The 214,985-nt window shown below is 41.7% G+C and overlaps 22 protein-coding genes across 30 annotated transcripts; 7 read left to right on the top strand and 15 right to left on the bottom strand.

Moving 5' to 3' along the window:
• Window positions 1–9,931: 9,931 nt before the first annotated feature.
• On the top strand, window positions 9,932–33,985 carry slc1a7a (solute carrier family 1 member 7a). Its single transcript, XM_084007231.1, has 11 exons — window positions 9,932–10,111; window positions 14,349–14,428; window positions 22,916–23,131; window positions 25,733–25,775; window positions 25,871–26,102; window positions 26,272–26,371; window positions 26,525–26,758; window positions 27,924–28,118; window positions 30,241–30,375; window positions 30,668–30,767; window positions 31,087–33,985. Exons 1-11 carry the CDS (start codon window positions 9,971–9,973, stop codon window positions 31,351–31,353), a joined length of 1,743 nt encoding a protein of 580 aa, XP_083863357.1. The 5' UTR covers window positions 9,932–9,970; the 3' UTR covers window positions 31,354–33,985.
• Window positions 33,986–37,422: 3,437 nt separating this feature from the next.
• Window positions 37,423–49,362, bottom strand: scp2a (sterol carrier protein 2a). The gene is made up of 16 exons (XM_084008932.1): window positions 49,214–49,362; window positions 48,248–48,305; window positions 48,044–48,115; window positions 47,650–47,781; window positions 47,424–47,488; window positions 46,440–46,566; window positions 46,246–46,309; window positions 46,059–46,145; window positions 45,799–45,949; window positions 44,388–44,535; window positions 43,793–43,900; window positions 42,206–42,359; window positions 41,233–41,329; window positions 40,486–40,615; window positions 39,343–39,422; window positions 37,423–37,775 (listed from the first exon to the last, which is right to left on the bottom strand). The coding sequence occupies exons 1-16, from the start codon at window positions 49,262–49,264 to the stop codon at window positions 37,680–37,682; spliced, it is 1,620 nt and encodes a 539-aa protein (XP_083865058.1). The 5' UTR covers window positions 49,265–49,362; the 3' UTR covers window positions 37,423–37,679.
• Window positions 49,363–49,998: 636 nt separating this feature from the next.
• On the bottom strand, window positions 49,999–51,986 carry czib (CXXC motif containing zinc binding protein). Its single transcript, XM_084007440.1, has 8 exons — window positions 51,951–51,986; window positions 51,774–51,857; window positions 51,501–51,557; window positions 51,340–51,421; window positions 51,215–51,246; window positions 50,766–50,843; window positions 50,456–50,521; window positions 49,999–50,310 (listed from the first exon to the last, which is right to left on the bottom strand). Exons 1-8 carry the CDS (start codon window positions 51,954–51,956, stop codon window positions 50,233–50,235), a joined length of 483 nt encoding a protein of 160 aa, XP_083863566.1. The 5' UTR covers window positions 51,957–51,986; the 3' UTR covers window positions 49,999–50,232.
• Window positions 51,987–53,611: 1,625 nt separating this feature from the next.
• uck2b (uridine-cytidine kinase 2b) lies at window positions 53,612–58,202 on the bottom strand. Its single transcript, XM_084007221.1, has 7 exons — window positions 58,061–58,202; window positions 55,594–55,753; window positions 54,727–54,823; window positions 54,388–54,530; window positions 54,190–54,287; window positions 53,983–54,031; window positions 53,612–53,831 (listed from the first exon to the last, which is right to left on the bottom strand). Exons 1-7 carry the CDS (start codon window positions 58,163–58,165, stop codon window positions 53,695–53,697), a joined length of 789 nt encoding a protein of 262 aa, XP_083863347.1. The 5' UTR covers window positions 58,166–58,202; the 3' UTR covers window positions 53,612–53,694.
• A 260-nt stretch (window positions 58,203–58,462) lies between these two features.
• On the top strand, window positions 58,463–62,702 carry aldh9a1b (aldehyde dehydrogenase 9 family, member A1b). 2 transcript variants are annotated; one of them, XM_084007046.1, is made up of 12 exons: window positions 58,463–58,564; window positions 58,811–59,028; window positions 59,252–59,397; window positions 59,775–59,904; window positions 60,027–60,161; window positions 60,413–60,609; window positions 60,832–60,972; window positions 61,036–61,224; window positions 61,308–61,395; window positions 61,581–61,722; window positions 61,820–61,932; window positions 62,124–62,702. In XM_084007046.1, the coding sequence occupies exons 2-12, from the start codon at window positions 58,851–58,853 to the stop codon at window positions 62,216–62,218; spliced, it is 1,554 nt and encodes a 517-aa protein (XP_083863172.1). In that variant the 5' UTR covers window positions 58,463–58,564; window positions 58,811–58,850; the 3' UTR covers window positions 62,219–62,702. The 2 variants fall into 2 exon arrangements, with proteins under 2 accessions (XP_083863172.1, XP_083863171.1); XM_084007045.1 differs by having other exon boundaries at window positions 58,471–58,490.
• A 38-nt stretch (window positions 62,703–62,740) lies between these two features.
• On the bottom strand, window positions 62,741–65,739 carry zte38 (zebrafish testis-expressed 38). The gene is made up of 12 exons (XM_084007047.1): window positions 65,575–65,739; window positions 65,214–65,358; window positions 64,969–65,032; window positions 64,777–64,813; window positions 64,648–64,668; window positions 64,531–64,557; window positions 64,378–64,445; window positions 64,135–64,283; window positions 63,826–64,055; window positions 63,594–63,642; window positions 63,479–63,519; window positions 62,741–62,875 (listed from the first exon to the last, which is right to left on the bottom strand). Exons 1-12 carry the CDS (start codon window positions 65,623–65,625, stop codon window positions 62,828–62,830), a joined length of 930 nt encoding a protein of 309 aa, XP_083863173.1. The 5' UTR covers window positions 65,626–65,739; the 3' UTR covers window positions 62,741–62,827.
• Window positions 65,740–66,222: 483 nt separating this feature from the next.
• prdx1 (peroxiredoxin 1) lies at window positions 66,223–69,667 on the bottom strand. The gene is made up of 6 exons (XM_084008784.1): window positions 69,643–69,667; window positions 68,389–68,501; window positions 68,010–68,163; window positions 67,791–67,913; window positions 67,489–67,619; window positions 66,223–66,883 (listed from the first exon to the last, which is right to left on the bottom strand). The coding sequence occupies exons 2-6, from the start codon at window positions 68,492–68,494 to the stop codon at window positions 66,801–66,803; spliced, it is 597 nt and encodes a 198-aa protein (XP_083864910.1). The 5' UTR covers window positions 68,495–68,501; window positions 69,643–69,667; the 3' UTR covers window positions 66,223–66,800.
• Window positions 69,668–72,923: 3,256 nt separating this feature from the next.
• Window positions 72,924–76,535, top strand: LOC311012125 (protein HGV2-like). Of its 2 annotated transcripts, none has more exons than XM_084007461.1 (14): window positions 72,924–73,055; window positions 73,173–73,273; window positions 73,477–73,557; window positions 73,658–73,773; window positions 73,879–74,181; window positions 74,288–74,367; window positions 74,450–74,526; window positions 74,627–74,700; window positions 75,135–75,323; window positions 75,432–75,604; window positions 75,712–75,783; window positions 75,899–75,991; window positions 76,080–76,210; window positions 76,368–76,535. In XM_084007461.1, the coding sequence occupies exons 2-14, from the start codon at window positions 73,173–73,175 to the stop codon at window positions 76,372–76,374; spliced, it is 1,497 nt and encodes a 498-aa protein (XP_083863587.1). In that variant the 5' UTR covers window positions 72,924–73,055; the 3' UTR covers window positions 76,375–76,535. The 2 variants fall into 2 exon arrangements, with proteins under 2 accessions (XP_083863587.1, XP_083863586.1); XM_084007460.1 differs by having other exon boundaries at window positions 74,282–74,367.
• Window positions 76,536–78,056: 1,521 nt separating this feature from the next.
• On the bottom strand, window positions 78,057–89,207 carry gpbp1l1 (GC-rich promoter binding protein 1-like 1). Of its 3 annotated transcripts, none has more exons than XM_084008113.1 (12): window positions 89,077–89,207; window positions 85,847–87,183; window positions 85,254–85,368; window positions 83,469–83,598; window positions 80,917–81,245; window positions 80,487–80,562; window positions 80,182–80,378; window positions 79,902–80,045; window positions 79,217–79,372; window positions 78,965–79,089; window positions 78,777–78,879; window positions 78,057–78,672 (listed from the first exon to the last, which is right to left on the bottom strand). In XM_084008113.1, exons 3-12 carry the CDS (start codon window positions 85,311–85,313, stop codon window positions 78,502–78,504), a joined length of 1,491 nt encoding a protein of 496 aa, XP_083864239.1. In that variant the 5' UTR covers window positions 85,314–85,368; window positions 85,847–87,183; window positions 89,077–89,207; the 3' UTR covers window positions 78,057–78,501. The 3 variants fall into 3 exon arrangements, with proteins under 3 accessions (XP_083864239.1, XP_083864238.1, XP_083864240.1); XM_084008112.1 differs by lacking the exon at window positions 89,077–89,207 and adding an exon at window positions 88,816–88,971; XM_084008114.1 differs by lacking the exon at window positions 89,077–89,207 and adding an exon at window positions 88,854–88,868.
• Window positions 89,208–89,423: 216 nt separating this feature from the next.
• On the top strand, window positions 89,424–90,711 carry LOC311012648 (transmembrane protein 69-like). Its single transcript, XM_084008227.1, has 3 exons — window positions 89,424–89,559; window positions 89,761–89,806; window positions 89,933–90,711. The coding sequence occupies exons 2-3, from the start codon at window positions 89,768–89,770 to the stop codon at window positions 90,641–90,643; spliced, it is 750 nt and encodes a 249-aa protein (XP_083864353.1). The 5' UTR covers window positions 89,424–89,559; window positions 89,761–89,767; the 3' UTR covers window positions 90,644–90,711.
• A 995-nt stretch (window positions 90,712–91,706) lies between these two features.
• ipp (intracisternal A particle-promoted polypeptide) lies at window positions 91,707–96,035 on the bottom strand. The gene is given in 10 exon segments (XM_084008228.1): window positions 91,707–92,895; window positions 92,979–93,199; window positions 93,429–93,551; window positions 94,065–94,202; window positions 94,297–94,464; window positions 94,585–94,740; window positions 94,864–95,083; window positions 95,311–95,522; window positions 95,616–95,975; window positions 95,978–96,035. Coding segments are annotated over 10 exon segments (1,866 nt in total). The 5' UTR covers window positions 96,021–96,035; the 3' UTR covers window positions 91,707–92,670.
• Window positions 96,036–100,950: 4,915 nt separating this feature from the next.
• Window positions 100,951–143,547, top strand: LOC311012724 (SH3-containing GRB2-like protein 3-interacting protein 1). The gene is made up of 26 exons (XM_084008341.1): window positions 100,951–101,127; window positions 101,600–101,677; window positions 125,502–126,415; window positions 131,137–131,200; window positions 131,591–131,636; window positions 132,206–132,262; window positions 132,566–132,623; window positions 133,141–133,316; window positions 133,423–133,434; window positions 133,974–133,985; window positions 134,386–134,410; window positions 134,670–134,733; window positions 134,831–134,901; window positions 135,012–135,086; window positions 135,167–135,235; window positions 135,327–136,097; window positions 137,744–137,865; window positions 137,962–138,109; window positions 138,264–138,320; window positions 138,642–138,753; window positions 139,034–139,189; window positions 139,319–139,451; window positions 139,551–139,753; window positions 140,038–140,102; window positions 140,201–140,365; window positions 140,476–143,547. Exons 3-26 carry the CDS (start codon window positions 126,406–126,408, stop codon window positions 140,496–140,498), a joined length of 2,694 nt encoding a protein of 897 aa, XP_083864467.1. The 5' UTR covers window positions 100,951–101,127; window positions 101,600–101,677; window positions 125,502–126,405; the 3' UTR covers window positions 140,499–143,547.
• On the bottom strand, window positions 101,850–109,374 carry LOC311012715 (phosphatidylinositol 3-kinase regulatory subunit gamma-like). Of its 2 annotated transcripts, none has more exons than XM_084008330.1 (10): window positions 109,046–109,374; window positions 106,903–107,014; window positions 106,695–106,793; window positions 106,415–106,595; window positions 106,185–106,301; window positions 105,939–106,078; window positions 105,025–105,201; window positions 104,847–104,921; window positions 104,572–104,742; window positions 101,850–104,470 (listed from the first exon to the last, which is right to left on the bottom strand). In XM_084008330.1, exons 1-10 carry the CDS (start codon window positions 109,098–109,100, stop codon window positions 104,197–104,199), a joined length of 1,401 nt encoding a protein of 466 aa, XP_083864456.1. In that variant the 5' UTR covers window positions 109,101–109,374; the 3' UTR covers window positions 101,850–104,196. The 2 variants fall into 2 exon arrangements, with proteins under 2 accessions (XP_083864456.1, XP_083864455.1); XM_084008329.1 differs by having other exon boundaries at window positions 105,939–106,081; window positions 109,046–109,372.
• Window positions 143,548–143,661: 114 nt separating the features above from the next.
• dynlt5 (dynein light chain Tctex-type family member 5) lies at window positions 143,662–145,514 on the top strand. The gene is made up of 5 exons (XM_084008929.1): window positions 143,662–143,767; window positions 144,159–144,314; window positions 144,489–144,577; window positions 144,943–145,067; window positions 145,158–145,514. Exons 2-5 carry the CDS (start codon window positions 144,196–144,198, stop codon window positions 145,359–145,361), a joined length of 537 nt encoding a protein of 178 aa, XP_083865055.1. The 5' UTR covers window positions 143,662–143,767; window positions 144,159–144,195; the 3' UTR covers window positions 145,362–145,514.
• Window positions 145,515–145,586: 72 nt separating this feature from the next.
• On the bottom strand, window positions 145,587–146,856 carry LOC311013046 (relaxin-like; the record flags this gene model as incomplete). The annotated part of the gene is made up of 2 exons (XM_084008930.1): window positions 145,808–146,856; window positions 145,587–145,720 (listed from the first exon to the last, which is right to left on the bottom strand). Exons 1-2 carry the CDS (start codon window positions 145,998–146,000, stop codon window positions 145,587–145,589), a joined length of 327 nt encoding a protein of 108 aa, XP_083865056.1. The 5' UTR covers window positions 146,001–146,856.
• Window positions 146,857–147,259: 403 nt separating this feature from the next.
• Window positions 147,260–154,066, top strand: mier1b (mesoderm induction early response 1b, transcriptional regulator). Of its 3 annotated transcripts, none has more exons than XM_084008326.1 (13): window positions 147,260–147,314; window positions 148,099–148,123; window positions 149,103–149,251; window positions 149,444–149,629; window positions 149,738–149,867; window positions 149,974–150,041; window positions 150,412–150,484; window positions 150,574–150,725; window positions 151,130–151,211; window positions 151,351–151,445; window positions 151,866–151,912; window positions 153,003–153,130; window positions 153,350–154,066. In XM_084008326.1, the coding sequence occupies exons 1-13, from the start codon at window positions 147,306–147,308 to the stop codon at window positions 153,664–153,666; spliced, it is 1,461 nt and encodes a 486-aa protein (XP_083864452.1). In that variant the 5' UTR covers window positions 147,260–147,305; the 3' UTR covers window positions 153,667–154,066. The 3 variants fall into 3 exon arrangements, with proteins under 3 accessions (XP_083864452.1, XP_083864450.1, XP_083864451.1); XM_084008324.1 differs by having other exon boundaries at window positions 151,785–151,912; XM_084008325.1 differs by having other exon boundaries at window positions 147,294–147,314; window positions 149,145–149,251; window positions 151,785–151,912.
• Window positions 154,038–158,895, bottom strand: LOC311012721 (nucleotide sugar transporter SLC35D1-like). 2 transcript variants are annotated; one of them, XM_084008336.1, is made up of 13 exons: window positions 158,627–158,891; window positions 157,640–157,673; window positions 157,474–157,560; window positions 157,302–157,369; window positions 157,152–157,223; window positions 157,009–157,077; window positions 156,833–156,935; window positions 156,654–156,746; window positions 156,498–156,565; window positions 156,335–156,413; window positions 156,167–156,249; window positions 156,036–156,088; window positions 154,038–155,927 (listed from the first exon to the last, which is right to left on the bottom strand). In XM_084008336.1, the coding sequence occupies exons 1-13, from the start codon at window positions 158,836–158,838 to the stop codon at window positions 155,917–155,919; spliced, it is 1,032 nt and encodes a 343-aa protein (XP_083864462.1). In that variant the 5' UTR covers window positions 158,839–158,891; the 3' UTR covers window positions 154,038–155,916. The 2 variants fall into 2 exon arrangements, 1 of the variants encoding a protein (XP_083864462.1); XR_014597066.1 differs by lacking the exon at window positions 154,038–155,927 and having other exon boundaries at window positions 156,335–156,376; window positions 158,627–158,895.
• A 692-nt stretch (window positions 158,896–159,587) lies between these two features.
• On the bottom strand, window positions 159,588–166,749 carry serbp1b (SERPINE1 mRNA binding protein 1b). The gene is made up of 9 exons (XM_084008332.1): window positions 166,280–166,749; window positions 165,307–165,487; window positions 164,929–165,069; window positions 164,475–164,546; window positions 163,395–163,469; window positions 163,052–163,229; window positions 162,617–162,682; window positions 162,169–162,366; window positions 159,588–161,308 (listed from the first exon to the last, which is right to left on the bottom strand). The coding sequence occupies exons 1-9, from the start codon at window positions 166,533–166,535 to the stop codon at window positions 161,249–161,251; spliced, it is 1,227 nt and encodes a 408-aa protein (XP_083864458.1). The 5' UTR covers window positions 166,536–166,749; the 3' UTR covers window positions 159,588–161,248.
• Window positions 166,750–166,998: 249 nt separating this feature from the next.
• On the bottom strand, window positions 166,999–171,570 carry LOC311012722 (3-keto-steroid reductase/17-beta-hydroxysteroid dehydrogenase 7-like). Its single transcript, XM_084008337.1, has 9 exons — window positions 171,425–171,570; window positions 170,901–171,104; window positions 170,692–170,784; window positions 170,429–170,543; window positions 169,983–170,177; window positions 168,919–169,023; window positions 168,768–168,824; window positions 168,585–168,683; window positions 166,999–168,407 (listed from the first exon to the last, which is right to left on the bottom strand). Exons 1-9 carry the CDS (start codon window positions 171,457–171,459, stop codon window positions 168,297–168,299), a joined length of 1,014 nt encoding a protein of 337 aa, XP_083864463.1. The 5' UTR covers window positions 171,460–171,570; the 3' UTR covers window positions 166,999–168,296.
• A 478-nt stretch (window positions 171,571–172,048) lies between these two features.
• ddr2b (discoidin domain receptor tyrosine kinase 2b) lies at window positions 172,049–181,035 on the bottom strand. Its single transcript, XM_084007097.1, has 17 exons — window positions 180,921–181,035; window positions 180,087–180,200; window positions 178,923–179,025; window positions 178,459–178,696; window positions 177,359–177,506; window positions 177,106–177,208; window positions 176,656–176,839; window positions 176,118–176,358; window positions 175,913–175,978; window positions 175,233–175,369; window positions 174,573–174,783; window positions 174,258–174,481; window positions 173,943–174,070; window positions 173,614–173,832; window positions 173,149–173,383; window positions 172,918–173,067; window positions 172,049–172,750 (listed from the first exon to the last, which is right to left on the bottom strand). Exons 2-17 carry the CDS (start codon window positions 180,169–180,171, stop codon window positions 172,616–172,618), a joined length of 2,607 nt encoding a protein of 868 aa, XP_083863223.1. The 5' UTR covers window positions 180,172–180,200; window positions 180,921–181,035; the 3' UTR covers window positions 172,049–172,615.
• Window positions 181,036–182,862: 1,827 nt separating this feature from the next.
• On the bottom strand, window positions 182,863–197,174 carry LOC311011990 (carboxyl-terminal PDZ ligand of neuronal nitric oxide synthase protein-like). The gene is made up of 10 exons (XM_084007249.1): window positions 196,638–197,174; window positions 195,981–196,052; window positions 193,777–193,869; window positions 193,621–193,679; window positions 193,430–193,538; window positions 191,033–191,162; window positions 190,490–190,617; window positions 186,956–187,114; window positions 185,669–185,837; window positions 182,863–185,298 (listed from the first exon to the last, which is right to left on the bottom strand). The coding sequence occupies exons 1-10, from the start codon at window positions 196,740–196,742 to the stop codon at window positions 184,787–184,789; spliced, it is 1,536 nt and encodes a 511-aa protein (XP_083863375.1). The 5' UTR covers window positions 196,743–197,174; the 3' UTR covers window positions 182,863–184,786.
• A 12,256-nt stretch (window positions 197,175–209,430) lies between these two features.
• On the bottom strand, window positions 209,431–210,940 carry rgs5b (regulator of G protein signaling 5b). The gene is made up of 5 exons (XM_084007750.1): window positions 210,792–210,940; window positions 210,579–210,668; window positions 210,412–210,473; window positions 210,136–210,299; window positions 209,431–210,025 (listed from the first exon to the last, which is right to left on the bottom strand). Exons 1-5 carry the CDS (start codon window positions 210,833–210,835, stop codon window positions 209,849–209,851), a joined length of 537 nt encoding a protein of 178 aa, XP_083863876.1. The 5' UTR covers window positions 210,836–210,940; the 3' UTR covers window positions 209,431–209,848.
• Between the last annotated feature and the right edge of the window lie 4,045 nt (window positions 210,941–214,985).

Below are 214,985 nucleotides of genomic sequence, written 5' to 3'. Positions count from 1 at the left end.
TCCATCGTCTACCACTTATCCTGTATTCAGGGTCGCGTGGGGGTGGAGCCGATCCCAGCTGTCATGGAGCGAAGGCAGAGTTCACCCTGAACAGGTTGCCAGTCTATCACAGGGCCAACATGTAGAGACAAACAACCATTCACCCTCACATTCACACCTACGGGCAAATTAGAGTCACCAATTAACCTATCCCCATCCTGCATGTCTTTGGACTGTGGGAGGAAGCCAGAGAACCCAGAGAGAACCCACGCTAACACGGGGAGAACATGCAAACTCCACACAGAAGGAACCCAAACCCGAACCAGCCCCGGTGAGATGAATTATTATTTAAAAAACTATTGAAAGTGGAAATTTCTAATATATAATATGAGACTGGAGGTTCATCGCAGTGGAGGTCAAAAGCTTTAGTTATAATTATTATAAAGCATTTTTGTTAAAGCTTTTGTAAAAGTCTTTTTAAGTGAACCGAGTGAAATATTTGTGGTCCACTTTGCAGTATGTGTGTGTGCAGTGTTGTGCCTGAACGCGTTCATCGAACTATAGTTCAGCTCGTTTGGAAACTTTCTGTTGTAGTTGACGAGGAACCAGGACACAGTTCCGGCAGGTTAAAGCCCAGGGGCACTTTTATTCAGAGAAAACCCTCACAGCAGGGAAAGGTGGGGAAAACCTCACGGCAGGGACAGGTGGGGGCGAGCGTGTGGGGGGGGGAAATCCTGGCTGGGTTCGGCTCGAGGAGCAGCGTGGGGCAGAGGGAGAACGCAGCGGGCACCGACAGCCTGAGCCCAGGAAGCCAAGCGTCCTGGATCGTCTGGAGGAGAGAGAGAGGCTTTGATTAGCTACAAAACTAGTCTCAGGGTCACAAGAGAGCGGAAAAACACAAGAGTCTTGCTATCACAAGTTACTACCGGGACTAGACGGCACAATCTGGCACTGATTGCACGGCAGCGTCTCCTCTTGTCACCTCTGGTGCACTAATTGCAGATGCGTCTCTGGTGTGTCGCTGTGACTGTGACCGGACCACAACACTTTCTCTTATTTTACGAAAATAGTTCACCGAAACGTGTTTCTGAAAACATTTTAAGCGAGAAATAAGCTATGCAGCTGAATCTGTCTTTATTTTAGATCGACAACATTCAGTTCAAAAGATTTTCGTGATTTTGCTCTGATTAGCATAAAGTAGATTCAACCTCAAACTTTGCCCGCCGGCTTTAAAAAAGAAACAATCCGCACTTCAGTCACAACAACAGCAAACCTGAAACGGCACACTGAACTGAAGCTGTCCTGTTTTTCTTTTTATAGTTCCTCAGACCATTCAAGCAGAAAGTTTTTCTTCATGTTTTTGAGAATATACTCTAGGTGTGAAAGCTGCGGCTGCTACTAGTGCGCTGAATGGACAGCAGCAAAGTGTTAAAGCAACAATGGGGAAATGCTGTCCCCTCAATTCTAATGTAAACCCTGGTTGGATAAGGATTCAAAATTGGATATGAAGATGAAATCTGATGCATAGTTTCAGTGTTAAAACTGATAAAATAATTCCTGTCAATGGTTCTATATATAGGCTATGGCAATAATATTGAAAAATATTAGCTTGCAGCAACATATTGAAAAAAGAACTATGAACTAGTTCATTTTTGGAACTGCGAACTTAGTTAAAAAAAATGGAGTTATGAACTATGAACTGAACTCATTCATTTTAAAATTTGTGAACTGAACTTTGAACTAGTTCATGTAGAAAGTGAAGTGTGTGTGTATGTCGACAGTCACTTTTAAGTATTCTTCTTTTAACCTTCTTCTTTTGGATGGATGGATGGATGGATGGAAGGACGGACGGACGGACGGACAGACAGACAGACAGACAGACAGACAGACAGACAGACAGACAGACAGACAGACAGACAGACAGACAGACAGACAGACAGACAGACAGACAGACAGACAGACAGATAGATAGATAGATAGATAGATAGATAGATAGATAGATAGATAGATAGATAGATAGATAGATAGATAGATGGATGGATGGATGGATGGATGGACGGACGGATGGACGGATGGACAGATGGATGATGGAAAGATGGATGGATAGATGGATAGATGGATGGATGGAATGATGGACGAATGGACGAATGGAAGGATGGATGGATGGATGATGGATGGATGGATGGAATTATGGATGGATGGATGGATGGTGACGTCCACCAAAGGGTAAGGCACCTAAGGCACCAGAGAAATATTCACATAATTCTTCTTGTGAGGGACTTATGGTATGAAATATATATTCCTCTCTAAGATAGTCAAGATAAGGTCAATTAATGCACAGCTTTTTAATGAGACCTCTAATGAGGCTCTTGAACTGGTCACAGGGGAACATCGTCTGTGAGGAGGAGCACATGAAAGGCATTATTAATGATTCTCTTAAAGGTGGTGTGGACCACTCAAATTCCCTTATGAGCATTGATATTTCTACATCAAGGTAAACCATCAAATGTGAGAAATGTTGTGTGAAGGGAGATTAGCAAGTAAATAATGGAATCCTTTCAAATTAAGAAATACAGGTGTTGTAAAAAAAAAGAAAAAGAAATAGTCCCACCTCACAATAAGAAAACAGAAGATTGTGCTTGTCAGACAAAGAGGTTTTAGCTGTGAGAGAAAAAGCTGACATTTCACAAAGGTCGATTGTTGAATGAGATGCGAAGGGACAAGCTGCTGAAAAAGAGCCAAACAATTTAAAAAATGTTCCCTTCTTGCGTGCTGTCTTATAGCTGCAGCTACCAAAAAAATATGAGCAGTGTCAGAAAGAAAAGAACAGGAGTCCCATCAGTCATTTACCTTTACTTGAATTATGAGCAACAATACATAGGAATGGAACAGTTAGTCAAAGGGAATAATCTTTCCTGCCACCCAATCCAATGCATTCCATCATTAATCCAGGTGGTAACCTGTAAAGTGAGCCAATGCAGAAGTCAGTTAAATTTGCATTTTTCTAATGATAGCCATACTACACTATTAGAGCATTAACCTACTTCTCACTTGATTTATTATCTCAGCAAACATGTTAACATGCATTTATGGTCTCAATCGCTAGTTTCAAGTCTTCTTCACAGCATGATGTCCATTTTGTAAACTATGGTCCCATTTAGACTAAAATAGACGTTAAGCAGGGTATCCTTTAGGGCGTTGCTATTGACAGTTCACTAAGCTGCTGTCTGGTCCGGGTGTTGTCTGTGTTTTTCATCTTTCATCAAAATTGAACATTTTACAATTAAAGCTTTGGTCTACGATTTGGAATTTTAAAAAAATACATTCAGTCTATCAGCCGTAGGCCTGCATAGAAATTGACCAATGGGAGCCATTGCTCCGGAAGACTCCCATTGGCTCGTACCCTCTGTGGAAGAAATCTCTTCAGGTCCAATTCTGTGGCTGACAGTGGAAAAAGGAAGTTACGGCGTTGCGATAAAGTCCTTTCTAACAAGAGTGGGGCTAGTCAGAGATTTTATAGAGAATTATCTGGAGAACAAAGAGGAAGGTGTGATTAGTGGATTTGCACTGATTGAATACATGTCTCTTCCAAGAGCCTGTCCACACGAAAACGTTTTTAGTGTGTAAACGCAGAAGTCTTGTGCGTTTCGCCCTGCCGTCCATACGGATCCGGCGTTTTCGCGGTCTGAAAACGCACTTTTTTTAAACCAGCTCTCAGGGTGGAAAAGAAAAAAAAACGCAACCCTCCGTTTCGTGTTCGTTTTCGTGTAGACGGCGATTTCAGTGGATTTGTCTGGACGCGGATTTTCTTGAAACGACGCCAAGGCAAAACGGAGAAAAAAAGTTTGTTTTGCTTCGTCTGGACGGCCTCCAAGACGAAGAGACATCCGAGACGACAAAAGGTGTGACTTCTCTCGGAGCAGCTGGATTTCCCTACACAATGTCACAACAGGGGCCATTCATCAGGCCTTGATCAATCAATGTGAGATGTTTCGGAGACGGTCCAGGAAGGGGGAAAGATCAAAGTTCTTCTTATCAGAATAACAAGTTAACCACAATCAAATAGGAGCAGCAGGACATTTGATGAGTACAAGAGAAAGGAATATAAGTATGAGATAAATATGAGATAACACATTTTCTTCTTCGGGTTCTTAGTAGCACTTTGCCTCCCGCCTGTTTACGATGAGTCACCTATGTGCTTTGCACACGAACCAACCCCAGCTGTGTGCAAAGCTGGAGTAGAGCTGCTGAGCTCAATTGTGGACAGAAATAGAAAACACACCTACTGTTAAAAAATGACAGACTTTGATATTTGATATTTTTTATATGCACAGTTTTCAAAATTACATTTTGGGACAGAGACCCTGTCAAACAGAGTCGAAGATAGCTTTGACGTGGGATTTATATTGTGATGAGGATATGGCGCTCCTCAAATGGACCAGATGATGCTGTACAGAATATGAATAAGGAAAAAGACGCTAGCAGCATTAGCACTGTCCTGTTACGAGCTGTGCTGCTAACGTTTGTTTCTACGATCGAAATGAGTAACGTTTTTACTCTGCTGTCCGGCCGCCTTCGGCGCGTTTGGATACGCCAACAGCTCTGGCAACCTCGAGTCTGGCGGGGAGGGGGTGGAGGGGGAGACGGATACGACTCGCTGCAGTGTTTTGAATTTGAGTGTAGTATCGTTTTTGGCCACATTCTTACATATAGCGCCTTTAAGTTAATCGGAAAAGGCACCTCTGAATGTATATAAGTGCAACATTAATTTCCATTAGCCATGTAATGGTTGGTCTTTTTCGGAAAAAGGACAAGAAACTGAATATTTGGAGCATGTCAACATAGTGCCTGTGTTTTCAATTCATGGAGGTTCATTGGAATGAAAAAAAAAACCTCCCTCTTTGTGAGGCAGAGTTACAGAGAGATCATATCATTCAACTATATCTCTCAGCATGTCTACAGCACTACATTTAGACTGCAGAGGATGGAATCAGCTGCTCCACCACAGCCCAACAGGCGGCACCCGCTCTCACTCTTGCTCTCGGTTTAGCATGCAAAGTGCCCAAATCTGCTCAAATTTTGCCCTGAGATGATATGTAATGGAATATGTTGAGGCCCGTAGCGAATGACCTGTGGATGTCGGACACGCCTGCCCCATCGAAATGAATGAGGAGCACACCAGGCTCGACTGCTCGCTCTAATCCCAGATTATCTCTGCCAGTCCAATCCAGAAACAGGGAAAAATTGGCAGAAGAAAGGGGATTATTTGACAGTGGTGGGGGGACGTGGCAGTTGGAACACACACACTTGTTCATAAGCATCGCTCACACACTCCTCTCTCTCTCACACACACAGACATATTACAGTCGCAAATGTGGTTTCAAATTCAGCGTGCATGCCTCATCCATCCTCTCCACACTTGTTCATTCATGTGTCGCACCGACACCACTGGCAAGTAATCAACAACTACGCCGATGACACCTGACTGGCTCGTCTCTCGCCCTCAGTGACCCATTGGTAAACATCCTCGAACTCTGCCAGATAACACTGACCAACACTGTGCTCGCTGCATACTCAATAGCAATAAGAAAACAACTGCAATGTGCTGCACTCCTTCTCCCTTTATTTGCTTTTCGATTTCTGCCTTGCTCATTATTAAACATCAAAACAAAAGGGTGCCATTTGAAATTAACCAATTACCACCTCCATGGGAATTTAAGCGGCTCTGAGTGCAGCACACTCAAATGTGCCTGAAAATCGGAGATGCACCAAAATTACTGCATTCTAGGTGCAAAAATAAAAGCTATCTCACATCTTCCTTACACCACAATCATTCCACATCTTGTAATAAACATGTGAATGGAATAATGTGTTGTGTGCAAATGCAAGTAGTGTATTTATTTTGGTAACAAACCCATTAAGCTGTTTTTTTTAACAACCTTTCACTCAAAAGTCATTCTGAGGAACTCTAGGAGGATCCACAGCCACACTTTGACAGTTCAGGTTCAAAGCAGGTTTCATCATCGTATTCAACTGATTTCAGTTCTTCTTCATTGATTTTATCTTCGCTGACAGAGAAAGGTAAAAGACAGGATGACACACAAGACCCATCCATCAATATTAATCCCACTAAACTATGTGCACACTCTTCTTACCGCATTTACATTTTGATTAAATGGTCTCTGTGCTACACTGCTGTAAAAAAAACAATCGGCTGTCGAGGCTTCATTTTCCACAGGGAGCAGTGCTAAATGCAGAGACATTAAATAGCCCGTTTCTGATGGAGAGCTTAGAAGGCCTGAGGCGTTTTTTTTTAATTGTCAGTGACAATTCTCCAGGGCTGGGTCTTTTCCTGACCACTTTTCTTTGACCGAGCGTGGAGCGGAGAGAATCCAGCTGCACTGACACAAGGCTGAATATGATGCAATGACAGATGTTATCGACATGGGTCTGCTGTGATAAAACTACAATGTTACAAAACCCGTCTAGGAATGAGTGAATCTTTGAACGTTTCATGCAGGTTGCATACAGAGCTCCTTCAGCGACAGGCTGCTTCACCAGCGGTGTGATAAGATGAGATACCGCAGGTCCTTCTTTCCTGCTGCTTTCACACTTTGCCTGTCAACTGTTGTTTTTTTTTCATGATAGGCTTTTTTTTTTCAGCTGATGCTTCTTGTTATTGCAGGATCCTCTCTGCTGCTGTAACACTGCAAATTGTCCACACCAAGTTGTTGTTACCAAGGTCGGACCTGAAATGAAATAAGGAATATCGGCTGCCAGTCGTAGACGATACATTTTGAGTTAATTGTTTGAGTTATGGAGACGAGGTTTTCTGACATGTTTTTTTTATTAGGGGAATTTGTTTCTATATTTACAGAATTTGTTGTTTTTTTCTTATGTCTTACATGTTTAAAATGAATAAATAATTACAAAGTGAAATGAAACGGTTGTCATTGTCAACCCATACTTATCAACACAAATTTCTATTAGTATATGACTGTATAAAAAGAATTGTTAAATCTTTGCGAGATAGGCATTTGTTTTCATCAACGGACGAATAGTGCTCCTTTAAATGCTGCCGCAAGGAATTGTGGGTCGGCATTGCAAATCGGCATTGTCTCCTGTCCTTTTATAAAGATGGCCGAGTGTACCCTGTGCTCAGGGGCAGTCTGGCCATCTGGCATAATGGGCATTTTCCCGGTGGGCCGATGTACTTTTTGGGCCGACCACTGACACTATTTTGTGTCCGGCCCATGAACCAGCCCATAAAAGTGGCCGATCGGTGCTGTGGGTGGGGCACCAACTCTACCACTGAGCCATCTCATCTGCTGGGCCAAAATACCAGCTCGAGTTTTGGTCACAGTCCGTCCCTGCCTGCACTAAAGGAGATTCAGCTCAGCGCTCATCAAGACTGCCACTTGGATCATTCAGGGCCGTTTCCCTCGGTTAGGAAGATAAAATTACGCATGTGCCATATACGACATACGACAGCACATCCCGGAGCACCGTCAGAGATTATAAAGCAGCCTCAGAGCAGATGTAACATCTGGGATTACAATTAGAGTAATATAACTCATCATGTGAAAGCTTGTTATGTTAACATAGCCGGAGAGCCTCAGGTTCTGGCCACACGTCACACGTCGGACATTGTTGTTAATGGAAATGAAAGAAGCTGTTTGCATTGTGCAGGACTTTGATGTTATCAGCATGATGGAAGTCTGAGGGTGAATGCACAGGGGCTTTGTCGCTTTATTGCAAGATTACTATTTTCCTATCTGTCCTCATACGTTTATAAATCAATTTTGCTTTTATTTTGGCTCTCATGACACTTTTCCTCCTCTAGGTCATCTTCCAAACTAAAAATGTAAAAATAATAGGCAACTTTTTGTCTTCTCTTCTCTCTTCTTTCTTCATTACTGAGCAGGTTAAAGTCATGCAGATGTTGGAGCTAATGGCTATTTTTTTAAATCCCTCTCCTATCTGTCTCCTATAATTTCCATCTATTTTCAACAGCAAATGAATATATTTTGAAGGGAAATGCCAACATGGTTTATGCATTCCATTAACATAATGAGGAAAAGTTATTGAAAAAAATTATACTGAACATTTAGTAAAATTACCCTTAACATATTTAAAATTGTTTCCACCATTATATCCCATCTTGCTATGCACGTGTTAAACATTTGAACCAATTAAATGCTAAATGCAATGGTAAATGGATCTGCATTTCTATAGCAATTTCCTAGTCTATGACTGCTCAATTAGAAATCGGAGCACACTACCGTCATTATTGGTCATAATTAAGTATCCTGAAATTAATTCAAAGAGCTGCTTATATTTAGCTAATGAAAACAAATAGCAATATCATAAAAAATAGAATGACCTCAGAAGTAATTGTCTTGTGTGGCATCCAATTCCATTTGCATAGCCTAATATTTCTCTATTCTATAAAGGGCTCTAGACATTGACTGTATAAAAGTCAAAACCATATAAAAGTATACCGACTTAGTCTTTGGGAAGAGCAACTGTGGAGCTCAAAGAGAGTGACACTGGCCGTCGCCATAGATCAAAATGAACTAACTCAATCCATGGAGAAAGGCCTGTTTTCAGAAACCGTGCCTTTAAACGCGCCATCGGGGTTCAAGCATGGTTTTGGTGTCACAACTTTACAATATATGGACCAGATTACAGTTTACCAGCAGCACACATGTGAACAGGGATTAAACAGAGACCCAAGCTAGCAATGCAATTCCATCAAAATGTGCTAAAGTTGAGCATTTCGGACAGAACATTTAGGCAAACATTTCCTCGTAGAAACACAAAATACAAGTATGAATCTGGAAATAAGCATTATATGTCAAATTTCCCTGGTCATCTCGAGCTAAACGGCCATCTGTGCATGCACAAGCATGTACAACCAACTTGCCTCTTCAGTTGCCCAATTACATCTCAAGCAGACAATAAAGACGCCTTCTATAAAGAAAGCATGCAAATTGCTTCTATTGTCAGTCTTATCCTCCATACATTGGCATTATTATTATGTCCAAATGGTATGCCTGCAGTATGTAAGGGTTGCTTTGTGACTGAGAACATGAATTATGATAAGTGGTCAATCACCAAAGAACACTGTGCTTATTTCTCCATGTATTAGACGGAGTTGTGTCATCCCCATTACGACCAATCATGTGCTGTACCTCCGTGAAAGAGGTCAACAACTCAAACCTGTTTGCGCCGTTATATACCTCATGTCACTTGTGCAATTTTTTTTTTCTCTTTTTCCCTCCTTTTTTTTGTGGTCTGGAACAATCTGCTGTCCAATTGTTGAGAGAGCTCTCTAATCCAGCCTTAGATCTGAGTCGTGCAGCAAAGTCTAATAGGATCGTAGTATTAACCCTGATGACAATACCACCAGCTGCCGCAGAGCCCCCTGTTGGCCACCAGGAGGACTAGTTGGGGCGTGTGTGTGTGTGTGGGGGGGGCAGAGAGGGAGGTGACTGATAGAGAGAGACAGACACAGATAGACAGAGAGAGAGAGAGAGAGAGAGAATGTGATGCTCTTAGTCTCATGTGGAATAATCAAGGAAGCAGTTCGGAGGACTGAAACTCATGAAGTGCTCTGTTTTTTGACGACGACCTCTCTCATTTTCTTTTCACCCCCTCCCCCCCTTCCCTAAATCCCAACTTTTTGGGGTTTTCTCTAAACTTTTTTTTTTTTCTTTCTGATTTATTTCGTCTCTCTCAATCCCTCCTTTCTCCTTCACCAGTCTGCAACCACCTATCTCGCCCCACCTGCCGCATCCACACTCTTCTATTTCTTCCAGGGCGGCGGCGGCGGCTGTAGGCTCTCTGCCCGTTCTATATGGCTGAATAAGTCGCAAAGAGGTGGGGGTGGGGGGGGGGCTTGCTCTCGTGGGTTTTTTTCTCTGCGAGGGGAGGTCGCCAAGTCACAGTCAGGACCAGGACGAGCAGGAGGAGGGGGTGGTGGAAGAGGATGGCGGTGGCTCTGGATGAAGTGTGGGGTCGGGTGAAGAATGTCTGCAAGCAGAACGGACTGCTCATCCTGTCTGTGCTGGCTGTGGTCATTGGCTGCCTGCTGGGCTTCTTCCTCAGAGGCAAGCAGCTCTCCGAGCAGGTCAGTTAGATAAATTGCCTGGTGGTGATTGTGAAGCCTGTCCCCCCTCCGCAACCTCACATTACCCACCAGCCCGCCTATCTTATCTCCCCCCCTCAAGTGTCAGTGTGTGACCCCCCTGTCTGCTCCTTAAAAGCTATGATGGATTCAGACACCACGAATCCTAACACAGGAAATTACCCAATTCCCCGTTCCCTGCATCTAAGTCTCTACCTCCACTCCAATCTGCTACACCCCAACATAACCACAGGCTCAAACACACACAGACGAGAATTACTATCTTTGCAAGGGCAATGTATCGTCTACTCGCCATAACTGCTTCATGCCTGATCCCAACCTTTAACCTAACCTTAAATGTGACCACGCACTGATAAAACCGCTACTTTTGAAAAAAGGTTGAGGCTACTTTGTGCATCATATTATTATGTAGGTCCACAAACTAGTATTTCCCAATGATTTTGAGGCAAAGTGTTGCTTGAAACCCCATTTCCAGTATTTATAATGATACTTTTAATCCTGGAATTGTCACTGGTTCAGTGGTGTAGTGAAAGAGAGCTGTCTCTCCATCTGCAAACTCATTCCGGTTGACCAGATTGCTCTCACGTCATGAACACCTCCTGCACCAGCGTAGGGCCATTAGACACATTGGAAGAGCCAGATGTGGTCAGAAGCAAACCCACATACTCGTGATGCTACTCACGGCTGACTTCCCAATGGCTCCTATCCTTCACATATTGAAACCGCGTAAGTTGTGAAGATACTATTAACAGATTGTATTATGCTTATGGGAAAATGTGTAGAGGGCTCTACTTGATAATTGGATAATTACGTTTACTCCAACCTCGCTGCTACAAGCCACCAAATCCTATGTGCACACTGCAACTTTAAGATCCCACAAGAGGATGAATTCACAGAACACACAGTGGAACATGCACAAATGCACATCAAATAATAATGTTTTTATTTTACCTTTATAAATCCGAGGATTCAAGCAATCCAATCCAGCTAATTCTAAGTACAGGCCTCATCACCAGCCACATTAGGTTAATGTGAAAAAAACAGGACGATGTCATGAGGTTCCTTATCTTGCTCACACTGGAATTGCAAAAGAGTGCCAAAAATACAGCTTAAGAAGCCTCTAGGGGTCAGCTGCTACAGCTACTACAAGAGAGTGAGTGGCTTGCTCCGAGAATCGCATGAAGTTCTCTCCAAAAGCCAATTTGTCTGCTACAAATGTGAAATAGTATGTTGATTAAATTGCCAATAACCTCTCAGATGGAGTATGAAGTATACATGAAAATGGATTGCCGGTGGGGAGATTAGTTGTCAATCACTCACAGGGACACGGAAGGTGGAATTCATTCATTCAGAGAAAAGCACATTAACTGCACTTACTGTATATGGTAAGAAGGACACAAAAACATTTTACTGCATGTGTAAAATTGAATACACCTGATAAGCTCCTACTTTAATGGTGCTAGAAAAACGCATTCGATTTGAAATTTCCAACGTGTGGGAGTATGATGAAAGATGTGTGTAGGTGTAGCCAATTATATATGAGCATGCCTGTGATATCAGATAAGATGGGAACTTCAGATATGTGCCTTCTGATAACCGTAGCAACCGTCTGTTTTACATGGCGCACATTTTAATCAGTGTGCAAGTGAAGAAATCCCTATAAAAGTGTAAAATAACTGCTGGTGGTGTTCACAATCTATGTAAGTGAGCTGAAATGGCTAAATAGCTTAACATACTGTTAAGTGTGGACACCCACACCCTTAAAAATCTCTTACACTTTAATGTATTATTCATGTCACTACCTCTTAAGCAGTAATTAAAGCACATGTGTGTCTACTAAATAGACTATAAGAGGTGGATGATGGTTTTCGAAGCCACAATTTTAATATTTTGGTCGCCAATGTCTTTTCAACCTTCTCTGCAAGTGAATCAGATGAGAAACTGATAATCTACTACAAATGATAGAAATTACAAATCGATACAGATCATCTCATACTGACAAATGATCAAGTAAGATCACACACTTTTAAATTACCTCGACTCTCTGCCGTTCCCCTGGAGTTTCAATGACTCCGATCCCACACGATCAAATTTCTGTTTTATTTGTCAATTGTGTCCAAGAAAGCGAGCGCGAGCAGCAGACAGGCAGGAAGAGGTTAGCTCCGGTGTGAAGAGAGACCCCATAGATCTATGTGTAGAATGGATCATCAAAGTGAATGAAAAGATTACAAAAGCTAGACTAAATAAACTTACTACTTAGGAATATTGTATTCCATTTATGTTAATGTATTCCCCTTAATGCTGCCCACTGATTCTTTTATGGTTTCCCAGGTTTAAAGGAAAGCAATGGGGGGGGTTTTTTATTATAGTTTTTATTAAAAGCGAGGGCAAACAGACATGTCAATGCATAAATCACAACACCAAAGCAGCTCTAGTTCCCTTAAATACTCATATTTCAGGTTTATGACTAAAGCAAAGCTATACCATGAAGCTATGGTCTATGAAGGTCATAGTTTAGTGATTCAGTCAGTAAGGTATTTTCATGAGTGGAAAAAACATGGCTAGACATGCCACTCAACTTTATAGAATTCATGATATTATTTGAGCATTTATTGATTTATGCAATCAATGTGTATATATATGTATATATATATATATATATATATACTTGATTATACCACCTCATGGTCTCTCTCTCTCTCTCTCTCCCTCTCTCTCTCTCTCTCTCTCTCTCTCTCTCTCACATTCACTTCACTAAAAGCTTTTCTCTCAAAAACCGAATCAAAAAGCTCTTATTGCTCTATCATCTCACTACACAGATGTGCTACATTTAAATTTCATTTATTATTTCCAACCTTTGTTTAGTTTTTCTATTCTCGACTTACTGTCGTGATGGTTGTTTTTGTTTTGATATTACAAAATTGTTAATTTTGCAAATCTTCATCCATATTATAATAATAATAATAATAATAATAATTATATCCATTCAATAACTTCACACTGACATTGACCCCCCCATCCCATCCCCTCACCTTGTGTAGAAGCGTTGAGCATTGGTGGGTTATATTTGCATAATATATTTTATATTTTATATTTTGTAGGATTTTCATTGGCTTTAGATTAAAGTCCATCATCCATCAACATGAATGGAAAAACTTAAAACATTGTGCAATTAATGGGACCCTTTTCTCAGCCACTGGACCAGACATACAAAAGGAATAGTGACGTCTGTGAAAAATAAAAGTAAAAGGATATTTTATAAAGGGGCCGGAAAAAAACATGAAAGCATCAGACCACAATGTCTGTCCAGGTAGTCAAAGGTCTTGGTGATTTTTCAGCCAATGTAACCTTCTTTTGACAGGAAGGCCATTCATGCTTCATCTAAGATTAAAATAGCAAACTAATCCAAAAGTAAGTGAAAGCCTCTGCACAAAGTGTTCTCTCTTTTCTTTTCTCCTTCGGATACAGCTGCAGTAGACTCTCATCTAACATCTTTTTAACAAAAAAAGTTACAAAAGCATTACTGTTATTGTTATTTTCTAATACTGCAACATTTTCCACATAAAAGCCAAAACATTTTTGTGAAAGCTGTCAGCATGAAGCACATTTTTTAAAAAGCTCAATCAATACATACAAGGTTAATCATTTTAGAAATATGCTTAAAGTTTTTTTTTTGTTGTTGTTTAGTTTTGTTTTCTGCATCAGTGGTCTCATAAAGCAAGCACACTAGCATTTCCTTGAATCCTGCCTCCGAGCCCTCAGTCCAGCCTCGTTCTTGGACTCATTCTTATGAATGGAGGATGGAAAATAACTCTGGATTCAGGACTCTTGTGACGCATGTTCTTATTTCAAATAGGAGGTATTAAAGTGCTCATAAAACCTCATAAAAATATATTATAATATTAAAAATCCACAAACTTGGGACTACACAGACTATGGCTCAATATATTTTGGGCCTGTATGATGGACACAGAAACGTAATGCCACCGTTTGGCCACTATGTAAAATATACTTATTCCTGGAAGGCTGATTTATCACCACCCTCTCACGTCACTTCTGGTTACAAAAAAACAACATGGCGACAGTCAAAACGCCAAACTCCAGGCTAAACCATAGTTCACAAACCAACGGGTGATGTCACGGTGACTACATCCACATTCTACGTGTTTAACCCATCAAAAAACAGCGTAGTGATAGTGTTTTTCTGTGCCCCATGCAGGAGGTGAAGTACTTCCAGTTTCCTGGAGAACTTCTGATGAGGATGTTGAAAATGTTAATTTTGCCCCTCGTCGTATCCAGGTAAGAACAACACAGCTGCAGACACACCAACGCTTGCGTACATGCCATTTGATCAAAGAGCTGCGTAATTATTTGGGTGTTGAGGTTCGGTGCAGGAATGTGCTTGAGAAAATAATTGAAAAAGAGCAACATAAAGCAGAAATAATAATATATTTCCTTTGATATGTTTAGTTGCTAGTGATGTTGAACACTAACCCAAGAGAGATTATAGTGTGTTAATCGCCAATGCAACAGGCGAGTGTTGATATTTGACGAGTTGGGAATGTGTTTTCTTATCACCATCACCTGTTGTAGTGGTACTTGGTATCATTGTCACTGCAGTCACTCTTCTCCACCTCTTTACATATGAAGTGGAGTCATTTTGCTGCAGAAAATAGGGCTGCTGTCCCCTAGTGATGTCCCACTGTTTTTCTTTTAATGACTGAATCAAAACCTATTTAAATATTCTGCCGAGAGCATTGAGACTGCGTCAGAATTAAATGCTTTTTTAATTTGATGTTTGAACGATGGATGAGCGCTGTAAAACAGGGCATAGCAGACATTTTATCAGTGATCATTTTTTATTTTGTATAATTAATAATGAATTTGTCATTAAGCCTTAATTTCAAGGAACCTAAAGGATAAGTTCGGTGGAAATGGCTGGAGATAAATGTAGATGAAAAGCACAACCTAAGTGGGATATATTTTATTTTTACTGCACAAAAATACCTTTTTAATATCAACAATCAAAGAGTAATGTGTGTATGGAAGTAAACATGTTGCCCTTTTATAGCTTTGGATGCATTCTTAGCTGCAAAAAGCCTGCCAGATTCTCCTGTTTGACTATTTTAGGCCCAAAGCTCATAGTTGCCTGCACGAGGTCAGTGATGTAAAAAAAAAAAAACCCTCCCAAAACAAATCATACAAACGCAACGGTTACATGCCGGGTGCTTTGTGCAATAAGCTACTTACAATCTATGCAACAGCAAAGACTGGATGAGAAGTTAATCCTCCCTCCGTCACTCTGTCCCTCTCTCGCTCTCGGTCCGTCTCTATCTCTCTGTGTCTGTCTCTATCGCGCCTCTGTCTCCCTTAATCTATGTTGTTTAAACACAAGGCAAAGGGCAGTGAGAGTCCGTACTTGTGCATTTATTTAGTATTGCTCGTGGTCCGCTCTCCTAGTTTCACCGAGTCGACCACTTTGGTGTGGGTTTGCTGTGAGGCACGTGAGGACAAGGGACCTTAATTACAACTAATCTGAAACATGCATGCAGGCAGGGGGCCAAACAACCGTTCGACACGCCACCGAGCTTCTGTTGAGTCCGAAACGCGGTGTGTTCTCAGTGCCTGCCTGTGGCAGGTTTGAGGTAATAAGGATAATGAAAGCTTGGAAGGCATGGCTTGTTATTTCACAGCTCTTTTGTCTGAACCTATGACTTTCTATGCGCTCTCGCCCATTCAGAGAAGACTGTGGGATACCTGCAGTCTTTGCAACCCTACACAGACACGCACGTCAATCAGCCACAGGCGCAATGCACAGTCTCGAATCGATATCTCGCTTTCCCTCTCTCTCTCTGTCAGTGGTCTCTCTCTCTGCTATGCCAACTGATGACAGCAGAGTGTATCTAGATTGGGATGCACAGACCGGCTGGTTGACATGGTGCATGGTACAGAAGGGCTTATCTAGGGGTGAATATCCGCCCCAGGCCTATAGCCTGTCCCCATTTTTTTTCCCCCTCCTAGCGCCATCTGCGCACCAGCCAAAGCGGAAACCAGATTATCCCATGAACACGTCATTCAGAATCAATGGCCACTCCACTTACTGCCTCCGTATGTTCCAGGTCTCTTTTATTTCAGGGATTGGAATTAAAATCACATATTTGTAGAGCTAGATTTTGAAAAATAGATGTTTTTTACCCTTTTTTAATGGCTTCAAGTTTAAGAAAGCATTACGCTTTTTGATAGAGCCCTCTTATTTACCAGTGCTTTGACTGAGGTCTGAAGGTCAAAGGGGAATAGCAGTTTAATGATATGCAGCAGCCACACAAACATACGGCTGATCCAAACCGTATTCAGAGTGCTCATCATCTGAGGGTGAGATGTTACTCGGCATGGTATGAGATTTACACAGTACAATAAACATAAAAAAACACACGTTACATTATTGTTATCAACATCAGATACAATGAGGAAAGGAATCAGAACAGAATTATAATCAACTGAGTTATCAACCTGTTAAAAACAATAGCATGTAACTATAAATTAATACATAACTGAAGCATGTTAAACTACTAACTGAAAATCTACATCAGCTGTGACCTTAAAAAATACTGTGCTGTCTCTACTCAAACTCAGTTTTTTTGCTATCCTGCTGATAGTAAGTACACTGTATAATAGCCCTCCAATTTTGTACCACAGCACAAAAGTAAGTGTTCCTGAGCTGTAAATGTGTCCTTCTTGCTTACAATGGCTGACAATGTTGTGCCAACTTGACCATTAGTTTTCTCTCCATCAGTCTCTCCATCTGTGCCTTTAGGCTGAATGCTCAGTCATATATGAATATCATATAGCCTGGAACATTTTTTAAATTAAATGTGAGGTAAAGGAAATTACATTAAAAAGTACGTAGTTATTCATAAACAAATTTAAAAAAACATTTGTGCATCTCTGACATTTCTTGCAGTTCACCTTAATTACATGAATATTTCTAATTTCATAGGATGTCCTGTCCTCATGTTCATATCATGTGAAAGAGGATGTTTTAATTCGTGGGTTGACTCAGTATTTGCCTGCCTTTTTTCTGTCCTCACAGAGAAGCAGGATGGTTGACTGGCTTGATAGCCAGATTAACTGGTGAATTGTGTAAAACTCTGAGGTCGAGCACAAATGTATTCAGAGACAACGCTCTGACGACATCAGCTTCAAATTTCAGTCCTTGAAGCCTTTTTTTGCTCAAAGTCATGATGACTCAGTGGGTCAGTTAGACACAAGCCAGGCTTTGTTGCCACATAATGCAGCCTAATTTGTTTTGCTGCTTGTACTTCAAGGGAACCGGAGGTCATTTTAAAATGTTTCAAGGTATTCCATCAAGTCCTCCCTTTATGATGCTATTCAGCAATACTCAGTGTACAGTATTGAAGAGTAGAAAATAACAAGTAGGTTCCACCGGTGAGAATATTGGCAATTTCTACATTGTGATGGTGCATATTCTTAATGCCGGTCCAATCCCCTTTAACATCAAAAGGATCGATTTACGACATGCAGGTTCACCAAATACTGAAGGGAGCCAGAGAGTTATAAAGTCTGGTGCACTTTGAGAGCAAAATTAAGAGGCAACAGACAATTCCACAGCTCCAGGTAGCGAGGTCTGGGCAAGGGGTGTTGTACCTTCCCCCCAGGACATTCCAAGCCAACCTTGTGTTTTCCCACCAACCACAACGGTGCCCCCCATCCCTCCCTATCCCCTACCCACTTCCTGGTAGCCAACACCACGCTGCTGGAGGCAGTACAATCATATCAAACATGCATGCATTTACATCTCATTCGCTTGGACTTGGTTTTGAATGGTGTGTGAGTAAACTATAAATCGCTCCACAAAAGAGAAATGGCTTGCAGGCACCTAGGCAATAGTACCAATTCATCTTTTATTCTACTGTATGGATTTATTGTTGTTTGCAAGCAACAGAAATAAACTCCGGTGTGAATACATAGACAATGATAAATGAAGAAAGTAACTTACATGGCGGTCCAAACAACAGGCAGGTATGGGAGACAATCCAACAAAAACTAAGAATGTTTAACGCTAAGGAAAGCTAAAGAGCTTGAGATTAATCATGAAACACAGGTGTGGTAGAAAAAGAGACAGGAAGTAAATCCCTAACATGACACATAAGGAGGGTAACTTTCAAAAGAAAACAGGAAACTATACAAAAACCCAAGACTCTGACAGTGACTCGTCCTATCCCAGCTGACTAGCGTGTTAGCAGTTAGCTTATCACGCTACAACAATTCACCATGAAGCCCAGTGAGTCGTCATCACCAAACCTCTACAATCATTCACTAAGACGTGTGGATGAGTTTTACAGCTGCACCTTTACAGCCCTAAAGTGATAATATTAAATAAAGATGAATGACAACACAGGCTGTAGTCCTCCATTAGCACGGCTAATAGAAACATGATGGACATTTTTACTCCACAAGATATTTTATAGACTGCTGGGTTTGTTATTGGGTTGTTTTTTTCCTCTCTAAAGCAGAAAGCTAGCATCTGACTGCAGGTCATGCAGTGGAGTCAGATGAACAAGCGGTTTATACTGAATTGGTTTTCTTAATCTCAGCATACAGAGAGAGAGAGACAAACACACAGCGGTGTGCAGCAGGGCACTGCGGATTGTTTGATCCCTGACTCGGATGACCATAAAACGACAGGAACCTAAACACACACAAAAAAATACACTATGAGAAATCATTCAAACCGTTGTTTAATAATTCCTGAGATCATGCTTTCTGTTTTGGTGTTTTTGCATTGAGCAATGGTGAAAACCACCTTCGCCATCACGTGGCCTGCATCCCCTCAAGTCTGGATCAATACATAATTAATATATAAGCTCTGACCTTTATTTGAATGGCGCTATTTTCTCAGATGCCGTCTTTTATGGATTTCCTTAGTGAGGCATTAGTTTATTTTCAACGCCTACTGCATGCTGCATTGTAATCTATGGAATTTTAATAATCCTGCAAGAACAAATACTGAATCCGCGTTGAAGTAGAACATCGATGTCGCCTGTGGTGATCTGAGCTGCTGAAACAAAGGCCACCGTGTCGTGGATGTCATGGATAACCCCCGCTCCAAGGAGCCTCTGCCTCCTTCATTTCATCTAGACGAAAGGATTACTGTAATGCTCTTGCTCAGCGAAGGTGCAGCAGGAAGGACTGTAAGCCCCATATGGTCAAAAAAACTTGTGGCGGATCTGCTGTACATGTGCTGGAAACCTCACGATCGAGGCAGCTTCACATGTCAGGTGAGGCGCTAATCCACCTTGACTCCGATATCAGAGGACAAAGATTATCTGTGTTCAGCATCAAGAGGCCGGGTATTCAATTTCCTGTCAACAAGAAGCAGGAAAAAAACTCAAGTGAGCTGTAAATTGTATGTTGGGCATCATTCAATCCCATCGATTTAAAAAAAAAAAAGACTCTCCAGCAATGACACACTCTTCTACACAGAGTGTTTCCATCATGAAGGTCGGGACCCAATGAGGGAAACCAAGAAAAATCTAAGGGATCACAAGTAATCTGTGATGAGGGTCAAAATGGAACAAATTAATTTAAAAGCTGCTGTGACCAACATATTCTCATCACAACGTGTCACATGTTGACGCCTGGTCAGCACCTTTGGCTCCACTCTAATGCATTAGAGCCCTGTGATGTCAAAACCACGGTGCTCAGTAAACAAGTGGTCACTGTCTGTTTACAATATTAGATTTTAATGTCCAGACAGTCAAAAGGACGTGTGCATAATCATGTGTTTTCATCAGACAGAGGGGGTGATATTCAAAATAAAACATGACAGTATCTAGGGACTAAAATACACAACCCTTTAAAAACGACCTTCTTAATGTAGCAAATTACACTTTAAAATGCAGCTGATTTGAATTTGGCCTGACATTAAAGAAAAAAACTTTTGTAAGTTTAATAAAAAAAAAAGTTGTCAAATGTAATTTGAAAGATCATATTTAAATTCCAAACTATTATTCATTTTCTGAATTTTTTATCAATGAGTTTCATGTAGCCACCTCACATGAAAAACTCTTGACTGTGATATTATTATCAGATATAAATGCACAGGGAGGAGCAGGAGGTCATGAGATAAATCCCTGCAGTAGCAATTTCTTATTTGACCTCCTGGTTGCTGTTTCTGGTTTCCCAATGAGCTGCAGTAAAACCAAACATCTGGACATACAATTCAGTTGAAACAGTGTGTCTGTAATTTCCCAGAAGATTTATGTTTTTTTTTCTTTTTTCTTTTTATGCCATCAATCCACCTCAGCGTCACCATATACTTATGATCGGAGCCCCTAAATGATCAGTGCTGCAGCTTCACTCGTTGTCAATGCAACACATTGGGCAAGTGCCATCTTTCTGACATTAAAATTCCAGTCATCACTTAGTCCAAGCCACAAATTATGGCACAATAATAAACGCTTGCATTGAATCTAAGTGTTTACTTATTACAATTTACTGCTAATTTCCTTCAAATAACCATCATAAGCATTCATGGAATTAATGATGTTCAGCCAAGTGAGGATGTTTTATAAATGCAGCAACAGTGGGAAGAGAAATATTTCCAAGAATGTCCATCATTTCTTCGATCAGTGTGAAATGTCAATAATGCAAAAAGGCTCAATCCAACAACTGACGTCTGAGGTTAAATTGAAGTGTGATTTCTTTCTGGAGTGTCTTCAGGAAAGTAAGTGTACAACAGTTATTATTGAAGAAGAAAAGATTGAGAGAAATATGACATGCATGAAGAGAGATGTTTTCTTGCCACTACATTTTTCTAGCTCTGTTTTGTCCTAAGCCGCCCACATATGATAAGTGGCGAAACCACTTTGCATTGTGTATCAGCACTTTAGGGCCAAGTAGTGTCACCATGACTCCTGTTGTTGTGATGTGTTGAGAGTTGAGATGACATTTGTGCACACATTGTTTTGGCATGCCACTTCAAATTGCTATCGAGTGCAGCAGTCAAATGATTTAAACTTTAACCTCAGTTGCTGTTGACCTTAATGAAGCCTTTCTTTCTTTGAGAAGCAGGAGTATAAGCAATCATAGACACTGTAACACTTGTGATATAAAGAGATCACCCATTACTTCAACCCGATAGACATCAATTAAGGAGGCAATAATACATTCCTTTTTAAAAAAAACATGGCAAGAGAGAACACTTTATACAGCAGGATAATTAAAGTTTCTGTGAGCAACTTTTAATTTAATAAGATATCAGCAAGAAGACTGACTATTTCTATAGTTAAACTTACTGCTTGTTATGTTGCTGGTGGGAGGAGAATCAGAATCAGACTCGGCTGCAGTAAAATGATCACGTATATTCACATTCACTCCTTTGTTCACATGCAAAAAAGGCCTGTCTGCATGGAAGACCAATTTGACACGTTCACACTTGAGCTTCTCGTTGTGCTTTTAGGCACTCAACAGCAGCTCTTTCCCAGCTTCACTTAGGAAATGGTTTAATTAACAGAAACTGTGTGTAAAATCTCCATGTTTTATGGGATTTTTATTTGGCAGACTATTTCTTGGTCGGAAGAAGTAACTTTTTATCAATCTTTTTATCAAACTTTCGGCAAGAAAACAAATTCTGGTAATTTCACAAAATGTCGAGACTATGCTACTTAAAAGTGCCTTCTTTCTCTTTCAATCTAAAAGTTAAATTCATAACCCACGAACATACAGCTCAATACGTAGGGCTTCTGCTGCAGCTTGACCTGTGTTAGCAAAAAAACAGATTACATGACATTACTGAGTCAGTTCACTGACTCAATGACCTTCCTCTACTTATATTACTGTTATATTGAGAGATACCGTTATCCAACTGCTACTTCTGTCTACATTTCCCCAACAGATTTTCTTTCTTTGAATTTTTGACTGTTCAGACAGTACCTACTATACTGTCTACTATACACATTTCCGCTTTCATTGCAGCTCATTTTATTAATATCAGCTTCTGTGCAGTGAAAACATTTCATCATTTAATTGAGCAGCCTCGACACACAGAAAAGCACCGTCGCTGCTGAATCCAATTTCATACTTGTAGTCAACCAGTGGGGAAAATCCAGTGAGTCATTTCCAGTGTGACAGTGAGAGGCAGATGATAAAATAGAGATGATGGCAGGATGAGGGGGAGAACAGGCAAAGACTCAGCCGCCCCATCCAAACACTCGCCAAATCAAACCAGATTACACTTTGAACAGGGAGAAAATCTTGTCACCCCAGCTCAAGAGATGGAAAAAAGATCTCTCCACTCTCTCTCTCTCTCTTCCTTTCACTGGTTCCACCCGCCTGCTGCGCCCCCATCTCCCCACTGATGACACCTGCTGCAATTCTACACCAGCTTAGAAGCAAACTGTGTTTTGTAAAGGAACGTATTCAAAGTAGCCCATTTAAATGCAAATCATTCTTTTCTGTTTATGATTACAGTGCCGACTTTCTGTGACAGAAAAGAGACCGACAGGGGGAACAAAGCTCTGTGATTTGATTCACTTTTCACGAGCAAATGGGCAACAGACAGACAGACAGACAGACAGACAGACAGGGAATCATTTTATTCATTTTAATGCTTTTTTTATGTCATTTTCTCAGAGTCACGGAAAAACAAAGCAGTTCTTCAGCAGCAGTTTCTAACATTAACTTGTACCTCCCTGCCTGTCTTCTTTTCTCCCTCCTGTTTCTGTCACTGCCTTTGTTTGTCTCCACTTCCTCTCCATACATTAGTTTGATGTCAGGTCTGGCTGCTTTGGATGCCAAGTGCTCCAGCCGCCTGGGCATCATGACCATCTCCTACTACCTCTGGACCACCTTTGTTGCCGTGGTAGTGGGCATCGTCATGGTATACATCATCCACCCGGGCGGAGCTGCTCAGAAGGAAGACTCTGAGGAGAGCAAGAAGCCGATGACGAGCTCTGCTGACGCTCTGCTGGATCTCATCCGGTAAGACACTGTCAGGAAACTGTCATCAGTCTCATGGGAGAGTATAAAACTAGAGAAACAAAACAAAAAAACACTATGAAGGGGCGCCGTAGCTTTAAAATATAAAGGTTGCGAATAAAAAAGGTTTCATTCTTTGGAGTAAAAACCTAAATTCTAGTTCTGCCACCTAGAATCAAATTACAAGGCAGTGTGTATGGTTTTGAGGGCAATTGATTGTCCTTAGAAAAGACATATTTTCAACATATTCACATGAGGTCATTAAGAATTCCAAATCAATAAGAAACCCGATTTAGTCAAGAGCTCATCAATTTCCTATATTTGTATTGTGCTTACTTTGGATTATGTTAATTTGCAGATTAAGTAACAGATATCGACTGTAAGGGAAAATGAGCACTGGGAGTAAATATAACGGTTTGCTTGTAACCTGGGTCGGCACGGTTGTGTGGTGCTCACAGCAAGAGCCACCTTTGTAGGGGGTCAATGTGGGTTTTCTCTGGGTACTCCAGCCTCCCTGTGAAAGACCAGGTAGCTGGGATCAGTTCAAGGATACAACTCCTAAGCAGGATGTGCAGTTGCCGATGATGGCTGGATGCCTGTAACCTTGGAGAGGTTTGAGAAATAGCATTGTGCAAACTGCATGTTCATTATAGAGATGCTGAAAGCACGGCCGCTCTGAGGACTGTCAGGGAAATGCTTGAGGTCAGAGCACAAAGCCTGCAGCCTCGTGTGCCAGTGGGTTATTGTGCTAAGCTAATTAGCGGAGTTGAAGGAGTATGTGTGTGTGAGGTGAACCTGGGTCAGCTGCGCGGTGAGAAACGTGACAGGGAGGCCCTTAGACCCGCCGGTCAGTGGGCTAAAGTCAATGGCCTGTAACGCAGAGGCCATTTGTTTCAATTCATTGTGCTATATATATATATATATATATATATGTTGATTCATTTCTTTTTTCTGGCTTTTTGGTATATTTGAGGATGACAGAATAAAATAATACTCCGAAAAGAAATAGTATTTAAAAGAGTCACTTCAGAATGTAAAAAGAGGATGTCATGAACTGGCCATGAAATCCAACTATGTACTGATCATGTGGAAGAGGTGAAGTTCTGTGGCTCACAGGATTCTCAGTGTATTATTATTGTGTGTGTGTGTGTGTGTGTGTGTGTGTGTGTGTGTGTGTGTGTGTGTGTGTGTCTGTGTGTGTGTGTGTGTGTGTCTGTGTGTGTGTGTGTGTGTGTGTGTGTGTGTTTTATAGAGCACAGCTGTGCTTTGGATTTATCTCGCAAAGCTTCTTTACAGCCTTCATCTATCATGCAGCCATACTATATCGGTACACTCACAAACGGGCCACACGGTTTTGCAGTCATGTGTGTGTGTTGCGTGTGTGCGATAAGTATGCGTAATGAGCCCGGTATGCATGAATATGTGAATACTTGGATGTATTAGGGGCACCGCGGTCAGAGATGTTCATTAGCCTGCTTTGCTGTGTCGCAGACACAGGATGGGCTGCTGAGTGGCTAAGTGGTCAAATCCATGCAGGATACTCCCTGCAGTCTCCATATTGCCATATTGTTCCTGTATGTCTTCGCCATATGTCTTTTTAAGTCACTCTTTTAAATGCACAAGCTAAAAAAAAAACACACAACACAACTTAATCTGTGTGTGATGTGCTGTCTGTATTTTGATTGTGATTTGAGCTCTGTGTTGATTTGGGATTTATAGCCGGCGCTCATGCCGTGCTGATTCTGTGCATAAAGAATCATATTCAACATCTTGCACTAAGTAAGAGGCAGCAGGCTGCAGCACAAACAACAGGTGTTTGTACTCTGTTGAACATATGAACAATGCCGCTGTTCAATTCAGTTCGGTTTATTTATTTCACACCCGATGGCAAGTAATCATACAAACAATGATACAAAAAAAATACAAAAAAAACAAACAATCAAAATATAATTTATTACTTTGTGTTTGAAAAGAAGTAGGATGAAGCAAAAGCTTATCGGGTCCTTATCCAGTGTATATTATGTATGTCCATGCATTTAGTTTTGCAGTCACAGAAGAATAAATATTAAAAATCATAATTTGAGTCAACCTAAATTTGATAGTTATCAGTTTATGCGTCCCTCAGTATTGGTGTTTTCTACAGTCTTTCCACACTTTAAATGTTCTTCATTGGTATTAATAATGACATGCTTCTTCATATATGTTTATAATTGCTTAGAATTATATATATATATATATATATGACGAGTCCTCCCTTGGCTGGCAGAGCACTCAATAGGCTTTTGCTTGATATTGCTGGGAGCATGGGCTTTTATAATCAGTTCATCATGTTCCTGACGTCTGAGCAGCATTCAATGTAGAAGGTAATGACGGCAGTGTTGACGTTCATGAGCCAGGATTAATAAAGCATACTGACTGACAGTACAAACAAACCTGAATAATATAATAATAACATCAATGAACGGATTCAAGGTAAAAGTCGTATGGTTTTATAGAATGATGTTGTTTAACTCTTTGTGACCTTGTATTTTCTTATTTAGAAAATATACTTATCTGTACAGTCATATCTGAAATACTTGCATTTCTCAAAATTCTCTCCCCTAGCAACATGTTTCCAGCCAACCTGGTTCAAGCTACTTTTCAACAGGTGAGGGAAAAAAAGCTTCCTAACTATTCATATTTTGTATTTCCCTCTTTGGTTTGCTGATGTTGAGGCACTGTGCTCTGTTTTTTGGTCTCCAGTATCGAACCCAGAGGGTCCCCGAGCTCATCCCCAAACCAACGGTGGCTCAGCTCTTGGACGAGACCACCACGCGCCGGGTCTACATCTACGGCATCCAGGATGACAACGGCACGGACGTCCAGAACTTTTCGCTGGATCTCACGCCACCACCTGACGTCATCATGAAAACATCCCCCGGTACCAGCGAAGGCATGAATGTGCTGGGGATTGTGATTTTTTCTGCTACCATGGGTAAGCGTTTTTGCATGGATCCTGCACACACCCACCTTCACAGAGCAACAGAAATAAATAACAGAAAGAGCACATACATAAATATGTCAAATAGCATCCTGTCAGTTAGAAATGATAAATATTGAATTAATTCATGCAAAATATGTTTGTGTATTTCTCTTCAATCCAGGAATAATGTTAGGAAGAATGGGACCCAACGGAAGCGCTTTGGTCAACTTCTGCCAGAGTGTGAATGAGGCCGTTCTGAAGATTGTTGCCATTGTCATCTGGTAAGAGTTCATGGAAGTAAACAGCACCAAAATAAAGTAACAACATTTTTGGGCAGTTTTAGCATTACGATGCCGGATTGTTGGCCATTCAGAATACTTAATGAAAACTACCATCGGCCATTTTAATGAACACACACTTTACCTCCCTGTCAGGTATTTCCCTTTTGGGATCGTGTTTCTGGTTGCCGGTAAGATCTTGGAGATGGACGACCCTTCAGCCATGGGGAAGAAGCTGGGTTTTTACGCCATTACAGTGGTAATGGGTTTGGTGCTGCACGGTCTCTTCATCCTCCCGGCCATGTACTTCTTCATCACGAAGAAGAGCCCGATCGTTTACATCAGAGGCATTCTGCAGGCCCTGCTCATCTCCTTGGCCACCTCCTCCAGGTAAACGTGGCAGACTTTTTCACAAATCAAACGTTGGATTTATCTTCATTTATAGTCATATTCACTCATAAATGTGTGGGTGAATCTGTTTTGAACACATAAAAGAACCTTTGTCAGAAAATTCAATTAATTGTGTTATATGTTCATGATTTTTAACAGAACAGAAGTGTTTTCATATAATAATGATAATGAGCTTCAATTAAACCCTTTTAACAATACAAGTGCCTAGCTGTTAAGGTCAAAGTAAAAACAGTTCTCTAATGGATTGTCCTCGAATTAAATGGATGTTTGACGCCTTTTCACTGTGGCCCTTTCAAACACATCGCTCAAGGCTGTCGTGTGTGCATTGGGTACATATTTGTTGTTTCCAACAACGCTACAGCTTGCAGGCTGTCAAAGGAGGGAACAGCATTCCTAATGCGTGTCAGAGAGTTTACTCCGGTTTTACAATCAGATGACATCTACTTTGTACCCTCTTGACACATTCTGTACAAATCCTCCTGTTGAGAGATATTCAGGTTTTCTCGAGTGCGGTAGCGAAGGTTCCTGTGAATAATACAGAATAAAACGAATATATAACGTGTTGTCATGTTGCAGCAAACAGCTATGGAGCTAAACAAAATAAAGGATTTCTTTACAGCGGTAGCTTTAAGTTCCTTTTAACCAACCTTGAAAAACAAACAAATACAGAGCCAAGATTCGACATCTCAAGAAAAGAAATTACAAAAGTGAAAAAAGTGTCAGACAGTATTTTTGAATATGGTAAAATGGTAAATGGACCTTCATTCATATAGCGTTTTTCTAGTTAACTAACCTTTACTCGTTCACACATTCATATACTGATGGCAGAGGAGCCGCCTGGCTGCACATCAGGAACTAACTCATTCGTACACATTCAGACGCCAACGATACTTCGGCATGCAGACTGGAGGAAATGGAATTGGCGATTGACGACTCACTCTACCTCAACCGCTCTATAATAACAGTCGCTGACGAATAAACCAATTTGGGGCAGTGAAAATTAGACCACCACTGAGAAAATTGTGTTTTAGTTGTGTGCTTTGCATCAACTATCAAGACATCAAGACATCACATAGCATAAAGAAGAGGCATTTTATGCTATTATTGAAATGATTATTATTAATTTTGTCGTTTCCTGCTGCAGCTCTGCCACTCTGCCTATCACCTTCAAGTGCCTCCTCGAGAACAACCACATCGACAGACGCATCATCCGCTTCGTGCTGCCTGTCGGGGCCACCATCAACATGGACGGCACCGCGCTCTATGAGGCCGTGGCAGCCATCTTCATCGCCCAAGTGAATAATTACGAGCTTGACTTTGGACAGATCATCACGATCAGGTAAGGCCAACCAAATAAATACCTTTATCAAACATCTGAGAGCAAAAGTGCTAAACAGCAGTTTCTATACTTTAATGCATTTTGTTGGACAACTAAAAGTGTAGTGGGCGGGAAAAAAGCAAAGGGCTTAAAGGGACACACTGATTACCTCATCTTAGCCCCGGTTTCTCACAAATGCTGTCACGTTAGCATTAGCGCGGCTGATAAATTGCGGGAAAAACGTTTTTCCGTGGTGTCAGTAAACACAACATGGATCCACAGATAACTTCTGTATTCGGAGCATAACAAGATATTTCAGTGTGACCAATAGTAGAAACAATTTGCTTCTTTACTAAGGGTAAAATGAATATTTAAAGGAATACTTTGGGAAATGTGCTTAGAGGAGAACATGAGATGAGATGATCCCACTTACTCTATGATATACTAGCTAGCTAGCTGTGGTTTAACAAGAGTTATACGCTGTAACTATTTCAAATCCAAGCTGAGTCTTTTTCATTTTTAGTTTTTATGCTAAGCTAAGCTAACCAGCTGCTGCCTGTAAATGTATCAACTGTACAGATGTACGAGTATGGTGTCAATCTTCTTATCTAACTTTCAGCGAGCTCATGTCAAACTCTTCCTTTAAAATTATAATAATTCTTTGGACTCATTCTTACCTCAAACAAATTCCCCAAAAATGTGTCAATGTTTTATCTGGGTGATAAAAAAAAAAGAAAACAGTGCAGGCATACTTGCAGTGTTTTATGTGAATTAATCTAACGTCACACATTTAGTTTAATTCTGAATTAATAAAAAACATTATAGGATTTACTAGATAGACATATATGTAAATGTCACAGAGATTACGCCTCACATGAGCTTCTTAGTCTGATCTGATTTCTGCTAAATCAGTCTGGAAGCCCCGGGGACACAGACAGACACACAGACAGACAGACAAACACAGATACAGTCCCCTTCCCATCAAACGCCACCACAACTTTTAACCACAGGGAAACAAGCCCACCCAGGTCTATGAAATTGGCCGGTCCCTCCTCTGATTTCATGACATGTCCTACTGTAATAACTTTAAGTAGACCTCTCCTCGTGGCTGCAGTCTGTGCCCATTCCACCATAATCCCTTTGGCGGTAAAACCCATATGACCTGTATTACTCATCTCTCTTGTCACGCCAGAATTATAATCATTTCCCCCTCTCTCCCCGTCCTGTTCCCGTGCCGTTTGGCTGCTGACCATGGAGCTGCTCCATCTGTATGCTAACCCAACCCCGAGTCCTGCATAGGGACAGTTTGTCTCGGTATGCAGGTCTCGGACAGAGCGTCAGCTCAATCTATCTCCCCATGAAGTGGTGGAAGAAGTATTCAAAAACTTTCCTTGATTAAAAGTTGCATTGGTATGATGCGGAAATATTCTGTTACAAGTCTTGAATTGAAAATTTGACCAGTAAGTAAAAGCATTATCATCATCAAGATCCATTAAAGATAAAAGTAAAGGCATGCATGCTGATTAGCTCATTTCAGAGAGTATGATTAATATTAATAAGCCTATATTATATTGATGGATTAGCATTCAATGTTGTAGCTGGGTGAGGTATTCAAGGGGCTGCAAGACAACCATGAGACTATAAGCTGTTACAGGCAATTTGCTGAAATTGCCTCTTCGCTATACCAAACACCATTAATACCTGAGCAGCTGCAAACGGGCACAGCAGGCCTTTCGAGCTATAGTTTTCTTGACATATCATGTGAATCGGGCTGTATTCGGAGTGATACTTGATACAATCTAAAGAGTAGGGTGAAATCTACTGCCAAGACCAATCATACGCTCTAACATAAAGTATCCGTCCATAAGCTAAAAATGCTAGCATGTTTGGCTGCAGGAGCAATTAACTCAGCGTTTCTTCGATAGTCAACAGACGTAACCTAACTGCATTCTTTTGTTAGTTGGTGACATTAAAAGTCAGCGAGAGTGTAAGCGTTAGCACACGTTTACACTCATGAGCTCCAGCTGATTATGAAGAAGGAATGATTTCAGTGTTTACTGCTTTAATGGCGGGGCTTGACAGGCACTCTCCTTCAGTACAGACAGATCTTTGATTAGGACTTGTACACTGTGTGTTCTCTCAGCATCACAGCCACTGCAGCCAGTATCGGTGCAGCAGGAATCCCACAGGCTGGACTCGTAACCATGGTGATCGTACTGACTTCTGTGGGTCTGCCCACCGATGACATCACCCTCATCATTGCGGTTGATTGGGCTTTGTAAGTAAGGGGCAATCATTCCATCATGAACAGCTGTATAACCACCAACTCGGGATGTGGCCCATTACATTTATTTTACTCAGTTGGAGTTTAGATGCAAACCACCAACATACGCTGAAGATCACGGGTACCACACTTGATGTATTTGGATGTATTAGAAGCCTCTATGTAGCATAAACCTGAGGATCACAGCCAGCTCTATAAACTCAAACTGCAATCAAATGTAATTTTACATGAGGACTAGGATGCTTCATGAACACTGTGGATGACTGATGACCCGTTTATTATCTAGGGATCGATTCCGGACGATGGTCAATGTGATGGGTGACGCACTGGCCACAGGCATTATGGCTCATATCTGCAGAAAGGATTTTGTCAAAGAAGGGGAGCAGGTGAGAGCCAACAAACCATCCATGCATCCTGTGTATATGGATAGTTATCTTGGTTTGAAAGAGATGGAATATTGAATATGTGTGTGTGTGTGTAGTTCAGTCTCTAAGATTTTTGATTGATTGATAAAAGAGAAAGCAGCAGGTGATTCTAATCATAAGCTTGTCAATGTGACAGCAGGGTATAATCCACGCATTCCTTAAAACATCACTATCCCACCTTACAATTCTTGTATGAAAGACATATTTGAAAATAATGTGCAATAGTGTGATTCAGACTCTGATTCTTCCGGTTCTCTTCCATGATCACTGCGTCCACCAGGTGCCTCTGATCTGTGAAACGAAGCCCATGATAAGCATCCAGCAGATGATGACTTACCAGAACCAGAAGAACGGCTGCTACCAGCCGCCTCCACCGGGCAGCAAGCAGGACCACATCTCCCCGGACGTGGCTCGCCTGATGCAGCTGGAGGAGGGCGTCCGGCCGCTGGAGAAGAAGAAACACACTCACTCCTCTCACCATAAGAGAGAGCACAGGGACAAGGAACACTGCTCCATCGATATGAACGGCCTGGAGACTAATGTATAAAAGCAGCAGTCACGTCCAGAGCTGCAGGAGGAAGACATATTAAAGATTGAGGTGACTAACTTCTCCCCTCTCAGAGAAGAGAGCAGCCCAGGGTGGATTTATTCAGATGACCCTGGGGAAGAAAAAAAAAATATTATCTTAAAACTATTTTTCTTTTTCTACATAACCTAAATAATGGCCCACATTTGTGTATGTTTGTGTGTGTGTATATATTTATCAGAGATATATTATTTGGTACCAGCGGCGATGGTGCGCTGCTCTAGCTGACAGACATTTCAAACCGGAGAGCTCATCCTGTTTGAGGTTTCCGATATGAGTCAGCTCATCTCAAAGGGAGCGGAGATGAAGAACACAATAGCAGATACCAGATATAATTAAAGGAACGTATCCCTCTATGTGCCGCGGCAACGAAACGGAAAACATTCACTCATATCTCTTTTTATTCATTCTGATCTGGTATGGTGTGTTTTCAGCAAAATATTGGATGGGGTTTTGTTTTTTTTTTGTAATTTTTTTGTCATTCTGCTCTGTATAATGAAACTGAAAATGTTGCCTGTTTGGAGCATCCTTCCGAAAAATTCACTGACTCAATAACCCGCACAACAAAGAGACAAAGTGGGACAAATATAATTGAACTTTAACAAAAAAACATTCCTTTAAAAAACATATGCAACACATTTTTGGGCAAAAAAAAAAGAAAAAAAAAGAGGGATTTTTGATGATTTCTCAAATTTTCTCAGCTCCATCCTTCCCTACACTTCTCTTCTCTGCCTTGTTGTCCTGAGTCTAGTGAGTACTCTGCCTCATACCTGCAGTACTGTAAGGTCGTTGCCAGAATCAAGAGAAAAAGATGATGAATGTCGCAATGAAAAGAAAGTGTTTGCCCTTGTGTTGAAATCACGTCATCTATGCACCGCATTGTATTTCCTCTTTGCCTTAAACGACCAAAGGAGAATCAAGTGGGACCTGGAGTGCGCCGAGAACAGCAGAGACAGAACAACACAAGTCGACAATCACAGGTCATACTCGGAACTCTGTCCATTTGTATATGTCATATAGGCTGTACATGTATGTATGTAAAAAGAAATGTAGATTTGACTACCATGTCAGTGTGTTTCAGCAGCCACCACTGTATTTGTAAAAAAAAGAAATATTTCACTGTAGTAAAAAAATCTATTTAAAAAAAACATTATATCAGCTCTCTAAAAGAGAAAACATTGAGAAATGAAAAATACATAAAAGATGTACATTAGTACTATTTCTTATTTTCAGTGGTTTTGGAATGTGAGGTTTGAGTTACAGGAACTGCAGGTTCAAGCACAACATCTCACGGACTAAAGAGTGTTTAATCCTTTATTTAGAAATTTGATGAGCTGCATCTTTTCTCTTAAACGGGACACGTGCAAGCAGCTGTTTACTTATCAACCTGAGCTTGAACTTTAAAAGATTATTAAGAGTCCCGCTGCAATCGAAGCCAAGTGCACTTGGGAGCATTAACATTTATTTTGGGTCAAATCTCCATGTTGGTGTGCACTATGTCACCACCCTAAAGATAAATGATGTCATGGACAACAAATATCATATATATATATCATATATCCTATACACTGCACCCATACAGCAGGGTACTCAACAAGCCCTGAGAATAAGTGCTTGTCATGTCAGCGCATGTGTACTGGTTGCTCTGTGCTGAGCAGCCTTGCTAACACTGCTAACTCAAGTACACTTAGCACTGAGTTATAAATATTAGAGAAATTTCATAAGCAAGGCAACGTTCACAATTACCAGCCAGATTAAAAGGAGAATGTTGAAGTGTGTAAAAGAACACTGTACTTGTATTATATAGGTAACTGCATTTGTCACAAAAAAATTGCCTGGTATTTCTCCCAAGAATGTTATTCATATTGAGAGTGAAAATGACAGCAATGTTTGGTTGTTTTTTATTGTTTTATTATTTGTTTGTTTGTTTTTTTGCTCTTGATCATTTCATGCTCACTTGTTCATTCTTCATCGCTATCATAAACAAACATTAAAAAAACAAACTTCTACTGGAAACATGTGGGCAAACTCTGGAGTCTAAAATGTACTCAATATAAGAAATATAGCTATGTCATAATGTTCTACAAAATGTCCCAATATTCAGTAAAAACATAATTTTGTGGTGGAGGAGAAGGATGCCTGCAAATTCTTGCATTACGCCCTTTGATTACATAGCACAATAACATACAGACTGAAACCAAACTAATAGAGCATAGTAATTAAATCATCAGGAAGGTTGCTATGGTAACAGTCACTTCAATTCACTCATTTCAATGTTTCTGAAAAGCACAATCAATACAGATTTATGAACGTCATAATACATGTGACCACCATAGATCCATCTACGCTCTCAGTCTTTGCAAAGATAATGATTTCTGTGTTTGCATTCAACAGCTGTAGCTCCCCTGATGTTTAGAAACAGGCATGGTGTCTAAGCAACCAGGGAGCTACGGCGTGCAGAAGGAAGCCTGCCTTGTTTCCCAATTCTACTAAAGGAAATCAGCGATGTTGTGCTTGTTTGATGTTTTATAACTTAACATTCCTCTCGCAGATGAAAAGCTGAATTTGTGAGCTGTTGCTCAATTCAATACACTGTGGGTTTTTTGTTGCAACAGCCAAACTTGAATTTATATGACCAGCAACACAATGTGCTGTTTGACTTTCAAAAATATCCATTTTATTTTGCTACCAAAACATCTCCAATTGTATTTCTCAAGTTTCTCACCAAAAGCATCCTTTTGGTCACGATCACATTTTACTACATCATGATAACGTTATGATTCCCCCCCAATACTCTTTGATAAGGCCTGAATGCTGTTAGCTCCCCACGGCAGCTCCTGCTGTGTGTGTGTGTGTGTGTGTGTGTGTGTGTGTGTGTGTGTGTGTGTGTGTGTGTGTGTGTGTGTGTGTGTGTGTGTGTGTGTGTGTGTGTGTGTGTGTATATATATATATATATATATATATATATATATATATACTTATATACTGTATATATAATATGTGTATATAAGTATATATTTAATTTTATATATATATATATATAATTAAATATATACTTTTATTTTCTAAGAAACTTTGAGCCAAGCTTATTTATTCGAGTGTAGAGTGAGCTTGTAAAGTTGACTTAAGGTGAGTCAAGCCTGAAAATCCTCAACTGACACCATTCACCTCAGCCCACCCCATTCCACTGTGTCTGTTACAATACAACTCTAAAGACCCATTGGCACACTGCTAATGGTCAGTGAGGCAGGCCAGGCATGTAGCTTTGGCACCATCTGAACATCACTATTCGGCCAGCTGGCCACCTGGCAGAGGGACAGGATGGGGAGTGGGCTAAAGGGAGTTGACCGTGTAGGAGCAATTAGGAGAGCAGGCTGGATCTGGCAGAAGGTGCCCTGTAGTGGGCGGAAGGGGGGAGGGGGGATAGGGTGAGGTCGGGATCAACTCGACATAAATAGACAAATGGAGGGGAAATGGAGAAAGAGGGAAGTAGGTCACAAAAGCTGAAAAAAAAAAAAAAAAAAAAAAACTCAAATCCCCTTTGTTTGAATGTCTGCCAGTGAAAACTGGTAAAGCAGCAACGATGCTGCTATGTGTAAAGTATTTTGTAATTAGGGTGCAGAATGCACAATTCAATACAAAAGTATGATGGGCTTATTATAAGCTGTGGTTCACAATAGCTGAGCACACACTGAACTAAAAAGAGCTTCAGACTGCATTCTTTAAAATGGTTCTAATTAGAGCGCAATACATCAAACATAGTCCATGTTGGATTTCCTCAGTCAGGACTCATTGAGATTAGAAATCTCCTTTACAAGAGTGTACAGGCAGCAGCATTATCATACATACACACAAACACAACATTGAAGACACTTAGCATCCCAAACAGCAACAGCTACAGTAATAAAAAGCCTCAGGCAAAACAATTACAACCAAATGTTTCTGCCTCCAGGTCATCCAATTTCACCTTAAAAGAGTTCAACGAGACCAACTCATTGTGCTTCAAAGTTGTTTGTAACATGTTCCAGGCAGAGGGAGAAGCAAACCTAAATGCTTTCTTTCCCAGTTCAGTTCTGACTTTAGGGACAGACAGCAAGAACAAATCCTGAGACCAAAGATTGTAAGTCCCAGCATTACTTCGGTTAATGTATGACAAAAGGTAAGAAGGAAGAAAACCTAAAATTGCCTTGTAAATGAGTATATGCAGGTGTCTCAGTCTGCGTATTGATAAGGAGGACCATCCAACCCGCTCATACAGCGTACAGTGATGAGTCAGTGCTTTAAAACCAGTGATGACCCTCAGAGCTCCATGATAGACAGTATCAAGAGCATGTAAGCTTTGAGACGAGGCACGCATATATACAACATCGCCGTAGTCCAGAACAGACAAAAGTAGCAGCAACAAGTCTCTTTTTTGAGTTAAAAGAAAGGCAGGATTTGATCCTAAAATAAAAACTCAGTTGCAGCTTCAATCTTTTTACCAGCTGCTGAATATGATTTGCAAAAGAGAGGGATTTGTCTATTAATATACCAACATATCTGTATTTGGAAACACACTGAATCTTTAAACCCTGAGAAGAGAAGATTGAGGGCAGATTTTGTGGTTTCGATTTTGTGTTAGATAACAGCATGACCTTAGTTTCGTCAGCATTTAAAACAAGTTTTAAATCATACAAATGTTCTTGAACCTCTCCCACTTGCAACGTGCAAGTTGCAAGTGGGAGAGGGCCTTCTGGGGTGGGTGCTGAACTGTAGAGTACAGTATCGTCAGCATAAAAGTGAGATTTCACATTTGAAACATTTAGATCAATGTCATTGATGTACAAAATGAATAGGAGTGGACCCAGGACTGACCCCTGGGGTACACCTTTACTTAGAGTGAGAGAGAGGTGCAGCCCTCTGCCTCCACACACTGTGTCCTGTCTGTAAGATAATTTACAAACCAACAGTTTTTTGAGACAGTCCGGCTTTGAATAGTCTGTGCTTGAGCACAAAGTGGTCCAACGTGTCAAACGCCTTAGAAAGATCAATGAAGAGGGCTGCACAATGCTGCTTGTTATCCAAAGTTTCAATAACATCATTTAAAACTTGAAGAGCTGCTGTTGTTGTGCTATGCATTTTTCTAAAACTAGATTGAAAGTCAGATAAACATTATTACTATTTTAAAAATCTAAGTCTAAGACGAAACCCCACGACAACCTTTAAGTGGGTTACTCGACAGGTGCACCGTGTCAATAATCTGGAGCTTGGTGGAACACACATGGGGCCAGTTGCCAGCAGGTCAAGTCATTACAGACACACCAGAACCAAAAACAAGTCTAAAATTAACACTTTCACATAAACATACTGATACGCATACCAAGCTTATACACCGGGGATGGGACCCAGTGGTACCAAAACACAATCAGATAAGAGGCCATATCTAATCCTTCATTTAAACCACTGAGGTGTAGTATTTTCAGGTATACCTGCATTCACATTAGTGTAGAATTTGATCTGCAAATCCAAAATATAATTTCAATCATTCAAAACGTCATCAGCTATTCCAAGCTGGGAAATTTGAGTGGTTCTGACTTTTATCAGGTTCATTTCTCTACATAGATTTATTATGATAGTTAATAAAATACCACAACTTAGTAAAAGGTTTAACTGCAGACTGCATATTGCTAAAACAAAATACTATTTTAAAAACACAGATTTATGTCAAATCAAACTCAACTCTGAACAGCAATATGATATCAAAACAGTTTCACAATATGATGCAACAAGGGAGTTACAGAGAAAATGTGATATACCTACCTTTAAAGGAAAACAAACTTGAGGTTGTTATTGTTATTATAGCAAAGAATTTATTCTTTAAAAATTATATAATTGCTATCATTTACAGACATATATTCTTTACAAAATGATCTATCAAAAATGGTTGAGGCAAAACCCAAACCCTTAATTTCATAGATCGAAATTAGAGGCACATTTAATGTTTTAACTACACGATTAATCAAACATGGAGGTTCCACAAAGTTAGAAATGTGCAGATAAGCAAGCAGCTCCTACAGACTCTGGATGATTTAGAATTGATACTGACTGAAAGATGATGGGTCAAGAAGATTAAACATCATAACAGGATATTAAAACGTCTGTAGGTGTGCTCTGATATCAAAGTAGCAGCTGGAAATGAAACTTTTGGATCATCTCTCTGGATCAAATACACAAGTATTTCATGAGTTTGTTGATTAGAGAATGAAGTGCGGCTCAGAGAGAGAGAGAGAAACCATCAGCAAAGGGACTCATAGCTTGGCTTTGCCTACTGCAACCTGCAAGTTCTGCAGCTTCATGGCCATCCCCATGTTCCCTGTGATCTTCAGTTTCCCTTTGAAGAATGCCTGCAGACAAGAGTTAAAAGGAAAGAAATCCACTAAGTCATCTTTTAACTTCATCAAGAATGTGTTTGTCACTGGAAGAGTAGAGTAAACCTGACAAACACAAATCTAAGAGAAATCTGTAAAAGATGCTTTTATGTTTTTCTGTTACAAGCCTTTAAGAAAAAGTAACTATGGGCAGGAATGTCCAACAGTTCATAAAACACACCAGGGGGATGTTATGTTCCCTGAACCCTATGTTCCTTCAACCCTATGTTCCCTCAACCCTGTTGACTTAACCCAATGTTCCCTGAACCCTATGCTCCCTGAACCCTCTGTTCCCTCAACCCTCTGTCCCCTCAACCCTCTGTTCCCTCAACCACATTTTCCCTCAAGCCCATGTTCCCTCAAGCCCATGTTCCCTCAAGCCCATGTTCCCTGAACACTATGTTCCCTCAACCCTATGTTCAGTGAACACTATGCTCCCTGAACCATATGTTCCCTCAACCCCATGTTCCCTCAACCCCATGTTCAGTGAACACTATGTTCCCTGAACTCGATTTTAGAACAACCTTACATGCGTGACATTTGATTACTACACTTTACGCATCCTAAGGAGTTGGGAGCAGTAGGATGTTGTAAAGTGCTGGAGGAGTAACGTGGGGTTAAGTGTCTCGCTCAAGGACGCATCGACAAGTGAGCAGCCAACCTTTAACAACCTTGCGGTTCAAGAGCGGTCCCCTCTCTACCTACTGGGCTACAGCCACCCCAAATAAACCTGCAAATTCCTTCCCTCCAAAAAAGAGAGGCCCCTGGCTTTGGTGCTCTTGGCACGGAAGAGGCTGTAGAGTTGAATAACATCCCACTCGGAGCTACACAGCCAGATGGTTACACCCACATGGACAAATCACATACCTGAGAACAGCACTCCTGGTATATCAAAGGTCATGTTACATCATCTTAAAAAGGGAACAATTTCATTACAGTATATCCTAATCAAGCATTAACAGGGAAACATACAATAACCTTTTCTAAATTTAGCTAATTGGCTTATTTGTTTGTCATCTGTTCATTATTCACCATCTTATATCCATCGTAACCTTCTATTGTAGGCTATAGAGAAGTGAGTTAATGTTGTTTTTACTCATTACTCATTATACTGATGCCAAATCAGTATAATCTTGGTGTTTTGTCTACACTCCTACATGATATCTCTTGTGTTCATTGCTTATTCGTGCGCTAGTGGCTCCACATGAAGGCGAAGATGTCTGATTGCCAGTTGGATGCAGCTGTGCAAGCAGAAATACATTAATTAAATGTGCATTTTGTATTTATTTATTTTAATAATAAATAACCAGAAGGAAAAAAAGCCTGCAGGTAACGGACATTTTGCCACAATAGAGCCGTAATTTCCTTTAACAAATGCATTACTGATACCGTTGATACCGGCGTGAAACGAGGATTTATATTGATATTGAATGTTTTTCTATAGCCTATATTTGTAGTATTCATATTTATAAGGTCATTTTGTTAACAATATGAGCATAACCATGTGTGTGCAGATAGATATGGTTAATGCATAATTACATACCGTTTGTGGGTTCAACTTTCCCGTCATCAGTTCCAGAAGATCCTCATCACTGATGGATATAGTGCAGTCTGCCTTTTTACCTTTAAAGACATTTTTATTACTTATGACAACTTTCCACCACAATATATCCACTGCAACTGAACTAAAACTCAACACACAAGAACAACATAATGGCTGTTCTTTATACAAACATGAAGGAAAGAAATGTCCAAGTGCTCACCCGACACAAGAGGCTAATGCTACCATTATTGCAATGCAATAAATAGAAAGCACTTCAGAGTACACTTGGATGAAAATTCCCATTAGAGTAAAAGCATGCTGCACACAAGTCCAATGCCGGTGCTCGCAATGAAGCAACTATTCAAAAGGCATTATCGAAATTGGACCTGCTTTGTTCTGAGGCGTTCTGGGATGAAAAACAATGGAGTTTAGTTTATTGGTTTGTCAGCAGGTGACGAACAACTGGTCTGATTTTCATGAAAGGGTAAACAATGTCACTCATTAAAAATTGGATCGGATCTGAATTATGGGGCAGATAGAATCATTATTTCACACACACAACACACACACACACACACACACACACACACACACACACACACAAACACACACACACACACGAAGAAAAAAAAAAGCGCATAGCATTTCAAGATTCTCCTGAAGGTTTCCTTCCATTGAATGAACAATGACTCACATGAACAGACAATGGAAACCTCACAAATAATGGATTCGATTCAGAGAACATCACAATAGGTGGGTTGGAGTCCATCAGCTAGAACCTTACAAAAAGTTCTCTTTTCAGCCTCAAGGAAAGGGGCCAAATGCAGAAAATGATTGAATCCTGGCCGATATATGATATACTTCCACAACACACTGACAAAGAGATGTGTGTGGTCTCGGTAAGGAAGAGAAAGCCACACGAAATTATGTCTAAAAATGTCACATGTTGGAATGCGTATGCTGCTGCTGCTGAGAGGAGGCTGTGTGGAAGTGGGCTGTCGGCGTGAAGGCTATAGGTGAATTTCTGAGAATCCCTCAGTTATTTTAGTCATGTCACACTGAACAGAGTACAACATCCATGAGCACAAATGGAAAAAAAAATCACACACATGCTGCAAATATGCAATGATTTTTCCTACACACCTGCATCAAAGGTGACAGAACCTTTGCCGTTTTTCACATCCACGAACCAAGTCGCCTCTTTCCCATCTGGTCCATCCTTCACTTTAAAGGCAAACACTCCACCAACCTTCTTGACAAGTTGCTCTCCTTCCTGGGGGAGTCCACAAGGCTTTTTAGTCGACACATAATGGTTGTCGACACCACCACTTGAACAATTTAAAATCACTGTTGTGTAGATTTGTAATTAAGGTCGGGTTAAAACTATGATTTGATTATCTGGAATGGATACTTTGTGGTGATTCAGATTCATTCTCTGCAATATTGCATGCTGGGATTCCAACAATAGTGGTGATGGCAATAATAATAATAATTGTAATAAACGTTGTTTTTCTTGCATCAATACATTCTATACCTTTGGAAAATAATAGACAATGTTCACAACAGTGAGTCCTTGGTGGCTACGGAAGTCAGCGTCACTATATTTTGCAATTCAATGATAAGGCAATAAATATGTTTGCTACATCACAGCCTTCAAACTGGTGTCTGCTTTAAGGACAGCAGGAAAAATGCTGCCTGTTGCTTTAATGCATTAATAGGTGCTTATGGTCACATGGGCATAACTTGGAACTATCAGTAGAAGGAAAAGTAGAACATGTAACAAAAAGAAATCTAACATATGGATGCCGTTAATTGGACGCAGAGATACCAAGCCCATGATAGCTAGTCAAAGGTGTGATGGGGTTTGATTGTGACAGTGTGCTGTTATACCTCCTGCAGATGTTTCTCAATCTCTTTGAAGACAGGGTAAGCTTTAAACCCCTCAAGGCCGCTGGGTGAGCTGGTGGGAACTGCACCTACACGTAAACTGTGGGAAAAAAAAAAAAAAAAAAACTGCTATCAAGATTCTAAGTGCATACTAAAATGACGTTAGCTATCTGAGCCGTCACTTTGATTCAAATGCAGGAGAAGCTGTACACATTTCCACCTAGATTAGAGATTCACAGATCGACCGCCTGCCGATGGAAAATAGACATTTTCAACTCATCGGCCATGACCGAGTTTCATATTTCTGGTCACATTTACACACCCTTATTATATTGTAATACATTCTCATGCATGCTGCTCATAGCGATGACACACAACACAGTTCAGCTAACGTTAACGGAGGTGGACTTGCAATGATGATGTGTTTTTTTTATAATGAGCAAAGGTAGATTAAAACCTTTTTTCATAATGTATTCAAATGAAAGTTGAATAAATACAGTTGTTTGTTTCACAGCGATATAAGATAGATAGCCTGTCTGACTTACAAATACTAGCACTTAGCAGCTAATAATATATCATTAAAATGACTAATGCCAAAGCAGGTTTTCATTTGAATTGTGTGTAATTGTGCAAACAACCACTATAGATTACAAAGTCAAAGGACTTTTACATTCTTTTACGGTTTACACTAACTTTGACACGGTTTGAAATTATTTTTCAGGACATTGGTATAAAAAGAGTTAGGAGCATTGCTGTCAGTTGCAGTTCAGAATCGTCTGGTTGACCTTTTAAAAAAAACTAAACTAAACAATAGGAAGAGTGGATAAAGCAATGTGCTTTATCTATAGCACAAACAATGAAGAGAAGAGCTGTGCCAGAATATAGAAATGGATCTCTAAGCCTGAAGTCTCTGGTGAATTATTCAACAATAAATGGCATATAAAGTATCTAACTGAGCTAATAATCGCGTCCTCACCTGGCCTCCTGAGGGAATCCCAACCTGTAGAGAGTGACAACCACAGCTCCTCCTAAGCCAATGTTGTGTTGCAAGGCGACCTTTGCCCCTGGGACCTGTCTCCTGTCCGCCTGCCCTCGAAGCTGCCAGCACATCTCTGCACACTGGGCCAGACCTGAGAAAGGACAAGGGTTATAGTGCCATAACAAAAAGAAATGTCTCTCAATGAGGCTCAGAAGAGAAATGGAGTTTAGACTCACTCATATTTAGTTGCAGTATATAAATATTTTATTGGGCGAAAAATTAAAAATTAAAAAAAATCACAAACACTGAGTATTTGACCATAATCCTGTCATACGTCTCGGCCTCCAGGTGAAGAGACCAAAGCATTCTGTAAGTGTTTGGAGAGCTAAGTCTTTCATCCCTTTTGCTTAAACAGCTTTTGCATTTCTCTATTATCCCAATAAGCTAAAGGACTTACGGGTAAAGACCTCTTCATGGTGCGTCTTCCACATTCTGCAGTTCTCTCCTAATCTTCTCAGTGAGGACTTGACTGAGTCATTGCAATTTTGTCAAAGTGCCAATTGGAAAATATATATAGTGCAGGTCAGGATTGGCTATTTATATGAATAAAGAGCATCTCATCTCAGGCATATTCATATATGATGGGAAAAGAATTCGTCCTACAGTTAAGAGAGAAGAAAATGCAGGTGGCAATTGACCAGATACACACTGAAGTGCCCCCGGATGTCATGGGAACCCAAAAGCAATTTAGACTCTCCTCAGGTGGGGTCTCTTCACGGCTCAGTGAATTAGCCATCTACATCTCTGCTCAGTGTTCCAGAGGAGAGAGGTCACAACCAAGATTAGGCGCAACACCATGGATCAGACAGCTTAGCGCTGACTAGGGCACTCGCACGCTGGAGGAGTGACCCAGGGTTATAGGATGTATTGATGACATGAATGGGGAAAGCAAAAATAATAGAGATAGAGTGATGCTTGAGATAATAACGTATGGAGTAAAGACGGCAGAGGGAAAGCCGAATGAACACAATAAACATGATAAATCAGGGAAAATCGAATAATCTCTATATAATGAAGGGAAAAGAAGAACGCAGCACTGTTTCACCTCGTTATCCAACAAACGTAAGCAGCAGGGAGTGTGTATAATAAAGTGTATGAAAAATATGGGAGCTGCAAGGAGGCTGCAGAGGTCAGGTGAGTGAGCAGCTCGTCTTCAAGACTTTAATATGAGGAGAGATTAGAGGGGAGGCCTGCCAAAGCCACAGCCTGCTGCCCTGTTACATGGAGGCTCACCTAGTTACAAGGTGGCCATCGCCATGTGACACATGCCACCTAGTGGCCGAAGTGAGAAGACGTACACCATCGTGCACATCGAAATAAACACAATTCTTTATACTTTGTGTGCAGTTTAGTAAATCCCACTAATCTGCTGCTCCAAACAAGTTAGAAATAAAACATTAGACGCAGATGGTTTCAACCCTGATCTGGCATTTTCATTCCCTACCAGCCTGGATTATGTATTGTGTGCTTTGTCCTCCAGGATTTGACGAGAGGCTTTCATCAGGAGTTAGAGGCTCAGCGTACCTGTGGCGCCCAGAGGATGTCCTTTAGAGATGAGACCACCACTGGGGTTGACCACAAACTTGCCCCCGTATGTGTTATCCCCGCTGTCAATCAGCTCTCCTGCTTTACCTGCAGAGGTTGTGAAACGCACAAGAGCATCACGACACAGCACAGCGTGACATCTTCAGTATATTAAGACATATGGCATATAACCAGTGCATGGTATTATCAACAAACACATCTTTTTATGTATAGTTTGTGATTTATAAGTTGAAAAGGATCAATTAAAACAAAGACGAGACAAAATAAGAAAACGATGAAAGCAAAACTTTCTATTTTCTATTTGATAAGGAAGATGCAAATCATAACTTCCTACACATAAATGAGAAATATTACAAATGCAATAGAGTTGATCTGATTTATGTATTTATGTTAAATGTAACACTGAAAAGTCTTGTCTCGAGACCCCAGGGAAGCATCTTCACGACTGAGAGATTCGACTTCATTTAATTTAGCACCACATCTGTGCAGTCAAGACGCGGCCTGTCAGTGTGACAGTATCAAAATCTCCTCATAGCTGAGGGATAAAGTAGGGCTTCAAGAGCTGCAGGCGTACCCTCTGGACACAGCCCCAGAGCCTCATACGTGATGAGCTCATTGGCTGAGAAGCAGTCGTGCAGCTCGATCACATCGACGTCACTTGGCTTCAGACCCGCAGCTTCGTAACACTTTTTGGCAGCCGAGCGAGTCATGTCATATCCTACCTGAACAGAAAAAAAACCCCAGAAAGAAATATGTTCAGGAACTCATTGAAGGAAGCAAATTGTCTTGATGAATTAATCTTTCAGGTCATAAACACTTTGAGACTTAAATTTCAATCCTGGTAGTGCATCGACTATGTAGCTGAAAATTTCATGATGGGATATTTTCATTTGTTGATATATATTAATGCCCTCAGAAATTTAAGTAAATAACATTTTAGTGTATCTACTGACAGAAGTTACTTTATTTTTAGTTAATTAACTTCAATAATATTGCCATGAGCAAAGCAATTGACACAATATAGAATTTCTTTTTCTGCTGCCAAACCCTATTAAAAAAATCATCTTCCCTCCTGCAGTTTTGTAAATTATGGATTATTCCAAACTGGACAAGAAGGCAGTGATAAACCTGCAAGAGGAAGATGTCTATGAGGATCTTTAGTTATGGCACATGAATGGAGAATTAAGGTGAATATTTCACTTACATTTAGGGTACCAAAGTGAAATGCTTTTCTTATTTTCAGTGATGATCTTTTGCTCCAATCAGCCCCAACTACCTGCTTTATATTGTTATTTATATGCCCTATATATATTATGCCTAAACCTAAACCGACAGCCAGCCTCTAGGGGGCGTTGGAGATGTTTTGGATTCTTTTTTTTTTGTGTCAACATGGAAGCATAACTTGGGCTTTATACTTGCGAAAAACTTTTTTTAAGTGTGGAGCACAGCTAATATACTGATACAAAACATATCTTATTCCTAAAATCAATTAATGATCGTGATCTCGAATACTGTTCAAAATATAATTTTGGGCATACTCATACAGCCCTACGCAGTAGCTTTATTGTCTGTTTTGTCTCAGTTTCTTTTAGCACGTGCAAGTGTTTTGGAGAAAAAAACATTTAGATGTAAAAAAAATTTAAACCAAGACAAATAAATTTGACATTTCAGTGATCCAAGTCTATAGAGAGCCCTTGTAGTCATGAACTGCAGGAATAGAAGACTTAGTTTCCATCTGTTTCAGCCTTAGGGCAACATTATGCTTAATATAATTTCATTGAAAAGTGCAAATTATGTTAATGCTATATAGCTTGTGAGTCCGCCCAAGTGAGCTGTAGTAATTTCTTAAGTCAAAATAGTGTTTTCTTACATATCTCTCCCCGAACAAAGCACTATAATTTTTGTTTTATGTAGATCCATAAATGAGACCGATTCAGAGAAAACATCTTGTCTTGAGACACAGTTTGTTAAAGACTATTTCGTACCATTTTAATGCAGCTGTTTTCGTCAAATGTGGAGGCAAAGTCGGTCACCATCTCTTGGGCCACAATCTCCACTGCCTGGCTCTCCAGATGGTGTTTCCTGACAAAGTCCTCGCTGGCCAAAACTGCTGCTCCAGCACCATCTGATGTCGGGCTGACGGGAGAGGAAGAGCAGGACAAGCAGGAATTAGGTGCAATAAGTCAGATACAGTTATTATCTTATTTTCAAAAGATAAATGAGTGTGACTCAGCGAGGATCTTACCAACACTGCAGCAGAGTGAGGAAGTCAAACACCTTCCTGGAGTTAATCACCTGCTCCAAACTGTATTCATCCTGGAACTGGGAATACCTGCATGAATGCATACGCACAGATTAACACTTGAATATAATACAAATTCAAGGATATTTTGAAGCAATAATCTATTATTTTAAGGTTAACCCTATCTTACGGGTTGTTGGTGGAATGCTTGTGGTTTTTCCAGGCAATTTTGGCAAAGTGCTCCGGTTTTGTGCCTAGAAGAGATTCAAACATTTGCTGTATGTGACATAGTAAAACCGCGAGCTCAATACAAGATGCAACCACATCTTTCACATTTTAGACCTTGTGAGGCATTCCTGCATCCAACACACATGTAGTGCGTACCATATTTCTCCATGTGCTCCCTGCCAGCGTTGCCGAACATCTGCGGTGCTCCTGGAGCTGCCACCATCCCGTAGCGGTTAATCATCACCTCCATGTGTTTGTCCATGGGATTGGTCCTGTCCATGAACTAGAAACAAGCAGGTTTGAACATATGTTCCACCTTGTATAAAATAAAGTACATGATGGTATAATCAAATTTGTATTTATACAACAACAAGCTAGGATTTCCAGAAAATAAATCAATTCAAAAACAGAATTATGTCAGAAAACGACCATAAACATCTGCAGTGAGCTAGCACATCTGTATACTAACATAAAACACAGCAATGTTGTTGTGTTTTGGTTTTAATTTAGACTGCTCGGCCTTTGTGTGTTAGAGGTTTGCATGATTGGTTGGGAGCTGATCACGCCTGCTTTAATAAGGAGGCCTGCTGGTGATGACTTCCCTTCTCCTTCTCCCTGACACCCAGCCAGACTGTGCCATTCTTGAGTAATGTTAAACTGTGGATCAAATTAGTGCTAAATTGTGGATCAAGTTACTGTTAAACTGTAGATAGCAGTGCCGGTAGCTGTAGGAGTGAGAAGACATTATCTTTTGTGAATCTTTTCTCCTGTTGTTCTGTTAAGGAGGCAGGTAAGAGACCTTTATTTTCTTTTGCTTGTTTTGTGTTTGTAGGAAGTTAGTTTGGTTCAATGAATGATAATTTGATTGTTGTTTTGGCTATGCTCACCAAGTATTAACTACATTATTATTATTTTATCAATAAATTAATGTTTTGGACTGCACTTGTAGCACTGGTCATCTCTGGGAGTGGGGGGGAAAGGGAGAGTAATTTTCTTTTATGTTACACTTAAGTTTTGTTACGCCCGGCCTCTGGGAAACCTAACTAACTCCTGTATGGTGGACTGTAAGATATCGTGGCCTGTTAATGTATCCTCCTCCTCTTCATCCACTACAGCAAAACACAGCATATAGTTTGATACCTTTGAGGACAGAGAGCCTCTCTCCATCTTCTCAAACCCGAGAGCAAGCACACAGTCAGCTAGACCTGCAAAAGGAGATGAGGAGTTTGGTTTTCACAGTTTCACTTAAATAATAGATGGTGGATACAATCTGAAGAAGTCGTTTAAGGTGCTTGAGGTCTCTCCAGCATCTTCAAATTAGATTTTTAGTGGTTTTATCACTTTAAAGACATCCTGCTTAACTCACCTCCCATAACCAGCTGGCGAGCCATGAAGAGAGCAGTGGAGCCTGTGGAGCAGTTGTTGTTGACATTGATGATGGGGATCCCCGTCAGGCCCAGGCTGTGGTAAATGGCCCTCTGCCCACATGTGGAGTCCCCTGGGGGAATGAGGTGGGGGAGAAGATGTTATTCTTTATTATGCAATTTATTTTATTCAAGAAATTACAATATGAGACGCATTGTTTTTCCTTCACTCTCAAAAGTCCCTTCCTTTATAAAATATATGTTTTTGAGTACATAGTATGTTACATGAGTGAATGGTGAGAGCATATTTTGTATGTACATTGGAATATAAAACTTGATACTATATAATGTTTCAGTGAACATACAAAATGTAAACAATATACAGTCACATTTTACCATAGACGTATCCTACACAGGCTTGTTCAATGGAAGAATATGGCACTCCTGCATCCGCGAGAGCCTTTTGACCTAAAATGGGACGTACACATACAGTAATAAAACACGTTGTTGAATGTTACACAACAAGATCCATTCCACGGATATTCAGATAAGCTATCTTTTGAGTGACTGAACAACGTCCATGTTCATGAGCATAAGCACCTGCTTCCTTGGCCATGTCAGGGTAATCATAGTCCCCTCGGGCTCCGGGCTTGTCAAACTGTAGCAAAATACAGCAAAGTGTGATAATGAGTGTCAATCAACATAAACATATACTACCTATAATACTCTATGAACTCGACCTGCAAATTGAAAGATATGGGCAACTATTTTGATAGTGGATTCATCGTTCTAAACATAATCACAGAAAAGTAATTCTCTAGTTAGATCTTCAACATTTTTTATTTATTTTTTTTGCATTTTTGACAATTTCTCAAATGGAAAAATAATAAAGTATTATATATTTTATATTATATTATATTATAAATAAATGTATCGTTCTTATCTTGTAATACTTAATTGTAAAGGCGTGAATTTGAAACATTTTAACATTTGAATTAAAATTGTATTTGATCATAATTCATTATAAGTTTGAGGGAACAAATATTGAAAACAGGCGGACCAGATAAACAGTGAACCCGACCGACGAGTTCCGACCAATCAGAGTGGAGAGTAGAGAGTGGGCGGGTCATGACTTAGCATTACCTTTAGCACAGATTGTAACTTTAGTGTTGGCCGTGGACTATGGACTCAGAATAACGCTGAGAGATGCGGAGCCAAGTTGGTCGAGGATCAAACCAGAACTTTAGATACAAAACTCCACCAAACTAACACATTTTTAACTAAATACGGACATTAAACGAAACGCTGTTACCTTGTTTGGGCTAACCTAGCTAGCTAATGTTTACAATGCGACACAACAGGAGCAAAACTAACGGTCACTACTCTGTATTGACTGTCGGCGACCAGTAACTGAACTGACGTTTCCTGTAACTGAACAGAAGTTTGTAAAAGGAACATGTCCAATGCATTGAATTACAATCTGGAGTTAGCCAGCCTGCTCGACCGGAGTCTCGACTCCATCAGGTCGTCTGGACTGAAATACTCACTAAATCATATCAACGTTACCTTTGTCATGCCAACACCGATGACAAACACCCTGTTCTTCCGAGGTGCCATCGTCGCTCCTCTCCACCAGCGGGTCCACAGAGAGACAGACAGACTTCCAGCTGACAGGTCTGTGACCAGCAGCAGCAGCACTGAGAGGAGTGGGACGTCTACTGCTAGAGCAGAGATCGTCTGTGTTCGAGCTGATGCGGCACTCGATAAGAAAAAAAAAAACCTTTCTGTGGGAATGCAGGAGAGAGTTACCCTAAAGATACGTGACATGTAAATCATTAACCAGTCTTGATTTTTTTAATTGGCCCTTGGACATATTATTGTATGTATTATATACTCTACACTACACTACACTTATTGTAAGTCGCTTTGGACAAAAGTGTCTGCTAAATGCCCTAAATGTAGATGTAAACACTACTATGTAGCAGTATCGCTCATTTGTATTTTTTATTGTTTCATAATTAAATGTTGACATTTTATCTTTTTGAACTTGAAATAAATGCTCTTATCCATTGGTGTTGTGCTTCAAGTGGTACTTGAAATGAGGCTGGTCTGAGGAAAGTTTGGGTTTGATTTAATGGTTTTACACAACACAAAGTCTGTCTGTGGACAGATACAATTTGATCATTGTAAGAAGTGTTTCCTGACATGCAGCGTTTCTCTTGTTGCCCGAGAGCTAGCACTGAAACACTCCATCCCCCACTACTGTATGTTGACAGCAATGAGTGAGAGCTCTTTGGTTTATTTGGTTAATGCTACATGCTAAATATGCAAAGAAAAAGCTTAATCAAATGGTCACCTTTCAATTTTATTGAGGCAGTGAAAAAAAAAAAGTATTGAACCTGTTGATTAATCCCAAGATGTGTTATGGACAACCTCTGGTATTGATCCACACCTGTTAATGTTCATCATCAACCAAACCTCCCCGTGTCCACATCTGGCGCATCTTTGATGCCAGCAAAGAGGCCTCCGGCTGTTTGGCTGTCATGTTTATTCGCCCAACTCTGAGGCAAAATCAAATGATGACATCAGCACTTGATGAATTTGTGTGTGACTTCATATATTCCCACCGACTCGTTGACTTTCTCATCATAGTCTGTCCAGTCCTGCAATTTACAAAATGAGGGCTTGTCAAGTTTCACACTTAAAAAAGAAGTCGTCCCGTTTTGTCAACACTTGATAAGATAAGATAACCAAAAGGTAATTTTGATTTATATATAAAAAGTAGCTACGGCTGCCCACTGCACTTACTTTCTCTTGCAGGTTGATTTCAGGAAACTGTGTTCCAGACTCTGCTCCTTGTGCAGCAAAGCCGGCCTGGAGTGGGTTTAAATTGAAATGGGTTACCTTAACTGTCCGATTGAGGAGCAACATACCTTTTTTTCCCACAGCTAATATCTTGAACCATGACGTGGGTGTGCGGAGTGGTATCTAATAAAGTTAATGTATTTACTCCCATTTAAGTGAGCCAATAAGATGCTCCCATGAGTCAGTATGCTTAATACTAGGACACTTGAATATAACAGAGCCTCACATATTGTTAATCTCTTCAGGGACTCACTTGAGGTTGGAAGTCAATGGGCTCCAGACCACGACACTCAAACTGCACCATTGTTTTGAAGCTGTCGCCGTCCTCCGCCTACAAACCAGCAAACATACAGAGAGAGACACGCATTGTTACTGGCTGGGGAAAAGTCAGCACTCAGCACACTGTCATTATGTTGGTCTATGTGACAGAGGGAGGATTTCTGACATCTTTTGGAGATGGTTTATTTCCCGAACGGAAAGGACAACCAAATAATGGAACAAAACCTCCTAAAATAAAAACATTAAAAACATTGTTTGCTATAATCATTTTGTAATCAATGAGCGTTCTATCCATTCATTGACAGTTTTCCCCCTTAAACTATGTTCCACACCCTTTCAAGTGACAACTATGCTGTACGTGAGAGAAGATGTGTACAATACAATCGCACTGGCAATAGAATGAATAAGTTCTAGTTTGCTTACATTATAAGGTTTGATTGTGTCTCCCAGGATATCTGTAAAAAAAAAAAAAAAAAAAATCAGTTTACATATTTAACTTCCACCAGAATGTATAGAACGAAAAAGTCAGATTGCATGTTGGTTCGTACCAATTGAGTTTTCCCTGGAACAAAGTTTACACTTCTGCACCATGCTGGCGCTGCTTCTACCTCCTTTTAGAGGCACACTCTCCTATGGAAAGGTGGTTGTTATTGAACTGGTGTGACAATGCGTGCAAATTGTATGGACACAGATATATTTTTGTCCTTACCTCTTGGGTTATATACTGCCATTTATCTGGGATCTCTCCACAGTTTCCACACTTCAGCTACATTGAGGGGAAAGGATGGAGGAAAATAAATAGTGAGGAGGTGACCAGCGCGTCATCATAATAAGCATGTGCACAGTGCACACGTGTCCTCTTATTTAGTCGTTTCTTCTGACACTGAGCATGATAACATTGTGACCATAGCCGAACAAAGAGAGGAAAATAAGGTTTGATAGGTGAGCTAACGTTAGCATGCTAACTTGACAGCCATCCTACCTTCAGAAACCAGCGGAAGTCGTCGCCCAACGGCCTCACGTTGGTGACATTTTCCAGAGTGGCTTTGAACTGGAGCCCAAATTTCTGTCATGACAAAAGGTATATCTTTAAAATTACCCCCAAGAGAGCAAAACTACTTCACTGTTTACATGAGTAACATGCAGCAGCGACACGTACCACCATCTTGGAGCATCCCCGCTGACAATTGCTGCCTTCAGGTACCGCTCGTTAATGTGGGCTTTTGTGTCATAAATTATGAGTTACTGTTTTGTTCGATTTAGCAACATGAAAAAGTAGTGTAAAAAAAAAAAAAAAAAGTAAATATGTTAGATCGGATAGATGTTTTAATATTTAAGACGATGGCACGCATCCAAATGGTCAAATGTCCGTGGGCACCAGAAGGCAGCACAACTCCAGCACTCAACTGCACCCTCTAGTGGGCTAATAAAATCAGAAGAATAACCTACTTATTGGTACCCGGTGTATTTCAGTGAGAAACCACGTGTCTTAATTCGCGCATGCACAAACGATACATTCGTAATTCTCATCAACAAACAAATAATCACACTTTTCGGACAAGGACACTCCACTGTGTTTATTAACCATAAAGCCATTGTCTTATTCGGTCATAAATCATTCTACAACCCATGACAATTCCACAGCATTCAGTACAAATCTCCTGGTACAAATCAGTCATTCAATTGCACTATACACAACAAATACAGCACATGGAATACAAAATTGATTCAACACTTTATTATACCTTTAATTTAAAGAACGGAAACTGGCTTCTAGTGTGGATACTTACTGTACATGGTAACCTGAGGCAACTTTGCAGAGGCATTATGGTGGGTCTTGGTGGTTCATGGCCACACACCTGGGCAAACCTAATATTGCTGTGGCATTGAACACATTTATAACACGTTTTTGTGGCATTGTAAATCAAAATGGTTATACCAACCTGAGTATACACATATCTTTATCTTATTTATCGGGGCTGATTCTGTCATATGAATGCCAGGTTTACTGCCTAAAAGTCCATCATGAATTCATATCACCAAAAAAAAACTGCTTGTTTAAATTAGTTTTGATTGGGACAGTAATCAGTATTGTAATTAATAATTAGAAGGTAAGTGTATGCCAAAAGTGTAACAATACCCACATCAACAGACTGCGTTAGTCAGCTGAACCTTCCAGCCTTTGGCTTCATTGGTCTGTTAGTCACATTACTCTGCACCTGACAATCAGTATTGAAAGATCATGTAGTGCGTCACTGCTGCAGCACATTGCTGCACATTATACAGTCAGTGTGGCAGATACTTTGTAGTAAACAGAACCCGAGTAGAACATCACACTAAACAATACAGTGAGGGAATTTAAATAATGAAAATAGGGTTAGAAACGCTCCAAAGATTGTCAGTACAAATAGAGTGCAATCCTGGTTTCTTCGACTCTTCTTCTAATCCACATCCTTCTTGTTTGGAACCCACCCAAACATCGATTAGATTCCCCCGGCATTAGGGGTTCAAGTTTTATCAGATATTGCAAATAAAGAAAAAGGATTCCCTCTTTTATTCATTAGCGATAGGATTTTCCATTGAGCAGCAGGGGATACATAAAAACAAAACAATGCAATCTGGGAGGAAAATGCATGGGGGCAATTTTAACCTATGGTCTCATCACAAGAACAACAAGTGCTTCTCTTTTACCCTCCAGACAAAAATAAAATAAAAAAATCAAAATCCCAAGCTCAACAAATACAATGAAAGTACCCATTAACAAGAGTAGTCATAATAAAAGGCATTTCAATTCTCTTTGCATCTCTTTTTTTTCCTCTCTTAAATACAGTGATGCCAACAGGCATTATTTACAGCGAAACCCCGACACCCCTCTCCGCCCTGTGAAGAGAGGTGTGACAGGGTCAATGGGGCCGGCTGCTGGACTCGGAGGTCCGCCGCTGGCGTGGAGTGGTGTGGCCGTTCGTGCAGCCGTTTTGGCGCTTGCTTAGCCCGCCGTTCAGAATGTCTTGGATGTGCTGAACTATCAAGTTGATGGCCACTACAGGTTTGGGGGAAAAGAGATGTTTACACAGAGTACTCCACCAATTGTCAGACGGTCCCATTTTAAAACTAGTAGCCTGGCTATGTGTAGAAAGGTGGAACTCCCCTTTAACAAACATGTCAGTATACTGTATTATAATCAGTCATACCAAGGTTATCTGCTCCGCGTGGAATAATCACATCTGCATACTTCTTTGTCTAGTAAAAATAAAAGAATATGGTCAAGTTATTAGCCAGAAAAACACATTTCGCTTGATCAAATGTATTATTGCACAACAGACCTAAATGTGGTTATACAATAAATGCTACCAGGGCACACCAGCTCCAGATTTCTGTAAGGTAGGAGTGTCACTTACTGGTAAACAGAACTCCTCAAAGGCCGGTTTCACAAAAGTGATGTACTGAGCCAGCACTTGCTCCAGCTCTCTCCCACGCTCACTTATGTCTCTAAGAACTGAAACAGAGAAACCACACAACCGACATTAATACCAGCTATTTAACAGGTGCAATGCTCTACGCCATTTTGTGTGTTAACCCAATTCTCACTAACATACCTCGGCGAGAGAGCCGTGTATCTGGATCTGTGTCGACAAACAACTTCATCTGGAACAGATCTCTTATTTCCTGAGAGTAGAACATGAGGATGCCCTCAAACAGGAGCACATCGGCCGGATAAACCATAATAAACTCCTCTTTCCTGAAACGAAGCAGAATTCCACCTCTCTATCAGTGACTACATTCAGACGTGGCATTATGCACAGGAGGAATAATTACACATTACACCGGGAACCAGTTTAACATGACATAATTATAAGACAAGAGCCTCTTGGCAGGAACACAATGATGGCTCCTGACCAAACGGCAACTGTGATGTGCAACAGAAAGATGCTCACCTGGAATGAGTGACAAAGTCATAAACTGGGATCTTGACCGTCTCCCCTTGTAGGATCTGCTTGAGGGTTTGCTTTATCAGATCACTGTCAAAGGCATCTGAGGTAAAGAAAAGCGAAAAGGCAAATGCTTAGTTGGGATATTCACGAGACGTAGTATAATCCGGTCCCCGTTACACCGGCTTGGTGTGCGCATACGGACACGTGGGACCCCGCACTGCACGTTAACCCAGGAAACAGGTGTTGGGTTCAGTCTCAGAGACTGAGAGCAGCTGCCTCTGAGAAAGGCCTGCTGACTGTGGGGATTTAAAATCAGCTGAGAAAGGAAGCAGGAGCATCGAGGGGTGAGGGGAGGGTGCAAAGTCAGACTCCAAAAATGGAGTCTATGCTTCTGCCAAAACGCACCGGAAGAAATCACCAACATGCCAACAATGCTCGCTGCTGAACACAAGCCAATTATAGACATTTGACATGGTCGTGGCAAAGTTTAAACTAAAAAGTTACTGTCATTGTTATGTGTAGTGCTGAAGCACCCTCTGCTGTTACTTATTCCCCAAATATGTACGTATGAAAATAGATGTATGTATGAAATGGAATACTATATGTGTGTGTGTGTGTGTGTGTGTGTGTGTGTGTGTGTGTGTGTGTGTGTGTGTGTGTGTGTGTGTGTGTGTGTGTGTGTGGTTAAAGTCAGGTTAGTTTACAACTCCAAAATGACAGTGAAACTCCAGAACTTGCAGAATCTGGTATCAAATTGCTTAAACAATACTTTTCTTTGGGCAACTGAAATCCATGATGTGAACAGCCAACATGTGAAAACCAGTGGAGGTCCTTCAGTGCATCTGTTTCAAATATTCTGTGTGCGCATACCTGGGTGATCAAAGTTGAACTGGCCCTTAAGTGCCTTTGCCTTCTGCTCTGGTGTCAGCACTTTGTAGAAGCTGTCCTGGCTGAGGATCACCACCTGCCGCTGGTGGTGATCGATCTTGTTCTGGCCCAGCAGCTCCATGATCTTCTCACATACGGACGACTGCACAGACAGACATGGCAGAAAGCAGGGTGATATGAGCATTAATGACTACATAGATTTACCTCACAGTAAGTTTAGTCCACATAGAACAAAATTAACTTATGGCACGCCCACAATCACATTTAACCAGAAATAGTGTGGGTAGGTAATTCCCCACCTTGTGCGAGGTCAGCTAACACAATCAAAGGTGAAACGTCCAGCGGCCCACCACGTTAGTCCCCAATGACCTTCGCAACTAAATGAAATTATACCCAGTGCTGACTGGGCATTCTTCAGTTTCCCGAGGCTCTGTGTCCTTTGTGTCCATGAAATTGTGCAACAATGAATTTCAACAGCCCCACTGGAGCTGGTGGGTTGTGTCAACCCACTCAAATGCAACAAATTCATAGATCCAACCAACACTGAACGTGGTCTGTGGACTTGGATTGGGAGTACAGAGTGTGGACTAGTAGCTAATGAGGTATTGGTTGGGCACTGCTGGAGTTTCCTCCAGCAAGGCACCAAACCTCCAAACTCATCCCTGCAGAGGCTATTTCACTGTATGTTGTACTGTGCAATGTGTGACAATTAACATTTATTTTAAATTTCTGCATATAATGAAGCAATGACCAGCATAATTTTTAATTATCACTCTAGACTGACAAACTGATTAGTTGTCTGAAATGTCATAAACGACCCGATAAGCCATTGGTATTCATAGAGCAACATACAAAATGTTTTTAAAAGAGTTAACTTTTAAAACACCAAAAGCTGGCACTTCTTTTTTCATACATTATTTTTCATTGCAGTAAAATAATTGTTTATTCTGAGAACGCTTGTTGCTAGATAGGCATTTGTCATTTATAGCTATATGGCTATAATATTCTATTCCTGAACATTATGATCAATCTTCAACATGTTTCCGCTGGGTCTCTTACTATTTGTTTTTATACTGGTAGAATAAAGAAAATGCTTAACTGTGTTTTCTAAAAAAAAAACACTAATATATCCTGAAAATCTAGCATCTGCAAATACAAAATCTGCATTGCTGCTACAATGTGCAGGGGGGAGGTGGGGGCGCTTTCGGGAAAAAATGGCTAAAATGTTATCTTAACATCCACGAGCTGTCAGTTTACTCAAAGACTGATGTAATCTGGCGTCAAAACAATACAGACGGCCCTTCCTCCAGTGCCTTGTGTGGGGTTAACGGGATGCAAAACACTGGCTCGTTGCCAGTCTGCTGGTATCTGGGACAAAACTGGGAGGCGGGGCTAACTTGGAGGACGGAAGTGAGGCGAGCGTTAGGTTCGCTCTCATGTACAATTCTGTGATGTATCTCCACTGCAAGTCAGACCAGTCGTGGCCATTAAAAGTCAAGATATTAGACGTTTTCATGTCGCGACTGTCACGAATTGATCAGCTTAACTCGTACGTGTAGATACATCTAGGCACAATGGTCGGCACCAGTGGCGTGTCATAAAAAAAAACTGAAAACCAAACAAAAGAACACCCGGTTCATAACAAAGAAATATAATGACTTAACAGTCGGATTAAAAATACGGGCGGGTCTCTGTTAAAGTCAATCTCGACTAATTACCCGGCACACTGCATTTATCGGCCTGGTCAAATCTTAACAGAACAAAGGATGACGATGACTAAAACACATTTTCCGAGTCGGCGTTCCCGCTGGCGTGTGCGTCCGATCCGTTCAACAGACATCTAGGTTAGGCTAACGTTATTTAACGGTTAGCGGTTATTTAGGGTCACTCAAACAAAAAAAATAATAAGTTAACGTCTACTCAATGTGTATTGTCTTACTGAACATACCAATTGTGTGATAAATATACAACAGGCACGCAGGAAATGTGGTTCACAATGTTTAAAAACGGTTCTAGAAGCGCCAGCCATTGTCATTGTCTAACGGTAGGTAGCTAAGGTTAGCACAACCGGTACTGCAAGGATGTGATGGAATTTGGCCAGGCAGCTAGCTAAGTAAGCCAAGTGTGCTCACTCCACGTAACCTAGTCTATAAGGCAGTCGTCCCTGCTAACGACAGCCACTCCATTCGGACGGAAACAAACGCAATTTAACCAACGTGAAACCCAGTACGACGAGCGGTGTATACGTGAGCCAAGTGAAACGGGCGCTAGCGAAGAGCTGGATTGTTAAAGAGTTAATAATAGCTGTCAATCAATATCCGACGTTGCGGCGCCGGAGCCACGCGGTCAACCAGCACCCGGCAGCCGGCTAACCTCTGTCGCGATTTAACTCTAAATCACACCATGACACTTCGCGAAAACCGTCAAATTAGCTAGCTGGTGTGCCAACCTTGCCGCTGGCGGTGCCCCCGGAGACACCGATGAGAAAAGGTTGACGAATAACGTCGGTGTTCTCGCCGCGGTCCCTTAGATGTGTTTCACTGTCCCCGGCCATGCTTGCAGTGTACAGTCCGTAGCTGCTGTGCTGGAAGATCACTGAGGCGGAGCTCCGCCCACAACACCACTTTTCTTTTTATTCACCCCCATTTAAAAAAAATATTTTTATTTACACGTATGTTTCAGTCTATGTTAATAGCGCTGCACGTAAAGGTGTTTTTAAAAAATTATAAATGTTTAGATAAAATCTTTATTTTTTTCTGCTTTGTGATTGACAGAGGAAATAACCAATCGCGTGTTACGCCGGACTCACGCGGCCGTACGTCAGTTACTTTGACCCGCTTTCTGCTCGCTCAACACAGCAAGTTCTTGATGTCGTTATGGTCGGTCACCGCACATTATGTGAATACTTACTGAGTTCATAACCTTAAAATACGCACCAAGTGTGAAGCAACCTGTGAGTCAGTTTTCTAAAGCTTTACGTCAACAGTGATGCATATATATATATATAAATATACAATGACAAAGCGAGGGGAAAGTATGTTGCGTTTAACAGTTTTGTGTAGTTGCTGAAGCTAACGATTTAATCTGCTACCGTTAAATTTAACGAAACTCCGTTTGACACCTGCTAATGTTGTCGGTTCTTGCTTTAATGAAGGGGCATTGTTACACGGCGTTAACCCACAGTGTATATGTTTTACAGTTATCGGCTTAAAGTTTCGAGTAACAGAGCCATTTTGAGTATGCTCCGGGGGCTCGCGGCGTCCCCGCGGTGGCGAGCTGCTGCTCCTCTTGCGGCGGCGATACGACGCGTCTCCTCGGGCTCAGTGGGCGTCACGGTCCCGCTGAACTTCTGGGCTGGGAAGAGAAGGACGAGTCGAGGGAAATGCAATAAGGAGGATGTTTACGAGCCCGCAACAGGTAATTGAGTCCTGACTGGACTTTGGTCGTTGTTATCTGTCCGGTGATCTTTGGCCTGGGGAAACACTATTATACAGGTGTTATGTTATAGTATATTGCCTTTCTACATAATACATTTTCAATATTTGCCATGTAATTATCCAATATACCAGCACACATTGTGTAAACATTGTTTTATGCTTAACATGTGTACTTAACTGTCACTGCATGCTTCACTTTTCAGGGCGAGTCTTGTGCCATTTGGAGCCGTGTGGTGCTGTGGAGGTAGATCAGGCTGTGGAGGCTGCCAAATCGGCCTTTGGCCACTGGAGCAGAATGTCTGGCATGGAAAGGGGAAGGATCATGATTGGAGCTGCCCATATCATTGAGGTGTTTGTTTGTGTCATTTCTATACTACCCCTGGTTTCTTAAAGTGTTCAGCGTGTTTGCAATTTGATGGATGTTTGTGTATATAATGTATAAAAAAGATCTCTAGAGTGGGACTCACTAAACACTTTGTCAACTAAAAATGCTAAATACGAATCCTCAATGGAAAATACATTGTTCTTGATACTGAGTTGCAGCCTGTTTCACACAATCCACATCTTTATTCTCTCAGCTGAACATTTGAAAACCTCACACACTTCTAGTAAAAAGAACTCAGCTGAACGTTTTAACACTAAATCACATTTGTAACATTTTGATGCATCTGAGATGTTGTGTAACACTAACAAATGTATTACACTTACCCTGGCTTTCATGGACAGAGCAGGAGAGAGGAGATAGCTGAAATGGAGGTGGTCAACAATGGCAAGTCCATCACAGAGGCCCGTCTGGACGTGGACTCTGCCAGACTATGTATAGAGTACTATGCAGGGCTGGCTGGCACTCTGGCAGGTTGGTATGATAAAACTTCCACTCTCAGTTACATGTTTCCCCACCTTCCAAGGGGTCTGGAGCCAGAAGACAACCAAGATAACTGATGCAGACGATACATTTTCTTTCTTCTCTTTGTCAAGGCCAGCATGTCCAGTTGCCTGGAGGGTCCTTTGCCTACACCCGCAGGGAGCCTCTAGGAGTGTGTGTCGGCATCGGTGCATGGAATTATCCTTTCCAGATAGCTGCCTGGAAATCAGCTCCAGCCCTGGCCTGTGGTATGGGATACTTCTACATTTGCCAAGACATAAATTATTACCTTTAGTACACAGACATGATTTCCTCAGAAAGGTTTTTTTTATCCTGAGCAATCCTGAAAAATATTATGGCATTTCACCAATAGGTGGCACTACAGCAACACAATTGTCTGACGTAATAGGCCCTACAATTGTAAATGTAGGTATTGTCTCAAAAATCACAGCCATTAGATGAGCCAAAGAATGAGTCTTTTGTCTGTCATTTATAATAGGGAACTCCATGGTGTTCAAGCCATCACCAGTGACGCCTGTGACAGCGGTCATGCTGGCAGAGGTCTTTGCTGAGGCCGGAGCTCCAGAGGGGCTGCTCAATGTGGTTCAGGGCGGCCAGGAGACTGGCAGCTTACTCTGCCACCACCCTGACGTCGCTAAGGTGTCCTTCACTGGGAGTGTGTTCACAGGCAAGAAGGTCAGTGTTACACTAAACATTCTACACCCAGTTTTTTAAAGAGTTTATTAGCATGAGATAGCAATTAAAAAAGCACAACTTGCTACATAGCTCTCATAATTTGGAATTTGAATTGCCTAGATTTAGAATTAGTATATTTAAAGCTGTTGAGGTCTGTCTTTTTCATTCTAATCTTTGCTGTGACCATAATAATCGATGGGTGTTCTTCCGTGTGACCCGCAGATTATGGAGATGGCATCGAAGGGGGTGAAGCCCGTGACTCTGGAGCTCGGGGGGAAATCTCCACTGCTCATCTTTCAGGACAGCGACCTAGAGAATGCTGTGAGGGGAGCTCTCATGGCCAACTTCCTGTCTCAAGGCCAGGTAAATAGCGTGCTCTGCTTTGCATAATATGTTGCATTCGTATATTGATTCAATGTATCACAGGTCTGCAGCAACGGTACAAGGGTCTTTGTTCAGAAGGATATTCTGCCTGAGTTTGTGAAAAAAGTGGTAAAGAGGACACGAGCGATTGAGATAGGAGACCCACTGTTGGACAGCACCCGAATGGGAGCGCTGGTCAACAAGCCGCACCTGGAAAAAGTCCTATCCTTCGTTGAACAGGCAAAGAAAGAGGTAACACTTGTCCCTTAATCTTTTTGTTCGTGTGAAGCAATTTAAATTTAGATCAAGATATAAACTGCTGTTGTTGCTTCTAGGGAGCTACAGTGTTGTGTGGAGGTGAACCTTTTATCCCATCAGATCCCAAACTCAGAGGTGGATACTACATGACTCCCTGTGTATTGGGTACTACTTCCATACTTTCTTCCATGAATACAGTGCATTCAGAAGATACACAACTGTTTTACTCTTTGTTCAAGCATTGCAGACTTGTTAAGGGTCAAAGAGGATTCATGACAACCTGAATATAATTAGGTGACTCGAGGTCAAACCAGTGTTTATCCTTTCTTTTCTTTTTTCCCCTCATACAGGTGACTGCACAGATGAGATGACCTGTGTGAAGGAGGAGATTTTTGGTCCCGTCATGTCTGTGCTGTCTTTTGAAACCGAGGAGGAGGTGCTGCTCAGAGCCAACGACACCACCTTGGGTTTGGCTGCAGGGGTTTTCACCAGGTGGGTTTGTAGTGAGACATCGAGGGCAACCTCACAGGCTAGTAAATGAGATAGTTAAAGAACATGAAGGAATGTTTCTTACATTTTGTTTCTGTAGCGATGTGAGGCGAGCCCATCGTGTGGTGGAACACCTCAAGGCTGGTTCCTGTTTCATCAACAACTACAACATCACGCCCGTGGAGGTGCCCTTTGGAGGGTTCAAAATGTCAGGTAGTTGTCTGGTTGTAATTATGCTTGAAGCACTATTGCAGTGATATTTGTGATTTTTCTGCAGTCCCATACGGCAAAACAAAACACTGGTCAATGTGGAGAGAATTTCCTTATTAAAAAAAACTATCTTTAATACTGCCTAGTCACATAAGTCGGAGGGAAAGTAAACTTGTAATCTTTACATTCACCAGGCATAGGGCGGGAGAACGGTCAAGTGACAGTGGAGCACTACTCCCAGCTGAAGACGGTGTTTGTGGAGATGGGAGATGTGGACAGCCTCTTCTAGGACATGCATCAAGAAGAAGACGGAGCTGTAACTGTGACCCAGACTGAAAGAGGCAGTCCTGACAAGAACAATACTTCAAGGACAGAGCATCAACCGTTAGTGCTCAAAGTGATGAGAAACAAGCAAAGGGTTAAATGTAGTGTTGAGGCAGTCCAAGGAAATAAGCTATGGAATATGAAGAAGGGGAAATTTAACAATTTAATTAACAATGTTATCAGTGCCAAATGGATGAAATTAGTGAGTGAGTCTTAATTGATTAAGCATTGGTACCTGTTGTCACCTATTATGTGATTTGCACTTTTTCTTGTTTACTTGTTTTCTTGTTTACTATATTTTGTCATCAAATAATTTTTACAGAGTTGTACTGAAGAACAAAATGTTTATTTCTTGAAAAATAGCAGCAATAACAGTCTATTTTTATACACAACAAAATGCAACAAAAAAATAAGCACCTTGAACATTGAGAGATAATTATGTAAGGGACGAGTCTTAACACATTTTCATGTCAAATTAATTGTAACATAACATTAAACAGTGTGTCATATTGCAATCAAACTGAGAAATACTTTGTTTTGTTCACATTGCTGAGAGTTTTGTGTTATGTTGTGACTAAATCCTTCTTTTCTTTCTTGACAGATTTTTGGCAGCTGGATTTCTCTAAGATAGACAAAAAAAGATAATCACCTGTCCAGTTTGCTTTGTTTCATACTTCATTTTCTTTAACCTGCATACTCTTATTACAGTGGAAACCGCTTATAGTGTTACAGTAATTTAATGCTTAGGATCAAAAAATCATTCCTATACAAATATATAACTTATTATATCGTATAGCAATCAAGTAGTCCACCGACAATGTTCATTTGTGGTATATTCATACACGACAATATAAAGGGAAAATGTATACATTTTATTTTTGTATTAGGCAATGACAGCCTACTGTAAATTTTCATGTCTGTTAAAATTTGAACAGTAGTTTACTGAAACCACCACCAAGCTGTGGCTTAGTAGACTACTACTGATGTTGTATTTGTACACAGTACAATATTATTTCATGCTACAGCCCAAAATATATAGCCTGTAGGCACTGTACTGTATCATATTACAGTAAATTCTGTAAAAAATATACAAACTTCAATTAAATTATTCTGCATTAGCAATAAAAAAAATAATAAAAACGTTATAATAATAATAATCCACATATAGTGTTTACTATAAAAGGGTTTCCACTGTATAATCATGCTTCTAGTCTATATACTATACCTTTGCCATGGGTCTTTTAGGTTTCTTGAACTGTGCAGACTCTGTTTAAAGGAAAGTCAAATGTGTAAATCCTTTGATACATTTTACAGTTTTGTTACAGTGGAAGCGGGCTTACCATCTTCAGAAGGCAGATCCTCTTCCTTGTATGTTTTCTTACGCGGGTCCTGTAACCAGGTGTTTATTATAGACAATTAGAATAAACTTAAAGCAAATTGCACCAACTGACAGGATTTATGACGATTGAGCTAGATTTAGATGGGTTTTTTTTGAAGATGACAACAGCAAAGAAAGAGGCAATGCTCTTATGAATAAAAGTGGCATTTTAATAATTCTCTCTCTGCACCCACCTTGGTCATTTTCTTCTCTCGAGGTTTGCGCTGAGAAACCTGCTTTGTCTCCCTCAGGTTCTTCTCTTGAAGCTTCTCCAGCCGGCCTTGTTCCGTTGACACGCGCACTCTCAGGGTGTGAAATGCCGTCTGCACCTCACCCACCGTGAAGTGCACCGCCATGCCTTCAAACCAGAGGCTGTCACTTTCACCCTCCTTGAAGCCGGGTGGTTGGTAGTCAGCTGGGGTGACTTTAAAAGGAGAGCAGATGTCTTCACCGTGCAACCCAAGAAACACTAAGTTCTTAATCAATTTGTGAGTGCGTCTTACTGTCGTCATAGTAGTAGAGCTTCATGGTGAGGAGCACGTTGTCGGGGAGGACATCCAGGTTCTGCATGAGCAGGAAGAGCTTCCTGATGAGCAGGACTGAGGCTTTCTTGGTGTCCTCCAACGTCACCTGCACCTCTACGTCGTCGTTCCTGTGGTTTCACAGAGGTCATATCATCATCATTTCAATCAGAGATGGAGGCAATATCTAACACAAAGAGGCAAACATCGAAAGTCCTTCCCAACCTGAGTATGTCCATCTCTGGGCCCATCTCAGTGTATTTGAATTTGAACTGGTATGACTCAATAATGCACTGCAAAAAGAGAAATGTTGAGAAATGTGTGTTTCTATTCATAATCTTAACATATAATGTTTCATTATTTTAGGAAAGAACTTACGTTAGGCTCCTCTGGATTGGTGTACACCTAGATTGCAACAACGTATACAGAGTTATTGCTGTTTACTTTCTCTACATAGCTGTGTTAACTATCAATGTTGCTGTAACGACAACTCACCCCAATGAATACAATCTGGAGCTATTAAGACATTGAAAAAGAGTAAAGTTAAGGGGCTGTATTAATAAAATTAAAAAAAGCAGACCAGATGAAACATTACAAATTCAAAGTATTCATGGATGCACTTACATACTGCTTCGCTATTGCATCAAAGCAGCCCATCATCCTGTAACATTCAAGATTGAACAGGATGAAAACAACCTTCAGCCGCCTAGTGCTGATCATCACTGCTGACGTCCTACTTCTGCTGCTGAGTGTGCTGCTGTGGCCAGACTACTACTGTATATTCTGGGAGTGTTAAGGTGGGAATTCTATAATTACCATTTCACAACTTTGGTGGCACCAGGGGCGTTGCAGTCTTCACGCAAAACTTTGATGCACAAATCTGTTGAAATGGCAGACAACAAATGGCAACAAAACAGCATATATATTAGCTGGAATTACTAAAAACAGGCCTTTTGTGATGGAAAGTTTGAAACGAATTGTGATCTATTCCTATGAAGCCTCTGCATGAATATTTCAGATTTTCCTAAACTTCTAGGCTTTTTATGGTAATTTGTGGTCACCTTCTAGATATCTGGATCTGTAGGCATCCTCTGGGAAAATCCCTCTGAGGTAGGTGATGGAGGAGACGGCCACAGCCATCATCCTCTTGACGAAGACCAGGGACTCTTGCTCTGTTTTCAAGTCATTCAGGAACAACCCTGTCCACTTTTCAAACATCAAAACGGACGGACGTTGAGCAACACGAGAAAACATTTGACGTGTAACTTGAAGACCACATGATGGCGCCATTGCCTCCGTCAGGTATCCTCCATAGTGGACTTGAAAATCGTGTCAAACATGGACTCACAATTGTACAATATGATAAATTAAAATGGTAAACATATCATGTGATCGTTTTGCTAGAATGTGGTGTGGTCAAACCTCGGATGTTCCCTCCTTGGGCTTCCTGATGCACATCTTCCCAGCAGCCATCTTCTCCTTTTCTGTTGCCGAGGTATCGCTAATGCTAATGCTAACGTCTAATCAACCAAGCTAACTAGGCGAATTTTAAGCTAATACAGTAGACGTTAAAATAACACTAATGTCACCTTTCTTGTCCCGATACGTCTATCTTAAGGTTTAACAGATTACGCTGAAGTTTAGGTGGACGTTAAAGTAACTCAAACACTAAAATTACTCAAACATTAGCCCGAATATCATTCGGTGCCGCCAAAAGTATGGCCGTCTCTGTACATAACCGGAAGTCCATTTATGAAAGACGTTCAGCGGTAGCGTTCTGTGTTATTTCAAGTCACGTAAGATTCACATAAGAGAAAATATACTAAAAATAAAAATACACGAGAGCTAACACAAGGTACTTACTTGAGTATAATTCAAAATATTGATTATATTACATTTTATTTAAATATTCCTTGATTTATCCTTGTACTGCAAAGTGCCAATCACAGCAGTTTGTCAATGAGCAACCTGAAAGTCCGCTGTATGTTTACATTTACACAGCTGGTCAACCGGAACAATGAGTCAACTCTCATTTAAGTGTGCAGCAGCCAAACAATTAAGCAGCTGGTAACCTGTTAGAAAAAGCATTTTTATTTTAAACATCACATATGACTCAGTGTTATTATACATGGACAAAATTCAGCATCTCCATCTTAGTTTACATACTTTGTATTATTTTTTTCTTCCTTTTTTTGTTTGACTATCTACTGTAATTGATAATATATAGGTGAGTTATAAAATGTATTCTTTATTTGTAATGAAAGAACATGTTGTTCACTGTAAACAGACATACATAATAATTTAAAGAAGTGCCAATAAAACCGTTTGTATGGTTCGTTGCAGCTAACAATAGTAGGGAATGACACGAAAGAACAAACAGACATTTAGCTCAGCCCGACGGTGAAAATAGCATACATTACCACAACATAATTACACAATGATGTACTTTGGTCATTATGCACTACTCACTCTACAGACAACTAAACACACACACACACACACACACACAGCATGTTGACTGTGAATACTCGTCTCCTAGCCACTCCTCCACAGACACAGCGGACCACTTATAAATGTTTTGTTCTCTGGAAATATAATCTCTAAATGAAATCTCCTATAGCAGGCGGCAGACTCTTGGCTTGGGCTTGTTATTGCTTGGAGAAGAAGTCTTTGCTCTTCTGGACGTCAGGTTTGATGGTGTCACTTCCTGGTTTCCAGCCGGCTGGGCAGACTGAAAAGATAAGCCTGTAATGAGTCCTGGGCCAGTAGACGAAACAGTAAAGACTTGTGCCAATGTGACGCACGGATACAGTATACATAGATATATCTAGCCTTGGGGTTAAAGTAGGGAAACAAGCAAACCTTTAGTTGCATAATGTCAAGTTTCTTTATGCGAGACCCTGTTAAATTTATTGCCCTCCTTTGAGTCTAAAATCATTTATCAACGTTGTAAAGTCCATATGAATATCAGCGATTCAGCGCTGAAAAGAACATTAACAGTTTCATTTGAATACAATAATTACGGTATTTGTCCTCTGACTTTATCTGTCGTAAATTCTTTTTGCAACGTTAACGACTCTGGTTTGTGGTTAGAAGTATAACGGTTAAATTATCAATATAACTATATTTGGGTCATGATGAGTGAGCTGAGAGATATCATAGATCAACCAATCTTGAAATCTCACATTAAAAGAAGAGTTTAATAAACTAATTATATATGCTACAGTGAGCAGAGGGGTATTCAGTTGGACGTAATCCTGAACCTCGCCGCTAGGTGTCACCAAATCCTACTTACGGTCCCATTAACTTCTGCAGTATGTCACAGCAGGCACTTACCTTCTCCGTGTTTGTCAGTGAACTGAAAGGCCTGGACCAGGCGCATGGTCTCATCAACAGAGCGTCCGACTGGGAGGTCGTTGATGGTGATCTGTCTCAGGATACCCTTGTCGTCAATGATGAACAGACCCCTGAAATAGAGAGAAAGTGTCGTTTGTGAGTCTACAAAGACGTAAGACTCAGAAAGGAGCGGTAAACGAAGATGGGAGTCACTGCATTTAATGATATATTAACAAAAAGTGTACAATTTCCCTCAAGAAGCAACAGCAACGAACACTGAAACACCACGTTGTTAACCGTACCTGTAGGCAATGCCCTCGTCGTCCTTCAGGACACCATAATCTGTGGAGATCGTGCGCCGTGTGTCGGATACCAGCGGAATCTTCATGGAGCCCAGACCGCCCTGCTTTCGTGGCGTGTTGATCCTTTTTGAGAACATGAACCAAACAAGGAAAAAAAGTGAAGAGTTTGCAAGAGTGAATCCACACAATCAACGCGCGAATGATGAAGCTTGTAAATACCATGCAAAATGGGAGAAGTGTGAGTCAACAGAAGCAGCGATGACCTCACAGCCAATCTTCCTGAAATCATCGGCGGCATCGCTGAACGCGATGATCTCAGTTGGACACACAAAGGTGAAGTCCAGTGGGTAGAAGAAAAAGACGACGTATTTCCCTGCAACAAAGGAAATTAAAAACAAATTAAACTATTGCGTTTTGTCATGTGCCAATGCACCTACAGGAATTACAGGCTAATTCCTTCGTGTCTTTAGTAGTGCAAATTAATGTGTGTTTGATATATTGTGAGATCACAAAGCAGCAGTGAGCCATCGTCCAGAAGGGAGCATCATCAAAGCGTGTCCTCCGCTCAACAGCAGATGAGACACTGGTTGAAGTGTACCTCTGTAGTCTGACAGCTTCACGTCGCCGAATTGTCCGTCTGGCATCACCGCCTTAGCTGTGAAGTCCGGAGCCAGCTTTCCAATTTGTGCCTTGCCTGCAGCCATCTTCAGTCTAACTGGACAACAGGAGAAGGGAATCGTTTATGTTTTACACAAACTTCCTAAAATCACAGCTCTGCATGTGTTCTTTTGTGTGTACAATCATGGATAAACCACAACACTTCCTCTTTCATATAGAATATCAAACCGACTGTTTTTTGGATATAAATGGTCTGAAAACAGTGAAAAATGTCACATTTATAGACTCCACGGTGACAACATTGCTGTTATCTGACCAACAGTCCAAAAGCCAAACATATTCATTCTACAATTTTTTTTTTTTTTTTTTAAAGCAGCAAATTCTCACATTTGAGAAACTGGTGCCAGAAATTGTTTTAAAAACCCATAAATTTATAAAACATAAAATAGTCATTAATTAATTTGTCATATCAAAAGTTGATAATTAATTTACAACTGTACAATAACACCAAACATTCCCCTTATTCCCTACTGATGTTCTGAACAAAACATCTGTTGACATCACCTTGGAATTAAGGAAATGATGACTGATAATTATTTTTTATTATTTTCTGACATATTTAACAAAATTACAATTACTCAGCTATTTGTTAAAAAAAATCAAAGCTAAAGCAAATAAAGTTTGGTTATAAAGCATGTCTTCATGTGTTCCCTCTATATGCAAATAAAACTGGCAACAACCGAAACCATGAACCATTTCCACTTTTAACTCATGTGTTTCCGCATATGGATATCTAGTGTGACCGTTTTTTTGTGTGTGTGTGTGTGTGTGTGTGTTTTTTTTCCTTCATATAATCTTGGTACATTTACAGGTTAAAAAGTTAAAAGACTAGGTGAAGATTATTATGATAGGTATCTCACTAGTTCTGACATTAACTGAAGCAGAGACATGTCGAAATGTTCTCCTGAGATTTGCGCTTTGGTTCCGGATCAGCCATCCCACTAACAACCGTCCGTTACTGTCATTTCTGTCTTTTTTCCTTCTTCTTTGACTCTCAAAACGCAAAGAAAACCGAGTTGTTTTTTCAGAATGAACAAGATCACGGTTTTGAAGAAAAAACACTTGTTGAACTGTGATAAAAATACCCGTAAATAAATCGAACAAAACAGCACTTGATAAAACAGACTATGACTGTAAAAGTGCCTGAATTGAATGTATATTGTATAATACGTACCTGAGCCTTGATAACAACACACCAACGGACGGAGGAGACGAGAGTGCTGGAGCTGACAAACTCGACCGGGCGGGGATTTATACCGAGGCTCACTTCTCGCGATAAGTCCATACAGAACGTGACTACGACCCAGTCCAGTCAGCCCGGTCTCAACAAATTTCCCACTACACAGCATGACTTTGCAGTTTTCCTGGTGGGTTTTCTGGGAATTCTCATGCTTTTGCGAAACTACATCACAGTGAGGATGAGGAAACAGGGGCATCTGGGAAATCTACACTTCCTTGTCAAAGTGTCCCACTCATCTAGTAGTAGCCTACCTGTGGGACACCTAAACTCTATATCCAAATGTACTCATCAGATGTATTTAGCAGGTAGCATGAGTCTAAAACAAGAACAAAAAAGGGCAGGTTTTTAATGGTGTGTGACGTTCCCTAAGCCAAGCTGCGACCCTGACGGGGTCACAGAGTCATGAGGTTTCATCATATGATTCAACCTAGGATGTGGAGCCAATACATTGTCAACATGATTAGGCGTTAAACAGCACATTCATGTTGCTGCTGCAACCTTGGTTCTCTGGCAGCGTCTTGGGACTTTATTAATGTATTACTGATTAACTGTCCCTGTCAGGAAGTAGTATATATCCATCCATCCATCCATTGTCTACCGCTTATCCTGTATTTAGGGTCGCGGGGAGTAGTATATATCTTTATTTTTTTATTTATTTTTTGCTATTTTGTAGAGTGAAGTGTACTGAGCAGACGGCTCCGATTTTACACTTAAGTATAGTTTAGCCTACTGCCATGGTGTTGTGTCCTCAGAACGCCTTGCAGATGATAAACATGACCTTACATTCTGCTACACTGCAGCGCTGCTAACAGTGTTTTACATTATGATGGTGAATTGTCACCAGAGGACACTGCAGAATAAACTGAGGGAACACATTTCCGATGTTAAGAATAGAAGCAGCCCTTCTGCCAAATAGATCAAAACAACAGTACCAGCACACACATATTTTTCAAACATATAAATAGTTGGTAAATAAAATGCAATATACAGAATTTATATTAGTTAAATACTGAGACCATTGCATGTTTGAAATTACGAATTACATGTGCAGGCATTTTCCTCCATGATTTCTGGATTGTCACTCCTATTTTCTATCTATAATGCAACGTATTCTCAGGGTGGTGCACTATTGCAACACCTTGTACATATCCCGTGGTCTACAAAAAGCCTTTTTCATTTTCATTTCCTCCTTGCAATATGTATATTTACTTAGTGACGAGGCTGAGGAACAGCAATCTGTCTATTTTCACACTGGCAGCAGTTTCCATAATGAACAAAGAATTTCAATTGGCATTTTACTCCCTGTTAAGAGTGTCTTATGTATAAAATATGTATAATGTTTGAAGAATATATATTCATAATAGTTAAATGGGCAAAAAATACTCTACTAGTCTGTAATCTTTCACAATACGTGTCACAATGAGAAGTCCCTAATGCCAAATTCCTAATTATATGACTGTCTCTATTATAAATCAACTCTCTGAGCACAGATGCAATGAATTTTGTATTGTTTTTTAGAGAATATTACTTAAGCTCAGTCTCTGTAACCCGGACAGCGGAGACTATGATCTGCTCTAACAGCTCCTGCACTGTGCCTCCTTTCTCCACTGTCACCAAGCAATGTCTTTGCATGCCGTTGCCATGGACACTGCATCAAGGGCCCAGATAAGAGGGGGACACACAATAACCTCCTGTTTGAAGCACCGTGGTGGGCTAGTGATCAAACGTTGCCCTGTGGTCATCTGCTGTTTCACAATATGCCCATAATTAGTGCATCTTCTCCGCTCTGGTTCCAGAGCAACCGGATGTTTGAGCCATGCAAATAATCAAAACCCTTTGAATGGATGATAAACTGTTGCAAATTAGTGGGATTGTTTTACCTGAGGGTATGCATTGATTTAAAAGGCTTCACGTGTTTGTTCAGTCATGGATTAATGGTATATAGCCCATCACGGCTCTCTGGGGTTTTGAGTCAAAAGTGTATTGGTTAAAAGCTCTAACACACCCAGCAAATGGAAGCAACAGATCTTCAAGAGGAAATTAAATGAAAATGTAACAAGACAACTCAAAAATCAGACCAGGTCTGAATGTTGAGAGTGGTCAAATCTTCTCATCTAAATCTCTGCAAGAAAGCCAATGACCCAAAATGGCAGACCATAACAATATAAATACACTACTGTCCTCTCTACCGGTGAAAATGTGGGCAGGGTGAGTACAAACAGTGTGGCAAACTATGAAAATAGTTTAGTAAAACCTTCAATCATCTTTAATATCATATTTTACTTCAAATAAATGCATCCAAGAAGATTCCCAATCAATCTGATTGTCTCTGATTGAAAGAAATGTGAGCTCAATGAGCTGGGGACTGTTGTGTTGGTAGATTTTACAGGAAAATTATAGCTGTTGTCTCGAGGGGTGAGAGAGTGAGGAGGATTAAGCTGGATTGTCTCAGTGGGAGGTTGATTTGATATCAGGTCCAGACATGTCTTGATGAGGCGTGTGTGTGCGTGTGTGTGTGTGTGTGTGTGTGTGTGTGTGTGTGTGTGCTGCTGTCATGTCCTGCTGTGACGGGACAGGGATCGCCCAGCTCCCCTCTGAACTCCTGCTGGCTCCACTTTGTCCCCATATACCACCGTCAACAACCCATTGACTTGAAAAATCAGTTAGGCCTAGTCGTAGTAGTTGTTATGGATTCACAAAATGTTCACAATCAAATAAATTAGACATGATGAAGTAATTAATCATATTCATAAATACAAAAAAATCCATAGTATAATCATGACGTGGCAAGAATCATATAGCCCATTCGTACAACTCAGCAATAATATATATAATCTTACTTCCATCCCTATTATTTTCACAATAACAGAGATCATTGCAGGTCTACATATTCATTTCGTAGCATTAACCAGTTTAACTGGCTAGTCTGCCTTGTTTGTCATGACATCCAGAAAAAAAATGAAATAAAAATGACCTGCAATAAACTGTTATTGTGAAAATAATCAATATTAGATGTTATTGTAATAGGCTGAGTTTTCAAGAATGTATTTTTTTTTCGTATTTGTGTTTTAATTAGTAACATTATTTCTTAATGTGCAATTCGTTTCATTTGGATACTGGGTTTAGTAGAAGTGGGAACACTTGCAGTGAACTTGCGTTGGTCTAAATGTGCTCTGTGCCTTTAAGAAATCTCCCGCGCTGGTTTACAGACCCGACAGAAATCGACCGGAAAAAGGACAGGATTATTTCGCGCCAAATTGAAACAACAGAGCCGTCCCCTCTGAGCTGCGGAGACACAAACCAACAGACGCAGCTTTTAACGATTCGGCTGTCATTTCTCGGACAAAGTATGTGTTTTGTTAATGTAGGACTGTTCGTCCACGTAGAAGGCGGTCGGTGTTGTGTTTGGGTTCGACTTTTGGGTCGTAATATTGATAATTGGTTTTCTCTTATGTCCGGTTTAGATGGAGGAGGCCAACAAGCTAATCGGCACGGGCAAGAAGCAGCTGGTGATGGGGAAAGTGGTGGAGGCGGTGGGCGCCCTGCAAGAGGCCTGCGGCATGCTGTGAGTTTAACTGTCGCACAAAAGAAACCGCTGGAGGTTCAAACTCATTAAGTGTGACAGCAGCAGCTAACTAGCCAACTACATGTTAGCAGTGACGCTTAGATGTTTTCAAATGAACCTGAGAACGACCGATGTGGGAAGAACAAGTTATATGTGTGTCGATTTAAAATCTGAAATGACAACTTGATAGTGCTTTATTTCAGGGCTAAAAAGTACGGAGACACAGCAGACGAGTGTGGAGAGGCTTTCTACTGGTGTGGGAAAGCTCTGCTGGATCTGGCACGGTAAAAAAAAAAAAAAAAAATCATGACTAGAAGTCTCATCAGTCGTTTTGCATTTCGGAAACTTGTGAAAATGTACACCTAAATGACTTGATTGTTGTAGGATGGAGAACTCGGTCCTGGGTAATGCTCTGGAAGGAGTACCGGAAGAGGAGGAGGAGGAGGAGGATGAAGAAAAACCCAAGGACTCTAAAGTTGACAGCACAGAAAACATTGATGGTGGGGGACTTGTGTACATTGTGGCCCTTCTTGTGTTTTGTGGATTTGTTTTTACTATTCGGGAAGCAGTTGACGCTGCTCATCCTGTCTCTGTGCCTTCAACAGAGAAAACCAGAGACGAGCTGAGGGTTCAGGTGTATGACGCCATGGCAGAGAAGAAAAACGAAGACTCGGGGGAGGCTGAAGGGAAGCAGAGCGGAGACGCACAGAAGCCGAGTGAAGAAAAGAAGGATGGCGTAGAAGAGGCTGAAGGCAAGCAGAGCAAAGACGCACAGAAGCAGAGTGAAGAAAAGAAGGATGGCGTAGAGGAGGCTGGTGATGAGAAACGGGAGAATAAAAGCGAAGACGAGACGGAAAATGACAAGGAAGCGGAGACAGAATCAGGAGATAAGGAAAAAGAAACGGAAGGTGATTTCTCGCTTAACTACGGACCTTGATTGCAAATGGCTCTCTGATGGTTGTAATGATACGTTGTCCCGTTTTATCTAAACGCATGTTGTTGTTTCAGATGGAGAGGAGGAGGAGGAGGAAGGTGATGAAGACATGGAGGCTGACACAGAAGAGCAAGGCGAAGGAGACGACGCTGCTGAGAAGGTAATTGTCCAATCGTTTTCAAGGACGCGTCAAAACGGGCTTGGCTGAACGTGTCTTGAATCTGTGATTGCGTGTGATTCAGGACAGTGACGACGAGGAGGTGGGCAACCTACAGCTCGCCTGGGAGATGTTGGAGTTGGCTAAAGTCATCTACAAAAGGTAACGTGGTGGAAACACCTGCTGTCTACTGAGCCATGATCAAGGCTTTAGCTACAGCATCCAAGTTAACCGACGTTCCCCTTTTTTGTTTTAAATCAAGGAAAGAAACCAAAGAGGACCAACTCATGGCGGCCCAGGCTCACTTGAAACTGGGTGAAGTTTCATCTGAATCGGGTACAAGTTGCTCAATGAATCTTCAGCTTTGCACACATTTAACTTTCTTGAAGACGTAGGCGTTCAGTGGTCAAATAGTTCTTCATCCTGCTGTTTTTATAGCCTTCAATGCTCATAAAATCTAGGTTGTTGAGACTGTAGCTCACACCAGGAAGTTTGTGTATCAAACGTTAAACGTTAAATGTAGCAGTCAAGGGCAAACCAACTTTCTCATGCAAACTGCAATGACAGTTATGGGAATATTCACTATTGTTCAATATATTCTGAAATAATACATGCTAAACAACTATAATCCACAGATGAATCAATGAAAATAATTAAGTTTCAACATTAAATACTACTTTCAGACTGTACAGTAAAAGATGTCTTTTTAAATCTAAAATTGCCTTTGTTTCCTGGTTGAAAAATGTATTGAGTTGTTGCCTTTCTTCCAGGGAATTACACGCAGGCGTTGGATGATTTCCAGGAGTGTCTGAAGCTGCAGAAGAAGCACTTGGACTCAGACAGCCGCCTGCTGGCCGAGACTCACTACCAGCTGGGTGTGACCTACAACTTGGATGTCCAGTACAGCCAGGCCATTGAGGCACTGGAGAGCTCCATCTCTGTCATTAAGAGCAGGCTGGGTAAGTGAAAGTGTGGCAGCCGACCCCCCCCCAAATGTACTAATGGCTAATATGATCAGTGCCTCCATGTTTTGAAGTGAACACCAACGCTCCCACTTTGTGCCGCAGACAAACTGCAGGAGCTGCTGGACAAGGCCGAGGGCCCGGAGGCTCTGCCGGATGAGAGGAAGGAGATGGAGGAGCTGAAGGCTCTGCTGCCGGAGATCAAGGAGAAGGTGGACGACTCCAAAGAGGGTCTGAAATTAAGGAGCACTGCTGCTGAGGCTGGAGAGGACAAACTGGTGAGTTGGGAGGGGTCTGTGATGTCAAAACCATGCATATCAATAGAGGCTGCAGGGATGGTGTATATTTGTGTATATATTCAAGCGGAGTTTTAATGCATTGTCAGGATGGAGGCTCCACTTCCTCTGCGTTCCCTGGCTCCACCACACAGACTGGTGACTCCTCATCCACCTCAAAGGTAAGTCACATACTCGTACTAAGTGTCTGGTGTGCATATTATGAGAATGTTAGCTTGTTGCCTACATAAGAATGATTTGATTGGCTTAATGATATTCTTTCTTGTCCTTTTTTAGATTAGCAGCATATCAACCAACAAGGTCAGTTCCTCCAACGGACACGCCTCCAAAGCTGCAGTGTCGGACATCTCCCACCTGGTCCGGAAGAAGGTGACGGAGCTAGATGTTTCATTTTAAATGGAATCCAAAAGTGTCGCAAAGCATCGTCTCATTTGAACGAACCCGACTTGTATTTCAGAGGAAACCAGAGGATAGTCCAGTGAAGGAGGGCACGGTGAAGAAGTTGAAGCAGAATGATGGTCAGTCCAACGGCGTTCACAAAGCCAACGGAGACACTAACGGACACCCTGACAGTACTGAAATGAAGAGGTAAGAGGTGACACCAGAGGCCTGGACTAGGAAGCAGGATTTGGGCTTAGTGAGGTAACTTCATGGTTATGGGTTTTCAGTCCTACGACAGTGGTTCACTTCTTACTGGTGTACGTCGCCATGGTAACTTACGCTGCTGTTTTCTTTTCTCTTCCAGTCAGTGAAGCCTCCAACCAAGAAGAGATTCACCAAAGTGACGAGATCTTACGGTTTCTACGCTTGTTTGCTGCTGTAAATGTTCATTGTTTTCTATGCCTGTTGTGATGTCGGTTTTTTGTTCGTGTATGTTTCCTATAAAGTTCAATAAAGTGTATAATTTGATAAACCCTCATTTGGTCATACTGATTTTGAAGTTTTCCCTGAATGACTTGCTTACCCAACACCATAAATTGTTTGTTTTTGTCGTTTTCTGCCAGAAAATGTGGTTACAAATTAGATTTTCAAAATAAATTAACCTTTTAGTGTCCTACTTTCAACCTGGGAATTGCTTTATATCCTGAATTTGTTTAAAATTCGACCAACTTCACTGTGGAGCTTTAGCTCATCACCCTAAATGATGCGAGCGCTGCCTTTTTAATACAGAGGAGCATTCATGCATCAGTCATTCTCAATGGTAACGCTGTACGAGAAGTTCATATTCTCTCTCGATTAATTGAAATGTTTTATTTGCATTATTTATCACGGGTCTACGCTTTGTCATGTGGGTGTTAATTTGTTGAATGTTATTGTAGAGTTAACGTTGATGGAGCAGGAAAAGCACAGCGGTGTCATGGTCGCCGTCTCAGTGAAGCAGCATGCATGTGAGCAGGTCCAAGAGACTGACTGCAATGAAAGCAACCTTACTAATTAAAGTTATTGATGACACCTGTGCATCCTGCATTAACAAGCCAGCGTGTCTGCTGTGAAGAAAAGTCCCAACTTTGACCTGAATTGTATTTGTTGTTCAACTTTTAGACCCACTTCTACGTTATTCTGGGGATGTCTGGGAGGTTAGTAACAGAAATGATGACAGAGGGGTCAGTGATGTGAAGGTCTCTTTTTAACATAACTTAAATCTATTTCCTCCAGAGATAAAACCTCACAGCAGGCGTCGGGAGAAAGCCACAGATGTAGATAATTATATTAATCAGGTGATAGTCTCATGCATGCTGGAGTACTGAGACACCTAAAGGGAACAAAGTCATCGTTAATTAACACCTGTGCATTTTCCTGCTATGACAAGTCAAAATGTAACAGAATTTCAATTTCAAAATGAAGATAAGATTACACTTTTACGCTCGTCTACATGAGTGGAAAACTTTAAAAAGCAACTTTTCTTCACAAGGAGTTTTTCTCCCCGATGTACTAATACTTAAATCAACATTATTAAACTCTCATTCCCTGTAAAACATTTAATCAACAGTTTTTTCCAAAACAAAACCTGATTTCAAATGTAATCACTTGTATATAAGTAATTTATGACTGACTTCATGAAATAATGCTTTTTTCTACATGGTTATCTCTAAGTAAGGCTCTTAATGTGTTTCTGCATTACATAAACAACAAACGGTTATAGATAATTTATCTGCTCTTATTCCAACTATAAGGAGAAACATGACCTTCCAAGTCTAAAACAGGCACCAGTTATATTCAGCACTAGTAACAACATATTAAAGCTGGGAAACTACAGCTGCGTTTGTTGTTCTTCATAGGAGACATAATAATCTTTACAAACAAGATGTGAATATTCATAATCTTGCCATTCGGTCAAGAGTCAAGCACTTGCCAACATGGCTGTGTAGGATCAACGTGGAACTGATTCAGACAAAGTGAATGACATGTGGACAAAAATACCACAGTAGCCACGTTCATATTGAAACATATCAGCTTGCCAGGAACCAATTTTTATTAATATCATTAATAATGTGTCATCAGCATCATCAATGAAATGAGTTAGTCTGTTTAAAGCAGAATCAAGTGTGCATTCATTGCCCTTCTTTTCTTGATGAACACGTCAGTTCCACAAAGCGAGGAAGAAAAAGGAAGAAGGGGAAGGGAGGGTGGGGACAAAGGGCAGGGACTGCAGTGAAGGAGGAAACGCAGGGAAAAAGACGTCTGGCGGAGCAGGAATCTCCCCCTTCACTGGGATATGATTGGTTTTTCCCTTGTGCAAGAATGACAACAAAAAAATCAAAACAAAAGAAATTCAAAATGGTGCTCTAAAAACAAAGATGAGAGGAAGAGGGGGGATTGCTTGCTGGGATGTTGTGTTGGCTGTTGTGTGTTTTTTTTTTTTGTTCCATAAAGCCACGTTAGGATTTGATGCAGTCGTCGTCGTCGGAGCTCTGGCTGCTGCTACTGGTTTCGGACTCGGAGCCCTCCTCGACGTTTGCCTCCGCCACACTCCTCCAGGGGGTGAAGTGGAGGGTCACACCCCGCGCCCTCGGGAGAGCCCCATTCCTTTGCATGCCATTCCTCTTCAGCTGGGCCAAAGGACACAGACAATTAGCGTTGTGTAAATGAAGATGATTCAGCAGCAAAAACCAACACGGGGGATTCCACAGACGAGCTTTCTCGGAGCGCTCACCTGCTCAGTTTTAGTCTGGAACTCTCTCAGCTCGTCCTCCGTCAGAGGCAGGAAGTTGTCATCATTTTCCGGATACTCCTGCCAGCCCATGGCCTTCAGCAACCTACAAAAGCATGGCAATTTTTCTGTTCAGGTCGTTGTTGTGAGAGTGGGAATGAGAGTGTGTGTGTAGAAGAGCGGTGTCCTACCTGTGCTCTGCCTCCAGGGAGCTGGACAGGTGTTCAGTGTCTGAGTCACTGAGGGAGTAAGACAGACCATTCTCGTGGCAGACTTCCTCACTGTAGGCTTTGGGCTCTGGGGTGCTGCTTTCACCCTGGGAAAAAACACAGACAACACACTATAAAAAAAATCCTCCAATCGCAAACTTTCTGACAGTCAAAAGTGGAGTAATTTTTGCAATATTTAGCGGTTTATGAGGATTAAGTCCAACCGTTGCCTACCTCTCCTGATGTTCCTGGGCTGCTGCTTGTCGTCAACTCTCCGGTGCCCTCGTCCTTCAGAGCTCGCAGGAACTCGCTCTTGCGGTCCGGACCACGGCGCATCAGTTTAAGCCTCGACGGGGCAATGTCGATGGGAGGAGTCGTGCTGGAAGGGTGCTGTAGGCGTGACGGTGGCACAGAAAGGGAGAGAGGGACCAGGAGAAGTCATGAAAAGACAAATATTGTCTCAATCAAGACACCAACATATCTATGAAGTCAAATGTATGCTGTAATATTTGCATTTGCAGCATTCAATTAGCATGAATGGCACATTTAGCGTTACCTCCCCTGTGTTTTTTAACATAACAGTTTATGACCATAGATATGATTTTTCTACAGTGGACAGCGCGTATGCTGCTGCAAAAAAAGGCAGACTTCATGTGGACATGTGAGTCACAAACCAAACCAACGCATAATTACTATGTTCAGATAAAACCTGTGATTTACTCACACATGCATGCAGCCATAAAAGTTTAACACAGACTGCTACACTGGAACTTTACACGTTTGGTTGCCGTGCCGTTGTACATGTTAGTAGAAAGTCTGGGTAAAGCAGTGCATCATGTTGGGGGTTGGGAAATCCCTAAAAGCCGGTTGTAATTACAGACATGAATTTATTCAGTCGTCTTTTTCCTACAGTCCTCACTTCTTTCGGGGTGTTGTGCTGTGGTGCACTGACTGGGGTGTTGGGTTTGGCTGCAGAGACGGGGCTGGTGAAGACTGAATCTCGGCCTGGCATGTGAAGGCCAGACTTAGTGATCTCTCTACCACTGGATTTCCACTGGGTGCTCTGGAAAAGAGGACATGTAATGAGTATCTGTCACGAAATGACAGACTGCTTCCATTACTACTTAATACAGATGTGCTTTATCCATTTTTCTTGCGTGTCTGCTGAAATACATCACGAAATAATTTGACGGTTGTACCTTGGTGGGGGCCACAGCAGGCTTTGGGACCAGGTTCTTGTAGATGCTGGAGCCTGCAATAGGAACTTTGCTGCCGTTGGTGGGTAAGGCGCCGGCAGTGGCAAACCCCGCAGAGAAGGCTGTGCTGGGGTCCTCCTTGGAAACCTTCTTGATAACCAGCATTTTGGACACCATCTGTTTGCCACTAGGGGGGTTTTCTGGAGCAGAATCAGTGATGAAATGTTACAAAGTTGAGGATGAGAAACTATCAAACAGAGCTTAAACAGTGAATCGTTTATTCAAAAGTTTAAAATCAGATCCCTTACCCCACACTCCAGCATGTGGGGCCACTGCTCGCATCGGAGTCCCAGGCTTTCCAGTTGTTTCAGGATTGAGGGAAGGCTAAAGAAAAAAAGAATACCATTGCGTTTTAATTTTGTATTTTCATGTTAAGTTGCTGTCAGGAATAAACCTGATGGCTCATTGAAGGGAAGGTCTCGTACATTTTGTATCAGAAGAATATGGGGAGAAAATGGAAAGTGAAAATGTCTCCGACATTAGTTTTGATTAACTACGGTCAAGTGCAGAATGACCAATAATTATAATTTTCTGCTTTCTGAATCTTCTATATTAAATGATCCAAATAGCTTTGCTGCTGACTCAAAGTTTCTTATCATTCATCAGAGTTTAGTCAAGAAGAATTATGTCAAGTTGAGTAGCATGTTTAGGAAAACCCCATGAAGGTTAGCTACTCACAAAGTCCTCTTCCACGAACTTCAGCTTGTCGTCCTTGCCATCTTTGCGTTCCTCGTTGGGAAACTTGTCCTGGTACGAGGTGCCCTTGCGGGGATGAAAGTTGCCATTGCGCTGCCGGTGCCCCACCTGCCTGTCCCTGTCGACCCCTACCCGCTTGGGGTGGCGTCCCTGGTGGTGGTGGCCATCCTGGGCACCCCGCGGCGCTCCATGCCAGCTGGGTGTTTCCTTCCAACAGGATCCCCCTGCCAGCCCACCATGCCCTCCTTTGGCCACCCCCGAGTCCACCGAGTCATGCCTCAGAAGCAGAGAGGGTTGCTGCCATCCGTCACCTCAAGAGAGAAACAACATACAGTGTATTTAAGAATTATGTCAGTGTGCTTGACTAAGTTTTAAATATCAGGGATTTGTGGCTTTCACAGATCACACTTTCTGAAATAACATCTGAACAACTTTAATCTGTCACCCGGTGCAAAAACATTGACAAACTCGGACCAAGAGCTAATGAAATCCAAGCCAATCAGTAGTTCTATTACAAGATAGTTTACTGTTTTTGTCATGCTGGCGCTAAACCGCTAAACTTCTGCTTCCCTGCTGGTTGGTTTGGCAACTAGAATAATGTTAACTGAGCCACTTTGTTTTTTTCCAATGTGGAAAACAAAGAAAATATTGAAATACATTTCTTAATAACATTCTGTATATAGAACAGTATATATAGAATGGCACTGGACTGTGGATATGTAAAATGTGTGATATCCTCAAGAGTCAAATTCATGATGAGGCTGACTCAAGTATATTCAGTCCATTGAGATATGTCAAGATCATCGTTTAACTAAAAAGACAATTGCTAGAAAACCTTGAAGAAAAAACAAACAAAATGAACAAATCGGAGCAGCAGAAGACATGAAACACAGACATTAGTAATCCCTAAATGGCTCGAGCTAGTGTTCCACTTTGTGAATGTTTCCATAATTACATTAATTCAGCTTAAGTATTCCTTCAGGAGAATGAATGGAAATAAGTCTTAAAGTGTTTCACTTTGGCTACCAGGGCACTATAGATAGCAAGGTGAGCATGATGCTACTGATGTCATGTAAAAGGAAGCCTCAAGAAGGGGGTAGGACTCCCACACAGCCTTTCTGCTGCCTGCAACGCTGCTACAACAGCACCACCATCTTCTGAGCAGGTGACCTCAATTGTGTCATTATCAACTACAGGGTTTACAGCCTCTTTCAGTAGACTGAAATGAAAGCACAAAATAAAAGACCAGCAGGATCATTTGCTAGAATTTGGCATAAATGGTTTAATGAAATATTCCCGGCGTTAATCCCAATAAAAGGGCCCCTTTACTACATAAAAGACACCATTCAATTAGTATCCAAATTCTACCTGTCCAGTCTACACAAAGCCACCTATCAATGTTATAACCACTAACCTGCTCTGACAAAAAGGCCTACTGCCACTTTAAAACACATTCTAGCCAAATCTCTCTCTCCCTCTGTCCTTGTGATAATAAGTCTCTAAAGACTGAAATTAGCCGTTGTTCTACGGCTCATTGAAGCAACAACTGAGCGCCTCAAGTTTCAAGTTTGTGATCTCTGTTCAGTTCATCCACTGAATGATCTATGTTAGTGATAGAGTGGGTCAGACACTGAAGACAATAACACATTGCTAGTGTTAGGTTATGGAGAATTGTTAGCTAGGGGTGGGGATATCATTCCCCCAGGAGAACAAGCTGCAGCTAAAAAAACCTCATCCATCCTCTAAAGTGTGACAAAGACCCAACAACGTCAGTACAACTGAGATATACAACACTTCCGAAGGTGAAAGCACATGGAGCGCTTTGTCAAGACGGCAGCAAGACAGCATCGTGTCCCGTTTACTTTTGGTCCCCACCAGGGCATGATATTGTTATTTTAAAAAGATCATATTGTGACTGAAGTAATAGAGAATATCTAACCAACAGTTGCTATACTGTTATAGTTGTAACTAAAGGTGCAGAAGTCATTCTTTGGCCAAACAGCTTCAGGTGCAGCATCACCACCCTCTCAACAGATGAAGGCCGGCACTGACAGACTGAAATCAGATTTGTGAAGCTGGGAAACAGATTCACTTTACTATACAAGTGTGTGTAAATGAAAGGGGCTTAAATCTCATCTAGATTATATCTGGATACGAGACACTTTACAAGGTAGCAAGTTAATTAAGGACATGGTCAGTAGAAGACTTTAATCAAAGGATGAAATGAAAAGGCCCTATACACCATAGTCCACCTACAATGGTGTTTCCACTTATATTGGGTCTACTTAAACTGGACAACTTGCAGATTTTCATTTGTATACATCTATATAGTTTGGTGACATTGCACAGTTCCCAACAAGGCCTTTAATATGTATTTCTAGCTGTGATTTTGTCAGACAACCTAGCACTACAGCGTTACAACATTCAGTTACTAAACTCATCACGGCTTAATTTGTTCATGTGCACACATTCCCACTGTTGCTGTAACAACAGTAAAAGGCTCAACAACAGTAATGACTGCTCTGAACCGTTACCTGCTGGAGCGCGCAGGGAGCCGTTGTTAAAGAAGCCATCAGACGAGTTGTGGCGGCGGCGGCTCACAGCGTTTCTGCCGTCTCTGTGGTGGTGGGGCTCACCTTGTTTCTCAAGGTTGGCAGCAGGGGACTGGAGGAGGACGGAAAGGGACATGGTCAGTCAAATAGGGATTCTACACTGAGAGATGGTGGACGATGAATCACACGGCAGGGTAAACTGATGGCACAAAAGAACAAAACTACACAAACATCAAGTTATCTTATATGAGCAGCGATCCTCTACATACTACGAGTTCCTCTCTTTCTCCCTCTGAAAACTTAAATACCTCTAACTGAAACTGTAAATGTGGGGATCTATTGTTAGGGAATGAAAGTGACAGACATTATAGGAACTGAAAACAATCTTGGAATGCTTTATCATGAGAAATGTTATTGTTGTGGAAGAGATCCTAAAGTCGCTGCACTGACACAGCTGCGTTTCATAACGTCATCTGCAAATGCTCAATGCCATCCGAATCATCAAACGCTCGTCATCAGCTGAGGTTCAAACACCAAATAAGACGGAGGCCTTCAGCCTACCCTGTAAGCCTCATCGAGGATCGTTTTAATAACTTCCACAGGCAATACAGCAGTGTAATGTACAAAAAATGTAGGCGAATAAACTGCGGCTCCAACCATTACAAGTGCATGCAAACTAATCCCTGCAGACAAATTACATTGAGATGAAGTCATCCGTCAGCAGGACAGTGACTGTGCACGTACTCCTCTGTCGTGACTCTGAACACTCTTGACCTCCAACTTCACTTTCAAGACGCAATATTTTTGGATGACTATTTGTGTTTTTGTACAATATTCAATCTGGGTTAAATGTGGCAGACGCAGATTGGTTCCAGACCCCTAAATGGCAGCCACATCCGAAATGATGCCCAGCAATTAAAATAACTCTGCTGAAGTCAATCCGAAGCCCATGTGAGCGAGAATGAAGTTAGTGGTAAGTCAGAGACAATCTGGGACAACCTAAAGATAGGTCACCAGGTTAGTATAGTCAACAGTCTCAGCTGTGCTCATGATATTTGGTTAAAGAGCCCTGTGAGAAACGCCTTAAACATGTAAAATAGATGTAAACTTGGCTTTCTAACAAATGTTATCCAGCCAGCCTCGCTCCTCTGCTGCCAAACAGCTGCTGAATAAATAACACAATATCTAAGTTGAGCAGTCAGTGTCCAATAAATCTTCTTAATTGGCGCAAACATGTTTTTAAACGTTAATTAAACACAGCCTCCCTTTTGTTTCACTGGTTAGGCTCCATGTTATAGTAGAGATAATGCTTCTCCTACTTAATGCATATGCATATAGATATCAGATACCATTAGTTGGGTTAAAAATAAAATCCTCTATAACAAAAAATGGTCAAAAACAGTCAGAGTGAATAATGGAATGATTCCAAAATTCAATTCTGAACTCAAGAAACGTCTTGGATGAGAGGGGAAACATCTCAGAACACCTAAAGCAAGTCCAGTTGCATGAGATAAAATGGTCATAGGTCACAAAAACCTTCCACCAGTACATTGAGCTGTCATTTGATGTTGTTGTCTTTTCATGAAGCTACACAATGTGTTGACTGCACTATCACTCCCCGAGGCTTACTTGTCGCCGACTACACACAAACACACATACATACAAAGACACTAGTCCATCTCTATTACCATTTTTCCTTGTGATCAACTGGCACGGACTCAAATGCATACAAAACACACAGACACACGCAGACAGACAGACACACACCTTGGCAGGCTGGGGCGTGGAGAAGTTAAGCCAGGCAGGGACAAAGTCATGCTGCGCCATTTAGGTCCAGTGTTTCCGGTCAGTGAATCGAGGCATCAAACCTCATGGCCAGGATCTAACAAAAGAAATAGACAGGAGGAATGGCATCTTTTAAAATTCAGATTCAGCAAATTCAAGCCCAAGGACACAAATCAAACTCCCCTTCTCACCCATCCATCATTAATTTCATGTCTGTCTTTCTTTCAAGTGTTTTGTGTCCCAGCAGAAATACAATGCATATTAAAGGTCTCCCTCAAGATCCAAAAAGAGGCCTATTCTTAGCAGAAAACAACAAAGCTTGACTTGCTGCAGCTGTGCCTTGACAGCCCGGTTGACAGCCTGGATGTAGTATTATGTGATAAAAATGTATTTAGCTCATCATGCTTCACTTTCTAATTTTCCTTTAAAACCATTGTGTACAAACTGGTAAATTAACACCTGCTACCTACAAAATGCTGACAAATTACTTGTAAAGGCCCACACTACAGCAATTCATTTCATGGCTATCGCATGTTTGCAGTAACCAAGTCAGTGAGGTGAAATTTAATCACTACCCCAGAGTTTGTGGCTCTGAAGTCCTCTGCCTCCTCTCTCGGTCCGGCTGGGCTTGGTTCCTCAGGCCTGTTGGCACTGATCACAGAATGTGTGCACTGACAGACGGGGAGCAGCACGCAGACAACTCCCTCTCCACCTCCTCCAGGACAGCACAGCCCCTTTCCCCAGAGGCAGATCCCTTCGTCCAGGGTGAAACACTGGGAGATGGGTCAAAAGGTCACAGGAATGATCTGGAACGGCAATCCAGAGAACTGGCCAAGCAGGAAGCAGATTTTGAAGCAGAAGTCTGTGAAGGATCTATTCTTGAACCAGATTCCAAACAGATCCTGTGTGGGGGGGGGGTCACGTCGCTGAATTCGGACTGGTACCGTTTTCCAGTCCAGGTAATTCTTTCCCAGGCAGATTGAATCCTTCACCAATTCATTTTGCGCTTAATCTCAGGAGTAAGATCGAAAACCTGATTTTCTTAATGGCAAAATGAATCGGTTTGATGGGCGATGCGTCCCAACGATGAGGAAAAGCCAGGTTGTCTTATTATTAATATAAGGTAGAAGTCTGTGGAAGTAGTTTGTCCTGGAACATGGACAGCAGTTCGTGTAGCAGTTCCACTTTGACACCAGATGAGGGGGAAACAGAGACGTGTTGTCCTGCCACACTGTCTGCCAGTATGTGTTTACACTGACGCACCTTTTACCGAATCATTGTAATATCTACAGGAACACATGCAGAAAAGAAAAATGAGCTCAGAGAGTCTTTTATTGGCAATGGAGGTCACTGACAACCACTGCTCACCTCATTAAACTTATGAAAAAGACTGTCCGAGTTTGAAGAAAATAATGCTCAAAGGTTCAAAGTCACATGACAGTGAAGGAAGAAAAACCCTATGTTACATTGCCGTCATTTTCAGTTTTGGTTAGTGAAATAGAGATGCTGCTGGATGATGCATTATAATGCCGATTTTATCTTTATACGTTTTAAGATCACATTTGTAAGATGCCCATTTAATTATATGTGGTTTTCTGATTGAAGCAGATAGAGGGTATAGCCCTGATTTCATAGATATGCAAGCTCGAAAGCTAAACAAAAATCTTCCACAAGTCCAAAGGTCTTCGTGTCATATGACCCACACGAGTCCATCAACAACCTTTCCGAAAAAGAAATCCTAAAGGAGAGCTCAATCAACGTATTTCTTCGGTCGAAAAGTAGTATACGTCCAAAATGTGTCAAGCGGGTCTTTTCTTCCTTCCTTAATTTGTTTCGTTCTCACGCATGAAACTTCAGCGGTGCAGTTTTCTTGCAGAGGGTTCACTGGTATCTGCACAGGAACATACTGGACCTGCATTAGAAAACAAAAAACAGCCTTAATTCAGAAAAGCATCTCAAAGTTCCAGGTTAAAAAATACACAAATCCTAACACACTGTTGCCAGTTTATTCAATACAGTTTGATCAACTAGGACACATTTTTACTGCAAACAAACAAGAAAACCCTGCCTTTTATTAAAAAATAATGTTTGTTTTTTGTTGAAAATTTCTTAGAGAGGTGATGAGTTGAGTGTTTGCTGATTTTTGGCTTTATTAGTGGTGCTGTTGAATTGCATTGTGAAGTGCAATATTGAGCTAACCCTGTATCAGTTTGTTTACCGATTTAAATGGGGTGGACAAATCACTGATCAAAATATTAGAAAACAATGCATGCAAGATAATGTAACAGCACAGATGAAAGCTGCCAAATTAACCATTATGTTGAATCAACACCTCTCTCTGACAGATTTATTGCAGGGCTGTTGCATTAGATTTAGTTTGTGTTCTAACTCCAACTAATACATCTGTCTCACATTTGCCTAACGTTAACCAATATCTCCCTTTATACCTCTACTGTGTTGCTGCAAACAGCAAAGAGGTTTGTCAGACATTAAACCCCAAAATAGCTTTCAATTCAAGAAGCTGCTTTTGACACTTCAAATACATTTTGAGAGGCATAAGAGAAAACCCCTGACTCAGTGATCTCAGAACAGTTTTCACGCTGAAAGCTGGCTCTACAAAAAAAAAAAAAAAACATATTGCGTCGGCTTTGGTAAATGAAATATTTATAACAGTGTAAAAATAACTCGAACACTTTCTTCCTTGGTACTTCTCCCAGACTGCTGCGCATCTTAACAGGCCTGGCAGTAAATACAATGCTGGATGAAACTGAGGTTTACAATCTCATCACTGATGCTTCAGTCCTACGCCGTGTTCAACCATGCGATACAGTACAGCTTAAACCAAACAGCTAAACAAACTGAATCCCCGCGTGCACACATTGGGGGGCTACCGTAGACTCCTTTACGTATTCCCACCGAACTATTACGTAACAGCTCAACATCAATGAGTTTGCCACGGACACGGGATACAATGTGCAGCACAGACATTTAACGTTGACGCTACTACACCGTGAAACAACACACAGACGAATGGCGGCAACGTGTTATTTTTTGTTTTTGTTGCAAAGTAGGCAGTTCAACGTTGCTGTAAGCTTTAGGAAACCCACATGTCCACAAGCACTCCAGCAGACAAATGCAACATACAGTAGCGTTACATGCACGTTTCACTAAGCTATCTAAGGTTAGCTGAGTAATATGATATATTAAATCGCATCGAAATAAATTCCGGGGCAACGCGGCCGTGTTTGTAGCTAAATAGTCAACGTTAATCAGTAACTAAGAACGTTATCAGATCTGTCCTAACTCTGCTGCTAGCTAACTCTGCTTACTTAGCTAAGGTTAACGTTAGCGTAGTATTTGTTAGCTAATAGCTGGCGTTACCCAGCCTGTTAAGTAACGTTAGCCAACGAAAACTACTAGGTAGATGAAATTAATCAATGCAGTTATGGAGCTGAGCAACGTAGAAACATGTTCATTATGCCCACTGTAGCTGAAACTATCAATTTAAGCAGCTGTCACGTACATACAATAGAGGTAAACAGACCTGGCTTCGTTGGAACAACACAGTTTCAAAATGGCTACCTTAGCAGCGGCAGCACACATTCATCAACTTGCTAAGTGCTAGCGAGCTAACTTGCAGTGTTGTATGGCGATACCGTGTGCCTTCTTCCAAGCCAGCCTCCAATAGACATTGATCCGGGTATATATAGAATCCGAATACATTAGCGAGATAGCACTTTTTCTCAACTATAGACTTATTTACTTATACGCTATTGATGTTTGTTTGGGTTTTCGGAGGACTTACCACTGGCGCTGGCACTGTGGGATTCGAATAGCCTCAATGATGCTACATTCAAGATCTGTCGCGATTATGCAACTTAACGAGGTCCCACTGTGTTTTTAACGTCGAACAAGATTTGCAGGCAGCGTCTGGAAATACATTTCTACTTAAATTAAACCATGTGCCCGTGTGTGAAATTATGACGTGATATTTTTGAATAATCTACAATAATATATAGCCTAGAACATGGTGTTGCACCTATAGTGTAATTCTGCCATCTTGAATATAACTTAATACCTCCCCCGCCACAGAGAGCCCAACGAGTCGATACCAGAACCAGTCTCATTCAGTATTTATTGAGACAGGTTTATAATCGAGCACCGATAGAATGGCAGCCTGCAAACGACCTTTAGTTTAGCTCGTTAACGTTGACTTTATAACCACTAACTGCATGCAGTTGTGCCTGCAATGGTCGTGGAATACTATCGAATGACAAATAATTAAAAGGTAAGGGTTGAGTAACTGTAACGTCTGTGTTTAATTGGTTGTTACAGTAGTATAGCTCAGTATTGCATCAGGTTGCGATGATGTATGCTAGCTGTTTATAGCACCGCCGTTAGCCTGGGGTGGTCACCTCATAGACAAAACTGCAGTGAGCTTGTGTTATGGGGATTGTTTCATTACTAATTAATAACGTGTCTTTTTCAGCTTTAAAATGTCTCAATTTGCATTTGGAAGACTCATAATTTCTGGGGTAAGGAATCAAACTTGACTTTTGATCAATGCAGCTTGCTTATTAATACATAGGAAATATTACTATACAATAATCTACTATATGTGACAGCATTATAATGCACTTCTATGATTATTATGTTCTCAGGTTCCAGTATGGAGATGTCTTCAGCAGATAACCAGAGGACCAAAGTACTCAACAACAGCACCTCAGCTGCTATTTTACTCTCGAGCCTCCTCGGTGTTAATGCCATCCAGACTAACTCCCTCCAACAGGTTGTTGAGCATCACGCCTGGGAGCTGGCCTGCCTCACGCCTCTGCCACGGAGATTCAAGAGGAACCCGAGAGAGAGAGGCGACAGCAAAGAGTTTCAGTTTGAGAGCCCTCAACCAGGCTCCCACACCAGCTCTCTACCTCGGTTTCTCGGGGCTCATTCCTTTCCTGTCTGCTCCTCTCCTCATGGCTGCCACACAGTCCTTCTACCCTGAACTGGGATATGCTCAAGTGGTCTACGGAGCTACTATAGTTTCCTTCCTTGGAGGTGCCCGCTGGGGTTTTGCCATTCCTGCCGGTAGTCCTGCTCAGCCTGACTGGATGAACTTGGGCAACAGTGTGGTGCCTTCACTTCTAGCCTGGCTTGCGCTGCTCTGCAGGGACAATATTGCAGAGGGAGCCCTGGTAGTTATCATGGGACTGGGACTCTCTCTTCACTATGACTTGACCTTGCTGCCTGGCTACCCCTCCTGGTTCAAAGCCATGCGAACTCTCCTCTCTCTGGTTGCCACCTTCTCACTGGTGGCTACCCTGGCAATTAAACAAATGTGTCCTGAGAAGAAGCTCAAAGGGATTGAGAAATGATTGAGGGTAGTTTGTTCTTTAAGCAATATGGACTCAATAAAATGTCAAATTAAGTGCAGATGAGCATATAGTCTGGTTTGTTCACACTGTACACCCAATCACAGCAGTAATTCTATAGTTTCATAATATTTTAATGTGTATAAATGTGGCATATCATTAAGAAAATGAATAACAGTTGCAAAATGGACAGAGATTTCTAGCTAGGTTGAAATATCCAAATGCCGAACAAAACAAATTGAACATTTATCATTTCTCAGAAAACACTCGTAGATTCACAGGTTTGCTGTGAAAAGTAAGTAAAGACAAAAAGTACCCTTATTTAATTGTGTTGGACTGTGGCAATTTTACAAGGTTCAAACTGGAGACGAGGGATAAACATTATACTATTTGCATTCCTTTCCATTGCTGTGTAACTGCAGACTGATACTAGTCAGTAAAGTATAGCTATAGCTGCTATTAACGTTAACATCCTCACAGATCTGTGTCTCCTTGTCTCGTTGATTATTCTATTCTGAGGAGTCAATAGAATATGATAAGAGACCTGAATATTTGATCTCTTAGTTCAGACAAGATGTTACATTTTGACACTTCAAAGGCTTTACAGTCAAAATGTATTGCAATGAGTTTTACTGGAGCTCGACACACAAATGTCAATGACCCCATGTCATTCGTGGGGCGGCTGTGGCTCAGAGGTAGAGCGAGTCGTCCTCCAATCGGAAGATGTTTAGGTAGCCACCAGGAACTATTCATACATCTATACACTGAGGAATCATCATCAGTGTGTGAATGTTGAGTAGCGTAAAGCGCTTTGTGTTGTTGGAAAGACTAGAAAAGCACTATAAATACAGGTCCATTCACCAATATAAAAGTTAAGTGTAAATCCATGGGTGCTGAGTTTAGTGGCAGAGATGGAAGTAAGTGATCCCACGGATGTCAGTGTGCTGTTACACCCTTTTTTAAGTTAATACATTTTAACCAACATAAAGGAAAAGGTAAGACGGGTTTAGTTTGAACCCAGCAAACACATAACTCTATGTGTTACTATTGAAAGGAAATAGCTACTGCTGTTACTGTGGAATGGCTCCCCTCGGTTGCAAATGTGATGAACTCCAACATCCAAAGAGGAAATGGATAACTTACCATAGATAAGGTAAACATGTCTTCATAGCCATGTGCATTGTCCTATGATATTGTATCGTATATACCTATAATATCGTATATCTCAAAATCAGCAAGTTGAAATGTAAACTGTAGCGATGTCAGGTACCCATGATGACTGAAATTATAAAACATCCTTCACTTGTATGGATTTAGTGTAAATAGTGATTAAGAGGCACTATTATTTACAGTATATTTATATACCATAATAATCCAGTAAAGATTACTGGATGACGCATTGCACTGGTGTGAAAACAGTGGTGTGCTGTTCAAGTTTAGAATAATTTACAGGAATCACTTAAGGAACTTGGGTTCCATCATTAAATAGGCTCCAGTGGTTTGATAAGTAGCAATGCACTCACCTTATTTCTTAAAAGGAAGAATAAAGAGGAAACAAAACAGAAAAAAACAGTGCTTTCACAACTTATCCAATAACGGTTTGCAGTGTTCCCAATAGACTCTACTTGAGAACAAACTCTGGTCCATCCAAGTTGGAACTCCTCCGGTATGAAAAATATCCTCAGAGCAAGGATCGGTGTTTTCACAACCACAGGAGAGGAAAACAAGTGTTCCCACTGGTATTCTTGTAAAAGTATATCGTGAATTGAAAATAAGGACACATGTTGCAGTACAAGCAGTTTTGGCAGTTTTCCAGTTTTAGGTCTGCTGTCGTATGTTCAGTAATCAAATGTTCTGGACAAAAAAAAAAAGGAAACATGTCCATAAATAAAATACACGATGGTGTGAAAGCCTACTTGAGACAGAAACACGTTTGTGTTTCTTAAGGTGCAGCTTTTCCTTCAGTCTATGCAGTTTTGGGATGATTCAGGTACTGATATGGACGTCCACAATTTGAATATTCCTGGCTATCAGAGCACAGCCAGCCCACCATCACAGCGGCTGGTGATCATGTTGCCGACTTCCGTCCAGCTATCCAAGTGAGGGTCATAGATTTCCACTGAGTCCACCGTCACCGGGGCGGAGAAGTCTCTGCTGGCGGCCCTCCCGCCGACGGCATACAGCAGCCCATTAACAGCCGACACCGACACGCCTGCACGAGCTGTAGACATCGGAGCCACCTCAACCCATTTCTCCTGGAGAGAGACAAGAGGTGAGGAGAATGTTGGGACATTGATATTACAGAAAACTGACTGAAAATCAATTTGTCTCACGTTACCTCTTCTGGACAGTACTTCTCCACCGTCTCCAGTGCACCCAGTGCCTCATTCCAGCCGCCCACAGCATAAATGCAGTTATTGAGGCAGGCGACGCCCACATAGGCTCGACGCGTGACCATGACGGGCAGGGCGCTCCATCGGTGGGAGATAGGGTCGTAAACCTCGGCTGAACGCAGCTCCATTCCTTCGTCACTGATTCCTCCAATCACATATATAAACCCTAGAAAGAAAATAACAGCACTTAGTTTAGAGCTACTTCACTGAGTGTCCGAGTAATCGGATAAGTCAAGAAATACACAGTAGTAAACTACAGTTAGAAAGGGAGTTCAGTGGCATTTCCAAGTGTGTGTGAAAAATAATAATAAATATTTTGAGAACACTGAGAAAAACACTATATTAAACTTAGAATATGCATTTGATTGTAGCAACAAAAAGGGGAAGGAACACACCTTGTAGCTCACAGCAGCCAAAGTAGTAACGAGGAACTGCCATGCTGCCAATGACCTCCCACTTGTTCTCCTCTGGGTCATATCGCTCCATGGTCTTCCCAATTTCAGAGCCAATCCAACCACCTGCAGAAGCAAAGTACGTCCATCAGCCTTTTGCTTCCTAGGACGCTGGTTATGAACTGAATTGCATTAACTATTAAGAATTATAATTTCACAAAATAATCTCGTTGAACTTTAGCTGTTGTTTGTCCTGCCATTTTCCATGTTGTTTTGTGACGATATTGATGAGAGTCTATCCAGCGGAGTCATTGCTTGCAATATTTTGTTTGCTGGGTTCAAACTAAACCTGTGTTACCTTTTCCTTTATGTTAATTAAAATGTATTAACTTAAGATATCCTGACTTTAGCTTGTTAGTAGAGGTCAAACTCCAAAAACACTGGATCCTACATTTCCCACAATGCAACTCTGGCATCTTTCATCAAACTTTCCCCAACTGGTATATGTCACTGATGTCACTTGAGTGATTTTGTGTTTCCAGAGGCTGAGAAGCACTAACCATGACTCACTTTAAAACTAAACTACCACTTGTGTTGCAGATGTTTTGGTTAAATGCGGTGCTACTGCTCTGTATTTACCAAGTGCATACAGCGCTCCGTGGCAGGGGCAGACCCCAACTCCACAGCGTGGAAAGTTCAGAGACGACACAGCAGCCCACTGCTTGGTCACTGGGTCGTATCTCTCAGTGCAGTCGAAAATCATTGAGTCTTTCTCCCCTGGTTAAAAAAAAAAAAGTCAGATTGATGATTGTTAAAGCTCTTTTGTTTTTGGGCGGTGAACATAAACACAAGACCGGCTCAGGTCCCTCACCTCCCACCACGTATATCATGCCCTCCAGTACTGCAACCCCCAACCCACTGCGGGCCTGGTGCAGGGACGACACGGTGGTCCAGTACTGGTTAAAGGTGTCGAAGCGCTCCACACAACTCAACGCCCGGCTGTCACTCCAGCGGCCACCCTGCAACCGAGTGTAGCCTCCTGCAATGAGCAAATAAGTCAAAGGTTAAGTGGCATTTCTGACATTTCCTATGTGGAACATCTCAGGTTCCGTCTTTTCAATCGACATTTTTATGTTGAAAAAGTGATTTGGAACAGAACCTATGGCATAGAGGTATTTCCTGGCTTTTCTTCTGGGTCTCATCTTGGCTGGTTGTAGCTGACTGTACATCTTATTTTCTTTGGGAGACTTTGTGACTTCAGTGTATTCCTTAAGCAGAGTCTGCAGTGCCACCCGCAGGCTGAAGTCTGTAATACCTTTAATCAACATTTCAAGATGTTGTTTACCATGTGCCACCTAATCAATTTGACAGCAATATTGTGAATGTAAATCAATAAGTATATAACATATAAAAGTGGGTTGCAAAATGTTTTCCTCACCTTCTATGTACTTGAACAGTCTCTGTGGGGAAAGCAGAGGAAAGCGGACCGGTTCCAGCACCTCAACTACATGCTTTTTCCTCTTTGCCACATCTTGGAGAACCCAGTCCATGGCTGCAGTGAATACCTGGTATTCATCCTCAATTCTCAGCTCTTCACTTCTCAGCAGTCTCACCAGCTGATCCTTCGACAGACCCCTGAACTCATCTGTGACACACACCTAGAGGGAAATAGTTGAGAGGCAATCTGTAAGGATTAAACTTGAACATTTGTGTGAGCTGAAACACCCTTAGCAAAATAAATGATTAAATTATTTTTGATAAGATACTGATGGGCTTGTCTTGAATAAGGATAGAATAATAACACATTTTACCTTTCATTTACAAGGGAATCACAGTAGAATAGACATAATAGAATGGCAGACAGTGCATCCTGATGTTTTCGTACCTCCAGAAAGTGAACATGGATGTAGTTCTCAGTGAACTCCAGCATGTCCATACAGGCAATCTGCTCTAGAAATTGAAAGATGCCCACGCAGTTGGATGGGTCCATGTGACCCTTGAGAAACTCTCCACAGATAGACACCACCTCGTTCAGCTGCAGCATGTCGGCTGCCACCATCAGCTCCTGGACGTTCTCCACTGTCACACTGATCATGCCTGATTGGAAAGGGGAGATATTTCCATATAGAAAATGATAGGAAACTACATAGATGTTATGGGAACGTTATGAAAATCAGGATGGATGCGGACCTGTGTATATGAAGTCCAGCAAAACCTCAAAGACTTCAGTTTCGACTCCAAGGATCTGCACCTCCTCTTTATCTGCCTCCCTCATCCCCCCGGAGAACAGAGCGGAGAAGTAAGGGCTGCTAGCAGCAAGCACCAGTCGGTGGACCTTGAAGACCTGGCTGCCAACCCTCAGCCCCACGTCGCAAAAATCGGTGCGGAGGCGCATCTTGTTCATCTGGGCCAGGATGAGTCTGGCGTAGCGGTCTGAGGCCAGCAGAGCCTGCTCGGACGCCTGGGTTGCCATGGCAGCTGCAGCATCACCACCACTACCACAGCCACTGGATGTTGACACGGAAGTGGAGAACATAGCAGCTGGGGTAGGTCCGTGTTAACATGGAGGCCCTCCTCTCTAGTGAGTCTCAGCATGAAAAACGACCTGAAAGACACACAAAGCTGATTGCATCAACACCGAAACACACAGAGATTCAATGACTCACTGGACTGTTGTGTAACAACAGAAAACTGTGGCAACGTCGGAAACATAATACGCGATAAACGTGTCGGTCTCATGGTAAAGTACACTGATGCAGTCATAAATAATTTACTGTACGTCTACCTGTTGCTATATCGACTAAACCAGCGCCCTTAGCCAGATATGCTAGCCATTAGACAGTTCGCCAGGGTCGACATCATCAACCATCACGTTCGGCAGTAAAATGTTCAACTGAAATAAAGCAACTCTACAGCTCGACCTGCCCGATGAGTGTACACTCACAGAGAATTACGCCCTGGTATAGAAAAAATATTTCAAAAATGTAGCTTGTTTTTAGCCATGACTTACCCATAAGTTTACTGATGAATGCAGGCAACTTCCGTCGCCCTGCACACTGTCAACACATCTTTCTTGATCGACTGCACGGGTCTTGCAGTTGAAGCTTCAGTTCAGTCATAACTAATCAATCCCCGATAATATTGCAGTTTTGTTTGTCTTTGTTTCGCTAGTGGGCCCTCGTTGTTCGTCTCTTGGGAGACAGAACTTTGACCTACAGGAAGGTATGGCTTATTTAGTTTTAGTTTTTATTATTTTTATGTAACTTTCGGTCACCCCCCCAAAAATGTCGCTGGGTTTTTTATACCCAACACCAGATGGCAGTGTCGCCTTTGAACAAGCAGCTAAACAAATGGAAGTCCTTGACAACATGCCACAGAAAACCTACCATGTAAATTATCATAATATTCTGAGCATGTCAGCCCCCCAGCAGAATGGTAATTTTAGACGTAGTCCGTCCTCCACTGTTGGCTGTAACCTCTTCCACTGGAGACTTGAACAGGCCTACGAGCCAGCCTACTATTTAGACAGTGGCAATGGGCAGTCCACTTGGTTTTAATCAGCAGCTTGACATCAAATTGGTTTAAATATTATGTTGGAAACCCGTTATTACATGCAGAACTCTAGCACTGCCCGGGCCCATTAGACCTCTCTGGTGCATTGAGTTGAGGTGAAAATGAAAAAAGCCTGCGGCAGTTATAGGAAGGAGACATGTAACTGTCACTTGACTTGTATTTCCTGATATTTGAATGTGCCACCCAGAATCTAACAGCAAGTGGTGTACTAGAGGTCATGTGGTATGACGTCGGGCCAATTAGAACTAAAAGGTAGATATGTGCCAACCGGGCCACCCTTTGTAACACACATACTTGATTTAGTTTCCCTCCTGTTGCCCAGTATTGTGACGTTTCCAGTGTGTCCTGTTTCCCTAAAGGGCATCTACCATGGCCATTATCTCGGCTGAACAATTAGCTTATTGGATCCAGGTTAAATGGACTCTAAGTAAGCCAATATAAGGCAAAGCTGACCATCTGAACCTTTTGAGCTTTGAAGACAAAACACAACACTCTCATTTTAATGTCCCCCCTCTGTGCAGCCAACTATCTTGGGAGGAAATGTTACTTGTCTGTCCTGAGAGACTACATTTTTATTATCTTATTGTGAAAAGAATAGTTTGTTAGCCCCCAGAAAACAGCATTTACAGTCCAAATTTGAGCGTTTTAGAGTATAGAGTAGAAAAAGTAGAGTAGAGTATATAAAAAAGATATATTCATTTTAATACTACTACGTTCTGTCATATTCAGTCTTCCCATTTTTCACAATTTAATTCAGCAATGGTCTTTCCTTCCGTAAACTTGAACCTAACCTTGCTTTGTTTTAATCGGTAATGGGATATCTTTTTAAAATTTAAAAACATGTAGACGTTAGTCAAACAGTCTTGACTTGGGAACATGTTCAACAGAGAACTCCAAAATATGAACGTTTGGAAGGAGAATTTTATCCTGTAATAAGATTAATTTGTATCCTCAATGTGTCTCATTGAAGTTTGACAACAGCCTCCTTTCAGTCAATGGATGATAGTAAGGGATATAAAACACGTTCTCAGTATTCAGTGTAATAATATGTCCATCAGAAGTTGGTTTAAATAACCGAGACATTTATTATTGCTTGTTTGACTGACTTCATTATAAAGGCAGAAAATGGCCTCTGATAAATCCTTTAAAATGAAAGAATTTCCATACACTATCCCTAGTGTTTAGGCTTTATGCGTTTCATTTGTAATACGAACGTGTTTCTTTTCCTTTGCCTTTTGTTCTTTATGCTGCCTGGGTTAGGTGTCTCTTGTAAAACAGGTTTTAAGAAGTAGGTGAGGTGCTAAAATGAATTTGAATGTTGTGATCGTTTGGTTCTGTTACAGTGTGTTATTATGCTTTTATTTTGTTAGGCATGGCTCTCGTCTCTCATTTTTTTCCCCCTTCTTCTGTAGGCAATGTTTTTACTTGTCATGAACATGATGATTATTTTCACCAATCATCATGTCTCTCCATTGTGGTGATGGGAGGAAAAGTGTTTGCCTTACTCCCAGAATCTCTCATGTAGCGGGAGCAAAAAGTAAATAGTATGAGGGTCATCCTATGGAAAGTGGTCACCATAATTACCATTCTGTTTTAAGTGCAGGGTATGTTTGACTTTTTCATCAGGCCTCTGTCTTCTGGCTAGACATTGCTCTCACCAGGAAAGAAAAACATTGTGAAACTGACAGCTGAATGGTTCTACTATTCAACGCTGTAGGAGGAGTTTTATACATAACTTAAGACTATAAACATACCTGTAGTATGATGATTTTATTTGATCTTGTCTTCATGTTTGTTCTTTTATTTTTTTTTTACTTTATTTTTAAGAAGTTCATGTTTGTTCTTATATTGGCAAGGCTTCTCTCTTCACCTGACAGGACTTGTAAACTGTGTTCCCTCTCTTTTTCTTTGCCGAGTTCACTCTGTGAGTGGAACTCTGGATCTTCTCTGCCGTCTGCATTTATTCAGCCCTCCGTGACATTGGTTTGCTGGTCATGAGGCTGCTGGTTCTTTTTTTAATCTATTTGAGAGCTGAACTCCCACAATGAGATTGTCCCGAGAGCTGGAGGGATGCTGAGGTCCTTCATTTATTACAGCTGAAATCATGAGTGAGGAACCCCCCCTAAAAAATAGAAGCACAACTGTTCAGCATTTATCCAAAAGCAAAGTTATTATTTTGGACTGGAGTCAATGTCCTGCTTTACCTGTTTCAAGGGGGTTGGATCACCTTCCATCCCTGCCTAAGCTTGTGTATGCAAATCTAATTTAGTTGTGGATCTGGATTGGCATTTCTCCTGAATGGGTCGTCAGCAAGGAGCATTATGTTATCCCCTTATAAGAATGGGCTCAGCGTCACCGGTCATCCGAGTGTGATCCGAGCCCCTTACTCCAATCCTTGTTACCAGAGGTCATCCAGATGGCCAATGGGAAACTAGTAAGTGATGCTGCAGTATATTGTTTTGACAAAACAGTGGCAAATACATCAAATCGTGAACTTTTGTATGGTAAAATTGTTTGATGCAATTTCACTTCTATTTTAATTAAAGGTTTAATTCATGTCATGATTGCACATAATTCTATTCTGAATCGATTTAGGATTAATCATCTAGTGTACACTTATTTTTGTTTATTTGTGTAAATTTGTTTTATTTGAGGACACAAATCAGTTTAGCAAGAGACCTTAAGTAGGATTGATTTTGGGCCACCAGGAGGACAGATGGCTTTAAAACTTCTTGGAGTTTATGTTATCCTAAATATTTTTGTTGAATATGTACGATATTTACTGCAACATTCAGGTTTTTCTCAATTTTGTTTAGCCACTACGATGGACACATATTTACTGTAAGCTTTGCTTTAAAAGGAGAGCCAACAAGTTGAAGGAGAAAGTGCCTGACGTGAAATATAAAAGCTTCTGTACAAACTTTCACAACATAATTTTCATTCTGAATCGTGTCTGATGATTTATTCCTCCAGGCCTGGAAACAATCTTCCGTCTTAAATGTCTCACATTTCCATGACCTCAACAACACAACAAGAGTGACTAACCTGTGAACCGACATGCTTAAATAAATACAGTAGAAACATTCATACACACAGAAACACAATATTCAAACAAACGGTTATATGTGTGGTGGTGGTGGGGCCTATTAGAGAGGTTTCAAAGAAAGTGTGGGGCTTCTAGGTTTAATGGTTCAGTCCGTAGCTTACATGCTGCTTGGCAGGCAACAGGATATCTTGCCTTCAGCCTATAAACCAGCTATAATGTGAGCTAGTAAAAAAAAAAAAAAAGAGGGGAAAAAAAAAAATCCCTCTTATCGATTCTGCCTCCAACATAGCAACTGGTCGCTGATTGGCCGACGCCCAGCACGTTCCCGGCTTCCCATTGGCTCACCGGGTCGCATGAAAACGGTGGAATCGGACGGAGACAGAGGGTAGGAGAGGCGCGATTGGCTGCGGCCAAACTGAAAGCGAAAACCTCTTTTCTGGGAGCCTGTGAGACAGTTGATGGTGTGTGTATTTTAGGCGTGACTCCAAAGGTAATTCGTCCTGCGCCCCCCCCCCCCCCCCCCCCCTCCCCTCCTCCATTTGAATTGAAAACTATGAAGCCAAAATGAGTTGAAAAGAGCGCGGTATGCGACTGAGGTGTACCGACAAGAAAAGAGAGAGGCCGGAAAATAGATAAGTACTGTGTGTATAAGCGAGAGAAAAAAAGACGTGGGGGCTGAGCTTTTACATAGATTGAAGTCAGATTCAGGGAGCTAAGGAAAATAGGACTGGCAGTGTAAGCTAAAGTGCTGTGAAAGCAAATAGCTTTGGGGTACAGCCAGGGGGGGGTGTTCAGGATGAAGGAAATGTAGCCGAGGCCTAACTTGACCTTTCCAGCCTTCATTTTCATACTATCCTGTACAGGAGTTTGAAAAAAAATGCACCCTTTTCCTGAACCTCCTGTCTCACTGCTCTGTACACTTTCCCTTGTCTTGCGGACACTCACGCAGCCCCGGGTGTGACTCAGCGGCGGTACAGTCTGTCCTTTCTGTTTATCTATCTGTCCGCCTCTCCCCTCTGCATCTGGTCCATCCGAGCAGAGCACGCACACTTGCCTGTCCACCAGCTCTCTGTGCTGACACAGGTAAGAGGGAGTAATCCGTGGCCTGGAACTGACATCCCCCCCCACACCCTAGTACATCCCTGCCCTCTCCACCTCATTAATCCCTACCAAACACAGACCTTATGTGATGGTTGAAAGAGGCCACCTGTTGCACTGGTCATAGTTGGACCAATGGTGGCGTCAGCCTCGTCGTCCTATCCTAAAGTTTACACAAGTGTTGTAGACGGTGCTGAAGTTAATACAATTCAAAACAAACTCGTGTGATTATCAGATAATTTTGGTGTTGACTGGGATCAAACGCATTCAGGATGGCTGGTACTAAACGTAAACAGCATTCCTTTCACAGGACGTTGGGTTTAACAATACAGTAAATTCCTGGTGAAGTAAGTTTGACGGATTGTTTTCTAGTGACTCAACAGCAGCCAGGGCGAGCGGGGAAAGGGCATATCCTGCTATTGTCTCATGGCTTCCTTTCTCCTCCATCTGTCCACAGTGTGCCCTCGCTGCCTCGTATCTCTGCTGACCCGAGGATAAGCTCATCGGGCGACTATGGCTCCACGAGAGGCAGACGGTAAATTTAAGAACGGCTAGTTATCTCATTTTGTCTGTTCTATGCTTTGTGTTTGATAATTCTACTCAGGGAAATGTACCTTACATGTAAAAAAAGTGACACTGTGCATTGCATGTAAAGTATCAGCGATTATACTGTGGAAAAAAAACAAAACAGCAATGGATTACGTAAATTGACAAAACCCTCATCAGTTTATTGTCTTTCAGCAAGAAAAAGGTCAGGAACTCACATTGCTTAGCTTCACCCGAGGAGTTTCCTCAATCCCCCAGTGGAGTTATATTTTTTATAAGAGGCTTAATCACCCTCCTTCCATAAACCAACCTCAGAAATACATTTTACAGTTTCTCTGTACAGAGTATCTATTGTCCTCAAACTTGAAAAATGTGCCAAGTTCAACATGGATTCCTTTCCTCTTAAGCTATGTAGGCTGCATGTCATGAAAAAACATTCATAGCTCGAGCAATGCCACAGTTCAAGTAATGGAGGCAGGATACTTCCGGACCTCTGGCAGTTCACACAAACATCGGAGGCCACATCATACCGACACCACCAAAGAGAGTGCATTTTTGTGGCAAATGTCAACCTCTCATAACAGCATTACCTTCACCACCATCATCATCATCATCGTCATCGTCATACACTGCAACAATAGAAATACTGTTGGATTGCACTTTCTTCAAGCTTTCATCTTGTGGCATGTTTATAGAAAAAATATATATAGAATACAAAAAGCTTATACTTCTTTGAGTAACAGAATATAACATACAGTACTTCAGATTATGTTTTGATCAGCACATCAGCAGGTGTACATAAATTGCCCTCCCCTTGCCCAAAAATGCAATTACCAGACTTAACAGGGATGTAGTTTTTGCTCACTATTAAGTGCTTTGGTCAATGGGTATAACATTGAGTATGCTCTTACAATGGTATTCTACAGGATGTTAATGCTACATAATTATCCACTGTATATGAATGTCTGTTAAGAAAAGGGGCAAATTGTCAAGATGCACCACAACTTTTCACATATTCACATGTGGCATTTACCCCAAAAAAATGGTTTGGTCCAACAAACCAGTATGACGGAAACAGCCTGTTTACAACACCATTTTCCCCCTCACAAAAGCACTAAGTAGTAGAAACGCATTTTCTCATTGCCGAGCACACAGTGGGACATTTTGAGCACAGAAAAACGTACTTTACAGGCTATGAACAAACTATTTTGTAGAGTGTCATGCAAATAATTATATCATTTGAGCCATACACTTGTTACAACGTTTCCTACTATCCACCTCAGTTTGACTAATTTCACCTCTCGGTGTGTGATTGGTCATTAATTCAATGTTTGTCTTATTCTCAACACGTCTGCTCTGCTCACTCTTGGGTTTGACTTTGGGCTCAACGTGACAAATGTTTGTGCCACAATGACATCCAATCAGAAAAGTGGAATAGGTCATTTCTGATTGGCTGTTGTGTCTGATTGTTTGTACTATCAGTTACTAGGGGAGTAGAGGAGCACTAGAAGAATGATAAGCAGCTCCACATAAGGACTGTACACTTTCAGGGACATATCTTGTTTAAGTTAGTCTATACTTTATTAGTTTGCAGCCCAGCTGTCTTCGTAGGTTTTTCTAACGCCATATATGCAGTAGCTCACTGAGCTAGTTGGCTTCCTTGGTGATTGCCAGCTACAAAGCCAATGCATTGTAAGTGTAGAGCCCTGAATTGACTCTAATGTATACATGGCTAGTTGATTTAATTGACTAATTACTATAAACAACCTTATTGCATTCTTATAAAAAATAAAATGTAGTTCCCTCTCGCCAACTAAACCATGCTACATGGCATATGTGAAAGAGGCGATCACTGCGTGCTTATGTGGATATCAGCATATACATTATTTGAAGACAAATATCTGCTTTTTCCCCCCTCTTTGTCAAATTAAAATGTTCTTAGCATGATAAATATTTTCTCTACTAAACATAATTTATGCGCTCGCAAAAGAACATTTTTTTTCTGTGCTCATAATGTGCAATCACACGCTTAGGAATGAGGCACAAATATAACTCCATAGTAACCAAATATATTTCTATAACTATTGGTCAAATTTTCAGAACGGAATACATTTTAACTAGAGTAATGGACGTCTCTAGCACCATCACCTCTGGTTGTAAAAATCTGAATTCAAACGAAGGTGCAGCACCTGATGTCAGTGAGCAATTTTCTGGTTGTCAACATCCCTACCGAAGAGGTGTCCATTAAACAAACGGCAATTATTGAAGTACAAAAAAAAAAAAAAAAAAAAAAAAAAAAAAAGCTTAAACAGTCTCTTTGAAAACAAAAAGGAAAAAAATAATAAAAGTTCAAGCTGACATTCAAGTTCCAGTCCCACTTCAATCTGTGAAATCCCATTCACAAAAACCGATGGAATTGCTGTAGTGCAAAACTTTACACAATGCACCTCGATGCAGTCATTCTCGCAGGATACAGTAAACATGTCCTTTTGTCTCTTTTCCGTTGGATTACATTTCTGGAGCGGCGGGCGGGAGCCCTGCTGTGTGTTTTGGAGTCTGTAAGAGTTTGTGTTCCTCTGCGTGTTGAGAAGGCGTGGCTGCAGCTTTGGCGTGTACTGGATGTGACAGCCGAACATCCAGCGCGTCATTGTGCTGCGCTAAGGAGTGCAGGCGATAGTGCAGGACAAGGTCTTTAAGTGAGCAGTGGGCGTCGTAGGGCTCAGCGAAGCCGTATCCGTGCGGTGTGCTGTAGATCATACAATGCTTCACTTCTTCATTCACGCTGTCAAAAATGATGGGAAAAAAAACAACAATTAGAACCACACAATTTACAATCATCTCGATCCCTTTTCAAGATAATGCTTTCCAAAGTGTTATACTCACACAACGGAGCAGGCATAGCATCCCTGTTTGCTGCTCTCACGGATCAGGAATGTTCCCGGGGCTTTACCTTGAAGCATCTCCTCGGCCTGCGTCCGACTCAGTTCACCAACAAACCAATTAAACTCTTCCTGATGTGGCAAATTCTTCTCGTCTCCCTTCAACACGTATGTGCTGGGGGGGAAAAAAAGTTGTATTTTAACATTCTGTTACAGTCTCTCTCTTTTATAAGTTGCATTCTTAAACATTGTTTCCAGAAAGAACTTGATGAAACTCACTCATCGAGGCTGTCGCTCAGTATCCCCAGCCAGTCATTTATGCGTTTCTGCCTTACGCCTTTGTGATTAAGCCAGCTGCAAGGAGAGGTGTTTCATTTGAATATAGAATACCTGACAGAGCAGCTACAAAAAATGTTTTCCACGGAAGCCACAAACAACATTCTGACAAGGCACTTACTTGAGGTACAGGTCTCTGATGTTGCGTAGCTGGATGAGGTCAGGCCGCAAGCTGTTAATCTTCCTGTCCGTCTCTCGGTAGTCCTCCACCTGCGTCTTCAAGTCTTCCTCCAGATGGATTTTGCTGTCGTAGATCTCTCCAAGACGACACTTCAGCTTCTCATAATTTATCAGAAAGCTAGGAAGGGAAAGTAAAGGTCACAGGTCTGAATACAGTACAGGAGCATTGTTCTACATGTAGGGCCCTATGATTTCTGCAATGCGGAAAACACAGACGGAATCGCAGAATCTAACAATAAAAATGGAATCAAATGGAAAACGTGAAATTCCGTGGAATTTGTCAAAATTAAAAATCTGTTTTCTCTAACATTATAAGTGTTAAAAGTTATAAGTGTTAAAAAAAACACGGACTGAGACACGCACGCTGATGATCGTCATGTTGACGACGTTTATTCTAACTTTTCAATGACTCGACCCGCAAGAATCCGTGTGATGAGCAGCTACAAACAGAATCAGAAACGTTCAGAAATGAACTGATTCACAACTGAAAGTAAAACTTAAATAGCGGTGAGTGGATCGACAGATACGCTGACTTTAGACACGGTGAATGTCGAGGGGGGGGATTTTATAAGTGGGTGGTGTATTGTGACTCCTCCATAAATGATTGCACATACACTTTCATATTTATGCACGTGTATGGTCTCTGAATGACAAGGAATTAAAATTAGAACTACTAGAATGTTCCGTAAAATTCTTAATTTTGATTAACCAACCACATGATTAGAACTTAAAAATGTAGAGAAATGAAAACACAGAATTTAGACACGGAAATTAAAATGGATTCACAGGGCCCTATACATGCAGCCAAATTGAACGACAGATAGACACTCTTTGGGCCGTGGTGTAATGAAGTACCTCTCCAGATCTTTGTCAGCTCCTTCGGACTGATTGTTCATTTCAAACTTCTCTCCGTAACGCTCCTGCTCGCGACACTGCTCCTCGAAGATCAGCATCGTTTCGTTAAAGGCCTCAATTGCGGTTCGCTTCATCTGGATCTCCTGTGTCACACAAAACATCCACTAAGAAGAGACTCGGGAGACTGATGCATGTACATGTCTTAGCACAGACCACCAGAAATAATTTAATACACTTGTCTTTTACCAGCGAGGTCTTTGTGAAAGCTTCATAAAGACGATCAAACTCCTTCGACCTCTCTTGATACTGACAGTGAACCTCCTTGAGCTTTCTTCCAGCAACATCGACATTGTCTTCTTTCACCTGAAAGTCAAAACCAACACTTAAATATGCACAATCTTCTGTATTTAACAAAAAAATAATAATTCTATCATCACGACTTTTGACTTAAACATCAAATAATGCTGTTCACTAACCTGCTGGAAGCGGGACACGGGGTTGGTGAGCATTAGGTCCAGTGTGGCGTTGTACTCCACCAACGGGTGATGCTGATAGTGCCAAATAAGCTCCACTACTGAAGTGAACGTGAGGGGATCCGAGAAGCCGTACTTCCCATCACGGTGGTAAATCTTGATCAACTTGTTGTGCCCGTCTTTCCTGAAAAAAAAGTGAAAACCGCGAAACACAAAATGAGATCACCGTCGATGATATTTGCGACAGTGATATGATAAGACTCTCCTTTTGTCTTCTGCTTACCGTAACGTCAGCGTAAAGTCTCCTTGCAGCTTTGTGGATGCGTCACGCACCAGAAAGGAGCCGTCAGGTGTGTCTCTGAGCTTCTCGTTCACCTCATCCCTGAGGAAAAATCAGTTAACAGTTAACGGATGCAACATACCGATGCGTTGAAGCAGTCTAACAACATATAGTGTTTGCAAAAACGATGGCGTGTTTAACGTGAACATACCTGGTTATGTCCCCCCAATACCATTCAGCGTCCTGCAGTGTATGCGTAGGTGGCGAAAGGCAGTTGTTGTTCATGGTGGAGGACACTGGCTTTGTTGACCTGGGAGGGAGAGCTACAAGCAAAAAGAGAAAGACATATAAGGAGAAACCTCTATCAGAGATCGCATAGCATTGATCTGTTGTGAGATCAAGTGAAATACTGTAAATGCGACTCCTTCAATATTATGACTATCGCAATCCAGGACGTGTGGGTGTGTTAATGCATTGTTCTTAATGTATAGCACCCCCTCGACCCCCGACACCAACACACACTCTGTCACACCCTTGCTTGATGGAGCCTGTCAAGATCTGAGGACAAGCCCGGGCATGTTTCCAAGACATATCATTTGCCAAATCATTGCTAAGTGCGGTCAGCACTGAAAAAAAAAGGAAATGTGGCAGTTAGTCCTCATTTCTGAGCCCTATCAGTCCACAAATATGAAAAACATTTTCTGTCATTATTCCTGAAATTCTTACATGTAGCGATCATTTGCCTGCAACTCTTGCAAAAACAAAATAAGGAGAAAGAGTTTCCTGCAACTCTTGCAAAGTACAGATTAAAGTCCTACTTCTAAAACTTTGCAGCGGCCTCTGGCACTGTCCTGAAGTACTTGAAAGGCATTGAATCAACCATTAATTATATTTTGAGTCTCTTGGACCACCCCTCCCAGTTTATAATGATCGCTCGCTTGCAGATCCTATTCAAGTTTCCATCAACCTTTAAAAAGGAATAAAATCTGTGAGCCTGGCTGAAAAACTAAGCGTTTTCCTAAAAAATTAAAAAAGGAGGGCAAACCGCATCAAGAGGAGGTGAAGGGCGATATATTTCACTGCAGGACAAAAGTGCCTTTCATGAGGCAGTTAGGGAGAAAACAAGAGCACCCTCAGAGAGGAGAAAATGTGGGTTTCTCCCACCATCCGCTCTCCTCTTTTTCTGACCTTAAAATAAACAAAAGGCAGGTGCAGCAGCACAGTGGCAGGCACAAAAACGCAAAGCTGCGGCTCCTGAACTCAGCAAAATTAAATCTGCACACCTTCCCCTTTCCTTCTCCTGCCAAGAAACTCTTCTGGCTTCCAAAACTCACAGCACATACCAGTACAGACAAGAGCCACGTAATTTAACTGTGGAATAATAATAATAAAAAAAGTCACAGCCTGGTTTCTCCACTGTGTACAACCCAGAAAAACATATACAAGTGGATTGTCAGTGAAACATCCCTCCAGCATAGAGCACATAAGAACAATACAGGGTGTTTTTCTCATGTCAGTAGTACTCACTTGAAGTTCACACTCCATTGTATCATATCAACTGCAGTTATTAATAATAGTCTCAAAATTCTAATGAACATGGGGTTGACATGATGGTGCAATTGTACTTTAGTCGAGGGCAAATTCAATTAGCTAGGCGGTTCTTTAGAATGAGTCATAACAGGAGAGCAATGCAAGTGTTATACGCTGTTGAGGAGACGTAATAACGCCGAGGTCAAGTGACAAGTGTAAATAATAAAAAAAGAAAATAAGTGTTGGTTAGTTTGCCCGGAGTCGAGTCATGAGACGAGCTGTCTGATCTGCTCGCCTCTAGCCTACTTTCAGAGCTAGCACACAAATTAACCACGGCTGGCTGCAGAGGAGAACAAAGCGCTCGTTTCATGCGGCGCTTATTAACGCAACCCTCGACTGCGTTTTCCGTTCAAATGCAACCTTATGCACCGTCCACACGCATATCCCATGTGTTTTTTTTTATAGTTCACGAAGAGATGTTAAAACCGCCGTGCATTTTTGTGTCCCCAAGTTCGCCGTATGCGCCGGGACAAAAGAAAAGCCACTGCGCCTGGTCCACCGAAAAAGGTATTACGTAATTGGCAAGTGAATTGCGCTATGCATGCCTGGGCAATGCCACTGGGGGAGCTCGGCACCAGAGGACCTGGACCATTATAACGTTTTTACTAACACCTGCACGGCGTTTGTCAGACGTCAGCTTCGTCACAGACATTGCGATAAAGAGGATGACAGCACGAGGAGAAAGCACAAAAAACAAAACAAAGAATAAAACATTTTCTGACCCCCCGCAGATCAGACAATGGCTGCCTTTAACCCTAACTTACCTGGTGGCGCTTGATCCATTTCGATGTAGAATAAACCTTCGGGAGGATAAACCATTCCTGATTCAAAAGAGTAGTCCAGGTTGCTGTTGTTGTCTTGGATCGTTTAAAAAAAAACAAAAAAAAACCCCAGCAAAAAGTATCTTTTGCTGCAAACTGAGACTACTTCAATGCAGTCGCAGACGCCACGTCCTACATAGATTAGGACAAAAATAAAACTCCTTCGATTCCGAGTCCATGAAACACGCCAAAGTCCAACCGTGTATTCTCAACATGTCCTGTGGAACTGGGGGGGTTATTTCAGACGGATAGATTGTCAGCCCTTTGCCTTCTCGCTGTGCGGCGGAGCTCTACTTTACTTCATCTCGGAAGTGGAGCGACTTTAAAGGGCTGTTCGTAACATCATCTTGGCGCGGTCCAACCCGCTTCCCCAGCGGGGGATTTTTTTTCCTCTCGCAGGATTCGCTGCACCGCAAAATAAACCGAGTTAAGTTCACATTTCATAAGTAAATAACAATATAAGGACATGTAAGTGTCATCCGCTAAAGATAATTGTGTTAGGCGATTTCCACTGGTAGTTACTCAGTGCGTGTCACGTTAGTAACCCCCAAAGATGTAATGGAACATTCCAGACCGTTTCATTCAGCTCTCCTCAAGCTGCACTGTAACAGCTGAAAAATTCCTTGCAGGGCATGAATGGAAAAAAAAGAAAACAGTCTTTTAGCTCGAATACTTTAACGAGAACACAATCTAACGCACACCTCGTATGTTTTATTACCATAAACATGTCGGAATTGAAGCATTTTCTGCACACTTTAGCGTTGCCCCGATTTACTGCTGAGTGAATAGGTTGCAATACAATGACATCATCATGCAATAGGTTTTTTATGATAATAAAAGCGTCTTCAGCTGTTCGGCATCCAGAGAGAAGCGGGCTCAAAGCCTTTTGTCTGCGAGATGACAGAGTGTGAAGAAGTGTGTGTTATATTCTTGTTGAGCTTGTCAAACACGTTGAGCAGCAAAAAAAATGGAACGTAATTATTGCTGCTCTGATCGTTCAGTGGAAGACACGGTAGGTAGGAGCAGGTGTGTTAACACCGGTGACTCGAAAAATCAATGTAAGCGTGGAAAGAATGTATTATTTTATGATGGGACATTCTCAAAAAAGAGCATCAAGATTACTATCTCTTTATGCATGTTAGATGAATACACGCATTGTTGTTCCTTCATGACACAGAATGACATTGTGCTATAAATTTAAACAACCGAGGCCTCTTCCACCAGCTGACGTTAGTGGCTGCAGGGAGAGTGAAAAAAAGGCCTGCATGGTCAGAGGTCTGTCTCTGTTGGTGTCCAGGCGTTTATGGCCGGTCCCCTTTTGACCCGAGGACAGAGAGTCAGGGAGGTAATTGCCTCCAGCATTCCTTTTTCCCATCAGTAAGGCGATTCTTTCCTGTATCCAGTCAGTCGCCATGAACATCCTAAACTAACTGCCATGATGGAGCATATTATGTCAAGACAGAAACACACTCAACAGGTATTTCCAACAAATAGATTCCATTAACCCTAATATACTGTATATCGTTTTCATGTGGAATTTGAATGCTGTTTAACATAGTCGCAGAATATTGGTTTCTTTGTTGGCATTATATCCACTGTTTGACATTGAGTATGTAATTGTGTGGGTGTGTGCACACAGGTTGGGTGAATGTGTATTGCCGCTGCGGTGAGGAGTCAGCCTTAGCGCACGGGACGCCCGCTCGACCAGTTGAGTTACCAGGGCACCGATGTATGAGTGTGCTTGTGTGCTTTCCATGCGTACCTACTTAAAGAAGCCGCGAAGGCCTGTCACAGCATGTCACTTAGCTGTACCTGCTCCTCTGGTGTCAGAAGAGCACAGAATCTGTCCCTTTAACCTTCCGTGGTCTGAACTCTGTGTCACCTGTAGGCTCCCTGGGGCCTTGTGTTTTGAAATATGTTGGATTCATATTAGAAAATTCTGAAATATTGGAGGTGTGCCGTGTATTTGTGCGCATGCCCCCATTTGTGTTGTGTGCGTGTGGTGACCAGGGTGAGGGAGGGCTGACTTGCGGGATAAACCTTGAGGCTTTGCACCCCAGATCCAGGCAGTCCTGATGGGATCAGTGAAGGCTAATCGTAAGATTAACGGGATAGGCTGATACTGCAAGCCTGCCAGCTGCCTGCTAGCTAATGTGACTCATCTTGATATCCACTACTGCAATATGCCACTGGACTGTGGGAGTGCTGGGAAATGCTGCATGAGTTTTAAATTAATAGACAGATGTTCCCCTGTGCTAAGTGTAGATAACAGTTTAACTCTAATTCTGTTGGATTTACATTTTTTGACACTTATCTGACAAGTAAGCGCAACGACTACAGAGGAAAGGTTAGGTGGAACATATTTTGAAGTTTTAGAAACATTATAGTTTGGTCAGTTTGTTTAGGAGTATGAAATAAATGTGTTTTTTTTGTGTCCTTGAGGTTATTATGTCAGTGTGGTTCAGCATGTTGTGCATGAACTCTGGTGAAATTATGGATAGAGCTCTAATCCCCATGTTTAAGAGTGTTAAATGTGTACATGATAGGCCACCCGCTATCATTCATTTGGCCACACTAAGTCACAACAAACAGTATTAAAGTGGTAAATCAGTGGCATAATCTCCTTGCTTTTTAGATTAATCCTTGTTTAGACTCTGTTGACTAACCGTGTCAAGGAATATCACTCATCAATTGTTTTGATATTTCCTGTGCAGTGCAACATAGGACACATCTTTATCAGGATTGATTTTTGTTTGTTGTTGGAAAAAGAAAAAGACTCAGAGACACAACACAGAGAAACCATGTGAGGAATTAGTTCACTTCACCAATGTTGGTATCTGTGTCATGGTCTTGCATTGTAGCCCTGATTGAATTGTGCATCTCTCAAGTCTTCTGTACGGTAGTGTGCTGCTATTCACGGCCATTGAAGGGATGCATAATGGTTTTGGCAGGGCGTTCGACATTCACCATGGAGAGACTGTGGGGTTTCCCTGATCGGCAGCCAGAACCAGCACACAAAGCATGCAGTAGTCCTGCCAGAGGCAACTCAACTGTGGGCAGAGTGTAGGGCGGCTATGGTCTGGCCCCCAGGACCCTGCCATTGTGGAAATGTAAGTGGGGACAGTGTCTGAACGGCTTGAGTTGGAACAGAAAACTTTGGATGACCAAAACTATGAGCTTCAAATAGCTGGGCCCTGGGAAACATAGCTTGTTCTTTTAAGGAGGTCAAAGAGAAGCCAAAAAGAGGAAAAAAAACAGAAAACCAATGTTTGGTGGATGTCAAATTGGAGGCTACTGTTACTATAGACATCAGCAAAACTGACATACCATTTTTTCCAAATGCCTCCTGTGTCTGTTTGCTCCTCTGTCTGTCAAGTCCTGCCCTTTTCCCTCTCCGCGTCTGTCCTCTAGTACCCGGTGGTCATACCCACCACTCATCATCTGTTACTCCATTCTGCCAGAGCCTAATCTTACTAACAGAGGTGACAACTGAGGTACTCGTGGCACGCCACCACATAACGTTTACCAGCTGAGTGTCTGAGTTATGCTTAGGATGATGATCCTGTGGTAAAGGCCCGACTAGGAAAAGTGTAGGTGGAATGTATCCATGCGATGCTGCCAGTTTTTCCATCCTTCTGTCATTAGGTATGACTCAAAGTAGTTTATAGGATTATTTTCATAGACAAGTAATCTATTAATTTATTCTATTCATTATTTTGTTTTAAATATTGTTTTAGCATTGCTTGTTTTGCCTGACCAACGTGTATTCAAATTGTGATTAACAAGCTTTGTTTATTTATTTGATGAAAGACGTGTAATTAATTGTTCAAAAACTCAAACTGAACTCTTTTTTTGATTCAGCCCACCTGCAGATTGACATCATCAGAACTTTTGCGATGCTAACTTTGAGTCTCTACAGAGAGGATGGTGTGTGTCAGTGAGCAAAGGATTCATGGCTGGAAGCTCAGTGAAGTTAAGCTAGTAACCTAACTCCTCTCACTCGCTCTCACACACACACACACACAGACAGAAATGCACACACACACAATCCCAGGCTTTCATGCAAAGCAAAATTGAGAAGCCATGGACTTTTCAAGCTCCTCGGCAGTTGCCCCCTTTATATAAAAGGACACTACTCTCCTCGGCTACACAGCCATCACATCAGCACTATAACTCTATTAGGCACAGCTCCAGGACACACTAAGCAACCCATAGCCCACAATGGCATCATTGTCAGTGGGGATTGCAGCCATTGTCGTCCATGCTACAGGATTTATTCTCCTCCTCCCATATTGTGACCTTCACCTCTGAACTCTGGCTGCGATCTCAAATGCTCTGGGACTGAGAGCTTGTGAGGCTTTATGCCTTCCAGGTCTTAAATGTTCCCTTACAATGACCCAAGACTGCTAAGTGGCTTCTCTCCACCGCGCCAGAGTTGGGATGATTCAGGTTAGTGTCAGCAAGTAGAGAGAGAGAGGGGGGGGTGGGTTGCAGTGTGGAGTTGTGGTTGGGCTGATTGACCCTTGGAAAAGGTCAGTTAGAAGGCATGAGAGGAGAGGAGCTGCCTAAATGCCTCTTTTCTCTCCTTTTCTCCCCCTGGTCAGGGCAGACACTCCGTATGGTTATTTATGAGCACGTGGGAGAGCGAGAGGGTCTGCAGTGTAACCCACCAGTCCTCTTTGTTGCGAAGGCTCGGCCGGGCCGAGATCATCGGTTTGGTTCTGTCATGTATATATACACGCTCACGCAAGCGCTCGCACACCATTCAGTACCCCTCCCAAAGCTGCAAGGACAGCCGGGAGGACTCTGTTGCGAGGCAGATTGTGGAAAATTAGGTGTGCTTCACACAATAGCTGTCAGCAGTTTGATAGATGCCCCTCCGACATCTAAACTTCCAGAAACTGGAGGCCATTAACACGATTCTGAACTAAAGATGACCAATATGTTAGTATAATGTCCTCATTGTGACATAAGTCAAGATGCTGGAAGAACTACGATATGGGTGTTTTCTGCTGTGTGACAGTTAAAGTATGTATGTAAATCAATTTAATGTGACTGTTCTAATGACATCCACATAGCTGATAATTAAAATGCATTATTTGAAAAAAAAAACATTTATAAACAAACCTAAAATATTGCAGTCAAACTATGACTGTGCTCGAGTGTGACCGTATTGTCCTGCTCTGTTCATGCCTGAAGCCTAGTTGAACCATTTCTTACAGTGATCACATGATGTGCGAGATTATCATGAGTCACATATTCCTCATGAGTGTGATATTGTCGAGAATAAATTAGCTGTGCCTTCCTAGAATTGCATAAAGTTACCCTTCACAGCAACACAGTGCTCGTCCAGAGTAACATACACCATTTTTTTTTTTCTCTCCTGACAAAGTTAAATAAAGCTTGAATTTCACGCTGAAGTCAAATGGTCATGATGTCATGGTTTGAGGACAGAATGACTCGGTTTGTCTGTTGACTGAGAAGGCCTATTCTTGCATGTTTGGGTGGGAGCGTAGCATATAATTGCAGAGCGGGATAGCATGAGGGGATGGGGGAGGGAGAGCGTTAGCACGCAACATGAGTTTTGGCCCACAGTTGCTGGTACGGGTGCCAAACTTGTCCAGAGGGCTGCTGTGTATATCTGTGCGCGAGGCTAGTTTCTGCTCTGCCGAGAGGCTTGCACTGTTCCAAGACACATCTTTCATTTGCACACGCTGAATAGTTTAGGGGAGCCCAAGGCAGTTTGGACTGGGGACGGATCTGGCTTTTTGGACTTTTTTAGGGGATGTTGGTTGGTTGCCTGGCTGTGTGTGTGTGTGTGTGTGTGTGTGTGTGTGTTTGTGTGAACACGACACAAAAAGTCTGGATCTTTTCTGGATGTGCAAAATTCCTCAGAGTCCCTTTTCAGCTAGAACCATCGCATTGTTTACTTGTCAAGTTAGTTGTTAGGGAGCAACCAAACCGCTGTACACGTGTTGCAGCCATTTGAGGATTACACTGATCCAAAAATCTGACAGTAAAAGAAGAGAATGGAAAGCTTTGTCGGCCTTTTCATATCCTCTCAGTGGGAGGTAGAAAGGCAAGACCTCCAGACCTGGGCTTGCAGTGGTGGGTGTTAAAAAGGAGGGGGTGGGGGGTTCTCAACTGCCAACCAGATGGACAGCCAAGCCCTGCGTATTTAGGGAGATCATATGGGATAACCTCGCAAAGACAGATTGACATTTTGCTGACAAACCAAACCACTCGGGTCCGCACGCAAGTCGCCCCCTTCCCACATTGCCCACACACATGCATGTGCGCGCTCATGTATAGGCATACAAACACTTTGAGTGGTATTTGCTTACATTGGTCTTAAGGAAGTTATTTCAGCATGCGTTAAGCACTCTGCGAGGAGCCATAACAATACGAGGATAGGACAAAAGAATCTAGGATTACACAACTCCTGCACAAACAATGGCGGCGTCGGTGACCTGTGTAAATGAGACAACCTTGAGCCATGAGGGGATCAAGTAAACTAATTTTCTGCGTCATGCATTGGGATTTACCTTGGTGCTTTAAAGCCATAGATTGGGATGTATGTCCCGGAAGGATAAGAATGTCGTCACCTGTAACTTAGCCTTTTGTCTTCCTTTTTCCGTGGTAATAGCATTAACAGCCCGTCGGAAAAGGTCAAATATCGTATAGCAGCAGCAAAGCAAGCGTTTTTCAGTCTGTGAATTTGTTATGTTGAATTTATATTAGCATATAGATGATTTGGACCATATCAGATTCCAGTATGTGACCCTTTTTTTTGTCTCCTCCGGTCTAGTCAAAATAGTTCACTCAGTTAAGGAAAGGTATCACGGGAACAAAACATTCTCTGACATTAAAGGACAGAATTAATCTGATTGGAATTATCAAGAGTCACTCTGCTCCGTTCCCCCAAATCTTTAATGACAACAATCTGAATGCAAGATTTATGGCACATAAACTGCTTCGCACACGCACCACTAATTTACATTATTAATACAACTCGTACCAATGCTTTGAATTACAAAATACTGATAACAACTGCTGTCATAACATTTAACGCAAATTACTATCATCTTTTTTTTTTCACTTCACTTGCCGTTTGAGCACACAGTCAATCTCTGGGTGAGAGATTCTGCGAGTGACAACTGTGCTGTAAAACTGCTGACTGCAGTGCATAGGTTGAAATTGTCATGGCGACCCAATAAAATTATGCCGGAGACTGCTTTGTTTTTTCCCCCCCTGCGGAATAATAGTCAAATTTGAATTAGTTTTATTTTCTTGACCATAGTTCTACAATGTCATTAAAATAAGTCTGAACGTAAGGAGAAAATAGCATTGTTAATACTTTACTACACTAATATTATCTCACTAAATCACTACAAAACCTGATGTAATATAATGAAAAAAACACCAACCATCCCAGACAGATCATTAAAAAGAAGAACAATATATGAATTCTAATATGGTATAAGATATATAGGATGTAATTGTCATAGTGAGGACCATAGACAAATTAAGAGAGGTATCTCTCTTTTATTGGAGTCTGGCACAATTTAATGAAGAAAGTTGTACCAAACGTAATTAGAGGAAGTCGGGTAAGAAACTCCAATTTTCTCACCCTTTCCAACAGCCTGCTTTGAGTTTTTATGTCCCACCACAATGGTCTGCGGCACATATGTGGGACACCAGAATGTTGTGGTGACATCCTTGTGTGTGTCTGTGTAGACTCGGTGACGTGAGCACAACATGTTTCCCCCCGTCGAGTGGACGATCAGACTGGATCTTGATTGTGGTTATTAAAGGGATCGAATGCACCTTGGTCTTGTTGCCCCGCTCATCCCGTAAAGCCCCCATGGAGCCAAGACCGAGATAAGCTCAGTCAATGGATTCAATCCTGTTTGGTCATCTAACGAGGATAGAGCGTGCCGCTTGAAGGTCACGGCCTCTTAAGCTTGTTGGACCACCTTTTTTTTTTTGGCAATTACGCCTGCCAGAGAGGGTTAGCTTCTATAAACACAGGAAATGTCACCAGGTAAACAGGTCACTAGCGACCTGTGCACGACGGCAGGGACGTGGCCTGTCGCTCTGAGAGATGGAAAGACAGGTGGGTCACATGCACAGATGTGATGTGACATCACGTGGCCATAGAGATAGTTTATGTCGCATGTCTAACCCATCTCAGCTGGATTACGCTCATAACGCTCAAATTTATGTTACCCACAGGGATTCTTGCCTGTGCTATTTTAGTAAAGGCCGGTTGCTTGGACTTGTCTCTGACGATCCAGCGCTCTCCAACTCTGTCTTGCTCTCTCTCTCCATGTCTAACACTCACACACACACACACACACACACACACACACATATACCTCTCTCCTTTTTTCTCTGACTTTCCCTCCCTACCGCTCTAGCCACATTGCCACACTCAGTTTTCCATGGCCTCTCATTCCCAAGTGCTCTGTGAACTAAGTAAATGAACGACATAATCCGGAAATAGTGTTCCAGCCGGAGATGGTGGGAAGGAAAATCCCTTGACTGGTGCTGGCAGGAGGGTGGGAGAGAGAGAGAGGGAGAGGGAGAGAGGGAAATAGCACTGCAGCCATTTACACTTCCTTTCATAAGACGCTCTTAAACTCCTCGACTCTCTGTGTAATTTTACTGTTAAACTAAACTGTTTAGTAAGGGGAAAAAAACGCACATTTCTGCATGTTTTTCTCTCATGTGCGCTAACATAACAGCGTTACAAGAGACCGTGTTGGGATCGTTCTCCCCGTGGTAGTAGAGGTTAACTTATCTTTAGCCCGAGAGGTCAAAGATCAACGTTAAAAAAGGGCAGATGTTTCTGTGGAGGCCGGTGTGGAGGAGTGGAGCACAAGGCGCTGGGTAAATGTTGTCAGGATTGGACTGGGAGACTGGTGGGTGTGGGGGGGGGGGGTGAAGACAGGAGGTGTGCCAGCAGGTTAAAAGCACGGTCAACTCTATAACCAGGGTGTTATCAGGATTCCTCTCCACAGCTGCCAATCACAATCCTACCGCAGCGACACCAACGGCCTGTCGCATGCAGCTTTTAAAAAAAGGGATTGGATGGCGGTTCGGTCACTGCAGTCATACACACTCAGGAAATGTTCCAGTTCTCTTGAAAACCTTGTGCAATGGCCTCTTGGTCAGGGTGGTAAAATGTTTCTCCTGCGTTTGTTGAAGGATGTGGTCAAATCTCAGCCGAGGAGCCCGGGGCCGCATTTGTGAAGCAACAGGGTAGCGCCGGTCATTTTAGATCCGTAGAATTCAGCTGCAGTATGATTTTAAAAAAAAGTAAACATGCTTTTGAATGAGCAAATAATGTTTTCTCGGGAATCTTAAATTCTGTTTAACTTGGTGCCTCGCTGACATTTTATAAGGGGAGGATAGCCTGCGTGAGTACATCTCACTATAACAGTCAGTAACATGAGATGGGGAACCACACAACCGCTAAATCAGTAAAATGGGAGCCCAGAGTCACTGTAATTTGGGAGAGAGCTGGTTAACCACTCCTCATAATGGATGGTGTTTCTGTTTAGCCTAAGGCGTTGGAGCTGAGGTCATATGCAAACAAGGCCTATCCAAGGCCTCAGCTTTTACACGGTGCAAAATGTTTTGCCCCATGTGTTTGATCAGGTTCATAGGAATCATAGAATCTTATGAATATCTTTCCCATTTTAAGCAAGGACCCCGTACGTTTTAAATTGGCTACGCAAGGCTCGTTAATTAAAATCTATAAAGAAAATGAATATATCACCCAGAACGTTTGCACCACACCCTTAATTATAACGTGCTGCCTTATTATTTATTCTTTTTTTGGTAATAAATAATAATTTAGAACCTAGTACTAACATTAATCCTGAAGGTTATCTTGTTTGCCAGTCAATTTGCATCAAGCAAGTCACATATTTTTAAATATATACCAGTTTTTCTCTTTTCAAAATATATCCAAATTCACCTCCTGGTTTTGAGATAGAATTCAAATATATTAAATGTTATAATATTTAGAAAACCGCTCCATTGACCAGTTAAACCTGAAAGTTTAGTTAGTTTGACTGGTAAGCGCTGCACTATATAGCATTCTGTTGTCCAACTACATCAAGCTAAATTCCACAATAACTCTGAAAGCCGTGAGCCACTGAATTCATGACAAGATGCTATATAACTCATATACTCATATATCTAAAGATTATTATCAACAGTTTGCTTGTTCCCCTGAATCGACTTAAATCACTGCTTGCAGCTACATTTCTTTCCTTATTGCAGTGACAGATAAAGACACACACCCTTGACTCAAGGAGACTTTATAAACGGATAATTCAATTGACGTTACATCAATCCGTAACTACTTTGATACTGGATTAATCATTTAAGTCATTTGTCAATCAATAATGCCAAACGCCAGCTGGTCCCAGCTTCTCCAATGTGATGATTGCCTGCTTCTTTCTGTTTCATATCATTCTGAATGTGTTTTGAACACGTAAAACCAGCAATGTGAACTGCAACTTTGGGCTGTGGGGAAACGCGTTGGGCATTTTTATTGAATATAATCGTTCATTCAGATATATATCAGTCATGGTCATTTCAGTTCTACTACAGCCTTCTATCTATTGTTCTCTTTTTTTTGTGATTGTCCCTTTAAAGGATTACATCATCTTCTTTGCTCTTTTTTTTTTTTTTTTTTACCTCACCACATTTCTCAGTGTTCAGCCTTTTCTGCCCAGAGACAATTGGTTAATTCTACGGTGTCTAACACCGCCACCTCCCGATCCACGACGCCGTGGAAGCCGACACACCTTCTTTCGGTGGCATGTTTAGTTTGTCATGCTATTTGACATCATCCATCACACCACTCTGCTCAGCTCATAGTGCTCAGATAAGACCCACGTTACCGTATTGACTGTAGTCTTCGTCATCACATGATGTTCAGGGAAATTTTCATTCGTGGTTAACAAAAAAAAAAAAAGCACAACAAATACAAGTGCTTTGTGTTCCCTATTAATCCACTATAACCTGAGTGGGTACTTTTGGGGTGTGCTGTGTGTTGATGGTGCTATGGTGCCATCTAGTGGCAGAATATAAGAAGTCTCAGCCAAAATGTTAACATTACCATAGAGCATGAAAACAGCTTTTTGTTGCCTAGTTTATCTTCTGCATTGTTTATGAAGGTTTCAGGAGTAATGTGGTGTTTCAGTTAGTTCGTGATGTTGTCAGCTGACATCCACAAGCCTGTGACTTTAAGAGTTCATAACACCACTGCACAGCTTCCATGAACACTAATGTCTCTTTGTTATCTGCCCCATAAAAACAGGTGCTGGAGGGGGAAGCTTCTTCAGCACAGAGAGACTTTGTTTGGCGAAACAAATTCCTTTATATGGATAGCTAAATTTATCCGTGTACTTTTTCCATATTTTTTTTTCGCCTTTAACTTTTGCAGTTGTGTCGAGGTTGTGACATAACAAGTGGAAACTCAAACTAACTCTCAAATTTGCACCAGTCCATCGAGCCCGTTTGCTGCGTGACCAGTTGAAGCAGTTCGCCAGTTTTAAGAACAAGCCTTTTTTTTGTACGAAGAGGAGAATGAAACAAGTGAGAGACGTTGGAGGAAATAGACTTGGATCATCTGGTTACTATAATACACTAACTGGTATTCCACTAAACAGTCAGTCTATGAGGTCGGTCACACAATATTATTTGAAACACAATTTTATTTGTTTTATGTCACAGAGAATCTGACCAGATAAAAATGATTTAGGAGGATAACATCCATTCAGTTTGAGTTTAGTAACACTATGGCTTATTATGTGTGTTGTATCCATGTTGGAGGTCTTTAGCTGGCCAACATGTATCCTGACACATGAGCACATTTTCAGTTCTGCTCAGTTCAGTGTTTATTTCTTGGCAACCACATGAGCTTTTTGGTAAAAATGGAGGAGGCGGATTCTTTTTTCCACATTGCTCCCATTAAAATAACTCTTGATCATATTGTAAATATTTTATGTGACTTTATAGTGATAATAACTTGATGTTATGTAATGTCTTTTCATTTTCAGTTTTACCAAATCAGGAAATGATAGAATTGAAATGTCTTACTAGTCAAATGTAAAGTGAAAGGATTTCTCTGTTGAACTGATTTCTGCTTGCCTTTCCCTTTTCAACATGGCCTCGTCCCATTGTATTCACAACGCAGCTGATTCCTTCAGCTGGGAGGCACACAGACAGTTCAGGAAGGCTTTGGCTTTCTTTGCAGTAACAGAAACAATGTTTGGCTTTAAAATGTCCAAATGCAGACACACAAATATCTTTTCTAGAGTGCCTAAAACTCTAATGTTATTCCTTAAGGTTTTCATCAGTACAAACACATTGTTATAACATTTCACCGTAGTTTACCTATACCATATTTGGTTTGTAGAGAGTTTATTGGATATTCTGCTGGAATATTTGATCATAAGTGTCCATTCTTCCTACTAGTACTGACTGACAACCTGAACCCTTATAGAAAGCTGCTGTATTTGCCACAGCAAGCTTTGGAACAAACTATCTAATGAATATATATAATTCTTGGTCGGTTAATTGATGACTCTAAAATGCCGGTAGGTGTGAATGTGCATTTTTGTGTGAATTTTGCCTCGTTACATACAAGTGGATTTAGGGTTGGTGACTAATGAATCTGTCAAGGCTGAAGGCGCCTCCTGTCCTCTGGTGTAAAACCTCAGAGTGGTGACAAGGTTATATCAGCTCACAATGTCCGACAGCACCGACACGATCTGATGCTGTCACTCCGTCAGCTCCTGAGGAGTCGTGTTGCTTTGACACTCACGGGATGGACAACTAAAATGATATTGGCGCAGTATCTTAGCTGTTCCTAGGACTCGGTTGTTGTTCTCTCCATATTATATAACATAGTATGTCAACACTTGTTTCTTTATTAAAATACAACCATAAGAAAAAGGCATGCTCACATTGAATAGATTTATGATAAAGGCAACTGAGTGCAAGAAAAGTAGTACTTTATTCAGTAGGTGGCGGTATTGAGCCACACAGAGTGAAAGGATTTTCAGCGCATAATAATCCTGTCACTGTTTCCTGCAGGTGGGCCTCTGCAGTGTTGCAAACTCCATATCGGTCTTGGTCTCGAGACCTTTTAAATGTCTCCTCTTGGAATCAACCGCGTTTTTTGGTCGGCCTCGTCTGAGTCTCAGACAAAGTAGACTCAGGATTCATTTTGACACTACAGCTGCAGGAGTATCACTAAATTGCCTGTGCTTTCTTGGATTTATTTGTTAACATCGTTACTGCGATTCCCCCTAGAAAACCAAGGAAAATTCACACACACACAAGATTCACCTCTGCAGTGCCTTAGGATTATTTTACATGACATTTCTGATGTACACTTATACCATAACTGTGGTGTGGGACTTGTGCTGGTCTGGTCTTGACCTTGACTCTGTCTTACCCTGACCTGGTCGTGATCTTGACTTGATTTCAACCCATCAGTGTCTTGGTCTAGTCTCGATGTCTCTGGTCTTGGTCATGACTTGGTAAATGGTAAATGGACCTGCATTCATAAAGTGCTTTTCTAGCTACCAGCTAGTCAAGGCGCTTTACACTACATTCAGTCTGTTTTTGGTTTAGGTGGACAATGTTTTTATATAATAGAGCTAAGTTTATATGTTGAAGAATAGAATAGAATATATATGTATATTCATGTATAATACATGTATCAGACGTGCAGTACCAAAAAATGCAGGCTTGACTCGCAGCTCTCCATCTGTGTGTTTCGCTCTGTCCAGCTCTCCTTTTGCTAATCCCAGTTGCCGTGACCTCTGACCTCTTGATGGCATCTTACGTAAGGAGCCGGTTAAGGAAAGCACACGGGAGCAGCCCGTGGTAGTGTTAGGTAAGCTCATTAACGGTAACTCCAGGATGCCTGACAACAGCCACAAATAAACCGCGGTGGAGGGAATAGTAAACCGTGGAAGTGATGACACGAGATTAAGGTGTTGGATCTGTGTCCCGGCTTCCCCGATAGTTTTTCTGGATTTGGAACATATTGGACTTAGTTGCCTCGAGGGCACTGAAACCGACACTTGCTGTGCACAAACAAACAGTATAAAGTAGCATGCAGGGTTTGTGTGTCTGTGTCCAATTACACTCTCTTACATTTCACTGACCTCACAGTATTTGTCTTTTTAGAATTGCATGACCTCCACAGCAGAAACCTCTCTATCCCCGACACACACACACACACACTTACACACACACTTACACACACACGTACACACCACAACATGATCCTCTAACTGCCTTCCCCCATCTGTCCTTTCCTTATCAGTGAGGGTGAGTCACTCTGCTCCCAACAGTCTGATACGCAGCCATTAAAGTCACCGAATAACCGTTCCTTTCACCGAAGCATCAGTTTTTCCAACCAAATTGCGACACAAGAGCATAATAGTGTTAGGAATAGTTTGTCCTTTGCCACTTTCCCTCTTTCTTCCAGGCGAAAACGTGAGGTCCCTCCTCCCAGTGAGCATGTGTCATGATTACAGCTGACAGAGTGCACTCTGCGGTGGTAGACACACTTTCGCCTTCCAGCGCGACACATTTTTAACAATAGAGACAATCTTGCAACTTGCAGTCAATATAATTCTTCTTTTGTTCCCAGATTTGCTACAGAAAGCAGTTTTGTAAAACTGCTTCTTTTAAAAAAATCGGTCCCATCTGTCTTAAGTTTTTCTACAGAACAAAATCCACCCTTCCAAAACTGGACAAATAATTTTAAGTGATTATTATTAAGTAATTATTTTATGTTCTTTGACAGTACAGACCAGGTTATTCTGACCCACCAGGTTAAGTGTCCCCCTTTGGACTGGTTTGCCTCCTATTTATTAAAAACAAAACTTTTCATCCCACTGGGAATTCTTGCTCATCCTCAGCTTCCATATCCTGCAGGCAACCCTGAGGCTAGATGGTCGCCCCAATCCTCATTTTCTCCATTTATGTGCCCCATTTGGCCATACCATTATACAGTATGTCTCTTTCCATTAGTATGTTGTTAATTAACAATTTTCTTTGCGATTGCTTCCACACTTGCTATAGAATTTTCTCATTGTGTCGAAACTTTACACGCAAGCCAAATAAGACACACCACTAAAAGATGAAGAACATGTCAAATTAAAACTCACTCTTTCAAAGCAGCAACAACACACTGGTGTACTTTTGTAACAAACACTGCTGTTTGAATGGAGGTCAGAGTCTGGCCACATCCCATCATCCATATCACAAGCAATATCATCACTGGTCCCCTTCTCTATCCTCCTCATCATCCTCCTTCTCCCCTTTGTCTCTTCTTCTGAATTCTCGGTATGTTTAGCATTTTGGAGGGAAGTGATTTTGTGATGAATTATGAGATTAAATTCTTGAACGTGTGTGTCTAATGTAAGAAACAGTGTGTAAATGTGTTGTAGAAGTGACAAAATATGTTTGTGTTTTTGGTGCCTTTGTTTAAGTCATGGTTGAAAACAGTTGCTTTTTTCTGAACATTCACTTTTAGTGTACAAACAATAATAATAGAAAAAACCCTGTAATCTCTCTTTTAACCTCCTGAAGGCTTGGTTGCAAATCTCAAATTCAAAAAGTATTTCTCTCTCAAATCAAATGCCAAATGATTAACAGTGACAATTATTATTTATTTAAGAGTTGAACACTAAAATCCCCAGTTTACCTGCTTCCTCAAGGTACTTGTGCGTGTGGTTTGATCGTATGTCAGCAAAGTTTGATCTCATTGTGTCTGAATCACGATTGGTTCATAGTTGTACGTTTCATCATATTTTCCCTGCTTAGCCCCGCCCACTTCAAAACCAGTTAAAAACATTAATACAGACAGAAATCTTGTCTATAGGTGAAATAACATATAGACTATAGACACTTTGACAGAAAATGAGTCTTCATATAGCATCACTCAACAAACTAAATGGGGACCCACTACAGCACTACTAGTTGTCAACAACTACAGAGGGTACCTTCAAAACCTGGACAGGTTGTCAGTCTTACTTTCGACCGCTTACTTTTTTATGTTTGTATCACTCACAGTCAAGGACTTCTGTCTTCAACCTCAACAGCAGTCAAGAATATTACAGCAAGGCCTCTTAAATTGAACAGAAAAAGAAACAAGCTCTTATTTCCTCCCTTCACTGAGAAAGAAAGCACTTCATGGTCTCCCAGCATACAGTATATATTGCTGAACTCCTTTCCCTGAGAAACCAGAGGCCGTTTTATCAGAGCTTTTATCTCATTCAAGGACAAAATCATGTGGTTCAGTAACTGACCAAAAATGACGTGATTATCTTCCTCTTCTGTTCTTCTTTTTCAGTCTATTCATGATTTCAACAGAGCGGTGCCTGCATGTCTACGGGTGAGCGATGCATTTGTCCCACTTTTTGTGTATTTTTCTTTGCTCCTCGCTGCCCTGTAAACTTCAAGGCCCCAAATATATAAATATAAATTGAATCAAATCTCAACGATACAAAAATACCCCTTGACAAACACAAAAATAGTGAATTCTACATTTTTTAAAAGCACATTAAAGTGAACATTTAGACATTTGATTTCAATTTAAGACATACTCTCCAGTCCTTTTCTTAAATAGTACATTATATTACGTGAGACCTTGTATAATATGTATGCAGATGGCTGTAGAGTGTTTGCTTGAGGCAAGCCGAGAGGTGCTATCAGGGGACAGCAGCCATGTGACCACGGTTGCAGGGATTGGTTTAGTGCAGATGTGACATCAGCGAGCCTCCCACTCCCTCCCTCCTCCCCTCTCTCTCCCGGTCTTCCTCTGCCTCTCTCTACCTCTCCCCCCCCCCCCCCCCCCCCCCCTCTGTACCGCTCTGCTTTTTTTCTCCTTTGCCTTTCCTCAGCATCCCCCCTCTCAGAGATGGCGTGCGTCGGTGCTGCTCAGGCGGCCGGGGCCTAACGTGCACACGGAGAGGACACCCCCATCCCCCGGATTTTGCTGCATATTCCTTGGGTGTCTCTTCTCACTGTGTCCCCCCGCCCGCCTCTGCTGCCGCTAAGCTCTTCCCCCCACCCCACCTCCCTGTGCGGGTATCTGGGAGTCGGCCCTTGGGGGTGGAAGGAATCAACATCGTGCTTCGCTGGGGAGCCATGCAGAATTAGCCATGCCCTGCCCAGGCTTCCTTTGACCGGCTGGATTGCTCCATTTCTGTCCGTCTGCGCACCGTGGGGGCAACATAGGATGAACATCTGCAGTCATGATGCAAGGTAAATGATCAGTGCACTCCTTCTCCTTCTTTTATTTCCCATGTTTCCCCCCCTCTGCGTCCTCCTCCTGCCCTCTTGTGTCCTGCTGGGCCGTTAAAGCCAGCGAATCCATTGAAGTGATCCGTCGTACAATGAGGACCTTTTAGCTGAAATGAGCTACATGCAATGACCAGTGTGACAATGTCGTTGGACGTGTGTCTCTGTGTCTGTGTGTGTGTGTGTGTGTGTGTGACGTGGTTTGTGACAAATTGAGAGAAACTGTATGTGAGATGGAAGGGAAGGTGTGTGAGGTGTGGATTTGTGAAGGGAAGAGCCGTGTCGTCCTGCACTTGCTAATGTCCTGTTGTTTGTGTGTTTACACGTGTGCCTGCATGTCTCTGTGAGCACATGATAGTCCTGTCTTTAGTGACACACGCACTCCGTGACATTTAAATACGTATTCTTCAGGAGTCCAGGAGTCCATTCATACCTCTGGTGCTGTTGCTGTTATATTATATGATGCCAATTAGGACAATTGATGCTTCAAGCATGCATTATTTGGTGCCTGTGTTGCGTAAAAGTGAAGTGAAGGATGATGTACCAAAGTTCACGGTGGCGGAATGAAGTAAAGTGCATCGTAAACTGTGATGAAGGAGCTGAATCATAGATCTAACCCACCATGACAGTTTGCTGGGCCTTTACCATCCATTAATGCCAACGTGGTAATGGAAGTTGGCTATTATTAGCGAAAGGCCTGCAGTCAGCCTACCATGATTTTTTTTTTGTACTCTGTTCATGAGCTACACAACAGCGCAGATGTCACATGTTCATCGTAGCCCTTCTTAGCTACAAATGCATTGATAATTACACAGTAGGCACGTCATTTTAACTGAAGCTTGGCTGCAGAACATGTGCGGCAATGCTTTTTGTCTATGAAGCATATGGATTTATCATCTCTATAATAAAATAATTCAATGCAGTAGCTCCAGGACATGTCTTATAATATATGTATATATATAATGTTAGACTACTTAGACAGCACGAAAAGAACATCTCAGTCTTTCATCACATTTGTCCATGTGACCTCTTTTTTAACTGTTAGTTTATATGACTGTGGATTGGCTCCATGGCCCGTACTGTTTGTTTTGCTTGTTTCAGTCCTGTAACTACCAATCAACATTTACCAGGGCATGCCACATGGTGTTCCATTGATTTCCTTCCTCCCTGAGGCAGTTAATGCCAGGACTGTATGAAAAACAACCAAACTTGAAAGCTTCTCCAGATGGGCGAACCATCACAAAGAACAACCACACCGTAAAGCCCACAAGAAGGTGGGCTGAGAAGCTAGACATTATAGGACAGGGTGGAATTACAGTAGATTATGAATGATATTATAAGTATTCATTGTAGGAGATCAGTGCTAATGTGCAATTTGTTTGGTAGTTGTGTGGATCTAACAGAATGTTCTATAAAAATGGAAACAGGAAATAAAATACTATACTTCCCAGTACCTTTAAATGTGGAGTTGAAGCGTAGGGACTGGACTGGAGTGCATGCAACAAGTATCAGCTCAAAGAAAATCTGTCCTTGACATTGTCCAGAATGAGTTGGTCCCAGTGTTCAGATATTTGTTAAAAAACACATCATCAGAGTTTTTAAGGGTCAGCTGCTGAAAATATTGACCTTGATGAGCTTTTCAGGAATCCAAACATTCACAAAGTTGATTTTAAAGGTTAATTTTTGATTATAGAAATAATAGTCTTAGTTGGCTACACTAATATGATTTTTGACTGATTGATTAGCAGATTTAATCCACAGATCTGTATCTTGGAAGTAAATAATTCAGTTTGGAAAAAAAAAGTCCAATCAAGTAATCTTATTTGTCTAAATTCAAAAAGACCGATTTGTCGAGTAAGGGGCGGCAATCCTAAAAAGAAATCTGAAGTAATCTCATCAGATTTCCTCCATCTGCATGTACTTTTCTCAGTTGTAAACTCCATCCATCGATGAAGGCCAACAGGTGCCGCTGAAAGCTCTGGTACAAATCTCACACTAGTTCCCAGATTCCTTCTGGAGCTTTCTGCTAATGAAAGAATGAGTGTGAAAAGAAGCAGCAGTCTGACCCGGTCAGCTTGTGCTCCCTCAGTATGCATCATATTGTCACATATTAATGTCAGGATTGATTCTCTATTTTTATCACACAAGACACGTGCAAGTGAGGAGTGGACAGACGGCTCGCTCTTCAGAGCTGTCTCAAACGATAAAGAGCCATGATGCAGGAATAATCTGTGCTACTGAGCAGCCCAGCTAGCTCCTAATACATCACAGGCCCTGACACGTCCTTCAGGACCCAGGAGAACTTCATGAAAGGGACTGTACAATGCCTTCACGTTTATAGTATTCATTAGGCTTATTTTCAGTATTAGATACTTTCCGAGACAGATTGATTTACTTTCAAATTTCAAAACACAACAATATGTTAAGGACTAAATTAAATGAAAAATGTGAGCCATTAACAATAAAAAAAGAACATCACGTTCCTGTTTTTTAAACACAGCTCACATATTACAAAATGTTCACCCACCTAACTCTCCATCATGTGTCCCTGTTGCTCCTGTATAGAAATGAGAAGCAACTGTACTGTTATGCAAACCTGTCCCTCGTCTCTTTGGAAAAAACATGTTGTTTTTACTACCAATTCATTTTTCTTTTGTCAGAGGTATCATACAGGTTCACGTTTAATACAATCCAGTTGCCTTAACGTCTTTGGCCTGGGGGAGGCAGGAGGATTGTCAATGTTAATTGACCCACTATGCTTCATTAAGTCCATCATTTTTTAATGTTTGCTACACTAGCAGCATGACTCGTCCGTCTGTCTATGGTCACTAACACATTGGTGGAGACGGTGATATATCAACAGTTATTGTTAAGAATGTAATTGTGTACAAACAGCCACGATCTCCAGAGGACCAAACTTTATGACTTTGGAGGTCCTTTGACTTTCTGTCTAGCACTGCATGCTAGTCAAGCTAGTTTTCATGCAGTGAAATGCTTCTCTCCTCAGCTGCACTTATAGCTAATTAGGAAATGTTAATATGCTAGCTAATGCTACTACACTATGGTAGATGTATAATAAATTATATATAAAAAATACTACAACAATACATGTAATGATGCTAATTATAGACAACCAATAGTCACACCCGGGCTAACCTTTGTTACTCTAGCTTTTGCTACTCAATGCAATGTCATATTAATCTTTCATCAGTCCTTCTGAAAAAATTAAACATGTTCCTGAGGTTTACTCCTTATGTTTAAAAACTAACTCAACCGCCACTTCGACAGCTGCTATTAGGAATTCAAACGCAAAGTTAAACAACAATGACTTTGTGAGCAAAACCAAAACTACAACTCTCATTTTTAAAAAAAGTCCACATCCATAACATTCTTTAGCTATAATCTCTGATGTCTAAAAACGTCTGCAGCGTTCACTCCTCTCTGTCCTGTTGTTATTACAGACGTGTCTAAGCCAACCACGACCCCTCAGCTTGCCTCTGGACTTCCCTCTGCTGCTGCTAAAATGCTGCTTATCTAGACACATTGAGTGTCTAGACACCTTTCTCAGCGTACTGTTGAGAAAGGTTGCATTTTTTTTCTTTTAGTGATTAGCATTGTTACGGATGTAGGACTTTGAATGAAGTTTTGTTACTTCTGGAACATATTTTCTAAGACAGTAAGTACAAATACTTTTAAGAATTTACCATGCATCACAAAACATATAAAGGTGAGAGGCCATAAACAGCATTGGGATTTTTTTGTGACTAAAAATGACTTTGACAATAAATCTAAAAAATAAATATTTATTCATTTTATTTATTCATTTTTCGGGACAAGATGTGAGTAGTATTGACCAATCGCATTCGAGCAGGTTTTGGTTTAATGGAGGTACACGGTGTGGAGAGCTAAAGAGGTGGAACATTACCATCATCTGATGATGATCCGTTTTTTGTTGGTTTAAAATTAGCTTGTAAACTGAAACTTGTGAAACAATCCTGCCATCTCTCTACTCCAACTCCCGTCTCGTATCTCACGTTGCTGATCGGACTGCATTGAACAGTGCCCGGAAAAGGAAGTCCTAGCTCCGGATATCCGCTGGCTACACCAGATCCACATAAACATAACCCCTTGCCCTCAGAGGGTGACAGGTGACACTGGAAACCAGGACTACGATCACAGAGGAAGCATGACACTTGAATTCCACCTAGCAAAGCTTACTTATGCAGAAACCTTGAGGCTTTGCACGCGTTGAATTATGTCCTTTTTTTCCCCGAGCTGAGCGGCGTGTGGTGCCAACCGTCAGTGCTGCGGGGGAATTGGCCCCCGGTTTGGATGACGGTCGCTGCTCTTGTAGCTCTCTCCCCGCTCGAATCTCACTAATGAAGTGGACACATTGATCAACCTCAGCTTGTGTTTCCTTTCCAATGTATACAGTCAGGGACGGGTCACTTAAGGGGATTGCATCTTCATTGCTTCCCTTCGTGTGGAGGGATTCTCTCAGATGATTGTTGTCAATACATACATTTATATCAACTTATTTCCTGTGAATCCTCTCGGACGGGTTCATCCTCAACCTGTTACCATTTTGTGTTATTTGCTTTTAAGTGCATTTTAATGACAAGACAGGCTCTAAAGCATTATATTAATTATTCATTCTTTTTTTATTCTCACTCTTTCTGCACTAGGACTGAAAAACCGAACCAGGAAAGCCCTCGGCTTACGAAAGAGAGACAAGGATACAGATGCAACGTGAGTTCGCTCAGACGCATAATTTACATGTCAAGTTTAACAACCACTCAACTCTGTAAACAGCTTGAAAGTTCATCAGTTTGAGAATGTGAATGGATATAGGGCTATCTAACCTAAATAGTCTCATGTTATTGTCAGAATTAGCATGCTGTCAGATATTGAATGTTTGCTCAGATATGTTCTCTTTTTTCTTTTTTTGTTAATATTTATCAAAGTAAGACGGAATCAATACCAAACCTCAAATATTGTATTGGCACTATCCATCCATCCATCGCCACTTATCCTGTATTCAGGGTCGCGGGGGGGCTGGAGTCGATCCCAGCTGACATTGGGCGAAGGCGGGTTAGTCTTACAATATACCTTTTTTCTTCTTCCTTGTTGTTCAAACAGGAGTTCACCTGACAAAGAAGGAACTGGAAGCGGAAAGAGAGGAAATGTATGTACATTTTGTGAAAAATGTGTTTCCTCTCTGTTCTCACTCTGTCTCTCTCTCTCTCTCTCTCTCTCTCTCTCTCTCTCTCTCTCTCTCTCTCATAATTTGTAGAGCTATAGAGCTGTGTAACATAGAGAAGTGTTGATTGATACGTTGTATTACCACCATTGATTGACAGTGTGTTACAATGCAGCTATTACTGCCTGTTTGGTCCTATTCATGAAAACGTGGGTTCTATTTTTTTGTAGTTTTTGGCCATTATTTCCACTACACACGACTCACCAATGTAACGGCTAAAATCTGATCTTCACCACAACAAAGTCAAATGAGTTAAGACACTAGAAAGTCAGACAGGTTGTAAATAAGCCAAACTTTTCCTCTGGAGCACTTTATTTGGAGGTAAAAACAAAAGTGAGATGTCTGTAATTATCACTCATTGCCCACATCTATGCCAACTATGATAGGTCAAATTCTTCATTTAATAATTGAATTTAATAATTTGCACTAAGTTTACTTGTAGGCTTTACAATGTTCTCCTTTCATTTCATGTCTTTGCTCCATTTTGTCGCTAGAAAAAGGCCAATGGAGCACCGAATGGTTTCTATGGAGAGATTGACTGGGACAGATATGTAAGTATGCACAGCGGCATACTTACATGGGCATACTTTATTTTTTTTTAACTTGATGAAATACTTGTACTGTGCTGTGGCAATCAGTGTCACGTAACGATAGGTTTGAAATTACTGAGTAAATGGGGCGAATAGAGTTCTAGCTGCATATTCTGAGTCAGCAGGCGCTTCAGCCAGGAAGCTGTGAAATCTGATCCGCATGAATATGCAGAGCTGTGGAAAGGGAAGAGTTTAGCGATGCCTCTGTTACAGTGTGTGACGGACTGGAAATGGCCGTCACTTTTTCTCCTCTCTCTTTGCCAGGCCTCTCCTGACGTGGACGACGAGGGCTTCAGCCTCCGGCCCGGTGACGAGGGCGATGATATCCTTTCAGTCTTGGGACTCTTCTCCTGCGAAACCTATTGACCTGTTTAGCTGAGTGACATATTGGATGAGTGCTTCTCCACATTACAGTAAATAGGCCAAATCGATAATCTCTCCCTCTCTTGCTACATCACATGTGTATGTCCCTGCAGCTGCAAATAAAAAGAGAGGGGAGCAGCCGGACGGACACATTACATTCAGATTGACATTCCAGTTGTCACTGAGCCACAGTTCTCATTAAGTATTTTAAGTTTTTGCTCCCTCGGGGGATATTCATGGGGAGCTGGTACTATTGAGACTTCCCCTGAGCAGGATGATCTAGCCGAGACGGAGCAGGAGTGTCAGTCGAAGCAGGTGTGATATAGTTAACTAGGACACAGAGTGGACATCTCACTCCTCCTTTGAGACGGAAAAAAAACAAAACATTAAAGCGTATGATAACTTTAAATGCTGCAGAAGCTTGACTTAGCCTCCATCGTCCATATGACTCAACTTTCTCCTTGACACGTGTTCACCAGCTTCCAGAGCAAAGCATTTCTTCTCCTCCAGCGACTCCGAGGACGACGAGGACAGCAAGAAGAAGTTCAAAATCAAGATCAAGCCGCTGGTTGCGGACAGCTCCAAGTGCGTCCCTCCGTCGATGGACGAGCTTAAAGCCTCCGTGGGCGGCCTGGCGCTCTCTCCGTCTCTGGTGAGCACAGCTGATCAAGGAAACACACGCTTCTAGATTGTAACAGCTGTCTTACACTCTCCCTGACTTTGTTTCTCCTTCTCACTCATATGCGTTCATCTTGCAGAAGAGAAGTCCGGTAAGCCCGTCATTTCATTTTCACATCTGTATCACCTCCATCAGGGATCGCACGGCTTGAATTCACTTGGAAGTGCTTGAGAAAGTTTCTCCCCCCCTGTGATAGTTCACTTATAAATTGCCTTCATGGCTTCACCTTTTGTTATGCATGCAGTTTCTGTCTCACCCTCAGCGTCCGTCCTTTCTAAGGCGTAAAATGACTCCCTTCTGTTTTTTTTCTGTATCTATGGCTTTACTTGAACCTGTTTGGCAAAGTGTCTGCTACATAATGCACAGTAAACATGACACACACACAAAGCTCTAAACCCATTCATTTGGTCTCAGTGGAGCTTACACGTGGAGTGACCTGCTACAGTAAATACCGTGCGCGTCGGCCGCAGGTGATGCTGGTATTATTATGGCTCATGTTGCATTATTGAGGCTTTGCGGTGCAAGTAAAGAGGTGTGATGTGTGTGCGGTTTTAGTTGGTGTCCATTTGACTGATTTGTCACTCACTCTCTGACCCAGGTCTGTTCTCTCTTCCTTTTTGCTGGTCTCAGAGACGCAGCCCGGTGAGTGTCTTGTACCATCTGCTGGCTGTTTCGCTGAACAGCCAGAAACTCTGCTTTCCTATCTCTGCTGTCTGATCCATTTATTTAAAAAAAAAATGCTGTGCAGAAAGAAATATAAAACACAGCAAAATAAAAAAATATTATCAAAGTCAATTGGGATTTAGTATTAAGTCACAAGATTTAAAAAGTGAAAAATATTATATTGTGGTGACAAAAATGTATAGACTTCCATTTGTTCACATTGATATATTTTCTTGAAGATCTGCCATATTAAGATATATACTTTGTTACTTGTTTTAAGAAAGAAAAGACATCTTAAAATTTAATGAAAATACATATTTGTCATTTTCTCTTTTCTATATCCTCATTTTATCTTTTGTTTGGATTTCGTCTTTTACAGGGGCTGATAAAAAGGAATTTGTCCTGTAAGTACCTATTGCCAACAGATTTGGCTAACATAAAAATACTAACATGATTACAACTGCAACAGAAACATGCTGATGCTTAGCAGATAAAAATATGTACCATCTTCACCATTTTAGTTTAGCGTGCTAGCATGCTGGCATTTGCTGATTATCAATAAACACAAAACACAGCTGAGGCTGAAGGAAATGTCAGCTTTGTATCAAATTTTGTGGCAATACTTCAAATATTTACTGAGATTCTATATTGTATTTGTCGTAGGTGAAGAGATTGCCAGACCCAGACGCTCCACCCCGACACCAAGTCCTGCCCCTGAGACGCTAAGGTCTGTCACACTTGTCTGTATGTTATTGGTACAGCTATAGATGTGCCTTGAATTTTTACAAGTAGAAATTGTTTTGATTGTTTGCCTCCTCCTGCAGCGACAGGCTATCGCACAACGTTCCTGCCTTTTTTGGGCTGCCTTCAGAGACCAAATACGCCAGATATGATGGTCTGTCCCCTATCAATATTACATCACATTAATCCTTAATACTACATCATGTAGAAGTAGCAGGTCCTGTTTACAGAGGTGACTTTTATGGTATCATTATCCAATCACAGTGGTCCCTGCTGAAGGATGGGGAGAATCGAGACCACGCTCAGAATCACCCCTGAGTAGAAGTTTCCCAACAGGAGGTGAGTCTGCGTGAATGAACCTCAGTAACATCAGTGCGTGTTTGATTGATTGTACTCAGTAATGGTGAACTTTATTGCAGCTCCTCCTCCGCTTCCTCCAAAAAACATTCCATCAAGAAGTCATTACAGCTATTCTGCAGACTCTGCTGGTGAGTTTAGCTTTAAAAACCAGCGTTGTGTCTCAATCATACAACTAACTGAGAGAGCTTTTATTGAAATGCTACTTCAAATTGTTTGCAGCCAATCTACCTAATGGAAGGGCGGGTCGACGGTCTGCCCCCATCTACCTGAACGTCCTGTCCCCCGCATCCTACTGGGACTCCCCAGGCCCTGAGCTGGATGACGTGTTCAACACTGCGGATGGCTCCCACCCCAGTGAGGAAACGCTGTCGCCCAGATGGGTTACTTTCACCAGCGACAGACCCCCGCCGCCCGATGAGCCTGCACCCCCTCCGCCACCGGACTCTCCTCCTTCGGACACGCCCTCATCCACCCCCTCCACCCCGTGCCTATCTCCAGGACCGCCACCGGATGAGCCCCCACCTTCTCCTCCATCGCTTTCTCCCGGGTCTCCCCCTCCTTTCACGCCACCAGAATCACCTCCCTCCATCGTGCTCGGACCTCCTCCTCCGGATGAACCAGCCCCTCCGCTTCCTCCTGACTTCTCCCCCTCTAATTCGCCTCCTCTGTGCTTCGACGACGAGGCGATCGATGAGGAGGTGCTGCGGTTTGCGGCGTACTCTTCGCCTCCTGTCCCCATCAGCCCTGCGCCCATCAGCCCCGTGCCCCCTCTGCCAGCAGAGCGGAGGTCTCCTCGTGCAGGAGTCATATCTCCCCTGGTTCTTTGTAGCATGGGGGGAAAGAGGACTCCAGAGGGAGCATACCTGAGAGATGATATGCCAGACTTTGTGGGTTCACCCAGAGAGCTGAGCTTCAGGGGCACACCACCTCCTCTCCCTCCAACCACGTACAGGTCTATCATGTCTTCCCCGGGGCCCTACTCAGGCAGCAGTGAGTACTCTGATCTCTTTCTAAATGTTTTTATGGGTAGATTGAGCTGCCTGCACACATATATGATCGGAGCAGTGTATTTAAAGTCCCAGTGTCCTTTAGCTGGGTTTGTTTGAAAGAATGAATATACAGCTGCCATCGGTGAGATGGAGAAAATGCAAGTCCTCTTGCCTCTTAGTGATCTCTTTATATTTGTTAGGGGTTGGGATCTAAACTGAACATGTTATAGAACAGTCATCACCCTCTCATGAACAGCAGTTACTTCTTATGTTCGCTATTTGTTTCATTCAATTGATTCTTTAACATTCTAAAATTCTAATTTTTAAAAAAAAAATCTGATTTTTTGATAAATACAAAAGTATCACTTTGACTAGCTGACTAATTTATTATGTATAACTTCTAAGCAGTTTGACAAGCAACTAGTGCCAGAACAGTGACAACATTGGTTAAATTCGAGATGCAATTCGAGATGCAACACTAAATGAACTGATAATGTAATAAAAATGCCAACTTGTAAAAATATAAGGAATATGAGTATTTCATTATTAGAACAAACTATTACATTCACTTCAAATTGCAACGCCTCTTTTCAGGTTAGAATTGCTGGTTAATGAAACTAATCACATTATTTTAGTTTATCACATTAGAACTATATTTCATTTTAAGGGAAACTTTCTGTATCGCTTTGTTAGTTCAACCTATGCAGGCTAATGAATCTACTTCTTCTTCTTCCTCTACAAAGAGTAATATAATCAGAATATACGTACAATTTTTGCAATGTAATATAGTTCAAGCTATTTTGTAATATAATTTTTTGTAATGCAATATAAAAATCACAACAAGTTTAGTTCAAATGCAAATTTAGGAATAACTTGTATGTTTATTTTAGCTACAGTCTGACAGTCGTTGTACCTGTACCAAAGATAACTATGGAAATAAGCACATACTGTAGAAACCTACCGGATGCTGTAAAGGCTACCATGTAATGCAATGTCTGTCCCTCCTACAGTGTTTAGAGTATAAGACACTCTAAATCCAAACTACCCCAAGCTATTTGTATAGAGAAAAAGTGAAATGGTGTCCGTCAAACTCGAAATGAGTAAACTTGATAATTTTATGAAAATGGGTTTTCTTAATAATATCTGGTTGTATAATTGTAAGGTAACAATCCTTAGCAATGTAAAACTCTAAGAATACATACTTCTTTAATATCCTTCCCATAACTTTGTTATAAAGATGATAAAGATGATTTCTAATTGAACAGGACCCTCAGCAGCAGCATTCAGGGACCACCTATGTTACAGGTTCACGTGTGTGCCAGTGGGCAGATTTCACTGCAGACTTTTGGATGAATCAGACCCACAACGCCTCCAGAATGCTCAATTGTGATTCTCTGAAAGCTGCTCCCATGCTCCTAAAAAAATTATTTCCATACTTAATATGCTAAAAGATCACAAGCAGCTCTTTAAATGTTCTTGAATTTCAGTCACAAGTTCTGTTTTAAAGCCAGTTCCGGCGAGGGCAAACAGTACTCGCTCTGTGAAAGTGACATGAGTGGAAATGTTGAATGAGCCGACGTTGAATGATAATCTCTCTCACTGTGGTCTGAAGGCAGTGCTAACCACAGACACTGGTATGTGCTGCAGGCCCCTCATCCCCAGCTCGTCCCGCCACGCCTCAGTCTCGAGGGAGTCCCGTCCCACCGCCTCCTCCACCTAGACCGTCCTCGCGACCCAAACTGCCCCCTGGAAAACCAATCACGGACCTGGTACATGTGAAGTAACCTTTGCCCCCGTTTGCCTAACTCTCCTGTTGATGTCATTTATATAAATTCGGTTTAACTGTCCTTGTGCTCCGTCTACAGAGTCGGCCCTTTAGTCCGCCGGTTTCAGGCAGCCCCCCACCTTTCGCCCCCCTCGCCCGGGCAGAGAGCTCTTCCTCCATCTCTTCCATTACTCTACACAGTGCAGCGTCCACTCCGACCTTAGGAAGGGACCTCAACATATCCGCAGGTACGCTACCAGCATAGCATCCTGCTCTTTCCTGTTTTGTAGCCTCACATCTCAGTCTGGGTCCATGTTGTCTGTCGCTCATCATTGTGTCCTTGCCTCACGGTCTTGTCCCTCTCCACGATTCTCTTCCTCCTCCATGTCTTTGCTCACTCAGAGGCCTCTCAGCCTCTGGTATGGTTTGACCATGGCAGGTTTTATTTAGCTTTTGAAGGTGAGTCAATGCCGGGAACACAACTGTAGTTCCACCAGTGCATGAGCTGAAAGCAGCTGCCGTCCTTTTCCCTGCAGTCCAGCTCCACATTCACGTTTACTGAGCCAGAACATTGCTAGCCATCCCATCCCACGTTCTGCTCCCCTCACCGACAATCTGGTTTCTAGATGGATTGTTGCGTTTTAATTTGTTGCTTTATTCGCTTTGTACTCACCCTTTTTCTTTTGCATATAACCCGTATCTAAAACATGAGACAAGTAGCCACGAGAATAGACATAGTCTATGTATATTTTAGGTGTATTGTGTGTGTGTTTTCCACAGGATGCTCCAGGGGACCCAGTCCGCTCACCATGGGACCCCAGGACACTTTGCCAGTGGCAGCTGCCTTCACAGAAACCATCAATGCCTACTTCAAAGGCGCAGACCCCAGCAAGTAGGCCCACATTTTCCTGTTTTGGACAGTGTGACCATTACCTATCTAATGATTAGTATGCATTGATGAAACGCAGGAATGTGGGACAGTTTTTAATTTTCTTATGCGTAACAAGATCCAGAGTCTCTTTTTATGGACCAATAAGGTGAATACATTCATGGCAGCTACAAGCCGACAGCAGACTGCGCTTCAGTGTTTACACCAAACGGATGCTGGGATTGTGCTTGTTTCTGTTCTGCATGGTCTCTGAGGTCTGCCTCTCCCCCCCCCTCTGTCCCAGATGTGTTGTGAAGATCACAGGGGAGATGGTGCTGTCCTTCCCCGCGGGCATTACCAGGCATTTTGGGAGCCACCCAACTCAACCCATCCTCGCTTTTTGCATCAGCAACTACAGCCGACTGGAGCAGGCCCTCCCCAATCCACAGCTGTTGTGCTGGTGAGGATAACATTACGGGCAAACACAATAAAACATCACATCGCTCTTTGTTTTTACTTACATGACGTAAGTGTCATGGTGCTTGATGTTGAGATTGTCTGAATCAAATACGCACTTGTCACCCTTTAGTGATTCCATGACAGACAGCGGAGACACCAAGGAGTTCTGGGTGAATATGCCAAACTTGATGAGCCATCTGAAAAAAGTTGCTGAACAGAAGCCTCAGGCGACATACTACAATGTGGACATGATCAAATATCAGGTATCAAATATTAATTCCTCTATGTATGTAGTTGATCTAACCATAGTGCCCACCCGTCCATATATCTCACCGTCGTGTGTGTTCCATGTGTATCATCAGGTATCAGCAGAGGGGATCCAGTCAACTCCTCTGAACCTGGCGGTGAGCTGGCGAGGCGATGCCACTACCACGGACCTTAGAATAGACTACAAATACAACACAGAGGCCATGGCCGCCCCCGTGCCACTACACAATCTCCAGTTCCTGGTTCCTGTAGATGGAGGCATGGCCAAACTCCAGGCCATGATGCCCCCTGCAACTTGGTGAGGACTCTTTGCATTCACAATCAGCACTGGGGCTTCATGTAGAGGGGCTGAGCATTGTTTCCTACCATTCAGCCAATTTTACGGGGTGTCTAGATGATGTGTTGCAAGTTTGAAATGTCTGTTTTTGAATCAATAGCACATTGGACAGAAAACTTCAAATGGCTGAAAAATTCATCAAATCTTTTTCCGTGTTAGCGTGGACACGGAGTGAATTTATTTCCTATGACTTGATGCGTACCAGACCGCAACATAATGTAATGTGGAATTACTTTCTCATAAAGGAATCCAGAGCAGCAGACGATACAGTGGAAAATCCCCAGTCTTTCTCATAGATCTGAAAATGGAGGCAAGTGTTCATTCAAGTTCTTACATAAACTTCTTTGTTAAACAAAGAATCCGTCTCCCAGGTAGAACCCTATTAATACTATATGTGTTTTCCTAAAGGAGTAGGGGCTCTTTTGGGCCGGTTCCAGACGACAGAAGGACCCTGTAAACCCTCCCAGCTGGCAGTCCAGTTCAGCAGTGAGGGATGCACTCTGTCGGGGTGCGACATCCAGCTGGTTGGGACCGGATACCGGCTATCGCTGATCAAGAAGAGATTTGCTGCAGGTCAGTTTGAGTATCGAACATGTGTGACTTCTTCGGTGTCGTCATCTAAATGCACACACACTCCAGCCTGAACCCCTCCACTCCTCTGACATGTTTCGTTCTCCTTACAGGGAAATATTTGGCGGATAATTAGCGGACCTGTTTGTGAACGGAACCAAAAGAATCAATGGCTTTTGACTGTGAAGACTATGGATCCATCTCATGTTTAGTTAGAATCGTTAGAATCAATGGTTGAGATTGAACAGAATAACAGAACACACACACACACAGATGATATTTGACTTCATAACATCATAGTCAGGAAACTGACTGCTGCTGAGTTTATGCAAGTAAATAAGAATCATTCGTTTTGTGTACTTGGAAGACCTATGGGCTAACATGGAGTAAAACATAGGGAGCCTGATTATTTGTTCTTGTTAACATAATTGTGGATTCATAGAGAGATCCAGCCTTATTCATTGCAGTTCCTTTTGTCTAACTGGTCGTCATTGCAAATGCACTGTAAAAGATAATGTGAATAGATTATATAATATGAAAACAATCTTAAACACGGTGGAAAAGGCTGGAAAATTCAATTTAAAAAAAAGGTATTGTAGAATCGTTGCTTTACAGTTGTATTTCAATAAATCTTAGGTTCCATGGTAATATCTGATTTACACTGCCACATCAAATCAGATTTTTCTCCCCAATGTGTTACCGATCTTTATTATTGTCTCAGCAGAATTTATGTTTCTCTGTAGACAGCTTTTGAAATGACACAGCCCGTTCTATCAGGCTTTTGATTGAAGGCGACTGGTCAGTTCTCTGTTCAAAAGGACCTGCAGCACTGGAACAGCATCAGCACTCTTAATATGAAGGTGCTTTTTTTATATGGAATTATATTTGTGTCTCAATCCAGATCACACGGTGGGGAATTTTGAGCACAGTAAAACTTGGTTGCAAGAACATGGATTATATTTTGTAGACAGATTATCATCATGCAAAGAATAAAAAAAAAAAGAATGCCTTATCCCTAATTTAAATTCAAGCTTTTCATTCAAATTTAAATATCGATATTTTTTATATGTTAACACTTGATCACAAAAGTACTTGTATGTTAATGAGGTTGCTTGTAGTGACAAAAACCCATAGAGGATTATCGCCCGAATCGTTCAGTTAATGGTTTTAAATCATGAAATTGCAGGATCAAATTCACTTTTTTAAAGGGATTCCATTAATGGTTACAACGCCTTAGTTGTCTATATCTGGCAGTAATGAGACAGCGTAGTCTGCAAGCTAATCAAATGCAGACTAACTTTGAAACAGTATTTCATAAAAATGGGTGTGTAACTGATATATGTGTGGCTGTGGTCCGCCTGCTTGCCATTCTACTACTACCTACTTAGCAGATAGATTTATTACTGTGTACTTATGTGGTCAATAGAAGAATAGATTTTTGAGTGATGATAATTTCCCTGCAACATTATCATTCATGTGCCTGCAAAAAAAAAGCGTATGTGGTCTCATCCCACGATCAGGATCAAAACACATTCATGTAATGCTATACTTTTAACGCATGCAGCTTTTACCACTACTTTGATGGAAATTTGCCATTAATGGGTCATGTGTACGGGGAGTTGAAACTGTCAGTTAATGACCAGTTACAGCAGTTTGACCTTCTGAAGAGCAAAAGCATCACTTTACCACTCTAGGCACGTGCAATGCTGAGATCCATCAACTGTCCCACATCACCGGACTTTAGTGGTATTGGTGGTGGTGGTGGTGTGTGAATGGTCAAAGTGTGTAACAATAATGTGATATTTGTGTGAATAACAGAAGCTGCTACTTTCTTTGGAGGACCTTGGTTACTTTGTTCTGTTAATGTTACAGAATTTGTGTTTGGAAGGGCCTTATGATGTTAGACGTGTACGGAGCCAGACTTGAGTGCCATACGGTGGCGAGAAGGAGCTTTAAGTTTCAGGAGGATATAGATAATAATAATGGGTTAATGGATAATGGGATCTGGGTTGACCATTATAGGAGTTGCCTTTGATGCTGCTTAAAAAAGAAATTGGCCAATCTCTTTGACCGTGATCTTTGACAGAGGTCTTTATGAAGATTATTGGGGACACCACAGAGTAATGAAAATAAACGTCTATCAAGAAGACAGCACTATTCATGTCCCTGTTTTATTTTTCTTCCCTTTCCACCATGTTAAATAAATGTTTTATCATTTTCTAATAGCAATATTTAAGTGTAAAAAGTGTACATAGAAAGCTATGTTTCAAATATTTCTCTGGGCATATGGATGTGTCTGTGATTGTCTCTTGGTTTATTGATGTCAGCACTCATGATGAATTAGGTCCTATGTAACAACACCGCCGCCCTTCATCTATTGTTTTACATGTGGGTTTCTTGTACCAAAAAAAAAAAAAGTGTTACTGTTGATGAATTACTCCAAACGGTGCCGCATGAAATCTGCATTTTGTCCATTCCGGTCATGTCAATGCAATACCAATTAATCCATTTCAATAAGGTCATGATGTGTGTTATCGTATAATTGTGCTATGAGAGGAGATTGTTTTGCCTTCACTTAAGCCACTCTCTCTGTTTTGCTGTTGTTGCACCTTCAGAAGCTCATCGTCAATACATTTGGCATGTATTCATTGATATTCTCATTCCACACATCCGATATAGGTGTTTGGCATTCTCCTGTGTTTGACTTCCACACAAAACACACCATAAATTTCATTAATAAAAAAAAAAAAATAGAATGGCATCATGTCACATACTCACTCATGTTGATATGTGTTTGAACATCACATTTTATAGAATGTGTTATTGTGTTGTTTCACAGATTGGGCCGAGGTGTAATATTTCATGTACTTCTTAGAATAATTCTTTTTTTTAAACATGTTTATTTTGGTTAGTCAAGAACAACAGTGCTTCTGTTAATTCCGCTTATGTTTTATCTTCGCCTTATTTTTGAGCATACACTCAAGTCCTCCAAATACGGGAGGGTTTCTGTAAGTTTATTTTTTCTACAACTCTGGCTGTTTTCCTTTCACTGCGTTAGACACAGAATATGCAAACATGCCATGTAAATTTCCCATTCAAATATTTTGAAAGTAAATATATGAAGAAAAAAAAATCAATATAATGTAATACCTGTTTTACTTGGTAATAAAGAAAAGGAAATATGAAATGTGTATCTCCCTCTCATTTGCTCAAAGATACTGATTTTGGCCAAAGATACTGATATTGGCCAGATTGTATCTGTGGAGCATTTTAGCAGCGAGAAGGCTTCCTGCATGGAAGCCCCTCCCACTGACTGATGGCTGATGGTCGCCAGGACAACGCCACGCTCTACTGGGGTTGTTGGCTACCTTGTTCTGCTGCTCGCTTCAAGACGTACTGGAATCGGTAAAAACGTGTTAAATTCCCCTCCGTGATATATTTCTGTATGACCCATTTGGCCCGACATGATAGAAAACTATACTGTTCTCCAAAGCTAGCCAAATAACGCGTTTACAAACACGCCAACTCCTGTTAGTTTAGCTAATGTAAGCTAAAAAGAAGCTAGCATAGCCGTTTCTGCATAGTTTTAAAGTTAAACGCTTTTATTTCGTGTGTTTGATTCGGGAGTTCAACCGTTAGAGTTAGCTAACGTTACCTTGTACCGTCACAAGTGTGTGTGTGTGTGTGTGTGTGTGTGTGTGTGTGTGTGTGTGTGTGTGTGTGTGTGTGTGTGTGTGTGTGTGTGTGTGTGTTGTTTAACTAGATATTAATTGAGCCAACATCAACAAATATTAAGGTTTTCATCCTGCAAAGACTAGCAAGTGCAAGCTGCCATGTCTGACCTGTGCCCGCTCAAAGACAAAACCCAAAGAAGAGAGAAGAGGACGGGCAAGGCGCCCTCAGAGGCAAGCCATGGAGTCAGAGGCAAAGAAACCACTGGCAGGATTAAGGAGTGAGTGGGCTGATATTCACCTTTTATCAATCTTGCATTTTATATCAGTCATCTTTATGAATCATACCTAACTGACTTACTTAACCAGACATATGCACATCAGGTCAGTCAACCAGTGTGTACATACCATGGCACTTTTCCTTACAGTTTCTTCAATGTGATCCTGTCTTTCAGCTCTATCAGTACTGTGTCTTACATGGATGAACTACACCATGATGACAACGCTCGGATGGCCATAACAACAGAGAACACTTACCAAACAGGTGAGAATATAATCACCTGCATGGTAGACATTCTGCACCTAACAGCATTATAACCAACCACAGATGCACTGTAATAGTTTAATACAACAGCTATTCGATTTTCGATCATGAAACTAAAATAATAACATTTTTAGCCATTTTTAGCCTCCTTTTACTCCAAAAAACATGCTAGGTAGGTAGGGATGCAAGATGAAAGTACTGTATCAAAGCAGCAGACATTTCAATGCAACATCAATTGTGATTTCAATTGATTTGCTTTCCAAGAGCAGATCAATGCATCACAATATTTGTGTACTAACCAAAGCTACTACACAAGAAGAAAAACTATTTATTTGGTATTTTTGCCTTTGTTTTTTGGACTACAGGACCTCACAAACGCATCCCAGTTCCTGCTGTCACAGACATACTGAAGGACGTACTTACCAGTTACCTCCAGCAGGAAAAATATGAAGTAGAATGGTCTCAAAAAATGACAAAGACAATATGTGAGGTAAATACGACTGAAAAAGCTTATTCACACACCTTTGAAACGCCTTTATTCCTGTTCACTCAGTTTCATTCTTTTGATCATCCCTCCCAGGTGATAAGAGCCCGTGTGAAGGACCTCATGATTCCCCGATATAAGATCATCGTCCTGGTCCACATAGGCCAGTTCACCGGACAGAGCATGCAGATCAGCAGCCGCTGTCTGTGGGATGCATCTACCGACACCTTCACCTCCTACTCCTTCAAGAACAGCTCCCTGTTTGGTGTGGGAACTGTCTACGCTGTTTACTTTGAGTGAAACATGAACACATTGAGTGACTTACACAAGACTCACTTTCCTTATTCCTGGCATATATTTTGCCGGGTATAAAATTATAAAACAAGAATTTTAAGCAGAGTTCAAGTTGGTTTTATTAATTTTGAATGGAAAATAAAATCACATTGTCCTAATGATGTTCAGGACGATTTTGTTTTAAACTAGTGAATAGCAGATTGATGACGACCCCATTTGGGATTTTCCTCTCTAGCAGAGCATGGAGAGGTCACTCCTTCGACAGCCTATTTGACAGCACACTGATATTAGTGCCTGGTTTTGGTCCCGCCTTTGCCGGTTCATCGCTGCCACATCTGTCGTCTTCAGTTTCGGCTCTCTGCTACCTGCCAAGATATCAGTCTTATCAGTCACTTATTTTACAGTCGTTAACACAACCCCAAAACTACAAATTCCAGCGTCTGTGCACTCACCATCTTGCAAAGTCTCCTCTTCTCCCATCAGCCTTCTCCACCTGGATCCTCCACAGGTATACACGACCGCTCGCACAAACGCCCGTCCACACAGCCTCAGTGCGTTGGCGCTGTCCTGTGTCTGTACCTGTGTCTGTACCTGTGTTGCACACAAAACGCCCAGCAGCATCGCGAGCAGGATTAGGGATCTCATGTTGTTTATTCTCAGAAAACATCTGTCCTGACCAACCCTTTTTATGATGAGTCTCCGGTGATGTCACGCACTCTCCCCAACTCTTCCTGCTTAAATAAGCGTGATTAATCTTCGGAAAACCATCATATTGCTTTTAACAACGGATGTCAATCCGGTCGTTCGGGATATGTGTGGGAATCTAGGCCATTGTGATCATCACTGATTGACTACAATTTCGTTTGGGCAAAGAGGAGGAAAAGCTCTTTTATGTGCGAACTGCAGATTTTTTATTGCCATGGATTTAGTAAAGTGTTGCTTAATGGATCGCTTGAGACACCCATCCTACAACAAACTGAGGTGATAGCTCTCTACATAGCAACATAGTGGCGCGTGTGCCCACTATCAGGAACATAAATCTTTGATTCCGAGAAGAGACGGCCGCACAACCGGGACTGTGTCATGGAAGCAAATTGAGCTTGAAATAGTCATTACCATCCCATTTTTAGACATCAATAGTACAACCAAAATCTAGAATATTGTTTGAATTTTAAATGTATCTTGAATTAACCTTTTCAGTGCAGCTTTTTTTTAAATTAAAGCAGAAATAGACCATTTTCATAGCAGGGATGGAGGATTTTTTGTCATATGAGACAATACACGTGTGATTGTCAAGTCCAGTTCAAACGTTTCATAACATGTTGTCTGAATTTGTTCCATGTTAAATGTGCATGCGGAGGACTGAACATCATCTTGAGTGTTCCCTTAAAATCTGGAAACAAAGCTGCACTCAGTGTTGCCCACGTAATCAGAATAAGAGCCTGGATTGCTGATGTACAAAAGTTTCATAACTTTGGAATACTTTTGCTGTCGTGAATACGAAGTAGGCCTATAAAATATTTCCTGGATTCTCACTTTGTTATGGATTTGTCATTTGTTATGAGATTCATCTTCTTTTTAAAAACATAAAATGGTGGGTCAATATTATATCCCGACTATAGTAAGGCAACTTCTCTTAGGTAAATTAGAACAAAATACATGAACACATTTTGCATTTATCTATTCCTTACTAATGATTTCTCATTTTAGAGTATATTACTATTTGGATTTCATTGGTTTAGTTTGACGTTCAGCTTTTTTAAACACAATTTAGTCTTATATGTTTACGTTTGAGTATTGTTTTCACGAGTCTGACATTACATAATGAACATGATAAGTCACTGCATCATCCATGCTTTGGAAGCGCTATGTTCTTGATACTGCAGGTGGGCGGGGCTTTACATCCGGGAACTACCGCAACCCCTGACGTGACCCTGCAGGATTGCAAACATGGCGGAGGTAAGAAAGTGAAATAAATATTCGGAAAAAAATATATTTCTACTGCAAAATAGTAAGTTCAGTCTAATGGTTACATCGTCTGCGAACTGTAGCTCTAACACACGAAATTACGAATCAGACGTTTGCGTTGTTAGATAACAGCCATTTCTTGACACAAGCATGTTTGATAAACTTCGGATTTAGCTAGCGTTAGCTGCGCTAGCCCTGGCGGAAGGTAGCTGCGGCGTTAGCGATGTTACTTGGCGGTTTTGTTGAAGAATACTGAACTATTTATGTTGACGTTTTAAATCGGGTACGTAGCAGTAGTTTCACGGTTAGAGCAGTCAGTGTGTTGTTTTTTTCGATTAGTATAGGCAGGCAGATGATGCCAAGTGTAACTTGGACGCGTTAGCTAAATATATAAAGGAGATTTAGCTTTTCTGTTTGTATGTAAGTTAGCCAGATGAGTTAACGACCTAATAAGCACTCGCCTGTTAGCTAACCGTGGTTGAATGCAGGCGGTAAACACCACTGTAGCTGTGCTACTATTTGGATGTTGCACACATTTCTCCACAGGAAGTGAGACAGTGTTCTTTGTTTCTTTTCTTATTGAACTGCACTCAGTTTTTAGGACACAGGGTCGAGCGCGCTTTTTCTCTGTACTCTCATCGTTGCCCCCTGTCAGAGCAACTTAGTAGCTACGTCAAGTCATACACAGCAGCGAAGCGTTTCTATGTGTGCATCTAATGGGATGTTTGCCTCTGAAGATGTTCTTTAACTTTAATTTATCTCTTCCGTTTTCCAGCCCTCCGTCGGGAATTCGAGCCCAGGTACTTAAAGTTGGAGCCTTTCTGTTGTTTGGATGCATGGAAACACGTTTCAAATGTATTGTTAACAATATATTCATATATCTGACGCATGAAAAAACGATAAATGGGAAAAAAGGGAAGCACCTTCGATCAAAATTTAAAACACAGGATCCGAACCTGCTATTATTCCCAAATTGATTGATCGTCTTATGGCGTTAAATTTTAAATAATTGTGTTATTATATTAATTGCAATGACAAACACATTAACACATTATATTAAACTGTTTGTAGTATGTGTTTTCTGATTTGTTTACACCAATAATGTTTGTAAACAACAGGAAAACACTTTTTTAATCATGGTTGCTCTATACACTTTTTTATTATTATTTGCAAAATACTTATTTTGCAGCTCCTAGTCAAACCTATGTGAATATATCTGAAATGTATCTATTCAGGCTAGGGGTGGGCGATCAGATTCTATCTGCAATCAGAGGTTTTGCCCTAGTGTTGATGCCCCATTGCTGTCTTGCTGTATTAAGCCATTGTGGGAAATGCTGTAAATCAATGAATGTGATTGCTTTATGGTAATGTTAGATTTAAAGAAGTTTTGCATCAGTATGATGAAGTTACTTTGGTTATTGATAATCAGTTCCCTACATTTGCCAAGACATTCCCATCTGGATGTTTCATCTTTTATATCTTGGATTTGTCAGCTCTATGAAACATTGATAGACACAGGCTTCTGAAGAAATAAGCAAACAAGGTTTAATTTTTATGAGTGTACGATAGAATTAAATATATTCATAAAGCACATATAAATATACATATAGTGGGATTGAAGATTTGATCCATATCACCCGCCCCTACAACTGAATATATCTGATCTACATGTATATTCAGTCAATAATACTGGTTGGACTTTTATTGGATTCATTCCATTGGTTAATGTTTCAATCAGTCAAATTTTGCGATATGGCTTTCATTTTTGGTGTTTTGTAGGAGGTTCAGCAGGTTCCGATGACCATGATTTTGACCCATCAGCAGACATGCTTGTCCATGATTTTGATGATGAACGCACCCTGGAGGAAGAAGAAATGTTGGAAGCTGCAGATGAGACTAACGCCAACGAGATTGAAGATCTTGCACGGGTGAGTTTCAGCTCATATTTGTTTTTTTAAATGCTGTGTAGCTCTGCATTTTAGCAGTCTTCTTCAATTTGGGAATAATTGTGGGTCCCAATCCTAAGTTTCAAATTCACATTTAGACCATATTCATTCCTTTAGGCATCAAATTTAGTTAATTTTACAGTTCAGCAAATTGAGTTGCTTTTCTTTCAACAGGAGGGAGAGATGCCCATTCATGAGCTGCTGAGTCTGTACGGTTATGGAGGCGGTTCACCAGCAGATGAAGATGATGAGGAGGAGGAAGAACCAGAGGAAGAAGAGGAGGATGAGGAAGAGGATGAGGAAGAGGACCTCGACAATGATGAAAGCAGTAGAAGCACTGGCGAGTTAAAAAGAAATGAGGTATGTTTCTTGAGTGTCTTGACAGCGATGTGGTTTCCAAACACTTCCAAAATGTATTTGTGTCCACTGATTGTTTGCTATGTTTCATGTATGAAAATGTGTTTTCAGGGTGAGGGAGTTAAGATCTCATCAGGACAGGGGGATGAGGCCCAGGCAACCTCCGAGGTCCGCACACGCTCAGTTAGGACCCTTGGCACGGCAGAACTCATTCGTCCTCAGAAACTCAAGTACTTTGAAAGTATGTGCAATCTCAGCTCACCTTCTCTTGCTTCTTTCCTCGTTTTGCAACTAAATGCACTTTGTGTATATCTACCAGGTTAAATGGTTATGACATTTTGTCTCAGGTAACAATGATGCAGAGGAGGAGTCGGATGAAGATGAGGACTATGTTCCATCTGAAGACTGGAAAAAGGTGTGTACAAACTATCCATCAGTGTCACTTGAACTGCCAGTTGACGGTTTGATTTATACCACGCTGCTAAAAACATTTGTCAGAACAAAAACTGCATGGTTCCTTTTGAATGCTAAACACCTTGATCAAATTAATTTGCATACAGACTACCTCTTGTTATGTGAGCAGTGTCACCTTACATTTGTCTAATCCTTTTGGCTTTTTAAAATACACAACTCAATAAACAACCAGAAATATTTACAATGAGGAATGCATTAACAAAAATACAAAGGTGTGCTGAAATAACTTATTTTTCATGGTGTAAAAAAAGGAAAAAGAATTGCAGTCAAAGTAACTGTCAGTCTAAAACCTGTGTGTCTATTCCCAACAGGAAATCATGGTGGGTTCCATGTATCAGGCAGAAACTCCTGTTGGCCTCTGTAAATATAAAGACAATGAAAAAGGTAAGCTGGACACTGCATGTGTTCTTTCTGGGTCCAAAGTTGATACAAAAGTTTGACATTGCTTTGTTTTCTGTTAATTTCTCTGGTAGTTTATGAAAATGATGACCAGTTGTTGTGGAACCCCGAGTGTCTTCCTGAAGGCAAAGTGGTGGAGTTCTTGACAGAGGCATCGAGGCGGACGGGAGAGGAGAAGGGAGTGGATGCAATCCCAGAGGGATCCCATATCAAAGACAATGAACAGGTGACGGCAATATATCCGTAGCTTTGTGTTGGAGGATAAGATTGGCCAAATCCCATGAAAACACTGAAACCGTAACAGTTGATGCTGTTGTCTGTGTGACCAAAGCCTGATATATCTTGTTTCTCTGTGCTATTGTCTTAAAAGCTTAAAAAACCCACAGTGAGACATACTTTTGTACTCCTGTTTGAGTGATGTTGGCTAAAGACAAGCATGCACAGTTTTACTAATTACTGCATTACTAATACTCATTTGTCGTTCTTTTCATGGGTTTGTTGACTTTAAGAAAAATTAGGAATAACGCCAGCATGAACGCATTAAATAAATGAGTTGTGATCAGTCTATGACATGTTTATAGCTTTTCACGTGGTTAATGTAAACCTGTTTGATCATTTGTTTCCCTGTAGGCGTTGTATGAACTAGTGAAGTGTGACTTTGACACAGAGGAAGCTTTAAGAAGACTTAGATTTAATGTAAAAGCAGCCAGAGGTAAGTAGACAATCCAGCACGTATTGATCTGTAGTTGTCTCTGATGTGGCATGTTTGGGGTAAAATGTATGTGTTTCTGTGCTTGGATCATCTTCAGACCTTGCAGGTGCAAGATTAACACTTATTCTCTCTGCAACAGAGGAGCTATCTGTCTGGACTGAAGAGGAATGTAGAAATTTTGAACAAGGACTAAAAGCTTATGGGAAAGATTTTCATTTAATACAGGCCAACAAGGTAAGAGAAGTGTTTGCAAGTCACAATAATTAACCATTTCTGATAAATATATCACACGCATACACATTGATAACGTCATTTTGAAAATCACAATATTAATTTTAAATGTATGTGGATGTTTTTTCTGTGGCTGTGATGCTCAGGGTTGAAATCAACCTTGTTGCATTTTGAGACAAATCAAATTGACTTTTGCATTCATAGTGTCTGTAGATCATATGACCTTTGTCAGAGTCCAAAGCAATAATTTGATTTGTCTCTCTGTTTGAAATTGTACTGCATCTATCTTTTGAGACGATGGTAATAATGGTTATTTCATGTCTGCTGAATTAAATCTTTCAGGTGAGAACTAGGTCTGTAGGAGAATGTGTGGCCTTTTATTACATGTGGAAGAAGTCTGAGCGTTATGATTTCTTTGCACAGCAAACCAGACTTGGGAAAAGGAAATACAACCTACACCCCGGTGTCACGTAAGTTTTAAAATGCATATATGTATGTGTATATACATACACACAGTTGTGTGTAAATAATTAATGGGAGAAATTGTATTCCTGTTTCAGGCTCATGTGTTTGGTCATGTTCGTAAACAGACACGCGTTACATTTTAAGCTTTTATCAAACACCGATATCTTAAATTAGTGCAAAATTAGATTCTCTTTTTAGAAAACAAAAAGTGGCGGATGGATTTATATTGAGAATACTTACATATAAGTGTAATGCAGAAGGTTCGTTCATGGATGATTTTGTCAGGACTTTTATTTTAGAAAGGGTTACTTAAGTCCTTTTTCTTGAGTTTATTCCTGGAGTCTCCTCTATATATAGAAGATGTATAGAATCTGAGATGTTCCACTTCAGTGAAGGTTTCCCATGTGGTTTAGGTGTCAGATAACAAACGTATGACTCCCCTGAAAGGTGGTGTCTGTTTGCTACTTTATGTATTGTATTATAGTGAATACTTGGAAGGCAGTTCTAACCTGATATAATTGCAGTTTATGCCAAATACTGATTCATAAGTAGAGATTGTATACATTTTGTCTTTTGCTACAATTCATGAATATTATTTAACATTAATTTGCTGCCACAGTTGAACACTTAATGAAAGACCTTGTGTTATTCCAGGCCAAAGGAATGAAATGGCAGCAGTGAAGCCAGAGTTGAATGAAAACGATAAAACTGTCAAGACTGGGACTACCCTAATCTGTCTGGGGGAGTTAATTAAATTAACTTGGCTTTACTGATAATTTTTCTGTATGGGAGACAAATGCCTAAAGGAACAATGATGTATATCACATCGTATGTGGCGTCGTAACCGCCAATACCACCTTGGCAACCACAGCAACACACAGTTCTAAAGCAAATTGTTGAGATTATTGATCACATGTATATCCTAACAATCTTGTATCAAACTCTACAATTCATGATGCAGTGTCAGACCCTCACTGGGACACAGCTGCGCGTTCTGTTAAGACAGACCAGGCCACGTACACTTGGTTGGTATTTTTCACCATGTCAAGAGTGGGGGTTGCGTGTAACAGCTTGTGCGCTAATGTGTATCAACAGAGACTACATGGACAGATTACTGGACGAGACAGAGAGCGCCACGTCCAGCAGGGCAGCTTCACCTCCTCCCACCACCTCCAGCAGCAGCGCCAGCCATTCAGAGAGGGAAGACAGCAGCAGCCAGAATGGTGAGCTGATGAATACAAAGCACTGATATGAGTGTTTTTTTTCGTCTTGGTGATAAATGTCCAGCCATGCAAATATGTCTTCTGACAGATCTGCGGTTTTAAGTTGTTTTCTATTTCATTTGACATAGTAAACATCATGTAAACAAATCGTACAGTTTTTTTTATTTAGGTAACGCAACATTTGTCTCAAACCACACACTTCTGATTTTTCGTTGCCAGGTCTCGCAAGTCACAATTCAAGTCACCCAGTGGATGGCACTCCGCTGCCCCCAGTAAATCAAGTAAAACCCGAGTCCGTTCAGTCCAACGGTCCCTCCCATGCATCGGTGGAAGCTCCTGCTTCCATTTCAGACAGCAACTCCAACGGCTGCAGCCAACCCGCTGCGCCCAGCCACGACCAAAACGGTTCTCTGGAGCCTCCGCTGGAGCACAGGGACATTGCAACAGCACATGAAAGGCCGACCAAGAGATGCAGAATGGAGGCAGAGCCGTTGGGCCAAAGTGAGGTGGAACCATCCAGAACACAGGAGAACTGAGGGATACAGTGTTGGGTGATGTAGACTAATAGACACTCGATTGGAAGGGGTACATTGTCCCTACATCCCTATTTATGGGCAGGAGTGATGATGGGGATGAAGAAAGAGGAGCCCCCTAGCCAGTGAGCGCAATGGCTCTCTAGATGAGGTCAAAGATCACTGAAAATCCCACCTTAAAGGATAATATCCAACAAAACTGCAGCTGGTCCTCCAGGAGGGGGATGTGGTCTCCCCGTCCCTACCACCCATCCATGTACTGACTGCCTGCAGAGCTCATCCCAAAGTCCCGTCAACTCCTAGAAAACATCTTCTATTCATCGACATTATTCCCTTTTTGGATACTGACTGACAAAATATTGCCAAGAATTTCCTTCTTTTTTTTTTTTTTTTTCTATTTGTACTCTAAGAAAATAAATCACCTGTGATATTTTTTTACACAAGAGATATTTATATTTTTAACAAAAGAAGACTATGATAGGTAACTGCTGTTCAAGCTCTTTGAACATTTGATGAAACAGGGGACACGTTTGAAACAAATATATGCTTAGGTTGTCAAAACGAGGCAACCTAGGCAAACACGAGATGAGTAAGGCCGGTGCTGTCGCTGCCTCTGTTTAGTTGCACTTTGATTGTATGTTTCTCAACTTTATTGATGGGGAGTGGTGTTGAAACCCAGCAGAAATACATTTTCACTCCTCCTCTGAACCCGCTCCGGCCTCGATCACCGCTGTTTGTTTAATTCTGAGAAATAGACCAATGGGTTAGTCCCCCCACAGGTTTGTTTGTGTAAAGCAGCTGACATCAGTGATGTCCTGTATTATATAACTCATGTAGGAGATCGCTGTATTTTTGGATTTTCATAGTCGGTGCTTTGCTCAACGCTTTGTTTTTACTAGACAGAATGTCCGTGATTTTTAATGTAAAGTTTGTATAGATTTCTTACCTTGAGCAGTTGGTACATTTTTTTATAACTGTCTGTTCATCTCTGTGTGTTCTGGTCTTCCTTGTAGGCTGCTGTGCTTTTCATTGAGAAATCCCATGTTGCTCTGAGGTGGATGTATTATATATATATTAAAAAAAAAAGTAGCCATTCCTCTTTCCCTCTGTTTAGCAGTACTTACCATTCCTGTGTGACCTTGCACAACGTGAAATGTTTGTTGCAGAGAGCATCATCATTTGTGCATAGATAAGCACCTCGTTGTGGTTGCGGTGTGCTGCTTGCCTTCGGTTTAAAACCTCTGCTTACTCAAAGTGCTTCGTCTCAACCAATATTTCCTGACTTTCCTCGGCAAGTGGCTTCAGAGCAGCGAACCAGACTAGGTTGACATGGGGCATGTGACCTGGAAGACCTTTATTTGTTTTGGTACAGTAGCTGTTCAGCTTGACGCTAACGTGTTTTACTTTGTACTGCTTTGAACTTACATTCACAAATTAAGATAAGTTTGTCTCAATATCGTTGCTCCATGTAGTCTTTTATTTCCCTTTTGTTGACGATGACGTGTTTTTATTTTTTCCCCCCTCCCTTTCTCCTCTAAATGAGAACATAAATGAATAAAAATGAAGTTGTATTCCAAAACTGGCTATGAATGGAATGACATAACCTATATTTAATAAATGTATTAATGAGCGGTCATATTGTGAGTTTTCCAACTGAGCACACTTGAATGCAACAAAAATGCAACACTTAATTGGATTTAAAGAAAGGATCAACACTTCCTTTAGCCTTTATTAATACAATACTCAGATGCATGAATGTTAAAATACTTGGGTGGCGTTTTTGGCTTCGAAGAAACTCCTTATTGTGATTACACGTAAAACAGGACAAAAATCTGTATGTGCAAAAATGACTAACGCAGTTAGCCACTTTCAGTTCAGCCTAATATCAGCTGACCTTAGGAATATACTTTTCTGCTCGGAAAGGATCAATTAAAAGCCAGTATGGGGAGTATTGTATTATAATATTACAAAAATTCTAAAATGATCCTTTTATGTTGCTGATAAATACAAATGCTCAACATGTATACAATCAGTGAATTCTAATTATAAAAAGGTTAAGGCAATTGGTCTTAAAAACAAAATTTGATTTCTGGTAAAACTTTAACGATTGGTGCAAAAACATGCTGACGAAATACATAAAATTGTAAAACATTTTGACAGCACAGTTTAAAAATATATCTCCACATTCAGAACACACTAACCACATGTTCTGGGCGTACGTAGATCTTCATTGTTGGGCTGGGACTCCTCGGTTTACGCCTTTTCTGTTAAATGTAATGTAATTACAATTCACCTGCAGCATGTTCCATTTGTGCATACATTATTTTTAATTTTAGGGAGGTTTCGATGCACGTTATTATAACGATTCTTACTTGTTTGCTCCTGTGTGAAGGTGATGTACGAGTACACCAGGCTTCCAGCGATGCTGTGGGAAACAAAGATGGTCAAAATCTGGCCTCCAGGCAGCAAACACCGGCTCCACGGTGCAAACTGTGAGTCTTACCTGATGTTTAGACCTATGAAGTTAGTCCAGGTGAATATGTAGTCCCCTCCGAACGCCATTCCGATGTAGGTCACGAGGATATTCTGCAGGAGTCACAAGTCACAGCATCACCGCGCACGTCTGCGATCATGACCCACGGAGGGGCGGAGCCAGCGTGAAGTAACGTACCTTAATACAGCCCACGATGGAGGTGGTGAGGGCCGAGTTGTGCTGCGTGCACAGCATGATGGAGTACATTAAAACGAAGCTACGTGACACATTGAGGAGGAATTAGACAGGAGCACTGTGGGATATTATCTATTACTAACAAAGTGATGGATCTAGAGTTTACCCCATGACACAGGAAAGCACAAACTGCACAATAAACAGCTGATCGGACCATCCATCGTAGTCCAAGCCCTGTACACACAAACAGGAGATTCTCAACTCTAAAATCCTAAATACAGAACATAAACATTCAAATATTTGGGAGAAGATCATTGCTTACCACTTGCAGGTCCCCGGAGTAGTAAGCGTAGGCCACAGTGGGGAAAATCATGATTAGAGCATTGTAGTAGAGGATCCCGTATTTGCCCAGCTCCTATTGTGAACAGCAGCGGCACAGTGCGATCCTTCAGGAAACAGTGCAGCAAAAAGGAGGGTCGTATGACTGGCAGCGCCGCTCACCTTGGAGTCCAGTTTCTGCTTCACGTATGCCCCGCTGGCTGCCGTCAGCACGTTGTTCAGCATGATGAAGGTGTATCCCTCCAGGTCAAAAGCTAAATCGGCGCTACAGAATACAACACGTGTCATACGATGAATAATGTTGGTTTATGGGTTGTGCGTGTGTGTGGCCGTCTTACCTGGCGGCAATAAAAGCACCAAAGATCATGGTGAACACTGTGATCTTCACTGGCGTGGAGAAAGTCTTCCTGCGAAGAGAGGAGTTGTTTAAAATCACCTGCATGTGCGAGAACATCCTTGTTGAAAAGTGCCGGAGACTTACTTCAGCAAGAGTCCCTCAAACACCATGGTGAGGAAAATACTGAACCTCCTCAACACTGTAAACATGGGTAAACTAGGAAAAAAGGAACACACGCTAGATCTCTCCGTTTCATATCATATAACAAAGACGCCAAAGAGTAGAAGCTCTCACTTGAGTCGCTGCGTCCCAAACAGCCCTGATATTTGATTCCCGACGTACAGCAAAGGCAGTGGAAACATCTGGAAAAGAGAATGCATTAAATGTTCAAAGCAGTATTCTTAATCTTCAATGTGATGTAATCTTCTTGTATCTCAGTCCCAAGCAGGGAGCGACGCGGTCTCACCTTGCGTGGTACGCTCAAACTCAGTTCTGGAAAGGAGATAACACCCAACATCTTCCCCGTCCTCAGAACCACAATCGTAGCCAACATCTGCAATGAGACACGCAGCGTATCAGGCTGCGTTCAGGCGAACTGGAAGCATCGGTGACTCGACTCAAGGCAAACTTACTTGGCCGATTCCGACACAGGTAGATGATGGAAACCTGTAAAACATGTTCACAAACAACAAGGATTTAATGATCTTGAACAGGGTCACGGATTCTGCATCAAAACATCAAGTAGAAACAGTGATGGATAGTAAAGGGATTACGCTACCAGCAGCAGAAAGGGGACATTTTTTGGCTGTTTCCCACCCTGACAGGAAAAGGAAGGTGTGGAGCTAAACGAGAAACACCTGTGAGCTGGGGGCGGGGCCATCAACTAACAGAAGGCAGCATGGAGAAGAACAGAGAGTGAGGAGTGGAGATGGCTAAAGGAGAAGATCATTTTAAGTTTAATTCAGCTTCTGGACAGCTTTGCTCGAAGATATGAAAGTGATCCGTGAACTGACTGGATTTGGTGAACTTTCTTGGACAACAAGGCTCTGCTGGAGGTGTGCTGATCCCTGGAACAGGTGGGATGAATGGGATCGGATTCACCTTTGTCTCGGTCCTGTTTGGATGCAACTGTGAACTTCCTTGCTTTTCTTGGGCCATTAAGATAAGTCTCCTTCCACACTTCTTCTTCCCCTCCAAACCACACTGAAGTTCCCAAAAGCTAAATAAGCATATAGACACGAATGCATTGTTGTGAGGTAAATTAAGCTATCCAACATTATATTAAGTTAGATTTGACTCCACTAACTTACAATAACTTTAACACAGTATGTTTAGAACTCAACATCTGAATCCTCCACTGCTTAAAGTACACCATTTGATTGGGGACGAGTCTATACTTGTAGGTAAAGGGGTGTGTAGGAGTATATGGCTAATTCCTGGTTGTGTTCCCAGAGTGAGCAAACTGTCAAAACGGGTTGAGGGAGGGAATGAATGAACGACAGTTGGTCTCGTCCAGCTATCGACCCGTCGCTAACTAAAACTGCCCTCTGTGCTCGCTGTCGCTCAAGAAACGAAGCTTTCCGTTACGGTTGCTTGAACTTTGAACCTTTCTGTATTACCTGTAGTTGGTGAGGACGCTTTTGTTGACGACGACGATGAAAAAAGAGCTGACTCCGTAAAAGCCCGCAGCGAACAGTTTCGGATAAACCGCGGAGCTGTGGCCGGAATCGGATGCGGCTCTCGCGGTGGCGGAGGTCGTGGTGGCGGAGGTCGCGTCTCCCGGCGACAACTTTCTGTCTCCATGTCGACGTTTGTGAAGCTCTGCCATCATTTTACGAGCATCGCTTAAATTCGAACGGAAGCCCACGAGTTCTGCTGCACATGCGCACTACAATGTAACCAAAGGCGATGCGGAAAGTTAGCGGCGATTACGGAAACGGAAATAAGGGAAACATCTTGAATCAACTAAATACCGGAGAGCTAACGTTACACACAGGTGTAACCCTCTCGAAATTCCCGTAACGTCTATTGTAAATCATACTTTTTCATAAAAGGCAATTCATGGAGAAGTGTTTATGGGTTATTTTATTATACTTGGTGCTTAAAAGCTTTTTACTCAGGAACTCCTACTACGACAACTACTAACGTTACATCTTTAAAAACGCATTTTGGTCTAAAATCTCACTACAGAACTGACAAAACATACTTTTCATGAAATTGTAGTTGCATTTACATATAATACACAGGAATATGGGTCAGTTAGGTTGAGACTCAAAATTGCCTCTTTAGGTAACACCGGCTAAAACCGTTTAAAGAGGTGTTTACTCATTATAACCACAAAAGCAAGGGTGCTGCATTAATCCTCATTGGCGCTAACTTAAAGTGTAAATCCAACCCTTCTCTGCTGTTTTACTTAAATTAACACAGGGTTACCGTGGATACGCATCGACATGACATCACCACAGCTTTGTTCTGCTTCCAGCAATGAAGAATCCACAGCACTTTTTTTTTTTGTTCACAACTTTAAAATCACAGTACTGATTTTAAACAACCCAACAGCCACTGGCAGAATACATGTAACACCTCTAAAGCAATTTATTAGAACAGGGATGTTTGCAGAGAACGTTTCGTCACGTGGCTCAAACAGTCCTACAAGAAAACAGCTCCAGCCGTCTGTATCAGTGCATCGCCAGCAAGTCTTTGCAGAACACAGCATATAAAGCTTTGAATTCACTCAATCGTGTTCATAACCCCCCCCCCCCCCCCCCCCCCCTCCCAAATGTGAAATATACCCACTTTATTAAAAGACAATGCTCGCTGAAAATGCTGACACAGGTGGCTAAAAGCACCATTAGCTTACATTACATTCTGTAGCCTGTGATTGTTGACAATGACAGCCGACATTTCTTTCAAATTATGCATTGGTGCTGCTGCACTGATAAAATAATAATAATAATAATAATAATAATAAAAACAAAAAACAACCAGCAAATATGGTTTACAGACTGGGGAAACAATCTTTAGAGGACTGATGCCGACAAAACCAAGTGCTTTGAGATCTGAAAGACAGAGATACTCTTAAGAGCAAGATATGTTCAGTCTTATGGATCATTCTCACCTAGTTTTCAACAATCACATCTCAAAAAACAGTATAAACTACTTCAGGTGAGATCTTGCAGTTTACTGTTTTAAGAGTGGTAAGTCAGAGCAGAGAAATACTTAAATTCTAAGTAACTAGCTGTCTCTCACACACACACACACACACACACACTCTCTCTCTCACACTCTCTCACACACACACACACACTCACACACATGCACACACACACCAAAAAAATACAACATTTGCTTAGTGGTCCTGAAGTAACAAGAACAATAGTCTGTATGCCCTATGAGGACCAGCCTTAAGATATACACATTGGGCCTTGGGACACCCAGAAAATACAGGTAGCACATCTGGATCAGGGGATACAAAGCATCACTAACCACTGGTCCACCAAAAAAAAAAAAAAAAAAAAAAAAAAAGGCAAGCTATCAAAAAATGGAAAAGAGGCATTTACTTTCACTGCACGACAAGCAGAAAAATACCAAGCTTTAGTAGGAAGTCACTTTTCCTGGTTACCCATCCTGAAGTTGTGCCTCGCAAAGGGATGGGTAGTCAGGATCAGAGTAATTACACTTTAAATGCACGTTAAGCCATACTTCAGATATCTAGTACAAGTATCCTATGTAGTGTAGTGCTACCACATCAGTGTGTATTACTGGGAGGAAAAAAACTCCAATAAAAAGTATTTTCTAAGATGACCCCATAATACTGAACTGATGTCATGAAGGGAGGAAAAAAAAGCACAAAAGCTTCAGGGGAAGAGATACGTACACTTCAACCTAATTGTAGAAGTGTATAAAGTCAAGCAGCACAAAAAATATCAATGAAGTATGCATAATCTCTGAAAAAAAATAAAGTATGAAAACATCCCTGCTTTCATGTTCCTAAATACAAAACTTCAGTGTAACAAGAGGTCCTTTTCTCGCCTTTTTTTGTCTTTTGTTCTTCTTTAAAACGGGTAAAATTTTAGTCCTCTGGTGGTGTGAATGGTAATGGGATGACAGTCTTTTTTTGTCATTTAAAATAATTTTTTTCTCTGTTTTCTTATATACTTGAAGATGTGGTAAGCATGCAAGCCTCGTAGAGGAGGGGCCCGGAAGGGCTGGTGGGTGGGCTGGTGGTGGAAAAGGAGCCTTTAGGCCAGGGCTGGGAACGCCTCGGGATCATCCACATTGGGGACCGACACTCCACTGGCCTGGAGAACAAACGCACAACACAGGACAAGGTGAAGAGTGCTTTCATCAAGACGTTAATATTAACAATGGAACGCATTACTATTTTTATATGAAACTCGGATAATAAAGTCAGGCATTTTAGTGTCTTTAACTTTAATGCATTTGTTCACATTCAGTGCTCTCTTGTGCCAATTGTGGTGAGTTTCGTGGAAGTTTGCAACTAGCGGGTGGACATTTTTAAACCAATACTGAGATTCTACCTAGATTTATAGCTTAAAATACTGAATTACTTCTAATAATAAATAATTATAAAGCATGTTTTCCTTTGAAGCTATTGTTGTCAAAACAGAAAAGGTGCAGTCGAAGAACTCTGAATAAATCAATTAGTAAAAATATTTAAAATCGGTAAATATCGGATTTATATAAGAGTTGAAATTCTAAGATGATTTTATTTTACTTTTGGAAAATCGTTTGTGGAGCATTAGTCACTACATTCCAACCTTTTATAGACTACACTCTATATCGATTGAGAAAGCAGTCATGTTAATTAATAAAATAATTGTTAGTTGCAGGCCAATATTATTATGGAATAAGAATTTAGTGCCAACTTTTGGCAGCTTACAGTTAAATACTTTAAACTAAACTGTATTTCACATAACTAAGGAGCATTACTTAAATCCCCGACCACTGACATGAGTCCAGCCTGAGTTTTACACCATGGGGAATGTAGTCACTGGTGTGTTTTTTCAGGGCCGTAGTGGTTCCACAGCAGGTTTTCCAAGTCAGTGGTTTTACAGCCTGTTCAGTCAGTGAGCTAAATCCTTTGGTTTAGAGACACTAAACCTTTGTTAACGGCAGCGACAACAGCTTTTATTGTTACCTTTTCGGGCCGTCCTCCCCCGCGTGCTGGCCTGCTGCCTCCCCCGCCGCCTCCGCGGCCTCCCCTGCCTCCGCGAGCTCCCCCACGCCCGCGGCCGGGACGACCCAGGTCTCCAAAGTTGATCTCCAGCTGAGATGTGATGTCGTTGGCTGGTTTGCGGAAGTGGTGGTCACTGGACTCGTCAGGGGGGCCTTGGGGCTAAAAACAGACGATGAAAGCATGTTCAACGTTTGTTTTTAAACATGACAAAAACAAAAACTACATCATGTCAAAAGATGCTTAATTTTTATACTTATCAGGTACCAATAAGCACAAATAGCAAAGATAAATTAAAAATGCATACCAAAAAAAGAGCTCAGGTCTTAGAAAATGGTGAGTGGTTTAACCTCCTTACTGGTGGTTTTATAAAGATCTAACATTAACTGTACATGGACTGTAGTGAGCTCACCTTGTTGAACACGGGGGCTGGCTCTACTTCCGGTTCTGCGGCATCGATCAAAGCACCAACAGGCCTCTTTAAAAGTCAAAGACAACAGAAGGTTTTTAGTTAAAATGACAGATTAGCTGGCAAAAAGACAGAGAGACTTCGGTAGCGCATGTCTGGAGAACTTGTCTGTCAAGTTTCAAGTGTTAGCAGCCTCAAAATACACAAGTTAAATAATAATAATAATAATTCAATAGATAATCTATAACAATTGGATATTACAGGGTTTTACACTTTAAAAAAAAGTAGAATTATCAGCACTGTGCTAGAACATTTAAATAAAGACAAATTAATGAACCTGTCAAATCATTATGCTTAAAATTCAAAGGGAACAATATATTTTTTGACTGGTTGAAATTTTACACCATTAACATGTTTCTGTTCTCTATAATCTCTTACATCTTCACTCTTGGACTTGTGCAGCACGTATCCTTTCTTCCACTGGCTGTCGGCTCCCTCGTTGGGCTTACGGATGTTGAACTCCACCTTGGTGCGCTCCTTGTCCTGCATTGCCTTCCACTCGTCCAGGGTCATCTCTTTGGGGCCTTCGGTTTTAACTTCTTCAACCTCGTTCTCCCTGGAGAGCCAGCACACAACAATGTAGGATCGTAAAGCGAACCCAATCCAATCCTTTCTTCAAACTACTATTTTTTTTATTGAACATAGGAACAAAAGAGATCCCTTAACTAAGCATCCTAATTTGACCTGAAACCTGAACATCTGACAGGAAATGGATACTCACTTGTTCTCGGAGCCGGCAGGTGCAGTTTCCTCTCCCTCTGGGGTCGCCTCTGGAGCAGCAGTCTGTTCAACCTCGCTGGGAGCAAAAACACAGACACCTTCAATACTGATATATGGCTTCCAGCTGAAACATTATCTCTTAGTACCTTTCCAAGCTTGCTCACAAATGCACACATACACTCTATACCAGGCATTCCCAAAGACTGGGTTGTGACCCACAGGTGGGTCGCAGGAGATTTTATTTGGGTTGCCAAATATATTTGCAGAAATTCTTCAATAATATATTTAACATGTACATCTGCAGTACACATTTGAGCCACACGAGGGAGCCTGACTTGATATTGTTCTGTAAACTGTAACCTACTTATAACTCTATAATGAATCTAACATGGAAAGGCTTGCATACATTCTGTTTGTTTTACTGATGAGAGGAAATTAGAAGAATGAGAGCCTGTTTACTCCATCATCACCAAGTGCAGATATCTGATATCTCATTTATAAAATATTTAACATGTTATGTTTGTTTATAATAATACATATGTTAAGTTGTGACTGAACAAATCTTCAAAGTGGCTTGTTCCTAGTCAAGATAATATAAAAGGTGATGCAGAAATGGCTGTAAAAATGGTCAGGAGTGTTTATTCTTGCACAAATCACTCACGAGGAATAGAGGACGCCCATTGTGAATTGGGTCACAATTGTTTGTCTTTTTTTATAATTGGGTCCCCAGTAAAAAAAACACTGCACTATACTTGCATATGCTGCATCCATTTAATCTAATGTTATTACACAGTTGCTGGAATAATAAGAAGCTAAAACAGATTGAAAACATTCAGAATAAATAGCATTTTTCTCTTGGTGCATGTTCCATAACCACCAAAACAACGATATAGACTATCATGTAAAATTATTCATTAAAACTGGTGCACTTGTTTGGTTCAAACACACAAAAAATAGAGCCACTCTATAAAAGACCACACACAAGCAGCAAAACCAGTAGAAATATCAGATGTGCGACATTCCCCTGCAGACGGTAATGCTTGGATAAACAGGCCATGTGTGTCTGTTCCTGAAAACTCACCTCACTTCATCCTTCACGCTGCCCCAGTTGTGTGGGCCGCTGCCGCTGCGCTTTTCCTCACTTTTCTGATTGCTGGAGCAAACAAAAAGGAAAAACGTACACACTGATGAAAGCAGCCCTAGAGAATACTAGCAGTTCAGTTAGTTCAGTTAGTAGAACAGTTATTCTGAAACCAACAACAAGCCTTGACCTCAAGTCTGTAGTGGAAAGTAGATTAATTGAGACATCCTTGAGAAACACTTTTAGATTCCATTTGAGTCGGACTGTTATTCAGTGTAGAGTTTAACTGCTGGGACCTTTTTACGTTTTAAGAACTGTTGATAGCACCACCTGGTCCTGGCAAATAAAGAGCTCTGTAAGGTACTTCCTTGATGATAAATAGTCAAGAAGGGGGGATGCTTTAGTAAGTAGTCATTTCTATTTTCACGTGTACTGCAGTTGAGGACTGACTCACGATTTGTCATTGCCACTGTGTCTGTCGAAGTCTCGTTTCCCACGGGAGTCGAAGCCTTCCCCCCGGCCCATGCCCCGTCCTCGTCCACCACGCCCACCCCGTCCACCACCACGCCCTCTCGGGGGCCGGTCTCCAGAAGGCCTGATGGACACAAACAGACTATATTAACCCCCACCAAAAACACCAGAGGAGTGATCAGCATTCAATCATAACAAGCTCATGTGACTGCTCTTGAAAGGTCAGCGGCACCACAAAGCTTCACATATAAATGTACAGATGGCTGTGCCATCCCCACAATGGTCCTGTGACTGCACCACACCGCCTTGAGCTTATCGCCATGTTAATATATGCTCTTCGTCACTCATCAAAGCTACCCACTTGTCTGCGGAGAACTCTCCACCTCCCTCGGGCTTGTCCTCTGCTGGCTTCTCAAACCGGCGCTCGCGAGGAGGTCTCCGGTCCGGCCTCTTGTCTCCAGGTCGCCCATCGCTCTGCCCACCCGGATTCTGGGAACCGGGCTGGCCCTGCTGGTCCGGTCTTCGGCCCACTCGCCTGATACCTGACGATCACAGCAGCGTACGAATGTAGTCAAATCTTTCTATTAGTTTTTTTTTTTTTTTTTTCTATTAGGCAATCATTTCTATTAGTGCAATAACTCCTTTTTAATGATGTCATCTGTGCCTGTATGAAAGGCAACACTTGGCGTTTTATAAACACTTGCACGGTGTCATGCAAAGCTCTATGTAAACTCTCTCCCTCTCTCTGTCAGCAGCTGTAACAACAGCACGCTGCACTTAGTTGACAGTGTATACTATTCACAACACTGGCTGACAGCGGCGCCTGGCTTCATTAACTCTGTGCTGCTGTTTGTAAACACAATCTTAGACGACTGGGCTTTAAAAAAAAAAAAATAAAATAAACATTCACTCGGCGAAGACGTCATCAAGTCAAACAAAGAGCTGCACGTCTAGTTCTCAGTGCGCAGGTTAATATCTTTGCGCATTCGCTCGGCAAAGTGTGCAGCCGCTAGCGGAGCCAGTGCACGAAGCATCCTCTACCAGACGGTTACTTGCACTGGGATGCTGGTGGGGGAACCATGGCCGCCTGCGGAGCACAGGACTGTCCAGGTGGGCTACACCTGAGCCGCCGTCTCTCGTCCCCCAGCGCAGGCGTCTCTGGTGGTCTAGCTAACCTCACGGGTTGACCTCACGCTGTGTTTTCGCTCAGACCAGCAGCAACATCAGCTAGCGTCGCTAAGCTAGGAGATGATGCACAAGACAGTTGATGGGGGGAAAAGATGAAAAATAAACATGCACAGCACATAAACGAGAGGGCAGGTGATTGTTCTCACCTTCTTTCTTTAGTGGGACCGGAGCCTGGGACTCCTCCTTCTTGTCCAGCAGCGGGTTCTTCCTGTCCTTCTGTGACTCCTTCTTCGGCTGCTTGGCAGCTTGAGCCGCGGTCTTGGCGGACCCAGCGGCGGCCCCCTCCTTCTTCTTGTTTTCCGCGGCTTTCAGGATCTCGAACGGGTCGGACTCATCGTCCAATAACTGGTCGAACCGGTTGGTCACGACGCAGCCGAAGCCTTCCTGCAGGTGTCCGGGCATGATGGCGCCCCTTCAGCGGGATTCACCTCCGATTCTACGAGGCTTGATGCGAACAATTCGCTGGATGCTGCCACAAGATGGCTGGGAGAGCTGCCCCTTCTCTTCCGGTGCGAGCACCATCCGGGACATCGTACCGCGCGCACCAATCTGAGCGCACGGAGGCTGCGATGTTTGTATTTACATTATGTAACTGCGTGCTCTCACGTCCTCCACGAATAATCCGGATTTTAATTTCTTAGAGGAAGTCACATGCGAGGGAAGCTTCCAATAGTCTCACAAACTGGTGATATGTGGCTGCAGTAAACAAGGGTCTCCTTTTGTAGAATAAGATGTGCCAGAGATGGATACAATATATAATATAATACTTACACCAGTGCAAAATAGAATAGCAATAGAAAAAAGAGAGACATATAACATGTATAAGAAGATAACATTCTGTGCATTTTTACAGATTTTATTAAATCATACACCTATATCTATTATTTTCCAGCACCCAAGTGAGCTCTACATGGATACTATACAATTATTGCTATAGCACACTTTATGCTGATACAACAAACACGCACACCATAAGATTAAGTGGGATTTGCCAGTTTATTAAAAGCAGCAAATGCTGTGGTGAGGGCCGGCAGGGGTGTGCTAAGTAACAGCTGGTGGTAACCCATCTGACAGGTCTGCCCTCTGTACAAGGCAGCTCTCACCACACTGAAAAAAGCTGTCACTGCTTTAAATTGAATCCAGGCTCTTTGTCTTTTGTGTAACTTGAGACTTGTCTTTCTAATCCTATATGTCGCACGTTTTAAACCCCAGAATGAAACCCTGTTCAGGCCCAGGGCACACATGGGTGTTTATGACCATTGCGCATGTTCACCTCAGCACAAAAAGGTGAAATGCTAAAGTGCAATAAGATTATTTGGCTATATTTCTTTTCTGAAATGGCTTTAAAATGGTATGATATAACGTAACACATTTTTAACCGTTTCTAATTTTCCAGATTAGAAAAACGCAGGCATCGACCTCAACAGAGGAGGCAAAAAGGCAAACATTTTGCAAATCAGTGTGGCGGCCGTGCATGCCTGTCAGGAACAGCTAAAGTCACGCACAACTCGTGCATAAGCAGTTTAGCCAGTAAAGCCTTTAGCTCCGCCAAAGCAGAGAGCGAGAGCATATCAGTAAAAAAAAGAAGCTTGTGCATGAGAGATCATGAAAGGACAAGATGCATCACGTTATTTCAAACACCTAATTTATTCATACGTACTGTGGTTGGTCTATTACGGACCTCAGCAGAAAGCACACTATTCCTTCTCGCTCAATGTGCATGATGATGATGATGATTTATGACAGAATAAGTCACTGATGACAGCTGATAGTCTGTTGCCGGCCTCAGCGCAGCAGACCGTGCACAAACCGCTAATTATGGTTTGTAAGGTTAGAAGCCTGTTGTACGAGAAACATGATACGGCTATCAGGTGAAGATGTAGCAGGTGGTGGTTTCTACCTTACAACCAGAAAGAAGCAACTGACTGAGACTCCTTATATCAGGCATCGAACCAAAAACCCAGGGAATTAATTTCCAGGTTATGGACTCACTCCTGCAGCACAGTATAAAGTCACAATGCTTGGTGATGTAGAAAAGGCGATGGTGATTCAATAGTACAACTAGCAAGAATAGAAGAGAGTTTATTGTTTATCATAAATTGCACATAATCCATTTTCCCAAGAGCAAAACATAAGACTCACATCTTCTTTCTCTCTGAAGTACTATCCATGGGCTTCCTCAGCATTTCCCTCACTCTGTTTCCTTCTGACCTCTTTCTCAAGTTCAAGAAGTGTTGAATAGAGGACCTCAGACATTTCTTCATCGATGTCCATCTGGAACAAGAACAAAAACAGATGCTTGGTATTCTATAAGAAAGCATCTCGACAGATCCCAGTCTCTCTCATGAATCATTTAATGAGTGTAATGCTAATTCACGTTATCCGATGTTTCACGCAGAGCGGACTTGAGCAGCAGACTGTCTGTGGAAGCGGTGTTCTCCGGTTACTCACCTGTCGAGGCTGAGTGTAGTTTGTTCCAAGTCCTGATGTCAAACTGTGATACTTTGCTCTCGGATCCAGAGACTCCGGGTTTTGAACAAAGAGCCAGTGCTGTGAAATGCCAGAGCAGGACTTTGTGTTTATCGTGCATTTACTGAAAGGTGTGCAGTTAACAGGAAAAGGTTGACAACATACCAGCGCTTCTGCCCCGTTGTATGGTGAGAGTGTGAACGTGTTGGTGAAGACCCTAATCTGTTCAGAGAATACAATCGCATTAACACGAGGCCATTCATACGCAGCTCCGATCATGTCGAACAGAGGTGAGCAGAGTAAAGATGTTGCTCACCAGCCACATGATGGGCATGATGAGGGTCCAGAAGAAGGAGGGGAGGATACCATAGGTCAGATTAGTCATCACCAGTCCTGGACATATTACAGAGGAGAACAGGCCCTGTTGCAAAGAGAAGAAAAATTCATTTCACATAACAGATGCATGTTTAAGTTCCTCCTGAGGTACACTTTCTGTTACTTTCTGGGAAAAAACAGAGTGGTGTGAGTTTATGTTTTTGGGGGTGGATTATTTAAGTCTGCAAAAAACAGTTGGCTTTCTTCAAGAAAACAAGGATTTAAAAGGGATTTGTCTGTTCAACTCATTAAAGGAGTCATCACCTGGTTTTATACGTATCCAGCCCCCCTTGGATCGCTTTGGATCAATTCGTAAAACTTATTAGAAAAAAAAAAAAAAATTTTAATCAAACATTGAGCTTGTTCTGACCCTTTTTCGTACCGCGATTTTATCACGCGAGATTACGGGCGAGGTTTTGACTGGTCCGGATGTGCATTGTATAATATGTAATGAGGCGCGCGTTGATTCGCCGCAGGAAGGACAGAGCCGGGGGGGCTTGCCTGCATGCAGACTCCAAAACATAATGGCGGCGCTTCGGCGATTTCAGGTAGCGGACGGGGCGGGGTTGGGTGGTGAAAGAGGGGTGGGCTTATGCAAGTAGCCGCCACGGTGACGTCACCGAAGGCGCAGAATCAAAATCTCGTGCTTTAGGAATGCACACCCTTGTGTGCTATTCCTGTTCGGAAAAAGAGCAGAAGCGAAAAAACGGCGCCACTTTCAAACTCCAGCCTTTCAGGCAAGTTTCAACTGAGGTCAAACACAGATACGGTATGCATGTTTTAACAAGAGAAATTGCGATTTCCAGGTGATGACTCCTTTAACGACATCACAGAAGGCTACCCTTGTTAATTGATACAATAGATACAATAGTGATCTAGATAATAAATTAAGTAAAGAACATTTTAGCAAGACATGCACTGAAAAAATAACCTGCTACTGCTCTTCCACCCAAATTTCCACAACCTTATGATATTTTGCAAAGGATGATGGTGGTTCTGACAAACCTGGCTGTTCTTCTGTCTGTTGAGGGCCAGGCTGAGCATGTCTGATGCGTACTTGGAGGAGCTGTAGGGCTCCGTCCCATTCCTGTGCTGCACATCCTCGATGCTGAAGGCAGAGCGCCGGGCGTTACTCGATGAGGTCCACACTATCCTGGATGTTTGACCTGACGCACACAGCAGAGGCTCCAGCTCCCTGACCTAGAACACAGAGGCGAGGGCATCAGGTACACAACTTTTGTGTCGGTGTCATCAATTCAATGCCTTTGCTGAAAAGACATATTACATTTTGCTTATTTAACTATAACACAATATTTCTTTCTTTCCATCCCAAAAGTTATATTTTTAACAAATCTACTTATACGAAAGACTACATGTAAAGGTATCCGTTATCTTTTGTGTGTGTGTGTGTGTGTGTGTGTGTGTGTGTGTGTGTGTGTGTGTGTGTGTACCAGGAGAAAATGACCAAAGAGGTTGGTGGCAAAAACTTCCTGCAGGCCGTCTGAGTTTAGGCGGTCCTGTTGAGTCAAAATACCCTCAGCTGTCGCAAACATGTTGACGACATTGCTGCAGTGAAGGGGTACGCTATTAGATAATAGCATAGACAGGTTGCACTGATATAGTACGATAGTGTTATAGTACGAACAGTCATCAAGCTTTAAACCAATAAAACATGACAAAGCAAAGCAAAGCAAGTCAGGTTTGGGGATTTTACCTGGAAAACAGGCCCTTGAAAAAAGCTTTGACATCCACCTGTGGATTGGGCATAATTCCTGCATTTAGATACAGAAAGTCAATTCTCTTGTACCTGTAGGGGGAAAAACACAAATATGCAGCGAAGATGAATTTCCTAATCCTAGTACAGGTGAGGACAGGATATGACAGCAGCGTCATCATGACGTCACCGTTTCTTCGCGTAGGTACCTGGCCTTGACCTCCTGAGCAGCAGTGAGCACCGACTGCACGGAGCCCACATCCAGGTGCAGCACGTCCACCCGTGCGTCGGTGTGAGAGGTCAGGAGGGCGGAGCGGGCGGCCTCGGCCCGCTGCATGTTCCTGCAGGCCAGACACAGACGAAGCTGGCTGTCCTCGGTCAGCAGCCGTTCACACAGGGCCAGGCCGATGCCGCTGAACAAAGTGACAGAAAGTGAATTAAACTCTTAACACTGTCAATTGAAGTTACTTCTAAGCACGAATAGCCTCTATTATAATTTTCTTTCCCTTAACTTTAAATATTTTGTTGTCTAATGTATGTTTTTCTTGTGTTTATGTCTAATGTGCAATATAATGGATTCAAGTGGTTAGCATTATGACAGCTTGGAAGCGTTGAAGTCAGTTGAAGCAGTTCACTTCTCAACTCTCCCCCAGCAAAGCCAAGTTAACGCAGTCGGACTTCAGTGTAACGAGTGACGTTATTCATCGTTATAACACAGTTTCAGTCGACTCACCTGTTCGCGCCGGTTACAAGGACGACTTTCTCCATGTCTGACCGGAGCTAGCAGCGTCTGCGAGTGAAAACGGGACCGGAACGACGTCTCTACAACCAGTGTTTATGGATACTCTAACCGTGGCAGCCCATCTTCCGATTCCGGCAAAAAACGTCAGCCTATGTGAGCCGGCAGATACGTGGTGTGATTGGATGTCAACAAACCACGAGCCAATCAGCTCCCGCTACGGAGAGCGAGGAGGCACAAAACGGGGAAAGAGCGCAACAATCGAATCCTGATAAATGAATGGGGATTGGTGTTATGCTGCCTTCATGTGTTACTCGGAAGATCGTACTTCCAATTTATGAAGTCGGAATTACTTTAACTGTTAATTATTAATTAACATGTATATCATTTTGATGTTACAGCTAGTAAATGTTGTGCTAATTTGTCTTAATAATCTCAAACTAAAAAGTTAACTCAATGTAATGGAGTAGAAGTAGTAGAAAATGTAAATCGTCAGTTAAAATATCTTCAAATTGTAGGCTACTTAAGCAGAATACTTGAGTAAATCTTATTAGTTACTATGCACCACTGCAAACAACTTGTCTGTGAAGAAAACACACAGTAGTGAACATTCAGTTTTCTTTATTTACAAGGATGATTGGTTTGTGCTTTGCTACTATTCAACAACAGTTTTCTGCAAAAGAACATAAATATGTTTATAAAACATGTCAGTGAACTGCTGCTGAGGGGAAAAAAAACCTGTCTTATCGATGACAGTCATTATCATTGTTATTTTCTCACCTTAAAATTAAAAAGCAAAAATACAAACATTCATAAAAAAAGTCACACAACTATATTGACACCCTCTAATTAATGTGCAAAATAATTATATAATAACAAGTATGGAAATTACATTGAAATACAAATATTCACAATCATGTTTGAAAACCTAGGATTACCATAAAGTACTCTATAAATAGGCAAAGCATAGGAAATAAAAAGGAATTAATAAATACACAGAGAAGTGAATACACCGTGTGAACAGTTTGTACGATATCTACAATATAAGGCTCTGTCCAAGTGTAAACCTTCTCCTCATATCTTATTTACAGTGTGATTGTGGCAAGCCAACAACAAACAATAGAAATAATCTGATGGGTTGTTTCTGATGCCAAATGTAACATTAGAAATGAACTGATCCATTTGCTACGCCAGGCTCTCCGTCAGCTGAGCGTGTATGTCCAGAAAGCTCGGCCTCTGCTTGGCATTCCTCCTCCAGCAGCTCAGCATGAGATCATTGTAGACTTTGTCGGGACAACAGGGAGGCTTTGGCAGGTATACCTGGCAGCGTGAGACAAAATATTAACATGGGATTAAAGTACTAAAGGTCTGGGAGCCGTTTTTGAGTAAAGCACTAAGATCCTTTGAATGATGGCCACAAACAAAACTGAGACTATGAACAGATTGTACTCTGGAGGATGGGTGGCCTAAACCTACGTGATGCTCACCTGTTTTCCCTGGTCCCTGAAGAACTCGCCCGTGTTTTCAATGACCTGCTCATCCGAGAGCTGGGAGTAGGGCTGCTTCTTGCATAAAGTGAGAATCTCCCACAAAGTAACACCGAAGGCCCACACGTCACTAGCCATGGTGAACTTTCCCTGAGAAGACAAATGATATCCAAATGCAATCTAGCGTAGACTTTGTGTATACCGTGGTTTTGTAAATATCTAAGCTCTCACCAGTAGGATACTCTCCCAGGACATCCAGCGAATTGGCAGGACGGCCCGGCCCTGGATCCTGTAGTAGTCTCCTCTGTACAGGTTCCGGCTCATACCGAAATCAGCAATCTTTATGGTGTAGTTCTTGCCCACCAGGCAGTTGCGGGTCGCCAGATCACGGTGGACAAAGTTGAGAGAGGACAAGTACTTCATACCAGATGCAATCTGCACAGCCATGCCAATGAGTTTACTGTAGCTGACGAGCAGAAGAGACGACAAAGAGAGAGAATCCCGGTCATAAGTACAGCAATTCTGTTGCTAGGGCAACCGTTTTAGTCCAAGTTTACTTCCTGTCAGCTACTACGTTAACAACCATCGCAAGACGGAATACAAAGGGGGCCATCAAGAATGTTTTTGTCAAGTTTGAACCGGTGGTTTATTAATCCGAGACAATCATGACAATTTAATGTCGAGATATGAGCCTACCTGACCATGCTCTTCCCCTCTTTATCCTTCTGGTCCAGCTTGCCTTCATCGGCAGCCTCTTTCAGTCTGAGAGTGCAGAGGAACTGGTTCAGGTCTCCGTTCTCCATGTACTCGGTGATCATACACAGCGGGTCCGTGTCCACACACACCGCCAGCAGACGGACAATGTTGGGATCCCTCAGGCGAGACATGATTCGGATCTCCTTCAGGAAATCATTCCTGCAGCGCGCCAAAGACAAACAATTGCAGTTCCCGCTTGATGGACCACTGACTGAATAATAACAACCGGACGAAGGCAAAAAAAAAAAGGAGTCACCACCTGCTTTTACCTTGCATTCTTGTTGGCATCTTCCCGCAGTGTTTTCACAGCAACCAGCAGGGGTGACTCACTGTTTCCCTCTATAGACAAATCCTCATCCAAAAAGTCCTGCATGCCGTCGGCCTCACACAAGTGCACCTGTTTTAAGAAGCACTTTGTTAGGCCATCATCCTCTTGGCACCACAAACTAGCCTTTACGAAGTGTCTATTTGTCAGCATGTACTGTAGTGAATGCTTATCATCTTATGTTAAAATGAGGGAAGAGGGAGAGAGCAGCCAGATGAATCGTATACATTTAAACAAATGCCAACAAAAGGGAATATACTTCTCCAAACTGTCCCTCTCCCAGTTTCTCCTTGAAGGTGAGCTTGTGTCTGGGGAATTCTCTCATGGATGAATCGGTGCCAGTGAAGAGATTCATGTTGACAGCTGTGATGGAGTAGGTGCTGCTGTCTGAAGACTCCTGGAGGCTGATGATGTCTGCCTCCGCATAGTGGGGGGCGCCGTCTGAATCGCCGGCTGCAAGGGCTCTACAGGAGCTGCCCGGTCCTGATGCGGTGCACACACAGATTTAAAATCCCCACAGCAGCCACAGCTATAACCTCCACAGTATTTATTGTTTGTGTTTGAACCAGCTTACCGAGGTGTTCAGTGGACTGAGCGAACTCGGGTAGTTTCCGGATAAGGCGGGAGGGCTCCTGGTAGTCGGAGCAGAGGGGGAAGATCCGCTCGTAGGTGGAGTTGGTGGTGGAGCCACTCTCACTGGACAGAGAGGAGTGGTGGGAGGAGAAGGCCTGGGTCTGGACCGCCAGGCGAGCCGTGAGTTCATCATCCAGCAGGCGACGGGATGCCTATGGAGGAAAATGTGTGAGAGTTGAGGTCTGTTGTTTGATGTTAACGTTGAATGATCTGCAAGAGGATTATTCTCTTACATGGTTGTTATAGGGCACCAGTGTTGGATGTCAGGTATGTCATAGAAAGAGGACTTACTTGGATATAATATGATTGTCACATTTCAACATCTCAAATTTGCTAACTCAACAAAATATTCTATTCATGCAATGTTTTGACCTTAAATTCCCAGGGGAACATAAAGGTAAAAAAGCTCTAATCCCTCATTTAAACCGTTGGGTGACAGTGACAGTAAAACCAAAATATTAATTTTCTCCAAAATCCGAAATCACAATATCTGGTCACCAGCAGCCCTCATATATGTCCTGATTGATGAATATTCTATAACCACCTATTGATTGGTTTCATCTCATAAAACTGGACTGAAAAGTAAAACCTCTCTTCTCACCTTTTCAAGCATCTTCTGCCAGACCTGCCTCCACAGGATGATGACTATGATAGCCAATAGGATGGCGATGATGGCCACCAAGCAGCCAATCAGGATCCTGGTATTGCTATCATCCAATTTATGAGTAGGATCCTCTCCTGGCAAACAAGATGAGAGTTGTGAGTTGAAGCAGATTTGATTTAATCCATCACAGCTCAAGTTCCTATTTCAGTACATCCCCTAATTATATTCTCATTACGCAATGCCTTCCTGTTTCAACACAAAAAGTAAGAAGTGGCATTTATTCAAATGATCAGTCATTTCTAATGATACCACCAGGGGGCACTATTTGACCAGAAAACATTTGAGTTAAACCACCTTTGAAAGTGAGCAAATTACCTACACTTTTAGACTGAAATAAATCACTATCCGTCATAGTGTGTATGACACCGATCCAAGCTCGATATAGAAAAATCATAAATGATCTTCTAAATATAGTTTTTCTGATTACATTCGTGGTTGACTGAGGATTATACTCGGCCCCTGTTTTGTTTACCACCACAGTGCTACCCAGCAGCCGTATATCAAACCAGCCTGGATTCACTCAAGCATTTTTCTCCACTTTGTCACTGCAGGGCACTTGACTAAAATTACAGCCACTTCTTAAAGAAAAGTAAACATTTAAGGGTTTAGCTTCTGACCTGGCAGCGTGTTTGTGGGGTGTCCATGTTTGCGAGGAGTCAGAGATGTATTGTACACCGCTGAGCCTGTGTGAGGAAGGAAAAAGGCAAAGCTGAAGGTATAGTTTTAGGTAAAATGCTGGCAGTTACAGAGTCGACATTTACATTTATGGTGGAAAACAGGACACATATTCAAATCAATGTTTCAATCCAGACCCCTTCCTACCTGACTGGAAGGCCACCTCACTGAACAGCATCCAAAAGTCGCTGAAGTGGAAACGGCATTTGATGGCGCTGGCTGTGCGGTCGCCGAGCGACACGGTGATGAAACGGGCGCTTTGGCTCGCGCGGTCGACAGTGGGCCTGAAGGTCACGGGGTCAGCCTCCCAGTCTGGTCCTGACCGGAAGTAGCAGGTGGCCTGTCTGAACATCCTCACCCCTCGGCTAAACATGTTACTACAGTGAACCTGTGGAGGTGGGATATAATAGCTACTTGTTAATACCTACAAGGGAATATGAATCCTCCCCCCCCAGGAGCAGGTAAAGTGATGACTAGTCTGTGCTGAAAAACCATTATCTCTGATCTTGGCCGCAGCACGTACGCATTATCATACAGAGAATGTGATTTTTTTACAATGCAAGACTATTTTGCATCATTTTATGTCTTTGTCATAAAATCTTTGCTGCAGCTGTATAGAAGATGGGTGCTTGCCCAGCACGGCAGCAGTTCAGGGTATAATGATATTCCAGCGAAGGCTCCTTACCTTCATGGAAGTGAAGTTTCGCACGTGGTCAAACTCAAAGATCATCTCCGCGTAACCTTTGGGGAGGCTCTTGTTGTTCCAGCCCACGTAGTCGTACCCGGGCCACATGCCGTATATGTGGCTGTGGAGAAAATCATCCAGACCCCAGGTGCCATCTGTCAGCTGGCCGAGGCCCTTCGTCAGTCTAGTTCAAGGTTCAAGGTTGTACAACAGGGTTGCGCAACAAAATTGCAGCAGGGATGGATGGAAGAAATGAAGAAAAGAAAATACAAGCAATTTAAATTCTATTCATTAAGGAGTGCAGAGATTTTTTTTAATTCATTACTATTATTTCAGAAAGAAACCCCCACATTAAATCAGTTTTGAAGAAAATTACTGCACTCATCAGTGTAAGCAAAATTATGATAATGATCAAAATCTAATCCCTTGTTGTGGCAATTAAATCCAAACCTTTCAGCTGATGCTCCGTCATACACAGAGTCATTAAAGTAGACATCCAAGCCTCTGTAGATCATTTGGTGTCCTTGTGGAATGCTATAAGACATCAGGCCATCTACAGGGTGCAGGTCAAAGGTCAGAGATTATAATCCATTCACTCACTGCAAACCTACAGAATATTAAGAGAATTAAAGAGGCTGCCAAATTACAAAAAAAATAAAAGGTGTACAGAAAAAGATAAAATAGATGAAGAGCAATGACTCACCCAGCCATTCACAGCCGTAGAGCTCCACTCTCATACACACAATCATGGAGTGGTCCGTCACAGGCATGAAGCGGACAAAACGAGCTATGATGGGGGGCTCTAGATCCTTCAGCACCACATCGTACGCATTCCTGTTCCCCTCAATGACCTGATGGAGGAGAATAAGGAGTGAAAGCTTTACAAATCTGGAATGGATTTCCCTTATCTAATGGCTGATGCCAGTGCTGCTGTTTCTTAATTTCCCATGAACAAATGCAAAGAAGATGTCATCTCTAGCTTGCTCTAGTGAGTGAACGAAGACTTGTCAGCATGTGATTCAGCATCATTGTTACCCACCGACTAAGCATCAGTGATACTGGAGAAAGAGAAGAGACAATAATACCCAGCCACAGCCTGTTCACCCTGCTGCCTTCTGGTAGGAGATACAGAAGTATCAGCTGCCGTATACCACCAGACGAGAGCAGCTTCTTCCTCAGAACGTGAGACTCCTCAACTTATCCTCCTCTTTCCATCATACTTTGGCTTTATGTGTATTTTTCTTATGTAGTAAAACGGGACTACAAACTGAATTTCATTGTATGCATCGTGCAATGAAATGTACCTTTCTGTTCCTTCAGACTTTGTTAGGTATTCAGGAGAGCAGCATCAAGCTGGTGTTTTGCTGAATTGCATAAAAAGCCCCGTCGTCTCTAAAGTGAGACGACCTTGGCACACGTTCATAAGAAAAGAGCATCTTTGTGCTCTCTCTTTTAAAGCATGCTTTCTTTGTTGTGATTAAATGCATCTTTTAATATGAAGCACTTGTTAAGTAGGCCTTCGGCACATTTTTGTGCTGAATAATTTTAGATATAATATGTGGAGCATGGAGTATCCTTTAATTTTTTACAGTGTATGTCAGAATTAATGTCATTTACACTGCTATAACCTATAAATACTTTTGGTGATTGTCACCTTGTTTTGAGATTCACAGATTCAAGTATAAGCAAGCCTCCTGTTTAAATAACTGTGGTGTACATGTCTTGATAGCTAAGACAAGATACCTAAATTGAATTATACATGGGCGTCTGGAATGCGAGGCGATAATACCGAGGCGTGCTCACCTGCCTTCCCTTCCTATCATTCCAGCCCACCCAGTTGCTGCCGTCGCGGCTGTACTTGATCCGGTATCGCTGGGCAAACTCATTACCCATGCCGTCGGCGTGGCGACCTTGGGTGCCCACCAGAGTGATGAAGTGCAGCGAACGCAGGTCCACCTGGAGATACTCTTTGAGGCCGTCCGGCTCTGACATGATGTCAGGGCACCAGGCCCCGTCACCGTCCCCATTGTCTAAGTCAAGTCTGAAGAGGGTGAAGAAAGAAAAAGGAAGACGAGTGAAAGAAGGAAAGGGAGGTTAAAACAATAAAGGTGAGAGTTGTACATTTTAATCTTTAATCTTAATTTAATTTATATTTATACTGGAGCTAGAGTTGAGTAAACAACCTTCATGCTGTCTAACATAATGTCATGTTTGAAATATGTTTGTGAAGTTATGATATGAGAGCAGAAATGCTTCATCCAACGTGCCTGCCAAATCTTGCAGCAGTTGACTCGGACCACTGACTGGAGGCCGAGATGTCCTCGTCCTGAATCTGCCCACCGGTCATCCCGAGAGGATATCGACACATTTCTATAAACACACAAATCACCAATGACACACATGTGCTACCTGGACACATTCACATGTCATATGAACCTTTCATCCTTTTTTTAATATCCCCTTCCTGCAGCCCTGCCTCTGAAGCCAAACAGAGGCATCACTGTGTAGGTGCCAGTCTAAGCAAAATGAGATGGGAGTGGCCTCCGAGCTGCTTGCTCTTCACTTTTCATCCTTTTTCATAATCGACACCAGAGCCACGTGAGTGACATTTTGGAATTTTTTTTAAGCGCTGGCATCTGCTAGGCATTAACTCTTACGTAATAAAAATAAGTTTGGCAGCAACAGATGCTATATTATGTTGTTAATGTGATTCAGTGTCCGTACTATACAGCTGCTCACTGCTTATTCTTACCATATCTACCCAGTAATTAAGGGACGTGTTTTATTCACCTACCCACACTGAACGCCTGCATGCACTTTGAGAGAGCAGCAGAACAAATGAGCCTTTTACTGTGAAAATATTCCAAATGGGGGAACTCAAATGACTGTGTGTGTGTGTGTGTGTGTGTGTGTGTGTGTGTGTGCATGTACGTGCGTTACCTACAACTACGCCTAAATGTATTTTTTTTCCACGAATGCCCCCTGCTTGTGAAAGGTCTTCCTGTTCTGAGGATATTTGCTGTCTGACCACTAGGTAAACCACACACACACACACACACACACACACACACACACACACACACACACACACACACACACACACACACACACACACACACACACACACACACACACACACACTTTACATTCTTGCAGTTTTAAGGTGGGTGCAGCCCACCCACCATAAAACTGCTTCCCTTCTCCATCTTGTCAACATGCTTCTCCTTCAGGAATATGAGGAGGTTATTTTGAGCTTCTATATGGCATCTCCACATTGATTTGCTCATAATTCAATCACACTTACATTTAGATAATTGGTTTTCTGACTGGTGTGATCCCTGCAACAGGACCTACCAAAGCGTGGCTGAGAAAGATATTTTGCTGCTCTGAGAAGGAATGACACGGACGTAAAACCCAAATATCTACTATACCTGGGTTGACTTGAGATTGTACAGCGGCAGCCATCAGGATAAAGAAGACATGGTGCACGATCTGTTGAACCGTCATGACCTTCATCTCTTCTCAAGGAGCTGCAAACCTAAAGGCTGTAAATCAGTGGATGAGAGAGACACGTATGCGCTTAATAATGTCATAGGAGTGAAACAAAGAAAAAAAATACAGAATAAAAGATGAAACATTCAAAATCTATGTAATATAACCGCTACATTTCAGGATAGGAGTAAATAGTTCTGTAGAGTTCAACGGCCATGAAACCCGTAGTGGTAAATGTACACACAGTCCTCCTTGTAGCTCACCACACTGGCTGCATTTTATTTAAAGCTGTGAGTGTTTCAGCGCCTCTAAGACCTTGCTTACTGTTCACAAACTGCAGTTAGCCATTCACGTGGAGGGTTCTCCAAAAGTCTGTGGGCACAATGTCGTCCTGTGTCTGCTGTCGAGTGTAAAGAATATACTGTAGTGTAGCGTGTTATAAGTGAAAACCCACATCTGTGGCGCATTCGACAAAGAGTTTTCATTTCTGGATAGCTGACATGACGAATAACTTTCTTTCCTCTTTTTTATTTTTTTATTTTTGAGATTGAAATAATACAAATGATATGCAAATAAAACACATCTAATGTGCCTTTCTTCACTTTAATGTTTACAGATGGATCTTTTTCTTGTACGTAAGCCTATTTTAAACCCGTATAATGTACTTTCCTGCATGATGTCACACTTTGACAACATCCGTCAAAGTCAACGTGGACTCTGGGGTTAACAGCCAGATATGAGAAAAAAATAATAATAATATGGATTTGACTTACTTTTGCAAGTTCTTCTCTTGTTATTATGAAACCATCTGTCTGTAGAAATATTCCACATCTACTGTGACTTGGTGCATTCACAACTGCAAGTCGGTGACCTCCTCTTCCTCGGAAGGTCTTTCTGGGAATGGAAAAGAGAGAGAGAGGGAGAGAGAGAGAGAGGGAGGTAATGGAGGCTGGTGTGACTCTCTCTGGCTGGAGAAAAGAAACAGAGAAAATAACACGCTTTGGGATTTTGAGGTGAGGCCAAAATCCCAGAATTCCACCTGATCCACAAATGGTTTCAATTATGGACCACAGAGCAGCAGTATCTGGCAGCTTCCACATAGAGCTGCTGACAAAAACAGCCTGGAGTTCATTTTCCCTGCAGGGGAAGAACCTGCTAATTAGTTTAGGAGACATGATGTTATAGAAAGAAAATACCCCTGCATACAAACAAGATAAGTCACAGCCTGCGCTTCAAGTAAAATTGGAAAAGCAGCTATCAGAAAGAAGGCAGACGTTTGTTGTGATTATCATTACATGATAACGGTTTGGCATGGAAAAGCTCACAATGTGTATTTTAAATTATGCAACTGTTTCATAACAAAGAATCCTTTCAATTATTACAAAAACAACCCTGAAAAAGTTGTATTTTCTACTCACATGGTCACATTTAAAAGCAGAAAGCAGAAACAGTCGGGATGTTATGTGTAGAAACAGAAGGCGATCTTAACGTAATGATATGAATGAACACATCTTCGCTAATACTGTAAATCAAAATAATTCATTCATTTATTTTGAAACCACTTCGAAGTGATTTCAGTACATCTCATCCCTGACTGCTAAATGCTAATGGTTCAAGATGCATATTACAGCTTGTCAAATGTTTCCAGTCATTGTGCTAAGCTAAGCTAAGCTAACCCACTGCCGCATGCAGCTTCATATTTAATGTATATGTCGTTTTTGTTACTTTGGGACTGAGCTAGTTTAGCTGTTTCCAGTCGTTGTGCTAAGCTAAGCTAACCCACTGCCGCATGCAGCTTCATATTTAATGTATATGTCGTTTTTGTTACTTTGGGACTGAGCTAGTTTAGCTGTTTCCAGTCTTTATGCTAATTTAAGCTAACTTGCTGCTTGCTCCACCTTCATATTAATAGACTGACACATATTCTAAGGTGACCAGATTTCTGAAATGAAAATCGGGGACATTTCCAGCGCGGTGGTCAAAATTCCAATGTTATCATTATGAAATAAATAACAGGGGCAATTACATGTTAATTTTAATATGTAAAAGCAGTCTGCAGCAATTAACATTAGAGCTGTAAAAACCACAGATGAAACAAAAACAACAAAACAGATTCTTATCTTATTCAACTTATTTATTATTTAGCTGATGATTTTTTTTTTTTCAGTTCACAAGCTTTATGGAGAAAACAAGAACACATTTGATGGTGCACATATGAAGAACCACAGTGCAGACAACTGACTTTAAAAGAGGTCTTCTCAAAGTTATAGAAAAATTGTGAATGCTGTGAATTCATTGTGCGGAGAAACAATATTACAATCCTGTCTACTCAGGCCTGAGGTAAGAAGGTATTATGTCTTCCACCTTTTTAATTCCAATGACTGTAACGTCAGTACGTAAGTTTCACTGGCTACCGTAATAACTGGAGTTTGCGTCGGTGCACAACTTTTTACTGGCTACCGTAATAACTGGAGTTTGCGTTGGTGCGCAACTTTTTTTCTCTCCCATTCAAATCGGGGACATTTTCGGGGACAGCTTTAACCGGGGACAGGTCGGCCAAATCGGGGACTGTCCCCGAAAATCCGGGACGTCTGGTCACCCTAACATATTCTAACATTTGCTAATTTGAACTAAACAAAGTACCACTGAGGCTGATTGAGATGTCAGTCTGGTGTTTATTCATAAACCCCCCCCCCAAAAAACATTTGTGCCTGATAATGATACAACAGGGAATGTTAACAATATTCATCCCGAGGGGAACATGACGTTCACAAACCTTGCTGAGACATTTCACTCGAAATCACGTCATAGCGCTAAAGGGGGAAAAAAGGATCACCAAAGACATTAGGATTCAGTCCAGACCAACATTTCCGAGTCTACAGCCACGCTGTCAGTAAGAAGACCAAGCCAAGTTTACCCTGTTCTGTGAAACAATGTTTAAACATTCATTTTACCTGCAGAATAAAGGGGGGGCAGAATTACACTACAGAGCGTTTTTAATTCTAATCAGGCAAAGTGAAAGTCGAGGTCACGTCCTGGAGGCTGCAGCAGCTGCACCAGCGGAGCTGCAGGCTGGTGTGGCTGGAGGTGGGTGGCTAATGGCTGGTATTCTTTCTACTTTCCTGCTTTTCAGCAGCGTGACATCAAGCTACTGCTTTCTGCACATACAGTGAGCTTAATGAGATGCCCCCTGTTTACCCACCGCCGCTGGTGTATCTAACAATAACAGGGAGAGAGAGAGCCATCATCCATACTAAGGACCTTCTGCATGCTCACATCCCAACTGGTTATAAATACTAATGAGAGAAACACTCTAAAAGGTCACGTCTAGGAACCGGCTTATGTTAGAGACTGGCAAGTTATATCATCCGTGGATGGATTTCAGCAATTACCAACTAGCATTCGAGAAAAGGCGTGTAATTCCACAAGAAACATGTAAGTGCACTTTAATTCTTAGTACACTTCCTGTGTAGTGGTGAAGAGAAATGACAGAGAAATGTGGATACGGCAGACGGCCTGTGAGTGTGAAAGAATGGGGGAAGAGTTGAGAAGCTTCTGCAAAGAGGGGAGGAGAGGTGAGTCGGGGGAGAGGAAGAGGGAGAGACGAGGGCCAAGAAGATATTAATCCACTTTGGAAGGAGCTCAGACACGTCCCAAATTCGGTGATTCAGAGATCTGGCTACCGGTCAGTGAGGTGGAACAGCGAGCCAGAAAAACATGAAGGAGTCGCATACGCTTCCATCTTTCTCTTTCACTTCAGGACTTTTCAAGCTATTCCTCTGAAGGGAAGCAGCGGTTTGTGACTGCTGCAGCACGGCTTTAACAAATAATACTTACAGGTTACATTTTTAAGCATCAGAGACAAGGTCGTAGCAGAACCTGGACATGGTGAGATGAGTGCCTCACACACACACACGCACACACACACACACACACACACACACACTGACCATGCCATGTATTTACTGCATTCATTCAAGTTAAACAATGCCCAATGGAAATAAACAGACTGTTCATGCTTATTTTTAACCCCATGTATAATTATAGATTATGCGTCATTGCAAGCACAGTAAAGTTTCAATTTTCACACTTCAAAATAATATAAACACATTAGCATAACCAGACAGAATTGTCTTTTCTTCACAGATCTTCACAGATCACGTCCACGTGTCACAACTCCATAAACACAGACACGAACGACCACAGTGTAAGAAGCCCGGCGAGTCAAGAAACCAAACGGATGTGAGGTACAACGCTCATCAAACAGACATGCACAGAGTGTAACACACAGACTAACAGGCAGCAGAGATGTTCAGAGGGATGGAGCCTGAAACACCACAGTGTTTACTCTCTGAGAAAGTGAGACATTTCTGCAAAAGTTTGGAGCTGCAAAAGAATGAATTTAAACAGTATGATCAAATGTATCAATTCAATTATACTAGCTGCACACACCTCATACTGTATGTGGTACATATTCTCAGTGCCCATGAAAACAAAACAGAACAGTGGTGAGTGAGCGCTCTCGGCGATGCAGTCACAATACAGGATTATTGTCTAATGAAGTTCCTAAGACTCTGCTTTTCAGCTGTTTTCCATTGGGGGAGGTGCATGGATGCAATGTGCAGCTTTAAGAGCATCACTACACAGCCATCTCATCCCCTAAGCAGTCCGCCAGACTCTCCGCGTTCAGCACGTTCAAGAGTCGAGCGGCACCGTCGGCCCCCGCTCCCTCCCCCTGACCCCAGCTGTCCCGATCATCGCTCTCGTCCGTGTTCGATTCGTACTCCGATCCGATCCCCGACTCCCTGAATCGGAGCAGCTCCAGGGCCCCCAGGACCTGCTCGCCCAGCAGCGAGCTGTCATCCGGGGCTCCGTCGCTGGGCGTCTCCCCCGTGTCCTGGCCCTGCTCCTGGACGTCCGGCCTGCGGGAGGAGAAGCGGAAACACTCCAGGCGAACTCCGCTGCTGCTGAGCCCCAGGGGGCTGTTGTCAGGACCCATGGTGCCTGGAGAGCAGGGCCCGGGGAGGGCCGAGACCCAGGGACTGTCACTGAACTGGACCTGGGATTGAGCTGCAAATGGGCCCGTAGATGAAGAATAGCTGGGGGGCTTGGCACGGAAAGTGATTTCCAGAAGACTATCCTGGGAGCCCACTGGGGAAAAAATATCAAAAGACATATGTGTAAGATGAAACAGCACAGAGGTTGTTATCACATGTAAACAGAGATACAAGAGGCCTGAGCAAAGACGAGGAGATTATACAGAGTGGGATGTAGTCTGTGCTGACAGGATTTGATAATTTATGACTACACGGTAGCATATTTCCACTGGCTAAATGTGGGGAGGGGAGAGCGGAGAGCAGCAGGGATGCCATGGGAGAATGAATCAAGTGTAAGGAGTAGATGAGAAAAGAAAATGATGAAGGGAAAAGTGAGGAAGGTCGAAAGATTTCAGACCAAATCCAATCAAATTAAATCTAAACTGAATGAGAATGAAAGCAGATGACAGCAGATTTGCACTCACTAGATGTCAAGTGTCCACCAGCTTTGAGCTCCAGTTCCTGGATCTGTTTGACCAGCAGGGAAATGTGTTGCAGCAGGTCAGTGTTCTGCTGCAGCAGCCTCTGCACTCTGGCCTGGGTTTCGGTCCGCGCACACACCTCCGTCGACAGCTGCTCCTGGAGAACGTGGACCTGCACGGACCAACACACACGCATGATGTTAAAAAAAAAAGGCTTTCATTTCTCCAGAGAATCAACTTCTGTTTATCAGATCAATGTAAAACTAAAAAAAAAATGTTTTGCTTCAAATCTTCAAAGGCCTTGAAACCATGTCTCGGGGATATTCCATTTGATGTGAAACTTCAAAAGCTCAGAATCTGCTTTATTTGGTCAAGTATACACGACCAAGGCATTCTTTTTGGAGTTTGTCTTCTATAGAGAGACTAACAGCTACGGGACAAGGAGAACAACACTGTCAGGACAGGAATATTCAGTAGAAGTAGAAAAATGTATCATGTATACTAACTGTATGTTCAAAGTTTAGTGAATGAAACCAGAGGAGGAGTGCAGGAAATTGAATAAACGGTCCCCGACTTTGGTTTAGTGGTTTAGAGGAATAAAAGAGACGAGAATTTCATAATCAGAAAGTCCTCGCCACACATCCTATTTCACACGATACTGATTGAAATGGAAATGGTGCATCACTTCATTATGTGCTCGGTACATTTTGTGTCAAGCTTCATAAACTTTTCCAGTTATCTTAATTAAGTGATTTTTTTTAATACCACTGAAGTTGTAATTGTTCCCGTGGGTGTCAGGTGCTTATCATACAAGCTCTTCAAATTTGGTCAATTTTCAATTTAGTCTTGTTTATGACTCATCTGTCTCAGCACGGCTCTATGTTCAGAGATATGATGTTTGTACGTTGGTCTACCACTTTGGTCTAGACTGAAATATCTCAGCAACTACTGGATGGATTGACATGAAAGTTTGAGATTTATGATTCCGACAGGATAAATCCCTGACTCTGATTTGTAATGATTAACATATTTATACATAGGCCTACTTATTCTCTCCTCTGGATTAAATATAATAACTTTTCTTCAAGTGCCGAGTCAAAATATTTTAAACTTGGCAAAAAACAGAAATCACATAAGGAAATGATACAGGAGCTGATTGTATTGGTTACTGACATGCCTGAATGTAAAACCTCTTCAGACACATAAACAAAGAGATCTGTGACCAAAAAGTCAAAAGAAAAATATATGTCACAGACGTGCACCACAGGAAACGATGATTGCCACCAGTACCTGCTCTGAAGCTGCCAGTGCCTGCTGTTCCTGCTGCTGCAGCTGTTTCTGGAGGAGCTGGACACGAAGATCTGCAGAGCGGGGAGCTTCTGCAGACTGACCTGACACAGAGGCTCCAAGGATGGGGGATCTCAGCAGGAGAGATGGGTCGTCAGACACCTACAACAGAGATGACAGCAATGTGGGCTCTTCTAACGGCACCCCAATGTGATGCCATAAAACAGAAACGTCCACGGAAATTCAACTCTTCACGGGAAATACAAGGAAGGAGATTATTCCTCATCCTTCAACCATACTCTTACATTTCACCAGTAAAATGCACACCTTTGAGTTACCAGAATACAATGCATCACAGTAAGAGTATACATATGGGCCGATGTGAACAGTTAAGTATAGGGTATAAAACCAACAATCCTAAATAATGGAGTAAGAGTGGGAAGAGGAAAGAAACACCATGTGGGAGCTTGTGGGTAGAAAAACATCTAAAGAAGTTGGTTTAAAAGCTGACAGTCTCTCAGCCAGTCGGAGCTCCTTGGGGAAAAAGAGCATTTGAACATACGCTGCGCCGGCAGCAGCGAGACTGTCTCCTTTCTTTCTGACAGGAAAAACCCACATGAACTGAGATGTCATCATTACTGCTTGATGCTCAAGGCCTTCCAGACCACATTTTATTTTATTAAACCTGCTTTGATCATCCAATTCAATGCGATTTCAGTAAGTGATTTCATTTGAAAAGTGACTTCCAGCATGATACAAACTGTGTTTCTTTGCGTAGAAAGCTTTAATGGAGAGATCAATGCTGCATCTGTCAAGTTGTAGCCCGTAAATAAGGAATACATGAAGAGGGAGTTATATTTTCCACTAAGATCAATAAAGACTATATGGTTTCTCCGAGGCTCTGTATGATGAAGATTTGCTTCTGTAGTAGATTTCTACTTGAATAAAAGTGAACTGTGAGGTGTATTTAGAAAAGAGCCTGGTCATGTGAGGGCCTGACACCCATGGGTGGAACTCACAAATTACGTTTACTATTTTTACTGTAACAAAATCGTTTTTTTGTGTGTAGGATACTACTTTTTAAAAAAGTATCTCAAATATTAAGTACGATTAGCCTAATGTACCTCGCATCTACAGAATACAATTTAAATGTGAGTAGATGCAGGCTGCTGGAATAATCTTTCAAACATTGAGATATTAAAAATATAGTGAAGTATAGCCTACAAGGTATAAGACAGCAGTGTTATGTAGGCTAATATATATATATACAGTATAATATATCCGTGCTTTGTTGTTGCTTTGAAATAGCAGCCTAATTAGGATTGTGAGGTTTTCATTGTTTGGGTTTCATTTTGACATTTGTTTATCTCCAAGTGTCTTTGGCTTGTGTGTCGAATTTTGACACAGTGAGCCAAAAAGTGTACAAGCAACCGCTGAAGCGCCCGCCAATCAAACGCACCGAACAGGTGCATGCTGGGGGAAACACACTTTGGCGTCTCGTACAGGTCGGATTCCTGCGTTTCCACTTCGGTTGTGTGTGTGAGGACTTTCTGAAATCCCCGTCAAAGCGTCTGCAGAGCCGTTACGCTCGTGTCGGGAACCTGCACGCGCGCAGCGGGACCAGAGAGGCCGCGTGGACCGGATCCTGGACCATGGACCTGGACCATGGACCTGGAGCATGGACCATGGACCTGGAGCATGGACCTGGAGCATAGACCTGCACCATGGACCTGGAGCATGGACCTGGAGCAGACTGGGCGCTGCACACGACTCGCCTTAAGACCGGTAAGTGCAACAAACAAACTCGCCCGTAACCGCATTCTGTGCAGCATCGCTGTCTCCAGAGGCTAACATGTTGTTGGCTAACTTATGCAGCTTCTAGTTGTAATTCTAGTTAATTAAAGTGTGTCACAACTAGCTTGTTTAATTTCTGTGTCTAGGGCTGATATTTCTCTGTGCACCCGCCGTGGTGTCCACAGCTGTTTCTTTTTAATTTAGTTTAATTGTTTTAGTTTAGTCTGTTTCTGGTTGAGGCTACACTGAGGAAGGCGTGATAACCAATGATGTGTGAGTCTGCAAAGTGTCCATAGACTATAGAAAATACATATTATATATTATTGGTTTGGCCTACAAGGGGCTTTGTAGTGAGATGTTCGTTGGACTTTTATGCTGTGTTTTGCAGTCTTTAATTTAATAAATGTGGATATATCATACATGACATCCTGCCCTATACCTTTTAAAGATGCCCTAATGTTAACTTGCAGTACTTTTTAACTGACCAACCTTTTATTTGAGTTCATTTTACACAAATAATGAAACACTTTGTGGTGCTTCTGTCATTATGAGCAGCTCCTTTCAAATGCATAACTTGAAGTTGAGTTCTAATAGTAGACTTATATTTCATTCATTGGGTTATTTAGGATCCAAATCACAAGCATGACAAGTCAGTCAGGCTGTACGTTTTTACTCTAATCTTGTCAAAAACAATCTATGGTCGAGAGAAGCATCACTTAATCAGATTGTGATGCTGGTGTTTCCATGGGGATCGGATCTATAAATAGGAATACTGATTGACTGGATGGGCTGCAGTCTATACAGGTAATATGACTCGCACAATCACGTTAGTGCTGCTGTGAGGAGAGCAGCCCTGAAGCAGGCGACTTATATCTGAGATAGATCAATAGTGGACTGGTGAAGGACACGTGGCCTTCAAGTTACACACAGGAGAGGGATTAGCCGTATGAGATCTGGACGGATGAAATAATGCTGTTTGATCGTGGCAGTATTATATCAAATATCATATCTTGTGAGCGTTTAATCCTCCAGCAACAATGTAAAGCTGACGAGACACTCACGAGAGCACACGGGCGCTTTGTTTGACATCTCAGGATTAGTGATGCTAGAAAGCCTCGCTCTGTTTCTAATGAATAAACCATGTGAACCGCATCAATATTGAGGAGCTTCGGTGACCATTTCTTCAGAAACGAGCCTGAAAGATGCCGTTTGCTCGTTGTGCATCCCTCCATGGCGTTTTCTGATCTTCATACGGCTCCTTATGAACTCAAAACTCTCATCGTGGCCTTCAGTGAGCTGTTAACCTCCTAGAATAATTTATCAGCAGGGCATTTCTGACTTTATAGATGAAGATTTTCCAGAACATGGGAAGATATTTCCCCCAGATGTTTTCTTCTGAAGGAATTAATTCATGTAAATGGACCAAGAGGCCGAGCTATTAACTTGATCGTGTTAAGTTGGAGTGGAAGGAGGGGACTTTAATAAAGCAATTCAGTAGCAGGAGTTAGTTCACTATCTTCCTACACGTTTTACTAAACGATTAATCGATTAATTGAGAGAATAAATGTCAGATTGCTAATAAATAACTGCTAATGTTGCTGCTGTGTGGAGCCGCGAGAATCAATGAATTACACATCTCAGGGTTGTTTTAATCTCTTTACAAACCCTCCTGTGTTTTTAATGAAGTGGGGAAACTGTGTGGATTTGTATGCGTGACACTTTGAACGGACTTGGGTGTTCTACCTTCTCACTGTCACCAAGGGCCTCGTCCTTTTTGCTCTTCTCCAGGTCTGATGAGGAGACGCACTCGATGCTCTCCTCTGTAGTGGCTTCATGGTCGGTCTCCTCTGACAACGCAAACCTCTTCTTTGCTGTGGAGAGAGCAGATGCATATAAGGGGGCACTTGCATGCAGTTTTATACTTTGGAGGTTTTGCAGCATTTCTAGATGCAGACGAAGAGCTGGCAGATGCCCACACACAAGCGAGGTCTTTGATCGATGCCTCGCCCGACTCACTATAAGGCATCTGCAGCTGCAGCGGGGCAAGCTGCTTAAAATAGGCAGCGGTGGATAATGACATCTTCTCTCAGAGAGGTGTGCTCGGTTGCCAATGGGTGTTCCTGCAGGCGCTCAGGATTTTTTGTTTGAGCATGAGAGATAGGGAGAGAAGGCCGGGGGATTTTGTGTTTTGCTGTGTGAGGAGGAGGAGGAGGAAAGAGTGCGTTGGAGTGAGAGAGAGAGAGAGAGACGGAGAGGGAAATGCAATTTTGGATGTGTGCGAGTCACCTGGCAATCCCTCCAATTCCTCCGCCTTCCCCTCCTCGTCGTCCAGGTCATCGCTTTTCTGCTGCAGGGTCTGCTGGTGACAGACATCGAACGCCTGGCCCACCGTCCGCACGATCCGCATGGCCTGAGACTGCAAGGGGGGGATGCAGAGAGGATTGTGTTGGGTTGTGCAGAGCAGGGGGAGCAGTGGCAGCAAGGGAGGGGTATAGGGCAGAATGGCAAGTTAACAATGAACACGGAGTCATGGAGGAGGAGAGATGGAGACCAAATGCATGAAGTCAGAACATATTAGGAAAGGAGACCTGCTTATCCTTGTCGATCTGCTCTGCATGTGAGCTGCCGTAATGATGGATTAGTCGCTTTCAAAGTAACTTTGAATGCAGAGGCAGTCAAGATTAAGGTTGTTGTTATTGCAGAGGCTCGGTAGGCGTGTCATTAGGACGATGGACTGAATCTTTGCCTATCCAGGCATGGCTATGTTTATCTTGTTGTGTTGTAGAGCTGAACTATTGATTTGAATGATACGGTACATTTGCTGTTTACAGATTTTCGGTCGTTAGGCGTTTTTTTTAGTATAATAAATATTATGAATTGATTTATTTTTGTTCTTAATTAAATGAGTTTGTAAGTGTTTCTTAAACGGAACATTCCATGTGAAACCAGTACTTCCCAGCTCGTAAGATGCCCAGTAAATCCACTGGAATTCAATCTCGTTCAATCTCACGGAAGGTGAGTTTTCGTGTTTTTTCAACTGAGTAGTTGCAGAAGCGAGAGTTGAGATAAGACGAATCGTCATCTGCCTCTGGAGGGCGATCCTGCCTCGAGGCATTAAGTGAACATGTCGGGGGGAACTCGAGCCTGAAAGCTGTTCAGTCGAGTGGAATATCAAAAAAAATACAGGAATGACTAAATGGATTTATGAAATGAAAACATTTTGCTCCATCGATTTCATTTAGAAAAAGAAAAAATGGTCTGATTAAACTCCCAGCCCTCCCAAGGCCAAACACAAAAGACTCGTTTGGTTGGTGCACCGAACTGACATCTAAGCCCTGTTGGGCAGCAAGAAGCTGTGATGAAAATAAATCAAATCTCCTCCTATCAGCTGGTCCATCTCCTCCCACTCAGCACACACGCTTGGTCTGCAACACCCAGATTAGGCCCCGTGGCCCCGGGGAGCTGGTCAGGCACCACTTGCCGTGTCCCTGACAGAGTAGTGGGTGTTCGTTCGGCGCTGGTGAAAATGTCTGCAAGCGCCGAGTGGAAAAAGACCCTCTTCTTTTCTCTTCCCACCACGATGATTAGAATTCAGCTTCACTAAGTCACTGTCAGCCTGGTATCCATGGTGAAGCGATGGGAGTCGGCCTCACTGATGCTCTGTCTTTGTCATGGAGGGGGGAAAAATGTGTCTGCTTGATATGCAGACATGTGGAGATTCATAAGCGTTTTAGCACTGCACACGTGAGAGGACTGACTCTCGGATCAATCTGCCGTATGCGAGGTCCAGCAGGGCAATACATCACAGAGACAGCGGGCGTAATAACATCATTAGACGCTACGCGTAGAGCACGGAGATGGAAACAAAATGCAATGATTGACTTGCTGTGATACCTGGAAGGATAAAGCTGGAAATAGTCTGGACTCAATATCAACAAAATAGAAACCAAGGATGTGTTTGGGCATCTCATCAGACTTTGCAGCCCAGCCGGCCCCCGTCGCTCTCAGACCCGATACCTGAACGTACTGGTCCACACCGAGTACTGAACCGAAACCAGTGTTTGATTAATAAGCTGTGTGCCTCACTGTGCGGAAGTGACTGTGATCATGTGTAAGTCTTGACCTAAACAACACCTTCTATACTCTCTAAAACAAAATTGATTTCAAAGGACTAGTTCAACCTTTTGGGAAATATGCTAAAGATTTCCTGCCGGGAGTTTTAAGACTGATATCGCTTTTGTGTCTGTGCAGTAAATGTAAAGCTTCCGCCAGCAGCCGGTTAACCTATTAGCACAAAGAAAGTGGCAAATAGTTAGCCTGTCAAAAGGTCCTCCTGCAAGTATGTCTAAAGCTCACCAATTATACTGTAGTATAATGGTATGTCAACTGTAGTTTTTAGAAAACGTAGGGGACTATTTTCAGTGGCCTATTTGGTGCTTTAGTGCGTCTTGGTGCTGTTAAGGTGTTTGTGGGATTTATTAGTGCATTAGTGTGGCTTATTAATGTGTTCTTCATAGTTTGTGAAGCTCTATGGTATAGAGGAATAACATATCAGACTTTAACTGCACAGATAAATACTTCACCATTACCTCAATCAATTGTTCTCTTCAGCAGATTCATTAAAAGTAAGTAACAAATGAAGAATATCATCGGATGTACATTTTAAGCAGTAAGCAAACCTACTTTCCTCTTTGACTTGAACACATTGCAGCGGAAAACGTTGCTCTGTCCGTCTCTCGCTATATAACTGAAGATCTTCAAGTCTTGGGCGTCATGCGACACATAGAAGATCCTGTTAAAGGGAAGATACGAAGCGTTTCACTGAGTTGGTTCCAAGCTGTTTGGTGTCTTCGTTTGGGATATATATTACTCACCTGTAGATGGGATCCTGTGTCAACAAGATCGTACTATCATCCCATGACCACCCTTTCCTCTGTAACAACACACACAAAAAACACACACATGGGTTGAGAAGTGGTTTGAAAACACAGAGATATAATTCAAATTGAGTCACATTTTAGGGGACTGACCTTCCTCTTTTTGCGCAAAATCACTTTGACAAAGTCGGTGGATACGACAATGTTGACCTTTTTTTTCTTTATATTCTTCAGTTTGAATTCATACTGTGAAGTAGAAAGAAATGATATTAAATTAGCGTTCAAGGTGGCAAAGAAAATCAATCCATACATAATTAATTCATTCCAAATTGATTATAATGCGAGGGGCTGAGCAGCCTTGAATATCACAGGATCCCTCTGAGATGCAGCTCTTTACATGAGATGAAGGATGTGTTGGAGCTGAGGGAGGGGATCATGCAGACGGGGAGATACTTTTGACGATCTTCCTTTTTTTAAAAGTAAATGTGAGGTTGAGTAAACACTGTCACTTTCTGTTTCTGGGGAGCTCTTTGAGCTTTCAAAGGCAGCCTTCCCAGAGGGAGGCAGACATGTGGGACATTTTCATCCGTCTCCGTGATTAATGCTCGGGAGCCGTGGACCCCTCTGCCTCCGCAGCAGGCTCAGACTCCAAATATCAGGGCCCAGACATCTAAGAACGGGACTTATGTGAAATAACATCAGATGATTAATTGATCAGATGGAGTGAAATCGTCTTCCGTGTGACGGACTTGGATATTCTCTGCCATCTTTTCTTTGGCATCACTCTCTCAGGATGGGATCCGCCTTCTTACTCTTATATTGACACCTGAGAGTAAAACGAATCTCACAGGAACGAAAAGGGACCAGTTTTTTGCTCACATGGAAAGTCATATCTGATGATTTTAACACTGAATCTGGAGCATCCATCAGCCTATGTGACCTGTGTCACATCCAGCAGCAACACACCTGAGAAGACTCGATTGGCTCCTTTAATTCCTTGTCATATACTCTCATCTAGTTCATCCATCTTATCGCTGTGTGGGAGGTTTCCGCCTCCTTCGATGCTCGGGTAAAGGACACAACTCCCAGAATTCTCCAGGCCAACGCAACCACATGTAAACTGGGACGAGAGGACCGTCCATCTTCACTGAGGTGTTCGTGCAGATACATTTCCACGCGGCTAATGCTCTCCAGGTTGTGTCAACTCACCTCTCACCTTTTATCTCTAAAAGGACGAGTCAGCTTGTGAATATTCAGAGTCTCTCCACAGGAGCAGAGGCTCTTAATTACTGCGCCATTACAGTGTTCACAAAGACCCCCCCCTAACTCTTTTACTGTCTTGTTTTTATGCTATCGACTGTAATCTTGCCCACGTTTTAATATTGCACCGTTAATTGCATTTTCATTTACATATTTGTTGCTCTGTTAATGTGCTTCCTGTTCTATTTTTCATCTTCTCCCATTTATTGTTTTTGCTTTGAAGCCTTGCAGATGCGCTTTTTGCGAACCCTGCCTTTTAGATAAAAGCTACACAGCATAAAATAATTAAAATGTGTTATTTAAAGGACTGATGAAAAAGGTGGACAAGCAGCCCTTGGACTGCCGTGTGTATTGTGTGGGTGTAAAGTGTTTTTTTTTCTCATTTGAGCGGCTGTGTCAAAAACTCCTCTTTATAATGCATCGCGCGAAAAAGTGTAAAAAAAAAAATCTGAAATCTTTGAGATTCGTGACATTCAAACATACAGCATAGCTGAATCTTTGCCAGCGCAATTAAATGGCCATTATACTGCTCTGTGCATGAGGCATCAGGATTAAGGGCTTCCTGGTGGAACTGGGGATGTGGCCCGACCTCCGACTGTCTCACTGACTTGGTTGTTAGATTAGATGCAACAGCTGACAAGCAGCTAAATCCTCTCCTCCCCGTGCTTCTCTGTAACGCTGCAGTGATGTGCAATGACAAGGCATCGCAGTTATTCCCTTGGCCTTGCCCGCTCTAAAGGCTGACGGTTTTTCATGTGGTATCACACAGAAACCTGCACGCTATGTCTCCCCAGCCGTAAAATCCAAGCTGGCCTACGAGTCCTGCCGTGATTTAAACCGCTCCTGACAGCCCACCGGATCTGTGGAGTGTGTTGTTACACGTTGACTAGTGTGCGCTGTGTGTAAAGTAGTTGAGGGGAGTTAGGATCCTGAGCACCGTGCACAAGGTGAGACATAAAACACAGGAGAGAGAGGGAGAATGACTGCATGGATCCTGCAGCAGTCGCCAGGTCATCGTTAATGTGTTCAGACTTCATCACAAGAGACGAACTCAGCGGTTCGGTTCAAGGGGAGCCAGGCGTTTTTAAGTTTCTTACTCTGATTCTCCTCATTGCAGCCACTATCTCCATGCGGCTGCCGGGGCGACCCACCTCCAAACTGCCGATGTACTGCAAAATGTACACAAAAAGAAGAAGACGGGTTTAAATATGGGCTGTTTGAGGGAATGGATGCTGGGCTGGTGGGCTGGTGGTTGATTGTCATTGTAGTTTTGACAGCTCTTTCATTGTTGGAAATGTTCCGCCTCTATGAGGAAATAATGACACACTTCAGGTGCTAATCAGTTTACTTTTTTATTTATTTATAAATAGTTAATTTTACATCAAAAGTATCTGCCTCAGATTTATTTTAGTACATTTGATATTTTTCCCATTTGATGCCATCACCGTTATAGGCTCGAGTAAATTGTGTTTATAGAGCAAATTATTATTCTATTAATCTAGAAAATCATTAATCAACAATGAAACATAATTAAGCTGCAGCCCTAATAAACAAATACACAATATCTACAAAAATTATTCAGTTTCCAACATTTCAAAGTCATGCAAAGTGGAGTAAAACCCAAAGCATCAGTCATTAATCACCACCAACCAATAGGTGTTCCAGACGCAGTGGCATCTCAATCTCTGACACAGTAATGAACCGCTGCTCTGGTGTGTGTCACCCAGAAAGTAGACCTGATTGAGGGTCCCTACCTTTGCCTCGAAGCAGACCCCATGCTTAAACACCTCGTCGTTGTGCATGGGGATCCTCAAGTCGGTCGCGTCATCCACTAGATTGTACTTGGTTACCCCTGGCATCGCCTTAATGACGGATCACTCGCTCCCGACTCCCGGTTTGCGACAGCGCCGGAACACCTGCAGATATGCGCATCTCCCTCCCCTGCTGCCTCCGCTGCTCGTCGCTCCGCCGCTCCGGAGGTCATCCGGGTTGAGACGCGCCGGTTCGCGACGGGTTGTTCGATTAGTGAGTTCAGTTTAACGCGCTGATCGCTGATCTGTGTGCGCACTGACTGACCCCCTCCCTCCTCCTCCCCTCCGCTCCGGTTCTGAGACTCGATGGAGAGGCAGTGCGCGCCGCCGCCGCCGGGGGTCCCGATGACGCACGGATCTCAGCGCATGATTGTTTCTTCCTCGAAGCACCGCGGCGGCAATAAGCGCTAATTCATCAGAGGCGGCGATCAGTATTCAGGAGCAGCAGACGCGGATTAGATAGTAAACCCGGTATTAGATGTAGCAGCCGGAGACGGACTCCGCTTCATCACAGCAGCTACAACTGCTGTTTGGTTGGAGGACATCTAGTGGCATCACGGGGAACAAACAACTCCCCAAATCACTGACTCCCAGGGGAGTCCAGGGGTCCTTAAGGGGCCCCTCATTCCCACTTGGGATATAAAGATTGATCTTAATTTTTGAGAAACTTGGCAAAAGTCTAAATTTTCCTCTGACCAAACAATGATTGAGGTAATAAGCTGACACATAAGACATGCTTTTAACCTGGCGAAGCTCCACTATATAAAGCTATAACACTGTTTGGGACACTTTTAACCTCTTATTGTTCTTTTGGTTGCCAAGTCTGCTTCTGTAGATCCATTATAACGGCATGCAGCAACGTCTTCCAGGTTAAATGATGTGGAAACTGACCAGAGGTAACTACAGATACAGACAATGGGCATTGATTTAAGGGAAGGATGGATTTTAGCCTGTGATTTAAACACTTTTCGAAGCAGATACAGGTTTGGTGAAGCATACTGTATTTTGCTGCTTTTCAAGGCTTTTTGTTAACAGACTCAGACTTTGCAGAGTTTCAGCTCAGTGTTTATATCTCATGCACAGCCTAAATGTTGGTTGTTGCAGAGAAAAGGCCCTAAAAAAGCACTGTGCAGCAGATACCCTTAAGAGATGAGCTGGTGAACATTATAGAGCATTTTGCTGCTAAAAAGCCCTCAGGAGATTCCGCTGCCCCCAAGTGGCCAACCCCCCCAATCATTGCAGGTCTCTATGATATGGTGAACTTATTAGTAACGTATCGTCTATTCACACATCCAGCAGTTATGGAGCAGCATTTGTATTCATTTCGAGTTGTTGTTTGTTTACACCTGATGGATGCAAGTCCAATATTCTCCTCCTCTGTCAAACCCTGATGAAGTATTTGGCTATTTAGCTGGTAAGTGCTCCCCGATGTCCACCAGCTCCTTACTGACTTTATTTGTCTGCTGTTTGGTATTGAGCAGGCAGCGTGAGGCGTTGATGCCTTTTTAGGTGGAAGGCGGCTGTCTGCTGTGCCAAGAAAATCTTGATGAATGCATGGGGACTGGATGGAACATTGTTACCCAAATGGTGAAGTGAAAGATGGTAAAGAAAAATCACCCCCAAAGCTGAGTTGGGTGATTATTATCTGTGGGTTTGTGAGTGACACCTTTCACCTGTAGTCACGTGATCTAGTGTATTTGGTGAAAGTTTTGATTATAACAGTCTAAGAAAGTATTTCACCCACAGACTGTAGAAAATAAGTTTTGTTTCTGAAACCTTCTGTTTTTCCTCCCGCCCCTCAGGACATAAACACATTTCCGTTCTCTGATTATATTTCAGTGATGCCCTCTCTCCAGCAGGGGGCAACAGAACTCTTTGAATTTGAACAGCAAAGAAGCCAAACAAACTCAAACGTCCACTTTTATATATATATATATTCATTCTCCATGTCTGTCTTAATTGTTTTGTGCAGACTGATTGACTTTGACCTGTGTCCGTAACCACTCTGTGATTGTTGGGCTCCCCACGTCTCTTTAAAGCACAGCGAGACTCCATTACGGTCCAAATGAACAGAGCACTCTGACACTTCAGAAAATCGTCCTCATCCCTTTTTAAATTTGAGCTATGAGCGACTAGATGCTGTTTTTTTTTTTTTGGGACACAGTGTACTCTTGAGTTCTCACAATGAACAGAACAGAAATATGGTTCGCTACTTGAGACCTTCTTTCACTAAATCTTTTCCTTTCAAGTAATTCACGTCATGCTCGGCGCATCCAGTTCCTGCAGCCTGAATGACGCGCCGTCTATTCCGATAAGCTACACAACAAGGTGCCACCTGTTTACCGGTTTAATTTGTGATGCAACGCTTCGACACGCAAGAGCGGAAGCTTCTTGTGTCCAAGTGAGTTTGAATACGAGATGATGCGCGAGCTTCAGATTTATTTTCCCACTCACAGCGTCAGCAAATTCACTCATGGGCCATTTATTCGATTGTGAGCGCTGAATGAGGCTCAAGTGTGGCTCCGGGGCATCTTCTTTTCTCTCTCAGCTTCCCACTTGCCACGTGAGGAAAGAGCTGCACAGGTTTTTATATTAACGCTTACACGCTGATTTTTAGCAGATGTAACGTTTAAGCTCAGTTAATGTCTGGACCCATATGCAGAACTTGGACTAGATCAGGTAAAAGTTTTAATTGTTGTTCATTCAAACTAAATGGCCTTCTATACGCTGGTCTGTGGAGCAGAGCAGGTATGAAGAGCTAAGGGGGATGAACCTAAGACGCAGGAAGAAACAGGACAAACAGGGTTCAATAAATGCATGAAATCTAACTAGAGTCCAGTTTTTATTACCAAAATGGCCAACTGAAGGATGTGGCGAAGGCTGGAGAGTTGAGCTGATATACTGCAGGAGCTTGTTGAGTGGGTCTCAGGCGTGCAGTGTGATTGGCAGCAGGAGAGGAACCAGCAGTGCCATGCCCAGACAACCACAAACACACAGAGAACAAACAGGGGATCTACAGGAAACTGAAGGGAGGCACGGCCACAAAACACTGTCTTTCACTTATAATTCAGTTCAGGAACAAAGTTCAGCTGAAAACAATGTATTGGACAAATATGTTTGTTTTTTTACCTGACGATGGTGCGGGATTAAAAAGCAGAGGATCAGAGTTATTACGATTCATGTGGGGAACATGAATGTGTGAACCGAATTTCATGGCCATTAATAGCACTCGGTTATAACGGACTTTTGACTCAGAACCACAAATGTGATCCTCATAATGGTGTGAAAAAGGAGGTCCCCCGTGGACTGTCTAAATGAAGTGGACACAGTCACTCGAGCCTCACAAACGTACATTCTGATAATCTGACGTAGTCCAACACGAGACAGGTTTGATGTCTGAATGCTGGAACGTGACCTAAGATCAGCTGCTCTGCTCCTCATAGGTCGATGAGCAGACGGCCTGCTGTGTTTGTCAGAGCGGCCGAGCACTAAACTGCCCTTTCCACAAACCCAATTACCTCTCGCTGTGGAGGCCGCACACTCATCGGCGCAGACTCCCCATTATTTCTTCTCACTTAGTCATCTGGATGTGCTCGACCCACGTCATTTTCTCTCTCTGCTGCATGTAGAAAACGGAAGTGAAGGATTGTTTGGCATCCCTTAACCTCATAACTGCCGGTTGAGTTCATAAAAAGCTACAACAATTGGTGTGTTATTGAAATAAAAAATAACAAAGCTGCCATGAGTTACTGCTGGGGGTTCCCAAATGTATTTGATCCCAAACCTTTTTTCTTCCAAAAATTAAAATGTCCAAAAATAGACCCTAACATGAATACAACCGATTTAAATAAATCTGTTAAATGTCAAATTGTGTAATGTAGAAATGCCAATAATTAAAATATGTTGTATGTCAATGGCTTAGCATTGTATACATGTAAAGTACTTTTATACATGGCACTCATCAGTCAAACTCATGCCAGTGTTTTTTCTGATGGATCTGGATTCTGAGGAATCGTCATGTTGAACAACCAAATTCAATTTGAATCAAATAATTTTGATTCAGCCCAAAAGCTAAGCTAACCATCTCTTGGCTGTACCCTCATATTTCTGTACACACATGGGAGCGGTGTTTTTCTTCCCCTTTAACTCTTGGCAACACAGAGAATAAGCTTATTTCCCTAATCAACGTGGCTCAGTTTGACTTTTTGCACATATTTACTTTGGCCGTCCTCAAGCCTTCAGAGCTTTTTAAGTACCCGCTTAAATCATCCGTTCAGGATCCTAATGCAAAAAGTTGTATCACTCAATTAATGTCCGGACTCATCCGCCATCATGATATGTGGCTGTGAATCTTTAAAATCTTAAGAAAATTGCCTCATGTCAAATCACATCAGTGGAGTGCAACCGACTAATGAAGACTAAGTAAATAAAAAGTAAACGGAGCAGACAAATACATGCCGGGAAGTGCTTTTGTGCATTAAACTGTCATATTAGTGGAAGATTTACTCACCTCATTAGATGCATGTCAGTGTGGGGGGAAAAAAGCGTGTGATCTCTTGAAATGTGTTGTAAGAAGGGACGGAAACAACTGGCTGATCTGGGGTGAGCCGTAACGCAGTCATAGGTTTCCAGATACATTCCTTAATTTAAAAAATGAAGGCTAGATCGCAGTGAACACCACAGAGGGAGTTTCTTATCGGGCATAATTTTTTTTTTACTGCCTTTTCTAATTAGTAAATTAAGTAGTCCTCCTACCTTTTGGGGATTTTAGGATGTCCATTTAATCTGATTTGCATGTCTTTTAAGATGTAGTAGGAAACCAATACTTCCATTAGAAAAGTCAAACTATGTCTGTTTGGACTCTACATTGTTTTTTTCTCTCCTGGAAATTTTTAACTAATAGCAAACATATGTGACTTTACGTTGCAGAGGTGAGTCATCATCTTTTTTGCCGTACATGGCTCGACTCCATGCTGACTTTCGTTTGCTGATGTAATTACATAATACAGACCAGATGTTCTATTCTCAAATCTCACGCCAGTGTTTTAATATCACCTATAAACATATGAAGTGTTTATGAGACCTGAGAAGGTCCTTTTTCTCAACGATTGGACACAAAGGAGTTTATTTGTGGCAGCAACCTATTTTTCTTTCACAATCCGAAGTAAATGAAAATGAGTTTAAGCTCTCGTAATATAATTGATCATTTTAGAGTCGATGGGATCGCTCAGCTGTGCTGGGTTTGTTCCCTTGGTAACCCGGTAACCATGACGGCAGCTCTTTGTTTTTACACCGCTCTCCCAAGTTCAAGCACCATTGGCAACGCTATTAATCACCACTCACACCGCAAATATGTATTTAAATAAGGACTCTGACTCATTTCTACCAGAGAAGTAGGTGCCCAGAGCCACCATTATACAGGACTCCACCTCTTCTGTGGCATATTGTGTTTCCACCTTCCTGACATTCAGAGCTGTCCGTTTAAACTGATCCGTGCTTTAGAAACACACGTGAAAAACACAGGATTGAGCCTCTCCCATGCCAGCTCATCCAGTTAAGAGACGTGTCTGTGTTTACAGTAGGCACCATAAAACCTAATGATCCGGCATGTTTACAAAAGCTGTATCGAAATAAAACTTGATCGTCTTGATCTTTGTGCATGGTGTAAACGCATAATGGTTGTTTTCGGTTAGCCAACATCGCATAACTATTTATAAACAAGATTAAACCTAATGAATATACATAAAATATACATAGAAAAGATAACATGACAGTAAAACCCAGTCTTTCACAGAAATTGTCTGGACAATTGGTCGCTAATTTTGCTACTGTCTTGCTTTGCTTCTGGGTAGGCCTGTCACAATATATTTTGTTGAACGATATGTTATAGAAATAACTGCGCTAAACAATATTATTGGCTTTTTCAGACCATTTTATGCCACTGATATAATAATAATATAATAGCAGAATAATATAAGTACACCCTGCATTTTAAAGGTGCTAAATTGATCTTGAAGAGCAAAGCCAAGTATATTTGCTGAGAGTCCTTCTTTTAATAGCAAATAAGGTAATCACAGCATCTTGGCTGAAGCCACACCCTCCAACAGTTGTTCAATGGAGAGACAGAATCCAAGACGTTTATAAAATGGAACATATAACAGCATTGTTACAACTGAAAGAAGATGTATTCTTAAACAAATGGTCACCCATTGCCTTACATTTTCACTTTATATGAATGATATGCAGAATATTATTATTTACTTATTTTTCCCTATGTGGGTTTCTGCAATGTTGTGGGTGCTCTTGCCTTTTTTTTTGTGTCCCCCCCCCCCCCCCAACCCCCCCCTTTTTTTTCTTTTTTTTTAATCATTATTATTTTATTTTAATTTAATTCATTTTTCATTTTTTTTTTTGTAGACAATGGTCATTTGCACTGTAAATCCAGTTGTAATATATGTAGATATGTGATATCACTGAGATAAACATCTCTTCTCACATCATGATTAGGAGGAAGGATATCTGTGGACAAATCACCATTCTGTAGACTTACCTGTGGCATTTTACTGTATCATCTGTGACATACTGTATGACTGCACTTGATAAATGGAATAAAAAACAAGTTCAAAAAAAATAAAGGTGCTAAATTCATAATTCAGTGCATTGACCCAGGAGCAAACAACTACTTGCTATGTAAAGATATAGTGGAGTAACGTCTACCTGAGAAGACAATGAAGTCGCTCTCCCTCTGTGTGTGTTGTGATCTGAGCTTCTCCTTGCTCTGTTGACATAGCCGGGCTGGCTGTGCACGTTTGTCGTGAAACTTAGAGTCCATCATGTTCACCTTGCTTTCCGTTACTGGTACAATTAATAGTCCTGCATTTGAAATGTAATTTAAGGAAAAATGCAAAAGTATTAGCGTTACAATATGCTTAAAGTACCATAAGTGAAAGTTTCTTCTCATTATGCAGAATGGCAAATTGCAAATAATAAATCTCCTGTAGGCCTATATCATTGGGTTATAACTATTGATGCGTTGATTCCTTCATCACTTTAAAGTAGCTGCTAGTAAAGGTGGATCTAATTTGACTTTACTTAAGCAGTATTTAGCCTGATTACAACCGTTACCATGGTTACACACTGACACATTTAAAGGGGCCGTGCTCAACTGTGATTGTCAGCATAAAAAGAACCGAGAAAAGGTACATTCTGCTTGTGTTCAACCACAGATTATGGAGAATTATGCAGTGCAGTCCACCACAACATCATAGTTTATTTGTTGATTTATGTTTTGTATGAAAAATCTAAATCTGCAAAGTTACCAGGAACTAATATTGTGAAATACATTTAGTGAAGATAAAAGTACAATAAACAACAAAAACAAACCAAAAAAAAGTGCAAACCTTTTAATATTAGGCAGAACCCTGCTATTTATTCTGGCATCAAAAATGGAATAATTTAAACAGGCAATATATTGAGGTTGGTAAAAATGATTTTTTACCATACAATAAGTCAATAACACGATTATTGTGACAGGCCTACGTACTTCAAGTTTATTTCATTTATTCAGCTCTTCTTTTATTCTTTTAAAATTGGTCTAAAAGGTTTGCAATAAACAAGACTACAGCATTCTATGTGTTTTATTTGAGTATTTATAAGGGGGGCATTTGACCTTTACTTTGACAGTGAGAGGAGAGGAATGATATGCAACAAAGGTTTGCTTTGCCTTTGAACTCGAGTCGGGGATTTACGTTTATGGAAAGGTAAAGACAGGTTTATGTTTTCAATTTAAAGTTTAGTTAAGATTGAGGGGAAAAAATGTGTTGCAGCGTTAATAGCGTTATAGAATTGTAATACGTGAGGATTTTGATGTTCGTCATGTTGCTGATACATTTTAACCATCACCAGTTTCCAGTGTAAGTCCTCTGTGTTATTTTAAGTGGTTGTCAAAAGCCTCCATGGGCTCGTCTGTTGGTCTTGGCAGACGGTTTCTGGTTTTTTGTCCAGAAGAAACTCCAGCAGTCAAAAATAGACTCCAGTCATGTGATTTCCAGGATGATCACTGTTTTTTTATTTTTCTTAATAAGTAATTATCTTTTTTAAATGATTGAAGAGATTTACTGACAGTCAACAGCGGAAAAAGCCCACCGGGGTTGTGGTGGAGTTTGGGAATGGACACCATTCTGTAGAATCCAGGACCCGGAAACTCGATTCTCTCTTCCGTTGGTTCTGTTCCTCATGTTTTTCATTGAAGTTTGGCCTTATCCAAAGCCAATCAGACTGGATATTTCTTCTTCTATAGTTTCTTCAGGGTAAACCATTTAATTATTTGAGGGATGACGATGATGGATGTCTGCTATTTTGTTTCGTCTTTTAACATTTTTGCTAAACGGATCAATATATTTTGTATAGTGTCTCATAGCTGAAAAAAGTAATGAAAAACGGCATCAAAGTACAGTCACCCTCCGACTGGCATCAAAAGCGATATGATTCACCTGTAATTTATTTGAAATTCCTCTTTCCACCCATCTGTATGCAGTTGAACACATCACACAGAAATGCACAGCTTGGGCTTCACAATAGACTCATTTTCTTCTCTGTACACGATTAGAGTACAAACCCTTCAGCCAGAAGCTGCTACTTCATTCTTTTATCAGTTATTTATTTACTTATTATATTGATGAAAGCCACGGGGAACGCATTTTACCCCAGGATTAAACAAAAACAAAAACATCTCAATCTTTTCTCTCTCTTTGTTGCTCTGTTATGATTTTTTGTGTTTTCATCATCCCAAAAGTTCAAAAAAGTTCCAGACTACACTGTCATCATATCACAATATTTAATAAGTCCAAACGAGCCCTTGCCGCCCACATGTAGCTGCGCCTGATCAGGTCTCTACATGCTTCTTTCTCTTCCCAAAGTATATTCTGACATTTAAAAGTTTAAATTAGACATGAATCCTGAACATCTGCCCTGACAGAGCGCTGCAGTCGCACATGTATATACATGTTTATGTGTGGAACAGCAGCGATTTAAAAGGTCAAGTCCATCTGTTCTTCCATGTTTCAAAAAAACAAATCACTTATTCTTCAGTGAACCTCTGCATGCTACCGGGCGTAAGTGACGGAGAGGAGGAGGGATGGAGTAGATAGACGGCCTCCCGAGCGAGAGCGGCGTTAATGGCCCTCGCTTCTTGAGGAGCGAGTGTTTGCACAGGAGCCTGCTGCAGGAGAGCGTAGGAGGGGTCGCGTAGCAAGGAGGACGGCGGGAGAATGGAGGAGAGTGACTCACAGGCTGTGAGTGGCGGCTGTGTAGTAAACAAACCTGCTTGTGGAGGTGCTAGGTGGCTACTGTTTCCTTGGCAACCAGCCATCACACTCTGATGCTTCCCAGCAAACGGCGTTGCACAGCCTTGTGTGTCTGCACTTACTTTCGGAGGAATAGAATATTTTTGGCGATGAGATTGATGCAGCTGTCAGTTGGTTAGCTTAGCTTAGCACAAACATTGGAGGCGGAGAAACAGTCGGCCTCCGGTGTGCTAGTATGGGGATTTAGCCAGGCCGCTTCCCCTTGTTTCCAGTCTTTGTTCTAATTCAGCTTTATATTTACCGTTGAAATTGAAAGTGGCATTACATGAACAGACATCACCACGAATCTACACACTGGGTCGGGTTTCCCATCAGGTGGTTGCCGATAGAAGTGAAAAATCTCTTTTTTTTCTATCATGATTCTATCGGACGACTATTTAAGATATAACATATAAATAATACATAATACATCTCATCTGATACAAGGTCACCTAGTTAGGAATTAATGTTGCAAATGTAGCATTTGCACAGTGATGTGTTTCAAGGATACATTTTTAGATGCTACTTTTGCAAAAAAAAAGGTTGAAAAGATTCTGTAATGAGTTTGTCAAAAGGGAAATCTCCTTCATAACAAGAGTTATAACTGACCAGTGTGATTATTAGTGTATAGTCTTTATGGTTGGACTGTAGAAGCCTGGTGTCATTGTCAGGTGATTTAATGAAGGTAAACACAGCAATAAAACAGTCATGTATGATACTGTGCTCTAATGTGGCACTTCTCACAGCCTCCATAAAGACATTAGGTCAGTCAGCGTTGACTTAAACGGGCCACCGTAACAGTGGTTGCATAACCTTCGAAACGAGCCGCAGTATGAAGATGAGCGTGCGTCATAGGTGTGTACTTGAACAAATAGCATTACAGCCCTGGTAGTCAGCTGTTTGACCGGCAGATATGGAAAGCTGATCAGAAAATATGACACTTCTCTGTTGCTGTGTCTCCATGTTTTATGAGGCCAAAGCAGCCAATCACATATTTGTAAAATATATTGTTCAGGCTGCTTTTCATGTTCTTTAGCAAGATTTAATCTTGCAGGTTTGTGCCGATAAGCAAGCAAGGTTTTTTTTTCTTGAAGTCGTCCATTGGTGTTATGTAATGTACTGTCTGAGCTCACAGAAACTAAGATTACCATTGATAACCCATGTGCCAAGTCTGAAGCACTTGCCCGTCTGTTTTTCAGAGCATTGTGCAAGTAGTGTTGCATTATTTTAGGAGGACGGCCACCGCGGCTCTGATTAGTGGTACTATGGGTTGTTCTATACCTCCTGATTACTGCTGCAACTGTGTTTCCACTGATTTTTAGTTGGTAACCAATCTTCCTGTATATATACTGTATGTGCACACACAATAAATGTATGTCCATCAATCCATCCATCCATCCATTGTGTGTGTGTATACATATATGCATACATACAATAGTTATTGTAATAGTTATAATAAATGTTTATTATTACTAACACCACATCTCCATATTTAGTCCTTTTTTCCTTCTTTTTTTGTTGAATTTTATATATATATATATATATGTGTGTGTGTGTAAACAGTGTATATGTACGGAAGCGTATTGTATTCACTTGAGTAATTTTTTTTTGGGGTTTGTTTTTTGGAGTAATTATTCCTGTTTTTCTGAGTAATTTATTTCTGTGGTCTGTTTTTCTGAGTAATTTTTTTTTGGTCTGTTTTTCTGAGTAATTTTTTTTTGTTTGGTTGTTTTTCTGACTAATTATTTTTCCTGATTTTCTGAGTAATTCTTTTCCTGTTTTTCGGAGTAATTTATTTTCTGTTTTTCGTGGTAATTTTTTTTCTGTTTTTCGTGGTAATTTTTTTTCTGTTTTTCGGAGTAATTTTTTTTCTGAATTATCGCGATACTTCGAACTCCCGCGAGAACCTCCAACCTGCAAGTGACTCCCATGGACCTGTAGTGACTCCTGCATACACATGCCCCATCTTCAGCTATTCAGCCGCAAAGTCCTCAGGTGCCTGCGTAAAGTGGATACACTTATGGTAATACCATCTATATGACTCAAAGACAGGACTATCTCCCAGTGTCTTAATCCCAGATCAAAGTAGAACTTGATCAAACTAAACAAGTCGGTCATGTTGGCCTCCATTATCGAGCTTTCACAAAGGAATAAATGCGTCTATTGTTTCAAATGCTGTCTAAACTCAGAAAAAAAAATATTCAGAAAATCAGAAAAAAATTACTCCGAAAAACAGACCCAAAAAAAATTACTCAGAAAAACAGACAAAAAAAATTTACTCCGAAAAACAGACCAAAAAAATTACTCCGAAAAACAGACCCAAAAAAAATTACTCAGAAAAACAGACAAAAAAAATTTACTCCGAAAAACAGACCAAAAAAATTACTCCGAAAAACAGACCAAAGAATTAATTACTCCGAAAAACAGACCAAAAAATTAATTACTCAGAAAAACAGACCAAAGAAATAAATTACTCAGAAAAACAGACCAAAGAAATAAATTACTCAGAAAAACAGACCAAAGAAATAAATTACTCCGAAAAACAGACCAAAGAAATAAATTACTCAGAAAAACAGACCAAAGAAATAAATTACTCAGAAAAACAGAAATAATTACTCCAAAAAACAAACCAAAAAAAAATTACTCAAGTGAATGCAATACGCTTCCGTATATATGCATACATTCAATAGTTCAATAGTTATTGTAATAGTTTATTATTACTAACAAGTGGTCGATATGGGTTTTTCAATGGCCAATGCCGATATTTAGAGAGGGCGGCCGATCTATAATGCCGATATCAAGTTTTTGTTACCATGTTTTATGTATCATCTCACCTGTGCACGTGATTAATAAAGAACCTTGAAATAATAACAATGGTATTGGAATATCCCTACTATTCTTGTGTTTTTTATTTATTAATTAGTACCTTTGTTGTTGTCTTTATATATGTTGTTTGTTGGCCGTCTGACTAGTGACCAAACTACTTTCCCTTCTGCCGATTCGCAAAATAATAATTTATTTACTAAAGAACCTGTCTGTCTATCAAAACTCAAAACCTTCTATAACCCTGTTGAGTTGAACATTAGCCTCAATGAACCTGCCTCTTTCCAATGGTCATCATAACAGATCATTATATTGATAGAAGCTCCAGAAGTGCCATTCACTCACTCACTTCATCATATCTTCCACTCACTGTAACCCCAGAGAGAAGGAGTCATCCAGTCACCCACGTGTGAAGGGGAACCACAGAGAGCAGCCATGACGGCACATGTGACCAAGTCTTCTTCTTCCTTTATCTCACCTTCACCACATCCACCTTCTACCACCTTGTATGTGAAGGGAATTTTCCATGGCACAAACATTTTGTTATGAAATTGGTCAACTTTTATTGAACATACTTATTTTTTTACATACAGTACTTGAGATAAAAAAGTCATATTAAATACACATCAGTTTACAATATAATATAAATACTTTAAATAAATAGAAAATAAATTAACAAACACTAATGCCACTGTGTCTCTCCAAGTGGGAGATTTCTTTTGTGAAAGCAGCTAATTTGGGTGTATCAGCCTTTCATAAGATATGCCACCATGGCTGCCGTTCATGCTTCCCTGTATGGACGGTCCAGGTGTCTCTTTCAGAGGCAGCTCAGTCTCTTTTCACAGCTTCACGGGTCCTTCAGCTTCCAGCTTGACCGCCGATCTGTATGCAACCTCCAGTCCTCAAAATATCTCCACGACGCGGTGGAAATCTCCTTCCATTGAGGCGTTTGTTCCACGGGAACCTTTTTCCAGTCTCGGCTGTGCATTAGCCTGTCTTGGCCTTTCTGCTGAGCTCCAGGTATGTGGAGGACTTGAGGAAGCGAGGATAGCAGTCTTTCTCCATCAGGGTGTAGATTTTGGCTTGGGCCACGTTGAAACAGGAGAGGTCAGGATTCTCCATGTTCTCCTTTGTGATGGCTTTGGTCTCATGGTCCAGATTCACCTGTAGGCAGAGGAGAGGAGGGAGAGATTATTGACAGCACTTGAGCGGAGGGAGGGAGGGAGAGGGAGAGAGAGAATCCCAAATGGTCTATTAGGCTGTTTTAGATTTACCTCTTGTGGTGCGTCAGAGCAGACGAACTGGTCGTAAATTTTCTTGGCTTTGGCAGCGAGTTTTGAAGACTTTGTTGCCCGGTAGTCCTCACAAGCCAAGTAGAAGGCGACGTTTTCTTCACTGAACTCTGAGTCCAGGAACACTCTGAACAGGCAAAGTCCATCTGGAAACGAGAGAGAGAGAGAGAGTGCTACGTTAACATCTGGTACTCCTTTCAAAATATCTGGAATTGTTGAAACATTAGAAGCAAACACAATGTGGGAGATCACTCTTACTTTGGCTGGACAACAGTTTCTCAAACGACTCCTTCCATTTCAGCGGCTCCTCGACATTTAACCTGCAGCAACAAACAAAACGGCATTAGGAAGAATCCTGGAGATGACAGTTGTTCTCATTGGTTTAGTGAACATGCTTGGAGAGAGAATTGGAATGTGTGCCTTACCTTTGTTTGTCATTTTTCTTTGACTTGCCGATGATGCTGTGATCTGACTTTTGTAGTAAACTTCCAAACAAAGCTTTCAGCTCTTTTGCCCTGCAAAGATAAAGGAAGAGAAAATGTTACAAAAGGACCAAGTGTGTGGTATTTAATCCTAACTGTCATACCTTTGAAGGATAGGAGTATTTAATTTTCCTACAAAAAAAAAAAGGCTCTTACCTCTCCAGGCAGGTGGTGGGCAGTGCTTCCAGTCCTCTGCACATGATGAGATGTTTTGACGCTTGCTGGTGGATATTTCCAAAGGTTTTGACGGCTGCTTGTCAAGTATGTAGTGTGTTACAGCTCTTGTCTTCCTTGCTGTACGCTGGTGAGCTCTTAGCTGTTCTGGCCCTCTGTGTGATAGAGGGACTTCTTATAGGGCAAGGCTCTGCGTGACATCACGACTCTCAGCCAATGACAAGAGACGTGTGGGAGGATGAAGAGACTCCCCGACACTGATTTTCCTCCAGACTGCTTCCTCCCTTACCGCACATGTGTGTCAGTTAAGTGAATGAATTGCTTCACACTGCACTCACTTCACTCTGAAATGTCTTTGTGCTCAGTCAGAGTGTGTGTTTGTGTGTGTGTGTGTGGGTGTGTGTGTGTGGGTGTGTGTTCATTCTTATTTTTGCGATGAGACTTTCTCACAAGGACAGAAAAATCCCCTCAACTGAGGACTCTTTGCCTTTTAAATTGAACAATACTTTTAGTCTCTCTACTCAGGTTAACAAGCCCTCATGTCTAAGCGACGACACATTGATTTTCCATCAAGTTTTTTCACGAGTGGGTCTGCGGAGTCTGTACCCCTTACCGTCTGTCCTCAAATGTTACTTTTAATAATAATATTGTTAATAATAATAATATTGATGCTATATATATATATATATATATATATATATATATATATATATGTCTGTGTGTGTGTGTGTGTGTATGTGTGTGTCATATGGAAGAGCTTACGTTCTTGCCAGTCTTTTCCTTTCAAAGTGTGACCAAGCGAGGGTAATTGTGCCTATATATAGCCTCGGGGTTGAGAAAACTATTGTTCATTGAATCTAAAAATCTATATTTAGATACAACGGAGGTCTGCTCACAGTAAACTCTGCTGGTGGGTTGTCACCGCTGAGTTCACAGGAAAGCGCTAAGGAAAGGGAAAATCTGATAGCCGGGTGAGAGACGGCTGCAAGCTCATTGAAATGGTCTGAGACAGCTTCCTCTGCCGGCGCCCCCAACAATACGTTCCCTCTAACTGGCGGCTTTGCCAGACACACAGCGATGCGTCTCAACACCGGGTGGCCTGAAATAACGAGCTGCTCCCCTGCTTCTTCTATTGACACACAGCTTATAGGCCGAGAAAGGGAAGTGGAATTCTCAGAAATGGTGTCATACGGCAGTGTGTTATGAGAGGAAAGGGAGCCAATAATCCATCAGGTTTTATTCTAGTGAAAAGTTTAATCTGAAGATAGCTTTGGTCTAAAATGTAATCTTTTTTTGCATTTAAAAATGAAAAGATTTTTATCAAATAGTTCTGCCAGACATTCTCAAAAAGTGTGCAATATATACATCATTATTTGGAATTATGGGGAGTAAGGTTGACTTTCATTTATGGAATATGTTCTTCATTCTACGGCTTACGTCACATTATAGTTAAACCATGTATAAGTTCTTAAAGTGTCTGTATTTAAGTTGCCTGTATTTAAAGTGTACTCCACTGTAACAATTCACTTTTTCAGTTCTGTATCAACAACCAGGATTATTATGTTATTATATTGTATATTAGATATGACGTTGTTGTACATTAGATGATCCGGATGTGATTATACTTCAAATTTCAGCCAGTGGAAAACAATGAGGGTGCAGTTGGAGTATGCATTTTAGTGTAATAGTATGTTATTGAACAATTTTGTTTATTATCATATTATCTTTTCTTTTTCTTTTTGAATGTGCTTCGTAGCCTATCAAGACTGTGTTGTTTGTAGTAATAAGGAAAACAAGAACTAATATTATTTTCCTAAATCAGTTTTATAGAAGCGGAAGCTGCTCATGGTGAATGTAGTAAGAAAATAAACTTACAGATAATATTCAGCCACTGGGTTTTGTCAGACTTTGTGGGACGAAGTTCAGGGCCTGAAGAACCTACGGCCTATTTTTCACTCTTGGGTCAGTGTTTTGTCTGGACCCCGTGGCTCAAACATGTTCCACTCCTCCGGCAGAGCCTTCCTTTTTGAAGACGTGGCATATCGTAAACATGTTTTCATTGGCTGCTGCTCATTACAATTTTCATGCAGGACAAAAAAAACATAATCCGGACATGTTTCTTCCAACCAGAACATGTTTTTCTCTTTCGCATCAACAGTATGTTCTTTCCATTTACGGATGCAGCTCTTGATCGTTGTAGGTGTTGTGTCACGCTGTGAGATTAATCAAATAACCCCTTATTAATATTCATGTTTTATGTTTTTATAATGCAATATAAATTAATTTTCACTTATTTTACAATAGCGCTGAATTCTACTTATTGTTTTGTTGTTGTTTTGTAACTTTCTTTTAAAAGCTACTAGCTCCTAAATTAGCTTTTGGGTGATGCAACTCCTGTGAATCTTCTTCAGTGACACGGGTAATTATATAATGAGTGTTATTTCACAAGCAATTCTGTGTTATCCAACAGACAGATTAGACCCTGAGGAGCACTCTCACGCTATTGTGTCCTCTGACACAGATAGACCGACAGCCTGATCAGCCTTTTTATTGTATGCATCGTCATTATTGATCTAGGTGAAATCTAGGTTAGTCAACAAAGGCATGATTGACAAAGATGGCTGCTGCACCCACATACTCACATTCAAACAACACAAGAAAATATTCTCAGACTCAGAGACGATGCCACAAAGAAGTCCTAACAGCCCACAGTGTTATAACGTTTTACGTCATAAACTCATCCAAGAACTGGGTCAACAAACATGAAGCTGACGTTTAATTTCCTGGCCCAGTCTTGATCCTCGCCATTCATCTCTTACAATTTTGCCCCAGAATATTCTCATGAAGAAAAGTGTATAATAAAATATTATTTGGTGCATTATTCCAAGGCTTTTCTGTCTCTGACGAACAGAATAATGTGGGATATTTTAGTCAAGTCGAGATGAGCATTGCTGTAGTCTGGAGAGTAGAATAACAGGCTGCAGAGATTTGAGGTTTTCAAATATTCAAAATGAAACATATTCTTCATTTCATTCTCAGCAGAATACATTTCAAACAAGCTAAATGTATCCTGACCTGTGAGTGGGTATGGAGAGAAGATGATACACAAAGTCTATGTGTCTTAATCTATATTTTAGTACAAGTTTATGTTGCTTTTTTTTTTATATCAACAGTAGATCACATGACTACTAATAACCTGCAGTAAAAGGCACAAGCAAAGTTGACTAATAGCTGGTAGACATAGCAGAACATTTAGCAGCCAAAGAGCCAGATATTCCCTTCAGGAGTTGGTGGAGACCAAAATGGAGCTAAAAGGAATGTTGATATATTGTAGTTGGATTCATCAGAACTCACGAAGTGAAACTCCAGGCTCATCATATAACCAGGGGAATCTGCCCTCTTAGACATCTATCATTCATTCATAACATTAGTGAGATTTCAGAGTTACAGTATCTCTTGTTTTCTGGTCTTGTTTTCTGGAGCTTTTTATTCGTGGCGTATTACAAAAATCTGTGGCCTGTACATATGCAGTCTCAAATCTTCCTCTTTTGTTTATTGATTGTCACCCCTATATGAATATACCATTACTAATTATAAAAGGCCACTAAATATGGTATGGCAGAGACTATACACGTGTTCTCAATGTGACTTTGTCATCCTGCCGAGGTTACCCACGCTGGAACAGCTGAGATAGGTTACTGCTGTTGAAAACCCAACATTTACTGTTTTTGCAGCTTAAAAATAAATATATATATATATATTATTGTAAAAAATGTAAATGTAAATTGGCCTTTTCACTGAATCAGAAAAGCTTTGCTAGCTGCTATTCTTGCTCTGCATGGAGGGCTGATGGCAGCAAAATTAACCAGGGATTTTTATTCCGAAGAATTTATAGGAAAATATTTAAAATGGTGTTTAACCACCATTTTACAGAGAATCTTGATTTTGTGGGGAATTCCTGTTACTTATATGAAGAATACATCCCATCACTATCCAATCAGGCCGAACATGCAGGTCAGGCATTGAAGTGTCAAGTGTGGAAGCACATTGAATTCCACATTAAAAATAAGCGTTACAACGGCTTAAGACTTTATGTTAATCATGTTTTATTTATAGAATAAAGTGAACAGCACAAAAAGTGAACTCTGTACAGGAAAACGTCAGCTGAGATATTTC

This window comes from Eutrigla gurnardus (assembly GCF_963514095.1).
Source record: "Eutrigla gurnardus genome assembly, chromosome: 4".
In the NCBI taxonomy this organism is placed as follows: domain Eukaryota; kingdom Metazoa; phylum Chordata; class Actinopteri; order Perciformes; family Triglidae; genus Eutrigla; species Eutrigla gurnardus.
Note: the sequence above shows the minus strand (reverse complement) of the source record. Positions and strands in the feature narration are given on the sequence as shown.

What these genes read in the sequence shown, in the direction of transcription:
- aldh9a1b (XM_084007045.1), top strand. An exon ending in AGCTCCAGCCCTGGCCTGTG is followed by an intron (nt 60,162 to 60,412) that starts GTATGGGATACT and finishes CATTTATAATAG; the next exon opens with GGAACTCCATGGTGTTCAAG. An exon ending in ACTTCCTGTCTCAAGGCCAG is followed by an intron (nt 60,973 to 61,035) that starts GTAAATAGCGTG and finishes AATGTATCACAG; the next exon opens with GTCTGCAGCAACGGTACAAG.
- ddr2b (XM_084007097.1), bottom strand. Translation starts at nt 180,171, where the DNA reads ATGAAGGTCATGACGGTTCAACAGATCGTGCACCATGTCTTCTTTATC. An exon ending in GACGGAGCATCAGCTGAAAG is followed by an intron (nt 176,840 to 177,105) that starts GTTTGGATTTAA and finishes ACCTTGAACTAG; the next exon opens with ACTGACGAAGGGCCTCGGCC. An exon ending in GAAACTTCACTTCCATGAAG is followed by an intron (nt 176,359 to 176,655) that starts GTAAGGAGCCTT and finishes CCACCTCCACAG; the next exon opens with GTTCACTGTAGTAACATGTT.
- LOC311011990 (XM_084007249.1), bottom strand. Translation starts at nt 196,742, where the DNA reads ATGCCAGGGGTAACCAAGTACAATCTAGTGGATGACGCGACCGACTTG. An exon ending in GGAATTGGAGGGATTGCCAG is followed by an intron (nt 190,618 to 191,032) that starts GTGACTCGCACA and finishes CTCTCTCCACAG; the next exon opens with CAAAGAAGAGGTTTGCGTTG. An exon ending in CACTGGCAGCTTCAGAGCAG is followed by an intron (nt 185,838 to 186,955) that starts GTACTGGTGGCA and finishes TGGTCCGTGCAG; the next exon opens with GTCCACGTTCTCCAGGAGCA.
- zte38 (XM_084007047.1), bottom strand. Translation starts at nt 65,625, where the DNA reads ATGGCTGCTGGGAAGATGTGCATCAGGAAGCCCAAGGAGGGAACATCC. An exon ending in GCCACCAAAGTTGTGAAATG is followed by an intron (nt 64,814 to 64,968) that starts GTAATTATAGAA and finishes TGAATGTTACAG; the next exon opens with GATGATGGGCTGCTTTGATG. An exon ending in CTAAAAGACCCATGGCAAAG is followed by an intron (nt 62,876 to 63,478) that starts GTATAGTATATA and finishes TGTCTATCTTAG; the next exon opens with AGAAATCCAGCTGCCAAAAA.
- scp2a (XM_084008932.1), bottom strand. Translation starts at nt 49,264, where the DNA reads ATGGCACCTCGGAAGAACAGGGTGTTTGTCATCGGTGTTGGCATGACA. An exon ending in TCGGTGTTGGCATGACAAAG is followed by an intron (nt 48,306 to 49,213) that starts GTAACGTTGATA and finishes ATTTTGCTACAG; the next exon opens with TTTGACAAGCCCGGAGCCCG. An exon ending in GGAGCACATGGAGAAATATG is followed by an intron (nt 46,310 to 46,439) that starts GTACGCACTACA and finishes AATCTCTTCTAG; the next exon opens with GCACAAAACCGGAGCACTTT.
- LOC311012721 (XM_084008336.1), bottom strand. Translation starts at nt 158,838, where the DNA reads ATGATGGCAGAGCTTCACAAACGTCGACATGGAGACAGAAAGTTGTCG. An exon ending in TTTGGGACGCAGCGACTCAA is followed by an intron (nt 157,224 to 157,301) that starts GTGAGAGCTTCT and finishes CTTTTTTCCTAG; the next exon opens with TTTACCCATGTTTACAGTGT. An exon ending in TTCATAGGTCTAAACATCAG is followed by an intron (nt 156,089 to 156,166) that starts GTAAGACTCACA and finishes TGTTTCCCACAG; the next exon opens with CATCGCTGGAAGCCTGGTGT.
- LOC311012125 (XM_084007460.1), top strand. Translation starts at nt 73,173, where the DNA reads ATGGAGGAGGCCAACAAGCTAATCGGCACGGGCAAGAAGCAGCTGGTG. An exon ending in GCTAAAGTCATCTACAAAAG is followed by an intron (nt 74,527 to 74,626) that starts GTAACGTGGTGG and finishes TTTTAAATCAAG; the next exon opens with GAAAGAAACCAAAGAGGACC. An exon ending in TGAAGTTTCATCTGAATCGG is followed by an intron (nt 74,701 to 75,134) that starts GTACAAGTTGCT and finishes CCTTTCTTCCAG; the next exon opens with GGAATTACACGCAGGCGTTG.
- dynlt5 (XM_084008929.1), top strand. Translation starts at nt 144,196, where the DNA reads ATGTCTGACCTGTGCCCGCTCAAAGACAAAACCCAAAGAAGAGAGAAG. An exon ending in ACCACTGGCAGGATTAAGGA is followed by an intron (nt 144,315 to 144,488) that starts GTGAGTGGGCTG and finishes CCTGTCTTTCAG; the next exon opens with CTCTATCAGTACTGTGTCTT. An exon ending in TGACAAAGACAATATGTGAG is followed by an intron (nt 145,068 to 145,157) that starts GTAAATACGACT and finishes CATCCCTCCCAG; the next exon opens with GTGATAAGAGCCCGTGTGAA.
- prdx1 (XM_084008784.1), bottom strand. Translation starts at nt 68,494, where the DNA reads ATGGCTGCAGGCAAGGCACAAATTGGAAAGCTGGCTCCGGACTTCACA. An exon ending in CACTTCTCCCATTTTGCATG is followed by an intron (nt 67,914 to 68,009) that starts GTATTTACAAGC and finishes GTTCTCAAAAAG; the next exon opens with GATCAACACGCCACGAAAGC. An exon ending in CACTGACAAACACGGAGAAG is followed by an intron (nt 66,884 to 67,488) that starts GTAAGTGCCTGC and finishes TTATCTTTTCAG; the next exon opens with TCTGCCCAGCCGGCTGGAAA.
- gpbp1l1 (XM_084008113.1), bottom strand. Translation starts at nt 85,313, where the DNA reads ATGGCGCAGCATGACTTTGTCCCTGCCTGGCTTAACTTCTCCACGCCC. An exon ending in GCCCAGGAACATCAGGAGAG is followed by an intron (nt 79,090 to 79,216) that starts GTAGGCAACGGT and finishes GTTTTTTCCCAG; the next exon opens with GGTGAAAGCAGCACCCCAGA. An exon ending in TCCAGACTAAAACTGAGCAG is followed by an intron (nt 78,673 to 78,776) that starts GTGAGCGCTCCG and finishes CCTTTGGCCCAG; the next exon opens with CTGAAGAGGAATGGCATGCA.
- rgs5b (XM_084007750.1), bottom strand. Translation starts at nt 210,835, where the DNA reads ATGTGCAGAGGACTGGAAGCACTGCCCACCACCTGCCTGGAGAG. An exon ending in CCCACCACCTGCCTGGAGAG is followed by an intron (nt 210,669 to 210,791) that starts GTAAGAGCCTTT and finishes TTATCTTTGCAG; the next exon opens with GGCAAAAGAGCTGAAAGCTT. An exon ending in AAGAAAAATGACAAACAAAG is followed by an intron (nt 210,474 to 210,578) that starts GTAAGGCACACA and finishes TTGTTGCTGCAG; the next exon opens with GTTAAATGTCGAGGAGCCGC.
- uck2b (XM_084007221.1), bottom strand. Translation starts at nt 58,165, where the DNA reads ATGGCCGGGGACAGTGAAACACATCTAAGGGACCGCGGCGAGAACACC. An exon ending in TACACGGCTCTCTCGCCGAG is followed by an intron (nt 54,288 to 54,387) that starts GTATGTTAGTGA and finishes TCTCTGTTTCAG; the next exon opens with TTCTTAGAGACATAAGTGAG. An exon ending in ACGCGGAGCAGATAACCTTG is followed by an intron (nt 53,832 to 53,982) that starts GTATGACTGATT and finishes CCAAACCTGTAG; the next exon opens with TGGCCATCAACTTGATAGTT.
- czib (XM_084007440.1), bottom strand. An exon ending in ACTTCCGCTGGTTTCTGAAG is followed by an intron (nt 51,558 to 51,773) that starts GTAGGATGGCTG and finishes CCCTCAATGTAG; the next exon opens with CTGAAGTGTGGAAACTGTGG. An exon ending in GGCAGTATATAACCCAAGAG is followed by an intron (nt 51,422 to 51,500) that starts GTAAGGACAAAA and finishes ACCTTTCCATAG; the next exon opens with GAGAGTGTGCCTCTAAAAGG.
- LOC311012715 (XM_084008329.1), bottom strand. Translation starts at nt 109,100, where the DNA reads ATGGTTTATCCTCCCGAAGGTTTATTCTACATCGAAATGGATCAAGCG. An exon ending in AATGGATCAAGCGCCACCAG is followed by an intron (nt 107,015 to 109,045) that starts GTAAGTTAGGGT and finishes TTTTGCTTGTAG; the next exon opens with CTCTCCCTCCCAGGTCAACA. An exon ending in GACTTTACGCTGACGTTACG is followed by an intron (nt 106,596 to 106,694) that starts GTAAGCAGAAGA and finishes CTTTTTTTTCAG; the next exon opens with GAAAGACGGGCACAACAAGT.
- LOC311012724 (XM_084008341.1), top strand. An exon ending in GATAAAAAGGAATTTGTCCT is followed by an intron (nt 134,411 to 134,669) that starts GTAAGTACCTAT and finishes TATTTGTCGTAG; the next exon opens with GTGAAGAGATTGCCAGACCC. An exon ending in TAGAAGTTTCCCAACAGGAG is followed by an intron (nt 135,087 to 135,166) that starts GTGAGTCTGCGT and finishes ACTTTATTGCAG; the next exon opens with CTCCTCCTCCGCTTCCTCCA.
- LOC311012722 (XM_084008337.1), bottom strand. Translation starts at nt 171,459, where the DNA reads ATGGAGAAAGTCGTCCTTGTAACCGGCGCGAACAG. An exon ending in GCTCAGGAGGTCAAGGCCAG is followed by an intron (nt 170,785 to 170,900) that starts GTACCTACGCGA and finishes TTCCCCCTACAG; the next exon opens with GTACAAGAGAATTGACTTTC. An exon ending in TCTTTGGTCATTTTCTCCTG is followed by an intron (nt 170,178 to 170,428) that starts GTACACACACAC and finishes TCTGTGTTCTAG; the next exon opens with GTCAGGGAGCTGGAGCCTCT.
- serbp1b (XM_084008332.1), bottom strand. Translation starts at nt 166,535, where the DNA reads ATGCCCGGACACCTGCAGGAAGGCTTCGGCTGCGTCGTGACCAACCGG. An exon ending in GGTCCCACTAAAGAAAGAAG is followed by an intron (nt 165,488 to 166,279) that starts GTGAGAACAATC and finishes TGTGATCGTCAG; the next exon opens with GTATCAGGCGAGTGGGCCGA. An exon ending in CCTGCCGGCTCCGAGAACAA is followed by an intron (nt 163,230 to 163,394) that starts GTGAGTATCCAT and finishes CTGGCTCTCCAG; the next exon opens with GGAGAACGAGGTTGAAGAAG.
- slc1a7a (XM_084007231.1), top strand. Translation starts at nt 9,971, where the DNA reads ATGGCGGTGGCTCTGGATGAAGTGTGGGGTCGGGTGAAGAATGTCTGC. An exon ending in TTCAAGCTACTTTTCAACAG is followed by an intron (nt 25,776 to 25,870) that starts GTGAGGGAAAAA and finishes TTTGGTCTCCAG; the next exon opens with TATCGAACCCAGAGGGTCCC. An exon ending in GGACAGATCATCACGATCAG is followed by an intron (nt 28,119 to 30,240) that starts GTAAGGCCAACC and finishes GTGTTCTCTCAG; the next exon opens with CATCACAGCCACTGCAGCCA.
- LOC311012648 (XM_084008227.1), top strand. Translation starts at nt 89,768, where the DNA reads ATGTCTCAATTTGCATTTGGAAGACTCATAATTTCTGGG. An exon ending in GAAGACTCATAATTTCTGGG is followed by an intron (nt 89,807 to 89,932) that starts GTAAGGAATCAA and finishes TTATGTTCTCAG; the next exon opens with GTTCCAGTATGGAGATGTCT.
- mier1b (XM_084008324.1), top strand. An exon ending in AGATTGAAGATCTTGCACGG is followed by an intron (nt 149,252 to 149,443) that starts GTGAGTTTCAGC and finishes TTCTTTCAACAG; the next exon opens with GAGGGAGAGATGCCCATTCA. An exon ending in GAAACTCAAGTACTTTGAAA is followed by an intron (nt 149,868 to 149,973) that starts GTATGTGCAATC and finishes ATTTTGTCTCAG; the next exon opens with GTAACAATGATGCAGAGGAG.